The following is a 288,358-nucleotide window of genomic DNA, read 5'->3' on the forward strand; positions in this document are numbered from 1 at the left end:
AGCTAATGATTCACCACCGAGAAAAAGAATTTAAACACGCAGTAGCAAATTGAGTCAATAGGCTCGGATCTATCGGACAAGAAATTATTGTAGTTGTTTAACTTTTATTTTTACACTTTGTTGGAACATAAGAGACCCACGGCTCAGTTAAGCCGTGTTAAATAAATTCATATATAAAAAATGCTTTCAACAATTCCATTTCACTTGCGCAGGACCGTAGCGTGTTGTTGACCCCCGCTAAGAACACCAGCCTTAGTAGACAGCTGAAATCTCTATCAGCTTTATAAACGTATCAGGATAAGTCTGCCATTTATATGTGCACAATAAATAATTGTTTGAAACTCCAACTGAAAAAGAAAATCATCAAAGGAACGCAACACTGAGTACCCGCCAAGGGCGCCAGAAAACCACGTTACGGCTCTGCAAACGTACCTCAAATTCTTCTGTAAGAAGGTCCTTTACCTTCTGTAAGAAGGTAAATCAAAAACTGCATTGCTTAGAAAAGTTTTGTTTTGAAATAATCAAGAAAAGGCTTGGTGGGAATTTGCAGTACTTTGAAATGAGCACGAACTGTCCTTTCGAACACATCTTACTCATCTGGGAGTGTCATCATGTAAGAAAGCTTAACTGATTGTTTTTCGTGACAGTTTCTGGATATTTTAAGCAACCATTCCCAGTTCATTTTTTATATCAAGTTAATTGACATTCAAAAGCATGTCAATGAAAATAACAAAAGTATATTATTTTAAACCACATCGAGAGGATTCGAGTTCACCAATGATGCCATTATGGTTTTCAACCCACCTCGTAACAATACATTACAATCTTTTGCATTTCACTATACAGCAATTGCTTTCCGAAAGAATAAATAAAATAATACAGAAAGTACCTTACTGTGCCTTTACTTCGGTCCGAGCATGTTTTCCGGGCGGACCCACTCGTTGAACTGCTCCTCCGTCAGGTAGCCCAGCTTGAGAGCGGACTCTTTCAACGTAGTACCCTCCTTGTGTGCCGTTTTGGCAATCTTGGCAGCCTTATCGTAACCTATATGCGGATTCAGTGCCGTCACCAGCATCAACGATTCGTTCATGATCTTGTCAATGTTTGCCCGATTTGCTTGAATGCCAACCACGCAGTTCTTGCTGAAGGTACGTGCGCTATCCGCTGCGTGAAAAACAATTTAAATAATTAAACGGATTTCAAATAAAATCAAACTACTACTTACACAACAGCCGAATCGACCGCAGCACATTCGACACGACCAGTGGCTTGAACACATTCAGCTCAAAGTGTCCATTGGATCCACCGATGCTAACGGCCACGTTATTGCCCATCACCTGGGCACAAACCATAGTCATCGCTTCGCACTGGGTCGGGTTAACTTTTCCGGGCATGATCGAACTACCAGGTTCGTTCTCCGGCAGACTCAGCTCACCCAATCCACACCGAGGTCCGGATCCCAGGAAACGAATGTCGTTGGCAATTTTCATACAGCTGACGGCGATGGTATTCAGACAACCGGAAACTTCTACCATCGCATCACGAGCAGCCAAAGCTTCAAACTTGTTCGGGGCAGTGATGAATGGTAATCCGGTTAGTTCGGAAATTTTGGCAGCGCACTTCTCGGCGAATCCGATGCGGGTGTTCAATCCAGTTCCTACGGCGGTACCTCCTAAGGCCAACATGTATACCCGTGGCAAACAGGCGTCAATTCGTTCGAGGGCGAAAGCCATCTGCTGAACGTAGCCACTGAATTCCTGACCGAGGGTGAGCGGTACAGCATCCTGGGTGTGAGTACGACCAATCTTAATGATATCCTTGAATTCTTCCGATTTGGCCTTCAGTGCATCGTGCAAGATCTTAATAGCCGGTTTCAAATTTCCCGTCAGCTCACAAGCTACCGAAACGTGGATTGCTGTCGGGAAGGTGTCATTCGACGACTGTGACTTGTTGACGTGATCGTTAGGATGCACGGGCGTCTTAGAACCCAGTGTTCCTCCAAGCAGTTCGATGGCTCGGTTACTGATGACCTCGTTCACGTTCATGTTGGTTTGCGTACCGGAACCGGTCTGCCAGATGACCAGTGGGAAGTGATCGTCGTACAGTTTGCCCGAAATAACGTCATCCGCGGCTTCAGCGATGGCATCGGCAACCTTCGGATCCAGTCCGTAATCTTTGTTCACAAGGGCGGCCGCTTTCTTCAATATGCCCATCGCTGTGATCACCGGTTGCTAAAAAAGAGAATTATGGTATTGTATTATTTAAAAGGGTTGCAATGAACCGATGAAAAGAATTGTAAACGTAACTACGAAAGAAATTCAAGAAAAAATCCTTGTATGGCAAGCGATTGGCGAATGTAGCAAGATCTATCAGCTTCTCTTAAACGATTCCTACCTTTTTGCTATCTACCGCCCGCAATTTTTCTCTCGAATTTGGAACTAGCGGGAATTCTGTGAGTCGATGGACTGTTTCGTAACAAACCCTGTAACAAAATATGACAACTTTTGCCTTTTTTACAATTTATCGACATTCAATTAGATAGAGATTAGATGGGTAGGGAAAGTTATGAAAATTTAGAGCCACTCAGTACTCAAGTGAGAGCAAAGTGAAGCAATTTTTTCTCTCGAATTTGGAACTAGCGGGAATTCTGTGAGTCGATGGACTGTTTCGTAACAAACCCTGTAACAAAATATGACAACTTTTGCCTTTTTTGCAATTTATCGACATTCAATTAGATAGAGATTAGATGGGTAGGGAAAGTTATGAAAATTTAGAGCCACTCAGTACTCAAGTGAGAGCAAAGTGAAGTATACAGATCGGGAAACTAGAAGTGGCTGGGTCATTAGAACAGGCTTAATACCTTACGGGCTTAACTTTTGTCTTCTGCTGATGGGGGTCGAGCTTAGGCAGCATAACTACGAATCACTCAAGTCCACTAGCATGTCTCCTGGTAAAGACAGACTTGTCCTTCTTTACCGTGAGAACCATCATTTTGTTTTGGGTTACTGTTTTTAAATTCAGAGATTTGGGTGATATTGCCAAAACTCGACGTGTTTTAGACGCACTGCCTCGCTCTCGGCCGAATATCATGTACTTTGTCTTGTCAGGATTTATAGTCGATTCTCTTAACCTCCCTTTTAGAAAATCATAAATGCCTCTTCTACTACTCTGCGATCAACACCAATGATGTCGATGTCGCCCGGAAACCAACGAGCAAGTGAGATGTCGTGATAATAGTTCCTTTCCTTTGAATATCAGATCTTCGTATCGCTCTATGTTGAAAAATAGATAAGAGAGCACATCGCCCTGTTTCAATCCATCTAAATGTCACAAACGAGTCGAATATCTCTCCGGCTATTTTGATGCTTGATTCTGACCCATCCAGCGTCATACAAACTAACCTAATCAGTTTTGTTGTGTTAAATGTTCAAGCATTATCTGTCACAGATCGTTTCATTCTACTGATTAGAAAGCTATATCGGAACAGGGGCTACAAGGTAAACATCTAGTCAATCGTAGATCGTCCTTCTCGAAATCCGCTTTAGTATTCACCGCCAAAGTATTAGCCAACAGGCGCGCTCTGCTAAACAGAACACGAGAAAGCACCTCATAGGCGGCATTAACAAGCGATATCCGTCGATGGTTATTACAAATGAATTTATAATTACTTACTTACTTTATATATTTTCCAACTGACTTTGTAGTCTTATTGAAATTACCCTTATCACTATTTACTAACAAAACTGTATAACAATAATGGCGAATAGCAACAATCATAACAAATATTAATACTATAAACACGAGACGAGAAAAGAACTATAGACATCCAACCAATCCGAAAGCATTTTATCTTTCACCCAGATCATCCTAATCACGTAGTGGATTGCTTCGTACAGTCCGTCAATCCCGACTTTTAGAAGTTTGGACGGGATTCCGTTCTAACGCATGGCCTTACCGTTTTTGAGCTCTAGAATAGCATTTTGGGTTTTGTCTAACGTAGTCAGATCCACAACTATCATCTGGGGCTAATCCTTATTCTGTTTGTGCCTTCCATACTCGCTTGTCCGTTGAATAGCAACTCAAAGTGATTCTTACACCTGACAGCAACCCTTGTACGATCTAACAGATTCCGTCCCGATCTTTAATCATGACTAGTGTCGGAGTGTTTTTCCTCCTCATATTGTTTATCGTTTTGTAAAACTTCCGCATGTTATACCTCGTGAAACTTATCTCTGCCTCAGCCAGTACCATTTCGTCGTGTCCACATTTCTTACTCTGATGAAGTTTTTTTTCTCGGCTGACATCAACTCACCAAGAAACACCTGCTCTGACATGTAACCGCTGCAAGTATTCAGCTTCTCTCCCGGTTTTTCTCATCCATCGCTATTTGGTACTCAACATTCAACCTGCCATTTCAGTGGTTTCCACGATCTTCAATTCGTTCGTTAAATTTTTCGACAGTAGCTGTGCGTTCAACGGCATGGTTCTCACACACCTGCAGCCGGTTATGCTGGACAGTCTTGCGTGAATCTTACACACCACCAGATAATGACCAGAGTCGACGCACAGCGAAGCAGGATGCCTCTTTCGACGAACAAAATCTCTAGTGCTCTGGCTATGTACCCTGGAGGTATAAGTTTATTGAATTGAATTCATCATTGTTTTCACAACTTTAATTTTTATCTAGATATGTAGCAACTGATCCAGATCAGTTAAATCTTTTGATAGAGATATTTTAGCAAAACAAATTCTTCGGAAAAGTTGCTTGTTTTGATTTTGCTGACATATTACTTGGTGGTATACAGTACTGGCTAAAAATAAGAAAAAAATTAATTGGTGTTAACCCTCCGGAAGTCGCGCTTATGGCCCACTGAACGAGCAGCCGCTAGTGCCCTAAGACGATTTCGCTAGATTTTCAGAGCAGCGTGCACTCAGTGCACTAGCGCGACTGCCGGAAGGTTAAATACGTATGTTTATTGGGGCTTTAACCTAGTTGGTCATTCGCCCTTAGGATATAAAATTACATTGATAGTGTATTTACATTGCAGTTTTTTGGTAAGGTATATAGTATAATTCTTGGTTACTCGTATCCTTTATCGGGGCAGGGGTGAACCTCTCCAGCACCCTGCAGGTTAGCAGAATTTTGCTTCGGTGTTTGGTCTGGTGACGTGGCTGATGAAGTGGATTCTTGTGGGCCGCGGTGAGGCTTCACATCACCCGTTCTAGTGTCGCGCGAGTCCTCCCCAGCACCCGCTTCGGGAGTGGCGGAGGGCCCACGGTGGTGGGGTTTGCGTCGGGGTGTCCTGGCCTGTATAATGTCGAAGAGGCCGGCATCCTTAATAAAGTTGAGCATAATCTTCTCCCTGGCCGGGTCATTGGATAGGGCGTCGCGGATTAAGAGCGGAAGATCGTGCCTTGTCTGAAGGTCCTGGAATTCCAGGCAGTTGATGAACAGGTGTTCGACGATTTTCCGGGTGCCGCGTGTGGTGCAAGTAGGGGGTGGAACGTCAGATAATGTGTGTATGCAAGACTTTGGTGTGCCCGGTCCGCACCTTGAAGAACTTTCTGTTCTTTCCAGTCCTGGCGATCGCCCCATTTGGCGTGAAGTCCCTTTTTGCAGATGTGCACGGGACACCCGCCGGTGCCCAACGAAATTGCTGTTGAGAGCCTCGGAAAAGTGCCGGGTGATGTTCACAGCGGGTACCTTCTAGGTAAGGGTCTTTCTGGCATTCCGCCCGAGTGCTGCCAGGGCGTTGAACTCGGAGTTCCCCTGTATGCCACAGTGTCCAGGGATCCAGCAGATGGTAGGGAGGGAGTTAGTTTCGAGTTCGATGGCATGGATGAAAGGATGATGAGACTGACCGCTCTCGAGTGTGCGGAGCACCGAGAGGGAGTCCGTAAAGACGATAGTTGCCGTATCCTTAGGCTTTTGTAGACGCTTAGGCATACTTTCAACCATATTGTACAGGTATTGTTTATTAAGTTCTTGTAACGTTCTAGTTGGTTCCTCGAAAAGCAAAGTTTTGTTTGTTACTGCACCTTTATCCATTATTGGTCAAGAATTGACCACAGATTTTCAATCGGATTGAGGTTAGGTGATTGTAGTGGCCAATCCAGTAATTCTACACTAGATTGACTGAAGTAGGACATCGTTTTGTGTGCCTTATGCTTCGAGTCATTGTCTTGTTGAAAGATCTAATCCTTCGGCAAGCCGATCTCTCGCACTGAATGCTTCAAATTTTGCATCAAAATTTCGATGTATTTGACAACATTCATTATTCCGACAATCTATATGCTAGATTTCAAACACCGGACCAAGCAAAGCACCCTCACACCGTAATGCTACCGCCATTGAGCATAACTATCTCTTGCACGCTCTTGTCAAGTAGCTGCTCCCCTTCCTAATCCATACTCTAGATCGTCTCTTATTTGGTATCAAAAAGCTCAAATTTGCTTCCGTCTGACCACATAACTTTTTTCCAGAACGAAATCGGTTTGTGGACATATTTGTTCGCAATTTTTAAACGCTTGATCTTATCGATTGTATGGATCAGTGGTCGTCGGGATACAAACATCTTTTGCAAACCTTGTTGTTGCAGTCTCAATCGTGTTGTCCTTTCCGATATGTTTAATGGCAAACTTTCTTTGATTGTTCTACTTGTAGCTCTTAAATTTTTCGCAACGGCATTTATCAAACGTTCACTGCCGCGCTCTACTCGATCGCAGTTTGAACCAAGGTCCTAATACATCTTTCAGAGCATCTGATTTGGGCAATAACTCACATTGTACTTCGCCGCAATCTTCCGGAATGAAATGCCGCTTTGGTGGTATTTAATTATTAAATTCCGTACTGATGGCTCGACATAACCAAATGAAGGAATAGACTCCAATTCTTATTCTGAGCTACACATATATCACCCAGTAAGTAATTCTGCGGAGACTTTCGAGGTGCTTAATGATGCGACAGAAACAGCTAATGTTATCATTTGTTGATATGCAATTACATCATTCCACAGGCATGATATGATAGCGTTAGATGTAGCTGTTTCCAGCTGGAACCAATGACTAATTAAACACTGAAAGACGCTGTGAAAAAACGTTAGTCTTGAATTCTTCGAGGTGCGGCAGCTGGCTGATCGTTAAAGAAAAAGTTATAACAACCTTTAAGCAAATATCGACAGACCTTCTGTCGGCCATTTCAAAGAAAAATTGATAAGATTGCAGCTTAAGAGGATCGATCAGTTTATGTAAATTTTTGCTTCTTATTAAATCGGTACACGATGAACCCTTTCGCAGGTGGAAGCAGTCTTTCCGGAGTAATTCAGCTTTCAAAAAGCTCGATGAATAGTTTTGCGATTGTTCTTAGATATTGTATTGGTACATTCCTGCTAATATTCACAAAGGACGAGTTTTGGAGGATACAAAATATGACGGTTCTTTGCTGCAACAGCATGGCGGTATTTTTTGTGTTATTCTGCGTTTTCGTCTACGTGCCTGGCGAAAATTGCATCCTTCCAAATCAGTAGATTCTCTGGTAGTGCTTACAGTGACTATCGAAATATCATCGCCATCTGTTTGATTTTGCGCATTTTCCTTTGGTTAAAGTTCCAAGCATATTCTTTCTTCTAGAAATGCAGTATGGCTAACCCAACACTCTCCAGTTTAACTAATGCTGCAAATGTATTCACAATAATCAAATCCAGGACACCGTGAACACCCTTTTGCATAAATCGTTGTTTATATCTTCCATCTTCTTTCATTGAGAAATTTTTAAAGTTTTTTTTGGGAATTGATCACTGTCCAAGTGCCATTTTGATATAAAGCATCAGTTTTCTTGAATAACATGCTTCCATTCTTGCCAATCAGTAACTTTCATCATTTTAGTTTTTGCTGTATAATCTAAATACCAACCCATTATCTTTCTCTCCCTTTTGCTTCGGCGCAATGATTGACCATCATCGTTTTCATCTATCTCTTTCATCTATTGGATTTTCATTTGTGCTTTCAGGGATTGGGGCATCTGGTTGATTCGCGGTCTGCTTCGGAGCGTGTACATTCTTCATTCTGTCCTCAGTCAGATGAATGTAGTACAGCATCTGCTACCCTTGGTTAAAGCGTGTACACAGGATCAAACCTTGTCCTTGTTATAGTAGTTTCATTAAATATAATATTTTTGCCAACTTCTATTGCGCACCCTACAAATATCGAAGGTTCCATTTTGGAATCTAATATTTGACGCTTCTCTTTGGGTATTTGTTTATAAGCCTTACACTCAAAAACTCTTCAATGTTTTCAATGTCGCTTCTTTGACCATTTCTCTTATGGAGTTTTATTTTCTTTTTTGGGTATCTGTTGAACAGATATGTTGATGCACGTAATGCTTCTTCCAATGTCTTTTCCTAATCGATTTTCGTAAGCTCTGGCCTCCATTTAAAATCTGCCCAAACGTTCACTTACTGCATTTTGCGTCATTCGTTTTTAAAGTTCTCGAAAACATTTGATTTCTGCTCAATGAGGTAAACCACTATAAACTGTGCACAATCATCAATAAAAGTCACAAAGTAACGATACCCATCATAGGTTTCCTGCTTCATACTTCCACAAACGCCCGAATGTATGAGTTCTAGTGGTCGTTATTATCTTGACAGCTTCACATCGTTCACAATATGCTCGCTTGCATATGAGCCAAGGACCAATCTCACTCTATCGCCGCGATCCGCTTTGGTCATCTTCGCAAAGTTTTTTCTTGGTTCCATTAATTGATTTTACAAGAATTTCTCCTTTTCCTTCGCTTCGAACTTTTTCATCAGTTCGCATTTGTTCTTTAAATTCACAGTTTCGTTACAACCGAAGTATCAGGTTTACGTCTTGCATTGGCTTAAACTTGAAAGACCGCGTAACATTTCTCGTGTCAGTTTCTCTGCCCCAGCTACTGAACGATGAACATTCTTTTAATTTCTGTTATTGGTTTCGCATTAAGGTGAAGATATGTGGAAGCCACGTTGTTAGGCACCGACTCGCTTGTTTACATTGAGAAAAACTGAAATCTGAAGTGAGAATTCAAACGCACAAATGAGAGTTTCCGAACACTTTCCTTTGGTCATCTGCACATTGGCAGAAAATTTGAAGTTTTGTTAGCAAACGATTAAAGTTTCGCGAGTGTTTTTGCAGTGGTGTGTGAATAAAGTGCATTTGAAAAAGTGCACTGAAAACGAGAAGAAAAATAAGTGTTTCGAAAAGAAACCCCAAGTGAAGAGGGGTGATATTTTCGCACAAAATAGGAGCTACAGATGGCATTCCTTCAAAAACTCGGATTGATTGTATAGGAAAATGTTCTAGCTTCCTTAAGCAGCAGTTTCGTGGCGCACCAGCAAGGTTAGTGTGTTGAAAAACGTATTTTTATGAATAATGAGATCGTACTCCTAGAAATCGAACTGGGACTGTTTCCCGAAAGTCTTGTAGTTTATGGTGTACAATCGATTGTGCATATTCACCATAATCACAGTATCAGCCTTCTGGTAGGTTTTAACAAACGTGTCCAGTTTATTTTGCCGACTCTAAACTTACCAGCTTATTAAAGACATCATTATTTACAAGCAAGCTTTCTGGCACCTTTTAGCTCTTTCGAGGCTCTTCTACAGATTTGTAGAAGTCGTCTTGGACAGGTGTTCGAAACAACGCATGTTGGAATTTTATCTTCTTCAAACTATGTTCTACGGACTATTTCCAGGTTGGTTTTCCGTCATCACTGCTGTGCTCTGGAGAGTTCCCCTCTCGTAGCTCTGCCCTCGAGATTATCCCTTTCGACAGATCTTCCCACTTGCTGCTGGGTGCTATTCTCAGCTTGCTTCCGTAACGCTGACGCTCGCTGGATGTTGTTTCTACCCGAAACGCTGATCCTCACCGGATGCCGTTTCTACCCGAAACGCTGATCCTCGCATGATGCCGTTGCTATCCGAAACAATGATGTTGTTTGATTGCTTTTGGTGATACTTTACATCATTTCATAGATGCATTCGTATTAAAAAGTTTGTAATTCACATTTTTTGTACAATTCAGTTTTCCGTTAAAAATCCACGAGCTTTCTAGTCAGTGTCGTTTCTGCGATGAAGCGACCAAGGGCGTTAGATGACTGAGCTCCCCGAGTGATGTGATGTGCATTGAAATCTCCAAGGAACACTACTGGACCTTCCAGTTCATCGAGCAGGTTGCTCAATGCTGCCTGACATTGCTGAGTGTAAGGTAGGATGTAGATAGCTAAAACTGTTATCTGTACTGGCAAGAAGATACGTGCGCCGACAATCTGCACGCGTTCAAAGGATATGCCCTCTCGGATTGTCAGTTCTACACCATGTTGCCAATGGTGTTGGGAGTTCGTATTCAGTAGCAGCGAATAGTTCCTGCCGAAAAAACTCGATTCTACCACGCTTTGGTTGACTTTTGTTTCTTGCAGTGCTATTACGCAAAGTTCGTGCTCAATGATTCTACTGAAAACGCTTATTTATCAAAACGACTATTTTCAATAATCCAGCTGTCCATTTCCAGATAACTTCTGGGCCTATAAAATGTTAACTTATTGACTCCAATAAGCTTCGATCAGGTAACCTGTTGAAATATCGTAAGAAAACTTTAGGTAGTAAATATGTAGGTGAAGGTTAAACAGACTAACAACCATCAAACCTTGAGGAAATTCCTCCAAAAACATCATTCCACTCATTTTACCAGAACATTATCTCCCTCTTTTATATACAGTCCTAAACACTAATTAGTAAATTTATCACCTTTCTGTGCTGGCCAGACATCAACATAACCAGTTGTTTGGTCGTGTTCATTTGGCGACCAAGTTAATCTTTCAGATACTGATGGAACGAAATCGAAACGCAAATACACGACCTAATAAAATATACATTAAACTGATTCAGCATTTGAATATTTGATCCACCAGGAACTGCTAGTTTGTTTAGGGCCCTAATATAAGTGGAAGATTTGAAAGAATTTGTCCATATAGTAACTTGAGCGACCGAAAATAAGTCACAAGGACAGAACATTCTTCGTATAACCCATTTCAAATATATTACAATAAAAAATTAAAAATAAACCTGAAGCGAAAAATCGGACAGAGATCCTTCAACACAAGAATCGCTTAAAAAATGTTCACCCGTAAAACTCGGAAAGGATAAACCTTCAGTATAAAAATCGGTTAAAAATAAATAAATCGTTCGCAGGAGCATCCGCATATCATGATGTTCAATATTAAAAGTCGGATAAAAAAGCTACTTTGTAAGAATCGGATATATTTTTTCCGGTTTTTATACTGAATGTTTTTTTATCCGACTCTTAAAAAGAAAAGTCCCAGTCCGATTTTTATGCTTGAAGTTTATATCTGGTTTTTATATTCTAATATATTTGAAACGGGTTTTACGAAGCATGTTCTGTCTTCGCGACTTTTATTTTCGGTCGCTCACTTTAAACTCAGGTGCAAAAGAAACGCCGAGTGAAGTGTTACTCCTAAGCACTTCTGTGATTAACATTGATATCTGAGTTAAATTTGAAGGTTACTTCAATTTAAAGTTTTAACGATAGGTATTTTCAAAGCAAACAGAAATTAGATCAATTTGCGACAAATTTACCCAAACTGAAATAAAATTATGCAGACAATTTGTTCCAAAAATCATTATTCTTTAAATTTTCACTCCAGAAAATATTTTTACTAAAAAAAATACAGGCAGATTACTCATCCCAATAATTATTATAAAACTTATGCAATAGTTGTATACGTCTCACTACTAGAACTGATAATAATCATTACAACACGCTCACTTACCGGCATTCTCTCGGTGGGCCCACCGATAGGGAAGTTCATTGTGGAGCGCACGGTCTGAGCGCCATAGTACTTATCATTCGGTACCTTCAGTTCTCCGAATGTGTCCGACTCGGTGCGGAAACCTTGGCTGGCCTGCGAAAAGACAAAAACCCATAAAAACCGGTTCCATAATAATGATTACAGTACGCCACGTATTTGGGCGTAAAGTAGGAAAGATAGTCGCCAGTCATTTTAAAATTACTTATGGTAAAAACATACTTCTTCAACAATTATTAACTATCCAATTTATTAATCTTTAGAATAGTTACCATATTCAATCCAAATGTTGATAAGTAATTAAGTTGACAATACACAACACACCCAATGTGACCTTCTCTTCGTTGCGATGCTGGTTTATTTATGTCAGGTCACCAACTGGTTGCTTTGATTGTGTGTCCACTGAAGACTGAATAGTGCAACAAAGAGTGACTCTGTAAACTGTAGAATAATAACCGAAAAACACAAACCGCTCGACCGCGACAACCGCACGATAATCAAACTCTTAGCCAGACTTCCTTTGGCGAATCAACGCCGATTGAGAATAGCGCAGATTTTTAAATGATGATATTGACTGTAGGAGATCTCTGGAAGTATTGGATGAAACACGAATAGAACTAAAGTAATGCATCGGGTGCTATTTTGTTTCACTGTCTACATAGCAGGCATACAAGAGATAAAGAACAGCGTGTGACTGATTGACACCGGTTTGCCTTTAGTGGGGGTAATGAGGTAATCTCTGACATGGCACTTTTTCATTTATAGCATTTTCGTTTTCACTCGATGCTACACCGGATAGTGTAAATAAAGGGAGAGACATCAACTACACTAGTGTAGTGCAATGTCTAAAACGAAAATGCCATTAAATGTTTGGCTTAAGTTGTAGGTGAATGAATTTACTCTATATGCTAGTCTGTGTATGTGAGGACTAGTACATGAAGATCGGTACTGCTGCTGTATGGTGCGATATTTTAAGTCCCATGATCATTGACTCAACATGCTCAGACAATGTTTTTATACCTACTTGTTAAGTGTTATTCGCAACAATTAGACCGTCAGCACGTCAGTTCATAGGGTTCCAAAACGTCATTTTCACAAACAAAATTCAATAACTCTTGAATTGATTTTAAAGATTAGATTTCTTCGAAGAAGTTACTAGAGACGGGAAAGCGCATCTTTAGATTTAGTTAGATGAAAATTATACATCCCCGACTAATACAGCTAGAAAACAGTCTTGAGCAAACTAATAGGAAAAACTATCTTTAAAAATGGTGAGGAAGACACTAAAGTTCTACATCAAAGTGGTTTCGAAATAAATAGCATTATTTGCAATAGACCCCTTGAAACCAGCTTTTCTAATATGTATAACTTTCTACTTTCAACTATTTTCTTTTTAAATTTGTATAGTTTTTTGCAAAGTTCCAATGGAATACACATTGTACACAAGTAGTGTTTCCAATTTTGGATTAGCTTCAGGTGCAGTAGTCAAGTGCCGTTCTGAAGAGACGACGTCGAAGCGCAAACACCTGGAATTCTGTAGTTAGGTTTTGTGTCCGTTAAGGTGAAGATATGTGTAAGCCAGGAACGCACGCTTGTTGCTAAGTACTGACGCGCTTGTTTACATTGAGAAAAAAAGATGGGTGGGTAATGTCAGAGACATAACCGGAGTGAAGTAGAATACACTTTAGACCGGTAAATTCTGCTCTGGAATAAGCAATTTCTATGCGATTTTGTCGACTTTAGCACATTCATAGTTTATTTGGAGTATTTTTGGAATAATCAAGTTGACAATTTGCAACATTCTTTGAAAATATTGTAGAACTTTTATGAATGAAGGCACGAAAACGAGCGTTTGACCGTCGTCCTACTACCAGCATCAGAGAACGAATAAGGAAAACAAGTGGCACCGAAAAGTGCCGCATCGACAGTGGGATTTTCGCAGCAAGCCACAGGTAGCCACATTTGTCTACCGAGGTGGTGGAAACGGAGAGAGCGCGCTTGTGGTGGTGATACCGACGAGCAGCTTAATCGGAGAGAGTTTTGAAGTGTTGCAGTGTGCAGAGAAATAGTCCTTCTCTACTGAAGAAGCAACGCGACGAAGAAGGACAGCAAGTGTCACATTGTCAAACAACGGGCACCGAGTTTACAACGTAACACATGAGGTGTGTTCTACCGGTGTCTTCGTCACCTAATAGATAACAGGTATATTTTTCATTCCTTTTTGTGATAGTTTTTCTTACTAGGTAAAATGGATGAAGAGATGGGAGAAAGAGTAACAGACCCTCCCCCTAAGCCTTCTGCTGAAAATGTAAACCCGACTAGAATTAAAATTTACCCAGAGTCGTCAACGGGACCATGGATTGTATTTATTAGGCGTAAAGCAAAGGCGCTAAATATCATTCAAATTTCTAAAGATTTGACTTCGCGATTCTCGGATGTAAAAGAGATCGTCAAAGTTAATAATGATAAAATACGCATTGTCGTTGGTAGTCTCAAACAAGCCAATGCAATTGCTTCTTGCGAGCTTTTTACGCGTGAATATAGAGCGTATATTCCTTCAAAGGAAATTGAAATTGATGGGGTCATCACAGAATCGAGTTTGACTGTTGATGACTTAGTTAAGCATGGGGTTGGTCGTTTCAAAGACACCATACTTAAAGACGTAAAAATACTTGAATGCTAGCAATTGCATTCAGTATCACACGAAGGAGATAAAAAAGTTTATCGACTGTCTGACTCGTTTCGAGTGACTTTCGCTGGGTCTGCGCTGCCCAACTATGTCATTATCGATAAGATTCGTCTCCCTGTTCGCCTTTTTATCCCTCGTGTAATGAATTGCCTTAATTGCAAACAGCTTGGCCACACTGCCACTTACTGTTCCAATAAGGCACGATGTGGCAAATGTGGGGGTTCTCATCAAGAGGATACATGCAATGAAAATTCAGAAAAATGTTTAATGTGCGGAGAAAACTCGCATGAGCTCCCTGCATGCCCCATTTATAAATTACGTGAAGATAAAATTAAACGATCCTTGAAGGAGAGGTCTAAGCGCTCCTATGCGGAAATGTTGAAAAATGCTACCCCTAAACCCATCTTCTTAGAAAACACTTACACATCTCTATTTTAGGAACAGTCTGACTCTGACGGAGCGTGCGAAGGTACATCATTTGTTTTACCCGGAAATTCCAGAAAAAGAAAACAGTCTTCTTTTCCCAAGCTGCCAAGAAAGGGCCTTAAAATTTCTCCACCAATAGATAAACTGCGCCCAAAACCGAAAAATTCCGATTCAAAACCGAAATCAATTCCGCCCGGTTTTGGGAACGTACAATCCAAACAGAACACCATTACTGGAAATAATAAAATTTCGACTTCCTCTGAGCCTCAGCCGGGGGTAGGATTATTGAAATTTTCTGAAATTGTTGATTGGATTTTTAAAGCATTCAATATTTCTGAACCACTAAAGAGTATACTTTCAGCTTTCCTCCCAACAATTAGAACATTTTTAGAGCAGCTGATTGCTCAATGGCCCATCCTTGCAGCAATTATATCTTTCAATGGTTAATTCAACTACTAAGGTGAAAGACTCCATCACTGTTTTACAGTGGAATTGCAGAAGTATCAACCAAAAATTGATTCCTTAAAAATTTTACTGCATAATTTAAAATGCGATGCTTTTGCTCTATGTGAAACATGGCTTACCTCAAACATTAATTTCAAATTAAACGATTTCAACATTATTCGCCTAGACCGAGACACCCCGCATGGAGGAGTGCTTCTAGGAATTAAAAAGTGCTATTCTTTCTATAGAATTAACATCCCCTTGTTTGCGGGCATTGAGGCTGTAGCTGTCCAAACGAACATTAAAGGCAAAGACATGTCTATCGCTTCTATATATATACCTCCCAAAGTTCAAATTGGACAACGTCAAATTTTTGAGGTAGTGGAATCCATGGCTGCTCCGCGTCTGATACTGGGAGACTTCAACTCGCACGGAGTATTGTGGGGTTCCCTCTACAATGATAATCGATCCTCTTTGATATACAATGTTTGTGACGAATTTAATATGACAGTTTTAAATACTGGCGAAACAACACGCATCCCCAGACCTCCTGCACGTCCAAGTGCATTAGATCTATCTCTGTGCTCGACATCACTTCGGTTAGATTGCACGTGGAAGGTTGTACCTGATCCTCACGGTAGCGATCATTTGCCAATCGTTGTTTCAATTAACAGTGAATTAGGCCTTACGAATTCAATCAATGTTCCTTATGACTTAACACGAAATATTGATTGGAAAACATACGAAACGTTAATTTCCACTTCTCTTGCTTCGACAGAAGAGCTACCCCCTACCGAAGAATATGAATTCTTAGCGGGTTTAATTATTGAAGCAGCAGAACAAGCCCAAACGAAATGCAATCCTGGAATGACAATAAATAGACGGCCCCCTAATCCTTGGTGGGACAAAGAGTGCTCTGATGCATATGAAGCTAAACAAGTTGCCTACAAAGAAATTATGAAACAGAAAGGGGGTATACGTGAGAACTTTGAAAATTATTTCATTTTGCAAAACAAATTTGACAGTATACGTCGTGCCAAAAAGTCTAGTTATTGGAGACACTTCGTTAATGGCTTGTCAAGAGAAACATCAATGAGTACTCTTTGGAACACAGCCAGAAGAATGAGGAATCGAAACGTGACTAATGAAAGCGAAGATTTTTCGAATCGTTGGATTTTTAATTTTGCCAAGAAAATTTGTCCAGATTCTGCTCCTGCGCAGAAAATCACTCGCGATGCTCCCACAAGTAACGATTTCATAGATTCGCCTTTGACAATGATGGAATTTTCAATTGCACTCCTCTCATGCAACAATAATGCTCCGGGACTAGACAGAATTAAATTCAACTTGGTGAAGAATCTGCCTGACCTAGCAAAAAGACGCTTGTTGAATTTATTCAATAAGCTTCTTGAGCAGAACATAGTCCCGCACAAGTGAGAGTTATCGCCATTCCAAAACCGGGAAAACCAGCCTCCGACCATAACTCGTATCGACCGATTGCAATGCTATCCTGCATCAGGAAATTGTTGGAAAAAATTATCCTACGACGTCTCGACAATTGGGTTGAGGCGAACGGCTTGCTATCAGATACCCAGTTTGGTTGTCGGAGGGGAAAGGGAACGAATGATTGTTTGGCGCTACTTTCGTCAGAAATCCAACTAGCTTACGCAAAAAAAGAACAAATGGCGTCTGTGTTCTTAGACATAAAAGGAGCATTCGACTCAGTCTCCATTGATGTTCTCTCGGAGAAGCTACATCAATGTGGTCTTTCACCGATATTAAATAATTATTTATACAATTTATTGTCAGAAAAGCGCATGCATTTTTCATATGGCGATTTGGCGACACTCAGAATAAGTTACATGGGCCTCCCACAAGGCTCTTGTCTAAGCCCCCTTCTCTATAATTTTTACGTGAATGACATTGATAATTGTATTGTCAGCCCATGCACTTTAAGACAACTTGCAGATGATGGCGTGGTTTCTGTTACAGGACCAAAAGCTATAAATTTACAACAACCATTGCAAGATAGCTTGGATAATTTATCAATTTGGGCTTTAAAGCTGGGCATCGATTTCTCTACGGAGAAAACAGAGTTGGTCGTTTTCTCAAGGAAGCGTGATCCAGCTCAGCTTCAGCTTCAGATGGTTGGTAGAACGATAGCCCAAGTCATGACCTTTAAATATCTCGGAATTTGGTTCGATTCTAAAGGTACATGGGGAGGCCACATTAGGTATCTGATAAAGAAGTGCCAACAAAGGATAAATTTTCTGCGAACAATAACTGGATCATGGTGGGGTTCTCATCCAAGTGACATGATAAGATTGTATCAAACAACAATACTTTCAGTAATGGAATATGGGTGCATCTGTTTCCGTTCAGCTGCGAACACTCACATTATTAAACTGGAACGGATACAGTATCGCTGTTTCCGAATTGCCTTAGGTTGCATGCAGTCGACCCATACGATGAGTCTTGAAGTACTAGCGGGAGTTCTTCCTTTAAAAGACCGATTCTGGGATCTCTCCTCTCGTTTACTTATTCGATGTGAGGTTATGAACCCACTGGTAATTGAAAATTTTGAAAGACTTGTCGAGCTTCAACCCCAAACCAGATTCATGACAGTGTATTTCAATCACATGTCACAAGAAATAACGCCTGCTAGGTATGTTCCCACATACGTCAATAAACTAGATACTCCTGAATCCACTTTATTCTTCGACACGTCCATGCAAGCAGAGATTCGTGGAATTCCGGATCATCTACGCTCGCGGGAGATCCCTAAAATATTCACAAGTAAATATCAACACTTTGAATATTTTTCTTATTTTCCTGATTATTCAAGGGATGTTGGTGTCAGTCACATTAATGTTCAAGATATCTTGTCTGGTCTCAATGATCTAGATGCCACTAAAGGCTCCGGACCTGATGGAATTCCACCTGCTTTCATAAAGAATTTAGCAACTGAGCTTACGTCACCTTTATTCTGGCTGTTCAATAAGTCACTAGAATCTGGTATTTTCCCAAAAGATTGGAAAAAATCTTTTTTAATACCTATTTATAAATCGGGTACAAAATCTGATATTCGCAATTATCGTGGAATTGCCATTCTGTCTTGCTTTCCCAAACTTTTCGAATCCATCATAAATAAAACCATTTTCAACCAAGTCAAACATAAAATAACAAATTCACAACATGGGTTTTTTAAAGGCCGTTCAACTAGTACAAACCTTTTAGAATTTGTTGATTACTCGTTAAATGCCATGGATAAAGGAAATCATATAGAAGCTCTTTACACTGACTTCAGCAAAGCTTTCGATAAGCTGGACATTCCCATGTTAATATTCAAACTTGAAAAATTGGGAATCGAGTTGAGACTCCTCAATTGGATTAAGTCGTATTTAACAGATCGTCAGCAAATAGTAAAATTCTATGAGATGAAATCTGATATAATTAAAGCTACTTCGGGGGTTCCGCAAGGTTCACACTTAGGACCTCTTCTTTTTATTTTATATGTCAACGACATCTCTCTTATTTTAAAAAACATTAATATTCTCATATATGCGGATGATATGAAGCTATTTTTAGAAATTAGAAATAATAATGACTATAATGTTTTTCACGATGAAACACAAATCTTTTATACATGGTGTTGTAAATGTTTACTGGAGTTAAATGTTAAAAAATGTAATCTCATGACTTTTAGCAGAAAACAAATCACGGCTTCCGTGTCAATTACATTAGGTAATCAAACCGTTCAGAAATGCGATAAAATAAGAGATTTAGGAGTTATCTTAGATAAAAAATTAAAATTTGTGGAACATTACAACACAATTGTTCATAGAGCTAGTAATATGCTTAATTTTATAAAACGCTTCGGATATCACTTTCAAGATCCTTACACAATTAAAACTCTTTACGTAGCATATGTTCGGTCTATTTTAGAATATTGTAGTATTGTTTGGTCACCATTCATAAAAAACACGAAGTGAGAATTGAATCAATCCAAAAACAGTTTCTATTATATGCACTACGCAAGTTAAGATGGACAGTATTCCCTCTTCCATCTTATGAAGCACTTTGTATGTTAATAGATATTCAAACATTGAAAGAACGTCGGGACTATGCTATGATCTCGTTTCTAAACGATATCGTCATGCAGCGTATTGACTCATCTTACATATTGTCAAAATTAAATTTATATGCTCCTACTCGTCAATTACACAATAGAAATTTGTTCGCGATAGGTCATCACCGTACAGACTATGCTAAATTCGGACCACTAAACCAGATGATGGCTGTGTATAACGAGCATTGTGAAAGTATTGACCTTACCATGCCCCGAACAAGTTTAAAACAGTTTTTCAACTCTTTACGGCATCATAGTACATAGAAATAGTTTACAGGATAGTATATAAGCAATTAATATTTATATAATGTAGTCTACATTTGATTGACGAAATAAATAAATAAATAGACTGCCTTAAAATGTTTTACACTGATGGGTCACGAATCAGTGAGGCCACTGGTTTCGGTATTTTCAACAATAATTTTTCACTATGCTATATTTCACCCTAAGGAGGAAAATTTGGTAAAAACCAAAATTTCTCACTAGGGTGAAAATTTGTTGGTAAAAACCAGTCTTTGTACAGGAGGGCACAAATCCTTATTTCATACTATGTTGCGTTTCGCATAGGCCTGCTAAGCCAAGACAAGTTTCGGCTTCACTTGTGTCTCATCGGCATAAACAGAACTTCTGCTCGAACGGGACATCACGTTTGATCAGTCGTTTGATTGAAACACATAGTGTGTTTTGGTTTTAAGGGATTTGCGTCAAGCCGGCGCTAATCTATTCCGACAATACGTTAGTGTCGGTTTCTGATGAGGCGAAGCCGAAACGCAACATAGTATGAATAATTTTTCAATTTCTCTCAAACTTGCAGAACCCGCCTCTGTTTATATAGCGGAACTTGCAGCAGTTCACTATAGTTTGCAAATAATTAATACTTTACCCCCGAACCATTACTTTATCCTCACTGATAGTCTCAGCACAATTGCAGCTCTACGCTCAAAGAGGATTGATAATCACGATCCATTCTTTTTGGGGAAGATACGAGAATCTCTGAGTAACCTAACAAGAAAATGTTATAAATTTACCCTAGTGTGGCTTCCCGCCCATTGCTCTATTGCGGGCAATGAGAAAGCTGATAATTTAGCCAAGATTGGTGCACTAGATGGTGAAATATATGAAAGACCCATCGCTTACAATGAATTTTATAGCGCTTCTCGACAGAGGACACTTGCTAGTTGGCAAACATCTTGGGACAATGGAGATATGGGACGATGGCTACACTCAATTATCCCTAAAGTATCAACGAAGGCATGGTTCAAAGGATTGGATGTAAGTCGGGACTTCTTCCGTGTGATGTCTAGGCTCATGTCCAATCATTATACTTTAGATGCGCATCTCCGTCGTATTGGGCTCGCTGATGGTAATCATTGTGCTTGTGGAGAAGGTTACCATGACATTGAGCATGTTGTTTGGTCCTGCACTGAATATTGTGAAGCCAGATCACAATTAGTAGATTCTTTACAAGTCCGAGGAAGACCAATCGATGTTCCTGTTAGAGACATCCTGGCGTATCGCGATCCTCTATACATGGAACTTATCTATCATTTTCTAAAAACAGCGTCTGTCAAAATTTAATTAAATTCATCTCCTCATACTCTCATCCAAGGCTAATCATTCACCAATTAAAGTGTCCTAGAATATTCAGTTTTTAAATTTAGACAATAACAGAAAAAAGTAAATAAATACACCCGAAAATACTAGATCATTATGAAATACAACAATGTAAGGAAAAAAGCAAACAATAAAGTGATTTCAGTGTTAGTTTTAGACAAATTACTAGTATAGTTAAAATTAGTCTTAAGGATTTTTGTAACGTGCTATGTAAAAAAAAAACCAGCATCAGAGAAGTAGCAGATCAGCATTTTTCGCTACATAGCCTGTACCAAACAAACCGCTCGTAAGTCCACCGGAGGAAAGGCTCCCCGCAAGCAGTTGGCAACGAAGGCCGTGTAAAAGTGCCCCAGTCACGATTGGCGTTAAGAAGCCTCATCGCTACCGAACAGCAACTGTCGCCCTGCGAAAAATTTACAGCTATCAAAAATCGAGCGGGCCTAAATTGTGACCCAAAATAAACCACAAACCAACAAGTTCTTTTCAGGACCAGCCAATTATATTCCAGTAAGATATAAATGATATTTTCGTTTTCCATTGCCTTACAACCTCTTTCCTCCCGGCTTGAATTACTATCGATCTTGGTGATGCTGTGCGGTGGGGGCACAGGCAGTTTCCATTATAGTGGAAAATTTACGCTTGCGCGTTTTTCCCAAAAGTTTTTTAGTTGTGCTGTTTTCAAGAAGTTGTAGTTGAATTCAAAATAAAATAGTTTACTTCTATTGTCAGAGGTGGATCTTCCAACGAAAACTAGTCTGGCTCGCTTGGAATCGAATTGTACGGACCAACCACAGCTTTCACAAAATCCGTTATTTTCAGTAATTGTACATTCTACAGATTTAGTCACAACTATTTCCAATCAGTGCAAAAATCGAAGGTTTTCATTCAATACAACAGCAGATTTTCACGTTTGAAAAAACAGGCAGCATTCTGTCCGAAAATTTTGAAACGGAGCACCTATATCGAAACGTTCGATTTTTGTAAATTGAATCATTACACTAAACTGTTTATAAATCACAAATAACTTTTGATTTTGTGCTATTCTACGTGAAAGCGTATTGTTACAAGTGGCTCACTTACCATCCAACGCTCTTGACAAGCCACTTACTGATGCTTGTAATAACAAAACTTCAATTTCATTCTTTGTCGATAAATTGATGGCCCTGAAAAGGGCCTTTTGTTTGGGCAGTGTTCGAAATTTACTTGGAGCTGGTGTATATGGTAACAGTTTTGGTGCCATCTGAGACGGCGTGCTTGAACAACTCTTCTGACAGCAGCAAACGGACGGCAGTTTGAATTTTGCGGGAGATGCTGCAAACGAACTGCTGCATGGCGATGCTGGAAACGAACTGAGCGCGAGCAACAGCATGCTGAGTTTTTATACCTGACTACAGCACAATGAAAGCTCATCCTTTTTTGTGTTGTCCTCAATATGTGTTCTTCGAAGCTCCACCCCTTCGTTGGTTGACCACATATTTTTGATAAAGAACAAAATTGAAATTGTGTTTCCAATACGGAGATTATCGAACACTCAGGGTAAAAAGAGTAATGTAATACGGCACATTGGTAAAATGTTTGAGAATTGAAACCTTTTTTGAATGCGCCTAGTAAAAATGTTTTCCACTTCACTCCAGTATGTTTCTGACCATATTTGCAATTTGCGTACTGAAATAAATCATAACTTTGGGTTTAACCCAAATTGCTCTCCAGGGAGAAACAGTACATGAAACAGAAAATGCAAACTTATTCTTTGAAATGAGTTTGGTGGCCCTGAAAAGGGCCTTTTTTATAATGATACAAGTGAGTTCTACCTTTTCAACTTCCAAATCCATACAATGTGCGTCCCTGCCGCTTCAGAGTATAGACTATATTCATTGAGATTTTGCGCTTGGCGTGTTCAGTATAGGTCACGGCATGACATTTTCCCGCACACCATCAGCATTCGTACACACCTAGAAAAAATAGTGTAAATTTACGTCTCCTGACCATGACATATACGAGCATCAAAAATGACTTAGTTTTACGTTTGATTTTAATTTTACATGACGTTTAATTTCGTAAATCATGTAAAATTACTCCACATACAGCGTTTGTTCTGAATGGTAGGAAGTGTAATTTTATGTCATTGCGCATGTAAAGTATATATAGCATGTAAAATTAAACGGAACAAGGTAATGTTTCTTCATTTCGTGAATTACTAGTGGTTGAATTGTGTCATGTTTGCAATTACGTCAACGATAAAATTCAGATTTTTTTGGTGTGTAGATTAAATCGGAAATGCATTTTACACCACCACGACGAGCCAGACGCCGAATAGCGGATTTGGTGATTCCCTGGATTTTATCACGAAGAACCTTGCGATGACGCTTGGTAGGGAACGCAAACATGATACCGCTCATTGTACCGTCCGGACGAGCATGTTGCTCGTGTGGTAAGCGAGCACCCACTGATACAAAACAAGCTCGCGTGTCCTGTATATATAACATTCCCGTATGTAATGAAACGCTTACATGCCCCTTTTTGACGGCTCTGCGTGGGATATGCTGGCAAATTGCGCATTTTCCTCGCTGTTTCCGAAGGATTTTCTAAAAATCCTTGTTTTGATTTATTTATAGTAGTCGCACTAATTCCGAAATTTAATACGAAATACGTGCACAAATTTCCGATCAGATAGTGCAAAAATATTGCGATTTCGTCCAGTAGAACGGAAGATATTCGCATTTCAAACCTGGGAAAATTTCTCAACTGAAATTTTTGAAACGGGACCCCATATTGAAACGTTAGAAGTATTCTACTTCAAAAAATGGAATTCGAAGTGAAACTTCAAACGCACAAATGAGAGTTTTCGGACATTTTCCCTCAGTCATATGCAGATTGGCAGAAAATTTGAAGTTTTGTTAATAAACGATTAAAGTTTTGCGAGTGTTTTTACAGGGGTGTGTGATAAAAGTGCATTTGAAAAAGTGCACTGAAAATGAGAAGAAAAAAAATAAGAGTGTTTCGAAAAGAAACCCCAAGTGAAGAGGGGTTATATTTTCGCACAAAATAAGAGCTACAGATGGAATTCTGTCAAAAACTCAGATTGGTTGCATGGGAAAATATTTTAGCTTTCTCAAGTAGCAGTTTCGTGGTACACCGGCAAGGTTACTGTATTGAAAAACGTATTTTTATTTGCTCATGTCAGATACATGGTTAGGCAGGGGAGAGGGGTGTGTGCGGCGGAGGAGCTATGTTTTGGCTCGCCCGCATTTGTCAAAATACGGATTTTTGTTCCAAAACATCCATATTGTTCAAATCATAAAAATTTTGAGTCGTGCTGCCAAATCTCCCAATTATGTGGGGAATGTGAAAAATGAGCCAATTTATCCTGATCGTCACAATGCCCTTTTCGACTTCTAATATAACCCAGGTCATGAATCCTTACGAAAAGTTTCTCAATCGTACAGAAGTTGTGCAAATATTTGGGAAAGGTAAGGTTCTTGAGCGCGTCCCGCACTCGTCTTGAAAACATTTGGTCACTTCTGCTTAATTGGTTCTAGTTTAAACAATTGCCAACCGAATTCAACCAAACCTCTTGCAAACGAGTGGAAATTCATTCAAGTTTCTTAGGCTGTATATGTCAGATAGCCGGTTCCGGATTTATACGGAAATTCCGTGGAGTCTGTCCGAAGGCCATTTTTGCTATTCCCATTAATTTTTCAACATTAACCTTTAAGTCCGGTATTTTTTATAGCATGTACATGATCAAAATTCATATGCGAACCCTTCGAAGTCATGTTGGGATAGTAATGGCCATATCCGAGAATCCTGGAACCGATTCCGGGGACCTAGTAAATCCGAAATGCATCATCTTTACCAAAAGGCCTGAAGAATACAATTTCATCAGCTTGTGATTAATGAACAATGCAATCACGATGACATACAGTCATCTGGGCACACGAGGACACTTTACGACCGGTTCCGAATATTCCAGAAACCTGATTCTTCGAACCAAACATTTTTGTTGGTTATGCCTGTCATGCGGCACATCAAATTACATCAGTTTGATGATCTATTAACATTTCGATCACGTTTGAAATCATCCGGATACATAAGGACACTTTACGAACGGTTCCGGATGTTCCGGTTCTTCGGACCAATCAGTTTTAGTTAATATCATGCGGCACATCAAATTACGTCACGGAGAGATTCACAACGCACTCGTTCGGCATCCAGATCGTCAAGAGATGGGGTAATTTGTTGGTATCATCGCAAGTACGACGGACGCGCACTAAAATGCCGCGAACCCTGCAAGTAACGGGTGTTCAATAAAAAATGAGTTTTTTTTCAGTCATGTGATTAAACAAAAAAAAAATAAAATTTCAACGTGTTCAGTATTTTTTATTAAAAACCTGTTTATTCTTCAAAAAACGTCAATAAATATTGGAGAAGGGGCCCTGGTCAGCAGTACGACGCAACTTAGTCGCGATGCTCTCGAAAGAGCGCTAGACGGCACTGACGTGCATCTTCCGGATCTTGGTGGTCAACTGCTTCGTATCCTTAGCCCGCCAATTATTTTTGTACACTAGGGCACTGAGGGAGCCGAAAAAATCCTCAATGGGACGGCACTGGGGCAAGTTGGTCGGGTTTCTTTCTTGCGGCACGTACGGTATCTTTTTCTGCTCAAGATACCCCAGTGTCTTCTTGGTGTAATGGGAAGACGCCTTGTCCGGCCAGAAGACGTACTTCCCATCCGCATGACGCTCCATTAAGAACGACAGAAGACGCTCCTCCTGGTACACTTGGTGATTGATGGCCAGACCGCTCGGCTTGAACCACGGTTTTGAAATCCCTCTGTCCGATAGGGCGATGTACAGCATAACTTTTTTTTTCAAATTTATGCTAAAATTACTTCGGGGGTGTGGCCAACGTGTCGCTGGAATCTTAGCTGTCATTTCCTGGAATGTGGGTGTTCGAGAGCGGGAAGTAACTTCGTCACTACTCGCTCATCCGTTTACTCCGAGACCGAGTCTTCTTGCAACAGATGATGTTCTCCATCTTGAGGGTTCGGTGAATCTAGGTATGGGAGCAGTGATATTTTCGGCTGATGTCACTCGTTCCGTCCTTGTTGTCGAACAGCTTTCTGAACGCTTCCTTCTTCTTCTTCTTCGTCATTATCTTCGCCGGACGGCTGCTACCGGTCTTCCGCTCCACGCTAAGGGATGCCAGGATCTGGTAAACTGTACTCACAGGCACGTGTTCGTCTCGAAAGTGGTCTACCGTAAACTTTTTTCCACAATGACCATGCGTTTCGTAAAACGGTACAACACGCTCGCGGAGGGAGTGCTTGCTGTTTCGATGCCATCTTCGATTGGACTGACAGCACCCGAGCGAAAAGAAACATGCCACCCATTTCTAGGGAGTTCAGAGAGCAATTTACGCTTTTTACTTTAATTACAGAAAGGTATTGAAATCATTCTCATTTTTTATTGAACACACGTTAGCATCCGGCTTCTGGCCGCATTCTTCCCATTTATCACTCTCTGGCAATCTTCATCGAACCAACCGCTTCGTTGGCGCCCCTGAACTGTACCAATCACTTCTGGCGCCCTTTACAGTCACAGTTTCGTGGACATGCTGTTGACATTGCCAGTTACGTTGGTCCCATCTTTCCGCTCATCCAGCTTGTGGCGATACTCAGTTGCTACACCTTCAGTCGAAAGACGTTGGATATTGAAACGCATCGTTCTGTTGTTCTTTGCTACTACGAGATAATGATCCGAGTCGATGTTTAAGCCTCTGAAGGTCCTTACATCAATGACGTCGGAGAAAAGCCGTCCATCTACCAGTATGTGGTCTATTTCGAAAAAGTTCTGCCACTTGTTTGTCTCCAGGCGTGCTTTCGAATATCCTTACGTGCAAAATAGATACTACTGATTGCATCAGCGAAAGTTACAAGCCGCCGGCCATTATTATTTGTAGCAGAATGAAGGCTCTGCGTACTAAAAATGGGGTGAAAGAACTGCTCCCTCCCAACCTGTGCGTTAGCAACTCCGACGACTATTTTTACATCTTGTCTTGAGCAATCTTCGTAAGATTTATCTAAGCTCTCATGGAACGCGTCCTTCATATCATCGAGCTTATCGTTAGTTAGCTCATAAATACTGATCAGGTTGTAGTTGAAGAACTTGCACTTAATTCTTAACACCACAGATTCGGTTGTTTATGGCCCGGATAGAATTTTACAATAGCATTCCAACCCCTGGCAAAAAAAATACGGACGAGCATGGTCAGGCGATTTAAAAAGTTTGACGTTTGACTCAACTCGCCTGTGCTACTTGCCCCTCGGAACAAATGCAATTTGCAAATGCGATTTAAAGGCAATTTCAATACTTAAACATGGCGGTTCATGTTTGGTTTAAGCTTAAAATTGTTTTTTGAACAATTGGTGTGTTTTCACTTGCACTTTCTTTGTCTAGTGCACTTCATTTAGCCAACGAATGTGAGAAATTGTGGAATCGTGTGTATGAATAGTAGAACAAGATCTCTGACCTAAAGTCTTAATGAACGTCAGATTGTGATAAGTTTTGAAGTGCAATATCCATTTCCCCATTGATTCTTCCTAAAATTTGGTGGTGAATACCTAGTATATTGGTAAGTATATGTGAGTAGATAATGAATCCGAAAATAAGCATTATTTTTAATTTTCATATTAGGCAATTAAGGGCGATTAAATGGCGCGTTCCGTGGGCGATTTGGGGGCGATTTAAGGGCGGGCTGGGCGGCAAAAAATAACGGCGGTAAATCGCCCAAATGTTGCATTTGAAATAGTCCCCTAATTGCCAGTAATGTGCTGGCAAATTGAAGGGCAATTAGCGCATCCGATTTGGCAACTTGCCTTTTTTTTGACTGGGACGAGATCAGCGGCCGCATGTTCAAGCGGGACAGTGGGTATCTGACAAGTCGGTGGTAAACATACGAAAAGGATAGTATCGAAGAAGGTGGTTGACGTAGAAGAAAGGTTTGAAGATTGAAAGCAGTTTGATAGTTATTAAAGTGAAATTAAATTAAAACTACTAGCTAGAAGTACGGTTTTTGGTTTGTTTGATGGTTGCTTATGTGTAGCAGTACGGATTGGATTATCAGATGAAAGTACGGTGTCGAAGTCTTATAATTGATAGTACGGCTCAGTGATTTAAAGGCTAGATGTAAAATGTGCGATAAAAGTAACAGAAATGAATTTAACCTGGAATTTATCACAAGATTATCACAACTAGTTTTATGTTATCGTAGCAGCGCCGGTAATCGAGTTGATAACGACAAGGTAAACAAAAACGTTTATAAAACTTAAACCTAAATAAAAGCTTAAAATATGTATAAGATTAAAGTACCGTACGAGACCGCTTCCCGGAAGTCACGGAAATTAGTATCAACACTAAACGTAAGTAAACAACGTAAAAGTCGATGAATTTATGATGATGTAACTATTATATACAGTCGGGTCTCCTACTACGCGGATTCCTACAACGCGGCTTCCTACTGCGCGGTACCCGCGTTGTAGGATACCCATAGCTTATGGGATTTCGACTAATTGGGGCTGTGGCCGATTATTTCGTCCGCGTCAACATGTAGCGCCATACTTTCTTTAACAAAGTTGTTGTACTCACTTGGGCCTACAACCTAGAGTAATTGGGTATCCAATTAGTTGAGAACTATGCCGCCAGGGGTGCTATGAAAAAAGAGTAAATAAATCGAACTTCTCGTCGTAAATTCGACTATCATCAAATGGATTCAATGTCAAATATATCAAGACCCTGATTATTTTGAAAGGTGGTGTCTTCGGGGGATTTGTAAAAGAGCTTCTAGATGGCAGAAAAAACAACTCGCAATTGCCCCACCAGGTGGCGCTAGTGCTAATGCAAATATTCAACACATGTTAAAATAATTCTATATCTCAACATCGTGATTAGATGGAGTAGTACTGTCTTCAGCAAAGTTGCTCGAGAGGGCGAGGACCACCCAACGGTAACAGATTAGTTAGGATTACTCTCACTATGTGGCGCTAGTGAGCGTAGAAGCTTTCAGCACATTGTAGATTATGATATATCTCAAAAGTCTAATAACTTGGAACAATGGTGTTTTCGGCAAAGTGCTTGAGGAGGTCAAAGGCTACTCGATTACGGATAGATTAAACTGAAATGGACCCGCCAGGCGGCGCTAGTGAGCATTTTTTTACACAGCATGTATCTCGAGATCATGATCATGTGGAATGGTGGTGTCTTTGGCAATATTCATAGGCAGGTCGAGTTCTGTCCTACGGCAAACAAATTAGTTCAGTACTCGCCAACTAGATGGCGACAATGCAAATGAGATTTTCTCAACATTATAGATATATTTCTAAAGACTGGTAATTTGGGGAAACGCTGGTTTTGGTAAAGTTCTCCAGGGGGACAAGTGCTGTTTGATATGCATGGGAAAATTTTGATTTTACCCGCTAAGTGACACTAGTGAGCACGCATTTTTCTTTTCAATTTCTGCATCTCAACATAAAGGCAGTTTATAATGGTGGTATCTTCAACAAAGTTGCTTGAGAGGTCGAGGACTACCCAACGGTAATAGATTAGTTTAGAATACTGTCACTATGCTATAGTGAGCGCAGAAACTTTTGGGACCTGGTAAATTATCATACATCTCTAACTTCGAAAGATTGTATTTTCGGCAAAGTTCTTGAGGAAATCAAGGGCTGTTCGATTATAGACAGACTTAATTGGAATGGCGGCGCTAGTGAGCAAGCAATTTTTTTCCTATTTTTATTTCTCGGGATCAGGATAATTTGGATGAGTAGTATCTTTGGCAAAATTCATCGACAGGTTGAGTTTTATCTTACGGTGATCAGATTTGTTCAGAACTCACTCATTGCAAGGGAGAATACAACTTCTACTGCATAGTAGATTAAGTCAAAAGTTTGATAATTCATGAAAATGGTTGTTGTTGTTGTTGTTTATTTATCACACTTTACACCGAAGAGCGGTGCATTCGTGTCGATGAAAATGGTGTGATCAGATTAACGTGAAAAAAAGAAGAAAGGAGGAGGAGAAAATGGTGTTATCAGATTAACGTGGATTTTAGTTTACAAATTTCACTACCTCAAAATAATGACAGTTTAGAAGAAGACTTTCTTAGGTGAAATTCATCGGTAGATCTAGAGCTGTCTGATGATGGCAGATTGGTTTTGAATACTCTCATTATGTGCCAGAGAATGGGTTGATGAATTTATCCTCTTATCCGTTTCGAGACTACTTCAGAAATTTAGATGAAATTAACAAGAATCAGAGCAGTAAATAATCTATTCATAATCGAGTAGCCCTTATTCTTCTTCAAAAACTTTTCCGACAACACCATCTGTCTAATTTATTAGACTTCTCAGATAACTCATAATCTACCATATGCTGAAAGCTTCCACACCCACTAACGCCGCGTAGTGAGAGTATACCAAACTAATCGGTCACCATTGGGTAGTCCTTGACCTATCAAACAATTTTGTTGAAGACACCGCCTTTCAAAACTGCCTTAATATTGAAATGCTGAAATTGAAAAAATGCGTGCTCACCAAGAACACGTACTTACTAGCGTCACCTACAGTCACCTGAATTACCAGACTTTAAAAATGGATCTACAATATTCTGAAAGTTTTATCCTCCTTTGCGCCGCCTAATGGGTGAGTTCTAAACTAATCTGTTCACCATAAAGCAGAACTCGACCTGCCGATGAATATTACCAAAGACATCACCGTTGCAAACTATCATGATCTCGAGATACAGAATTTAAAATATATACTTGCTCACTACCGTAACCTTGCGAGTCCATTTCAATTTCTTCTATCCATAATCAAGTAGTCCTTGAGCCATTCTAAAACTTTGCTGAAAGCGCTATCATTGGATGTTTGAAATATTTCACAATCTACCACATGCTGAAAGCATGTACGATAGTATCGCAGCATAGTGAGAGTATTCTAAACTAATCTGTTACCGTTGGGTAATCCTCGACCACTCGAGCAACTTTGTTGAAGACACAACCCTTCTAAGCTGCCTTAATGTTGTGATACAGAAATTGAAAAGAAAAATGCGTGCTCACTAGTGTCACCTAGGGGGTAAAATCAAAATTTTGCTATACATTGTCAAACAGCAACTTGTCATTCTTATTAGCGACGCCTAGTAGACAAGTTCCATAATCGAGTAGCCTTTGACCTTTACCGAAAACATCATCTTTCCAAGTTATTAGACTTTTGAGATATATCATTTTCTACTACATGCTGAAAGCATCTACGCTCACTAGCGCCGCATAGTGAGAGTATTCTAAACTAATCTGTTACCGTTGGGTAGTCCTCGACCTCTCGAGCAACTTTTTGAAGACACCATCCTTCTAAATTGCCTTTATATCGAGATGCAGAAAATGAAAGGAAAAATTCGTGCTCACTAGCGTCACCTAGCGGGTAAAATCGAAATTTTTCTATACATTGTCAAACAGCACTTGTTCCCCTGAAGAACTTTACCAAAAACAGCGTTTACCTAAATTATCAGACTTTAGAAATATATCTATAATGTTAAGAAAATTTCACTCGCATTCATGGCGCTCCATCTTGTGAGCGAGTTCTGAACTAATTTGTTCGCCGTAGGACAGAGCTCGACCTGCCTATGAATATTGCCAAAGACACACAGATCTCGAGATATATGCTTTGAAAAATAATGCTCACTAGCGCCGCCTGGCGGGTCCATTCCAGTTTAATCTATCCATAATCGAGTAGCCTTTGACCTCCTTGAGAACTTTGCCGAAAGCACCATTTCTCCAAGTTGTTGGACTTTTGAGATATATCATAATCTACCATGTGCTGAAAGCTTCTACGTTCACTAGCGCCACATGCTGAAGACAGTACTACTCTATCTAATCACGATGTTGAGATATAGAATTATTTTAACATGTGTTGAATATTTGCATTTTCACTAGCGCCGCCTGGTGGGGCAATTGCGAGTTATGCTTTCTGCCATATAGAAGGTCTGAACTTCTTTTACAAATTTCCCGAAGACACCACCTTTCAAAATAATCGGGGTCTTGATATATTTGAGATTGAATCCATTTGATGATAGTCGAATTTACGACGAGAAGTTCGATTTATTTACTCTTTCTTCATAACACCCCCGGCGGCACAGTTCTCAACTAATTTGATACCCAATTACTCTAAGTTGTAGGCCCAAGTGAGTACAACAACTTTGTTAAAGAAAGTATGGCGCTACATGTTGACGCGGACGAAATAATCGGCCACAGCCACAATTAGTCGAAATCCCATAAGCTATGGGTATCCTACAACGCGGATTCCTTTTTCACGCCCCCAGTTAACCGCGTAGTAGGAGACCCGACTGTACTTGTTTAAACGCAGGGAAAATTTAACCGACTCATAAAAAAACCAATTACATTAGAGTTTTGCGTTGAGTTCGTTCATATTTACGGAAGTTGTACGTCTTGTTGCCGTATCGGGACCAAATTAAATTTTCCGTTTATTCCGGGATGTCAAGCGGTAGCGTAGCAAGTGCGGGCAAACATGCCCAGAAAAAGGGCAATTCTCCTGGTGATGAGGGGGCCGAATGTGGTACGTGTCAAAGGCTCGATGCTAGCAGGATGATTCAGTGTGACGTGTGGTTTCACTATGAGTGCGTTTGTGTAGAGGACAGTATCCAATACAGAGATTGGAGCTGTTATGGGTGCGTGAGGAAATTGCTGCAGCGGGAAATGCGTGGACTACGTGATCAACTGGAGCGCTTCGAACAGCAACTGAAGCAGTGGCAACAGGAGCAGCAGAAACGTCTGGAACAGGCTGAAGATCAGCATAAACGGCTTGAGCAGCGGCAAAAGCAACAGAATTAGTAGCAGCAAAAGCAGGAGCGGATCGATCAGTCACAGAAGAGGGAGTTGCAGTTACCGCAGCATAGTTCGTTGTTGGGAGTAGCTAGTCGCATCTGATCATCGTCTACGTAAAATTCTACAGCAGCAAACAGTGTCGAAGGGTATACTGAATGTGTCCAAAGCGGATAAGCAGCGTAGTATAGACCCCACGACGAGCACAACCGTATCACGCACTAAGACCACTTCAAGGACATCAAAGCGTTCCGCGAAACTTCGTGAGCTACAAACGAAAGCTCTTCAAACGAGGCAAGCACTAGAGAAGAAACAACTGGAAGAGTGGCTGGCTCTTGAAATGGAAATGTTGGCGATGAGTGACTCTGAATCAGGAACGATCGAAAGCTGCGACAAAGTTGAGGACTGGCTGTGTAGAACAGAGAACATGGCAAAGGATGGACTCAAAACTGCGGATGAAACGCCTCTGCCGGTGTACGAAGAACTGTTACGAAAATCGGTAGCGGTGTCGACTCAGAACGGCTTGCCAAGAAGTTATGTCCCGGGAATGCCATCCGATCTACAGCAGCGCGTCGGCAATACTGCTCCGCTTGAGGAGAGAACTGCACTACAGCATCGTAGCAACTATCTTTCAGGCGCGGGGTTTGCCGATCGTCCTTTCCCAAGCGGAACTCTACCGACAACCATGCCCGGCCAACAGTCGTACGGCATCTATTCAGCACCGGCAGTGTCTAATCTACCATCTGTTGTGCACTGGATTACCTCCGATGGTAACATCTACCCCGCAACCAGCTCAACGAAGATCGAACTGCGATGACTTGCCAATTACGAGAGGTCATCTTGCGGCGCAGCAAACGGTGAAGGACCTACCAAAATTTGGCGGCGATCCTGAAGATTGGCCACGATTCATCGCAGCGTACGAGAGGACTTGCCAGATGTGTGGTTTTCGAAACGATGAGTTGCTTGATCGGCTTGAAAAAATTCTCTACGACAAAGCGTTAAGCTCTGTCAAAAGTCTGCTTCTACATCCCGACAACATTCCGGTGATCATGCATCGATTGAAAACACTTTTCGGGAATCCGGAGTCCATTGTGGAAACGATGGTGCGGAAGATTAGGATTATGTCCCCACCCAAGGTTGACAAAATGGAAACGATCATCGACTTCGGTGTTGAAGTGCAGAATCTATGTGCGACGTTCCAGGTGTGCCAGAATCGGAAGGAAGAAGCCTACATTCCGCGAACCCGCTTGAGGAAAAGGCATGCAAAGCATGTTTGGCATGTTCGAAAGGACGCGAAGGTCGCGACAAATGTAACAGGTTCCTCAAGATGTCTCCGAGTGCACGGTGAGTATTGGTGAATGAGAAGATCTGTCGGAAGTGTCTGACTAAGCACTTCAAGTCCTGCGAGCGGAAGGTTCCGTGTGATCACAACGGATGTAGTTATCTTCACCATCGGTTACTGCTGATGGAACATAGCTTGGGGGAAGAGCTAAACCTTAACGGTGAGAAGTCACCCTTGTGTATCACTTGGACCGGCGGACAAGGTAGATACGAAGATGACTCAGTAAAATGTTCGATGGATATCACCGGAGCGCAAACTCCAACTCAACGTTTTCATCTACCGAAGGTGCATACAGTACGAGCTTTAGATCTTCCCTCGCAATCCATAGTGACTTCGGATCTGGCAGAACACTACAAACACCTAGCTGGACTGCCTATTGAGTCGTACACTGGAGTCAAACCTCGTATTCTGTTGGGTGTCGATAACACTAGGTAAGAGTATCCGCTTGACTCAAGAGAAGGAAGCGCAAATCAGCCTACTGCTGTTTGGACACGACTAGGTTGGCTGATCTATGGTCCATGCTCAGTAGCAAAACGTATAGCTACCACATTTGCCAGTGCGAGGCGTTGCACTCGACCGTTAAAAGCTATTTCGCTCTGGATAGCCTCGGAGTACAACCTGCTGGGAAGTCGCTGCTGTTGAAAGAAGACAATCATAAAACAATAGATATTATAGTTAATACTGTTTTAGCTTTGTTCGACGCAGTAGATTGACAATAAATTGTCATGTAACTATCAATTGTGCTGTTCAACCTATTTTACAGTCAAATTTACTGGAGAACGTTAAAGTTTATAGTTTTTGTACTGCAGCATAACGCTAGAATTTACTGTAAATTCCATATTAATGCCTCAAAAGGACTAAAGATTTTTGTAAACAAACTTGTTTTGCTCATTATTCCGCAGCCGAGTAAAATTTCAAAAGAGTGCCTTAACTTACATCTTTACCCTTCGTAGATTTAGCGATTTCAAATATTTTCTACGTTTGAATTGTAGCAAATTAAGAGAAATCGGCAAATCAAAAGCTTGTTTTTAAATATCTTTAGCCCTATTCAAAAGTGAATATGGAATTGTAAAATTACTGCACTGCCACAGTAAAAATCATGGTTTTGTTACTGAACATTTCTACTTGGGCGACTTCCACCGTATAACTTGCTTCATCTGCTTCCCGATCACTATGAAACCAACACCATGTTCTGCCCTTTCAGCACCGCCGCTGTAGTAGATTTGGTATGCACCTGAATGAAGTGTTCGCAATGGGGTCAACTGCTCTGAATTCGCGTTGCTGCCACGTGCACGCCAGCATTACACAGTTCTCGAGTCAGGAGCCCTGTGTGTGCAGGTTCATTCAAAGTTCATACGTTCCAAGCTCCGAGGTTCTAATCGTTATCCTTTATTCGTTGCCAAGTCGTTTGCCGTTAATCCAGTTCGTTTTTTGCTCTACTCTTGCTATTCGTGGTGTTTTGGGTATTTCGGTAGGCTACCTTACCGGGGTCGTGCGGGTGGGGCTACCACTTTAGGGTCTAGCTGGTGCTAAATAGCGTACCTTATTCAGCCGCTGGATGCCAGTCAGACGATGTTTGAGCCGCACCTCAAACTTGCAGACGCTTGAATACGCACCTATAGCATACTGATTACATTTTTCGGTCCGACCAAGAGTAGGTTCGCTTTAATGTTTACAAATTCTACAGCCATAAACCAGCATCTTTTATTTCAGATCAACTTGATTTGCTACCAGCACACTAGATCGGCTATTTCAATGATTCTCGAGTTGAAAAGATGATAGCTCACAACGCGAGGATAACGGCAAACATCTCTTTTAATATTGACACCCAGATTGACTCTACTAAAAAAATTTCAGTTCTGCTACCAAACTTCGGCTTTCCTGCTTATACTCACAATTTTGCTTTTTCTTTTCGTAGGAGATCCATTAGGTAAAATAGCGATGGATTGGTGAACGCTACTTTTATCAGCATTGGGCATTTTCCTATAAAACCACTTGAAAAACTAACGTAAGAAACAAATGTCACGCCACCGGTAAAACAATCAACAAGCAACAATTGAATGCACACTAAAATGTATTTCGTTGTTGAACACTGTTTATATACTAAGTTCATTGAAGCTAAAGAATGTTGGAAATTATGGTAAAAAGCAATGCAACCGTGGATTCAAAAGTTGTTCCAATTAGAATTAATTCTAGTCGAGAATTAACAAGGGCTACCAATCTTTAAAGTTCAATGAACTCCTATGGGATTTTAGATTCTGGTGCGACGGTTTAGTGGAGTACACTGGTTTCGCACTTTTGCTACAAAATGCAGAAAATGGTGCAGAACCAGCTGAACTCCTCTACACCTGTGTCAATCAATCGAAAATCCCACTAGAGTAATGCAAAAATTACAAAGATCTAGCGTTCGCGTTTGCTGGTACCCGATGATTTATTAAAATTTTAGATTGTCATACTCGATAAAATTGGCAGACTGATTCGATATTTTACGCTGTCTTTTTATGAGATTAGCAACTACCTTTCCATTCCGATGAGATTATGTAATTTTCGGTTTAGAAAAAAGCATTCCCTACCTTGGCAGTGGTGGACAGAACCCGGGTATGAGTCGCGGCAGTCAACTTCAGCTGCTGGTGGCTTCGTAATACGGCACGCGACAAGTGCAAAATCCTGCAGGCCATTTTCCCGGTTTCGATTATCCTAGCAGCTTCCAATCACAGGTGACACGCCGGTGTTGACGATTGACTAAAAAAAGGCTCTACAAAACACAGCTTTCACTTTTTCCTCAGCAACAGAAAATCACCTCTGACTGCAGAGCGCAAATTTGGAAAATTGCTGTCAGTTTTGTTTTGACCGCAGTGCATGTGTGTTTGTGAGATCTTTTTTGTGTTGACGTTTCTACTTGTCAAACCCTTAAACCGGCCAGCATGAAAACATAAGTTGCAATCCGAGTTATTAGTACGATTGTGAACCACTATTTTTTAAAATAAACTGTTACACAAGATTGTTCTTAAGTGTTTGCTAACTTTACATAGTAGTGTAATAAATACTGTTTATTAATCCAAAAAATTATAAAGACCGGTTGCGAAGGAATTAAACATGGAATGTTCCATGGAGGATGCAGTTGACCTGGAAAGTGTCAAAAACGAGATTGGACCTTCAGAAGAACCTCTGGAATCAACGACCATAGAAGATACCGCCGTCCAATCATCTCCCCCAGTAAATCCAATCGGCCACCAGGAACTGGCTACAAACGATGAATTTAACGAAATAGCTATTGAAGATAAATTACTCGACACTGCGGAAATTGGATCAGACTCGGAATCTACTCTTCTAGACGAAGCTGTTCTACTAGAAGAAACAAAAACCAACAATTCAGTAGCTCCGATGGTAATGGAAGACAAACATACCTCTAGTGATCATATAATTCCCGAGGCAATGGACCTAGACCGGGATGTTCCCCAAGAAGATCACCAAAGCGAAACGAACTCGATAAAATCGGACTCGGGAGATTCTCCCATCTCCAAGCACACCTCATACGAACAGGACTATTTCCAATCTATGACGGTTTGCGAAATCGGTCGTTGCTCTTGGGACAAAGTGGCCAAGCAAAACTACGTTCGCGGGTGTCTTTGGTCACCGGATGGAACATGTGTCCTAGCGGCCGTCAACAACGATGGTATGCATGTGTTTGAGCTTCCCTCGGACATGTACGCTGCACAGGAAGTATCACCGGAGCGTCCGGTTCAGTTGCTCGATGCTCCCGTGCACGTGCGAGAATCAACACTAGTATACGACTACAAATGGTACCCGGGGATGAACAGTGCGATGCCGGAAACCAGCGTGTGGATCGCCTCCAGACAGCACGAACCCATCCAGATGTGGGATGCTTACACCGGTAAGATTCGGTGTTCTTACAAAGGGTATAACGCGGTGGATGAAGTGGAAGCAGCTCTCAGTCTCGCCTGGTCCTTGGACGGAGGGAGTATCTTCGGGGGCTACAAGAAAAGTATAAAAATGTTCGACGTAAAAACACCTGGAAGGGAAATATCCTCTTTTCCCACCAAAGTAACTGCTTCTTGCATGACAATTTGTTCACCACTACCAAATCTGCTGGTTTTTGGTTCCTGGAGTCGTTCCATCACGGCCCTCGTAACTAACACCAATCAAACCATTCCGGTGGGGAACAACTCGCGCGAATGTAGTCACATTGCAGGTGTTACGTTGCTCAAGTTCATTCCTCGAACGAACCTTTTCGTCTCCGGTGGCCGAAAGGATTCCAAGCTGATGATGTGGGACATTCGGAAGCTAACTCAGCCGTACCACGTACTCGAGCGGATCTGTCAAACTAACCAGCGAGTGTATTTCGACAGTTCACCGTTCGGAGAATGGATCATTACCGGTAATACAGACGGGACAGTACGTGCCTGGAATCTGCGGCAGATCGATGCTCCCAGTAGATCATACCGCCAGTATAATGTAAGTGTATCTGCGTAAATCAATCAGCTTTGTTTTAAACTGTTCAATTCACAGTTCCCGTTACATCGAGACTGCTGCAATGGAGTTTCGTTTCATCCATCCAAACCAATCATTGCCACTGCGAGTGGACAGTTCCATTTCACCTCTCCCGGGTGCAGTGAGGAAAACCTAGACGTCTCAACGCTGGATGATGCCACCGTGTTCAACAAAGCGCAAAATCAGGAAAATTCATTAACCTTATGGTGGGTTGGTGATGTGGACTTTTCGGAACAGTAAATTCAACCCTGAGCGGGTAGTGCATTTTTGTTTTGTTTTCCGTCGTTGAAGAATTAGTTTAAAATCTTTCTGATTTCGTTAATATTAGATGGATTAAATATTCATAATATGTACAAAATAACAATAAAATTATGTAATAAAGATTTTTTCTTCACGAGTAACGATTTTAAACATTTTTCTTCGCGTTGCGATTTGCTTTTACTCTCACTTTGAAAGAATTTAGTCAACATTATTTGCATGTTAGTTAATAATACAACTCCCTAAATTGTGTAGTTATTGTTTGTTGCCTTTCTTTGCTAAACCTAATTCATGCACTTTTTGGATTTGTTTTTTTTTTTGCTACGGTGGAGAAAACAGACTCCCCTAAATATTTGATCTCATTTAAGTTCGCCTACACAGTCAAAAGTCAACGTTTTTTTTTTCATAAGTTAGTGATTGGTGTTCTAAACAGCTTCTATATTTACAATTGTTTGACCGACTGTGGGTTTTTGGAGACAGTGTTCGGATATTATTGTTGCTAGAAGGGAAGGGTTCAACTGTTGTTGCTGTTTTTCTTCTTCTTGTAAACTTTGATATGATCATCGTGTAGCATTAATTATATTAAATATGCCTTCATTATTTGCTCTGCTGGTTCCAATTGATTATTATGTTTGTCGAACGGTACGTACATTTTTAAACTGTGCCTACGGAGGAAAATGCAGAGGTTGGACTGAAATAAAAGACCATAATATGAGAAATTGTCGAGTTGCTAAAGCTGGAACAAATAAAAAAGATGAGACTCATCACATTCTACTGTATATTCCGTATATTGAAGCATTATTTTTAATTTACATACAAAGTAGAACAAATTTTATAACTTTATAACTTTTCGGCTTGGTTTCGAAATATTTCAATTTACCATATTTTCGACAACGGTTTATAATCATGGTATTAACGAATCTCAATGTTGCAAATAATAATGAAATAGAAAGACAACGGGTGTTAGGATTATTTAGTTAAATTTGTTCGGTTAGCATTCGATTGAAACAATCCAATCCTTTCATAGAAGGCGATTCGCCTTTTAAAGACCCAGGGATATTAATCCAACGAAAAAATAAAATAATCTATTTTCATAGCAACTCATAACCTTTGTATTGAGAAAGGCAAAAAATACCCAACAACTAGCTGTCTTTCAGGTACCAATCTCGCACTTTTTTCGGAGCACGTCTTATTCATATCTTAGGACACAAAAGTTAACAACTAGCAGGGCCAGCAGAACCCCCAACCAAAGCGAATTAAACAAATCACCTGTAATCAACTAACCATAACAATGGACCATGCCAGTCGAGGGCCATAGGGTCAGTACCAACCTATTGGGAATAAAACCTGCTCTAGTTTTTTTTTTTATTATAATGGTTTTAACCTTAAGGTTGCACAGAGAATGCGCAAAATTCGCAAACGAAAAAAGCAGTTTTTTCCACACCGTATGTCAGATCTTCATAAAAATCAATCAGCAGTACTGTAACAACATTCTAAATACGCTGTTTGATTTTTATGAAGATCTGACATACGGTGTGGAAAAAAACTGCTTTTTTCGTTTGCGAATTTTGCGCATTCTCTGTGCAACCTTAAGGTCGTTCGCCTCTTTTCGGTTTGGAAAAATCTTATTTTTTGTAAAAATCTCTAACCCTATGTGTAGGGTTGGGAACCGAACCCTGGTGAGCTGCATACAAGACAATGGATTTACCAACTACGCCATGCCCATCTCCTCTGTTCTAGTTAAATTATTTAAATATTATTCGCCTACACCTGTATACTCCACAAGTATGTTAAATCTTTTCGTATCTACCCACTCGTTACGAACAACGCCCCACAGTTCTTTCGCATTTTCGGTTTTATGCTAAAGAGAGCATTTTTACGTCGCCCGGAGACGCCCAATGCGGTTCAGATTAGGCGATTGAACTTCCCACAACTTCGAAGTTTTTTATAGCTGAAAACAAGCCGTTGCTGGTGGGTCCAGTAATCCTAAAGGATCTATGGTCGATTATCTTGAGATGCAGGTCCATGCAGATAATGCTCGTGGCTGACGATGAAAAAACATTTCAACAGATCTTGATCAATCCAGAGGAAAGACCGTTGCAATGCATATTTTGGCGCTCGTCACCTACTGAGGAGGTATTAACGTACGAGCTAAATACTGTTACCTATACCTATACCAAACCACCACCGTTCCTGGCAACTCGAACACTACAACTGTTGGCGGTAATTGTTCGGAGTTCGTTTAGCATTACAACTCGCTAGTTGCGGTATTATCTGCTCGAAGCTGAAACACAAATTTTTATTTAATTTTCAATTGCTCTTCCTATCTTAATACTACTTACAATTTAGTATCCGAAATAGCACGGACCGCTAACAGAAACTTTTCCTTCACCTCAACTAATCCAATTTGTAAATTCAACGTTTATCAATTCTGCCTTCAATTAATCAAACAAATCTACCTGTCCGATCTATACTCTACTCCACGTTCTTCTTTGCTTCACTTACGATAATTCTACAAATTATATATTTTTTATCTTTACACCTTCAAACTTTTCTTCATTCGCCGTACATTTTCAACTTCATCACTCTGACACTTCACTTTGTTTTGGTCATTTCCTCGTCTACACTCTCTCTCACCATAACCCATTTTAGGGCAAGTTCAAATGTGGGCTGACTTGCGCACCACGCAACGGGGGGTTTCTGGGTAAACTTTACACTCAACATTCTCCCCCTCGTGTCGCTAGAGCTTTTGCCTCGGCGTCACCTACATCTCCAACTTCTAATATAGTGAGTTTAGTCGCCGGACGTTGCAAAATTCCACTACTCGTTTGAACATCTGCACGACGAGCTGATCCGTCCTTCCCGGGGTATATCCGGATCACACGTCCCCTCAACCACCAATTCCTGACATTCTCGTCCACTATCACCACCAATTCACCTTCCTGGATTGATCTTACATCCTGGAACCACTTTGTCCGTCTGGTTATTGTAGGCAGATATTCAGTTATCTACCGACACCAAAGATTGTCCAATGCGTGCTGGATCATATTCCAGCTCCTCCTAATTGCAGCCCTCGCGTCGACGGGATTTTTACCGGCTGCTGAACCCCATTGGAGCTTAGCAACAAAAAAATGGTTCGGGATTAGCGACTCGGTATCAGCAGTTTCTACCGGCACGAATGTCAGGGAAATTAATCATATGTCCGACAATGTCCGCCTCTGTCAACAACGTGACGAATGACTCTTCGTCGAATCAACGCTCCATCGGAAGGGCTCCCAGTGCGACTTTCACCGACCGTACCATTCTTTTTTTCAACTCTATCTTCAGCTCCCTACTCGCACCGACAAAATTGGTACCATTGTCGGAGAACATTTCCTATGGGGCACCTCGGCGGGCGATGAAGCGACGAATGGCTTTTTTGCAAGACTTCCAAGTGAATGGCTCGGATCGTTAAATAGGTGAAAAGGGCCACCCACCTTTTAACTACACTCCGTCCGATTTGTATTTGATATGGACCGAAGTAGTCGATTCCCACAAACGTAAACGGTCGCAAGTATGGCGTCAATCTAACGCGAGGTAATGGACCCATCTTGGGTACAGCAGGAACACCTCCATGTACTCGACACCATGTACAATTTTCTCTAGCAAGACGTACTTGAACTCTCAACCTTGGCACGTAGAATCGCTGCTTAACTTCATTCACGACAGTTCCGTTGTTTGCATGACGGTAAATACGGTGGTACCAATCAAGAAGCAGTCTGGTCATCCGATGTTCCTTCGGTAGAATAACAGGATATTTAGCATCATAGGTTGGGCATTCTGCTTTTTCCGACCGTCCATCCACTCGAAGAATCCCGAACTTGTCCATCGCTGGCGTGGCTGTTGCGATCTTGCTGCTTTTCTCCAATGGCTTCCGATCCTCGTTTCTCACTCGTAGACTCCGCTTCAACCTAGCAACTTCATCCGGAAACTCGTCGGATTGCGCCAACCGGCATAAACTACGCTCTGCTTTCTGCAACTTTTCTTTCGATAAACCAGCAGTTTCCAACGGTACCTTGGAGTTCGCTCGTCGACAATTGTCCACGAACCGATGAACATACGCAACGCATCTATGCAGACGTTCCCATTTCGAGAAACGCTCAAAGTCAACGATCGGCTTCAAAATTAAATGCGCAAATAAATAGGCTGATCGTAGTTCTTCGCTGGCCTCCCCGATGCCAACAGGGTCCTTTGGTCATTCATGATTTTCGTCGTGTATATATTCAGGTGCCTTATACCACCGACTAGCGGGTTCAAAGAACGAACCTCGTCTCCACTTCATGGCCTCGTCAGCGACATTGAGTCGTGTTGGAACCCACCTCCATTCATCGACCTTCGACAGACTGAGTATCTCGTTAACCCTAAATGGCACGTATGAACGATATCGTCGTAGATCGGATTTAATCCAGGAGCGGACGGTGGTAGAATCGGTCCAGAAATATGTACGCTTTATCTTAAACGAATGTCCTTCCTCGATGCTTTTCCTCAGTCGTGCTCCTAGAACGGCTGCAAGTAGTACTAAACGCGGGATAGATAACGGTTGAAGGGGTGCGACTTTGGTCTTTGAAGAGACTAGAGCGCAGCGCACACGTCCTCGATCCAGCATTCTGAAATAGGCTACAGCTGCAAAGGCTTGCTCACTGGCATCAACAAATATGTGTAGCTCGAACGAATCCAAACTATTTATTTCGTAGCCGGGAAAATAGCATCGAGGGATCTTTATATTCTCCATGTTCCGTAAAACTGTGAGCCACTGTTCCCATCGACAGAATACCTCATCTGGGATAGTTTCGTCCCCTCCGACTTTTGCTCGCAATACATCCTGCACAATAACCTTTCCATGTATCACAAACGCCGCAACAAGACCCAAAGGATCGTAGATGCTCATGACAACTCGCAGTAACTCTCTTTTCGTGGGAATAACTTCGCCTTGAACTAACCGTCTGACATCGTCCCGAAGGTTCAACGTGAATGAGAAAACGTTCTCATTTAGCAACCAAATTAACCCTAGCAGTCGTTCGGAAGCTACCTCTTTATCCGCAACAAAACATTTCACTGCCGTTGGGTTGACTTCCCCGGTACGTTTCAGCACAACTTCATGGTTGGAAATCCAGTTCCATATCTGAAACCGGGCCTTCGCGTGAACTTCACTAACCTCTAGCGCTAATCCGACTGCTTCCTCTATAGTATCTAAGCTCTCGAGGTAATCATCTACGTAGTGCCTTTTCTTTATAGCATCTGCAGCCTTAGGATACTCTTTCTCGTTCTCCGTTGCGTTGAAATTTTTCACATACTGCGACTGTACCGGCGAGCACGTCGCACCAAATATCGCGACGTCTGTTACCATCGTCTCCATTGGCATGTCAGGAGTGTTCCTCCAGAGAAAAAACTGCGCACTGCGATCTTTCTCCCGTATCAAAATTTGGTGGAACATTTCCTTTATATCTTCGCATATCGCAACCTCTCGTTCGCGGTAGCGATACAATACGGACAACAGGGGTGTTAACAGATCCGGTCCTTTTAACAGCATCGTGTTTAATGATACGCCTTTGACTTTTGCCGCTGCGTCCCAAATCAACCTCACTTTTCCAGGCTTTTTTGGATTCAACACTATTCCGAGTGGCAAGTACCAAGTTCGGTTGGTATCGAAACTAGCCAATTCATCACTGGTTGTCTTATGCGCATATGCCTTCTGTTGGAAATCTACTATTTGTTGACGAACATTTTCATACAACTCGGGGTTCTTCGATAGACGTTTCTCTAGACACCGCAAACGTTTCTCCGCCATCGGACGACTGTCAGGGAACTCGACATGGTCGTGTTTCCATAAAAGACCCGTTTCGAACCTCCCATTTGCTGTACGCACCATAGTCTGCTGTAATATTTCCCGTGCTCTTTGATCCTCGATACCTTCAACAGAAGGAGCTACCGTCACACCCATACTTTCCACCGAAAAGAACTCACGGACATAATCATGGAGCTAGTCGTCTGATCGAGCGCAAATATGCATTTGGCGATGCTGAAATGACTCCGTGTCCTCTCGTAAATTTCCGTAAACCGCCCAGCCAATACGGGTTTTCGTTGCAATTGGTTCTAACGGACGGCCTTCTCGCAGCTTTAGTGTAGCCAACAGGTGTGTATTGTTCAATCCGATGAGCATTCGTGGAACGGCTGACTTGAAGCTGCTAACTGTGAGACCTCGCAGGGGCCGTACTGTCTCTCCATCTAGCCGAACTCCAGAGTTTGTTCAGGGAGCCCAAGTTTGTCCACAGTGTACACTTCGGCGACGTTGAACAGCTTTTCACTCCCAGCTCCGGCTATCTCCAAACTCACTCGTCGGGCTTCCGACATTTTTTTGTTGATACCACCCGTCCACTGGATACACAGAGGCTCCGTCTTCCCCTCTAGACCCAAAAAATTCGCAATCGACTGTTCCAACAACGTCACCGATGATCCATCATCTAGGAAAGCGTATGTGTGAACGTTTTCTTTCCTACCGAACAGCGTTACAGGTAGAACTCGAAAAAGCGTAGATGATGTCATTTGACGATAAATTGTCACCGTGGCGGGACGTAACAAGACTGCAATATACCTATATACTTGAATTATCAATTTATGACTTCGAAATCCAGTATAGGCCTTCTGCTAAAATAAATGGGTAATACGGATTTCTGTTCGCAATTCCCATTGGAGCAGTCAGTTCCCATTGAAATTGATCAAGAATTTGTAAGGAGTATAAACTTTAGTAGGGAATTCCCAATTGATTTTGTATTGATTGCCAATGCGTCAAAGGACGACATATTTTTCAAACAGATTATGACATTTATGCGTGATGGTTGGCCGCAAAAGTTGGATAAACGCTTTATGGACGTTTTTGCCAATCAAAATGATTTGGAAATAATCGATGGATGCGCGTTGTATCGAAACAGGGTGGTAATTCCACAACGAATTCAAAGCGGGATACTTAAACTTTTGCACGCCAATCACGCGGGAATGGTTAAAATGAAACATTTGGTAAGAAAACAAGTTTACTGGTTTGGGATAAACAAAGATATTTAAAATTATGTTACGACATGCGAAGTGTGCGGTAGCATTCTAGTAGTGCCAAAGACAAAGGTTTTGTCTCATTGGACACCTACTACAAGACCTTTTAGTCGGATTCATATCTATTTTTTCTTTTTTCTCACCACATTTTTTTATTGATTGTTGATTCGTTCTCGAAGTGGTTGGAGGTAGAATGGATGAAAAAAGGCACGGATTGTGCGAAAGTGGTGAAGAAATTGGTAGCCTATTTTGCGAGATTTGGGTTACCAGATGTTCTGGTATCAGACGGTGGTCCTCCTTTCAATTCGTTCTCATTTGTTTCGTTCCTTGAAAAGCAAGGGATTAAGGTGATGAAAAGTCCTCCTTACAATCCTTCAAGCAACGGACAAGCCGAAAGGCTGGTGAGGAGAACAAAAGAAGTTTGAAAAAAGTTTTTAATAGAACCTGATTTGGTAGATGTTGATATGGAGGATCAAATTAACCTTTTCCTAATGAATTATAGGAATAATATTGTGACAAATGGCGGGCAATTACCCTCAAAGAAAGTATTTATCTACAAATCAAAAACCATGCTTGATCTTATAAAAACCTAAAAATCATTACAAAAAATATTTATCGGTATCACGATGAAAAAAGCCAGATATTCCAAAAAATCACAAGAAGTCAAATGACAACTTGAATGATCTGATGGAAGGGGACACTGTTTGGTACAAAAATCACCATAATAATATACCGAACAGATGGGTAAAGACAATCTTTCTAAAACAACTTTCGTTGAATTCCTTCCAGGTGCTACTTGGAAACGTGGAAATAAAGGCCCACAGAGAGCAGATTAGGCGATACAACGAGCGTGTCCCGCAGATGAAACCGAACGTCATAATGATGCCAAGCTTACGCGAAGAACGATGTAACGATAACGATGGCCGAGAGATATACGGGGCTGGAAGCGGCTCGGACGAGGAAGTGTTTCGGGGATTCCCGGAGCACGATCTGGCAAAGGTCAGAGGAAGTGTTAAACGAAAGACCTCAACGGCGAACTTGCCGGGAGGCGGTCCAAGGCGCTCGAAGCGGCTTAAGAAGAGGGCTAAAGTCCTTGTCGAAGAGGAGTTTTCTTGTTTTATTTTCAGAAATGTTGCCACTTCTGGGTGGGTGAGGATGTTCAGGAGTAGAACCACCCACCTTCCACTACAGGCCTGGAATGGTACAGCAGCCCATACAGTCCATTGCTCTATAAATTATCACCATCAGTGGGATCGTCATCGCGTCGTCAGGGGTAGTGCTATCAGCAGTATCAGCCGTTATCGGAAAGGTGGTAGTGCTGCACGATCGACGGACATGTGGTGGTAACCCACGATCATCACCAATGTTAGAGCGGGATATCGTCATACCTTCGAACTGACCTACTTGGGAAGGTGCAGTCCAGTACCTTTCCAATCACCGATGAAAACGGTCCACTGGACCACACTAAAATTAGATTATGTGTTAGATTAAATTCAATAAATGTACATGTTAGATGCATTAAGTCGAATAAATTGTTTTATGGGGAGTGTGGCTAGCGTAACCCGCGTGTGCTCTTCCTGATTATATGCTGGCCTACGAGCATAGGAATGATATAAATTAGGCAGATTATCCGATCGCCACTCGTCGCTGCAGTTTAGCTTCAAGCCCGTTGCACATCCAGGTGACTACCATCTGCCTTCACGAGATTCGAGGGTGGGTTTCGATCGCTTTCGGTGTTGGCCAGAACCAAGGAGCCAACAGACTGCTTATTTCGTTCTTTTGAGTGCCAAGTACGTCAACATGATTGTAACTGATCCACGCTTCAATCTTTAATATTGAATCTACATTTCAGATACCGTCGTTGGGATAGATGGCGTAGTAATAAAGTGCTTGACTGCTAAAGCATGGGGTGGTTATTTTTAAAACTCAAAATATTCTGCAGGTCAACATACTTTAGGTTTATCAATTAAACTCAAAATCCAGCACAGATGCTGCCAAAATTATTACTCCGTCAAAATCATTTCGAGTAACATGTGAAGGTGCTGGCTTGCCAAACAATGTATTGTTGGACAAAACATCAATTTCCCGTATGCATGTACATATCAAATCTTATGAATTGCACTGATTGCAAATAATTGGGTCACACGAGAATATACCGTTGCAATAAAATGAAGTGCTCAAAGTGCGGCGAGGAACATAAGGAAATTTCGCGTACTAAGCTGCAAATTAACTTTTTTCGTCATTCTTTACATAATTGTCCGCTTTGCTCCCCGGTATGCAACGCGTCGTATAGGTTTAGAAAAAACCACGTGTTTATCGGAAGGTGAAATAAAAAAGGTAATTGTAGTGAAAATTTCTTTCGCGTGAAACACAGCAACGAAGATAAGAAAAACATAGTGAGAGTGAACAAAAACGAAAACCCCGCACATTGGGCCGTCGATTCCTAGTGCGGGGGAGGAAGAAAAACGAAGTGAAAAGGTTATAAAGTGGACGAAGCGAAGATCAGAAAAAAACAGACATAGTAAGAGTGAACCAAAGCGAAAACCCTGTACATCGGGCCGTCGATTCCCGGCGCGGGAGAGAAAGAAAAATAAAGAGAACAGGCAACGGAAGACGGCAACAAAAAGTGGAATCAGTAAAGCAAACAAAACCTCGAAATAGTGATTCAAAGAAACAGGTGAAAAGAAACTCGAAAATATTGACCCAGAAGTTGACGGAAACAAACCCAGTCTAGGCGAAAGGCTAAAGGACACCAAACCCGATGGACGATGATAACCCTCCTCCCCCGGAGGGCCACCACTCAACCACTTACCGTTTTTTTTTGAGCTCCGGAGATGAGATCGACGAATAAACGCTGGTCTTGCATGCCATTCCTGACAGCCAAGGGAACGAGCAAACCCTACCCTAGGGTCAATCAAGGAAGCGATCGGCGAGGAACCGACAAGGGTGGTGAAAGCAGCAAAGGAGGCAAGAAGAACTCAATATGTCCCCCGAGCCTCCTCAAATTTTCAACAAATTGCTGGCCATTAAACAGCTGACCAACGGTACGAGAGTCGAATTTAAACCACACACCTCCCTAAATAAAACAGTGGGAATCATATATGACTTGGACACAAAACATTTAGACACCGAAACCATCCTGTCCGGATTGAAAGATCAAGGCGTGATCGAGGTCAGAAGAATAACCAAGACCGTAAGCCGCATAGCAACAAACACTCCACTACTCGTCATCTACTTTAGCGGCCGCGTCGCTACCGGAACATATATTCATGGGCATCATGCGGGACAGCGTAAGAAGGCATTACACCAATCCCATGCAGTGTTTCAGATGCGGTAAGTTTGACCATAGCAGTAAATTTAACCAGAAGATCTGCTTAAACTGCACAAAAGAACATGCTGGAGGAACCATGCCTGCAGACTAGCAATTGCATTAACTGCGACGGAGACCCCAAACGCCCAATCTACCAAGGTGAGAAACAGATTGTCAAAATAAAAACAGATAACAATCTGACCTTCCCGAGGCTAGAGCTGTGGCATGTCAACAAACAGCAGCAGGAAGCGTATCATACGACAACGCAGTAAGCAGCAGGTTGAACACAACTACCGATGAAAAGGACCAGACCATACAACTCCTGAAAAGGGAACTAGAACTGCTCAAAAAAGCCACCATGAGCCCACTCAAAAGCGATGAAAAGGACGTCACCATCCAAGCACTACAAAACCAACTGATCGAGGAACAAATCAGCAATAAGGACCTCAGGAATGAGATGGCCACCCTATGAGGCCCCTTCAAAGAAAAACATTAGTATCACCAGTAGTACAGATTCAATACAAAGTCTCACAACAAAAAATCTCCGTCGGAAACAATCCAGTCACAAACGCCACAACAACAAAAACCATAAAACTCCCACAAGAGACCACCATCAGCCCCCAAAGAGCCGAAAAGAGCGACCCGGCAGAAGTCGAGAAAAAAGCTCCCAGAGCGCCCAGTGGCAAGACAAATCTAGAAGCCCACTAAGGAAGACAATCTCCCCGCGAGAAAAATTGATATACGCACCAACGCAAGCCGGAGTACCACGCCACCCAACACAAGGGCCATCCAAAGCACAAGCAGACCCTCCCCACCATCACCCTAGACTAAACAACATACAATAACATGCAACATAAGAACAAGAGAAAAATGCAAAAACAAACAAGCCCACCCACATCGTACCGGTCCCCACCGACGAGCCCCCGGCGGCTGTTGGTGTGGGACCATCGGCACCCCCACAGGCAAGTACTAATCTCACTATAATCCAGAACAGTTCAACTACCCCACTCCCCCCTAAACACAGCAAACAACAAGACAGGAACGACAGATCACCCGACAGACACCAGCGCCCCGCAAGCTGGCGGGCCTCAACGCAGCCATGTCGACCACCATAACCGCACACCTCCACTCATAGGAACCAGCGGATGACATACGGATCGCCCCCCAACAGATAATACTCCACCTCGAAACCCACCAAGGAGCGAAGGAGAAAAAACCCATCCCTTGCACCGGCCCCGACAGCGGAAGTACCGGAGAGCCTTCGGCGGCTGCTGGTGTAGGGGGCCCGGGTACCCCCCGGGTGAGTAAAACAACTCCAATTTCACCAAAAGAACAGCGCAGTGCTCCCATCCTCCTTTCAGCAACCCAAGGAAAAAAGTCGAGGAACAACAACTGATCTTCACGCTCACCCAGCTCAATAGCCAGCTGCTCATGGCATCCAGCATTTCACCAGAAAGCAGCGACAAACCCTGTGCAAACCAACAACATCTTGTATACCGACAGAATTTCTACAAAAGAAACAACAAACTACGAGCAGACTAACATCATCTTACACACCGACAAAACTACCACAAAAGAGAATATTAGGGAAAAAGCCTCCTCCCCTGCACCAGCCCCGACAGCGGACGTGCCGGTACCAACCGACGAACCTTCGACGGCTGCAGGTGCAGGGGTCCCGGCTCCTCACCGGGTAAGTACCACCTCTCGTTGCTTTTCGTCCGAACAACCGTACGGTCCTGAACCTCTTTCAGACTGCATACCACCGAGCCCGCCCAGCCACCGACCACACAGCAACAACAGCCCCCGAGAACACCCCCACGAACTCCCGCCGAAATCGACACAGTCAAACCTACCCTACCCCTTGATCGCATTCATCTTTATATTGGAAATGGAGTCGTATTGTGGCGGCGACGATAAATGTTTCGAGAGCGACACATTTTTTCACCGAAAATACCTTAAATAGACCTTCACCCCACCCCTTAAAACTGGTAATGGTACAGGGATGGACCACAAATTCACTCACTCGTTGTATACGGCAGCATGGTAAACAATAGATAAATCCATACTGTGCGCTTGTTTGACCACAAAAAATTGCGTATTGCACTCTGACGGCACCGGTGGTTGAGTGGTAAGCGTAACCACTCCAGTGGTCATGGGTTCAATTCCAGCCGAGGTTGTAGATTTTTCTGAGGTGAAAAAATCTGTGGTCACGTCTTCCTTCGGTAGGGAAGTAAAGCCGTTGGTCTCCGGTCCACGAGTTGATGGATCGATATCTATAGAGTTTTCGATTGAAGAAACTGGTGTAGTTTTCTGCACTGAAATTGCACTTTTCTTGCAGAAGTGTTGTCAAAACACCGACACCATGTTCCATTGATAGGAACTGCAATAAAAAAGTGCAATTCCAGTGCAATTTCGGGGCAGAGATTTGGCACCGAAAATTTTGTCGGTGGAGCCAGTGCACTCACTAATACCATCAAACAAAACGTCAAATCAAGACAAAATGGCAGCCTGAAAAATATTCTATCAACATCCAAGATTAATTATTTCAAAATGGTAAGCGATACATATAATTATGTTTATATATTTTGGAGATATTTATTCTTTCAATTACAGCTACATCGAATCTTTGCTGGAGTTGTCGATAAACCCGTTATAAGGGTGTCAGCTCCAGAAGAATATACGAAAAATCTGTTCTGTCGGATAAAATACCGTAATGCAAGTCGATCGGATCAAATCAGATGTGATCTTTGTGGCTAATGTTACAAGAAGCTAGCTGGAAGCATCAACTAACATTTTATGTGAGTAGCGCCGCCACCAGTTGGTGGATTACACTGTCGAAGTATGTTGGTTGGGGACCTTTGGATGGAACCACTTTTCATCGTTACGTTGTGGAAGATGAAGACCATGTCACTTCCATCAAACCAAAAGGGATTCTTATGTACTGCTTTATGGACAACTCAGTGCATTAACTAATTTGATTGGTAATACCAAAGGAAATCAGTGTCAACTAATCAGGGCAAACGATCAACACAGTGTGAAAGAATTGAAGAAAAATATTCTATTGTAATTTGTAAAAGGACAATCGACGCGGCGAGTGTTTCGCTTGGAATAAATTTGAAAGTGAATTCTGTGCGGCAAGGTCGATAAGCAAGCTAAGCAGTTTAGGCCAACTAAGTTTGAAGATTCGCCGGATATTATCAGCAAGTAGTTTTAGCTAGATCAGAAGAAACAGTTTCGGTGACGGTTTTTCCTATATCTATTATTAGGAGTATGAATGAAATACTACACCTTGGTAAAGTATGGTGCGATTTAGATTTATAATCATTCGACGATGGAATAACTGTGAATTGCTAAGTATTACACTAATGAGTTTCTTGGTTGCTCAACAGAAGGGCCCCATTCTCACAGTGACTGTGGCCTAGTGACTAGAAGAAAATTTTCTTCTAGGCACTAAAGGGCCGCTTTTTTCACCCCCGCTTAACTTTTAAACCAGGTTCAACGCACAGACAAACTTGGTTTAAAAGTTGAGTGACGAGGAAGAAATCGGACCTAAGTGATGTGACTTGGAGAATAGGGCCCGAATTATAGCGACAAATGTGTTGTTAGTTGTCGTTCGTTGAAGGAAAGTTACTTTAAAAAATGATATAGGTACACGCAAACGAATTGTACATGTAATAAAATTATCACAAAAGGAAATAATTACGCGCTTATAAAATCATGAATTGAGTTTAGTAGAAAAACTGATTGGTCGAGTGAGAATGCCTATTCTAAATTTTTAAACCAGGTCCAACTCACAGCGTGGTTGAAGAAAGCGGCTCGTCATGAAAAGTATATAAAATCAATATTGTTTGAACGATCTAATAAATAAAAATGCAATTCAATAACAATATTGTTTGATATACACAAAAGTTTGTCTGGGTGAATGTTGTTTATCTACGCTTCTGGCTACCACGTTATATAATAGTTAAGGGGACTGAAACGGGCAACGTCAATACCGAAGTAACCAAAGATCGTACTAGGGAACTGCATGAGCTTCCCGGTTTAACTCTTAAATGTATGAATTTCATTTTACTATGGTACTCATTTTTCTGTATGAATATGACCTATACCTCTTGTTGGGGCTTCATATCATAAAATTCAGTATGTTGCCAAATGGCATTTAAGGGTTAAGTAATTTTCCGATACATTTCGTGTTCTAATAGCGACTTCAACAACTTTCAAGTTTCATTAAAGCTTAAGCAGCTTCTTGAAAATTCGCAAAGAACTTTATCATCCTTATGCTTGTTTACGACGAATGCAAAATTCGTTCGAAAGCAATTCGAACGAATAGTAATTCCATTTGATCTTGCTGTCGTAAACGAGAATACAAACCACTTTCGAACGAATCTCGCATTCGTCGTAAATAAGAATAAGGGTGTATATGAACTTTAAAGTGCACTTTTTAAACATTATCCAAATTTTTGGTTGCTTGGGTATTCTTCGCAACATTTATTCAAAATCTATGGGGACATGGATGCACGTCCGTCGCAACAATCCTTCATTTGGGGGGGGGGGGGGGGGGGTGAGGCATATCTGCTTTTCCGAAAAATATATTCTGTATCAGATATCACAACACATCGGTGATTAAATTAGGAGTATACGGCGAAGTTCCCCTACTACTGCTTACCTTGTACAGCTTTATGAGTTATGAAGTGATATTTGGGGAGTTTGAATACAGGGGAAATATACATTGTTTGGTCTGAGTGACAGTATTTTTTTTGCAATAGCTCTGAAAATTGACTTTTTAACCGAGGCCCGGAGGGTCGAGTGTCATATACCACTCGATTCAGTCCGTCGAGTACGGTAAATATCTGTGTATGTATGTATGTGTATGACCAAAAATGTAACTTTTCTCAGAGATGGCTGAAACGATTTTCACAAACTTAGTCCCAAATGAAAGGTACAACGGCATCGACTATTGTGTTTCTAATGGATCCGACTTTCGGTTCCGGAATTACAGGGTGATGAGTACGATTACACAGCAAATCCTAATTTTATCGTATTCTGCGATAATTGTAAAAGGGTGATTTTTTTCCAAAATGTCACCACAACTGCTCGGGTTTGTGGTACTAGGTCACTAACAGCCATTAAAAGTTTCTTTGACCACCATCATCGGTTGCGGAAGCCCCGGCGGAAGTATCCAAGTTCAGAATAACGGTCACATCGGTTTCTTGGAGCTGGCTTGACCAATTTGCCTAAAATTAGTCTCAAATGAAAGGTATTTCATTCACGTAAATGGTTAATTTTCTCCCGATCCAATATCCGGTTCCAGAGTTACGGGTTGCAGGCTGCGGTCACACAGCAAATTCCCATATAAACTGGTAACACTATTATGTCCGAATGATATACATATTCGAATGGGATCTGGAAGAGCTGAAAGCTCAGGGAGTTACGGACGTTCGGCGAATCACAAAAATGCTCGATGATAAGCCGACTAACACACAGCTGGTTATCCAATCATTCTCTGGTTCTATCCTTCCGGAGCACGTGTAGTTTGGTCTACAGCGCACCAGTATTCGCCCGTACTACCCACTGCCAATGATGTGATTCAACTGCGGGCGAGTTTGCTGTACCAATCCCCGTAGTCGGAACCTCTATTTGCCCGTTCAGCTTGTCGGAACTTAGAAGATCCAATCGCCAAAAAGAAAAAGGTTTCTCTGTTAACACCCAACACTGCCACCACACCACAATGATCCCGCTCCAGCTCAACTTCATCACTAAACACCCCAAATCAAGCGCCCTCATCGGACCCCGACAACCCATTCAGCATCTCGGAATAAACAAAACAGCTCGCAAACGCTGAACTCGGCAGTCAACGAACAACAAGAGCAACAAAATTCAACAGCCGATACATTACAAACAACCTTCCCGCGTCGACCCTTAGCGGGGACGTTCCGGGTCCTCCCGATGCACACTGTTGACGCGGGCCCGGGTTTTACCCAGTCAAGTACTTCTAGACTAAATGCAACAGCAAACAACCGACTGCCCCTAAACATTTCCTGCCAACACTAACCAGACAGCACTCGGCCATCAATCATCGAAGCTTTGAACTACAATCACTCACCCAACGCGCCAACCCGACCAAGAGCACACAAAGAACTGAACATCTTGGATTCCACCCCCATTCGCTCAGACCACAGCAACATTAACCGTTACCCCCGTCACCTAAGCCCTATAGCCGAATGCTCGTGGCACCCAGTACGATTCCTTTACGGGAGCAGTGATATGAACGATCCGTAAAGGAACATCTATACCTGTTCCACTAACTCGACAGCAAAATCCGTTTGCTCTGATTCATACCAGATCAGCAATAACAACAAAATCGCATACATCAAAAGCCCCCTCCCTCGCGTCGCCCCGACTTGGGAGGTGCCAGAAACATCCGATGAGTTTGCGACGGTTGCCGGCGCGGAGAACCCGGGATGCCTCCGGGTAAGCTCTACCAATCCTGTTACCCGTTCGGACCTGTCTGTCGTATTCTTCCTTCCTACAGGGTCCAATGCCAGACAACCAGCCGCATCAACACCAAACATCAAAGCTACCGAAGAGCACATCAAAGCCAAAACAGCCTGCAACAGAACGTAAGCCGTCTACCAAAAAAAAGCCTCTTCCCCGCGTCGCCCCCGACATCTACCTCCGGTTGCCAAGCGAGCACTACTAGACGGATTGAACAGGATGTGGGGAGGCAAGTCTCTACCAGACAACTGGAGAACCGCCCTCATTATTCCCATCCCGAAGAAATGCGAAGGAACCAGATGCCCGAATGACTTCCGACCCATCAGCCTCCTCCCCTGCATTGAGAAAACGATGGAAAAAATGGTGACCAGACGCTTGTTAATCCTCCTCGAGGAACAGAATTTTTTTAATCGTCGGCAGTACGCTTTCCGAAAGGGACTCGGTACAGGTATTCAGCTAGGCTGTCTCGACGAAATTATAAGCGACACCATAGCCAACGATCTCGCCAAGGCATACAACATGGTATGGCGCGAAGGAGTTCTGTATCAATGGGGCATCCGCGGTAACCTTGGCAGGTTCATCAAACAAAACCTCAGTGACCGAAGCTCCAGGGTAGGTATTGGAGGAAACCAATCAGACCTATGTTGAGAGGCTCGGCGCTGGCAGTCACACTATTCCTAGTCAGCATGAACTCCATCTTCGCCACGCTCCCGAAAGGCATATTCGTGTTTATCTACTCTGACGACGTAATTCTTGTACCGATCTGGAAAACGACCAGCCGCACTAAACTGAAGATGCAGGCTACAGTAAACGCCGTTGGACTGTGGGCCAACTCGGTCAGTTTCAGCATCTCAGCCCCAAAATGCATCATTTCACACTGTTACAACTCCCACCACTCAGCCACCGGCCGGCCGGTAAAACTTGCTGGAACAGTAATACCATTCCGGAAAGAGCCAAAAATCCTTGGCGTGACAATCGACCGTAAGATGACTTTCCTTTTGCACTTTTGACGGGTGAAAAAGGATTGCGAAAGCAGGAAACGACTTGTCCGCACTATCAGCTCGAGACACCCGAGGTGGAATAGGCAAACCATCAACCTCATCCAGGCCCTCATCCACAGTCGTCTGTTCTATGGCCTTGAAATAATCAGTCGTAATTGGGAGGATTTAGTCGGTATCCTCGCACCACTGTACCACAGAGCAATCAGATCGGCCTCAAACCTGCCGCCAGGCACCCCCGCCGAAGCTGCCTTCGTTGAAACCGGCGTCCTTCTCTTCCGGTGGGCAGTGGCAGTAGCTGTTCTAAGACGAGCTATGGGGCTCCTAGAAAAAAAAACATCGGGTGATGAATCCCATTTACTAGATAGTTATGAGCATACACACCATGCTTGCCGATATCCCTCTTCTCACAGTCGCATAGCTACATCGGGTCAACAACCGCCCCTGGCACGACCGCGGCCCAAACATAGACATCAGTCTGGCTGTATTCACTAGAGCAGGCGATCCTCCCCGGGCTGTCAGAGCCAAAATCCTCCAGATGGCCGAAAAAAATACTCAAACCATTTACACCGACGCCTCGAAACATGGCGATGGGGTTGTCGTAATTACGATAGGGATAGGCGTGGGTGTGAGCGGAATCGAAGCGGGCCTCGCCCGTAGCCTACCCTCCGCGTTCTCCGCGCAAACCGCCGCCATTGCCGTTACAAAGAAACCCGAAGACGTACCGACAGTGATTTTCTCCGATTTCCTCTCAGTCGTCAATGCGCTGGAATCAGGGGAGTCCAAGCATCTCTACGTCTAAGCCATAGAACAATCTTGTGACCTATTAACTACCATATGCTGGGTACCCGGACACAATGAAATTCGCGGTAACGAGGACGCTGACCGCTTGGTCGCACTCGGTCGACACTCTAGCGCCCTGTTTTCTAATGAGGTCCCGTCATCCGACATCATCAGGGAATTCAAGGCGAAGACCTTTGAGCACTTCATCACTCATTGGAGGACTCTTCGAAGCTACCCTGAGAAGGTGGACAGACCGCGAAAATCGAGTAGAACAAAAAGCGCTTTCCCGTCTCCGCGTGGGTCATACGAGGATCAACCGTGCTCACACCATCATCCGCGTCGCCATCCAATATGTACAACTTGCAGCACAAGACTCACGGTGGAGCACTTACTCATAAACTGCACGGAGTTCGACAACCTGCGGCGACACCACAACTTGCCCTCCTCGATTCGGAACCCCTGGCAAAAGGCACAGTGCACGAAGAGGCACTATTTGCCTTCTTGAAAGATATCAATCTTCTCAAATCCATCTAAGGCACACCTAGAACCGGCTGACTTCACACCATCTACCTACCACTACTGTTCTGTGAACCCTCCGGTACATCCGGACCGGGTGCTAGGGAGGTCCACCCGCGGCCCTTCTCTCACCGCAATCTATCTGCCCAACTACTACCAACGCCCAGCGGGGCCCTTTGCCACACCCGGGCCGGGTGCTAGGGAGGTTCTCCCGCGGTACTTCGACTGCCACAATCTGCCAACCCATCAATCATGAACGCTCAGCGGGCCCTCCGCCACATTCGAACCTGGTGCTGGGGAGGTTCTTCCACTGCCCCTCCACTAACACGCAAATTTACAAGTCACACACCACCATCGTTCAGCGAGTCCACCGACACACCAAGACTGGGTGTTGGGAAGGCTCTCCCACGGCCCTGGCTAGCTGCTTTCATTCCGGAACTCTGCGATTAAAGCCCAATAAATAATAATAATAATCATTCGCAACAAGCTTGCGTCTCATTACAGTACTTGCATTGTTTTTCTTCTATTCAGCTCTCTCTGCACTTTCTGTTGAATCAGATCGATTTTCGCTTGTTACTCTCTTCCTCTCTTTTTTCTTCTTCTGGTAGCAAACCGGAATAAAAAGGAGCAAATATTTTTTGCTTCTGTTTACTCCGGAGTGACTTCCGTGTACTCGAAAAAAGCTAATGATTGTTCTACACCCTGCGTTCATCCCGTTCTGATTTAAACGTCCAGCATACGCTGGGTATGGCTCTTCGAACATCTCGAGTATCTGTGGTTGTCCGTTCATGTCGATCTCGAACTCTGTGTAAAGATAGTACGCGTTGATCACGAATTTGTTCATCATTCATCTAAGAACGCGAACGCCCACTTTGTTTGTAGATTTAAAGATGGCTTTTTGGTCTCGGGTTTCAATCACAAAACATTTCTTTTGCGTTTTCTTGAAGATGAAGGGATACTCACTTAGAAACGTTGACTTTAAACGCAAAATAAACGTTTTGTGATTGAAACCCAAGACCAAGAAGCCATCATTACCTTTATCTACTACTTTTGAAAACTATTATTGTGAATCTTTTCTTAAATCCACATTGCGACTTTTCAGCCATGCGCAACCGGGCCGTACGTTGAATTACGCATCCATCTAATATGCATCAGTGGGAGTGTGAAAACGTTTTACCGTTTGTTTTTGTTTCGATCGCACTCGAGGGTTTCCCATATAGCAACAACTCGACGAAATGCTATATTATCTCGAGATAGACAATAATGTTCCAGTTTAGTATCTTTTTCGTCCCTCATTCACATTACAACTTTCAACTTTTTTCTGTATCTGTAGCCACCCCTAAATCTGGTTTTCCCTTCCCCCACTAACACGAGAAAGTACCTTAAAAGAAAAGAATAATAGTCCTCGATTATATTCCGAGGTCTTTTATTTTATGTTAAATAGAACATTCTATTTAACTAAACTAACCAAATATTTCCAAATTTAAAAATTAATTTAACCCATTTTTCAAAACAGCCGCGATTCGGAATAATTGCCAACAACTCCTTGACCTGATTTAAAGTCTGGGCTAGCAGGTTAACTTGTTCAATAAAATTATAAATTCAAATTCATTCAATTTCGATAGTTACTATTTCGGTGGCTGAAGTTTGTTATGAAATTGTTGTTGAGGGCGAAGGCGAGTAAAACCTAACCTGACCACCTTCTGCATAATCCGATCCGGAAGGAACAAACCACTTTTGGTCAAGGGAAGCAATTCCAAAGATATATGCAAGTTTAAAAATTATACTGAACGGTTTCTTTCGCTTTACCACCCGAGACAGAATTCTTTGAAGCAGAACTATTGCAGTCCACATTTTTTCACTAGAACCAATTTTTATTCTGTTCAAAACAGCTTCATTTGGCAAACAATTCCTAACGATGGGGAAAAGATTTCCTCACGACTGCTACTGGATTTCGAATGATGCAGTAAACACAAACTTAAGTCGTCTATTATCAAGCTCCGAAAAAAGAAATGCTGCAACCGTTTCCTTCTGAGTTTTTCAATTACAACAGCTGATCTTAAACCATACTTTTTTCGCTCTATAAACCACAATTAAAATTAATAATAACTTTTTTTACCTAAGCATTTAATTTTTATATAAATAAACAGCATCAGCTGTTAAATGACAGCTCGGTTAACTGCACGCACACATTCGAGCCTGCACTCGATTAGTGCTGCAGTGTTCCATTGGCACTGTGCCAGTGCAAAACACCGGCACGGTGTCGGTGTCATCAATCGAAAAACCTACTAGTCCAGATAGTGGAGTGACCTCTCTGGCGTCAGTAAAGAAGAAGTAGAATCCAACTTCTATACTTATGGGATTTTCGATTGATTGACACCGGTGTAGTCGAGTGCACTGGAACTGCACCATTTTTGCACTTTCTAGCAGAAGTGCAGAAAACTGGGAATGTTCCATTGACACTTCTGCTAGAAAGTGCAAAACCAGTGCACTCCACTACACCGGTACACATCAATCGAAAATCCCATTACTAACAAATGGGATTTTCGATTGATTGACACCGTTGTAGTGGTTTTGCACTTTCTAGCAGAAGTGTCAATGGAACATACCCAGTTTTCTGCACTTCTGCTAGAAAGTGCAAAAACGTTTCAGTGCACTCCACTACACCGGTGTCAATCAATCGAAAACCCCAAAAATATCCTCCTCCCGTGATACTTGTGGAGTGCGCAGTAGTATACACGGCTTCTAGCAAAAGCAAGTGTCGGACTAACCATTCCTTCCCTTTCCTTCCGCGATCTACGTTCGGGCCTGGCCGGCGCCGGTATTGATCAATAAACACTTTAGGATTACCAGGAGTTGCACATTGAAAGATGTTGCGCTACTACCAAGCATAATTATCTACTTATTCCCTGTGCAACTTCGATAACGGAGTGGCAGCTAGGGGTGGTCGCACAAGCTCAAACTCAAAAAATTGCGTATTGCACTCCGTTGGAATTGTATATATTGAACTTTTTAGCTATTCGTACACGTCCCGTACCTGCCTATAATCGCAAGTCAGTCCCATGTAGATAGTAAATTGCATAGAACTTGTGACTTGTGATTATGGGCAGTGCCGTTGTGGTGTGATTGGATCAACATGTTTTCAATTATATAACTTCATTATTCGGTTTTATAATTATCGTTTAGTATAGTAGAACGTGAGATAACATCTAACAGAACTGAAAAAAGTTACTTACTTGACACTGCTTCCCACTCTCACCCAGATCGAAACGATTGCTACACATCCCCAAAACTGAGCGCTGCTACCCGTCTCTACTGGTGCTGTTGCTGCTGCTGCTGTTGCCGCATCGAACTCGGGTAGGTTTTGGCCACGTTGAGAAACGGAATCGGAGCCGAAAATTCGGTTACCTTTCGGAAATAGAACGAGTATTTAGCCTCTAGATCAATCTCCTGCAGTGGAATCATCTTTCGTCGTTCGGTGCCGACCGTTCCGGCGGCATTCGCGGCTCCCAGCATGGTTTCCTTTCGTTGCAAGTTTGAGCTCTGCGGACTACTACTGTTGTTAATGATATTGCTAGAACTGTTGGCGTTGGAGAGTAACTGCTGCTGCTGTTGTTGTTGAAGCTGCTGCTGCCGGATGGAGGAAATTCGCTGAGGCGGCTGGGGTGGTGCCTCGCCACTACCTCCGCTATTGCTGTTGGTGCTGGTATTGAGTTGCTGTGATGAAAGATGAAAATTGCGAATGTAGCAAAACTGTGACTGCGGTGAGTCGGTTATCTTATCTGTTGGGATTCCAGATAAGATAGCTCGAGTTAAGTAGAGGTAGCTTACAGGTGGTGGAGGTGCCGGACAGGTTCGATGGGGTGGCAACGGAGGTGCCGCTGTCGTCTTCATGCTGCCACTGCTGAGCGTTTTGGTGCTGGCAATACTGAGCTGGCTGGTAGAAATGGTCGAATTGGAAGAGGTGGTGTAGGTGGTGATCGTTGCGACATTATTCGCCGATCCGCTGTTGACTAGCTTCGACTTGAGCTCGTCTGCGACGGCACTGGCCACGTTGTTTGCGGAACCGAAATTCGGCTCCGGTGCTTCCGGGGCCAAGCTCATTGGTAAATGCGTCAGGTTTGTGTTCGACACGCTTCGAACCGGTGGTGGCGGCGGAGGTTTCATTACCGGCGGTTTGGGAGGCGGTGCTGCTGGTCGTCCTGTTCGTCGGAAAAATAGGTCTGATTATTATAGGACCTTTATGGGTTGAGTTGACATTCTATTACCAATCAAATTATTTTGCCTGGAAATCGACTCAGACGATTGAAAGCTCGATGGAGGACCTCGTAACGTTCCGAAATGATTCGGAAAGCTGGGACCAGTTTGTGCCACTGGCGGTGATCTATTGGAAATAAATAAAAAAATCATTCCTCAATGACTTCGATATCTTGAAAAAGTCTTGAGCTTTATGAATTCTGAGTTTTGACTATTTTACTATTAAATATTTTATCTTCTTCTGGGAATTAAGCTGCAAAATTTTAGCATAAACTCTACAATGATCTGTATAACAAATAGCAACAAAGAAAAGACGAATCTAGAAACCCACAGGCTAAATATGTCCACAAACAGTAACAGAATCAAATGCAAACAATCGGAAACCTACCTGGGGCTCCTCATGCTGTGATGCCTACCGACCATGTTGCGATTGGTACCGTTACCGCTGCCACTGGTGTTCAGCTGCATTCCCGGTGGTTTCGGGGCCAGATTTGGTTTACCATGGTTCGGTACTGGCTTCGTCTGTGAAAAAACCGGTGGCACCGGACTTCCCGACGCTGACGAATTAGCACTACTGCTGCTGACGTTGCTGCCGCCACCACCACCACCACCGAAGAGGGTCGATTTGTTCGGTTGCAAATGGTTGTTGCTTCCGGCGGGACTAGTAACCGATGCTGCTGTTGCTCCATTCGAGGGCGAAGCCGGTGAAGGACTCGGCGTTGCGGGTGCTTGGCTACTTACCGATGGTTGATGATCAGCGGAACCACGTTCGATCGACGTTTGATCAAAGCGGGATTTAGGGTGATGGTGATTGATGAGTAACCCGAGAAATGTGAAGAGGAAGAAAGGGAAAAAGAGAATTGATTGCATGTACGATGAGTATGCTAGCTAACTCGAAGGGGTGATGTTCTATGGGTGCAAAACGCTGAACTAGTGCTGTGAAGTTATAGAATAAATTGTCTAATGTTCTATTTTTTAACCTATACCCAGAATTTAAGGATTTGTTCGGTCATTCAAAATTGTTGATATAATATGCAGTATGTGTCTTGTAGCAATGCTAAAAGTTGATCATTTCGATTTTAAGGGTACTTTTCAATACAATCAATATTTTTAAACTCGAAATATTTCGTCTAAATGTCGTTCACATACCCGACAGGTTAAAAATTTTATTTCAAACTCTTCTTGCACTTCGTGATCAGTAGAGTAACGAAATCTGATCCCTAACGCAGGGACATGATATTGCTCGTGACAGGGGAACCGTGTCTATGTGCCCTTTCACGAAGTCGAAATCGACGGTGTGGGTAACAATGTGGGTTTGAATTGCGAAAACCTGCTGAAGTATGAAGATGGCTGTAGAAATTCCTCGTTTCAGAGAGTGAAGATACTGGATTGCTAGCGATTGTATTTGGCATGGATCGCAGAAGACGGTACTAAGGCCACTAAAATAATTTTCATTCAAACTCATATGTTTTGTTTATTTTATGTCGGCCTCTACTGGCATTGAGTGCCAATCACCAATGTCAGAGATGTGATTTCATCGTTTGGATCGGAATCCATGGCTTTACCTCCTTCCCTGAACTTTCACCTCAGAAAATCTCAACGACCTCGGCTGGGATTGAACCCAGACCCACTGGGGCGAAGATTAAAATTCATAGTGACCTTCGCCGGGTCAGTTTTGTCCTCATTGACACGGTAGACACCTCTGTATTTATACTTATTTGTCACAGATAGAGTGTCATTCTAACGATGTCGAGGGGACATCTTTTACTATGCCTAGAAGCTAAAAACATTTCCTCATCTGTGATTCTTTGTAAAAATCAAAAGGTTCCATTTAAAGGGCTACAAAATATAACAGCTCAAGGAGCGCTGCCACAAAGCCAAAGCAAATAAAATAAAAATTTAAAATACAGGCCGCGTAAATGAAAACCGCGAAAATTTCAAAATCCGCGTAAATGAAGACTGCGTAAATTCAAGAATCCGCGTTAATGGAAACCTCATTTTTGGACACCGCGTAAATTAAAAAATCCGCGTAAATTTCAAAATCCGCGTGAATTCAAAAATCCGCGTAAAAAAATACCGCGCTAAAAAAACCGCGCGTATATTTTTACATTTTAACGAGTGTATATTATATGTAGAAGTGTGGGTAGACATAACAATTTCAATCAGAAATTCTAGTGCTGGTCTAATAAAATTATCTGACATTATGTTCACAGTTTTTAACATTTCTGATTATTTGAAAAAACTGTTAATAGTTTTTCTTGTTTCCGCGAAATAATTTTTGAAAGAGTTGTCAAATTGGCGTGTTATCCAAAAAAGTTTCGGTTCAGTTTAATCCTCATCAATTGAAAACCAAAACTTTGGTACCAACCTGTACATCAGTCATTTCAACCTTACGCATAAGACTTCGTGTCTAGCTAGCGGCCAAGTCACTAGTCAGCTGACGAGGATAATCTGAAACACAATAAGTCCAACTTTTTTGGAGTAGTTTACTTCTAACGTTCCAATACTGGAGTGCCGTTTCGAAACTTCTTACTGAGACATTGTACCAGTTTTTAAATGCGAATAACTTTTGTTGTACCTGAACGCAATTGCAATATTATTGCACTCGACTGATTTAATCCAATACGGGTAGTTTCTATTTACATAGGGGAACCGTGTGTCCATTTTGATCACTCGTTGCTAGCATTTCAAACCAGCAACATCATGAATATATAGTACGGACGGTACAACAAGCGGTTAAACCGTGTACGTACATGTCCGGTACCAGACTGTCTGGACGTTGTAGTCATGATGTAGCTCGTTTGGCATGCGAGCAACAAATAAATCAAGTGAACACCCGGTACCTCTCGTTCGTGTATGCAAAGTTTCAAATCGGACAAAGCGTGTAGAGCGCACGTACATAACAATGAAACGGGTGTAAGTTGTACTGGCAGTGCCCTGCTGTGCGATTTGAAACTTTGCATGCACGAACGAGTATAGAAATGTGATAGGTTCGAGTCGTATAGGCACTATGATTTGCAATGTAGTTTTTGGATTGAGCTCAACGCTGTAGTTGCGTTGAGATAAATTAATTTATGTCTGTGCTTGTGTATGGGTTAGGTTTGTACGGATAAAATTCTCATGCCAAAATGTTTTGGCAGTTCGTAGGAAGTAGGAACGCATTGAGATATCTGCACGTATATGGCACCCCTATCCCATTTCTATTGAACTGACATAAGTCAACATCCCAGCGGGCACACAAAGTATGGGCTCCACTGACATTTCAAGTTGTTCTGCTTGTTTTGCTCGAAGCACGATTTTCACTAGTCAGATACCGTACGGCATGACTCAATTTTTAGACATTCGTTAAAAAGCGAAAATATTTTTTGGACTTGTCGGTGAATAACAAAAACATTACACCATGGTGCACCAACAAATTAAACGACATCGACATGTTCAATATTTTTAGTTGAATTCTTCGAATAAATATACAAGTATACCCATTTTTTAAGATCCATATTCTCCCAAACCCAATAATTCTCGTTCAATATACAACTAGTCTGATAAAAATGCTAATATTAATAATTACAGTCCGACGATTTTTTTTTCTGATAATCTGTTGACATTGTCATTGATAGTTTTTAATTCATTGGTAAATAACGAACCACCCTATGCATTCTCCTGTATACTAAAAAAATCAGTTAATTATTGGCCAAATCAAGTATTAAACTATAAAATATTCATCCATAATGATATAATCGCGAGATAGAAACATCCTTTTGCCGAATATATTTGTTTTTGCATTATTGGTCTATGAGGAAACCACTGTGGAACGTATGGTAATGAGCCTTAGAACACCAATTTCATATTTCGTATATACGTGATTTGTTTTTTATCACTAAGGCATCTGACAACATGCTTCTGTAGCTGTTTCTAAAGCACGGACGGACTGAACTGGATTTGCGCTTATTGAAAGGCGGGTGTTAGTTGGCGATTTTTGTAGGCAAGGGAGATTGAGTTATGAGTCCAAATCTGCCAAGTGTGCAAACAATTTTTCGTCGGTCGAGCTTTTTCTGTAAATTTTTTTATGGATTCACAACGGTAAATCATAAATACAAGTTGAACAGTTTTTCGAAATTCGAAATATTTTCAGAGTTATGGCTATTTACTTATTTTAACATGAGGTTAGATTTTATATAATTTCTCACGATTGGTAGCATCGATCCTTCTCATTTTTTCACCAGTGAAAAGCGAAGAGTTGTTCTTCCAATTAAAATTTCACATGATGAGAAAAAAAGTTGCAAGTTACTGCAAAAGTTATTAACAATTTTTAAAAATAAATTCAAATAAAGGTGACTTCTCAATCGATTTTCAATGTTATTTCGCCCCAATATTGTTTTATATTTCATAATAAATCATATGCAAAAATAAAAATATGAAAACCCTCTTAATTGAATTTTTATCTCAAAACCTCACGTACGGGTTAGGTATTTTTTGCATAGAATGTATGCAAAGTTTGAAAGAAATCCGTTAAGTAGTTTTGGAATGGCAGGTAACACCGCAAATCATGTTTTTACAGAGAAGTTGAACAAAAAGTATAGTTACCGAGTCGTTTGTAGATATTTTTGCATAGAAAAATTACAGCATGTCATTGAAATGATATACTATAATGTACAAAAGTTTTGATCAGTTCGCTTCACGCTAAGTTATAAAATAAAACACAAAAATTATTTCGAACGGTTTTGTTTCGAACTTTAAAACTGGTGTACGCTCTCGTTCTCTTCGTTGTTTTATTTGAAACGCGCCTAATGTGTAAAGAGTATTGCGCACATACGCTGATGTTCGATAGATTGGGGAAAATAGTTTCAAGTCAAGTAACGACCTAATGATACGTTCGGGAGTGGTTCAGTTTTAGATTAATAATTTTGACAGCTCTATAACATAAAAAAGAAAATTTTAAAACTGGAACTTCTTCCCAGTAGCAGGTTGAGCCAGGTGTTCTTTTTAGTTTGAAATTCATGCCAAGTCATGTCTTAAACGTTGTTGGACTCAAAATTATTTCCCTTAGTTTATTCAGTCTGAGTGATAGATTATTTTTCACAAAGTTACTAAGTTAAATCGATTGATGCCTAGAGAAAATAGATTAATCGAAATAATCGATTAGTTTAAAAGTATAACATAGAGCATGGCATTACCCAGCTTTTTATGTGCCATAATGGCGGTCACTGTTATCTTGTTCGTTATTTTCAAACAGTCCTTAATCTGACAATTATTGCTTACGCCAACGTGACAGGAGGATTCAGGCAACACTGCTATCGGCCGGTCGTGATTTTTTAGCTCCGCGTAAATCCTGTTATTTTGTAGTGTTTTTCTTTACAATATTTCAAATACAGAAGATATATGCACAAATAAAGTGTTCCTAAGTGTTATTTAATAATAAAACAGTGAATTGTAGTGGATGATATGAGTTTCTATGGTGTTTTATTAACACTACGGTTTTAACATTTGTGTTACAAGATATTTGTGTTATAGTGGTAGATGTGCGATGTAAATTTGAAAAATGGATTAGTGTGGGTAGTGTCATCACGTAACCAAGTGGTGGATGTGTGTTCGCAAAAATTGATAAAGGGTGCTACGTCCCCAAAGTGCCAAAGGAAGTATTTTTTTTTTTATTTTCCATTTCATTATGGTAATAAATATGTTACTGACTTTGTCGGGCTCCTCCCGTTCTCTGATCACCGAACTTTGACAAATAACTTAAAGCAGTCCTTTTTTGACTGGAGAATACTTGTCTATGATACAGTGTGACGTTTGTTAATTGCTAGGAATTGCATCTTTGGTATATATGAAGTGCAGTTAGCTGGGGTCAGTTTGTGTTGTGAGTCATTTGTGCGGGAGAGTGTGTCGTTTTGTTTCCATAGAGTACGATTCTCGCTTGACGCCGCAAAGTCATTTTCGTTCACGATGTAAGAATGGTTCCGTTTTGGTAATATCGTTCGTGCTGTTTACGAGTTTCCTTTTGACACATTGCATCGAGAAGGTCCATTTGGGTAAACTGGGGGAGTATGAGATGTTCTCGCATGGTGTTGGTTAGGGTTGGAAATGAAAGTTTTAAATGATTGTGTGTTTCGTGAGAGGGCCGTATTTATAGTGCAGTGATGAGCGTATTGTGTCTTGTGAAGTTTTGGTAGTGAAATCGGATTCCTAGAGTAGATTGAGTTTCGTTTTATGATCAAATATGGCATTCCTGAGGATCTGACAGTATGCGTGCGCTATGAAATTCCGTTTGAACTAATACCACTACAATAACATAGCATATGTGTTACCATTGGAATGCCTTCCTGTGATGGTGTGCATCGTCCCATATTTAAAGCGGGACAATTCCAACAGGATTATCTTTGACATTGCATTAAGTTTCATTCAGAAAAAATAGGACTTACTAGTGTATTGTGATGCTCGTGTGTTTAATTTCAATAGAACGTGAAACGCACGGGCGAAGGCTACGCGAACGCGAACGAAATTCATACCTTTCCGATCCGTTTCAGTGGCGGTACGGTAACGTGTGCGGGCGCCGGTATTCTTTCGTGCGGGACTTGTCCGGGACGGTGTCATATCGGACAGGTGTGGATGCTCGCATTTGAGTTGAATGGACGGTGTCTATGGGCGGTGCTGGACCGGGACTGGGACGGATCGAATAGGTGTGAATACAGTTTAAAAGTATAGATTGGGTGTAATTCTCGACTAACATATGATTAGGGCCGTAAAGCCAATGATGTCAAACCGAGAAAAATGAGACTGAAGTTTAGCATATCTTTTTTTATTCATTAATTAAAGTGGTCTATTAGTCCTAATGAAAAAATGTCGCTCTTTGGTAGATAAAACATTAATCTTTCACGTCAAAATACGAAATAGAAGCAAAACATTACATATCACCACTTTTTTTAAACAAAATGCAATTTACGTCCTTTTTGCGCACTGTCGGCATCCCTGGTGGACTATCAGCCGTTTGCTCCACGCCGTTAACATCAATGTATTTGTTTTGATTTGGCTTTCAAGTCCTTGCCTTGCGCCGTTCACTTCACTTTGTTTGTTTTGTTTTGGCTTTTGAGCCGCAAGCTAACGGCACAAAAATAATAAAAAAAATGTTTGTTCCTGCTTCTGATTTCTAATCGTGGAAAAGGCCAAATCACCAAGGACCGGTGGATCGCAAGAGAAAACCATACAGTAAAAGAGGAGCTTGACCACGGGTATGTGAAATTTGGCGGTGTCTATTACGATGCCGTCAAGACCACCAGAGTTTAGTGCTCGACAATATCGAATGTGCCGAACCGCGGGAGATTATGCTGGACGGTTTTCCCTGTGGCAAGTACACAAACCAATACTTCATGACGACACTGTTGTACAAATTTCTGGGCATGGATCGATTCTGTCTCGGTCAGACCGGTACGGCCGTCGAAAAGTTGTTCGCATTGGGAGGCGTCGGAATCTGGTGGATTGTCGATATCGTGCTGCTAATTATTAACAATCTGTTGCCCGAGGGTGGAAGCAACTGGAACACAGAGCGGAGGGAGAGGTAAGTGGCTTACAGGTTTATCTTTGACGGAATGGGTGTTGGTTGGTTCAATTTCATTTTAGTTATAGTGCGACAATTAAATGGAGGGAACAGACTGATCGACTATGGGAATGGAGGATATGCTTCCACAATACCACTCTCGCTACTTAATCTTGAGTTTGGAACAGAATGGTTTTGTCAGTGGCAGTATCGTAAAATATTCTGCGCTACAATATTTCGGAGCGGAATAATTTTTATAAAATATCCATGTAGTGGATCAGCCGGTTTTGCCAGATTACTGCGTGAGATAGCGAAGGTAAATAAAAAAAATTGTGCTAGGTTCTGGACTTCGACAGGACAACGATGACGTGGTACTGTTCTGCAAAAGTGATGCATTACGAAAAATGGCTCCCAACACGTTCTGGGCAGATTGTAAATAGAAGAGGTACGTGCCGAATCGTGGTAAACTTGTTATCGGAGTCGCATCCCAAAAAGCTGGAGATATCTTCCAAGTCGGCATAAGTGCCAGTGAACCGGCCTCTATCAGACATGGCTTTCGAGGGTGCCACCAAGAAGAGCCGTCCGGATGGTTACGTAGGAGATGCCATATGTGCGCGACTGATAATAGCCAATCAGGATTTGGAACCGGAACTGATTTGTGTTGATTTCCACGGGAAGAAAGGCAAACTTCACGAGGAATACATTTTTGGTTGCAGCATCAATTTGGTACGGAAAATCCTTAATCCAAGTGTACATTTCTAGACCTGCTTGCGAAGGAAATAGCATTCGAAATAGCCGCTGGCGAAACAGTAAAGGAAATTATTGCGGTGGGAATGCGATATTACCCGTGGAAATCTAACGAAGAGTTGAAGGAGTTTTGTGATGAAATAGTGTAAGAATTTTATGAGTATATTTTCTCGTTAACCGATTCTCTAGTTTGTAATTAATTTTTTAATGTAAAACTTTCCATAACATTTCCCCTTGTCCTGACAAAAGGTTCATTCATCAGACTCACGTTCGGTTAATAAATTATAAATTACAATTGGATTACTTTTTAATAGCACGAAAAATCAGAAAGGATACCGTTACTGACCATTTTGGGATGCGTCTAAAATCTAGTACTAAATGTTTTTAATCGAAAGTAGAACAGTTTTATCGTCAAATTGTAACTAAATTCAGCTATTTCAAACAACTTTGTCACTGGGATCTACTAATAAGTGGTTTGAACTAAAGGGCTCAAACGCGCTTACGTTGTATTTGAAAGTCAGTCAAGGACTCAAGTTAAGGGCTCAAAAGCCAAAACAAAACAAACATGTGAAGTAAACGGCGCAAAGCAAAGGACTTGAAAACCAAATCAAAACAAAATTTTTGATTTGGCTTTCAAGTCCTTTGTTTTGCGCCGTTTACTTCAACAGATGTTTTGTTTTGGTTTTGAAGCCGTTAATTTGAGTCCTTGAATGACTTTGAAATATAAGGTAAGCACGTTTAAGCCTTTTATATAATACTGTTGTATTTTATGTAAAATAATAGACGTTGCATTTTTATGTTTGTTGTCAGCATATACACAAACAATCATATGAGAGGATCACACTCGCCAAAATAAAAACAAAATAAAGGGTTACATTAATTTCTTCTTCATGAAATTCCATATCCATATCGAAGTTAATGGGAGCATCGAAGTCTGATAAATGGTTCGAAATACTCCGAAAGTGCTTGCTCAGTCAATCCTTCAACCGTTACGTTCTCTTTGGTTTCTGAGTCGCTATCAGTATCATTTTCCTTAATGTACCCCGGATTTGAATGATATTCTGGACGATGATCTGAATCTTTGAAGGATTCAACGATCGAAACGGTCATGCTTTGTCCCTGGTGCTCCATTGCTTTCGTATGGTCAAATGCGGTTTTACTGCCTGATTCACTGTTCTGTGGTGGTAACACGTACAAACCAGGTCCCATATCATTTCTCGCGTACTTTTTGAAATGGACCTATGTGCAAAAGAGAGCCTCTCTTTGTTTACTTTCTCTTTCGATTATCACGGCTTTACCATTAATCTTTCCAATAATATTCCAGTACATACTGGAAGAGCATGATTTCGACTAGCATATTATGCAAAGAGTTAAGCAGCAAACGCAAATGCGACCGTGTTATTAGCGGAAGAGAAAGTAAACAAAGAGAGGCTCTCATTTGCACATAGGTCCTTTTCAATAAGTTTGCTTGATTTTGTACTTTGCTTGTGCAGAACACTGTGCCGGCAAAATAAACCGAGCGTTTGAAGCTTTTCCCGGATATTCGACAGATTCGGGAAGAATTTCGTGATGAGTGGACCGAAGAGATGATATGGTTAAGCCAACGATATTCTAGCCAAGGTAATTGATACGGAGACCGGAAAAGCCTTGGGACCGAACCAGCACGGAGAGCTTTGCTTTAAATCATGAAGGACTATATCGGGAACGATAAAGCAACTCAAGAAACGATTGACAAGGACGGCTGGCTGCACACCAGCGATATTGGATACTATGACGAGGATCTGGAGTTCTATGTTGTAGATCGTTTGAAGGAACTGATTAAGTACAAAGCTTTCCAGGTACCACCCGCCGAAATAGAAGCAATTTTGTTGACTAATGCGAAGGTGAAAGATGCAGCTGTGATTGGTCTGCCAGACGAAGAAGCTGGTGAGCTTCCGCTCGCTTTTGTCGTTAAACAGGATGATGTTTCAGTCAGTGAAGAAGAATTAAAAAAATACGTTGCGGATAGAACCTCACCGGCTAAGAGACTGCATGGAGGTGTTCGATTCATAGCAGAAATTCCGAAAAATTTGAGTGGTAAAATTCTAAGGAGACCTTAGGGCGCTGCTTCAGAAACCTAAATCTAAACTGTAAATAATTGCCAATTTGTTATGGGATTCCGGAACTGGTATCTATTTAATGATGTCAATAAATGTAGGTGTTTTAGAACGGTTAATTAAGGTTTTATTAGAACAAGTCATCTATTCTGTTTTGTTCATCGCTTGTTTCACACTGTCCGGCAACTTGGCTAGTATGTCTTTGTGAGCAATGCCACTGGCAGATCCTAGTACGCCACAAGCATTCGGAAATCGTACATCCTTCCCGTAGCGATAATGCCTTCCCAGAATGTCTGTCAACGTTCCACCTTGAGCCTCGAGTACTGCCTCCGGAGCGCAGGTATCCCACTTTTTGCAACCAGCACTCGCGAAAACATGTGCATGAGCATTTCCTTCCAGGAGCTGTAACACTTTATACCCAGCTCCACCGACTTTAAGAATACCGTCCGGCGATAAAGCATCTAAAGCAGCTTGAACTACTGCAGTGGAATGGGATCTAGTTGTGGTCACTATGAACCGATCGGTTGGAGGGCGTTTGGGTGTAAATCTACCGGTACCAATTCCTTGTACTCCCCAAATTGTCCGACCCAGCTCACCCGTATCGGCCTTAAAATAGGGCTGATGAATTACACCTCCCACGGCTCGATCATTGACCGCTATGCCAATGAGCACCGTAACTCCTTCCAGAAAACCCTGCGTATACTCGCCCGTTCCGTCCAGTGGATCCACCCAAATAACCAGATCAGTTTCCTTCACCTGCTTCAATGCTTCCGGGCAAGAGTTACGTCCCAGAAATTCTGTGTTGACGTCTGGAATAATCCAATCGTCCGGAACCTAAAATTTTTATGCAATAAGGACATGTAACGAGTCTAAATTTAACCACAACCTACCTTTAAAGCAAAGGACTTGAAAGCCAAATCAAAACAAATTTTTTTATTTGGCTTTCAAGTCCTTTGCTTTGCGCTGTTTACTTCACATGTTTGCTTTGTTTTGGTTTTACAGCCGTTAATTTGAGCCCTTGACTGACTTTGAAATATAACGTAAGCACGTTTAAGCCATTCAATATTTATAACAAAGTTTTACTTGGTTTTACTGTTTTTTTGTTAGAAATGTTGCACAGGTTATTTATAAAGATAATAGTGATGCAAGAAGTCCATTATTGTTTGAAGAATCAGACAATAACAATTATTTACAAAAATAGGAAAAAAAGAACTAGCGCAGATTTCACCTAGGATTTCACATATTTTACATTTGATAGGATAATTCTTTTGTTGGAAATCGACATCAATAAAGTCTACACAATAATAAAATCCTCCTAAAATAACTCACAAGATTATATAAGAACAAAAATTAAAGGTCCGGAATGCCAATTCAAGCACTTAATGCAGCTAAGCCGTAAACTGAAACAAAGGGCGTGAAAACCACTCGCTTAATATGGATTGTGCGCCGTTTACTGTAAATTATAATAACATCATTTTGATGAATTTTTTCGATTATAGACTCACAATAGCTTAAAGAATGAAGAATAAGGATGCTATTAATGCAATAAAACGAAAAAGATGAATTTGGCTTTAAGGCCCTAATCATATGTTAGTCGAGAATTGTTCCATTTCATGCACACCGATTAAGTTGTTTACAGCGTCTGGCGAGAATTCGACGACCTTTGTTATATACTCCCATTTCTACACGCCGACAGTTATATGCACAGGGTTTCTATTAAAGATGATGCGGTGTTCAATTGTAAGAAATAATGTCACTCACTTTTCTCAGATATGACTGGGCAAATTTGAATTTTACTTCGATCAGAGTTGTATGAATCGAGTATGACGCCACATAACATATGCTTTGTAGATATTTTTTTTCTTTTTTGTCGAATTTTGGCCATATTCCGCCGTAGGCATCTGAAGCTGAGATTTATTTCTCTTACCAAGATATGTGTCAGACCGTCGAATTGCAATAAACACCTGAATCGCGCGCGGAAACAAGTGCATATAACCCCAAATCTAGAAGATTAACATGTTATGTGCAAAAACGCTGTCATGACACGAAAAAAAAATTAAAAAAATCTATTAGCGTAAAAACTATATGCGTGCGTAGTTGATTGTATGTCCGACGTACAAACTCGGTTTGTTTTGGGTACTTGGGTAGTGCTTATTTTATACCGCTCAAAGTGTAGTTCAGTCAGCATAATAATTCGCGCAAACATTGATCGCATAAGAGTTGGCATTTTATTCAATCGTTAGTAGAGAAACAGCAATGAAAGTGCATATTAAAAATACTCTTGAGTTTTGTTCCTACTAAACAATTCTCAAACGAATATTGATATCAGACTAGCTTGCGCTTTTAGCAATACTCCTACGGCCGGCTGTTTGGAGTTCAAATTGCTGTAGTTTGGGGAAAAACTAAATCACTCTCGATGGCCGGCTATCCAGAGTTTAAATACAAGAAAAATCATAACTAAATATCTTTTTGCTCTGTGTATACGTGTACTCGAAGATTAACCATCCCACCGCATAAAACATATTCATTTTGTGGTCGCATTGCCTGCTTGTGGCGAATCCTAGACCTGTACCTGTCCTTCAATCCAACTCCGTAATACCTATGGAAGCGTCGCTGAGTCGGGGGCCTTCCTTAAGTAGGTATTACATCAACATTTCCTACCCTATCCTAAGTATCGGTGAAGATGGTCGTGGCCGGCAATAACGATTCTCATGCTATTGGTTTACTGAACTCATTAGAGATAAAGTTCATTCCCGATCATTTATCTCACAAGCAAGATGAGTTGAACTACCTATAGGCAACATGATAATCGTTAGTATGCAATCTACGAATAGCACCGTGCTTCGCAACGCAACGCAACGCAATTATTGCTTACGCCAACGTGACAGCAACATCCAGTTAGGAATGTTTGACGTTTGTGGAACAAACATCCAAACGCATTGGACCAACGTAAAACAACTTTTTTTACTAGGCAGATGACAAACGACTATTGTCAAAATAGGGGCAATTAACATATTACAAACAGGACGATTATGATCGTCATTGTTTTACGTAAAAAGCTGCATTCATGGTTTTAAATTTTTGATTGTATCGAATTGTAACATTTGTGAGCATGAGAGTGAGCTATAGCGAGACGTAGCATGTTTTTACTGAAGACTATATGAGCGACCGAAAGTAAAAGTCTCAAGGACAGAATTTGCTTCGTAAAACCCGTTTCAAATATATTAGAATATAAAAACCAGATATAAACTTCAAGCATAAAAATCGGACTGGGACATTCCTTTGAAAGAGTGGGGTAAAAAAACCTTCAGTAAAAAACCGGAAAAAAATTTATCCGATACTTACAAAGTAGTTTTTTTAGCCGACTTTTAATCTTGAACATCAAGATATACGGATGCTCCTACGCGTTTATTTTTAACGATTTTTATACTGGTTCATCCTTGCCGAGTTTTACACGTGAGAACTTTTTAAGCGATTTTTATGCTGAAAGATTTCCAATTTTCTGTCCAATTTTTATACTTGAAGTTTATTTCCGATTTTTATATTCTAATATGTTTGAAACGGGTTTTGCAAAGCTTGTTCTATCCCTGCGACTTTTATTTTCGGTCGCTCATATAGTCTCCAGTCCTGAAATGAGTCCATAGTTCTGATACATTAAAACTCATTTGCGAATTAAATTACATGGTCTTTAAAAACGTACAATTTTAATGTCACCGTGGATGACAATTTACGGCACAAGTTAAAAGGAAACAACTTAAGTGTATTCTACTTCATTTCGGATATGTCTCTGATGTTACTCTCCCATTGTTCTTTTTTTAAATTAAAAGCATCAGTTTGCGGGCGTTAACGAGAGAAACTAGAGTGGTCCAAAATTACAAAAGTTTTTCGTACGATAGTGTCCCAACTGGATTTAAAAAAAAAAAAAACAAATATAATTACAAACAATTTTAAAATCTGAAATTTTCAAAACGTTAACCCTCCGGAAGTCGCGCAAATGGCTCACTGAACAAGAAACCACAGCTTCTCTAAGACGATTTCGCTAGGTTTTCAGAGCAGCGTGCACTCAGTTCACTAGCGCGACTGCCGGAAGGTTAAAAATCTGCATTTGTGAAAAAGAACCTGTGACCTATAATTCTTAACGAAATCTGGAACACAAGTGAAAAATCTGTGAATGTGGTAACCCTGGCGTCTTATTCGTTGACTATACTCTTTTATGTCGAAGTTATCAACCAAACCTTGGATTAGGGGATGGATCTTGGCTCATATCTAATCACCACAAGTTAGTTTTAAGCTGTTCGCAAACGAAGCAATAGGGCATGATTTTGTTCCAGCTATTCACATACGGAAACACCCACAATGTTTATGTTTTTGTGGAATGTGTCCTGTTGCCTCACGCGCGGACAGCCTAATAAAACATTAAATGTGTCCGTATAGATTCAAAATATTTCAAATACTCCGACACTCAATCCGATAGGGGTATAGAGATGGATGATTTGGTGACCTCTTTAATGCTTCCTTTTATTCCCTCTTCTCTCGTCATCGTTAAAGAATTCACTTGTCCTTTGATACCGTTCCAATACATGACCACCCAAAAGGAATTGGCCGGTGAGTGCAAGCCGTCGAGTCCTCTACCTCAAAGCCCGACCAATTTTCGAATCCTTAATGGGATGGATCAGCTAATCCGTTTGTAATTTACTTCCGGCCCATAGAAAAAAAGCGTAGAAAAAGTATTGTATTACAATCGACCTGACAAAGCGGTAGATGTAGATTTACAGAATCACGAAGATTAATGGTCGCAGTTTTGTTTAATCTGAATCAAGCAATCGTGCTTACTGGTTAACTACTTATATGTTCATTCGCGTGACATGGAAACAGGCAAATCTATAGTCTGACCACCGATGGTTTGCTTACTGCGAGCACATGAAGGGGATAAGAAGACACTCTTTTTGAATAACTTTCACCAAATTTACTCAACACTACCTCGCTATCTCTAACGCTAGCCGTTTCTGAGAGTGTATGGTAGGAGTAATCGAAATGCATCAAAAAATGTTTTGTTTGGTTAGCGATCTGCGGATGTGGCAAAGTTAGTTAGCCAGGTGCGATCAGTTAATGGACAAGTACCATAATGGTCATCTCGGGGAGTGGGTATCTTCGTCGCGAGCGGTTGACTCTCGAAGAGCTCGCTTCGCGTCGGTTAATTTTAATCATTTACGGCACAGTTTACTGTCTTCCGGTTATCGAAAGTGTGAATAACGGTGCAATTTGACGATAATACAAAGTGAAGTGGGTTATAAAAGCATTTTTCGACTGACGCGAGTGGTGACAGTTTGTGAAAATCTAATTTCGGCTAATGAAAAAAAATCTTTTCCTCGCATTACGGGCCGTCGATTCCCGATGCAAGGACAGTAAAAGTGCACAGAAAACGTCTAGAAACACAGTGTACATTCTAAAAATAGTGAAAAATGGTTTTTCAGAAAATAAAATTCGATCCGAAAAGTGAAAAAATAGGGCGTTAAGAAAATTTGGCATATTCAAATAATTGGTGTTTCACCAGCGACTAGCGACTACCAGGTGTCGCCCCAAAATTCATCAGCCGAAAAATAGCACCAGCCGATCGGTGCTCAGCCAATTTCGTCCGCGTCTCTTGTCACCCATTTTTTATTGGGTATTTCATCGTTGGTGCTATCTTTGAAAATGAGCCTCCTTGGATATTCAACTGTTTTTTTTTGCTTTCTTATTTTTTTGCAAATGAGTAGAGGTTTTGATTCTTTTATATTCGGGATTGCACATATTTTGTCGCATGTAAATTTTGGCCGTTCGTTGATGTGATGGCACTGTAAGGGAAACACGTATCCGCCAATCGGCCAACTTTTCTTTGGACTGAGCAAACTAATTTCTATGTTTGTTTGGGGTTTGTTTTACCAACGGAGGAACTGATCCACAGAGCATTCAATGTGCTTAGGGAAAACACATGGCCTTATTTGAGTGGAATGATGACTTCAATCATGTATAATGTTTGAGAATTGACAATTCGCGAGAGGGATCGGGGACCGGTTGGCAATTACCTTCAGTTATGTCCGCACGAAGAATAAGTGTTTTTCTGTCATGTTCATTGGTTAGCGTTCAATTCTATCTCATGCCCCCACGCGAGTCTGAGTCTATTGATGACATTTGGTTCTTGGACAGGCGACGACTGGGTGCTGTTGGCCTTCTGCCGGTGGTGGCAGAGTGAGGGGGTGCGAGCGGATCTAGCCGGGAAGACAATACCGTAAAGACGAATTGTTGTTCGGGGGTTGGCTCCAATGGGACTTTGATTTGACTGGTGTCGATGATCACGGGTCGATGCGTACTGAAGGTTCGCCGCATCTGTTTTGGTGAATCTAATTTCAAGTTCCGTTATTGGTAACAGGCCCGTGCATCTGGTTAACGATCCTCTGTATTTCCCTTCAATGTTCGATATAATCGTTCGTATACGTGTATTTCACAAACAATCCAATAAGGAAAATAGGAAATACTTTCGTTGATTTATAATATCTCGAGCTATCATAACTCTTTGTCTGTATAACGTGTTATCACTCGGTAGTTCGCAACCCACAAATATATCGTAGAGAAGGAGTAGCAAAATTAGTCTAAATAATGTCGCAATAAATAGTGATCCGGCCCATTACGCAGATAAGATTAGCTTTTCTAGGCAATACTCCCACGGTCGGCTGTGTGGGGTTGGAATTGCTTTTGTTTGGTAAACGTGAGATACTCTCGGTGGCCGGCTGCCCCGAGTTTGGAAAGAACCAAAAACTAAACAAGATCTTTTGCGAGCGATCGTGTTCTCGAAGACTAACCAAACTACTACCTAGTGCTTTGCTGGTCGGATCGCTTGCTTGGAGCGAATCCTAGACCCTATTCCCTTCCAAACCACTAACTCCGCGACACCTATGGAAGAGTCTGATGAACGTTCTGTATAAGATTCCGCATTTTATTCAAACGATCGCTGGGTAAAATCAGCACCGACACGATAGAAACTACGAACAAATTCGTCGCGTGATTAAATATTATTAAAAAATATAAGCAATGCTCCTTATAGCCAGCTATCCGGAGTTCAAGGTGCTCATTTTGCTAATCGTATTAATACAACAAATGATAAATTTCCCAAATTCTCGGCAGCCGGCTGCCCAGAGCAATTATTACATGATAACGCTATTGACACATTTACTAACAATTCTCCCCTTCCCGTGATACATGTGGAGATGCAGAGGATTCCTCGGTCTCTAGTAGCAACATGTATCGGACTAACATTCCTTCCTTTCCCAGAAGATCTGCATTCGGACGTAGCCGGCGTCGGTATTGATCAGCATGCAGGGATCAGAATAGATTGTACAATGTGGCTCATCATGTTATTCCCAAGCATGTTGTTCCAATGAACATTTTGCAACCTAATTTGGTTCTGGTCAATAACGAAGTAGCAACTACGGGCGATCTCTTATGCTTATGCTTAAGTACCATAATGGTCATCTCGGCTCAACAATTCGGATTCCAAATCATTTAGAAATTCAAATCTTGGGCCGTCATTCTCCAGACTTCATGAGCCACAGAAGCATCTTCCTCTAATGCACACATCCAGCCCTGAATTTTGACGACTTCAAACCTCCAAAAGTGATTTTTGTCATTCTTGAAGTCTTACGAAGACCCGACATGTTTTGACTAGATTACGGCGTCTCAAACCGTCTTAAATTGATACAAAACCAATAATGTTGTTTTTATACCAAAAGAGGGTGAATTTCAAAACACCTCCTGATCCAATTATTTTGGATCATTAGAAACGCAAACCTTTCATGCAATCCAAAAAGTGATTGAAGATTAATTTGATTTAAAGGAAGTGTGGTAGAAAGAATATATGCAAAAAAATTTAAACTTCCTTAAACTTAAATGACCTAAGAAATTCCCGGCAAAACAAAATTGCCCCTCGGATTTTGAAATTTAAAATCCACGTTAGAGTTCTTAGCACTATTGAAGAAAGGCAAAAACCCTACAATCCTCAATTTACAACCAGATTCAACCAGAAATTGAACTGCTGACAATATGGACTAGATCTTCGAAGCCTTCGGTGCTTGCGATGCTTTTAAAAGCACAGTCTCAATAACCCCTGTATAACTCATCAGTCAAAGTAAAAAATGATTACTTTACTCGACTACGCACAGGTTAGCTTGCACCTAGAAGATATTCCACGATCCCAACGGTAGTGATCGTTTGCTAATCATCGTCAATCACATGTTTCTGATAAAGTTTGATTATGAGTAGGACATTGGTAATAAATAAACTCGATCCTTTCGTCATGAGCATTCGAAAAAAATGCAATCTTTCTTTGAAATTCTTAACATCCATTAAACCTAATTCTATTCTTAATGATTTGTAACTGCAGTCGTAGCGATTTTATTGATAAACTAATAGCTGACAAATATTCTACTGCTACAGACAGACCAACCATTCGAACGTATCTCTACGAACCAATCCAGATCGGAAATCAACATTGCAAAACTACGTCACAAACATTGCACCGATAGGAACCTACAGAAAGCACCAACCTAATGTATATATTATTGTTCTGGTAAATCGAACATACCTTTTTTGACTGGAATAACTCGACTTCCCCTGGGGTGAATCATTGGCATTCTAAAAGAAAAAAATCGAATAAAGTGTCACACAACCAAGCGGATTATCGCAAAAGAATACAAGCCTTACCTTCAGCTGCACCGGGGGCTGCGGTGGGGGTCCTCGATTTGTCCGCAGATTATTTTCCGTCACCGGCACATGGTGGCTGTTGTTGTTGTGGTTGATGATGGCATTGTGGCTACTACTGTTGATACTATTGTTACTATGTTTCTGCTTCTTGAGCGTCAATTTGGCCGCCAGCTCATCGGCAAAGTCAACTGCTCCGCCTCCACTCACCCCACCACCTAACCGGTTGTTGTTTTTAATCGTATTCTCCGGCGATGGTGACTTATTGCTAGTTGTTCCTGCTGTTGATTGTGCTCCTGTCGAGGGGGAGAAGGAAAATACGTAATCACTCTTCACTTATCAGCTCTCGGCAAAATGCCACACAGACATGTGTTCACCGACCCACCAGTCAGCCCCAAGCGCTTATGTAGGTATACTTGCAGGCAAGCGCCAGTTACGTTTTTACTATAATCATAAAATAGTGGTTCGGTGCGCCGCGTGAGTCAGAAACCATTTGAAGGGTGTGCGAGCTCGCATGGTTCATTCTAAGTTTTCCTTTGGAAACGCAATCATTGTATGTTCCGTACTGATATTGAAGAAGTGTTGACATACATTACAACACATTTTTGTTTGATCGCTTAGTAGGTGGAAAACCAATTATTGAATCACGCATTATTGGAAGGTTAATCATTTTATGACACATATAAAAGCAATCATTGGCACAGCCCTAAAGCGGAAGTAACCACATGGGTTTGAACTAGTGGGCCGCAAGCAGCACACAACTCCTCTGTATACACCTACGTCGAATGTGACTCACCTCTACTGCCGACCGGTTTGAGTTTCGGCATCGATGAAAGACCTTCGAAGATTCCGCCCAACTTAGGGCCTCCTCCTACTGCGCCGTTGGTGTCGCCTGCCGAAGGCGCTGGTCCACGATGATTGTTAGCTACCGGGGCCGCCACCTTACCCTGGATCATCGGTGCACTTTTATCCACCGTGACCGTTTTCTTCAGCTTGGCGCCCTTCTGGATGGACTGCAGCAGTGCGTTTCGTCCATCGGCCGACGGCATTCCGCCACCTACTTTCATCGCCGGCGGGGGCGGTGGCCCCGGTGGTGGCGGAGGCCCCGGCGGCGGTGGCGGTGGGGGCATTTTTCAGGAAACTGCAAGAGAAGCGAAAAGAATGGTCTGTATTAGTAGCGGTAAAGAAGTTTTTATTTGCGTCTATTCTGACTTGCGATTATGGGCAGGTAACGTGAGCTAATTGAAAAAAAGGAATATTGATCATCAATTGTTTCAATTATAATTATTAGGAACGGGATACCCTTTCTTATATTAGTAATTTGGCATAATGCTGTATGGCATAAATCCGTTTGACATGAAGTTGTCATAAAAAATGTATAGAATATATGAAAACATGTTTAAATAAACCGAACACTCGGGGGAATGGCTTGGAGAGATTTATTGATCAAACGAACTGCTCATGTTTAAAAGAAGGAAAATTTGTCACTTTTTTATGATTTTTATTCATTCTGGTTCAAACTGGCTACGGGTAGCTTGCTAGTGCCACAACAACTCCAGTAGAAGGCAAAACATGGGGTGGACTGTGTAGTGATTGATATGCAGCTATTGAGATGATTTGAGTTCTATGAGAGATTACACAAGATCAACGCTAGACCAACATGTGAAAAGGGCGGAGGTCCAAATGAAAGTCTCTCTGTGTTTACTTTCTCCTTCGATTATTATTGCGTCAACATAAAACTTTCCAACATTGTTTCAATAAATATTGAAAGACTCTGATGTCATCTAGCATATTACGCTAAGAGTTGAGGAGCAAACGTAGAAGCTGCCGAGTTATTGACGCAAGAGAGAGTAACAAAAAAAAGAGACTCTCACTTGGACTTCCGCCCTTTTCTCATATTGATCTAGAACGGTGAGTGCACAAAACATAACGTAAATATCATCATCCGGGCAGAAATGCTCAGGTCGAGAGGAAAGAATTCTTTCATCCTTTTATTAGAATGGAGAGAATTCATATAACAACCAACTGCCTAGCCTAAGGCTAACCAATTTTGATAGCTTACAGCCAAAGACACGAAGGAATATTCAGAAGTACGCCGGGAAACACCTGAATGGTTATACTTGCTCACAAATTGACCATGTCTTGATAGAGATCGACATTGTTCTGATGCCATTGATGCCATGATCTTCAGAGGACTGAACGTCGATTCTGGACATTTTCTGATGATGTGCAAGATTTACACAAGACTGTCTAGCCAAACAGGTTTCAGGAGTGAGATAACGAGACTGATTAGGAACCCATACACGAGCGGCTAGTAATGTCATTACTGAACAGTAATAACAGTAATATTTTTCAGGTAGGTCATCACTCTTCTTTTGCCAAAATACGGGTCCTAGTAAATCCTTTTCGAGACAATTTTCCGAGACTATTGTCCAGTGAAGTGAAGTGCGCGCGTGCAACGGCCAGTTAAATCCGTCGAAAAGTACCGATCCGTGGTTCGGGCACACGTAAAAGCGGTGTCGATTCGCCATTAAGGGATAAACCAGACGTAAGGGAGTGTTTTCGCAACCCCGGTCGAATCACCGACCGCTCTCGCTGTAGAGGATAAGTCAAACGAGTCAAGCTCTCCTCTACAGCTAATCGTCAAGGAGAACGAAGCAGAGAGGACAAAGGTGGGAAGATCACTGCGGTGATATCCGGGAAAATCTGAAATTCTGATAGAAGCACCTGTTAAATAGGGTCCGCTGGGCAAACCAATAAGAACCAAAGTAGTGGTTAACCCGCTATTTACAGGTGTTGTTCAGAAATACGCGCGAAATCCTGAGAGATATCCTGAACGCAGCCTGACGGCAGATCCAGAGGCACAGAAGTGTCCGGTGGCACACGTGGTAACCAGCGGAATAACTGATTCAATGCTGAGAGAGACGAACGAGAAAACCAGGCAAGAAGCCGTATGCTTGCAGTGGCTACACGTTAGAATACGGAACGATATGGTGAGCTGAGGGCAGCCGAGAAAAACTTTCATCGACGTAAGAAACGTTGATTCCAAAAAAGGTACTAACCGAGGTGGAGTGTATCCTTGCCATGAACGACGCACAGAAGTTCCACAAAACAATTAACATGATGAGGACAGAAAGCACGCCAATCATGGTTGTGAATTTCAAGACAACGTACGATTCAACGAAATGAAAAAGAGTAGGTGTTAACGGAAGATGACATGAAACGGGTCTGAGAATTGAGCTCGACAAGCCTTTCGAAATTTTCAATCACCTCCGGGTTTAAGATATCGCATCGCATCGATATAAGAGTTCCTAAAATCGATTTTTCAGCTAGAGAACCTTAAGTTACCTTAATGTGCAGGAATTGTCAAGACATTCATCAATGTCGATGACATAGAAATTGTATAACAGAGGGCTTAGACATGACATGCTGGTGTAGTTTCTCTGAAAGAATGTTGATAGAAACTGAATCAAAAACCCCCTGAATACCGAAGAACACTGATGCCATCTGCTCTTTGCTAGCATAGGCCCTTTGAATTTCAGTTGAGAGCAACGCAATACAATCGTTCGTCCCTTTGCCTTTGCGAAAGCGAAATTGTGTATCTGACAGTAAACCATTTGCTTTGACCCAATTGTCGAGGCGGGATAGGATCATTTTCTCGAACAACTTCCAGTATTGTAATCGGTCGATACGAATTGTGATCGGAGGCTGGTTTTCCTGGTTTTTGGATGGCGATGATCTTCACTTGTCTCCAATCGTGTGGGACAATGTTATTCTCAAGAAACTAGTTAACAAAGTTCAACGAGCATCTCTTGGCAGAGTGTGGCAGATTCTTCAACAAGATGATACACGATAAGAGAGCAAGTGAGAGCTCCACCATCGAAAAAGGTGTTTCGTTCGCGTTATCGTGAGGGGGTAGATCTTCTGTGCCGAGGCGGAATCCGGACAAACCTTCTTGGCGACATCGAATATTCAACGGTTTGAATATTCCGCGCTATCGTTAGTACTGTTTCGGTTTGGCAAACGCCGGGCCGTGCCCCAAAGAGTGCTCATCGATGTTTCTCTCGTTAGTCCGTCAACGAACCGGCGCCAGTAACCACGTTTCTTGGCTTTCACAAAACTCTTCATTCGCGTTTCCAACGTCGCGTACTGTCGATAGCTAGCGGGTTACCCGTCGTCTCGGAAGGTTTTATACGCGGCGGCCTTCTCCGCGTACACGTCTGAGCACTCTTTGTCCCACCAAGGATTAGGAAAACGTTATTGTATGTCCGCGCCGGGTACTGGCTTAGTCAGAGCTTGATTCGCGCTGTCGAGAATCAAGCCAGCCAAAAAGCTGCACTCTTTCTCTTGAATAGATTTGATGTTGTCGGATACAGCGGCAGCATAACTCAGTTTATCTCCGCGTAGCTTGTACGCGGGACATGCCGAGATGTTATGTAATCTCTCCGTACAGTAAGGACACTTTCCGGCTTTCTCACTGCACGAATCATCTAGATGATTCTCCTCGTATTTTCCACAGCGGGCCTTAATGGTGCAATGGGTGGCTGGGTGACTCAATTGTTTACACTTAGTGCAATTCATGACCCGCGGTACAAACAGACGGACAGGTAATCGGACCTTGTGCAAGAGGATGTAGTCCGGTAAGGCAGTTCCAGTGAAGGTCACCCGATAAGAGTTTGATTGGGGGTATATTTTCTTACCATCCTCCGCTACTAATACTGAATACTGCACTCAAGTATTTTCACCGGCTGAAGTAAGCGGTCTTTAAAACGGCCAACCACGTACTACAGCACGTCAAACTCTCATCGGTGACGACGCCTTCAAACTGTACCTTTACAGCTGGAATATACACGTTATAATCCCGCCTAAAGTGCTCACAGCAAGCCATATCGTTAGTCTGCTTTGAGTTGGCTAGCAACACCCTTATCTTGTCTGAGCGGACCTACGAAATTTCGGTCACAGCCTAAACCGTTTCGTTAGGTCTTTAGAAATCTGAAGAAGATTCAGCGATTTAGTCTTGGGCCGAAAGAAGACCACAAATGGACCAGTTGAGAGTTCTGGGTAGCATTTGGATCGGGGGGGGGAGCCTTAGAGGTTGAGCCCGATTCAACCTACATTTGACCATCTGGAGAGGGAACCATCGACAACGTCAACGCACGGGGTCAGCGCCCGCGCAGACGGAAGAAAGCAATAAATGTGATACGAAAGATAAAAACCATTTATCTTTAAACTGGTGTCCAACGACGCACCGCCATTGTTTAAAGGACGATTCAGACGATACATCAGCTTCCGCCAACGTCAACGGAACGTCACCGTTCCGTCAGGATAAGTTACATGCAGTTAAATGGAGGCATTCACACACAACATCAACGGCACGGAACGTTTTGACGTACGGCATGTGTGAACGGACGCAAGAGAAAAGTATTTAACTTATCCTGGTGGAACGGTGACGTTTCGTTGACGTTGGCGGAAGCTGATGTATCGTCTGAATTGCGCTTAATTCTCACACGCGAACAAAAGACTGAGAACCGAACCGAACTGGCAAGATAACCTTGAACGTCGATTAGCACTATTCTTTGTCGCTATACACTGCACGGACTGGAAACAAAGCACTTGTGTCTCGACCGAGAGGTCGAAAACGAAAAATTTACGCGGTTTCTTAAAATTGCCCTAAAGAAATCGCGCGGATTTAAAAATCCGCGTGAAAAAAACGCGTAAAACGACTTCAGTGTACTAGCAATTTGGAGGTGATCTTTGTTTTTCGAATTGCATAAACAGTTGATCAGTGGAAAAGGGATAAGAAAAGGGACTCCTGTATATATTTTCATAGTGATACGTTTTTGCAAATATAATATTTGGCCCTACAGCATTTCGGTGTACCTCAAATTAATTTTTTTTTAATATTTTCAAATCGCTTGGAATTTGTGGATTGGTCGGCAATGACTGGGCAGTGCGTAAGCCTCTTGTACCTGAAGGCATAAAATAGATCCCACTTGCGGTCCTTAGCTTCCTGCCCAGTAACTCCTAGCCCTGGCCTCCTCGTGGCGTCGACTGGGATACGAGTAATCTTAGTGAAGATCGGGTAACCAACCCCGGTGGGAACTTTGGTCATATGCTGGCAGGGAAGGGGGGGTTACCCTTCTTCGGAAGGTGTAAACCTGTCCTGGTGCCCAGGTGGGACCTTAAGCAGTCCTGGCACGATGGCCCACCGGCGAGACAGGTGGTTGGCGTAGGCCCTATAAGCCGCCCCTTAAAAAACCCACATAACGAACAATACAGAAGAAAATACGACCCAGAACAATCGGCAATGACCCAGGCGACGAATAAAGGATCACGATTGGAAACTCGGAACATGGAACTGCAGATCGCTCGGCTTCGCGGGATGTGACAGGATAATCTACGACGAGCTACACCCCTGCAACTTCGATATCGAGGCGCTGCAGGAACGTTGCTGGACGGGACAGAAGGTGTGGAAAAGCGGGCATCGAGCGGCTACCTTCTACCAGAGCTGTGGCACAACCAACGAGCTGGGAACCGGCTTCATAGTGCTGGGCAAGATGCGCCAACGTGTGATCGGGTGGCAGCCGATCAACGCAAGGATGTGCAAGTTGAGGATCAAAGGCCGTTTCTTCAACTACAGCATCATCAACGTGCACTGCCCACACGAAGGGAGACCCGACGACGAGAAAGAAGCGTCCTACATGCAGCTGGAGCAGACATACGACGGTTGCCCTCTGCGAGACGTGAAAATTGTCATCGGCGACATGAACGCACAGGTAGGAAGGGAGGCAATGTACAGACCGGTGATCGGGCCTAACAGCCTGCATTCCGTATCAAATGACAACGGCCAACGATATGTGAACTTCGCAGCCTCCCGTGGAATGGTAATCCGAAGCACCTTCTTCCCTCGCAAAGATATCCACAAAGTCACCTCGAGATCACCGGACCAAGTAACAAAAAATCAAATCGACCACGTTCTAATCGACGGTAGATTCTTCTCGGACATCACAAACGTCCGCACTTATCGCAGTGCGAATATAGATTCGGACCACCACCTGGTTGCAGTATGCTTGCGCTCAAAACTTTCGACAGTGCATAGCTCGCCGCGGCTAAACATCGAGCGGCTACAAGATGGCAGAGTGGCTCAAGAATACGCGCAGCAGTTGGAAGTGGCACTACCAACGGAAGAGCAGCTAGGCGCAGTTGCCCTTGAAGATGGCTGGAGAGATATCCGATCCGTCATAGGTAGCACCGCAGCCACTGCACTAGGTACGGTTGGCCTGGACCGAAGTAGCGACTGGTACGACGGCGAATGCGAGCAGTTAGTCGAAGAGAAGAATGCAGCATGGGCGAGAATGCTGCAACACCGCACGAGGGCGAACGAGGCGCGATATAAACAGGCACGGAACAGGCAGAACTCGGTTTTCCGGACCAAAAAGCGCCAGCAGGAAGACCGAGATCGCGAAGCAATGGAGCAGCTGTACCGCGCTAAAGACACACGGAAATTCAACGAGAAGTTGAACCGCTCGCGCAGGGGCCACGTACCACAGGCCGACATGTGCAGAGATACAAACGGGAATCTTCTCACGGACCAGTGTGAGGTGATCCAGAGGTGGCGGCAGCACTACGAAGAACACCTGAACGGCGATGCAGCAGACGACGAGGATGGCACGGTAACGCACCTGGGAGCACGCGCGGAAGACATTACACTACCGGCTCCGGATCTCCAAGAAATCCAGGAGGAGATTAGCCGGCTCAAAAATAATAAAGCCGCTGGGGTTGACCAAATACCAAGCGAGCTACTAAAACACGGTGGCGAGCCACTGGCTAAAGCGCTGCACTGGGTGATTACCAAGATTTGGGAGGAGGAGATTTTACCGGAGGAGTGGATGGAAGATGTCGTGTGTCCTATCTACAAAAAGGGCGACAAGCTGGATTGCTGTAATTACCGAGCAATCACCCTGCTGAACGCCGCCTACAAGGTACTCTCCCAAATACTATGCCGTCGACTATCACCAATTGCAAGAGTTCGTGGGGCAGTACCAGGCGGGTTTCATGAGCGAACGATCTACCACGGACCAGGTGTTCGCTCTTCGTCAAGTACTGCAGAAATGCTGCGAGTACAATGTGCCCACACATCATTTGTTCATCGACTTCAAAGCCGCATACGACACTATCGATCGAGATCAGCTATGGCAGATTATGCACGAGTACGGATTCCCGGACAAACTGACGCAATTAGTGAAGGCGACGATGGATCGGGTGATATGCGTAGTACGTGTCTCAGGGACGCTCTCGAGTCCCTTCGAATCACGCAGAGGGTTACGGCAAGGTGATGGTCTCTCGTGTCTGTTATTCAACATCGCGCTGGAAAGTGTAATAAGAAGAGCAGGGATCGACACGAGTGGTACGATTTTCACAAAGTCCGTTCAGCTACTTGGCTTCGCCGATGACGTTGATATTATTGCACGAAACTTTGAGAAGAAGGAGGAAGCCTACATCAGACTGAAAAGAGAAGCCAAGCGCGTCGGACTTGCCATCAACACGTCGACGACAAAGTACATGATAGGAAGAGGTTCACGAGAAGAGAATGAGAACCGCCCGCTTCGAGTTTGCATCGGTGGCGACGAAATCGAGGTGGTTGAAGAGTTCGTGTACTTGGGCTCACTGGTGACCGCCGACAATGATACCAGCAGAGAGATTCGTAGACGCATCGTGGCAGGAAATCGTGCTTACTTTGGCCTCCGCAAGACACTTCGGTCGAACAGAGTTCGCCGTCGTACGAAGTTGACCATCTACAAGACGCTGATTAGACCGGTAGTTCTCTACGGGCACGAGACCTGGACCTTGCTCGTGGAGGACCAACGCACACTTGGTGTCTTCGAACGGAAAGTGCCGCGTACCATGGAGTGCAGATGGAAGACGGCACATGGAGACGGCGAATGAACCATGAGTTGCATCAGCTGTTGGGGGAGCCGCCCATCTGTCATACCGCGAAAATCGGACGACTACGGTGGGCCGGGCACGTAGCCAGAATGTCGGACACTAGCCCGGTGAAAACGGTTCTCAATTGCAATCCGACCGGTACAAGAAGACGTGGCGCGCAGCGAGCACGATGGATCGACCAGGTGGAAGACGATTTGCGGACCCTTCGCAGACTGCGTGGCTGGCGACGCGCGGCCATGGACCGAGTGGAATGGAGGAGTCTTTTGTATACGGCACAGGCCACTTCGGCCTTAATCTGTTAATAAATAAATAAATGGAATTTGTGGATCGAACAAGATCGGAAGCGTTTGATTGTGTTTTGGATAACCGAAATTGTGTTTTACAATACTGCTTCAGTAACTCTGCCGAATCTCGCCGTATAATGTTTTGTCATTCAAATTTGGAATAAACTGTTAAAAAAGGTATTTTTAAATGCTGGTGCAACACACAGAAACACTACCATTTACAGTTATTTCAAAGCTGAGGTAATACAAATAGTTGTGTTGTTATAATATTGTCTTACTCAATACAGTCATCATCACTAGAAAACGATATTGGAAAAACGATTAAAACCCCTTTAAGATATCATCTTTCTGCATCCATGCAAAAATTCTTTAACAATTTTTGACATACTATCTATTTTTTTATCTAAATATTTATTTGAAACGGCTCAATGCGTTAGCACAACTGAGCCGTGTGTATTTTATTTTTTACAATAAGTGAAAATAAAAAGGAATTAAGAATGTCTATCTGCCAGATCTTGTTGACGCAGTTTGCTGCTGCGTGTTGAGATCCTTTTCCTTGGCGGTGAAGCCGCTTGGGGGTCATAAAGTCTGCCTTCTCTCGCGTTATCGTTCCCGTCCATGTCATCATCGGTACTGCTTTCTTGTTGTTCACGATCAGAGGTTCTTATTTGTTTCTTGTTCTTACGGGTCTGTTGTCGGGTCCGTCTTCATCGGTATTTGCTTCTTTATTGGTGATGTTAGTTGTTGGTTTGGGAGCGGTTGTCGTGGTCGTTGTACATGTATTATTGGTTAATTGGATCGTTGTTTTTGGTTTATCGGAAGGGGTCGGTGGCTGCTTATTAGAGTTGGATGTAGTAGATGAGTTTTGACTAGTTGCTTCGGCGAATGTTTTTCCGTAGTGGGCTATATGGTTACAGAATTGGCATGTTGGGGTCTGCCCGGGATATGTGATTAGCGTTGTTTGTTTATAGGTCACGCCATCCTTCGGTAATTTGCATTCGATAGTCATGTAAGAAGGTATTGGTTTAGTCACTCGCATCCTCACAACACGAACGTCGTTGCGAAAGCCGGTGAAAACATTCTCCAGGTGTCATTCGTAATAGATTCTACTTCTCCATATTGCGACATGATTCGTTTGATGTAATCTTCCTTATTGCACGGGGCCAAATCATGGATACGCACGTCCACCATGTCATTTTCCATATGTACGGGGATCTTGATTTTTGTGTAATTAAATTAGTCCTCGTGTTGCATGTTGTTCTTTGCAATGAAGTTCTTTGCCTGTGCTAAACTTCTAAACGTGATCAAAACACAGTTTTAAAGTGGTGCAACTGAATGTACGTAACTTCAGCGAGATTGAGCTCCATTTTAACCTTAACTAACTGTTCCACTGTGGGTCTAACACGAGTTTTATTAAAGTTGATCGAAATCGTGTTATCCCGTAGCACGGGCTCTTTTGTTTCATTTGGCAAACTCATTTCACTCCGCAGCCGGGGGCAACGATACAATTTGTTTGTGCACTTGTATAGAACAAAAGCCGGCTTGATTCACTGGTGCCTATAGCCTGCTATAGCGTAGCTTTGTACGAGGTAAGAAGAAAGACTGATACTATCTGTTTTGTTACATAATGCAATATGCTTTTAGGTATGTAAAAAATATAACTAAATAAAAATCGGAAAAAAATATTTGCTTATTAGCCAGGAATTTGTTCTAGTGACTCCTCTGTGTAATGAAGGGAATTAAATGGCAGGGATAGATAAAATAATAGATTAGTAAAAAAATAATTTTATTCGATTATTTCATTCTTTTACTATAACCACCAGGAGCGTCAACTCAAAGTTGGAACTAAGTCTAGCTGCCGGGGTAACGTGCTTCAAGCTAATTTGAGATTTGCGGCAATTAAAAATGAAGAAAATTTACTTGTTCGCATTTTTATCGGTAGGTGGCACCTCAGATTATTATTACTGCAAGTGAGAATGGGAAATATAATTTCATTGCGAACAACTTTGTCGTAGACTGCAAATCAATCCAGCTAAAAGTATTAAAACTTTCAACGAAGTAGTGATTTCGAGAATTAGTTATGGGTTTTGCGTTTCGACTTCGTCTCATCAGAACTAACTGCTAAGCTAGCGCCGGGTTTATGCTTGTCTTAGTAGAGAAAAAAGAGTTTCTACCTAAATTTTTCTCCACTGAATAGTATGTTTGGAGGGATTTTAGTACATAATATTAAACTTATTTTTTTTTTGAGAGTTGTCCTACTGGAGCTGTAGAGTTAGGTTCTCGGAAGGTAGAATTGACTGCGTTACTGGTATCTAAAGCGAAGCGACTTTTAGCTTCTGCTCTGGACAAACTGAGAAGGTAAACTTGTCAGTTTCACCTTAGAAATCATTTGCTGAGGTGGTATAAGTTTGGTGCTAAAATTTTTGATTAACACTGGATACAAAAATGTATCGGAGATCTTTACCAATTTTCACTGAAGACAGTCACTTATCGAATTTCAAGTATGATAATTTTCTTCTCAGATTTATTCGTAAGTATCTTTTCAACATTCCGACAGAATGCTATGCAATATGCCAGTGATTCTCAACTTGGGGTCCGATAATTAGAAATATTTGGAAATCAGATGTTGCCGGATTTTTCATAGTATCTTATTGTGTTGAAGTTTATATTCGAAAATTGTTCAGACCTACGATATACATTGCGCGAGAAAAGTATAAGGATATTTTATTTACACAAACCTTTAGTGTATTGATTTTGTGTGCATAATGTGTCATTCCATTTGAAATGAGTTATTAGCTCATTTCGTCTTTCATACGCAGAACATTGTTAGTTCTTATGTGACTCGAAGGAAATAGTTGTCGGCTGTTGTCGTGTTTATGTCTGTGAGTTCTCAAAGCATAAAATCATATTTATCCATGTAATAACACCACTTAATTAAATTGAATCTGAAATTCTGAGAGCGTTAGCTGAACAGTAAGTTTGGAGAAAAATCAGCACATGATATTAAACTTATTTTGTTAAGAAAACTTAACCTTCAAATTTCACAGAATAAAGGGCACCAACACCTTCAATGAAGAACAACAACCATCAGCAATGTGCTCAAATGTAACGACTTTTTCCGAGTGCACACATAAGGACCCTCACGCTCATCATTATCGCCACCCTTAGCAAAAGACAGAAAACGTACAGCATTGCCTATAGTTCGAGGGCGGTGAGTTATCGGAGTCGCATCACAGATTGAAATGATTATATTCTACTATCCTCAGCGTAAACAGTATCTCCACGCATATTATTAAAAGCGCAGAACCACTGACTGGCACTGTTTCCAGTGCGAACTGATGATCTAACTACAAAGCACCTCGTCAGCGGCAACAAGTTGTTAGTAAGTGCGCAAGGTGTATCAAATTACAATAAAATAAAAACGCGGCTTTTCCACTCCGGAGACAGAATATTTCCCCTTGGTGGATTTCTCCAAGCTCTAGAGCTGATGCGAATGATTAAACTAGGGCGGAAGCTAATTTGGTCGCAACCTTTCGGTAATGATCTTTATTTTCGAGGCCAACCGGAATATTTAATTAGTAATATTAGAAAACTAAGTCGTGAAAATGACGTTCGATAGTGCGATGTTGAAAGAGAAATATTACACTGCGTTGTGGTTTGTGGTTGTTCGCTGCGATTTGCAGGAGTCTATTGAAAGATAATAGACCGGGCTAAAGATGATACTGGTGGTTGATAATAGCTTACTCATCCCTGCTAGAACAAATTAAAAATGTAACAAATTGTACAATTTTGAATTATTATTTCGAAATGTTTTACAACTTTTACTTGCATTTACAAAAAATTAGGACTTTTGGATCAATAAGTGAAGCGCCTCGGCACGGTAGTACCTTAATGACGGGAACAGTGCAGCTCACAATTATTGTTCGAAACCATAAAACCGAAAAGATTCCTAATTTACATTTCATATATCAACCAAGGAAAATTGAAGAAATTTATGAAATAGTAACTTAATTTTGACGAGAGATACAAAATATTTTACAAAATAGGTTTAAACTACGGTTTCAAATTCTTGCAGAAGACAATTCATTTCTGAAGAGACCAAATCTTGATTTGTTACATCAGTCAATACATTTCCTAATTAGTATTTCCGTCAAAAAACTTTGAAATAAATTTTGAAATTGTTCTGGTATATTCTTAGACAGTTTATTGTGTTTTGTTTGGTGACCAATTCATCCCACCCTCGACATAACCGTAAAACGACTGGCGTTGCACAAGAGAAAAAGTATTAAACCGTACTGTGCATCGATTTTATGGGTGCCCTGGATACATCTTTTCTCAATCGAACGAATGCAAACGTAATCGAAACGATACTAAGCCTTATGATTATTGGAATCAGTTGATAATGATAACGGAATCGCTATTGATAAGAGGTACTGATTTCAGATGTTTTGTTGAATAATGAATCATACAGAAAAACGCGGTCACTACTGATGGATCAAAATAGAAATATTTCTTAACTTTTAAAGCTTAACTAATAAAATATTACTTCGGACTTTGAACCCCTACTCGGAACAAGCGCTTGTTACGGACACTAGGATTTTTTTTAATTACACAAAGATTCTATTGTTTCTATTTCGGGTGTGGTGTGAGATTCCAGGCCAGTCATCTCGAGTCGATAACGAGACGAGAAAGATAACAAAAAAAAACATCATAAAGGACAAATTTACCACCGCAGCCTAATAGAGGAAAAGGTACGTCATTGACGGGTGCGTAACGTTAGGCATAAATACGTTAGATACCCATATTCGTTTGGTATAATGTACGATAGGCTTTATAGACGATTGCCCAGGGGACCGAATCCACAATTTAGGAAGATATCAATGGTTGTAGCTAAGCCTTATATTTTAGAGCTACGATGTCTTCAGGACAAATAATGGTTTCGTAGCAAGAGAGATTTTTACCAATAATAAGCTTCAAAATAATAAGAAAACAAAATGAAAACTGTGTTATTTCCATAGCAGACACACATGTCAATAGAATGCCGATTCTAAAGATTCATTAACATGCGCGATTTATTTTTTGTTATGCTAACCAGAGTTAAAAATATTCAAAATCATTGAATGAAAATTGATCATATTCAGGCGCATTCATTTTCAATATTCAGTGACGCAGCTGAAAACGTCAAACGAACAAACCACCCATTCATCCATGCATATTTTCATTCGTCTCCGATTACTACACGAAGCGACCGTGCAGCAACGAATCAAACGCATCAAAGTAGGCTCTGGCGCAATGTAAGCGACGATGATTGTTGTTTCATATGCTTTGCCGGCATTAGAAAACATTTTCTTAGATAATTAGTGAAATGAATATATTGTACGATATTCAACTGAATGAATAACATGGTTATTTGAATGAATATTTTTTCTATTCACCACGAGTCGCATCAGGTTCATTTTCAGCCGTCAAAAAAGAGCTTCGATTATTTTTAACTCTGATGCTAACTACTGGTTATGCTAAGTACTAGTTATCTATAAATCCTCAAAAAGGCAAGCTAAAATCAACACCCAGTGAAATTGAAAGGCGCCTTTTTATCATTTTGGAAACCATTCATAAATTACGTAACGCAAAAATTGCCTAAAATTGACTCCCCCGTGTAACAAATTGTCACAAATTTCTCTATTCTCCCTCCCCTATTACGTAACAAATTCCTTGAAAAATCTTTTTTCTTCGATAAAAACATGTTAGGTAACGTTCTAGCATACTCCCCCTCCCCCATATGTAACAATATATCACAATTTGCCGAACCACCCCCTCCCCCCTAAAAGCGTTACGTAATTTATGAATGGTCCCTTGTCAGTGAGAGGATTGAAATCTCGAATACGCTCAATTATTTCTATTTTTAACCCTCTGCTGTCCAACTGCATCTCTTGGAGTCCTATCTATCACACAAATACAAAATCATTAGGTTTAATCAATTCGACTAAAAAGTTGAAAATTTAAGGAAAACTAGAATAAAACTTTTTTTTGATAGCAGTGATATTTAGTTAAAAATTATCACGCATTGATTTTTTTTATGAAAAAATAAAAAAATACTGGTATGAAGCTAACTGGAAGTACTATAGGAAATTGTAGTTATTAGTAAAAAATCTTAAATCAATCGGCAATGTTGGGAATTGTTAAGGATTAAATGAAAAAATCCGTGACTTTCGTGAAGTGGCAGTATGTCAAAATCGGTCCGTGGCAGAGTCATTGCACTTTTTCTGAAAAAGTACACTTTCTTTTTTAATTTTATTAGTTCCATTGAAAAGTGAGAAGATTTGAAAAAATGGGATCATCGGTTGAAATAAGTGCTGTTTTCACTTTCCTGAAATGCAATACTATTATTCTTTATAACAGACTAGGAAAATCTAGTCGATCTTATGTTATTTAACTACACCCAAAACTGGGCTGTAATACCTTTACGGTAATAAGAAAAAAAACTGTAATAGCAAGACGTTTAATAATAAAAAGGTACCAAAAAATTTCCTAAACGGCTACATTAACACATTCAAACCATCTCTGTGTCTCACTCATGTCGAATATGAGATCATTTGCATTTCATCAATTCTTAGACAATAGGGATGACCGGGGCTGGTTGGCCGAGTGCCTTTTATGAAAAGGCTATTATGCGCAATAGCGACATCTATAGTGATTTTTTGTGGGATATTAGGTCACCAATGTACCGACGTAATTTAAGGTGTTTTGGTGGTGTCGTTTATACAGGAGCACGTTTATTTTTTTCGGCACAGGTGAGTAAATTTCTGTTTCTGAAAAATAATATGTGCAACGCGAATCAATTTACATCCAGTACCAAGTTCTGCTGGAAAGAGTATTCAAAACCCAACAAAATGGTATAACGGTATAAAGCGTGATTGGTCTCTAAAATATACATTGTGGTAGGTTGGCCGAGTTCTGTGCGGGGCTGGTTGGCCGAGTTGTAAATTTAGTGCACTTTGATGAAATGCCAACTTTTTTTCAAAGCAAAATTTGATATGGGAATTGTTAAGGATTAAATGAAAAAATCCGTGTCTTTCGTGAAGTGGCAGTATGTTAAAATCGGTCCGTTGCAGAGTCATTGCACTTTTCTTGAAAAAGTACTTTCTTTTTTAAATTATTCTTTACAATAGAATTCTATTTGGAAAATCTAGTCGATCTTATGTTATTTAACTACACCCAAAATTGGGTGTATTTTTGGCGGCTAGATACCCGCGCATGCATTGCAAAGTTATCAGAATGTGATCACAACGTACAATTTCTCTATTCTCACGATATTCACACCTATTAACCCTTAACTGATGATATGATGATGATATAAGAACCCACCACAGTGTATGGAATACTCCGGTGTCTGCAGATGCTTTTAACAGCAAGGATAAAATCATGTTCTCAAATGACATTCACACTATCACTGTATAAAGGGCCAAAAGGGAGTGGAGCCATAAACAGAGATATTTATGGGCAATCAAAAGGGGCAGAGAATCTCCTTCCAATGATAAGTTCCCGCCATTCGAATAACGCAATTTCCATTACATGTTAAGACACTGTCTGATGGTTTGTGTTAGAAGGGCGCGTCAATCTTATTACCGCTTGTCGGATAAGAACGTAAACAATAACAGTATTATCCCGTAGAATTATGCAATCAGTGAGAGTATTCTTATCTTGAGAATAGAAGCTGGCGACCCATGACATCTAGATCAAGCTGTAACTTGAATGATATCCTGATGCTCCCACCCAACCCAATAATATTTAATTTTTATAAAATGAAAATGATGAACATAATACGTATAATAATTATAAAGCATATAAATGAAGCATTGACGTATAAAATGAATATCATAAAGTAATTTAGTATAAAAAAAAAATAAATATAAAGTAAAGCATATAATGAATATGGTGCATTTAATAAATGTAGCATGATAATGAGGAATACAATAAATTAATATATATTAAACGAATATAATAATAATTTTGCGCAAGGTATCAAAAATTAATATAATCGAATTAGATATATGGTATAGCACACAGAAGACATAATGAATTTCATAAATATTATGACCTAGTAGACATTAGATAAGACATAGTAAACTGTATGAGTATATAATTAAAATCAATGTTTACTATTAAACCTCTGCTGCTTAACGCCGCCTTTTGATGGGTTACGGGAATTACGTTGCAGAATATTCGAAGCATAATTGTATGTTGTCAATACTACGAAAACCTCTTCGCAGCATCCTCACCAAATACACCGTTTGCTTGCTAAAATCACTACGTTGAATAATTTGGGCGGGAAAAAAAACTTTTTTGTGTATGGCATTGTAATTTAGTTAGGGATTATCAAGCTTTTTGATTATCTTTTGTGGAAATACACCTTTATGTAATTAGGTTGCTAACTAGTAGTAGTTATTCAAAATTTGGCCTACAGAGGGTTAAATATAACAAATATGACATACTACATTTAATATTAATATATAATATAGTGATTGTAACACGTATTTCATATTTTGAATCATGACGTATTAGAAGATTAATACATATTGTATAGTCGAAGATGAATCGCTGACACTCACAATGGAAGATTGATGCATTAATTATAGTATATGCCGTCCCACATCCTTACCCATTAGAAATGCGTATTGAATATATATTGAAAAAATAAATAAAAGCGACCGAATACTTTATCATACAAAAAACTGATGAATATTTGTTTCTTCAAATACTACTTACAGTAACGTTTACTTTACTTTAATCTACATGAAAAAAATATAATGAAAAAAATAACGTACCTTGAATATAACTATTTTTTTTAGTTTAACGCTCAAACTTTGCTTGTTTTATCACACCTATTAACACTTAAGGTTGCACAGAGAATGCGCAAAATTCGCAAACGAAAAAAGCAGTTTTTTCCACACCGTATGTCAGATCTTCATAAAAATCAATCAGCAGTACTGTAACAATATTCTACATACGCTGATTGATTTTTATGAAGATCTGACATACGGTGTGGAAAAAAACTGCTTTTTTCGTTTGCGAATTTTGTGCATTCTCTGTGCAACCTTAACTGTACAGAAGAAATGACTATGTGAAGGATTGATTTCGATTATCCATAAAACACATTATATACTATAGGGACACTTTGGAAAATATCGGACGAACAGAAAGCGGTCCGAGCGGTTCGGCAGTGCTCCCACTTTTCCTTTCATTCGCATTTCACCAATTCTTATACAATACATAAAAACGCGTCGGACCTTTTTAAAGAGTGTCAGTGTATTGTACATCATGCAAAGTGAACATAATGTGGAGAATAATTGGCTTTGTTTTTCACGATACGTCACGCTGTCGTATTTACAGATCGGCTCACTCTCGCCCAGGTCTAAAACACAGTCAAGCGAAAAACTGATTCGAAATAGTGGTGGGGTGTTTTGTGCCGTTTGAAATCGCTTTGCTTCCCGGACATCAACAGGGCTGCTCTGTACGAACCGTGCGTCCGAATGCAGACACTTGTCTGGATCTAAAACCAGGTCTGGGCCTTGCTCAGGTGCATACATGATAAGGGAAAGGGGATAGGTTAGGTCCGGGAATTGGTTCGGATCCTGAAACTGGTCTGATCCAGACTAAACTAGTTCGGATCGATGGGCTAGTCTGGATCTGGATTTGGGATCTAGCCATTAAATGGAACCAGGCATCTGCAAAAGTGAAAGATCGACACAAAGCATCGCATCGATTTTTTAAATTTGTGCAATTCTACCTACCCAGATGAAAAAACCAGCCAAAATTCCGACTGGTTTTGGCTCGGCACCAATACAATCACAGAAATCGACTGAATTATCCTATATACGAACCGCACCGAGGTTGACGTATACATGTACAGCTACCGAAGTTCGCCATGCCATCGTTTAGTATCTTTGCGGTAATATGGGTTTAATACCGCAATGCGCAATTGCATGGTCTATTACCAAAATGATAATAGAATCTTACCCAAAAGTAGCAGAAACCAACTCGTCGGATTTTGGGAGTCTGTAAGCTTTATTTATTTTATTTTGCTGGTGTTAATATAAATATTCAACAGGTTTAAACATCCACATCTGCGCAGAGGAAGGTATGTCAGCGATATCTAAAACGTTGGAAGCATTTCCACCGGATTTGAATACACCAGATGACTATGAGAGATTTCCGTAAAACAAATTAAATTGATCCTGTTAAACAACATAGTGGTGCAAAGTGATTGACTGATGATGTTTTCAACCGCCGAAAACATCAAATGTTTAGCTGTATCTACATATGATGTGGGTAATGGACGGTACGTTCGATACTGCTCCCGGAAACTACAACCAAATCTAAACGATCCAGGTTCCCTCGGTAATAGATATTTTCCATTCGTTTCGGCAGAGAAATATTATTATGAAGCTTTAGAAGAGTTAGTGGAATCTCCGGGGAAAATCGGTGTTATACTGGAGTCCGAATTGATAGTTACCGACGTCGAGAAGGCTGCCATCAATGCCGTAGCGGATCTGTTTCCTCGGACAAGACATCAGAAACGCTTCCTTCACTGGATCCGAAATATGTTTAAAAGTATTTAGCAAATCGTACATGTGTACATGCATTTCAAAAATACCAAAGTTGTTGGATTTGTTCCATCGAATTTTGTTGTGAATGCGTTATAACATATTAAGAACAGCTCTATTAGGCTTCTACTTTTACCTTTCTTTAATCGTTAGTTTGGGCAGGTGGAGAGTATGAAAAAACACAAAACACAAAAAAAGGCCCAAAGCCCTCTCGGTCTCCTCGATGCACCACTATCGATACGTAATACAATACCCATCTTAAAGCAATTGTCTGTCAGAGGTTCTTGATGGTGTTAGCAATACCGTCAAACTGGGGAAGAAGGATTAAGCTTTGAAGGAATTTTTTTCGAGAGTTGGTCTACTGGAGATGTAGAGCCATGTTCTCGGAAGGCATTCTCGGAATCACACTACAATTGCAGACGAGACAGGCAATGTCACCCATTAAGGCCAATTGCAGCGGGCCGTGATTCTGAGGCGTAGAGACTTCGCGATCGCGTGTATCACCGTGAAGGGCTCGAGCATTTGTACGTTAACGCATTCAATCGCTTTTGAGTTTATATGTCGCGTGTGCTAACGTGTTTTATAACCGTTTACCTTTCGCATATTCGCGCTTGTTCTTGGATGATCGCGCGTGGGCCGTGAATCTAATACTTTATTTTTGGCGTGCGGCTCAGATGCTAGAAGAAAGTGAGATCTTCTATATCACTAGAGTTTCCGATCGCGCAAACATGGACGTTTGTAGGTTCGCGTTTGAGACCGCTTTTGAAACTTCGTAACTGCTAAAACGTTTACCTTATTACAGAGGCGTTAAGTTTGCGCGATCGTAGGTGTGCGTTGTTGATCGCGAAGGGCTTAAGCGATCGTATCGTAACATGTTTGTCGTGTGTGATCGTGTGCATGTGACATCGCGTATATAAATTCGATTTAGTAACCGTGTGGCCATTCAAATTTTCGCGTGCGTTCTTGGATGATAAGGCTGACCTTCATTCTGAAATTTAGTTTTCGGTGTACAATTCACATTCTTACATAACATAACAATTGTTCAATAGTGCTAAAAACTACACTTATTACAAAACGACTACTAATAGGTTTCTACTAATGTATTTATTAAATTAATTTAATTAGTCTGTATACGATGACGAAGTCGTCCGATAAATGGACACAGAATATCCCTTACCGTAAGCCCATCTAGGTCTACCCGCCAGCCGGCCACACCAGCGCGCACAGACTAGTGGTTGAGCGTTAGTATGGGCAGGTGCAGAGTATGAAAAAAACACAAAGCGCCTAAAAGGCCTATAAGCCCTCTCGGTCTCCTCGATGCGCCACTATCGAGGCGTAATGCAATAACCATCTTAAAGCAATTATCTGCCAGAGGTTCTTTAGCACTGATGAACGCAATATGCTTGATGATGTTTGCAATACCGTCAAACCCCTCAACACAGGGGAGGGATGTATTCCGAAATAGCATCGACTGTGTTTAGTTTTATCACAAAAAGAATGTTGCAAAAACTGCTCGCATTATACATTTTAAGAATAACACTAAATCGACCAATGAACCGCGTACTACTGTAAGTCTCGTCAACAATAAAATCCAATTTGTAAATATATTTATAACTTTTGTATTTTTGTGTTTCGAATTCATCTCGTCAGTAACTAGCACCATCTGGGTGTCTAGTTAGACGATGTATCTAAACTAGTACCCAAATTAGCACTAGTTAGACACAAAAAATTCCAAACAGTTCACACGACATATGACATATGCTTTCTCGTCGGCAAACCAGAGCTATATTTGCTTCCCGGGACATCACTCGGGACATGTGGTTTTAGGCGTTCACATATGTCGTGTGAACTGTTTGGAATTTTTTGTGTCTAACTAGACACCCAGATGGTGCTATTTACTGACGAGATGAATTCGAAACACAAAAATTCAAATCTTAATTAAAATTAGGTCTTGTGCCCTTAACGCGCAAAACGGTTTAGTCCAATTTTTATTGCATAATACCAGGCGTTTGGTTTCTTGAACCAAAAGACAAGAGTTCGTCTTCGCTTTCTCGTCGGCAAACCAGAGCTATATTTGCTTCCCGGGACATCACTCGGGACATGTGGCTTTAGGCGTTCACATATGTCGTGTGAACTGTTTGGAATTTTTTGTGTCTAACTAGTGCTAATTTGGGTACTAGTTTAGATACATCGTCTAACTAGACACCCAGATGGTGCTAGTTACTGACGAGATGAATTCGAAACACAAAAATACAAAACTTAATTAAAATTAGGTCTTGTGCCCTTAACGCGCAAAACGGTTTAGTCCAATTTTTATTGCATATTTATAACGACTTAAAAATGTGCACTATGAAATATCACCTGCAGAAATTCTATTGAAGATCATAAATCTTTTGCAAAAAAAGAAAACACGTTTTTTCCGGGATTCCCGAATCCCGGGAAGTATTAAAAATAAATTCCTGGATTGGAAGCTCTAATGAAGGTATAGAGAAGTGTTGACCAAACTCATTCGATAGTTTTACATTTTAAAGATGTTGCCTAATATAGTAAACAGGTTTTTGTTTTAGCTTTTTATGATCCAACTGAATGTATGGACTTAAGTTGCTAGGACGGAGGAAAATGATTTCCGGACATGACCGATTCATGATCGCGCGAACACGGACGTTTGTAGGTTCGCGTTTGAAGAATCGTAAGTGCTAAAACGTTCACCTTATTACCGGGGTGTTATCAAGTTTGCGCGATCGTGGGCGTAGGTGTGCGCTGTTGATCACGAAGGGATTAAGCGTTTGTATGTTAACGTAACTTCTCTATATCTCCTTTGTCATAAAATATCATGTGTACGCTGGAACAAGTGCCATCTGGAATTATACAAAGGTGGGACTTTGTCAGCAATCAGATTGCGAATCTAAAAACTTTAATAAAATTTTTATAGCTTTCTCGGACGAATTTAAATCGATTTGTGATTTTTCACAGAAATGTAAACAATGAAAATGTCCATCAGATTATCACTTTTAGTAAAATTTGAATGTCTATGGCACAACATAGTGGCAAAAATGTGAACCAGTTTTAGTAATTAAGTTGTAAGTTGTTCTGGCGCTCCCGAATGATTAATTTACTTTTAGTTGCAAATTAAGCAATTTAGTCCATTCTATCATATGCTGAAGTTTTAGAGATATCGATGTTTTCGAATAGAATTGTTCTACCAAATACACCGCACAAAGGTCAGTGGCGCACAGAGGAAGCGCTGCACGTGGTATCGGAAGCAGAGATTATCTTTAAAGGAGGCATGACGGAATTCCAAGGAATCAATAAAAAACCAGTTAAATTATCATGGGTAGGAGCTCAAAACACCCCCGTCTACGTTGAAGAAAGGCTGAAAGAAAAACCGCTTCGCTATCCTAGATACTTCCAAAACGGCACAGAACAAACTAAATGTTGATAGTGGAGGTGTAAAACCTGTGCAAAGAATGGGTCATAAATCAGGCCCTAAATACACTGCCCATAAAAGCATGAGTTCCATATTGAAAAACAGCCTAGTGAACCTAGAGCGACTCTTATTCAAAAACTTAATCAGCTTCTGCTACTCGCTTTCATAGAATTTAAAGAAGAAGCCGGCTTTGTCTTTTTTTGCTTTGTATGTATATAGTTAGTAATGAAGGAGGCAGCAAAAAGACGAAGGTGAATCTAGGTGAAGTAATCAATGGAGACAGACGAAGGTACATTACATGGAGATATCCAGAACACAACGCACTCTGAGATGGACAAGTCGTTGCTCTTTCCGGATCCAAAACGTTCGCTATTTACCCAGACGATTAATATGAATTCACAATATAAAGAATGAAAATGTTACAGATACTTAGCAATATTAGTAGTCCATTCCGAGCCGAAAGCATAGTCAAATCGGCTGCTTTTAGCCGATCCGAATGGGGTTGTTTTCCTTCTACCATTAACAGGACAATCGAATCTCTGCAGTAATTCTACCAGGTCTTTTGAAGTATTTCTTCCAGGCTGTGTGAAATCCATTTCTTCGTCCATAAAGCACGAACAGCAAGTAATCAATCTCCATGATGAATTTGAGTACTCAATTTTTCGCTAAAGATTCAACTTCGGTAAAAAAAGAGAATTGTGACAGCAACAAATTTTTCCACGACCGCTTGATGCAAGGCCTACTCCGCACAAACAATATGGTTCGATGTGTGTAGGAAACTTGTGGTAGAGTATCCACTTGCGGATACTGTCCAAGTATTACATACTACTAAATAAGAAAAATATTTGGTTTTCTGAGTAAAACTTGCATACACTAAGCCCAATATGCTATACGACTGTTATGCATATCACGGCAGTATACTGCCCATGATCGCATATTTGTCCCATTTTCTATGGGATTTCCTGTCTTTATTAGACTGATTGGCGATCATATGCAGTATTATAAAAGCTGTATATAAATATAGGGTGATGAGCCTATTTGCGCCATGTTTCTATTATCACCCTACCCATTTGAAGCCGTTGGTTAGAGCAGTGTCTGCCATCTTTGTTCAACGCATTGAGTTCAATGGTAGCGCAACAATAGGGGCACTCGATTCGAGTTTTCATTGTGCTCAAACACGAGAATTTTACTGTTTTCAACGCATTTGTGTTATTATATTGGTTCTTAACAACGAAGCAAAGCGGTTGATGTCAATGTTTACGCATTCCATTGATTGTAAGGCAAGACATTACCGAATTAGTGAGGCACCTTGCTTAGTATGGTGAAAATAGGCTCATCACCCTACTTAACAAACAATACGGGTATGAAGGGTTAAAAAACCCTAATTTAAGGATTATCAATGCGAGATTTCTTAAATCGGAAAAACCGAAAACGACCAGAAATCGGTTCGGTTCGGCTTTCAAATAAAAATCGAATCCTATTACCTCTACTCATGGGTTTATCATACTCAATATGAACCATGTTGTATCCATACCACTGTTTCGAACACACAACTAACGCGCATTACCAATAGAAACTTTGAATTAATGTCTTTACCAGTTTTTGCACGTGCAAATGCGGAATGTTATGACTGTCAGGCTCTTCGATTGATAGCTACGTGCGTTACTTGGGTCGAATCACCTCAGATGGCTTCGTGATGTCATATATTGCGGAAATATTTTAGTAACCGTTGTATGCACGTCTCATGACTTCTATGCATTTCAAAATGGGTTAGACTTTGTGTCTTTCTATTGTTGCGAAAATTGAATGCTGCATTTCGTTGAATTAAACGAAAAAATAACTAAATCAGGTTAGGTATCAAAAGTAAACAATGACAGAAGAAAACAACTCAAAACTTTCTCACGTTTCATCTTTTCATAAAAGAGCCAAATCATTAACGCATCACGACTTAAACCCCCAAACTGCACAACAATTACCTCTAATGGCGAAAATGTCTCAGATCAACTTCAAAGTAGGAAATAAATCACACCGACCAAGGCATCGGTGCATCGGTAGGGGAGAAGCAACACAGTAGGTATAAATAACAAGCCGCACACTGTTCCAAATTTGGACCTCCTTATTTAATCCCAGCGAGCGACAAACGAACGACCTCCAGCGTGAATCTGAGCAGTGTCGTATCGAACGCCTTCCGCGAAATCCAAGTGTGCGGTGACGCGACCACGCACAAAGTGAACATCCGAACGTTGCATTGTACCAATTGTCAGAATTGCATTTTAAAAACACATGTTCTGTAAATGGTGTTACCTACCTCTATATACTTTACTGCTTTGTTTTGCAACTCTATTTGCTGACATTCCTAAATGGTGTTTCTGTTTCAATTCGATACTCATTGATGCATTGCTGATGCGTGAACAACAAACGTATCCGTTCGAGAACTGTCACAAAATAGTGCCATCTGTTGTAAAAGTGTCACCGGAGTGGATTGAGGAAGTATCAGCTGGAACTGATTGATCCCTTTTATGTACAGTCAAAGCACCTGTCAACCAATAAATCTGTTAACTGTGGGAAAATTGATCGGATTGCGCATTAGAGTGGCCGCCTTCGGAGGAAAAATCGTATCGATTTATGCTTTGTGTGTTGTACGAGATAAGATTGATTGTTATCGGCCGTCAGGGTGCGATTTGATGAGGCGGAGTCAGTTTAGTCAAGGTTATTTTGGGTTTTACACAACGTGCTAACGAACTAAGTCAAGAGAGCGGATTGCAGATATTAGCAGCCATAAATATTTACGTAGTTACTTGTACTACTACTACTAATGCGAAATTTATCATAATCACGATCATCGTCATTGTCATCCGTCAAATTGGAAGAGATAGCTTATCGCGTGGTTGAGTGGGAGATGGTCAAAAGTTTGTCATTCGCCATTGTCTCTCATGATAACAGGAAAGGTTAAAAAATAACACCGCGCGGATTGCAGAGGAGAGCAATTATTTGCAAAACCGTTGAATTGCTAAGAGAGCGCATAGATAAATTTGCCAGAGCAACACATTTTCAACTAATTACTGCAATAATTTCGTCTAATGTAAACAAATAATCGGTACTATGGGAAAACGGTAAATGAATTTGAACTAGGGCTTGAGCTGTTGGCGTCTTTGTGGCCAAAAATATGCAGACCTGTGTCTACTGCGAACAAGGCAATGTGGAGCAAACGTCTGTTTAATTTTTCTCCATTTTTTTTCCGCGAAAAGCATAGGGAACGACGAGGCTAAACCGCCTCCCTGATCGATAAAGCGGGAAAAGCATTTCACTTAAAATAAAAACGGGTTTCACAAAAATGTTCAGACAGATTTGAAATCGAACCAAGAGCATTTGCTTGTTTGTTTCATGATTCCTAGTATATTGGTCACTACTCGCTATTCGTACTTGTCAAATAGTTCATACATATATAAAATATTATTCATGGATTCAAGAATTGGTTCATGTTTCCTGGTATATTAGTTTCGGTTAGTTAACAAAATCATAAAATTTGATTCATTGATTCGTGTACTAGTTAATGATTCTTGGTATATTGGTCACGACCATTCGTACTCGTGAAACAAGTAACAAAACTTGGAATATTATGTATAAAACCAATTTTGTTTCACTATTTCATTACTATTTCATAAAAATAACAGTTGTATCCAGTTGCTAGCTACCCGTCATTGGTTCGTGCAGTAGATATAAGAAAACTATTAGAATCTCGCACATCGTTAATCAATTCACAAGGTTCCGTGTGATATTCGGAAAGAAAAGAAAAAACTGTGCTGCTCAGCGTAAAAATATATTATATCGTCATGAATATGCATTCGTGAAATAGTTTACAGAACAAGATATCTCCATTCCGTTATACTTTCATGATCCAGATGATCACGTTACTCCGAGTAAAAAATCCGATAGGAAGCAAAAATCATATATAACGATAACGCACAGAGAAATTCAAATTACAAATGCCATATTAAAAGTATTGATATCATGAACATGAGCACATCACTCAGCGTGTCAAATTCGGTAGTAAGTTCAAGAATGAAGTATCACAATAACGTGCATATAAATTACGAAAATCGCAACAAAAATCCTGAAATCATGACCATGATTGATATTACTGCACCAGAAAAATCCGATAGTAAACTCATTAATAAAATAACACGATAATGTAAACATAAATTACAAAAATCGTGACTAAGATACTGAAATCATGAACACGAATCAAATCATGCTATATTTCTCCCTGAACAGAAAAGTGTGGGTAGAAACCAAATTTTCTACACTAAGGCTACATCCATAAATGACGTAGCATTTTTTGAGTGATTTTCAACACCCCCCTCCCCCATCATAGCATTTAGTCTCAAACCTCTCAATAACCCCCCCCCCCCGTAATTACGTAGCTTGACGGTAACCCTCCCCCTTGCCAACGTAAAAAAAAGTCAATGTTAGTTAGATGAAACGGGTAAGATTGTCGTGACATCAGGTCAACTCCTATTTTCCTTTAAAAAAAACTAAGTAGCATGGCATGACCCCCTACCCCCTGTCGTCACACATCATCACAAAATACAAAACTTCCCCCTCCCCCATATAATGCTACGTTATTTATGGATAGATCCGAAGCAAAAACAATTTTTGCACGGAAGGGTCATAACACCTATAACTATCAGGAATCAGTAGCGTCTGGCTCAAATAGCACCTTCCCCATGTTGATTGGAGGGGTGCTGTGCAGGTGCTACAGTAGCAGGAATTAAACTTCCAACCCCCGGAGGGATTTAGAATTTTTATTTGAAGGACAACACGATAGCGATATTGTCATTCAAATACGGCTAAAACTATAGCTCTTTACCACACTGGGTTAGTTACTACAGGGCAGTTGCATATCAAATGATATGATGTTTCGTAATCGGATTCACAAAGATCACATGAATAATACTCAGCGCGCTGAATAGTAGCCATGTGATAATTGAGTTTGCAATGTCCAGTCAGTGCCCTGACTAGAATACTGTGTTGCGTTTCGGCTTCGCCTCATCAGAAACCGACACTAACTTATTGTCGGAATAGATTTGATGAGGCGAAGCCGAAACGCAACATAGTATGAAATAAGGATTTGTGCCCTCCTGTACAAAGACTGGTTTTTACCAACAAATTTTCACCCTAGTGAGAAATTTTGGTTTTCCCACTAAACCGACACTAACAGAAACCGACACTAACACATTGTCGGAATAGATTAGCGCCGGCTTGACGCAAATCCCTTAAAACTAAAACACACTATGTGTTTCAATCAAACGACCGATCAAACGTGATGTCCCGTTCGAGCAGAAGTTCTGTTTATGCCGATGAGACACAAGTGAAGCCGAAACTTGTCTTGGCTTAGCAGGCCTATGCGAAAGCACTATGCTATATTTCACCCTAAGGAGGAAAATTTGGTAAAAACCAAAATTTCTCACTAGGGTGAAAATTTGATGGTAAAAACCAGTCTTTGTACAGGAGGGCACAAATCCTTATTTCATACTATGTTGCGTTTCGGCTTTCGCATAGGCTTGCTAAGCCAAGACAAGTTTCGGCTTCACTTGTGTCTCATCGGCATAAACAGAACTTCTGCTTGAACGGGACATCACGTTTGATCAGTCGTTTGATTGAAACACATAGTGTGTTTTAGTTTTAATGGATTTGCGTCAAGCCGGCGCTAATCTATTCCGACAATGTGTTAGTGTCGGTTTCTGATGAGGCGAAGCCGAAACGCAACATAGTATGAATTGTTGTGTAGATCCACTGAATGTACTTGAGTTTGAGTCCCCAAGATTTGCCGAAAGTCCGTCTATATTGGTCGAAGGCCATTGCAAGCTTTCTTGATCCTGAAATCGACGTTAGCTGTCCAATTAAGTTTTGAGTCATGAATTACCCCAACGTACTTAACTTGATCTCCTTTTTCTTTTTTTTTCGAGAGTTGTCTTACTGGAGCTATAGAGCTAGGTTCTCGGAAGGACTCCCTGTCAGAATCACATACTACAATTTGCAGATGAGACAGGCAATGGCGCCCACTAAAACACTGCTTTAGGCCAATTGTAGCGGGCCGTGATTCTGAATGTGATATTCATTGTACGGCTCAGGTAAGTGCGGGCGTAGGGACTCGCAATCGCGTGTATCATCGCGAAGGACTCGAGCATTTGTACGTTAACGTGTTCGAACGCGTGTGCATTTGTATGTCCGTGTGCTAACGTAAATGTAACTTCGCGTTTATAAATTCTATTTTATAACCGTGTGCCTTTCGCATATTCGCGTGTGTTTTTGGATAATTGCGCACGGAACGTGAATCTATACTATACTTTATTTTTAGTGTACGGCTTAGATGCTAAAAGAAAGAGTTCCCGGACATGTTGCCATGGAACGTGTTGTCTAGTGGATGTTATGTAACGCTTTCGATAATTATATACCTTCAAGAGGTTAAACAAAGATAAATGTGTAATGTTCGAAATCGAACATATACACCAATTAGGGGGGACAAGTAATTAGCGTGCATGGCTCGATAAGTCGAGCCCTGCAACATAAATACTACGAAATACACAGAGCAGGTGTCTTTTGACAGTTAACCATTGACAAGTAAAGTTGATTATCTGAAATCCAGTTAGTGAAAAACTTTCGTTTTGCTGTGAGTAGGGAAGTAAGTTCGCCAAATAGTTTCGTTCAGTGAGATAAAATAGATATGAGCTTTATTTTTTTATCAGTCTTACTGAATGTATGGACCTGAGTTATTAGGACAGAGGGTAATGGTTTCCGGACGTGATCGCGATGGACGTTTATAGGTTCGCGTTTGAAACTTCGTAAGTGCTAAAACGTTCATTTTATTACCGGGGTCCAAGTTTGCACGATCGCGGGCGTAGGTGTGGGTAGTTAATGGCGAAGGGCTTAAGCGTTTGTATGTTGACGTGTCTGCCACGTGTGCTCGCGTGCATGTGACTTCGCGTGTACAAAACTGGATTTTGTAACCGTGTGGTCATTCCTACATACGCGTGCGTTCTTGGATGGTCACGCGGAACTTAATTCTGATAGTTTTCGGTGTACAATTCACATTCTGACAGGGAGTATGTTACCCCATATCACTAGAGTGCCCGCTAATGTCGCCATGTTGACGTGATGTCCAGTGGATATGAGAGCTTTCTTTTTTTTAATTGAGCCAATTGAAGGCATGGACCTAGTCTGCTGATATCAAGGATAGAAACATCCGGAAGTGACCGATTCGTAATCGTGCAACCGCGGGAGTTTTTAGGTTCACGCGTGAGACCGCGTTTGAAAATTTATAGGAGCTGAGACATTCACTTTATCGCGGAGATGTTATCATGTTCATGAGATCGCGGGTGTAGGTGCCGTGGATGGTCGCGAAATCGTTCAAGCATTTGTATATTAACGTGTTTGTCACGTGGATATGACTTCGCGTGTATAATTTCGATTTTGTGATGAGGAAGCGTGTATTCTTGCTTGATCGCGCGCGGACCGTGAATCTGATGCTTAATTTTTAGTGCATGGTACAGATAGTAGAAGAGAGTCCGTTTCCCCATATCACCAGTGTTCCAGGTCTTGTCACCATGGAACGTGTTGTGTAGTGAATATGAGCGTCGCTTTTTGAATTGGTTCAACTGAAGACATTAGTCTAGACTGCTAGGACCGAGGTAAGACTTCCGGACGTGACCGTTTCATGATCGCGCGAGTGGTGGGTTAATGTTTGGGACCGCGTTTGGAAGTTTAAAGAACCGCGGGCGTAAGTATGTGTGGATTATTGCAATTACATGGTCGCGTTTGCGGCCAGGTTTGTGTTATCGCGAAGGCCCCGAGCGTTTGTACTTATATGAGTATAGATAGCGTATAGTAGAGATATACCAATAAAAGGAATCATAGCATGCCGAATAAAGAAAAAAGGATACAAAAAACTTCATTAGAGGTGTATAAATTGACCGATACTATTTTGGTATACATCAATAATAGAAAAGCAAACTAAAAGATGTACAAAAGACAGACTAGCGAAGAACAATAGAAAAACACATGTAACATTCAATCAAACTCGTCTAAATGCAGCAAATGTTGTATATTTACCATTGACGATAATTGCATGCTGTTAGACTTTCATCATGCTATGCTGGCCGGGAATGAATGACTCACGTGCGTCGATAAATTCATTGTACCCTAATTTATTCAATCCGAGTTTCCCGAATGAATAGAACCAAATGCCACTATTCTATCATATGCGCCAGTTATGCATCCATTCACTGACCCAACTGCCAAAAATACTCAGACGAACACATACTTAGATAGACATACGACTAGCACATAACAATTGTACACTAGTACGAAAAACTACGATTATTAGAAAGCGACAACTAATAGGTTTCTACTAATGTATTTATTAAATTAATCTAATTATTAGATTAGATTAATTTAGTAATTGCACAATGATGATATCGACCGATAAATGGACACACAATGACTCCCACTGTAAGACCCGTCCACGAATACCGCCATCAAATTGTGGAACAATATTTGCAAACGCGGAACACAGCAAAAGACAATGCACGTCGACCCGCCAGTCGGCCACATCACCACGCACAGATCAGTGGTTGAGCGTTTATATGCGCAGGTGCAGAGTATGAAGAAACATAGAACATAAAAAAGCTCATAAGCCATCTCGGTCTCCTGGATGCACCACTATCGAGGCGTAATGCAATAACCTGCTTAAAGAAGTTGTTCTTTAGCGCTGATGCACGCAATATGCCTGATGATGTTTGCAATACCATCAAACCCCTCAACCTTGGGGAGGGCAAAATCGTGCGATCTATTAATTACACCTAAATCGTTAAATATGAAACAATGACGTCTTCGGAGGATTTTGTTGAAACTGTAAGCCCTTTCATATGGTGTTGTTGTTTTAATGATAAATATCCCAAAAAGTGAGATATATTTACTTTCTTGCAAGCGCATATATCAAAATTATGGCAACAACTTTGCTGAAGACACTATGTCTTTATCTTTAATATCTTTGACATTATGGCTGGTTGTTTGTGGATGGTCTCTTTGAAGCCAATTTAATAGTATAGCTTTTGAAATATCAGTCTGACAAGTTCAAGATTGTTTCTATGTTACAACAATGGCTTATTTCATGTGTTTTTCAAATTAATTTGACATTTTTTGAGAAATGAAGTGTTTCAAATGGTAATTGGTTGTTAACGGGAAAACGGCTGAGTTTACGTCAATAGTGTTTTCGGACTACTCATCAAAAATCGCAAGATTTATCATTTACTGCTATGATTTTCGTCATTAATCCTCCTATTAGTGAGATTTTCCAACTAATTTTTTTAGTAAAAGAAATGATCCAACGTCTTCGGAAAAGTTGTGTAGATTGCTTTTACGAATATCTTTGTTGAATACAAAAAGTCTCTTCTTTAAATGCTTATGAAGTTATAGCTCGTTATATTTGGACGACCCCAGAAATATTTTTTTAAATTTCTTTTCTATTATCATTCCTACGGGTTTCATATATTCTACGAAGTTATTTCAATTGCCAAATTCACAATTTTTTTTCAATGCATAATTTTTCTTATCTCGAGTATTTTCGGAGACATTTAACATTTTTTGAAAAACAATAGTTTTTTTCAAATCATCTATAACTCTACTAGAGACAACGAGAGACAAGCGAACTCTATTTCATTTCAAGGTGTTGATGTAGCATTTCCAATTGCAATCAGAGCTGGCTGCCCGTTCAAAAGTTATTGCTGATCCTTTCCAGAAAGATATGTATCTTGATAAGACGAACACCTTTTTCGAGCACACTGAAGCTCTATCTACGATATTTAAGAAGTTATGTTGAATAAAGGCTTTTAAAGGGTCGCTCACAAACAACGGTCGATAACTTCAAATGTACTATAAAAAGAGATTTTGAATTGAAAAATTGCAGAAAATATCGCATTTCAAGGGAGAATAATCACTATGACTATCAGGGATGCGAACGGTACCGTTAAACTACATTTTTTCGGTATATTTACATTTGCACAAGCCGTACAGCCCGCTACAGCGACGCATCACTACTGCTCTTGCCAGAACGGTAGCCAAACCGAATACATTTTTCCGTACAGCAGTAGAATACATTTTTGTTTTGCTGCTGTACTCCGACTGCTCAGTGAGAGTGTGGCGTAGTAAAGTTTGCCCTCTCGCTTTGTACACTTTTCTCTGCATAGTCAAAGGGAGAAACCCGCACACGAAAGCGTTGATGCCGGCCGTGGCGTAAATGAATTGCATTCATTGTCGTCATTTTTGATTAAAAATATCAAAGGAAAGAGAAGCTGTACCACTCGCGTCTGGTGGTTGTACTGGGGGCAGTATTTTTTGTCATGTTACTGCATTGCACACGGGTAGCATCGTATGAGAAAGGAGAATGTAGGCAGAAATATTACAGTCGTAGAAAAGGTAGACATTTTGCATCCTTGATGACTATATCGTGAAATAAAGGTCTTGGATCATCTTAAACATCATTGCTGTACGCGTTACCGTTTTCTTATGAATAATTTTTCGCGCGTTTTGTGCACGGCAGAATCGGGCAGTGTAGCCAAGTTTATCAAGCTTCGTTAAGAGTATGTCATGGTTAACAGTGTCAAACGCCAAATGAGCTGGCCATCGAATTAAACCAGTTTACTTCCATCGTCAAAGAAGATGATCTTCGAACGTAAACTGTTCAAGATTTGCGGCTCGGTGCATGTAATTAGCCGGAACCAATCAGGAATGAGCTTCAGACAGATAATTTAAAATCGCTTCTTCCCTATGTGTATGCTAATTTCGACCCGTCGGGAATTAAAATAGATGTTGTTGAAGGAAATAAGTTCAAATTTAATGTTTAGTTGATGTTTTGATAGCGCTGATAAGGGTTAATTTGCTCTCTGAGAGATAATTGTTCCAATTGAACCTCGTTACTAGCACGGCACAATCTAATTATTACAGTAAATCCATGGAGCTGGCCAAATCCTAATAATCACCTTCTCTCCCGATGTGGAAATGTAGTCTTCTGTCATCTGATAAGGTTGACTTGTGGAAACTGGCTGAAATCACAATTTTTTCTGTTCATGATTTGAAGCTTGGTGGCAATAGTTGACGTTGAAAAACAAATTTATGATAATCGCATCCTCTACGAAATCTGTAACACAAATCTATTTGCTCCGTTCAGTACTGCAGCAATTATTGACCGTTTGGTGTATGAGAATCATTTAGGGACGTACTACAGTCCGTACACTACTCGTCGACCATCAAACATTGAATGCAAGGGCAAAAAGGTGTTTCTGAATCGATTGGTGTATAAATGGTTGAAATCCATTTAACCAAATCTAATCAAACTAATTGCGAAGTTATAACCATATAACCTTACATAATTTTGTTACATAGGAGATTTTTCGAATTTTAGGATGACACCCAGCGCCAGATAGTGAAGTAAGACATTTTTAATGTCAAAACACACAGCTTCAAAAACATGAATTTGATCCCAGCTATCAATCACAAAACCGCACAAGGAATCTCGACTCTAAAAATAACACGCAAGAGCTTGGGGAAATTACCAGCCATTTAAAGCAGCCAGGGTAATACGACGAACGAATCAACAGAAAAATACTCAACAATTAGCTAACTCGAAGAGTCGACAAAATCCACATGTTCTCCACCTTAGCGAAATGACAAATTAATTTGAAAATAGAAACTCACATCCACTAACCAGCCACAAAGACATTCGAACCAGTGAGGATACCAGTCGAAGGCCACTGGATCAGTTCTAACAACTTGTACTACATTCCTCTGCAGAATGCGACCTTCTATATAAACAGACTGCGCAGCTGATTCGTAATGTGCAGAACATTTGCCAAGGTCGTATTCGTACATACGACGAGTGGCTTATGAGACGAGAGTCTTACCCTCTGAACTGCTATACTACTAGAAATACACCAATCACAAATTACATGTCCTTGCCCTAACATTTTGAAAGCCCTATTTGGTCAAATTCTTTGATAACACGAAGTATTAGCCATGATCCTACTCAGACCAAACAATACCTATTAAACTTGCCAGGTATCAGTTCAGAGTTATTAATTTCAAATCTGAACAAAGCCAAAATATATTTTGGCCAGAGGACGCGGGAACTTGGCCTTATACCCACTGTTCTATAGTCTGTTGTACTGTTTCAATTTTGTTACGGCATTTCTTTTATTTCTATTATAGCTTTGATTACCTAATCCGTTTTTAGTAGGTGGAAAAACTGAAACTAGCCCAGTCTGAGTAAACTGGATTAACGAAAGAATCACTGATTTGCTTGCGAGAAAGAATACTTTGGTTTTAAAATACGTATGCCAAAGACCATTATGCCGAAGTATTATGATATGAAACGACTTATGCCAAAAGACTTTCTGGCAAATGACCTACCACCAAATAGGCTGCTCCATAAGTTTCACGACCTACGAAACATGAATTTGGCCGTAGTGGTACCAAATGAAGGGTATTACAACGGCGGAATGTAAATAAAAGACGGAACAATGAAATTTGAACGACAGCGGTTGGTTCAGAATTTGCGCTTCTAGACTTGAGTTTAGTGATTTTGTGTTTTGAAAAGTTTGTTTGCGTGGAACTCACTTTCTTTGGGTATATTAAGAATTCTGTTTATTTGAATAAACAGCAAGATCTCACTGATAGCTATAGATTCTTAGAAAAGGAGCGAAACATGCATACAACGGCAGTTAATTATTATATTAACTACACTGTATTGCAAAATAAATTTAAATAATTAAATAATAAGGAATTTGTTTAATTGCCTGCACATGTGGTATTCTGCACAACGAATTCCTGGTGACGACTAAAAATTGAACTCCAAATCGTACAATTCCTAGCGAACATTGAACTCTCTTGATTCCATAAGCCACAAATCGGAATCGTCATCTTAGTCATCTTTAATTTTTACATTCGCGCGACGTTCCAACAGTCGCTCCTTCGGAACACGATCAATCACAATAAAGAATGTGCTTCCTAAACTAACCAGTTCCTAAAATTACTGTCGCAATACTTTTTTTGGAAGCACTCGAGACCTTCACGCCTCGTGTGCAACAAAGAAACCTGTCCTTGTTTGGGCGGCTTGGTAAGGCCAACCCAATATGAGTATCATTTCCTTTGCATGGGGAACGGTTTTAGTACCACCCGCTCCTGCCAGTCGAAGAGCCACTACTTGAAGATGAGGGAGGCATGCGGGCGGACGTCGTTTATCGTATTAGGAAGGCGACAGAGAACAGACAGCAAAGAAGTTAAAGCGCGAGCCGGGAGGCGACAATATTTACATGGATGACGAATTACTCACCAATGTCTCCCGCTGTTGATCTTATGTTTTTTTACTTGCTATGCTCCCTGTGACGGTTCTTAGTTTGTTTACTATTCTCGTATAGGGAAACAAAACATCTCCAAGGAGGTGTGTTAAATTTTGTAATGAGTGTTTATGTTCAATGTTAGCTCCTATTTAATTTGCTAAGGTCATTGAAATGTTATTGTAATTGGAATGAATTATTGGAATTGGCATGTGGTGAACATTGTAGAACAAACCTGCCAATTTTGCAAAACAACTTAAAATTCAGAGCCAACACGAGCTACAATTTCAGCACAAAGCTTCAAGAACAGAGAACCTCGTCAGCATCTGCGGGCACTCGGATCTTACACTAAAGCTGCAAACCTCCGTAATATGACTACGTGTAGACAGACGATTACTCACCACCTGGTTTCGTCTTGCGGCCTTCCCTCCTGTTGCTGCTACTGCTGCCGCTTCCACCTCCGCCAACTCCACCGTCCTCGGGCTGCTGGAGCTGATGATGCAAAATTTTATCTCCGTTCGACTCCAGCTCCGTGCCAAAAAGGTGAACCGTCCTGCTGGGGATTTTAAGTCTTCTTCCGGGAAACAAATAGTTCACCTTAATCAAACACCTTATCTAATCTAGCCAGCTCGACCCAGCCAAAAAAAAATCCTCGTACCACTGGTAATGGTCACTTTTTACCCGACCAGGAATTTCACAAATATTATTGGTTTTGATTAATCAAAAACGTATGTGCACAACTGCACACATACACAATCCACGGCCAGGCAGCCTCGAAGAAACTTTTTTCTTTCTTACTTGTCACTTCTTTTGCATTCATCCACGCACTCAATCGTATGTTGCATCCCACTCTGCCACACGAAACTACGTTTTCTAGCACATTTCCATCGATATGTTCCGGAGTTGACAAAAATCATTCGCGACGGACTCCGGCCTCGAAATCGACAAAGAACACGTACACGAAAATACCTACGCACTTCCTTCGAGATACAAACCGCACTAGTTCGATTCCGATATTATATTGCGAAAAAAACGGGGCTCAAGTTCCAATTTTCCGTTTTCTGAATGGACACTGTGATCATCGTCGTCGTGTATGTGCAGTTTTCGAGCCCTTCGTCGAACGAACGAGCTGCGAACACTTTTGACGTCTTTACTTCGAGAGTGATCCGTTCGTTTTGATGGTTTGGCAGTCGGTGTTCGGTGACTTTTCTGATTACACATACGAGCACTCATTTCAGAGGACTTTCATAGTACCAAGAGTGTGTGGTATGAATTCATGCCAAACATTTGACAAGAGCACAATATAACATTGAACGTTCAATAACCGATTTATTACAAAATATTATGATTTTTTTATAATTATGAAAGGAATTAATTAAAATACCTAATTAGTAATTAACTGATTATAAAAGGATTCTTAAGGTTTGTTGTATTATAACTGATTATAAAAATCTCCGAATAGAAAGGTAATGTAACTAAACCTAAACCTAGACTAATTCTCTAACTAAATCAATATTTTCATTATTACAGTAAGATGATTTTATACTAATTTACATTAAAGTGGAATATTATGTTAAAACCAAATACAATACAATACCTTTATCGGTGTACCTGGGTTATAAAATGTGTCCACGAAAAATCGTCAGAGCATGCCGTATTAACATATTTGTATTTGTTAAAACTTTGAAACTTCTACAATAAATTTTAATTAAAATTTACTTTTACAGTAAAAAAGGGTGTTTTAAGATGAAGAAAAAAATCAATTTCGTGCATTAATTTTTTTGACGTAAGACTACGTCTTTGTTTTCGATATAGGGGTGCACGTTGCAAATTCTACAAAAATGGTATGTAACGAAAAGTGGTCCAATTTTAAACGCAAATAATTCAGCCATCTCACGATAAATTTTCAATTTTTTGGCACATGTCGCCCCGAAATACTTCTAAGAATAGATTCCAATAGATAAACCCAAAGATTTTTAATATCATGGCATTAAAAATTTAAATAATGAACAACCTAGTCAAAATATCGCGCATTTACACACAGAAGATAGCGCTTCCCTAGTCCAGCACGACAGATTTGTGTACCTAGTGCGCTACGCTTCTATGAATGACGTCATCATCGACTATTTAAACGGACGGATTTCGCCGAAGCAGCTCAGTCGCCTGTTGAGCGGCAGGCGAAGCAGATCACTGCGCTGTGTGCTTTTACAGCCAGTGTAGCTGAGTTAGAAGTCCGTTACACTGCCTGTGGAGGTAAGCTACCCAGTGAATGCGAATGAGCTTGTCCGTATGCTATCTTTTGTGTTGTGCTCGATTCCAGCATACTTTTATGAATAATTGTTCGTACACAAAATAGTTTGTACATGCGACCTCCATTTGCAAACACGGTTAACATAGTCTCGTGGTATTAGTTTTCTCTTTCGCTCTACCCATCATCATCAGCGTTGATTCATTTTGCTTTGTGAGCTTTGGTTTAATGTTTGAGGCGAATGTGTAGGTAGATAGATCTAATTTGTTACTAAATAGCACTACGAAAGTTTATTATTTACGTTCGATCAATTCATTGATTCATTTCCCCATCACGTGATTCATTTTCACTCAGCCTATAGTTCTTTGATTCTACTAATAGGTACATACTAGCCTATTTATGAATGAATACACTGCCACTTGAAAAACCGTTGCAAAAACGCATCTTGTGCATATATAAAATTGTTTTCGATTCTTATATATTTATAGTTTCGATATATGATTAGGACACTGCATTCGCTATATTTGTATGCGCACTTTAGGAAAGTTATAATAATGGCAAAAAATAACTAGAATGCTTGGTCTATACATGAAATGTGATTATAATGTCTAAACTTTGATTTTTCTTCACCGGTCCGGGTTTTTTACCACACACAATCGAAAAGGTTTTACAAGCTAATCTTATTCTATAAAGATTTAGTTCCAGATATTAGTTCAATCACAGTTTTCTGTCTTCTTTCTTCAGATCTTCTTAAATAAGTTTAATCGGATTCGATCACCTACTACAAATGAAAGGACATGATAACCAACAAGGTTTGGTTCAATATGTAATATTCGATGTGGATTGGTTGTGATTAAACCATACTTAAGAAATATGTTTGATTTATTATTACTATTAATGTACTAAGAAAACAAATATTTTACATTAAGTAGTATAGTCCTACGTCTACAGCTCGTGCAACCCAATAGGGCTGCCTCTTGTAGTTTTTTCAGGAAAAATTACATATAATGTTAATTGACGGTACAGTGTTGTTTCAATTATATCACTATGCGTTTAAATCAATACTTGTGTATAACACCCTCGATTATATCACGATTTTGTTTCGATTATATAACGCTTTTTCACAAAAATACAAGAAACAATACGTTTTGATCCAAATAAGCCACATGTTGTGTTAAAAGTGCCCGGATTTTGTTTTACAATTGATTTGCTTAATTACATGTGGGTAATGAGCCTATTAGTGGGTTTCGAACTATTTCGTTAATGCGTTAACCATGATTTATATATTATGAGATCGGTTAAAAAGTCAAACTTTTTTATTCTTTTATCTTAAAGTTTAGATTCTTAAGAAAGCATCTCAAATTTTTAGGGAGGTCTACGCAGTAGAAGCTATAGCGCTGTTCCTCTTGTTTTTTCACGAGAGCAGAGGGAGTGGCGCGAAACTTTAAACTTGAATAATCTCGAAATCGGCAATACCTTGAGATGATCTGCATGGGACGGTAAAGTAGGAGGGTGTAGGTTTTGTCGGATGTATTCTCACCAGTTCCTCCAAGTATCTTCCTTAACACTATTCACCTCTCCGTATTTTGACATGCGTTGTTTGATAGTCTAGTACGTGGTGTTAGGTCATGAAGCTTTATTTCAATACTGTTATTATCTGTACATGTTGGGATGCTGTATAAAATGGCATTACATTCGACGACGTGTTTCAATTTGTTCTGAGAAGCCAATGATTCTGCTTCACTTCACGAATCGGTGGTCTTACCGGGTGTTTCGAGAAGTCAACAGTAACACAGTTTGCCCCCACCGGGGTATAAACTTGCTTTGTATTATCACTTATTGTTTCAGGCTATCTTCTGACCTTGCACAAGGCAAAAGCAAAAAAATCGCTACGCTATACTGCCGTGATACGCATAACAGTCCCACCTGCATAGGAAACCCATAGCGAATGGGACTGTTATGCGGATCACGGCAGTTTAGCAGGCTATAGGCATCAGTGAATCAAGCAAGCTTTTGTTTTATATCAGTGCATAATCAAATTGTAGCGTTGCCCCCAGCTGCGGAGTGAAATGAGTTTGCCAAATGAAACAAAAGTGCCCGTGCTACAGGATAATACGATTTCGATCGACTTTAGTAAATCTCGTGTTAGACCCACAGTTCAGGAAGTGGAACAGTTAGTTTAGGTTAAAATGGAGCTTAAACTCGCTGAAGTTACGTACATTCAGCTACACCACGTAAAAAACTGTGTTTTGATCACGTTTAGAAGCTTAGCACAGGCATTGCCAGAGCGCTTGCAGTTTTCGCTCGTATTTATTGCATTCATGTAAGCGATTCTTACCGGGTACGTTTTGGGTGTACAACTTTGGGAAAAGGTTTCCGTTTAATTTCATTTTACTATCAGTTGGAGTGTAAATTTAAAAGTTCTTTCAAATATTTGTTTTCAAAGTAAGTTTCTATTGAACATTTCAAAAGATATGTTACTATAACTAATTCAACTTTAGCCGAAATGCAACCTACATCAAGCTAGCAAGTACTTTTCGAGCATTAGTGGAGCATTAAAAAATTACCAATTTTATTAAACAATTTGAAATTGTGCTGTTGATGTTTAGTATTATCTAGACTGAAATATTAAACCAAACATGCACCCAAATTTCACTTTTCGTGTACAAATTCCAATATTCTCAAGATTATTAGATAATCTAATTTGCTATATTCGATTAAGGGAACGAAACTATATAAACCTTTCCAAAACTATCTATTTTTCGTATGTACATAGTCATATCATCTGAGAGTATTATAGCAAAATATCAAAGCGTAACCCAGAATATTTAAATAGTAGAGCCGGTTTGAACGGAATTGCACCGGGTCAAAACGTAAAATTTAGCGGACGTTTTAAGATTTTGAAATCAGTGTAAATGATGGCAAGAGAAATTTCAAACTGATTAACTCTAATAATCTGTTTTGTAAAAGTTTTACTACACTGCTTGAACCACCGACATTAAGAAATAAAAAAAAATCATTCCACTTATTGTTAAAAATCGGGCGTTTTCTTTTTATCATGGTGGTTTTATTGCTTAACTTTGACTACTTTTGAGCTTTTAGTGGTCCATGCATGTATTTCAGATGATATTTCTGCAGGATTTTGCCAATCGAAGTCTTCCGCGGAGAGAAATATTGTCACATTGTCTTTAGAACAGAGATCTTTAGGGGTGTGCGGGTTAAGGCATTTTTTGATGCAGATTTGTGCCGTGAGTTAATATCTCAATCCTATTTCTATTTTAAGCCCAAAACTATTGAAAAAAAAGTTTTTTAGTTTGTTTCCAATAACACATCCAAACCAATGCGACTTGCACGACTCTATAAGTTGCCTCATCAGATCTAGAGCACTCTAGTTAGAATGTGGCCAAGAGGCCACACTCTAACTAGAGTGCTCTAATCAGATCTACACTGATAAAATAAAGTACCCATTAATGCGTAGAAAACTACGCATTTTCAATAAAAGTGGAATAACCCATTATGGGTAAAGAGTTTGTACCCATAAATGAGTGCAGACCTTGTACGTCAACCTGGGTATGTTTTATCCATTATGTTTCGCAGAACTGTTATAGCAAAATGCGTAAAAATACCCATTCATGAAAATCGCGCCAGAAGGAAAAATACTGTCAATAGAATTATTTCTGAATTAAACAAATAAACATAAAATAACATTAATTTCACATTATTGTTTCCTTAAAAAAGTATAGGAATCTAGGTAGAGATCCTACTCCAAAGCTCCTTAACCAAATAAATTCGCCAACTGGATATATTTTTGATGGTTGGATCTTTTGGCTGCTCTAAAAATGCCGAACTGGTGCATATTTGCAACATCCTCAGTAGTCTAAACAGCCGTTGTTTTCGGAGCATTGCCGAAATGTACCGTTTCCGCGACGGACTCCGATGCAGGCCGATAATTTTCAGGTTCCGCTACGATCCTTAATTTGCAGGTTAACTAGCTTGAAATAATTCTAAAGGATTTTTCACCCATTGTTAAGATCAATATACCCATTGACATTACCTCATCGAGTAGTTGTGAAATGGATAAAAAGTACTCATTGTTAGAAACAAAAAAATACCCATTTTTTGACAGCTCGAATAACTTCCGAAAATGGGCAATTTGAATACATAAAATGGGTAAAGTTTTTTTTACCGTGTACCATAGTTTGCAGATGAAATTGGGATGGCAGGCTGCTAGCGGATTGCAAAAGTACCAAATTATGCTGTGTGGGGTGCTGTCCCGGTTAACAATGAGGCAAACCAGATATTTGCAGATACGTCATTTAGTAGTACAACTGTCAATTTGTTGACTGAATTTAATTTGGTTTTTTTTAATTTTAAAAATGAGAAAAGAATAGTTAAGACTTAAAAATTATATGACTGTACTCGTAAGGACATCCGCTATCAATACATATGAAAAACTGACACAATTTTTCCAAATTAAAGATTCCTACTGTCATTTTGTGTTATACTTAGAATTTTTTCATGGGACCAAAACTATATCCGCAAGAAACAGCGTGTCGGGTTGTTGTTTTGTCCGTTTTGGGTTGAGTGGTCGCCTAAGGAGTAATTTTTCCAATAGTGCTAGCTTCGAAATATCTGCATAAACACATCTAGCTAAATCGACTAGTATGTCGACCACAACGTTGTAATCACGCAGCGAAATTTCAAACGCTTAAACCAACAAAATTGATTTTTTATTTGAATCGTCACTCTATTATTGACTCTTGAAATATTAAATGTACATTTTTTATTGTTGAATGAACAATAATATTTTTACATCAATCAAATTGTGTTTTATGTAAGTATTGCATATTACCAAATCAGCGTGTATTGTGTATTCTTTGTGTGTATTCTATGCACCGTACATTCTTCTTTTATTTATGTAAGTAATGTCGTTTTCGATTGAGAACCTAGAAACTAACCCAGGTTAGTTGCTTCAAACGAACGTTTTTAATGAAACTGAGTTGGGTTCTCGCCAAACAGCGGTGGTGTGAGCGAACCCGAAATATATTTCAGGTTGGAACCCAACCCGGTTTTCAGTTCAGTGGAGCATAACCTAGGTTGGAAACTGGCTTCAAACAAACGGTTTGACAGCAGTTAGGTCCGAAACTGAGTTAGTTTCTGCTTCAAGCGAAAACGACATAAGAAAAGCAAAGTAAAACCCTCACAATTTCTTTACTAAATTTCCGCAGACTTCACAGCATATAGGACAGTTGCGGGGGTAGTACTACAATTATATACTGACGTAAAAAGATATTCTCTGGGTAAAATAATTTAAATATATTGGCAGTAACATTACCTTTCTAACTTTCAGAACAACCCTAAAATGTTGAAAGATGTCTTGCAAATGAATTAGTAAGCTTTTGAAACGTGTTAATATAAATAAAAATTAATCCCACAAAAAAATTGTGTTATTTTTATTGCAAACAAGCAAACATTTCATTAGTAATTGTTTACTGTATTATTGAACTAATCATGTTCGCATCATTCGAGTAATTACACATTATCGATCGTTTCAACAATTTTATTGTTAATTCAACCGATAATGTGATTTAAATATTGAAACGTCAGAACCAGAATTTATTGTAGAAATAACAATATTATGAATTGAATCAATTGTTGAATATTATTAGCCCTGAGATAATAATAATTATTATTGTATTTGAACCAGAATATTGTTATATCTACAATACATTTTTCTGCGTGAATTATCGTGAATTGGTGGGTGGATTAAAATTCTTAGCGCAGTGTACTTGACCAGACATTGCATTTGCATCCTGGTGAGGCTCACTGGACAGCAGCGAAGCGCATTCTACGATTTCTCAAGGGTACAAAGACGAAGAAGTTGGTCTACCAAAAGCGAGCTGGTGCAGTTTCAGGCACGTAGCCAGAGGGGGGGCTAGGGGGCTAAAGCCCCTCCCGAAATTTTTCAAAAATGAATTTCAAAAACCGGCGATGTTTAACAAAATTTGTTGCTCATTTGGTTTGAACAAATCTTTGAGAAAAAGTTGAAGAAGGCTATTTCTAACCACCAAAGGCAATGGTCACGAAATTCAGTCACTTTATGCTTTTGCTCGAGCCAGTGTGACGTATAATTGTTGCTGTAGTAATCTGTCGAGAAGCAAGAAGTGGTGCTCCAGCCAAATACGGTGATTATAAAATTATTGATGATTCGCTTAGGACCGAGTATTCATAATGTGGAACATTTCCTGAAGGTGTAAATGGAGGTTGGACTTTCGGAAGCGAGTTCTACCATGTCAGGCATTTAGCGCTCAACAAATTAGCCCAGATGAAACCATTCATTTCGAACAACTTAAAACACATGGTTGAAAGTGACAATGCTATAATTAAGATCCTCCTATATATGGACGATGAGAACATCAATGTTCCGCTACAAGATCGGATATCGCTTACTCGCAGATTAATGTCATATTTGGGAGAAATGGAATCCATTCGGAAGGATAATTATTGAGAGCGAGAAGCAAGGAACAAATCAGACATTCGCAAACATAAAGTCAAAATTGACGAATTGACATAAAGTTTTGCAAAAGTTTCACAGGAAACGGATAATTTGCTGTGATTTGAAAACAGACAACTCTAAAAGAAAGCCTCTTTTGAAAATTAGATGTAAGTGCGATGTGTTCTCTTCCATGTGTCGGAAGCAAGTGATGCTGAAATTATTAAGCTCACTTGTGTTTATAGTTTCTAGTTATTTTGGTGGTGATGTATTTACCTAATTTTACGTAAATTAGAAGCATTCAGAATCAGTGCTAAGTAATTTTCTTTCGATTAGTGAACAAGTTCTGAGCAGTTTCGCTCAGTAGATTAAATTCTGGGTAGTTTTCATTAGTAGATTAAATCATTGAAATATATATTTTACATTGTCCAAAAACCCATGAAATCCGAAATAATACCTTCAAATGTTCAAATATAATATTTACTTAATCTAGGTAATCTTCTCAAGTTCCAACGGTTTTGCAAAATTCTGAACGTCAATGAGCTAATGAACTTATTCTTGTATTGTAGTGGAATCAGTAGTTTTTTGCACTCACTTTACATTTTGACTTTTACTATAGTTTCAGGGATCTAGGAAAATCAGTCTACGATATTTTTAATTCGTAAGTCCAATGATATGAAAGTATCTAAAAAGAATCTACTTAAATAAATAAATAGATAGTTATTCTCAGTTGCCTGATAATATTGTCGAAGATAGCGTTTAACCCATTCCCCACGAGAGTCAAATGAAAAAACATGTGTTTTTCTCAGGATTATAATTACGCATACTTCGGATGAAGTCACAGAACTAGTAATAGTAGCCTGATCATGAAAATAGGAGTTGAAGTTTACTTTGTTCGGACATTCTTTGCAACGATAAACTTGGATTTCACACTGATATATTCCTATCCATGGAGACAACCTTGACGTTGGTTTCGTTCTCCTGTTTAGCAAATGCGTGTAAAGTTTCGTTAGGCGGGTTTTTGGATATTTTTGTACTCATTCCAATTTAGCGTCTTCTACACCTTGTAAACGTGTAGTCTAGAATGCGTAGCATTTTCAATCAGCCCTAAATACTTTGATCTCTTGATGAATCTTGAGAGAAATTTCTAACTTATAAACTAATAATAATCAAATTTAATTCGTCGATGCACTATAGCTTTTCTTGTAACAGACAACATATTTTTAGGGTTTTTAGTGTCTATTGTCTTAGTTATGGAATTGTTTTCACTAAGAACATTTCATAATTACATTCAGTTTACTGTGACTATCTCAAGTCATCAGAATTTATACATTTATGCAATAATTTTCAAGCCCCTCCCGAAACAAAATCCTGGCTACGGGCCTGTGCAGTTTTCGAAGGTTTTAGTGATGCTGATTGGGGCAATGACCCTGATTCAAGACGATCGATTGCCGGTTACGTTTTCCAATGTGGTGACGGATCAGTGTCTGGAGTTGTCGCAAACAACCAACAGTGGCGCTTTCTACGACAGAGGCTGAGTACATGGCATTGTCGTCTGCATCACAGGAAGCTCTGTGGTGCCGCGGATTTTGTGCTGAGTTATTAGGTGATGTGCAATCGATTCCAATTCATTGTGATAATCGCAGTACGATTTGTCTGGCAGAGAAGGAGATCGGCTACTCACCCAGGAGTAAACACATCGATGTCAGGCATCACTTTGTGCGGGAACAGTTAGAGAATAAAATGGTAAAGTTGCAGTATATCAGCTCAGATCAACAAAAGGCCGATGCTCTTACGAAACCTGTCGCGGCTCCCAGATTTGTACAAGTGCAAAATGCTTTGGGTATTGCCTAAATTACCGGTTAAGGGGGAATGTTAACATGATAACCTTGAATTTAATTAAAACACATTTGCAATGTATAAACCTTTATAATACTCTGTTCTATATTCACTTCTATAAATACAACCAATGTCACCGGTTGTATAATTATTTTCTCTGCGTATTTTCCTATATCATCCCTGTCCCTCATCCTAACCCTGGCGTACATGAAAAAGATGGATAGGTAATGTCAGAGACATAACCGAAGTGAAGTAGAATACACTTAGGCTGGTAATTCGATTGCTGTAATTTTTACATATGTATCGTGAGATCAAAAGGCATTCGTCTAGCTGCTCGATTTTAGAAATAGACCACTTTAAAGCATGGCATGCACAATTGAAATAAATTAAAGGCCAAATCGGATAACAAATACTATTTGGACTCACTGGAAGTTGAACTCACTCTACAGTTAAAAGCCAGTACAAGGCCATTTGCGCGTGGAATGTCAACATTAGAGAGTTCAGGGGAATCCGCGAATGTCCAATAAAAATAATATATTCAAACCTTAACCAACCAGGTTTCATCGCAATAACCCTGCAATTGTCACGTATGATAATAACCAACAATAAACGTAGTGCCAGGACATTAATTTTAACGGAGCATTTCACTTGTAGTGAAATTCGCAAACAAAATAAGTAAAATGAAAATCTCGTTTCCCAGTTTGCCCCCAGTATCAAACCATCAACAGAAACTTATATCAGTATTCAACAAGCCAACATAATCTCCTTCAAATCGTCAATCGCAGCCACAATACCGTTTGCTAGAAGAAAACTAATAAAAGTGTACTCTGTAGCGCGCGCCGTGGTGAATTTATTTGAGAACGCCATACATAATTGAAACAGCAAGAAAGCGGGGCCTTTCTCACCCAACTACCCCACCGCCAGCGAACACTTGAAATTCGTTTATAAGAGTGTTCTGTTTTTTCTGTGGTCTGTGATCATTGTATGCATGAAACAGGCGCGCCTGTACATCTTTGAAATGATGCCTGGCGGTAGTCATGGAATTTATTGCTTCGAGCTGACGGAACGTAGCAACTACTACAAGGTCAGAAAGCAAACTGACGATTTTTTCTTATGTGCTGCTTTTATATGTGAGTCGCGGTTCATTGGATGCAAAGAGGCGATTCTAGCAACGCTCACTGCTTTGTTGAATTGCTCGAACCAATTAGCGCTGATAATTACCATTTTCACAAAATATATTATTTTTGTTATTTATAGCAATTTATATTTTACGGAATACAATATATGTGCACATATTTCCGATCAGATAGTGTAAAAATATAGCGATTTCGATCAGTACAACAGAAGTTATTCGCATTTGAAAATTGGGAAATTATCTAAGCAGAAACTTTGAAACGGGACCCCTATATTGAAACGTTAGAACTATTCTACTTCAAAAGATTGATGTACTGTCTCTGTCCACCTGAACGTAGACCTACCAGTTAGTGGGACAAGCCACTTAAGGGAAAAGCTTAACTAAACAGAAAAATTTCCGCAAAACTTTTTTTTTCGAAGTTCTACAAACTTCACGAAAATCGTGTACGAACTTCGTGCAATTTCCTATATTATTTAGCGAGGGAGTGGTACTCCAAAAATTCACCGTTTTTTAATATTCGACGAGATTCAAAACATCCCAAAGTTTCAGGGAATTTCCTCAAATTTGAGGGAAGTCTTACGAGCTGTAAACAAAACTATACGCAAGAATTGAATAGATTAGAAATTTATTTATCTCTACTCGTTTTATACGCAATCTCCAAAGCCGTCGTAATCACGTTCATATCATTTTCGATGGTTTTGGCCCAGTTTTCGACATCACCAATTTCCTACGAATCACAATTTAAATCGTATTAATTTATGTGTATGCAGTTAGTTTATACTTTCTCTACCTTCAGTGATCCGTTGAAGTTTTCAATCAGCGTTAACCACTGCTGCGTCTGCTTGGCAAAGTTTGTCGCGCCTACGTGCAACTGTTTGGCTTCCGCGTCCAATCGTTTCTGGTTGAGGTATGCCTGGGCAACGCTACGGTTAGATGTAATAAAAATATTAAAATATAGTATTTTGCTGAACTGACAGTGATACGTATAAAAAACACAATTACCCAACATTCAGATGGTCAACCAAATTCTGTGTTAGTTCGTTTGCGGATAAGATTGCTTCCTTTCTTCTACGTTCTGAAAGAAGTAATGATTTCGTTTCCTGTTGGTCATAAACGTCGTGAACCTGTTACGTACCTTGCTCTTCCTTTTTCGCTGCTTGTCGTGCTTGGTGGTCCTTAATCATTGCCGATAGCATTTTGTTGGGATTCTTGTCTACCGTGAACTTAAACTTGAAAAGACGTGGTGATCTTTCACTAGCAATTGCATTCAAAACAAAAACACTTTGCAGATTTTTTATGACAGTCGATTCAATATCAAAACAAAACCGTGAGTGCCCGATAACGATTCATTTTCACCGAGTGAACGAACAGTGTTGCCTGTAGTAGCAACACGATTATGTACACGCTTGTCTGCCTCTAATCAAAAATTAGTTTTATTCTACTTTCGTTTCGTGATGTTGTGAACCATTCTACACCTCATGCCAAAAACCTCGGCAACCTTATCTCTATCGCGTGAGGAACAATTTTCATGTCACGCTTCTGGATGTGATATTAACACATAGTAAATTTTGTACATAAAGGACAAGGAGCAATACAACAATAATGTTTCATCTTCCATGAGCACCTGTCAGCAAGTGGAGATTATAAATTATATAGAAGACTAATTATTGTATTCACTCTTGCATCCCTTAGCGCGTGATTTTGAATTTATATATCTGGTAATTGCTTTACTGCACATTTTTGTTGGTTTGTATAAATTAATGCTTAATTAGTTGGTAGGTCGTTTTCAATTTCGTGCTTTCCACACAAATTACTCTCTCTCTATCATGTCTTATTAAAATTTAGTAAATCTATGTTTGTTCTATTACTTTGCCTGATTTGTTTCTCGGTTGCTAACATACACACAAATGTTAATCTTTGTCAAATTGATTTGTTCGGATCGTACTTCTAAAGAATGTTTTAAATGCCAACGTCGCTCTGCCTCAATCTCTATCACATCCTGATGGAGTTCACACGAATCAATCAGTGTCTCCTAGCAATTGGTATGGCGTAAACCGGCTCTACTTCACGTTAGGGTAAGTCGGCAGGTCTACGACTTCGATTTTGTCGTTAACTTTGAACGATGGGAACAGACCCACCTGATTGAGGCGCACGTTCTTACCCTTGGAGAACCCGTTCCAGTGATTTCCGGCCACCCCAACCAGATCTCCCTTCCGAAGGTGTATTTCCTCGTGATTCTTCGGATTGTGGGGCAGTACCACTTCCCGATTGTGAGCATTCTGACCACCGTAGTAGTAGATGTCGTCCAGCGATTTGAACCGTTGGGATGCATCCGGATACATGCTCTGCATGATCTCGTACGCAACGCGGCATACCTGTGAGCTGAAAGTGCACACAAGATAGTCACTCAGCGAGAGGAGGTGTATGTCCAGAATGATCCCGTTCAGTGATGAGTCAGTGTATCGTGTCGAAACGGCTGCTACCTTAGCCACATCCGGGTCACCGATCACCTCATAGTGTGGGTACTTGGATTTAGCTTCGTCGATGACCTGCCATGAAGTTAAAAATTTGTTCCGTCATTAAATTGATTTACATATCAAACCACCCACCTTTGGATCGTCACTGGCGACGAAAACTCTTCGTTTGTCGACCGCTTCCACCATCTCCAGCTGGTCGTAATAGTCATCAACCGCCATCATGTACTCTTCAATTCCGTGGAAAGCCGCTTCCGTTCCGACCTTGTCAGTTCGTCTAACGTGGATTCTACAATATAACAAAACTCGTTAAAATTCCTTCTTTCCTCGCTCAACCGTTCACCCCAAACTCACCCAACAATCGGTTTCCGGAAACCAAGCTTCTCAATTCCATTCTCCAGCATTTGCCGCGTCTCGCCGGATGGTTTCAGCAGATACTTCAGGAACTGTCCGATCCACCAGACAATCGGATCCCCGTGCAGTTTCATCATGCGTGGAGCCAGATCGGCTGGAATTGCCAGTGGAAGATAGGGAGGACGCGGATTCAACGAATCGATAATCGGCACCGTTAGAACCTGCGTGTCCGAGGTTCCCGGCCAGCTACCATGGGTAGCCCCGTTCGCATCCACACAGGTATCTGAAATGGGCTGAAAAACTTCCTCCCAGCCAGCCTTATGATAGCGCCAACCTTTTGATTTGAGAATTAGCGTCCGTTCGGTGGCGTAGGCCATAATGAAACAATAAACCACGTGATGCAGCTGGCAGCCATAGCCACAACCTTTATTCAACCTACAGACCAGCTTCCGAGCCGAACTGCAGTCTTCCGGATTCTGTAGGTAGGTCAGTCGCTTCTGTATCAATTCGCTCAGATCTTTTGCTTCTTTGAAACGCCAAAATTCGTACCCGTCACTGGCGCGCATCTGATTGATATCATTCAGCAAAGAGTGCTTATGCTCCCTCGCTAGCGAGAGAAAGTTCTCCAATGGTGCAGCCACCTCCGGTGAGTTCCGTCGTGCAACTTTGGCAACTTTAACGACCTCGGAATGTAAATAGTTCCACAGCTCTTCTATATTGCTAGAAACCCTTCGTCTCAGCTGTTCTTGCTCCAACGATGGGACACCTTTAAAGCGTCCGGCTCCTGCGCCCTGAATCTGAAGTTTATTGCCGAGCTCATCGACAAACTTTTGCTTCCGATTGTAGGACGTATCACTGAGATATTCGTCAATTAAATTTCTCAACTCCTGATCAACCTGTTTGGATTTTTCCAGATAGGCTAGCGCCTGATTCAACCTCCGCTCCGTATCTTCACCATCGCTGCCGTAGCCAGTATTCAGTTTGGAGTAGAAGATCACTACAAGAATCACCCACACTGCTATGAATCCAGCCAGCACACGTACCCAATTATTCAGACCCGTCAGCTGTCGGAGAATCATGTTTATTTTTGCGTTTACCTACAACTACTGCCACTTTAATTCTATAAAACTTTGACACTACTTGTTATTCGGTAGGAACTAATATAAATTTGCATGCCGATTAGGTTTCATTGCTGTTTAATCGTATTCCGTTTCAGCTTCAGTGACGTGTACTCGATCGAAAAGTAGGCAGATTATCAAGTCAAACCAAACTGCATAGATAACAGCTGTCAGTTTTCCGGGCTATCCGACGTAACTCCACTACATCTCGAGGTTGATGGTTGAATCTAAATTATTCTCTGCAGGACCAGAATATTTTCCACTGCACAAGCAGATTCTGGTCGCTTAGTGTCCGAACTGGTGAAAAACAATCTTTCCACTTGAGCAAATACGGTTTCGCTGTTTTCTATTGTTATTCAAATACCTTCAATGAATGGCGAATTGGAATTAGAATGCTTTTTTGTCCATTTTTCTACACTAGCGGCATTGAATGGAAATGAACTATCGCAGGTACAATGTATATTGACCTATAATTCTTTCACTTTATTTTTTTCCATTCCAGATGCGGGCCAAAACGTTGCAAAGGTAACCAGAAAAGAGATAGACACTGACAACCAGAGATGCCAGGTACTTTTTTCAAATGTCTGCGATAATAATTTTAAAAGTCTGGAAAGAACAAAAAATGTCAGGAAAGCTAGTGTAACCAAAAGCCTTTATATTCAAAAATCTGCAAATATCTGCAACCAAACTAAGAAATCTGCAAATATCTGCAACCAAATTAAAAAATCTGCGTCATCGAAAAAATCTGCAGCTTAAATTAAAAGTCTGCCAATTTGCAGACTTGTCTGCAAATCTGGCATCTCTGCTGACAACATAAATCTGTGCGATGACAGCATTTTTTTATGCTGGAGTCACTCACAGTTCATGCGCAGATTTTCCTTGCTTTCGCTTCAAAAGGTTGGACCCCTTGGTTTTCGCGAGGAACTCATTCACTTTCAGTGGTTTTCAACCAACGTTGCAATCATAATCTTGTCACATATTTTATAAATATGTCCGTTTCCCATTAGAAAATTTAGATAAACTCTGCGTCGAACAATGTTGAAGTAGTAATAACCATAATATCTATTGTTTTATAATTATTTGTAGGCAAAAAAGTTATTGTAGATTTATATCCGGGCATTTAATTCCATCAAAATGGAAATTCATAATGTACGGTAACCAACCAATTTAAGACCCCTAGAGGAAGTGAATTTACGTGAACGTCAAAAAATATTTGCTTGCCTATGTTTTTCAATGCAATACATGCACGAGTCTGCTCCAAAATTACTGTTCTTGAAAGAAAACTGTTAATGGATGTTTTATACATTGACATAAACTTGAAAATGACATTTCTTCACAGCATGAATTTTTCACATTTCGGACCCTTCCACACTAATTTGGACAGTGTTCCAAGCATATTTTGGACACACTGAATGTAACTGAATATATTTTGGAAACAGTGAAGTTTTTTCTACTAAACTGGCCTACTGACTCGTTCTCTTTGCAGTACATTTAATGCATGAAAGAAGAACATAAGCAAATCAGCGACTGCCAATCAAAATGGTACATTAATCTTTCTATGGAAGGCTGACTGCATGAAGTATTTTTTTAGTTCTATCATTTTGAGAAATAGAAAAGCTTTCGGTACAATTAGGTTACTGCAGACCTAACAAAGCAGCATGAAATGTTATGCAATATAGTTACCAATAATATATTTCGTGTAACAATTCATCTGTAACAGTATCATGGAGTTACATCCTCAAGTGGATGATAAATCAAGGTTCAAAGTTCGTCAGGAATCTTCTTGTACTAAATATTAATTTTTAATTCTTTTGTTTACGAGGTGGTTTCTTGTTATTCTTTCTAAGCTCAGTTTTTCTTTGTTTCTCTTCCTTTACTTTCCTTTTTTCTTCAGTTTTTGACTTGTAGTATTCAACTGTTCGGCGCAATGTTAAAACATGTTCCTGTTCGTGTGAGTGTTTCAGGCGATTTTAGGAATTCAGCACGCACACTCATATTATCATTATTTAGCTGTGATATGCCTCTTACATTTGTTAACATATAGCTAGTCGAATTCAACAAATTCGAACTACAAATGTTCTTCAACGTGGATTTCAGAAGTCTCCTCTTTGGTCATATTATGGTCTTCAATGAAATGTTCCTTAATCGTTTGATTTTCGACATCGGTTTGAACATTTTAAAATAATTTGACCAAAGAGAGCAGGCGTCCTACCGTTACGAAATTTTTCACTTTTTGATTATTCTAACTCGATAAACAAATAGCTGTCAAGAAAGAAAATCGAAGGGTGTCCAAAATAAGTTGATATCAATTTTTAAGATATATTGTAGACACCATTTATTTAAGATTTTTTAGATAAAACATTAGGAAGAAACCTTTTCATACACGTAAAATGCATAATACCAAATCAGAGAAACTAATTAAATCGATAAAAAATATTATAATTGTGCATTTAAATCCAATTTGAAAATGTATAATTTCCACCGGTTCCTTTTGGCTATCGTTGAAACATGAAACGTTTTCGGTGATATTTTTGAAAACTGTGGATTTTGTTTAAATTTACTGCATCAAACCAAACAAATGCAAAGAAACTTGGCAGTGTGGGAGGCAAGTACATTAACAGTCCAAAATATGTAGGGGTCCAAATTAGGTTGGTTACCCTATACTTTATGGCAGCACTGCACAAGAGAAACAGTTTGTCGGCCGTTTTAACGGCGCCGATGGAATGCGGGTTGCCAATGTTCCAGATTTATCTGGAATCTTCCAGATTTTTCTCAACTGAACAGACATTCGTTCAAGCCAGATGTTTTACCAGATTTTTTTAAATTTTGCCAGATTTTTCCAGATATTCTGAATTCTACGTTACAACCCAGTGGGGAAACCATTATGCCAGATTTTTTTAAAGCTTCTAGCAAAAAGTCAAATCTCTTATTCTATCAGATTTTTTAAACTATTGAAGTAGTATCACACAAATTTTGGAAATCTAGGTCTTATTCGATAAATTCATGTTCTATGAAGAGGGGGGGGGGGGTTGATGAAAATGCAAATTTTCCGAAAAATGCTAAAATGTAATATAAGTTTGATAAATTAAACATAACTCAAAAACATAAGCAGTCTAACAGATGTCATTTCAATCTACAAACAAAAAGAATCAACATGGAACAGTTTTTAATCCTCTATAGATTTTTTTTTGTATAATATATCAATGAAGTCAAAAATTGCGATCTTTTAAAGTGGGATAAATGAGCGAAAACATTTTCAACGTTGAAGATCACCTAATTTAATTATCCTTGACTTTGAAGGTTTGACAACTTTGGGAAGTTATCAACAAAAAACAGCGCATGCTTTGATAAAGAAATTTTAGTGTTTAATACTCATAGAGGTAATTAATTCTTCAAAAATATTAAGAGACATGGTGCCTTCAGCAAAGTTTTTGATAATGTCATTTTAAACAATTTTGTTGAAAATATGAAGGCTACATGACTGCAGCATATTGGGATTTAAATGGACATGCTATATTTCTCCTTAGTGAAGAAAAATTTAGGTGAAAACTATTTTTCTGAGCTACGGAGACAATTGTTTGAAACCATCATTGCGAGTTGAGAACACAAATCCTATAACTAAATTATGGATGGATAGAACTGGAACTTGCTTTTCGACTTTATCTAATCAGAATTCGACACTAACTTGGTGGGCGGACTAAGCTAGTGCAGAATTGATGCTAGTTCCTAAAAATGGAATCACTCTTTGTGTTTTTTGGGCAAACTGTTAGTCCTTTTAATATCTGGGATTTTTTTTTAAATCCAGTTCCCTTAAATATTTTTTTTGTTAGCTTCAGAGGCACCTTGAACGCAATCTGAATTTGTTGTTTAATTGGCGCAGAAGAGATTTATCAAATACAGTAATTTCAGAATAGCTTGTTGTAAAGATTTTATACTACTATATTTCGATACTCTGAATATGTGGGATATTTACGTCTTTGACAAAGTTGTTTGAAAAAGCACTTTCGAAAACTTTGCTGGAGACATTAAGTCTCGACCCAAATTTGCTTGAAAAGTAAATTCTCTATAATTAGGAGGATTAACCGTCAAAATTCTTTCATTAGCAGATGAACAGTTTTAAGTTTTTAAATTCTTCAATTTTACTTAACATCGAAATTTGGCAGTTTCGAATGAATGTGATCGTGACCGTTAAAAATTTATCGAGCATTAATTTTACTTTTCTTCATTAGTAAACCTCACAACTTGCAAACGAGTACTAGTACCTAGCACACAACATTTTAGTACGCCATTCATTGCAGCACTCAAATATACACCAATAATAACCACTAACTTGAAATATATCTACATATTCATTAATTCCAATCCTGCTTAGAGGCTATTCATATAGTTGATAGTACAACAAAAATCAAATGCTCATAAAACCGATCCTGACTTGCTAGAAACAAACTATAAACGTCATTTATCATCAACTTTCAACTAGTTTCTGAAATGTTATTCATGTTGTTAACCATATTGAATTTTTATCTAAATTCTACACAATCTAAAAAAAAATTATTTTCAGCAAATGTTGAAATGTATGCAAGTTTTCGGTTAACAAGTATATGTTTTATAAGCAATCAACCTATTCAAATTTAGATTCCCATTCGAAAAATTATCTTCAATCCATATTTTGGAGACTCGTTCCGAAAATGAGCTCATAATAATTAATTATTTTACATTACAGTAATTTGACAACTATGGGATTTCGGCTAAGAAATCAAGATCCCCTTCACACAATTTTCCAAAAATTCTCATGACGCTTTAAACACAGTTCTCAATGTAGTGATCAGAGAATATTTTTCCAAAAATATTTTTTGGAATATTAAATTAAATTCGTCAGCATCAATTTTTTTTTCAATCCAAATAATTTTGGTTTGGGGGGGGGTTTTAACCCCCAAAACCCCCCCCTGGCTACGCCACTGGCGTGGTCTACCTCGGGCCCGAAGGGACTCCTTTAACTGAGACCTGGCGTCACAATACCCGGCGCATACCCAGACAACGTGCTCGATGTCGTGATAGCCCTCGTCACAAGCGCACAGACTACTCTTCGCAAGCCCAATACGCCGCAAATGCGCATCCATGGTGTAGTGATTGGACATAAGTCGGGACATTACGCGAATAAAATCCCGACCCACATCCATCCCCCCGAACCAAGGCTTCGTTGATACCTTTGGGATAATCGAATGTAGCCATCGAAAGGATTGTAGAGTCGTTTGTCCGTTCCGTCGGTATTGCCCGCTGCATAGCCAGGTGATATAAATATTCCCACATGTTGTGGGCCCGGGACAGTGGAAGAAGAGCTGTGTGAAAAAAGCGAGTGTTTTTTTTTGGGTTGCTCCATCTTGGTTGGTAACCGATGGCGTTGGTGCGACAGAAGGTAAATTCTTGCTGGTGTGTGTTTCGGCGTGATCGTTTCGACGGCGCAGAGCGAATGATTGTATGGAAACGAAACTAAGTTTAAGTGTTTCGAAAGCGAATTCAAAATGTCTGAGAAATTTTTGTTTTCGCGGTTAAACAACCAAAATTATTAAACGTGGAAGATACGAATGGAAATGCTCCTCAAACGTGTGGATTTACGGTTTGTGATCGAAAATGAAAAACCGGGCGAGCTGATAAGAGCTTGAAAGACAGCAGATCGAAAATGTGTTGCAACAATCGTGCTGTATGTTGTAGACAACCAGCTAAATCTCGTGAAGAATGTCACCGAAGCCCAAGCAGTGTGGAATGCGCTAAAAACGTATCACGAGAAGGCAACGATGACGTCGCGTGTGTCGCTCCTCAAGCGAATTTGTAGTTTTAACATGAGTGAGGGCGGTATTCTCGATCAGCATTTGCAAGAGCTGGAAATTCTTTTTGATCGTTTAAAGCTCAAGTCTATATCAACATTTGAATAGGGCTAATAAGATTTATAAACAAACTTTTGTTTTGCTGATTTCTCCTAATTTGTTATCATTTCAACACAGAAAACATTTGAAATTGATTCTACCAAGGATAAAGATGTTGATTCATGTGTATTTTTCATGAAATTTAACTCGGTAGCGGAATAATGAGCGAAATAAGTTTGTTTACAAAAGTCTCATTAGCCCTTTTGAAGAATTTCTATTGAAGTTTCCTTTTTTGAGCATGTGTTAGAATTGACCGCTTGGTAGTATGCATAGGAAAAAATGTGTTCAGCTTTGCCACCGGATTATCCACATAAAACCTTTTCAAAACTCAAAAAGAAGATAATCAGTCGATTTAAAGATCATCATAATTCAAATCATGCTAAATAGCTGCTGGAAAAACGATCTGCTTAGCTGAATGCTTCTATTGAAAAAGTGGCTGTGGTTTTTTCATTGCGCAGTTGTGTTGCGTACCCCAGCACGTTGTGGTAGTGTGGCAAAATATCGCAGCTACTTTTTCAAAAGCACCATTCAGCTAAGTCGATCGTTTTTCCAGCAGCTATTTAGCATGATTTGAATCATGATGATCTAATAAATCGACTGATTTTCTTCTTTTAGAGTTTTGAAAAAGTTTGATATGGATAATCCGATGGCAAAGCTGAACACATTTTTTACAACACATACTATCAAGCGTTCAATTCTTATAGACACTCACCCAAAGTTCTTTGAACCCTTACGTGCAAGCAATTGAACATTCCCTGAAAATCGAGATGATTCACAGCAGTTTGCCCAATTCGTATAGTGAATTAATTACAGCACTGGAAAGTCGCCGAGACGAAGATCTAACGATCGATTTTATTAAACAAAAGTTGGACGAATTCCAACGAAGAAACGAACGGTCGGGTGGATCGAACGAAAAAGTAATGAAGGCAAATGACAAGAAGAACAAAGTATGTTTTCATTGTCAAAAACCGGGACATTTTAACGCACAGTGTCGTTTGTTGAAACAGCAAGAACAGAAAAGTGGCAGTGAGCAAAGGAATATGAAGCGCGGGTCGAAGGCTAAACAAGCAGCCGTAAAAGATCCTCCGGTGTGTTTCACAGTCGGTGATAATCCTAAAGGTGGCTACTAGTATATTCATAGTGGCTGCTCGAGCCACATGTGCAGTGAAAAATCGTTTTTCGTGAAATTGGACAGAAATGTGAAAAAAAGATTTAGGATTCGGGAACTTAGATTAGGGAATTTAGAATAGGTTCATTCAATGAATATATCAATAGTAGGTCATTCGCATTTAATTTTGTTATTATTTTTCTCAATATTGAATCTTTTTCCCTGAGAAGGTAAGTGTCCGGTCCCTCTAGCGTTATTCTGCAGCTCGGTTGTGCGTGTGCGTCTTGCTCCCGTGACTGTCGTGTGCTTTCTGCCGTTCGGTTTTACCACCGTTTCAGTTCGATCGTGCTGTCCTCTCGTTTGATGCGCTCTCCGTGTTAAACTCTCCATAACTCTGGCTAATAAAAACAGATGCGTAGTTAAATAGACTCTACAGTAAGTAATAGGGAAACCCAGAAATATATTAAATATCGATAACTATCAACCTTCTTATATTTCAAGAAATCAAAAAAAGCTTTATTTGAAAGCACAACTCCTTCAGAATATTTTCTAAAATTTTCAAAGCGATCCTAAAAATAGATCGAAAGTTACAACGCTTCGAAGCACACTTCGTCGTCCAGAAGCAGTGGTAATTTGAAATTTATCCCGAAATGTTGTTTTCCAAAAAAATAACATTTCCGTGATCACTTTTGCCGAAAAACTACTCAAACTATCTTCTTCTATTTTTTTCAATTGCTCGTAATTGATTTTTCTTGTACCTTAACGATTCCATATTGATGCATAAATTTTCATTTTGTTGGTAAGAATTTTTTAATGTATTTTTTAGTGCTTAAAACATCGGTTTTTAGAGAAAAACGATCCTGTATGCAGGAAAAAAATATTCATTCAACTAATCATTAAGGTACGTGGAATACTCTACTAATGATCTTTTTTTGAGTTTTGGGATTTTGGCTCTGCTGGTTTTCCCCAGGGTTCATGCCTAAGCCTCTTTCTCTAGCCAAGGTGGGTGCATTAGAAAACAATATTTACGAAAGACCAATTTGCTTCAACGATTTTTTCAGGATCTCTCGTAAAAGGACGCTCGGAAGTTGGAAAACCTCATGGATCAACAAGAATCTGGGTCGGTGGCTACATTTCATTATTCCGAACCGAAGGCATTGACGAAAGTTTTGTTTAAGGGCTTGGATGTGAACCAGGACTTCATTCGTATTTTTTATTATAGAGGTTTTAGACTGTGGGTCATTCGCCTCTGTTTCGTTAGAGAAATCTCACGCAATCGATTTACTATGCCCGCGTACTGTTTTATTCGCGTGATGTCAAGGCTCATGTCCAATCATTACACGTTTTATGCGCATAGGATTTGCGAAAGTAATCATTGCATTTGTGAGAATAGCTATAACGACATCGAGCATGTTGTTTGGCAGTGTGCAGAATACTGTGTTGATATGTCCCAACTAATACATTAACTTCGCGCCCGAGAGAGATCACCCTACGTGCCAGTCCGGGATATCTTGGCAAGCCGTGCTCTCCCCCCATATTTTTCTAATCTATATCTTTTTGAAAACTATATAATATATACATTTAATATTCAAATTTAGTGTATTTTATTCTCATTTACTGCAGTTTACGATGCATACCCTTCTGTAATAGCCACTTAGCATGAATGACCATACCATCCAAGTAGATGACATGGAGACATCACGACAGCATAAGAGTGCTAGCAATTATCCCAAATATTGACCATCCCATCGCCCCTGTGGTTACAGGAAACCACTACAACAAAGTTTGCATATCCGTCGCAATGATCAACCAGCCAACGACAATGTCAATTATACAATATGTATTCCACTTCCTACCTATTCCTTTCCCCACTAACATGTGAAATGTACTTTAAAAAATGAATAATGCCGCATTTGGGACTAAATAAACATATTTAGATATAAAAAAATATTAATTGGGGTTTCAATCAATGAAACAGCAGTTTTCAATCAACGTATAAAACTTTTAACAAAATCCGTTAAAGAAAGCACGACTAATTGTCTGTATTTGGGAACGATTTAATTTTACTTCTATTTTCTTGCCGCAAATATGCGATTGAAAATATATGACAAAATGTTTCGTTCTGTGCACTTTTTTCACTGCCAGCTACGGTTCCCTCCTTGTAGGACATACATTGACATACTTCTAGAGCAGCGGTTCTCAACCTTTTTCGTACCACGGACCCCTTAGAAATTGCCCTGGATTGCTGCGGACCCCCACGGATAAACATCGATTTTGTATGCTATCAATATGTTATTTTCAGTTTGTTAGGAAAAAAGACTGTCCAATCTGCACTCAGAAAATATATTTTTCTTCGCGGACCCCCAGCCAATTGATTTGTTCTAAAATCATAATATTTGCTAAAACCAATTTCTTTCGATGTAATATCACATAACAGATGTTTTCAACAATAAAAAAAATCTCCCTTTTTACTGTGTATTTCTTAAGTTTTATTCACTCACTCTTATTATCTAACAATAGAATAACTTAAATAAACAATTTAAAGCGTGTTTTCGCATCACACTTCGTTTGCATCACTTTTTGCAGCATCCTGCTGAATGATCACTATCTTTGCCCGTTTTACATGCACAATTGCAGGTGCAGCCTGGCTCGCATGGTTTATCTACACCACAGCACGTAGTGCACTTACAATCTGCCCAAAAGTGAAAATACATTTCGTTATCTTTCAAATATATAACACGCAACCGCACAATCACAACACTCACCTTTTCCACAGCACTTGCACGGCATTTCGATAATGTTCTGTCGTTGTTACTCTCGCACTTACAACTGCACCTATGTAGGTTGCTTTTACCAGCTGTTTGATACGCTTTCCAACTTGCAAACAAATACTGCAGCTTCCGAATGATACAGACAGTGGCGAGCCGGTACACTTTTATAGGTAATTTCTAGTGGCTCTGGGAGAGTGCAAACGATTCAAAACATACGCCGCACTTTTGCCGATGCGCGTTGGTGTCGTGTGCAATCGCATATTCCGCACATCGCAGTAGCCCACACCCAGCATATGCCTGTGTAGTTACCTACTAAAGCCGCACCGGTAACGGGCGCTATACACAATCGTCAATTTGCGTTTGGCACTTCAGTCCATCCAGTCGCCACCTCCAGTGAAATTCCAGTTTTGTGCACTTGGTGGAGGGTATAGGATAAGCATTCTCTCTGCAAGTCAATATTTTGTTCTGATGGATATTCGTCTTTTGCATATAGAAATGAGCATGAAAGCGAGGCTCGGGGTCAATCATCCTAACGCACCGATTGTGGGATACTTCAACTGATTTGTTGTCTAGTGGCTGTTTTGTTGAACTTTTTGCTGTAAATATCCATCCTAAGCAGTTTGTAGTTTCTAGAAAAAAAAACTCAACGGGTATATAACACCAATGATTAACACATAGTCGGAAAAATATAATTACCGTACTAGTGTTTGCCGACGACTATTAAGTCACTTTTAAGGATCTGCTGACCGTTGAGATTACCCGGTCTGTTCGAAGTCCTCCGTTCAATACACAACAGCTCGCCTGTGCTGTATCACACGCTAAAAAAGTGCTATTTTCCAACGATTCTAAAATAAAACTGTGGGGAATTCCTCGTTTAATCGCAGCAGCCGAGTGGTCGCCACCACTACCGATCAATAACGAACACAGTAGGCTGATGATTTGTTTTTAGGCATTTGCCGAAGATAGGACCTGAATCGTATGTGAACATGACAGGCCCGTAGCCAGGATTTTGTTTCGGGAGGTGCTTAAAACTTGTTGCATACATTGGTGACTTGAGATAGTCACTTGAAACTGAATGTAATTTTCGAGAATTTCTTAGTGAAAGCAGTTCCAAAACTAAGGCAATAGACAATATGTTGTCTGATACAAGAAATGGTATAGTACATCGACGAATTCTTGCTTTTGAATTTGGTTTTTATTATCAATTTATAAACTACCATTTTACCGTTGGAATTTGCAAACGTGGTCTGGTCGATGCTCCCATCATATAACTTGAAGCCAACGAAGTGAGGCTGTCCAGCGCAGATTCATACGATATGCGTTACGTCAACTGCCTTGGAACGATCCGCTGAATCTGAAACATACGAAGATCGTTGTCGATTATTAGAACTACACACTTTAGAAGATCGTAGACCCGCGTCGTAAACTACCTTCGCGTCTAAGCTTCTTATGGCTGAATATGATGTTCCCGATCTTCTATCACAAATTAACCTTTACGCACCAACCCGTGTCCTTTATTATCGAACACTGCTGCACTCTGAAATGCACAACACTAACTACGCTGCCAACAACCGATATTAGAAATGACCCGTCGCTTCAACGATTATAACGACATCTTCGACTTCGTCATTAGTTCCGCGCATGCTACTTTAGGTAATTTCTTTTTAGCATAGTTCATTAAGACTCATTTATTTCAATACAAATACAAATACAAGAGAATGTCGAAATTCGCTCCAAATCTTCTATTTAGGCAGGCGATTTGTAGATGCGCAGGAACGGTTCAACTCCTATTCAACTCAAATTTATAATAATTTTCAATTTAAATGATGATACATTAAAGACTATATTCAGACAAGTGAGAACAACTAATTATTTATCTATTTAAGTATTCAGATTTTTCACAGATCCTATTCTTTTATGAAATTGATACTTTTTATATTATTCCCAACAAACAATTTATCTGGATAATGGCTTAAACAGTTCTTGTTCAGCTTATTCTATCTGATCAAAAGCTTGTTCATCTTTCGTTGTTTGTTGGGTTAGACAGGCTTATTTTTCTAGGCAATTCTTCTACTAGATCCTTGAAACTATGACTAAAAACAGACCAGTAATTTTGTTTGTTGACATGTAAAGGGTGTACAAAAAATACTACTGATTTCTCTACAAAGGATAAATAAGAACTATGGACAATACAAAAGAGATGTTTCAATGAATTAATTTACTAAACTAGCCGGAATTTTATCTACTATAGGACTGTTCACTAATCTAACCAGAGCTTAAAAATAGACATCCCTGCGTGAACTTGAAAGAGAACCGAAATTCAATTCCTGCCCGCCACGATGAATGAAATGTTTGGTTCGTTTCCCTCGTCATTCATTCTCCCGACATAGCGCATTCGGATTCGCATACGTTCGGTTTCAGAAGCAAACTGAATTTTGTTTCTATGCTAGCTCTGAGAGGGATTATTGAGCGAAAATGCACTAGACATAGATTACGCAGCTCACTAATGCTCGAACTGTCCACATAATAACAAATGAATGCTTTGGTTGGTGAAAGGATTTATATTTCCTCTGCCCTCAAACATTCGATTCCCGAGCAAATACTCATGGGTTCAAATACCACACAGCCCCTTGAAAAGATCTTAAACATGGTCCGTGCCAAAATTCCCAACCATCAAGGCACCATAAAATGGTCTCAATAACCCATAAAAACACCAACATATAGTGTTTTATATGGGAGCTACCGGACCATGATAATGGTGTTTTTATGGGTTGAACCCATTTCAAACACCCATGTCAAGCCCCAAGAGCATTGGGGTATTATGGACTTTCCGTTTGCTCGGGTTCTGCATGAAATTTCAGTCAGTTGGAAAGTTGAATGAGCGAGGCGTTGAATCTGACTGTCAGTTTCGATAAGCAGAAATAGTTAACTGATGTTGAATTTTCGAAGCACTGAATGTAACATTGATGACACCACTGGAATTACTCGAAACTATAAATATGGATGAGCTAAATAATTTTAGCATCACACTTGCTTCCGACAAATCAAAGAAAACACATCAATTCAAACAATCTGCTCAGTAATTGGTTCGTTTTTAATTAGCTCAAGTTTTTTTTACAATCATCATCAAGATTGCAAGAGATGCATGACTTCTTGAAGAAAGCTGTAATGCTTTTTGATTACAGGTTTGTTTTACCAAAATTTAGGAAACAATTTCAATCAACGTTGTTCCACCTACCGTTGAATGTTGTGCGGATAACGAATACGTAATGTGTTTTCGAAAATGCCGTTTATTTCAAACCGAATTGAGAGGAACAGAGCGAAATTCAGAAATCACTCGTTCTAAGTGCATAGAAATGATAGAAGAGGTGCTCTTGAGACTTCTTAGATTAGCGGAGTCTTTTTTTCTCCTCCGTGATTTCTGATCATCTCATATTTTAGTCCAAAACGAATAAAAAACAGATCGTGAGACTGCTATATACTGAAGACATAAAATCGAAATTATTGGACTAATAGATTCAACCAGTCGCAACATTTTAGTCGCAACAGTGTTGCGAGCTCGCATGAACGGAACGAATTCCTCGCCTGAAAGTGAAATTAAGTGCCAATGAAAATGATGATGCGTTAAAATGACGCGAAAGCAAAAACTGACGCCTCAGCTATATCGTTCTCAGTAAATTGAAATATTGTTTTGCCTGGTTCGCTTGAATGTGATGTCTAGTATTTATACTAAGAGTACAGAGTGCACAGACCTAATACAGTAATTCAAATTCAAAAACCTGTCATTTACATTTGAAATAGAGTTTCCAATATCAAGTATTACATCTGAGTTTTGTTAAACTGGACAATCACTTGCGATGGTGCGTTCACTTTTGAAGAGTTTTAGTACTCAGTCGTCCATTAAACTTCTTCTACTATTTTTTAAATAATTCATCAGTGAACTCGGTTCAATGCTTTAGCCAATCGAAACAGTGGTTCTGTTATCTAGTTGTATCTATTTCCAGCAATAAAAATAATAAAATGAGTTTTACTGGTTGCCCAACAGATCTCACGCGAGCACTTAACCATTGCACGTAGTTTACGAAGCAGGGAAATATTTTTCTCACCAACTGTGTATAGGGGGTCGTTCATATCTATCTCGCTATTGAACACTTCCGTGTTATAATCGAGGTTGCTGCCTTTATGTTCGCAAACTTGCTTGCTTGTTGCCTTTATGATTGTGAATTTCCTCGATGATTGTGCTGGCTGTAGATTTTGAGATATTGGCGCAGCTTTTGCCGTTGTCAATATTACCTGAACATGTGCCACATATTTGGTAATTGTTTGTGTTCAGTGGTAAATAAATCGTAATGTGACGTTTTTTCACAGAATTGGAACGTACTAGTTTGCCTTTGATATGTGCAAAGAATACTATGTATAATTGTACTATCGCGTTATGTTTTGTAATGCATTTCTCCCATATGTAATATGTATCTGCAAGTAAGCGGTATCCGATCTTGTAACCGAAAAATTGATTCTCTCACCGTCCATTTATATGAAGATCTTAATTACAGCATTGTCACACACAACCATTAAAATTTAATGGCTTTAAATCATTCAAAATCAATGATTTCGCCTGATCACATTTGTTGAACGCTATGAGCGTAGAATACCTGAGGTGGTAGACCTCAATAAAGGTGGCTATCGTAAGTATAGCTTCCATTTTCACCTTCAGAAAATGTTCCTCATCACAAATACTTGGTCTTATGCGAATCACCACTAATCACAGTATTTGGCCGGTGCACCACTTCTTGCTTCTACGATTCACTCATCTCGACAGACTACTGGGGCATAGTATAGTAGAAGTTTCCTTTGTTCTTCAGACAAGAACACAATATAAAAATAACGTTATTTGTCCTTCGCTTTACACTGGCTGGGACAGAAGCATAAACCACACTGAATTTCGTGACCATTGATTTTGGTTGTTGGAAACAGCAATCTTCTAACTTTATCTCAAACCAAACGAGCTACAAGCTAAAGTCGCTGATAATAATGTTTTTGAAATGTATTTTCAAAATTTTGAGGGAGGGGCTTAAGCCACCAAGCCCAAGGCCGGCGGAACACCTTTTCCCGAGTGGGTAGTAAGATTCGAAGTGATTTCTCCTCGTAATGACGAAAGTTCAAATATGGTTTCTGGTAACAGACCACACAATTGCGCATTGCGGTATTAAACTCATATTACCGCAAAGGTGGAATGACGAATTTCGGTAGCTGTTCATGTATGTGCATCACACAACCAAACACTTTTTCAGTATCTGTCAACTTCGGCTCTGTTCGTATGTAGGATAATTCGGTCGATTTCTTTAGTAGGATTAGTATCGAGTCAAATTCTGGCGGATTTCTGCCCGAATTTAGACTGAAATCTGCACCAACATTGGCAAAATTGGAGGAGTGTTTGGATTTTTTACAGAGTAAGATGGATAGTGAAATAAAAATTTTAGACAGTTTCCGGATCCGACACAGCTCCCGATTCGGACCAGTTCCCAAATTTGGACCGCCCGGATCTGGATCAGTTTCCCGATCTGGACCAGTTACAAATCCGGACCAGTTTCCGGACCAGTTCCTGAATCTGGACTACTCCCTGGATAGTCTACTTCCGGACCAAAGACAAGCCATTTAACGTCATCGATATATCGCGTGATCTAGCTAAACAACACTCGACCGTGTACGAAAAGGAATTTTGTCTACGTACCCGCCCGGAAAGTAGAGATTGATGGTGTAGTCTCTAAAAAGGGCCTCTATTGCGATATAGGGGGTGGCTCCTTCCAGATCTCTGTTGCGTCAGTCAGTGAAAATTCTGGTATGCAAGCAATTGTGTTCAGCAAAAACCAAAAAAACTTATTTTCATCAGCCTCATTTCGAGCCTCTCGCTGGATTTGTTCTTCCAAAATTTGTTCTTTTGAACGGGGCTCGTCTACTTGTTCACCTTTTTGTACCGTGGGGCATGAACTGCCGTCATTGCAAACAATGGGCTCATTGTAGAAATAAGGCACGGTGTGGAAAATGCGGAGAGGATCAAGAAAACTATTTCTTCTGTGGAGAGACTTCGAATGAACTGTCGACATATCCCGCATATAAATTATTCGTAGAAAAACTGAAGCATTATTTTGAGAAACGCCCACGAACAATTTCTTCGTTTCCTTGTCCACTATAGAGCGAGACTCTGACAATCCCGTTGAGGAAACATTTTCTAATGTGCCTAATAGTTTTCGAAAGAGGATAATCATTTCCTCCACTAGATATTCTCGTAAAGGACGGAAAGTGTACCTTGATGGGTGCTGTTACAAAACCGAAGTAAGTGGCTCCTGGTCTCGGAAAGTCCACATGGGACATCCAAAACTCCAAGTGTCTCTATATTTCAATCATGTAATTTTTCTAGGTTTTACACAGTTCATTTGCATTGAGCAAAACTTGGTGTACTTCCGACATAGATCCTCCTCAATTTTAGCATTATTCGTCATGGTCTAGAAAACAATATTGAGGAACGTTTTGGGGATCAAAGGTATTGAAGGTATTGAAGTTGTCGCTTGTTAAATCCAAATCATACGCAAAGGTTTATTGATATTCTTTCCACATACATCGCACCTCAACTGGTTCGAGAAGATTTCAACTCCCACGGTATGTCATGGGATTGTCTTCATTCTGATAACCGATCTATCTTACTGCATGATATTCGCTACAGTTTCAGTATGACCATCTTGAATACAGTGGAAATGACCAAGCGCGTTAGATTTATCGTTGTACTCTACCTCATTAGTATTCTCATTGATTGAAAGAGCTACGCATCCACTCTATCCGAAACAATCGAATCAAAATAAGAAATTCCTCCGGTGGCAGTGTACAACGTATTGACTGACTTGTTTCTCTACACTGAGATTAAAGGTCAGACGAAACGAATACCCGGCGCAAATAATCGTGGACGGTATCCAACTTTTTGAACATCAGATAGCCCAAATTTTTCCGAATATACGCGACGTTAGCAACGCAAATAAAAAACTTGATGGAAACTGAAAAACGCGGTTATTGGCACCGGTTCGTCAACGGATTAACGAGAGAAACAATATTTCGTCTAGTAGTTGGGCTCTACGTTGTGTACTCGATTCGACCTTTGATCGGACTACACGGAACTATGAATCCTTTATCGGCGACAACAGCATTCCACGTAGATTCATGACCAATCATTATACGTTACATGCGCATCTCTGGCGTATTGAGGTCGTGGAGAGCATTTTCTGCGCTTGTGGTGACGGCTATCGCTAGACATCAAACATGTTGTCTGGTCGTGCGCCTACACACCAAAAAAAACTGAATTTTACCGTTGAGATATTTCGAAACTTGCCACAGTCTAACAAACCGTAATTGACGAAATGACGAAATATAACTGTGTTCAGTTTAATTTTACATGAAACGAATCCCTTTGGCCTGGTTCTAGTCCGAGATATGCTGGCTATCCTCCAAATTGGATTAAATTAGAGTTAGTCAAATGTAATCCTAACAGTTCCCAGCGGATCCAAGAAGGCCAGTCGGTGATCCGGTTCATGATGTCCTGATAGTGATCTTCCGTTTGCCACAAAGTTACAAGTTTAATTTCTTTTTGGGATCATCCATAAATGACGTAGCATTATATGGGGGAGGGGGGAGTTTTGTATTTTGTGATGATGTGTGACGACAGGGGGGTGGGGGTTATGTCATGCTACGTAGCTTTACCCGTCTCATCTAACTAACATCGTTTTATATTTTTTTTTTAAATTTTTTTACGGGGTCAAGGGGGGGGAGGTTTACCGTTAAGCTACGTAATTACCAGGGGGTATTTGGGGGTTTGTTTCACTCAAAAAATGCTACGTCATTTATGGATGATCCCTTTCCTGTCATTTTTCTCTGAAAAATGGAACACGTTGTATCTCCTTTCTACAAAGAACAAAGAATCAAATTTAGCTCTCAAAATTAATGTTTCAGAATAGCGGTTCCATGATAGTTAGAAAGTCTTGCTATTTTCTGAGAAATCGAGAGGGTCCTAATTACCCCCACTGTCTTAATAGCCCCGGGTTCCCCTATCTTAATTAAGTAGTATTTAATTTTCATAACGCATTACATTTTAGTAGATTAGCCAATTCAAATATTTAAAATCTTCCCAGTTATTTTGAAGAACCATCTTTATTCCTATATATAAAAGCAACTTTGATTACGTCCCTCCCCTAGACTGATTGGATTAATGGTATTGCAAACATTTTTGAGCAATATTACATGTATCAGTTTGAACAAACTTAGTACATCAACTATCAACGATTAATATTAGTTTTTCGTAAATCTTCATTACAAGTGTCATACTCTGTTAAACGTAATTGTAGCTTTAAGATATAGGTTGCAATATAACTCGATAGTGGTGCATCGAGGAGGCTGAGAGGGCTTTTTGGGACTTTTTTATGTTGCATACTCAGCCATTCAAGTATTTGTATTGTGTGCGGAATACTAATGTTCTTTTTTGTCCATGTGTTTTTGTGGTTTGGCCTTTTTCACCCTTCATTTCAAGTTTTCTCGTTCTGAGTCTGAGTATCGCAATATTCAATATCTTTTTCTTATATTATTGGTGCATACGAGTCGTAAATCCATCCAATCTTTACTGCATTAATGTTTATTTATTGTGTTGTTTCTTTTTCGGCGACACTTGAAAACACACGCGAATATTCGAACGACTGCACGGTTTTAGGCATGCATTATTATATACAAATGCTCGAATCTTTTGCAATAATACAAACCCGGTCGCAAACGCGACTACTCACGTATTCCTACGCCCACGATTTCACAATCATATAAACGTCTCGGCGATTATGACAACGTCGTAGCACTTATGAATTTATAAACGTGATCCCATGTACCAGCATCCAAAGTACCATAGCTGGAAACTCCAGTGAGATGAGAATATACAAACGGCTTCTCGGTAATGTAAAAGAAGTGGTGTGTGCAGCATACGCGACATCAAAACACCCACGCGATTAAACACGATAACATAGAAACGTTTGTGTCGTTCGCGATAAGACATATCAAATCGCGCATGCGATCATGTCATCGCGATCATCTGCGCACACTTACCATCTCGCATACATAGAAACGTCTAGGATCTAGTGAATATGTTAGCATTCACGAATTTAAAAACGCCGTCTCAATTGCGATTATTCCAGTGTCCTTTCCTATGCGAACCTGAATTGGTTACCTAAGGAAATCCCTAGCCCTGGCTATATCACCCTAGGTCCATGCCTTCAGTTCTAACATTAGAAAATCTTACATCTTACTCGCGATCCACGTGAATATGCAAATTACAACACGGTTATACAATCGAAGTTGTACACGCATTGTACTCACACGACATACAAACGTCCACTCGATCAAACACGGTAAAATGCATTCGCTCGAATGCTTCGCATTCATTATCACACACCTAGACTCGCCATCTCGCAATCAAGAAAACGCCCCAGGATTAAGTGCACGTTTTAGCACAACTTAGAAACGAGGTCTAAGTGTCAAGTGTTCGCGCGATCAAGAATCGATCACATCGAAGTCCCTACCCTCGCTCCCAGCAGTCTGAGTGCAGGCCTTCAAATAATGCTCTTATCACTAAATAATGCGTTCCATAGCGGCAAGACCGGACACTCTAGTGAAATAGGTGAACTCACTTTTTTCTATCATCTGAGCCGTTCTATGAAAATTGGGAATCAGATTCGCGGCCCGCGCGATGATTCAAGAACACACGCGTATATGTGAATGGCCACACGGTTATAAAATCGAATCTATACACGCGAAGTACACACTAGCACACGCGATGTGCACGTTAACATACAATCGCTTGATTTCTTCGCGACCATCAAAGCCCGTAATTTCAATAATATGACAACACTACGGCGATTAAGTGAACGCTTGAGCACTGATGTATTTATAAACGCAGTCACAATCGAGGTTGTATGTCCCATATTTGCGTGAATGAATAGGTCACGTTTGAAAGTCCCTACTCCAACCCAGGTCCATTCCTTCAGTTGGATCAATCATAAAAAAACGATGTCGATTCAGAGGAAAATGTCGTCGTGCGGCATCTCTCCCATACAATTGGGAGAGATGCCGCATCAAAATTGCGGGTGTGATGCCGCACTCGATGGCGGAGGATACGTAGCTTAAATGTATTTTTTTCACTTCGAAATGTCATTAAATGATCGTTTGCGTCAGGTATAGATTATTAATAAGGTATATACACAACCTAAACGGACCTAAAACAGCGTCATATAGGAATATTAGTATTTATTTATATATTTGAACGGGCGATATGTATCTAAGTATTAGTTACTTCGGTTAATTCTTTAAAGTTTCAGGCACTAATTTTAGTAAACGCATTGATTTGTAGTGATATCAATCTTGGGATAAAAATGAAAATTTCGACGAATTGATGCTTTTTAAAATTAATCTCTCAAGAACAAACCAAAGTTATATAAATACATTGTTGGAAGAAACCAAAAACTGCTTTTAAAGAACCCCTACCAATATATCGCTCGTACAAACATATAAATAAACTGTACCCTTAATTAAGTTACTCCAACTAAACCGTTACACAAGGTTGCAAAAATAAAATATTTTTAAAATGTTGAATAAAAAATATTTCTAGAAATGGTATTACCCCCTTAAGAAAAATGAAGATGCTGGTCGCGACTATAGGTGTAATCAAACTTCATGAAACTCAACTGAAGACCCTTAATCACAAAAATATTAATGATAGCTAAAAATACTTTTGTTCGCCATTTTTCAGTTTGTGAGCATGGTGCGGCATCTTACCCGCACATGCGGCATCTCTCCCGCAAAGATTTTTTTTTAAAAATTTTTCATGGAAATTTGATGATTTTTTTATGAAGAAAACCATTTCACAGTATTTTCGAAACTTGTCGCAATTGATAAAAATTTTATCAAATATTGAATGGTTAACTTCGATGCAGGATTGTTTTTAATAAATGTGCGGCATCTCTCCCCAAATTACCCTATTCCCATGAGTATAAATATAATAAATAATTCCAAATTTCAAACAAATCCTAATTATTCTCCAGAAATTTAAATTGTAAAGCAAATAAATTTGTATCTGAATAAAAATATGCAATTGTTTTACATCAAGGATTTCCAACGCAAGAATTTTGTGCGCAAGACACATACGTGGTTAATCTCTGGTTTTGGTTTGTTCCCAACTTTCGAGTGGGTAATTCCCCTATCGGTAATTTTCGAGTGGGTAGTACTACCCATACTACCCACGCATTCCGCCGGCCCTGTACGTGCCTGGAACATGACGTTTTATGGCGCATTCATAAATAATTCAGTTCAGACCCAAATTGAAGTGAATTAAAATTCGAATTGTTTGTGACATGTGAGATATTATATACTAAAAAAGTCACATATTGTTTAGAAATGCCTTGTTTTTAAATTTGCGAATCGATAGAAAAACGAGTTTATTTAATGAAGATTTCCATTTTTGCTCATCTGAATTGTAATATGAAGTGAATATTTTGTTGTCTTATGGTATCAACTTGAATTTGATTATTTTGCATAGGAATTTCCTCATTGACAGAAAAACGAAGTTATATTCAATTCCTGCAGATAACATTAAAAAATGTCAGCTTTAGAAAGTTAAATACAGCTTGATATAGCAATGATCAATGACTAAACAGAACGCGCTCCAAAGGGTCAATTGGATATCACTTCCTCGTTGTTATCGCAAATGAGACACTTTCGAGACACTTTCCTTCCATCGAGGCGAAGATCGTAGACTGATAACAGTAATTGTCACATGTTGGCATCGATTAGAAAATTCACTGCGAGCAGGAAATGCTTATTAATAAAGAGGTATGCCGGTTAATAGGTGAAGCGATTTTTCCTTCATTATGTTCGATTTGCACACGTAATATACGGAAGAACCCCTCCATACAGATGACATTGCATATTTGAAGCGGCAAGGCCGTTACAAATATTAGAAAATTCAATTCGCTTTTTAAATGGTCACCTCCATCCGATTACACCTTTACGCTAAACATTGCGTGTCCCTACTTCACGGTATTATTACGGTAGCATAGTGTATCACGTATAATCAAGATAACAAGCAGAAGTGACCAGAGCTTGCGGTATAAAGATGACGTGACTGAGCTCAGCCACGCCGTATTAGTTTTATTAACCGTAATGCCCCGTCCGGTGCTAAATTTAGGTACACACGTATGTAAATCGGGCGCAAGCATGCTTCACGCCTGCACAATATGCAGCACGTTGCACATTCATGCAGCGTTGTTGATTCCCATAAGTCGTGATTATTGTGGAACCTTCGGTGGTGTCGCGTATTTCAAGGTCAAGTACTTAAACAGTGCTAGGAGTGTATATTACTATTAAAAATAATGTTCATTCTATTTCTTTCAGGTGTTTAATAATGGAACAGAAATCGATGCTAACGTACCACTGTTCAGCGTCTTGTCCGCCAACCTCAGCGACTATTCAAGTCCCCTTCACTAGCTTCATCCCTGGTAAGCATGTTCCAATTACGATAAATAAATTCCGGGGGAACATCACTGCGATTATCATCAAACTGATCCAATACAGTAACCACGGAAAGAAGCAGACGGTGATTCAGATAAAATCAAACCATCTCGTGAGTAACAATCGACAGCACGTCACGTATGAAATGGATCTGCCTGTTCCGCGTGCCATCGATGGGTCCACTGTTGGTTGGATGAGCAACGACGTCAAAGATCTACAAGTAGGCTACGAAGTTGAAGTTTCGCTGAAGATAGGAATGGTTAAACGCTTTCATCTAGCTTTTCCCGTTTGGATCGAACCTCCCAGAGCGACGAAAGGGAGGATTTTGCCGGTAGATGATGATGTGCTTGTTCCCATGGTTGCTTTTAAATAGCACAGCACATAACCAGTATCCATTTCAACGGCAATTCAAAACATCAGCTTAAAAAAAGATTCAAATGAGCATCGTGCTGAAGTACTACCTTTAAATAAAATTATGAAAAGTAACAAAACACTTGATGCGCTAGACTTTGTAATAAATGAACTGTAAAAAGAAATTATGTCAACTCTTCAATTTTATACATTTAATCCTACATAAAAATGCTTATTGGTAACAAAATCCATGATTTACATTTTTGTTTAAAGAAATGTATGTAAAATTCGTATTATCGGACATGTCAAAGAGAACAGTCGTCAATCTTTAGCGATTAAGTTTCCTAGCAACTTTGTACCTTCAAAATTAGTAGACATTACCTATTAATTGGTAACAATCTCTATATCATTTAATTATTTCTAGAGAAATTTTGCCAGGATTTGATTTCAACCAAATTTTAGGCGGATTCTAGTCACCAAGTTCTCCAAAACAAGGTCTCAGTTTGTAGATTTAGGATTACGATATGTTACCATATTGAGGATGACATAAAGATGATCGAAAAATATATATGTATGATCGGATAGAGAAGGTTCAGTTTCAGTTTGAAACCTGCCGATTTAGCAGCTTATGCGAAATTCTTTCAAAGTAAAGCGTTATGTGTAACACCTCCTATCTCCCAAACCTTTGGCGAGGTCTGGGAGCGGGGAGATGTTAGACATAATGCTTTACTCAGAAAGAATTTCGCATGAGCTGGGAAATTGGGAAGTTCCAAATGATACTGAACCGTCTCTATCTGACCATAACCATATATTTTTCAATTATCTTGATGTCACGCTCAATATGGTAACATATCGAAATCCTAAATGTACAAACTGGAACTTTTTTTTGGAAAACTTGGCGAACAAATTTCATGGATATTTTCCAACAATTGTTCAACTAGACGATGACGTCGTGAATACGACAAACTCATTCATAGTAGCATCTTACAAAGAAGCTTGTCCACTTCGGACTGTTCAATCGACTAGGGGAATCTCTTGGTGGAGGGCTGAGCTTGAAAAAATGACGAAGGTTATGAGATGATCAGGTCAGCTCGTAGTGCATATCAGAAATGTCTTAGATCTGCAGAATGGGCTGGCTGACAAAACTTATGCACTAATGTCTTTAGTCTGAACGAGGCTAGCAGATTAAATAAAATTCTCAAAATCGAATGTGTTTTTGTGACGGACGAAATAGATATTCTTAATTGTCTCTTCGACGCACACTTTCCAGGTTGTAACGTAACGGAGCTGAACAATGTTCACAGATCTCTTTCGAGTGATTCGGACTCGTGGGCGTTAGCACGCATATCGGTTACCACTGAATCGGTCAAGTGGGCAGTTAACAGCTTTACTCCATAAAAATCACCTGGAAAAGATGGAATACTTCCCGTGCTACTGCAAAAGGGATTTGATATTCCCAAAGGGGGGCGCTCAAGCTATGAAGAAGCCAAGAATTTTAGGCCTATCAGCTTAAGTTTCTTTCTTCTAAAAGCTTTGGAACGGATAATCGACCATCACATCCGAAACGTTAGCTTAGTTGAATATCCACTGCACAAAATTCAACATGCATATTGTAGTGTCTACAGATATGGTCAAGTAGGCTAAGAAATGGATTGCTAATAAATCATCATTCAGTGAGTCACTCTTGGTCGTATCTGATGTCTTAAGTCTGGATTATAACATTGGCGACGAGCGGGAGCTTGAAGAATGCGCTGAGTACTTAAGAATTTCCTCGCGGTCCAGTTTTCCATTACTAATTGGGAAGGAAAATACTTTGACAGAATGTCCCTAGTAATCAGAACGATCCGTTCGTTTGATTGGCTTGTTTATGATGGGACTCAGGTCCATCTAGAATCAGAACGATCCGTTCGTTTGATTGATTCTACCATATGGGTCCCAGGTCGATCCGTAATGAAAATGAAGTTTTAATAAAACACACCCTTGACAACCTTTGCTAAGAAACATAAAACATAATAATTATGCGATGGTTACTATGATATGTATTCTGGGTAGAAGCAGAAGGACGCTGTTCAGCAAATGATTCGTAACCAACATCACCTGGACCGAACCCAATTATCGCTATAGAACCGCACTAAACAAAACTTAAAAAAAAACGGGATGCAAAGTGCTGGACCAAGGTGAGATGTTAGGTACGCACTAAATATATAAGTCGTTTGACAACCACAGTCTGACTAAAATTTAGAAGAAAAAAAACCTAATGAAGAAAACTAATTAAGTTTATATCATAATGCAAATAGATTTCAATGCACTTTGTGGAAAATAGCGCAAGGAAAACAAGTTTTCACAGAAAATCGTGAAAAGACTAATCTTTTTCGAACAACAATAGAAGTTTTGGATGATTATTCCTCACACCATATGCCTCTTATGAGAGGTTGAATTTCATCAAATTAAATTCAAACCTTATAACAAATTGGACTATTTTGTTGAACGTCTACGATCATAAGTTGTTTATTATAGATTTGGAGATTAACTGGGTTCACGTACCAAATATCTCTAGTGCGATAGACATATGGATGAGATGATGAAAATTGGTCGCACACTTCAGTTCGTTAAAGCTCGAATTTAAGAACTACGAAACAAGCCTACATCTAACCGGTCTACATCTGTTTGACGACTTGAAATAAATAAATAAAAATAAATAGATTCGAAAGATATTTGTGAAAGAAGGTTAAGTGTAACAGCTGTTTGGGAAACCATTTGGGGAATTACTCACGTTCTGAGTCGTGCCGGTTATGTGGAAACTCGGATACTTCGTAACATGTTGGAAGACTAATCGGAAATGATCCTCAAAACAACTCGGAAAAAGACATACTTGGAGTTGAGCCATACATTTGTCTTAATCAAAACTGACGCGCAACTAAGATACAGGAAAATATTCGGAAAGTTCATGATATTACAGAGAAGATCGAAATCCATTATTTGTTCCACCTAGAAGGAAAACAATCATTTGTGATTGACGTAGGTGGAATCAAGATAAAGTTCATCAATACAATTGAACAACAAATTGATCGAATTTTATAGTTAAAATATCGTTCGAGTTTAGAGATATAGGATGACCTTCTTCTTCCACATACTTAGAATATGATATACTCAAAATTTTTGATTATCTTCAAAAGTTATCTTTGATCCGAATACCTGACGAACAAAGGAAAAGAAAAGCATTGGAATATCCAAAGGAAAGGCAAAATATTCAAATAGGATGGGCGATCATGTAGTTATTTAAAATAGCACCACCGACACAAATTGGCAACAAATTACAATCCATATGTATCCCATACGTTGCTGAAAAGAACGGGACGAGATTGAATGTGAAAAAAATGGCAGCAGGAGTTGAGCAGGGCAGGCATGTAAATAAAAAAAACACCTTTTCCACCAAATCCGTTTGAGAAGCAAGAGAACAAGATGAAGACAGAACTGAAGCAGGCTTCATGAAACCAAAAGCCAAACTAAGAAGAGTATTTAATTGAACGATTATTCAGTATATGAATGTAATTATAATTGAATGATAAAAGATTAAATTACTAATAAAAACGAAGAAGAGATGTAGTGTCTACAGATATGGTCAAGTAGGCTAAGAAATGGATTGCTAATAAATCATCATTCAGTGAGTCACTCTTGGTCGTATCTGACGTCTTAAGTCTGGGTTATTACACATATCAGTGTGTAAAAGCCACGATCACTCAGCTTCACGATGTTGTTCACACAATAAAGAAGGCCTTCTCGCTTAAGTAATCTAGCTTGGGTGTGTTCTTAGATATTGAAGGTGCTTTTTACGCCGGGATCTGGCCGATACTCAAGTCCGAGAAAAGCAGTGAAACACAGGGCGGACGAACAGCACCAGAAACGAAAACAAGCTTGGCTGGCCCCGCACAGGCCAGCAAAAGGGCGTTCTTTTCCGCCTCCTTCGGACCTTTCCAGTTCACACAACACCAGAAAGTCGCTTACAAAATAACATTTCGTCGCTGTTGTGCTATCTTATGACAATCGCCATTTTGCACATTTCGAGAAAAACGATTTTTAAAGTTTGAGATTGAATATCTTGCAATTGGTAAATAGTAGAAACAATTCCGAGAATACAATTGATGCTTCTGTCTATTCTGTATTAATCTCTCAAATATTATGAAGATCGGTTGACTATATTACGAGTTTTCGCTAAACATGTAAACAAAAGTCGCACTCATACGTGTCATAGGTGTGTATTGATGACAAAATTTGTATGGCGTGTCATAATCGTGCTTGGAAAATTTTCCATAGAAAAAAATCATCAATTATTAACTTTTATTTATATCTTTGGCTTTATTTGGTCTATAAACAATCGGTGAGATGCATTTTAAAGGAAATGAGTCAGGGAAACTAGAAAAAATAATGATTTTTGGATACAGTGTTGCCAAATATGCTATATTTCCAGTTTAAATCTAAAATTACTGTTTTCTCACATTTCGTGTATTTTTATTTTGAAAATGATTTTGCCATTGTGTTTCTCAGACATTTTTACATAGAAAAACATCTAATCCATCAAGATAACTTGTGCCAATGACCAGACACGCAAATATCACAGAATTTCTCAGCACGTTTCTCGCTATATCTCAGTAACCAAGTAGTATGTCAAAATTCCGAAAACGCCATTTTGTAGAAAGCCGTGTGGTGTCCGGCGGGCTGAAATCTTTTTGCACTATTTCAACCAAGAATAGAACCTCTGGGAACTGCTCCCATGTCGTAAGAGGCGACTAACAACATGCTAGGAGTTCCTAGGCCGAGGTTTTGTTCCGTACCGAAGACTTAATCTGGGCGGACCTTAAGGTTTTCCATATTACCCTCTTTCCAGTCTGTATTTAGTGAATCACTGACATATACCTTTTCTGATTCGCCTTTCTTGATTGTGTACCAACGTTTTAAGTTTCTTCTGGCGGTTGTATATTAGCCGTAAATGACGAAATCTAATTCTACACTAAGTAACAGAATATATTAATATACCGGCACTTCCACGCCAAGGTTTAACTTCCAAAGCTTTGGCTTAAAAACCGTTTTTAAAAAATGGAAACTTTCATGCAGGAAATTTATTGAATTGGCCTAAGATGGAGCTGTCGAATTTCACAAAAAGCTTTTTATGTTGCAAGTGATCTGTAGTTGTGTTAAATTAGGTATTTTTCTATTATATTTGGAACCGTCTACCGACAAATCTACATTTACGAATACCTCCAAAAGTGACTTCTTGAGGTCTCATGAAGGCCTGATACTAGCTTTATGATACTTTTGCTTTTCTAAACAGTAATAAAAATCTCAACATTCAAGAACTTCACTTTGTCAGAAAATGTAGGGCCATCGGAAGCTAAAACTTCGTAAAATCGCACTCCTGGTCCTTTTTTCAGTGCAGTACTCTACGTCACTCGTTCAAATTTGCACCGCTCTTATGGTAGTCGGTATTTGCTAGTATTACTGTTCTCCCATCCATTCTGGTAGTCAAACGGTGGGATAGCAAAATTCTTACAAGTTTCCTATCTCATGCCTCCACGCGATTCTAAGTCTATTGATGACATTTGGTCCTTAGACCGCAGAATGAGAGGGTGCGAACAGAATGAGAGGGTGCGAACAGATCTAGTCGAGAAAACATTGCCGTAAAAATGAATAGTTGATCGGAAATTAGCCCCAATACGACTAATCTGACTAGTATCTATGAACACGGCTCAATACGTATTGAAAATTCGCCGCGTCTGTTTTTATGAACCTAATTTAAAGCTCCGTTATTGCTAACAAGCCCGTGCATCAGATTAACAATCCTTTATATTTCCCTTCAGTGTTCGGTATTATCGCTCGTATACTTGTATTCCACAAACAATCCGATATGGAAAATAAGAAATACTTTCCTTGATTTATAACATCTCGCGCTATTTTTGCCAGTATAATATGCTGTCACTTGGTAGTTTTCAAGCCAATAAATATATCGTAGAGAAGAAGTAGCGAGTTCTGTCCAAATACTGTTGCAATAAATAGTGATCCGGCCCAATTACGCAGATAAGATTAGCTTTTCCAGGCAATACTCCCACGATCGGCTGTGTGGAGTTCAAATTGTTTTTGTTTAGGGAACATAGTATACTCTCGGTAGCCGGCTGCCCAGAGTTTAAAAATAACCAAAAACTAAACAAGATCATCTCTTTTTCGAGTGATCGTGCACTCGAAGACTAACTAAACAACTACCTAATAAAATATGCTTTACAGGTCGCATCGTTTGCTTGGAGCGAATCCTAGACCTGATACCCTTCCAAACCACCAACTCCGCGACACCTATGGAAGAGTCTGATGAATCGTCGTGAACGATGGAGATGGGGGCGGCCGGCAATGATGGCTATCATGCTGTTGAGGTTTTAATATGGGTCGGATTGGTATGAATTCCTACTTACCACTTCCTAAGCAACTCTTATTAGATAATCAGCAGTCAAACATGATGAAGTCAGTGTGCAATCCGCCAAAATCATCGTCACAACGCAACGCAACGCAACGCAATTCCGAAAACGCCATTTTGTAGAGATTTTTTAGACCAACAATATGGCATATTAAACTCAGTTTACCCCAAAATGGCGCTTGTCATAAGATAGCACAACAGCGACGATGTATTTACACTATTTACATGTGGTCGGTGTTAAGTCAGACCGGACTAAGTGACAAAATATTAATTTCGTGAAAAACGAGTTTAAAGTTTGAATCGCAGCACTCTCTACGTTATAATTGGAAATTATGTTTTGTTACAATTCTTGTTTATGGTTACATATTTCAAATCAAGCAAAAATCGAATGTAGCTGAAGAAATTCTTTATCTAGTGTTATCTTTATCTCATTTTTTGTTATTTTGCGACTTAGTCCGGTCTGACTTAACACCGACCATATTATATTTGAATTTCACTGCTTGCATTCTTGCTCCCAGCGATATTACGCTCACATGTAGTATTCCTTACAGGGCATTTCAAGTGAAGATTCCATCTCGAGAGAAGTGGTTGTATGGCTGTAGGGAGAGACAACAAAAAACGCAAGTGGTCTGTTGAAGGGACGTGCTGGTGCTGGTGTCTACTGTCATGCAACGAGATTGGAACAATCTCACTCGCTAGGTAGATACTGTACTGCATTTCAAGCAGAAATCTTCGCGATTTTGTGCGCGGTACAATCGGGCCTTCAACAGAGCTTGCCCGGTTAAGTTATAAACTTCTACTCTGATAGTCAGGCTTCAATCAAGGCTCTTAGCTCAGACAAATTACGGTCCAAATCACCCAAATCGAAGAACTAAGCATTATCAACACTATCTATCATGGCTGGGTACACAGACATTCCGGTATTACTAGAATTGAATGGGCTGACGATTTACTTTGTCGGTCCTGAGCCCGCCCTACCAATTTCGACGGGTTGGTCCTGGGCTTCGTTCGAGCACAGCAATTATTGGCGAAATCTACAAACGTGTCGCCAAACAAAGGCGTTACCAGAACAATCGTGCACAGTGATGCCGAAAAATCTCCTTTTTTTGAAGTTCCACTGCGGCATGCTGACTAGGGCTTTAACCGGCCACTGCAAACTCAATTATCACATGGCAACAGTTCAGCGCGCTGGGTCATTTTCATGTGATCTTTGTGAACTACGGAATCTCATATCATCTGATATACAACTGCCCAGCAGTAGCGCAATTGCGATTTAGAGTTTTAGGCCGTTCTCACATAGACGACACCGTGTTTGGACGATTGAAACTCAGAGATATACTAAAGGTTCTTATCCAATGTGGTAAAGAGCTTTAGGCTTACTCGCAGGCAATTTGAATTACTTGCGAGTTTAACTTACCTACTGTTAGTTTTTGTGGTGTTATTTTTCCCACCCTTCCAGTACTACTTCCACCCTCCACGGCAGTGGCGGATCCAGGCGGAGGGTCCTGGGGGTCCGGACCTCCTCCCCCCGAAAATTTTTAACTTCTTGAGAATATTTTCTATTTCAAATTTATTCTAAATTCAAAAACATTCCAAACCAGATTTGACCACCATAGCTGATTTTAATTGAATGAGGGTATTACATATTACAATGTACAATGAATATTTCAAAATCGAAATTTCGGACCCCCTACGAAATTTTTTTCTAGATCCGCTCCTGCTCCACGGCAAGACACAAATCCTCGACTGCATACCGGGAACGTGACCTTTGAGCCAATATATTCTGATTACTGATTCCTAGTAGGCACCTACTAATGGTGCCAATCCCTATAATATTTAATTATTTGTAGAGAAATTTTGCCAGGATTTGATAAACCAAATTTTAGGTGGATTTAACTGCTCAGTTGTTCACTTAAAATTGTTCAGTATGTTCACTCTACCTAAATTAGGGTGATGGTCACCCATGGTCAGATGAGTAAAAACCCAGGACAGTCGAAAGTGTACCCCCGATGTGCATTCTTACTTTTCACTCGAATGTGCAAAAGTTGCTCCAGGTTTTCGACAGATGTAAATTTTTTCCTGGAGGTCTCGCTGGCAGAGCTCTGCCAGAATGTCTTTCGTAAAAATTCGATCACCGAGCACTTCTTCAAAACTACACACATGCAGTTCTAGTTATACTTCAATCAGCCAGGTTGTTGAAGAAATCTATAACCCTCAATTGAGCCATAGTAGTTAGAAATCGTCTGTAAAGGACCAGCAAAGAGTCTCTAGCACTAAATACTCGCCGTTGAAGTAAAGAAAAACATCAGCGGTCTCAAGTGGCTTCCCTGGGCTATTCCTGGCGTGGAAGAAAATGTGGGTTGCTGACAATCTTCAATGACAATTATTATCCCTCCATTTGTGAGCTAGGATCGAAAAAATTATACTATATTCCGCCCTAAGGAGAAAAATTGGGTGAACACCAAAATTTCTCACTAGGGCGAAAATTTCTAATGAAACAGTCTTTGTACACGAAGGGCACAAATCCTAACTTAATAAAGTCATGGGTGCGTTTCGACTTCGTCTCATCAGAAACCAACGATAACTTGACAGGACTTAGTCAGCACCGGATTGACGACAGCTCCGAAAAATATAAAAGCAATTTCTGTTTCTGAGCAATTCCCTAGTCCTGCGTGATGTTCCGCAAGAAAAGGAATTCTTATTTAAGCTGATGAGAATTAATAAACCGAAACTTGGTTTGGCTTAGCAAGCCAATGCAATCTGCACTATGCTGGTTTAAAACAATTTTCTCCTGAGTGGAGAAAAATAATTTTTTGCCTAATTATTCTCCACTAAGGAGAAATATAGAATAGTGTATATTGGAGTGACAAGAAAAAATTACCCCTATCGGCTCATCTCTGAGTCAATTCCTAGTCGCACCAGGAGTACTTGCTGCAATTTTGAAGCAAATCGGACAAGTCTAGCTACCGGATCAACGTGTCTGAAGTTTGTATGGGATTTTTAGACAATTTACATGGAGAAAATCCATTAGCTCGCATTTTCGTCGCTAGGTGGCACTGTATGCATCGTATCATCACTGTAAGTGAAAATAGGAAGTTCAATTACCTATAACTTTATCGAAGACTGCTAGTCAATCCTGCTTTGTTAAATCCGAATCCGAAACACTAAAACAAAAAAACCATACTTTATGTAAGGTCTTGTGTTCTTATTCACAAAAAAAATTGGTCTTGTCCAAAATGTTTCCCGCTTGGGAATTTTGCATAAAAGAAGTTATTAAACTTTTAACGAAGTGATGTCTGAGTCAGTTTTGCATGGGACCTAAAAGTGCTTGGTTGAGTATCAGTACTCGAATCCCACGAACTATACATTTCTGTGAAATAATGGTTAGGTTTAGCTCAATAATATATTCATGAGAATTATAGTAAATAATACGAGTCATGTTTTGGTTAAAAGATTTTAGTGACCGCATAGAGGGCACCAACACTAACTTTTCAACGGGGAGAGATAGAATTGGGGTGTCTTCTTCAAAACGCTTGTAGAACAAGCGTTTTGAAATATTTTTTCCGAACATCTGGATATACTATCTCTCTTCTACGTGTCAAAGATGTTGCACTAAAGAATGCGATTTGAGAATTGAAAGAACTTCTTCGCAGATGTTCTTACAGGTATTTCGAGTGATGAGTAAGTAACAAACCCATTCAAATAACTTACTACCAGACCTGGCGAATTCAAATTATAAGTCCTTGTTATTGCTCAGACCAAGCTACGTGCCCTAGATCAGTCAAGTCGAGAAAGCCTTGCACATGTGTTCGTAAAAATCATCTAGTACCATATAATAATAATTTTTAAAAACCACTGTTTCTCGACCAACGACTGCTCCTTGTACCTAAGAGAAGGATTGTTGAGCGTAAAATTAAAAAAAAAACGAAAGGGTCAGCAATGTGATAATCATGTGCTCTTTCCAGGATATCAGAACCCAGAGATGACTTAGGAACTTTGATCATTCAAAATCATGATTTTATTGATCAGATTTTGTATGCTTTAGCAAGTATTCTGATCAACAAAGCATGCTTAATGTGTCACTTACTCTGGAACGACATCTCACATTTTACATTTTTTTTTCTTAGGCGACACTTTTTTTGATCCCGTGCTTTAGCGCGCTTTTAAGCGGCTCTACTTTTTTCGATTTCGAAATCGAAATCAGACGTGATGCCACAAATTAATTATGTCGGCACACAGCGGGAAACCAATCAGAACCTTGCTTATGCAACATTCTCAAAAAATCATGTTTTCCATTTATTGTAAATACTTTGTAATTTAATACAAGATCGTTGTAATTACTTTCGATGGCTATTCTGTTCATTATGAAGGAGGTTATACATAACCGTTATACATATAATACCACATTGCCAATCAACCTTTTTGCAATAGGCCCTTATATTGAAAGGTTTGATCAAAGGTCAAATATGGCCCCCATCGAAGAGTAAAAAAGTTTCCAGTTTTTAACGTACAAGTTATCAACTACACGCCACAAATGCATATATAGAAAGTCCTACAGCACTTCTATTTGTACAAACAACACATTTGTACTTCTCAAATTATAACAGTTTCCCACAGACGAAGCAATCATTACATTTACCACACGTGAGTTCGTCATTCTTTTACATTTGCAGAATATCAGAAGCCCGTGAGTAGGCTAGATCCCCCACTGGGGACTAGGTCGAGTAGGTCGCGTCCAAGAGCCACCGGCGGGTTGTCGGGGCGCCAGTGAAGTGATACGCTCCATCAAGGATTGCTGGATCGATCCCAGCACCTACTGGTAGGACTAGTTGGTATGATAAGTCTAACGCTGGGGATTATGTAAGTAGAACGCGACAAAACTGGGAGTTAAAAAGCTCGCTAGATGGGCACGCATGGGTATTGGGAGAAATTCCGCCGTCGGGAAACTCTCAGTCGGAGTGTACTAGTTTCACCGCCAAAGAAATTTAATTAGATCGTGACAAGGTAGAGAGTTGAATCGCTCACGCAAACGGGTTTTGGTACCGAGAGAAATCCAGAGCAGAGTAAAATCACCGCTGGTAATTCTCCGAGTAGATCGGGATGAAGCAGGAAGCTAAATGGTTCATGAAAACTGGAATCAAATAGCTCACAGAAACAGGAGGTTACTGGCTCATTGAGGCAAGAGGTAAATGGATCACGAAAGTTCATCACCGGGGAATATCGGATTAGATGTTCGGAGCTAAATGGCCCAAGTACGCAGAAGATCTAAGCGGTCTAATGTATGTAGAGACTGATGAAGTACTAGAGGAAATTCGGGAGATAAATGGCTCAAAAATCGTGAATGATCAAACGAGACTCCGAGTTAACTACGGATGTTTTGTGAGCATAAGGAAGATGTGCGAAGGAGCACAATATGCCTCCCCACTAAGTAATGTTTTTTTTATTTCGTTTATTTGACACGGCTCATAGCGGTAGCTTAACGGAGCTGTGGATCTTTCATGTGTTTACAATATGTGCAAAATAAAAATAAAAGAGCAAATATTATTGATTACCCGTTGGATCTCGTGCGCGCAACTTTTTATTGCGAGCGGAGACCTTCTTTCGCGGCACGCCTACTGCGTCATGGGGATCATTTAATTCTCTTCTATCGTTAAAGGTGTCTTGTTGTTTTTATCTTCTTCGCCGCTATTGCTTACAGTGATTTTTGGGGTGCTGGATGCTGCTTTTGCAGTTGTCAATATGGACTGAACAGCTGCCACAAATTTTGCAACCGTTTGTGGTTCGGGTATTGGTATTGAAAACTCTTTTTTGGGTTGGTTTTCCGTGGATTCGTTGGCAATCGGTTGAGATGCATTCTTCTCTGTATCTTCCGCGCCAGGTTGTCCGTGGTGTGCTGTCTGATTACAATACTTGCACGTAGGAGTTTGTCCCTCATGGGTGCATAACGTAGTTTGATTAATAGTAGCTTCGCGGGTTTTAAGTTTTATAGTCAAGTGGGTGGGGCTAGGTCTTTCAATCCGCATCCTCACCACAAGAACACCGTTAGGTATCCCGGGGAAGAAATTTCTCCACGTATCAGGTGTAACGGATTCTACTTCTCCGTATTGCGACATGTATTCTGCAACTAGATCAGGAGGGGTACGTGGTGATAGGTCATGTAGCTTTACATCTACATAGTCTTTTTCTATATACACGGGAATCTTAATTCCTACTTTATCACTTTCAGCCACGTGCTTCAAATTGTTCTGCAAAACGAAACGTTCAGCTTTGGCTAACGTGTTGAATGATATGAGTACTACATTGCGAAGATACATAACCTCCTTGAGCTTAAGCTGCATCTTCACCTTCAGAAGGTATTCCAATTCCCTAAAACTCAATCTTATTGAACAGAATTTAAAGTCTTGGGTGTTGGGTCGGAGCAGAGTTTTTTCGTCAACTTTACTCATGACGGCAAGAATAAATTAAATGTTTCCTTTGTTCTCGAGACAATGCACACTAGATCGAGAGGTTGCTAGTTGTTCACTTGGTTCGATTGTACGTCTGACTTGAGCAGAAGTAGAAAATAGACTGAAGTAGTGGTTTGATGCAGTACCGCGGGAAAAAGGTAGGAAGCAAAATAATGAGTGCGTTTATTGGTTAGGTACGAAAATGAGTCTTATACACTACAGGCCTGGAAGTTTTTTAAACCTTACTATAAAAAATCAAACACACACAGTCACTATGTCAATTCGTCGAACTGAGTCGATTAACATATAATACTCGGCCCTCGGTTTCTTAGAATTTTTTTTGAAGACTACAGATCTGGTTCCAGATAGATAGCTGACGCTTTGAACGGACGAAAGAGAAATACATAGAATTCCAAACGGTAAACTCTTTGGTGACTCTAACGATGAAACCAAGGTTTCTGCTTTCTTAGGGTATAAGGCTCGAATAGTAAATTGTGACAGTCAGCTGTGAGTCCAGCAATACGTTAAGTTCCCGGACAACTAATACTCTCTCGAGTGATTTTCTTTAGACCGTGTTACTCCATGAAAATGGGTTTTTTTTCTGCAGGTGGATTAGATCACAGAGCATTCGGACACACTAAGGGTTTAGTTAGTTACGAGTTCACCAATAACAGAACAGAACCATCATTCGTTATCGAGCACTCAGTCGAGATAGAAGTCTTTTGTCATCGGTCCGTACACTCTATAGCGACAAATAGTGTTAATCCGCGTTCAAGGTTATTTGCACACTCTGCGCCTAGTTGAGGTTTCAGTATTTTTTCCCTTCTTTTGTGTTTCTGTTTCTGAGTACCGTTAGCCGGTCAGTGAAGTGAAACAGTGTTCTTCTAGTAAGCCGTCTGGATACCGTTACATACACAAGCTAAGTATTAGTTTTCGCTTCCCCTTCTTGGTTGTCTTAATAACGTGCACTGGGCAATAGGCCCGTGCAAAAATGACTTCCCCTGACGGCGGTTCACCTCAAGGATGGACGTCGAAATAAAATCGGCTCCCCGGCTCAAGGTATATCCGAGCTCGGCCACCGGGCCATTTGTGATCTTCTTTCGGACCAAAGAAAAAAAGTGTTTGAATCTGTTGCAGATTTCTCGAGTTCTGACGGATCGGTATTCGGCCGTGACAGAAATATCGAAAATTCGCCCTGATAAGCTTCGGGTGGTGGTTAACAGTTCAACTCAGGCAAACGATATTGCTGGCTACGAGCCCTTTACGAGGGAGTACAGGGTGTATATTCCAACTAGCAGGGTTGAAGTCAGTGGGGTCGTTTCCGATTCGAGTCTGAATTGCGAGGACCTGCTAAAATATGGGACTGGCTGTTTCAAAGACCCCATGCTTAAGCCAGTGAAGATACTGGAATGCAAACGTTTGCATTCAGCATCAGTCGCAGCTGACGGCAAGAAAATATACGTCAACTCAGACTCTTATCGGGTGACCTTCGCCGGCTCTGCCCTGCCCAATTACCTCCTTTTCGACAAGGTTCGTCTACCTGTTCGCCTCTTTGTGCCGCGGGTCATGAACTGTACTAATTGCAAACAATTGGGACACACAGCCTCCCATTGTAGCAATAAAGCCCGCTGTGGGAAATGCGGTGGGAATCATGCGGATGATTCCTGTGGTAGAGATGTCGAAAAGTGCCTCTACTGTGGGGGAAACCCACATGATCTCCCTTCATGTCCCGCGTACAAACAGCGCGAGGAAAATCTTAAGCGTTCCCTTCAGGGACGCTCTAAGCGATCTTTTGCAGAAATGCTTAAGATAGCTACGCCACCTGTCTCTACGAACATCTTTACCAACTTGTCTACTGACGAAGGCGACTGTGATGAACCCCAGGAGGGAACATCTTCTGCTGTGCCTAGAAGTAGTAGAAAAAGGAAGAACATTTCCTCTTCCAAGCTTCGTCGTAAAGGCCAGAAGGTGTCTCTTCATGGTCCCCCTAAAATAACTACTCAAGGAAGTACTGGTGCAAAACCGAAGCAAGTCGCTCCCGGTCTCAGTAACCTGAGCTCAGAAAAGGAGTTCCCAGCACTTCCAGGAACATCAAAAACCCCAAGTGTTCCCATATCTCAGCCAGAGAAAGAAAACAGTGCTGGCTTAATAAATTTCTCTGACATTGTGGACCGTATTCTTACAGCGTTAAACATTTCTGACCCCCTTAAAAGTATCTTGATAAGCTTTCTCCCCGCAGTAAAAACATTCTTGATGCAGTTCACTGCGAAATGGCCCCTCCTTTCAGCGATTGTATCCTTCGATGGCTAATTCATCGAACGAGGTCAAGGATTTAATCACTGTTCTACAGTGGAATTGCAGAAGCATTATCCCGAAAATCGATTCGTTTAAAATCTTACTAAATAATTTGAAATGCGATGCATTTGCCCTATGCGAGACATGGCTCACTTCAGAAATAACCCTACACTTTCACGATTTTAATATTATTCGCTTGGATCGAGAAGACTCTTACGAAGGAGTACTGTTGGGGATCAAAAAGTGCTATTCTTTCAATCGGATCGACCTCCCCTCGACACCAGGCATTGAAGTTGTCGCTTGCCAAACCAGAATTAAAGGCAAAGACCTTTGCATTGCTTCCACCTACATCCCCCTAGAGCCTCAGTTAGCCACCGACGGCTTTGCGATATTGCGGAACTCCTCCCCGCACCGAGGCTAGTTTTAGGTGACTTCAACTCCCACGGCACGGCATGGGGTTGCCTTCATGACGATAATCGATCTACCCTACTCCATGAGCTTTGCGACAACTTCAATATGACCATTTTGAATACGGGTGAAATGACACGGATTCCTGCCCCTCCAGCGCGTCCAAGCGCCTTAGACCTGTCCCTCTGCTCGACATCGCTGCGGTTAGATTGCATGTGGAAGGTAGTCTCTGATCCCCACGGCAGCGACCATCTGCCAATCGTAATTAATATTGCTAACGGTTCAGGGCCACCGAATACAATTAATGTTTCGTATGACCTCACACGAAATATTGATTGGAAGAGCTACGCGTCCGCGATATCCGAAAAAGTAGAATCGACACAAGAGCTTCCTCCGGAGGAAGAGTACGGGTTCCTGGCTGGCTTGATTCTCGATACCGCGATTCAAGCTCAGACTAAACGCGTACCAGACGCGAATTCACGCGGGCGTCCTCCCAATCCATGGTGGGACAAAGAGTGCTCAGACGTGTACGCGGAGAAGGCCGCTGCGTATAAGACCTTCCGGGACGACGGGCTGCCAGCTAGCTACCGACAGAACGCGATGGCGGAAACGCGCATGAAGAGTTTGATAAAAGCCAAAAAACGTAGCTACTGGCGCCGGTTCGTCGACGGACTAACGAGAGAAACATCGATGAGCACTCTTTGGAGTACGGCCCGGCGCTTACGAAACCGAAACAGTACCAATGAGAGCGTGGAATATTCAAACCGTTGGATATTCGATTTTGATCGAATCGATCTGCAAGGACCATTGCAAGATACCTTGGACAATTTGTCTGCTTGGGCCCTCCAGCTAGGTATCGAGTTCTCCACGGAGAAAACTGAGCTAGTCGTATTTTCAAGGAAGCGTGAACCAGCGCAACTACAGCTTCAATTAATGGGTCAAACTATTGCTCAGGTTTCAACTTTCAAATATCTCGGGGTATGGTTCGACTCTAAAGGTACCTGGGGATGTCACATTAGGTATCTGAAACAGAAGTGCCAGCAAAGGATCAACTTTCTCCGTACAATAACCGGAACATGGTGGGGTGCCCACCCAGGAGACCTGATCAGGCTGTACCAAACAACAATATTGTCGGTGATGGAGTACGGGAGTTTCTGTTTCCGCTCCGCTGCGAACATACATTTCATCAAACTAGAGCGAATCCAATATTGTTGTTTGCGTATTGCTTTGGGTTGCATGCACTCGACACATACGATGAGTTTAGAAGTGCTGGCGGGCGTCCTTCCGCTGAAAAATCGATTTTGGGAACTCTCATATCGATTGCTCATCCGATGCGATATCTTGAACCCGTTAGTAATTGCAAATTTCGAAAGGCTTGTCGAGCTCAATTCTCAAACCCGATTTATGTCCTTGTACTTCGATTAGATGGCACAAAATATCAATCCTTCTTCATACTATCCCAACCGTGTCAATCTCTTTCATGCTTCTGATTCAACTGTATTCTTCGACACATCCATGAAAGACGAGATTCGTGGAATCCCGGATCACATACGCCCGCAAGTGATCCCAAGCATCTTTCATAGTAAATTTCGAGAAGTCGACTGCAACAAGATGTTTTACACCGACGGGTCAAGCCTCGACGGCTCCACTGGCTTCGGTATATTCAATCAAAACCTCACCGCCTCATTCAAACTCAATGATCCTGCTTCAGTTTACGTCGCAGAACTTGCTGCTATTCAGTATACCCTTGGGATCATTGATACTTTGCCCACCGATCATGACTTTATTGTCTCGGATAGCCTCAGCTCAATCGAGGCTCTCCGTTCAATGAAACCTAGAAAGCACATTCCATATTTTCTGGGGAAAATCTGGGAGCGCCTGCGTGCTTTGTCTGTAAGATCGTACAAGATTACCTTAGTTTGGGTTCCCTCGCATTGCTCCATTCCAGGTAATGAAGAAGCGGACTCTAGCTAAGGCGGGCGCTTTACAAGGTGACATATATGAAAGACCAATTAGCTTCAGCGAATTTTTCAGTATTACTCATCAGAGAACCCTCGAATGTTGGCAAACTTCATGGAGCAATGGTGAACTAGGAAGGTGGCTACATTCGATAATTCCTAAGGTATCGACGAAACCTTGGTTCAGGGGGATGGATGTGGGTCGGGATTTCATTCGCGTGATGTCTCGGCTCATGTCCAATCACTACACGCTGGACGCACATCTCCGGCGTATTGGGCTCGTGGATAGCGGTATCTGCGCTTGTGGCAACGGTTATCACGAAATCGAACATGTTGTCTGGGCATGCGCCGAGTACTGTTCTGCCAGATCTCAACTATTCGATTCCCTTCGGGCCCGAGGAAGATCACCCAATGTCCCGGTTCGAGATGTACTAGCAAGCCGCGATATTCTCTACATGTCCCTTATATACACGTTCCTCAAAACCATCAATATCCAAATTTAAATGCCCCTATCTTTTCTCTTATCATTCCCAGAAGTGCCCTCTTCCGCCTACCGTACCCCAACGATGGTTTGATACGACTCCAAGACGAGACAAAACATCTGTCGAATGAACCAACAACACGAGATCTACAGTACAATATCACACGCGCAACGCGGTGTGTTTCCGATCCGTATTTGAGCCGTACTACGAAATCGTCTGGAGGAACCCCTGCCGGATCGAGGAAAACCACTCTTTCTAGTTATCTCTAATTAATAAGCTTGCAAAATGTTCCGCTTAGTTAATAATTAATTTCTCCTACAATCTCCATTCTAAAAATCATAAAGTGAATTACTATACAAAGAACACACAAAATGACCCGTCCCCCAAATCTTACGAATATTATATTATACCCTCTTTTATATGTATAAGTTAGCTGTAAAGTTTTTTTTTTTAGTTTCATTATATAAAACAAAATAATATTGAAATGTGTAACCCCCTAGTTTTAAGAAATTCAAAATGTAAAACAATGAAAAAATGGCACCTTTAAGCTAACGCATACGTGCCTTATCAAATAAACAAATTGAAAAAAAAAAAAAGAACAGAACCATTTTAATGTTGTTATAGTTCGATGCAGTATACTAGGCAACATATGAAGAAATAGTTTGACATCATCAGCGATTATAAGTTGCTGTCGATGAGATAAAGAAAACGTCATTGAAGTACAAGTAAAAAAGTAAGGGTTCGAGATTACTTCCCTGGGAGACTTCCGACATGTTTATATAGTTATATGACAAATGGATTCCCAATTTCACAGGTATGCAACTCAATCTTTGCAGGCAGACAATAGAGAGAGTTCGACATGAGCAAACTCCGCTATGAGATCCATATAGATAGTATTTACTAACGCTCATCCAAATTCGTAGTTGTCGATCTATGTGGATCGGTTTGTTAATGTGTATGTTTCAAAACATTCTCAAACACTTTTAGGGCATCCTAAAACACTGTTTGTGAACGAGATTTGTTGAAGATCAATTTTAACGTGGCACAAATTGCGCACACTTGAACAATGTTTCACAGATTCTAAATGTGACGAGGAGGGTTTTCATGTGCAAGAAACTGGAAGAAAACATATCCTTCTTTCGTTTACCATTGACAAAAGCAACAGCTTTTTGAATTTCGTTTATGATGAGATTTTAATTTCGATACATGTCTGGAATAGAAAAAAACTGTTTGATTGAAGCTGTTGCTGGCGTTAGTAAACTCCTGCTTTGCTTATTTTTATCGTACCAGTTCTCGATCAGTGTATAAAAGCAGCAGCAGTTGAACTAATATTTTTATAATGAAAGAAATTAGCGCTCACAATTAAATATGGTAGTTTTCGAGCAAAAATTTCTTAGTCATTTTATCAGAAAAAAAATTACTAGGCGCAATAGCTCGCAATCAACGAATTCAGATAATTAAAATACGCTGCAATAGAGAGAAAGGCTCCTTGGTGTAAAGCTAATGTTGTGTGAGAAACTAGTCGAACGAACCGTTTGCTCCCATTCGCATTAATTTGATGCTCCTGCCGAACTAGGCAGTAATGTGCGATTATTCATATCCTGCACACGCACTGTGGTTGGTTGGTCGCCAGCCCCTTCGAGTTAGGCCAAACTAACAACACCGATTCCGTGAGTATTGACTTTGTATTCATGAGTGTTTAGTGTAAATTGATCAACCGCGCTTATTGTGTGGCAGCGTAAATAGGTGCAACACAATGGCAGAAATCAATAGAAGGATGTCATCTCACACGTACGATTGACGCAAGACCCGCGACAGACTGGCGCCGCTTGCTGTGATGCTGTATCTATACTTCTCATTCCTCATTCATTTCGAAAGACCACGTCGTTTTTTTGTGTGGCTACTACGATGCCAACCAGGCTTGGAATCGTTCTTACCAACAGTGCGGACGGGATTTTCTATCCTGGCCAGGAAGTGATTGGCGATGTGATTGTGACCTTAGGAAAAATCTGTAATGTGTCCAGTATGTGCACGAAGTTCTTCTGATTAGCTGGATTATTAAAGCATGTTTATTTTCTAGAGCTGAAACTCACGATATTCGGAGTAGGCAAAACGAAATGGTACGAACGGCAAGGTCGTGGTTCGATAGCTTACAAAGGAAAGGAACGGTACCTTTACTCTGAGCTTATTCTTTTTCAACCCAATGGTAATTAGGCAAACGATACGACTATCTACCAGAGTTTCTACAACGTTTTCTATCCACAGAAAAACAAGCGGAAATTCAACCTGGATCATACAATCATGGGTTTGCTTGCGTGCTGCCGGAAACTTTACCAGCATCATTCGAAGGAAAACGGGGCCACATCCGCTACTGGCTGAAAGCTACACTCGAGCGTCCCTGGAGGCAATCGAAGACACATTCACTAAATTTCCAAATCGTTAGACAGCTGGATCTAAATAACGAAATTCTTTTGCCAGTGAGATCAGAACTGACCAAATCTCTCGGCTACTGGCCATGCGTCCCTAGTGGTATACTGTACGCTTCTGTGGAGTTGCCAACATCCGGTTTTGTTCCGGGTCAGTACATACCCGCGGTCATACAGGTGAACAATAAAGGGGGCAATAAAATTTCCCGAATCGTTACCATGCTAGTTCAGAAGATAACCTACAATGCGCGACGTCCGAAGTTACACCAGAAAGTGAAACGGTTGGTGGTATGCAAAAGCGTAACGCCGGAAATCTGCTTACCAGAAGGGGGAGTTCTTGCAGCGGAAAATCTGCAGGTACCCTGGGTTCTTCCTACCAGCAGCTACGCACGGGTAGTAGAAATCGGATACGAGCTGGTGGTTGAGTTCGAGATTGACACCTGCTTCTTCAATGCCAATCAGAGTGTTCGGGTACCGGTGGTGATCGGAGTTATTCCGGCCCGGGATTCGGATATCGTGGAGAGCAATGCTATGCGGCTTTGGACGCGAAAGGCGTAATTATCAATTACTGTTGCTGTTGTTGAGATGTCTAAGGGATTATGCGTACCGGTCTTTCATGCTTCACTTCTTCTAGCATATTTATCGTTGTCCATGGGAGTGCAGATATTTATTTAATAAAGATTAAATCTATCTATTCATGCAAATTAATTTTTAATTTTTTTGTAATTCAGAATTTTTCGTTGGCAACTTCAATTTAACGTTGCCAATGGTGATTGGCCTCGATTTTTTGAATTCTGAATCGATAACAAAAACTTGTAGTTTTATTATTTCATTGCTTTTAAAGTAATAATATTTTTCCATTTTTACTGCACACTTGTTTTTTTTATAATGTGACATTGTCATTTGTGTTCTCTTCGCCTTACTGTAAAGATGAAAAGCTAAAATGTCAAATACTCGTGTTTGCGCAAAGCAGAAACTTGAATCAAGCGCTTTTCAACAGAAATCACACAGCAGAACTTGCTTTAACATTTTTTTTCTAATATGTAGCTTACATTATGATCGCACGAGTTAAAACATATCTCAAGACTATCCTGATGACATTTTACATACTGTTAATTAATTAATTAATGTTTAAAATCTGTCGTCTGTATGAGTTATAAGATGAATTGTGGAACAGTTACCCTATAATGTAACTAACGTAGATAATCATTGAAACTTGAATTGACTGGAGCGCAAAAGATTTCCCACTATCCAACGGTTGCGCTCGCTGTTTCTATTCCGTAGTAGGCATGGAGTGCCTCGAAAAATCAGTTTGAAACTACACTTGCAAAAATGCACACGACCCCAGCATCAATGAGTAATATATGCTGTGCACCCGCCGCCTCAAGTAGGCTGTGGAATCACCTATAAAATGTCTCTCGGTCGACATGGACTGCATCATTCGGAAGTGACAGTATTCATAGTGGTGATAGCAAGCTACGCAGAGCAGTTGATTAACCGATATTGAAATATTTGTGTTTGATAAGATTAGTTGTTTCAGAGTATTTTCATAGCAGCAACCAAAATGTCGTGTAAATGCTGTGGTAACGCTAGTGAGTAACTTCATAGTCGAGAATTGAGCTATGCTCTACTAGTGATTGTATTGTAACTACTCTCTTCGAACTCTCCATAGATTGCAGATGCACTACGTGCTGTGGAACAGATAAACCATGCGGATCAGGATGTGCGTGCAAATGTGCATGCAAGACCGGAAAGGCTTGTAGTACACCCGGATGCTGTTAAACACAGAAGTCGCGCTGTCAGAATCATGGAAGATACAAATGTTTGAATGACGAAATTGATCTTTTCCAAATAAAATGTAGTTTTAAACAGTGCATTTAATATTTTGGTTAAATAAAATTCGGATGAAAACCTAAGTCGTCCTAGAGTTAAATTTATTGTAGTCCTAATCAGTTTTTTTCGTTTTCAGTTTCGAATATTTTACGTTTAACGCCTGTAATAGAGGTGTACACATTTCTTAAAAGTGTGATAAAAGTGAATGTTTCCACCGAATCGCCCGGAAGTTCTCGGTGCACTTAATTATTATAACACTAGAAACAAGTGACACTCAGATGATTGTACGCGAATGTAATTTTAACCCTGCACCAGTTTTGTGAATTTTTCCATACGTAGACGGTTTCAAGGGGTGCCAGACTGGGTACATTTGTATCCCACAACTGAAGACGTTGCAAAATGACATTTTTTTTTATTAAATTTTGAATTAAATTGCAGTTTTATTCTGAAATCTTTCACAAACAGCCAAAAACTAAGCCTTCAATTATACAAAATCAATAAAATCAACGACATTGAATTATTTAAAAATTAATAAATTAACAAAATCAATAAATGATCAACATCAACAAAATGAAAATTAAATAAAAAGAATAAAGAAGAAAATGACAAAAAATAATGAAATTTATGAAACGAGCAAAATCAATAATCGATAATGAAATGAATAAAATAAATAAAAGCGCAAAATTTATTAAATCAGTTAAAAAATAAAACGTAAAAAAGTGATATAAAGATTAAAACAAATAAAATGAAAATTATGAAAAGATGTATAAACTGCAAAACATATGGGGTGTTCTGTTTGTCGTTAAGAAACTCTCGAGGGGTGATAGAAGATCGTATTTGGGGAAAAATTATTCTACACACACACCGTCAAATTTCAACTGTAGCAGTGTTATTGAACTTTTTCCGTAAATAACTTGTTTATTTATAATACATCTACCTCATGAATACTCATTCTTTTTGGTCCATTTGAAAGCTGAGAAAACGGTATACTAAGCAAAGTGCTGAAGTAGTCAAATTGGTTCAAACCAATTTTATCCCTTTGGGAGTACATATTACGTAATGAGTGTTTTTTCAAAAATAACTAAAAGTGGCCATTTTTTAACTGTTTAACCATTGTGCTGATTATTACTAGCTAATATAGCACCAAAAAAGTTTTAATAAATAATATTCAATGCAATGAACAACAACTGTAATGGACCATCCATAAATTACGTAGCATTATATGGGGGAGGCAGGAGTTTTGTATTTTGTGATCATGTGTGATGACGGGGGGTCATTTATGGATTGTCCCTAACGCTTTTCGATATTTTTTACGTAAATAAAAATCGTAAATTCGGTGAAAGTGTTAAAATGGGAAAATTTTAATAAGACTTGCGCGAGTGGTTCCTGTTAAAGTTTTAATGAAAAACTTGTTTTAATCCACCTAGTGGGACAATGTGCCTTTCTCATTTATCCAATCTACACGGAAAAAAATTGTTCCCAAAATCGTGAATAAAGTGCCATGAACCTTGGAATCCTGAAAACAGGACCATAAACAAAAATCATATGCTTTATAAAAAAGGACCTTGAACAAAAATCATATGTTTTATAAAACAGAACCTTGAACAAAAATCATATGTTTTATAATTATGTTCAATTTTCCTTCAGTAATGCCCGTATACCGCTTATTTTAGTGGAACTATTTGTTTTTGTTTTGTGTACTTCAGACATGGTTTCCACCAAGTCATTTCAAATGCGCTTTTCAGTACGCAGTTCACAACTTTATGCACAAATTCATAAAATCAAAGGTTGACTCAGGATGATTTTCATAGATGTAAGAGCCTTAGATCACAAAATCGAAATATTCTGGATATGTTCTCGGGAACTATTTCACGAAATTGAAAATTTTATTCATGAATCGATTCAATTCTCGTGAACTAATTCATGGTCTCTAATATATTAGGTACGATCCAATATCCGTGCTCGTGAAATAGTTCACGAAATCAAGAAATATAATTCATCTATCCGTAAACTCATGATACCTAGAATAAGACACAACTAACGTTCATTTTTGTGAAATAGTTCACGAAATCTTAAAATATTAGTCATGTATTCGTGAATTGGTTCATGATGCTTAGTACATGATTTACAATCTATTATGTGTGCTGGTGATATTTAGAAGATATAGCTAATCATTTACAATTTCATGTAACATGATAAGGGTATTTCCCCGGGAACTCTCTCAAAATTTGGAGAATTATTCGTGGAATCATTTTTATTCCATGCACTGTTTTATGAAATGCCCAGCTGCTAGCGACAATAGTAATAGACACGAGCATTAGATATAAAAAAAAAATAATAGGACCTTGAACATCGATATTCGTTTGACAAAGTTAATGGTGATGTCTGGATAGAAAACGAAAACTGCGCTGCGAATTCTAAATAGTGTACGTGATATAATTCACAGAACAAGATATCGGGAATCAGTCACGTTTTTATGATTCAGTTCAAATTGTCACGTCATCCCGAAAAAACCGATAATAACCAAAAAGTAATAGATCACAATTAGGCGAAGAGAATTTACGAATACCATGATAAAACTGCTGATATAATATCATATTAGTCATATTGCTCTTCGTGTTAAATTTGGAAGTAAGTTCTAAAATAAAATATTGCGATAACATGAAAGGAAATTACGAAAATCATGACTAAGATCCAGAAATTATCAATATGAATTACTCTATTTTCTGACTCAAATATTACGATAACATGAACAGCAGTTACAAAAATCGTGACATAGATTCTGAATTATGAACACAAATCACACAACTCGTGGCAAAAATACGAAAATCATGGCTAAGGTCCTGAAATCATGAACATGAATCACGATAACGTGAATAGAAAATACAAAATTCGCGACTAAGATCCTGAAATCATTAGTCTAACAGAAAAATGCGACAGTAAACGCATGAATAAGAAAGCACAATAACGAGACGAGAGATCATAAGAATCAACATTTGACTGTCGGCTGAGTATTGCCAAATCATGAACTAGAATCACAACAAAAACTAAACGTGTCCAGGGAACAACAACAGTAGCCTAACCAAGCATTCTAATGTAACGCTGTGTATATATTCGGGGCGAACTAAAGGGCGAACACGAAATTATTGCGACACCGAAAATGTCATGCCTATTTTCTTATAATGTTTAAAATCAAACCAAAATTTTAGGGTAGTTTTATACATATATTTACTTCAAAAATCAAAAGAAAAGTCAATCGATGGAGCCTTGAGTGTAAAATTGAACGCATTTTCGCTTGATGCCCTCCATCAAAGTCTTTACAGTGTCATCCGGTACCAGTTTCTCAGTTTTTTTTCCATTTTCTTAACATGTCCTTCTCGTCTTTGATTGTCTTCCTGCTCTTCCGAAGTTCCCGCTTCATCATTGCCCAGTACTGCTCCACCGGGCGCAGCTCCGGACTGTTTGGCAGATTCATGTCCTTTGGAACAAAATGGACAGAATTGGCTTCATACCACTTCAGGACACTTTTGAAATAGTGGCATGATGCCAAATCTGGCCAAAATAGCGGAGCTTCGTCGTGCTGCTGCAAGAACGGCAAAGGCGCTTCTCGAGGCACTCAGATTTGTAGATCTCGCCATTTACTGTGCTCTTTGTCACGAATCCGCAAGAGCAGATGGCCTGCCAAATGAGATATTTGGAGGCGAACTTCGACATTTTCTTCTTCTTAAATTTGTCGTCCACATAGAACTTGCTCTTGCCGGTGAAAAACTCCAACCCCGGAATTTGCTTAAAATCGTCTTTTATATACGTTTCGTCGTCCATCACACAGCAGCCATATTTTGTCAGCATCTTCTCGTAGAGCTTCCGTGCACGAGTTTTTGCCGTAGATTGTTGCCGCTCATAGCGGTTTGGGAAGTTCTGTACCTTGTATGTATGTAGTCCAGCTCTCTTCTTTGCATTCTGGACGTAGCTCTGCGACATGCCGATCTTTTTAGCCAAATCACGGCTTGAGACGTTGGGATTTGCTTTAATCATCCGCTTCACCTTTCCCTCCGTTTGTTCTCCGGTACCGGTTTTCTTCCAGCTTCTTTGCCGTGGTCCAACGTCAACCGCTCGTGGTACCGCTTCAACACTCTGGAGACGGTTGAATGTTCAACATTTTTCCCAACTGCCGGTACGACAGGTCAGGAAATTCCAGGTGTTTTGAAAGAATTTGTTCTCTCGACTTCCAGTTTGACAGCATGTAAACAATACACATCAATGAGAAAGTATGCAAAATTTGGTTGATTTTTACCCAATGGTAAAAAAGTTATACCCTGTTGAATGTGTCGCAATAATTTCGTGTTCGCCCTTTAGTTTTTAGAACACAAATAGTTTCATGAGTTTGAGGTTTATTATTCATAATTTCAGGAACTTGGTCATGGTTCTCGTAAATCGTTCAGTTCACGCAATCGTGACCTTTTGTCCCTTTTGTTCTCCATATACGATTTCATAGCTGGTTATGTCCAATATAATGGTTGAAATGTCCATTACATATTCAGTACGATTTGCACATACATACAATGGATTGACAGCCACGAACTTGAGAAGCTGTGTATCGAAGCTGAAACACTTGAACCCATCAGTGGATCCAGGAGGAGGGTTCAGTGGCTCCGGACTCCGGCAAAAATTTCAACTTGTTAATAAATTTTAAAATAGTTTCAATCTTAAAGTAGTTTTAAAACTCAAAATCATTTCAAACCAATTTTTTCACTAAGGAAGTTTATTTTGGAGGAACTAGAAAATTTTCTTCGAGGGGTGAGGGAGGAATTTGAGATGGGTTTTGTTACCGTTTCGAATCGTACACCCTATGAAGCCCTTATAGGAGAAGCAAAAATCAAAAAAAAAGCAGTCATACTAGCGTTCATGGTGAATTTCATGTATATACGTGTTAGGTTGGGCATGCGTTTATGAGTTAATTATTATTGATATCATCTATAATATTATATTGTTGTTAATTGTAAAATCGATTATAGTCTAATAGGTTAAAATTGTCAGAGAACTAGAAATAATTAAAAATAAGGGATAAAATAAACTAAAATTGAAAACTCCGTAGGAATATGTATAACGAGCAGTTCAAATAATTGTACTAAAACAGACATTATACACACCACAAATGCACTGCGCGAAAATTGCTGCACTATGCACCTGAAAACGTTCTATAGAACATCCGTGGGGAGAAGCTGGGTAAATTATTGAAGCCAAGGTCTTATCATCTAGACAACCAACGTGAACGGTCGCTAAAAATCGAGATTAGCAAGTTTGATTTTAAAAGTGAAAATTACATAACCGGTAGTTCAAGTCGAAGTATATTGGACGTGCTTCAACCATAGCAGTCAGGTAAATGAAGATAAAAATATAACTGCAACAAGCGAAAAATATTGTGACCTAACCCCAAGCTTCTCCAAAACCACGCTAGGACCCATTAAATTTCCGACTGATTCCGGACTCCGGAAAACAAAGCGTCGGGCTTTGACCGACTAATTAAACATAACCGCACCCGCGGACGCTCTCCAGCTTTCGAGGTCGCACGCATTCAAGTTCGGAGCTGCGACGGGCTAGAGCCCTTTCCAAGCTACGCCTTTGGAGTAAACCCGCGGCAACACAATATCTCCCAGAAGGACCAAGAGTCGATCCCTACTAGCTAATTGGATCACTGTATAACCGCACTCGCGGCTCTTTTCCCGCTTTCGGAGTCGTATGCAGTCAAGGGCGGGAGACCCTCCGAAGGTATCAACGCAAAAGCAGTCACCTACAGCAGCAACGAGCAGTACAGCGCACATTCAGCCAATACCCACCAGTAGCAGCAGCAGCAGGTCGGCCGACCACGTGCAGACGAGTGGATCCCGATACACACACACACACACACACACACACACACACACACACACACACACACACACCAATTGTGAGTAATACATAAGATTAAAGTGAGGAATAGCCTTTCAATCACTACTATCCGAACTCTTGATCCCAAAGTAGACCCCGGAGCCGACCCTGAAAGTCTTCGTGCTTTCACAATCGAGCTAGCCAGAGAAGAGACCGTGAGAGTCCACCCCAGACGGTCCCCGTGGCTTGACCAGGGACTAGGGGCTTTTCAAAGACTGGCCATATGCCAGCCAGTAACAGTTTAGAGAATGATGGTGTGTGATGGGAAGGAGGGTGGTGGTAACCCCTCACCGCATGCCCCTAACTACGCCTTCGTTGAAATACAGAAAACCTATATTAGTGAAAAAAATTAGACCGGGATTAGGTTGACGATGTTCAGAGTGATTGCATAACATTTCTATATGAGAAAGACAAAAAAGTAAGGTGAACTTATAAATATGGGACCACTTTTCACTTAAACGACCATAACAAACGAACAAAACACACCAGGGCTTTTAAATTTCTAGAAGCATCGTTGATTAAGCTTTAAAACAAACGCTAAAAATATGGTGCTGTTTGTTTGAGAAAAAAAGTTATTCTGAAAAATTAGGGTGAACGTAAAAATGTGGGACATGTTGTATTTTCCCATGGAACCAATGCCCAAAACTTCAAGCAAAGTGGGCGGAGGTCTAAAATTGCCCAAATGATATGAAATTTGGCATCCGTGCTTACTTTGCTATTTGTCACAATCGGTTCGATCATCTCCGAGTAACCGATGCGCAATTATTGGTCACACACATACGCACTAGGGTGGGGCATTGTTATATGGAAAAACGTAATCATAACCTATTCAACCGAGCACAGCACTTTTTTGGTTCCATTTGGGGTCCCAAACAACTGTGCAAAATTTGGGATCGATTAGATTTGACCCGGCGTAGCGCATTGCGTTTGAAATTTGTATGGAAATTAGTATGGGAAAACCTACTTTTTGCATTTTCAATTTTACAGACTACAATTCTTCCTGCAGTATACCAACAATTGGATAGAAGTGTAGTCCTGGATATGCTGAACAACTTTGCCGAAGGATGCAAGGTGCTAGAATATCTCTACAACAAGTTATAGCTGTTTAAAGTTCGCTAGATCGAATTAATTGTCAAAAAAATTTTTTTTGCCAACACTGCGGGTGTACCAATGACATTTCATATAGCGTACCAAAATAACATCATATACTTTAGATTTATCACATTGGTATGTTCGGATGAATTATTCAAAAGCCTTAGCTCAATTTCATGGGCCTAAGAAGTTTCGCAAAATGGCGTAGTGAGAGGAGAGGGGGGGGGGGGAGGGAGGCTTCAATATATAGTAATTCTAACTGAAATAACTGAAATTTTGTCGAGTTGAAATGTTCAGATGAATTATTTTTAAGCATTTGCACAATGTCCTATGCATAATAGTAATGCAGATGAAACGAAACATACTGTATCCCTCTACATTGACTTCATATCAATGGAAGTAAAGTTGCAGACTGAATCAACTGATGTCGAGTTGATATGTCAGAGGAATGCATTGATAATATTTCAGTTTAATACGCGCTACGATTTGATAGGATGCTCTTTTCGATGTTGTCCGATCACCTGAAGTAAAAATTGCTGTTGAACTGGGGCTCTTGTGGATTGTGTAAATGTTGTAAAATAATTCATCTGAACATTTCAACTCGATAAGATTTCAGTTATTTTAGTTCAAATTTCCACATTTAAAAGTCTCCACCCCCTCTCTCCTCACTACACCCTATTGCTAAACTACCTATGCCCATGAAATTGAGCTGAGGCTTTTGAATAATTCATCCAAACATACCAATGTGGTAAATCTAAAGTATATGATGTTATTTTGGTACGCTATATGAAATGTCATTGGTACACCCGCAGTGTTGGCAAAAAAAAATAATTTTTGGCAATTAATTCGATCTAGCGAACTTTAAACAGCTATAACTTGTTGTAGAGATATTCTAGCACCCTGCACTCTTCGGCAAAGTTGTTCAGCATATCCAGGACTACACTTCTATCCAATTGTTGGTATACTGCAGGAAGAATTGTAGCCTGTAAAATTGAAAATGCAAAAAAGTAGGTTTTCCCATACTAATTTCCATACAAATTTCAAACGCAATGCGCTACGCCGGGTCAAATCCAATCGGCCAACAATTTCAAGCAATTTGTAACTCATTTTAATTCTTTGGATCATTTATACATATATTGACTACAGGTTTATGTATAGGAATTTCGAATATGGCCGCATATTTCAACCCGTAACACAGAAACCAGAACTCCGATTCAAAGGACAATTTAGTAGCATTCAATAGGGATGTTCTAGTTTTCATTCGAGACTATTTCTATGAAAATCGAATCAGACATTTCTGAGAAGCAGATGTGAATTCTACTCACGAACATAACTACTTTCCCGAAGATTCCGGTTCCGCCGAAGTTGTCCAATGTGGTCAACGTGGATTTGATTGGGCATCAATGAGCTGAAATTATAAATCCAAACACTTTTGAACACGTTTTATGAAGTTTTGCATCTTATAGATACCATGCTGATTCCGATTTATATGGGAATTTCATGCGTGACCCCACTATTCAACTTGTAACTCCGGAACCGGAATTCCGGAGTCGGAATTAAATGAAATTCAATAGCAGCCTATGGGAACGTTGAACCTTTCATTTGAAACTAAGTTTGAAAAAATCGGTTCAGCCATCTCTGAGTAACCGATGTGCATATTTTGGTCATATACATACACACACACGCACACACACGCAGACATTTACCTAATTCGACGAACTAAGGCGAATGGTATATGAGACTCAGCCCTCCGGGCCTTGGTTGAAACACCGATTTTCAGAGTGATTGCATAGCCTTTCTATAGGAGAAAGGCAAAAACAACCGAAATTTCTTTTTTTAATTGGATTATAGAGGTTTTAACCTTAGAGTTATTTGCCTTCTTCGGGATAGAAAAATCTATGTGCTGAGTTTGAAATAAAACCCAGATGAGCTGCGTACAAGACAATCAATTTACCAACTACGCTATACTTGTCCCTCCCAAATTTCTTGCTTTTGCTCATTTTTTCAAAATCGAGTTAGGGATCATCCATGAATGACGTAGCATTATATGGGAGAGGGGGAGTTTTGTATTTTGTGATGATGTGTGCCGACAGGGGGGGGGGGTAGGGGGTCATGTCATGCTAAGTAGCTTTTTTAAAGGGGAATAGAATAGATTTTTTTTAAAAATGGCAAGGAGGGCAGGGTTACCGTCAAGCTACGTAATTAACAGGGGGGGAGGGGGGTATTTAGAGGTTTGTGACGAAATGCTACGATGGGGGAGGAGGGTGTTAAAAATCACGCAAAACATGCTAAGTCATTTATGGATGGTCCCATCATCCTATTGATTCTCTCCGTTTTTTGTTGTTACATTGGGTACCTGAATGGCCTAATTGTTTGCAAAGAAGGCAGTTCATGTCCCACGCTACAAAAAGGCTAGCTCGAAGCCGATCATGAGGACAAAGTGTGGTAAAGGATAGTTTACAGTTCAGGAAATGGATTTCGCACGAGATTTGCTTTGGGATTTGATCAGGGAAAATTTCCCGCCGAGATCTTTCCAAACTGTGAAACCAAGAACTCTGCTGCTTCTTAAAAATACAAACAGTATCAAACTTGCAGCGAATTGCAAACCTTATAAAAATACTATTTTACCCGTCGGAAACCATTTGTGTTGAACTGTTCCCGGCCGGATTTCTGTGTAGAGAGTTTTAAAATCCCGTGATGTTTCCCGCGATTGGATTTACTCTTTGCCCGTCACGGGATTTGAAATCCCGAGCTCCATTTAAAATACACAGGGACCCAAATCCCGTGACACGTTTTCCGAACTGTAAATTAGCCTTAAAGTAGACCCCGCGGAGATCATACGAAACAAGGCCGATGGATAATTAATTGCTGGAAGCAATTACTTGCAATTCAGAATTTTCAGTGGGTATTACTCCACCGATTTAAACTGCCTTTGCAGACACGATACTCTTAAGTAAAATGCTTACAGCGACCAATCTTGTTTGACAGCTCATGGTCACTCACAGTCACTCTTAGTTTATCTTGCCGAAACATAGTTATATCGGTTGCGGCCGAGCATTGCATTGTCAAATCTTGCGATAGCGAGATGAATTAGATCACGAAAAGAGCGGTCAGAAAACCAAGATTATATTAGGGGAGGAGCTAAGTGTGGCTTCAAAATGGCGGATCTCATCGGCTTTTGCGCGCGAAACATCGTTCTACTTTGTCAAGTGCAGGGCCTCTCGTAGTTAGCTTAAATGAGGAATAGACATAATTTATTAAAATAGATTAAATTTTTTATGACTTATACCTTTTTTATTTTGATTAAAGAGGTTTTGACCTTAGGGTCACTCGCCTCTTTTCGGGTTAGAGAAATCGCTTTTGAAAAAATCTCTAACCCTATGTGTCGGGTTGGGAATCAAACCCAGGTGAGCTGCGTACAAGGCAATCGATTTACGAACTACGCTGTGCTTATACCTAATTTCAATAAATTTTGATAAAAAAACCCAAAAAAGCGAAAAAAGGTGAAATTTCTCTCTTTTTGCCTTTCTCAATAAAAAATGCTCTGAAAATCGACTTTTTAACGGAGGCCCGGAGGGCCGAGTGACATATACCATTCGATTCAGTTCGGCAAATGTCTGTGTGGCCACATCTGCTTGAATTAGTAGTACTAATAGTGGCAGCCATTCAAAGTCTCTTTGGCCACATTGGCCGCCATCATCGGTTCCGGAAGCCCCGGTGGAAGTATCTAAATTCAGAATAACAGTCACGTGGATTCTCGGAGATGGCTTGACCTATCTTGATTGATTGATTCTTAGTCTCAAATTAAAGGTGTTTTATCCCCATAAATGGCTATTAAATTTCATCTCGATCCGACTTCCGGTTCCGGAGTTACGGGTTGTGGCGTGCGGTCACAAAGCAATTTCCGATTCAAACCGATACTCCGATGAAAGCAAAAAAGGAAAAAAATCGCTTAAATGTCTCTCAAACAACTTAAATTTGCAATTCTAGGTCACTGACAGCCAACCGAATTTGAATTTTTAGTTGATCCGACTTCCGGTTCCGGAGTTACGGATTGAAGAGTGCAGTCACACAGCAAATTCCCATATGAACTGGTACCACCATGATGTCCAAATAGTGTAATACATATTAAAATGGCTGCAACATTAGACGGATTTGCGGGTCTAGATCACTAATGATCAATCGAAGCAGCTTTGACCACATTGGCCACCTATGACGGCACATGATGCCCCCGGGGAACTCGCCAACTTCCTAAGCTACTGTTACACTATTACCTAGCGAATTATTGACAGATTTTTACAAACCTGATTTCAAATGGAAGATATAGTCCTAATAACTGCTATGAATTTCATGCGGTTCTGACTTTTGGTTCCGGAATTACAGGGTGGTTAGTAAGGTCACATTGGAATTTTTCATATAAACTATTAAAATCGTAATACATCATAGGGTAAAAACCTATTGAAATGGTCGCCAAATTACTTCGATTGGAAGGTCTAAATCACTGATTGCTAATCAAACATTCTGTAAATATGTAAATATCGGAACGTATCGTTGCTCTCTGAAGCAACGATAATTTAAAGATGTTGGCTACCACATACTGAAACTAACTTACTAACTTGAGCATGCAACTAGGCATGACTACTAGAGTGGGACAAAAGTTAGATTCCAGCTCCGAGCAACTTTTTAGGTACCATTTGGGTTCTAGAACAACTGTGCAAATTCTTAGCTCGATCGGTGAAACTATATTTTTGCGCCCAGTGCTTAAAGTTTACATGGGATTTTGTATGGGAAAATTAACTTTTACAAAATAATTCCACCGGGAGTCGCCCATTACTTCCTAAAAATAAATCGTTATGTGACTTTTATAGGAAATTTAACAAAGAAACAAAGTCTCGAAAACCACAAAACGATTTGACGCTTAGGAAAAAAGTTATTAAGCAGAAACCGATTGATGCTCTGACGATTGACAAAATATTCATTTTTTCTAGCACCACTGCTGTTGATTACCCAATTATACGCAATATTTCAATCCTCTCTTAATGTGTCTAAATTCTTTATCTACACTATTTGGCCACTTCGCAAGGTTTTGAGGGATAAATTGAGGCTTCTTTTGTACATAATAAGAGAAGGTTAAAAATTTTGTATATAATAAAACCGTCAGAAGCAGTGATGCTATGAAAAGTGAAATTTTCATCAATCTTCAGGGCATCAATCGGTTTTTGCTTAATAACTTTTTCCACAAGCATCAGATCGTTTTGCAGTCTTCTAGACTTTGTTTTCTTGACCAATTTCCTATAAAAATCAGACATCCATTTATTTTTAGGAGGTAACGGGCGACTCTTGGAAGAATTAATTTGCAAAAGATAATTTCCCCATACAAAATCCCATGAAAACTTTAAAAAAGCGGGCGCAAAAATATAGTTTCGTAGTTCATTATCGAGCTTAAAGTTTGCAGAGTTGTTCTGGGAGCTAAATGGGGCCCAAAAAGTTACCCGCAAGAGGAAATTCGTGGAATCCCGGATCACCTGCGCTCTCTGGAGATCCCTAAAATATTCATAATTAAATACCAACACATTGACAGCCATAAAATGTTCTACACTGATGGGTCACGAATCAATGAGGCCACTCGCTTCGGTATTTTCAACAATAACACCTCGATCTCTTTCAAGCTTGCAGAACCTGCCTCTGTTTACACAGCCGAACTAGCAGCAGTTCACTATAGTCTGGAAATCATTGATACTTTACTTCCGAGCCATTATTTCATTCTCACAGATAGCCTCACCTCAGCACATTTAAGGCACTACGCTCATTAAAGCTTGACAATCACGCTCCGTTCTTTTTGAAGAAGATACGAGAATACTTAAATAAATTAACAAATAAATCATATCAAATTACCTTAGTGTGGATTCCCGCTCATTGCTCCATACCGGGTAATGAGAGAGCGGATAATTTAGCCAAAATAGGAGCACTGGACGGTGACATCTATGAAAGACCTATTGCCTTCAATAAATTTTATAGCGCTTCTCGTCAGACGACGCTTACTAGTTGGCAAACATCATGGGACAACGGTGATCTGGGACGGTGGTTGCACTCAATTATCCCTAAAGTATCAACGAAGGCATGGTTCAAAGGGTTGGATGTAAGTCGAAACTTAATTCGTGTGATGTCTAGACTCATGTCCAACCATTATACGTTGAATGCGCATCTCCGCCGTATTGGGATCGCAGAAAATAATCGATGTGCTTGCGGAGAGGGTTACGAAGACATTGAACATGTTGTTTGGTCTTGCACTGAATATCGTGAAGCCAGATCCCAATTAATAGACTCCTTACGAGCCAGAAGAAAACCACCCTATGTTCCTGTTCGTGATATCCTCGCTTTACGAGATCTTACATACATGGGCCATATTTATCATTTCCTGAAAACAATAAATATTCAAATATAATTATCCCCACAATGTTTCTAGTTTTTTCCCTTGCTACCCACAAACAATTTAGATTTCTTCGCAGTTAGTTAAGTTAGATAAAACGATATAAATAAGGAAAAAAATAAACAAAGATTACAGAAAAACTATCAATAGGTTTACAATGAAACTCAAGAAAATAGAGTATAATTAAAAACATTCAAAATGATGATTATCCTCAGTGTTAGCATTAGAAAGTGATTTTTTTTATAACGTGATAGTCTTAAGAACTTTTGTAACATGTTATGTAAAAAAACCCCGGCGTAAAAAAGCTTTTGCAAATGCCGTGTCAAATAAACGTTTTATGAAAAAATTTTTTTTTTCATGTAACCATGTCCTACTCTAATGACTACGCGCTTGGATTTTGAGTAACCATGATATTAACATTTTGGAACAACCTTCACTTGTATAATGATTATATGAATGAATAACCAAAGTTCTGGTAGAATTGTCCTAAATATTTGAATTTATTTTAAATTAAAGTGACAGTTCATTTGATGTAAGTGCTAGTACATATTTCGTTTACAGATATATACTTATGTCCAAAAGAATGACAAATCGAACTATGAGTGAGTTCAATAGAAGCACTTATTTGAAATCGTGGATACGAACAAGTTACATGCTTAAGGATATTATAGACACACACATGATATCTGAGAAACGAAAAAAGTAGATTTCAGTCACTCTTACTATATGTAGGGTAACGGGCCTGTTTTGGCCCTATTATGGAGGATGTCGCATTATTTCGTTCTTTACTTGGGATACAGTCGATGAAATACCTCAAAATTTTGGTATCAATATCGTTGCTTCGTTCCTATGATCAGCACAATATCTAAAATTGCATATAAATTATGGAATACTCGCGGTTTAGTGCAACAAAAAGTCGAATCGAATAGCCCAATTCGGAATTTACCATTTGAGCTAATGTGATGAACAAAGGTGCAAACACTGCTCTAACCAACTAGTCTTCAAATGGTTAGTGTGAAAATACAATCATTACCATATATTCATATGCAAGCTGTAGCACAAGTTTGCCAAAAAAGCGATAGAAGATAGAATTTTGACCCCTTCGAGATATACAAACAGTAAAACTTCTTGGGATTTATTGAACTGTACTGAATGTGAATCCACCATCTATTTGTTAAACACGTTAACCGCTGAATGCATATTTTCATACATCAATGCGTACAAGATAGTGTGGTAAACAAATCGCAACAAAATAAGTGCGCCTACTTCGTTGCCAAAATCGAACAACATAGAACATCCAACCGGGACAGACTGGCGCCACCAAGCAGCATCCATTTCCATCGACATTGAGGAAAGGAGAGCCAAACCACGTGCAGTGGTGTTTCTATGGCAAAAGTCAACCGAGGTGTAATTTTTCTTTCTCACTACGGTTCGGATGTAAATCCTGCGGAAAGATGCGTATAAAAGTGGAAGTTGTCCTCACCAGTGGTTCCGACGGTGTGTTCTATCCCGGACAGGAAGTGATTGGAGAGGTGATTGTGGGGTTGACCAAGACGATTAAGGTTTCGCGTATGTGTGATTGCCGCTGGTCCATTCTGAGGCTGTGTTGTTGTCATTAACTTTCCTTTTCAGGCGTGAAGTTGCTCATTTGCGGTGTCGGGAAGACGGAATGGAGTGAGGCTAATGGGAATGGTGCGAGATTTTTGAGTCTGGAACAATTCCTGTTTCAAGCCAATGATACGGCATCGAGTACAGTGTACAGCGGCAAGGAGCGGTACCTTTATTCGGAACTGGTGCTGTGTCAAGTGAATGGTACGAAATTCAATTTTTTATTCGAATTGGTGTGTCAGAGCTTATGCGTTACCTTTTAGATTTCATGCAATCTGGTGGATATTCGTATGGATTCGCTTGTCCCCTCCCGAAAACACTACCAGCCTCGTTCGAAGGTAACGATGGACACATTCGATATTCCCTCACGGCTACCTTGGAGCGACCTTGGAAACACTCCAAATCACACTCACTCAACTTTCAAGTGTCCCGACAGCTCGATATAAGTAACGAAATTCTTCTACCTCTCAAAGCAAACTACGCGAAAACACTTGGCTGTTGGCCATGTATGTCGGCAGGATCTCTATCGATGTCTGTGCAGCTGACAACCAACGGATTTGTTCCCGGTCAGATAATCCCGGCGCTGGTAATAGTCGACAGCAGACGAAACGTAAAAATTCGCAAAATCACAACCGTCCTAATGCAGAAAATCTCATACACTGCTCACTCACCGAAACGGCGCCAACGGATCGAAAGTACGATGATCTGCAGAAATGTGTCACCGGGAATCACTCTACCCGAAGGTGGTGTGCTGGCAGAGGATAATCTCCAGGTGCCGTACGTACTGCCATCGACCAGCAGCGGTTTCTCGAGAATCATCAAAGTAGCCTACGAACTGAGGGTAACGATGGAAATTGACACCTGCTTTCTGCAGGATCCTATCGTGACACTGACCATTCCGATTGTGATCGGAACGCTGTCCGAACGTGACTCGGAATTGTCGGACAACGAATCCGTACACGTTTGGTCCTTGAAGTCGGATAACTAGTTCGTAGGTGCGTGTATGGCGTTTCGATCGGCTGAGAAGGCCATGGGGGATATAAACAGCTGGAGACTGCTGGAAAAACTGATTAATCACTTTCCTGCATTATTTTTTTTTCTAAATTTCTGGTGCAAGGAAAAGACTATGTCTGAACATGTTGTATTACCACCTAAGCTAATTTCAATGTACTAATTAATTTTTGACTGGCTAGATTCTCCGTTGTAAGGAATGCAAAACTGCAATTTTCAAAAAGTATTATAAAATTTGATTGATGCTCAATAAATTATCATTATCTGAATATCGAAAAGTGTAATTCTTTTTCAATTGTTAACGAAAGTCCTCTAGTTTTTATTGTGCCAGTTTGCCAGAATACTGTTTATGTCAAATGCATTTTGGGCGGGTGCCTTCAAATCTTCGCCTCCTTTTTCGTCAAATCTTTGCTCCTATAAAAATGTTCCAAGGCTAACAGTTAATGAGATACCAATCATACAATCGATTCTCTTGGTATACATATATGCCATCGGCTTTATCACAATTATAAATTCAAAACCATTCTATTTCCACATATTTCAACAAAGCATATCTTGTATACGTAAAATTAATTTCCATGCCATATAACAAAAAACTAAATCAAAATAAATCTTTGATATTCAATTTATAAAAAAATAGTCGCCCTGAAAAAGACAGTTTTGTTAAACACGGTTTTCACGAACTGTTCAGCATAAGTTCTACTGCAGATGGTGAAACACATAAGAACAGATTTCACTATTATTTATTGATAACAACTTTCTTGAAATCCGTTCCGTTACCATGTATAATTCTTTCCATAATATGACCTTCACTAAACTGTAATGTACCTTCTTCCACTTACTGTACATTAAAAAGAAAGTTTTGAAGCTCTTAGGGAAAAATAACGTGTTTGTGCGACGCAATAAATCAGGCGCACTCCTATTCATCTTTTTAAAATGATCTTGCTTTGACTAATTTGTTATAATAGGCAAGATGGATATAGCGACTAACATTACGTTTGCACTACGAGCTAAAACGTGCCCTAACACTATATGATTATTGAAACATTCTTAAAATCTGTCGTCTTTAAGAGTTATAAGCTGAACTACGAGAACAGTTACCCTATAATGTATATAACTAACGTAGCTACGCATGGAAACTTGAATTGACTGGAGCGCAAATGACTTCCCACTATCCGAAGATTGCGCTCGCCACTTCCATTTCGTATAGTAGGCATGGACTGTATCGAAACATCGGTTTGCAAAAAAATGCGCCCGACTCCAACATCAATGAGTAATATATGCTGTGCACCCGCCGCGGCCGCAAGTAGGCTGTGGATCGCACCTATAAAATGTCTCTCGGTCGACATGGAGTGCATCATTCGGAAGTGACAGTATTCATAGTGGTGATAGCAAAGCTACGCAGAGCAGTTGATTAGCCGATATAGAAATATTCGTGTTTGATAAGATTAGTTGTTTGAGAGTGTCGTTAGAGCAACAACCAGAATGTCGTGTAAATGCTGCGGTAATGCTAGTGAGTAACTTTATAGTCGAAAATTGATCAAACTATACTCTACTCGTGATGGGATTGTAACTAAGTTTTTCGTATTTTCTATAGATTGTCGATGCACTACTTGCTGTGGAGTGGACACACCATGCGAGTCAGGATGTACATGTAAATGTAATTGCAAGACCGGAAAGACTTGCACTAAACCTGGTTGCTGTTAGACGCAATAATTGTACTGTCAGAATCGTGGAAGTTGTTTTTGAACAAATAAAATGTGGTTCTGAACTGTATTACAATGCTCTTTTATTCGACCTTTTGATTAAATATGATTCGGATGAATGCCTAAGTCATAATAAAAATTTGATAAATCGTCGTCCTAAGCATTTTTTGTAATTCCTGTGCAGGGTTGTTACCTCTGACGTAGAACGCATCCTGCGATGTCTTCCAGGAATTCTTAAGGAGAGAAAAGAATCTAACCAGTGGTTATTTTACGTTTTCGCTGTTCCAAAGACTTTGTTGTGTAATGGGCCACAACTTTAATTGAAATTTTTCTCAAAGAATTATTAAATGAACAAAAAAATCAAGAGCTTATTATTTTTACCTTTAAAGAAAAACAATTACTGAACAGATTAGTGCCTATTTCTTAGAGCAGTGCACTGGTTCTCAACCTTTTCGTACCAAGAATCCCTTCGAAATCACCCTGGGTTATTGCAGACCCAGTTTTCAGCATCGATTTTGTATTCTATAGATACATTATTTTCAGTCCGTTGTGTACTTGAAATTCCAATATCCCTTTTTACGCGAAAGATAAGACATCAACTAAGGTGCACTATTTCAATGTTTATGAGATTATTACGTCATTTGTGTATTACTCCCAACAGTAATAACTAGCGTTAGGTAATGTCAGAAACATATTTGAGGTTGATGAGGCCACTTGATGGCACGTAAATCCTATCACAGCAAATCCAACTGCCAGAAAAATTGGATACAAAAACCGTAGTGGACAAGGATAATGCAAGAGTTTCATAGGAATCGGATATATTTCGCCAATTTGAAAACAGGCAATTCTAAAAGCTAGTATCTGCGGCAAACAAGTGCACCGATGACACATTCTTCGGTGCGTGAGAAGCGATTGGTATTTAAATTATTGCTGTTACCCATATTTATAGATTCGAGTTGATTTGGAGTTGTTATTATTGTAACATTCAACAAGTTTTACGTAAATTGTCAAATTAACAGTTGTTATTAAGGTAACATAAGTTTTTTCACTAATCTGATATTATTATCCGGTATTGGAACTACACACGTCTTGAATGTAGTTTCGTTTTTTTTCAAATTTGAAATAACATTAACACTAGCATCAAATTCGCATGATGTCATAGAATCGTTAATAGGACGGACGGCAGATCGGGCCAAAACAGAGGTTAGTTGTTTCACCACAACCACAAATTGCCTACTAGATCAGCATTTTTCAAACAATTTTCGTTAATACATTGAAGTCTTTGAATATCTGAATATTATTGTAAATAATCACAAATCACGTTCAAATGGAATATTTATACAATATACTTTCATATATCTGGGAATACATTTCTAGGATTTTTAGTTTTTTCATTTTGTTTGGGAATTGTTTTACAAACTTCGTTTAGTTTTCAGTGATTATCCCAAGTCATCAGATATAATTCATTTGAGCATTCCATTTTTTGATTTCTAAATTCAACCAACCGAATAACACGTGTCATGTTTAAGTATAAATCTGGCTACCTTATTCTAATAGTCGCATCACAAACTTTCCAACAATTGTACAGTACATATTGGAGGAATCAGAAATCAGTAGCGTTTGGCTCAAATGGCACGTTCCCCATGTTGATCGGAGATTTGTGCCTTGCCAAGAATCGTCTTTTCATCATTTTTCTAATGGGAAGGATTGGGAAAGTGGTAAGGTTAGGAAAATAACGACACAGAACAATTAAAACAAAGCATTCTGCACCCCCGGAGGGATGCTGAACGATCTGCAGGTGCTACAATAGGAGGAATAAAACTTCCAACCCTCGAGTGGATTAGAATTTTTATTTAAGCAGTGATGAATCAACACCCCCGAAGGGATATTGAGATAACAGAACGACAACACCCCCGTAGAGATATTGTCATTCAAATACGGCTAAAACTCTAGCTCTTTACCACACTAAGTTAGGACCAATACCATATCCTTAAATTTCAGCTCTCTGTACATAGGTTCATCTATGTATGGAGAACCAAAAATCCGGATACGTAATTGCATTACTACAGGGCAGTTGCATATCAAATGATATGATGTTCCGTAATCGGATTCACAAAGATCACATGAATAATACTCAGCACGCTGAATAGTAACCATATGATAATTGAGTTCGCAATGTCCAGCTCTAGCCAATTCGTCCGCCCATTTATTTCCAGTAGTACTGGAATGACCGGGTATCCATAGAAGGTAGATTGCATTTGAAATGTTAAGTTCTTCGATTTGAGTCCAATTTGACATGCGATTACTAATTTCGATCTCGAATCTGCCGAACTAAGGGCTTTCAGGGCAGCCTGATTGTCAGAGCAAAAGTAGATTCTTTTGATTGGAATACGGTACAGTATCTACCAAGCGAATGAGATTGGTTTAATCTCATTTCATGACAATAGACATCAGCACCGGCTCGGCCCTCCAACAAAGAACCGTCCGTATAACAAACTACGTATTCTTCAAGTTGTCGCTCCATCCAGCCAGACAGCCATTCCTCACGAAGAGGAATTCTCACATTGAAAGTTCTAAAAGAAAAACTACATGTGAGTGTAAGGTCACTGGGAGCAAGTGTAAACTCATCCCAAGTAACCATTTGGGGGCACAGTCTTGTGTGGCTAGTTACACGATCTATTGGGTTACTGTTCCAGAACTAAATAATCTTAAGACGGTATGCACAAGAAAGTGCTTCTTGTTTCAGAAACACATGTATCGGTTTTATGTTTAAGAATGCCTCGAGAGTAGCAGTAGGTGTTGTCGAGAACGCACCAGTCATCGCCATCAAGACGATCCTCTGAAGATGGTTTAACTTTGATTGTATTGTCATGACTTCTCCCTTCTGCCACCAAACAAGGCACCCGTATGCCAGTATTGGTCTAACAATTGTTGTGTAGATTCAATGAATGTACATGGGTTGTTGAGCTGTCCAATTAAGTTTTGAGTCAAGAATTACCCCAAAGTACTTAACTTGATCTACGACAATAATTTCAAAGTAAAAAACTGCAATGGACGAGCAATCCCTCGTTGCGTGAACAGCACCATTGATGTCAGGAAGGAGGTCAGACTGATCGGTCTAAAGCTCTTTGCCAAGACTACAAGTAAGAACCTTTTTAAAAATAAGTTTGAAGTGTTCATATCCTTTTTGTAGTAGAACTGGAATAATTCCGTCCTTTCCCGGACACTTATACGGAGCAAAACTTTCAATCGCCCATTTGATCAATTCGGTTGTCACAATTCTACGACCCAAGAATCAGAACTACCTAAAAAAAGAACACAGGGGTAGTCGTCAGTGATGGCTCCGTTCAGCCTGGGAAGTTTGTGTCAAAAAGACAGTTGAGTACTACATCTTCGTCAGCTGAGTATTCACCAGCAGCAGTTCTAATGGAACTGACATGAAAGTCTTTCGATTTCGAAAGTAACTTATCTAATCTACTAGTCTCGTTGAGACTTGAGACATTTGTGCAGATGCTTTTGCAACCACTTCGCTCAGAGGATCGAAGGGCATTTATGTATGCTTTGCGAGCCAACTTAAATGCCTCCGACACGTCTCTGGGTCTGTGATTCCAAGCTCTTCTACATAACTTTTTGAGTCAAACATGTTCGGTATTCCACCAAGGTGTTTCTCTAGAAGCACGCATAACTCGAAGCGGACAAGCCTCTTGGTATGCTGCTACTATGAGTGAGCTTGTTTTATCCACGACCTCATCCAAGTCACTTGGAGATTCAATCGCCTAGCCCTCTTCGTAGAGATCCCAGTTCGTAGATTTGGGGTTACGATAGGTGACGATATCTAGCGAGATGTTTGAATGATCAAAGACGATGTACTTATGATCAGATAACGACGGTTCGAGCTCGAGTTCTTCTCTGCCAGCACGTGCAAATGTTGGGCGGTTTCCTGCATTAAGAATGTGCAGATTTGGACTACCTAAGTATTCCATTAATTCGGTGCATCTCAAATTGATATCTGAGCTGCACTAAATTATGTGGTGGGCATTTGCATCACAGTCATATTTACCGTGACAGCACAAATATCGCGAGTTGTGAGGTCGGATATAAGACAAGCGTCAATAGCACTATTCGCAAGTATACATGCACGAGGCATTTCACGTGGATTTGTCATGCCATTTTTGTTGAAAGCTACGAAGACGGGGTTAAGTAGCTTTCCAGCATAGAAGTTTCCTTTATGGAAATACGGTTCTTGAACCAAAGCTATGGAAGCTAAGGAACCCAGTGGATCAATTCTTGGTTGAGATACTTGAACCCGCCGGATGCTACACGGCCTCTAGGCTGGTTTTGTCCTGAAAAAGATAATAGAGTTATCAACCTCCTAGTGGACCACAGACACATATTGGAGGACTATTATTTCGACTAGAATATGGCAAACGGATCGATTTATGAACGAAAGTTTCTACAAAACTGATTCCAAAACGCTCGTATTGTTTAGAAAATTTGCTTCACGAAACGTACAAAACATGCGCTATTCAAAGTCTGCGTACTAATATTTGGAAAATATATTTTGTTTAATACTTTTATGTGATACGGCATCTGCGAAAGCTTTTTTCACCGTAGTTTCTGTTTTTTTACGTAGTTAAAAAGTGTTAGTGCTACCAAAAGTTTTAAAACTAATTTTAACTATTATTATAATAGTAATTTGTTTAAAACTAACAGCTTAATCACAAACTATACAAACACCTAAGAAGATTACAAGTAGTAATCGAAATACCAGGTAAATAGTGAAGTGCAAGCACATTTAACTATAAACAAACATAGTGGAATTAAATGTAGAAAACATATGTAAAGTATGTAAAGTAACACCATTATAATTATCATCACTTTAATGTTTGCTTTTTTTTCTTAGCTTCGTGTATTTCATAATGATCTAGTATTTTTGAGTGTATTTATTAACATTGTTTTCTGCTCTTGTCTGAACTTACAGCAAAACTGAATATTCTAGGACACTTTAAATGGTGAATGATTAGACTAGAACGAGACTATGAGGAGATGAATCTAATTAAATTTTGACAGACCATGTTTTTAGAAAATGATAAATAAGTTCCATGTACACTCAAGTTTTTTTTACGCGGTTTTTTTTTGCGCGGTATTTTTTTACGCGGTTTTTTTTACGCGAATTTTGAAATTTACGCGGTTTTCATTTACGCGGATTTTGAAATTTACGCGGTTTTCATTTACGCGGTTTTTGAAATTTACGCGGTTTTCATTTACGCGGTTTTTGAAATTTACGCGGTTTTCATTTACGGGGATTTTGGAATTTACGCGGTACCCATCAATGAGGTTCCCTTTATCGCGGATTCTTAAATTTAAATGGTCTTCATTTACGCGGATTTTGAAATTTACGCGGTTTTCATTTACGCGGATTTTGAAATTTACGCGGTTTTCATTTACGCGGATTTTGAAATTTACGCGGTTTTCATTTACGCGGATTTTGAAATTTACGCGGTTTTCATTTACGCGGATTTTGAAATTTACGCGGTTTTCATTTACGCGGTTTTCATTTACGCGGCTCGTATCCCCCGCGTAAAAAAAACCTGAGTGTATAGAGGATCGCGGTTAGCCAGGATGTCTCAAACAGGAACATGAATGGTCTTCCTCGGATTTGTAAAGAATCTACTAATTAGAATCTGGTTTCACGATATTCAGCGTACGACCAAACCACATGCTCAATGTCGTTGTAACCATCTCCACAAGTACAATGATTGCGCGGAGATGCGCATCTAAAGAATCACACATCACACAGATGAAGTCCCGACACATATATGCAACCCTATGAACCATGTCTTCGTTGATACTTTAGGGATAATTGAGTGTAGCCACCGTCGCAGATTTCCGTTGTCCCAAGATGCTACCAATAGCAAATGGTAAAAATAGTGTGTAAAAAGCTTTAATCTTTGTTATACTCGCTTGTGCAAAAGTCGTCACGGCATCTGAGCTGGTAAATAAAATCAAATGGCATATACTGTAATCAACAAGCCACCAACCAGGTCACAGTTTCCAAAAAGATGTCGCAACAGTATACCTCTGACTGCTACTCCGTTAGCGATCTGGACTAGCTAAAGTTGCACAGGGAATAAGTAGATAACTACTTGGGAGACATCTTTCAATGTGCAACTCCTGGTAATCCTAAAGTGTCTATTGATCAATACCGGCGCCGGCCAAGCCCGAACGTAAATCGCGGAAGGAAAAGGAAGGAATGGTTAGTCCGATACTTGCTTTTGCTAGAGGCCGTATATACTAATGGATATTTGTTAGTGAGCAGGCACTGTAATTCTCTCTCACTCACGCGAGAAGACGCTTGTCCGATGTCCAACTTTTCCGAGATAAGATGAGTCGCAAAATTCTCCGTTTCCACAAATCGCGTGAGCATATTTTGCCGGATAAAATTTATTTGATTTTTTCCTTCTCATCGGAGAAGGTGGTAATATTTTAATTTCGTGAAAATCAATAAATGCATCAAAATATACACTTAATTTCAAAGAAAAGCGGCAAAGAAGTATGATAGACTTGTTTTTTCGTGTTTTGGAATAGCGACAGCAAGGCAGTGAGCTCAAAAAGGATACCGCGATAAACTCATTCGCTCATTCTCCGGCGATTTTATTTATCCGGAGAAATAGCACGTTGTATTTATCCGGAGATGTTGTGTGAGTGCCAATAACTTTTCGTGTGAAAATGAGAGTTTTTATAGTCGCAGTAGCAAATTATCTGGACGCATTTACTCATATGAACGATAAATGCAATGCCTGTTAGTGAGTATAGTTGGATTCTACTTATTATTTACCGACGCACAGTGGCACGACGAGTGACAAAACCCCAGAAATCAATGTCTTGTAATTCTTTTGTAGATATTTATTTTATTTTTCTCTCCGTTTGAATAGAGATATATCAAAATTTTACTATAATCGGACGAAAAATGAATTTTTAACATGTCGTTGAAGCAAGTGATGTCAAGGATTTTTGTTCAATTCAATTCATTAGAATTTGTAGTACCTTCGAGTTTCAAATGGCGATATCTCAGGAACTACACAGCCGATTGGAGCAATATTAAGTTCATTGGAAAGAAGAATGAATATGCTAAACTATAGATGGGAGATTTTTGTACAAAACTGATTTACGTTTGTCCTGCATCAAAAAAATCCAATTAAAAAGTTTTATATCATATCAGTAATTTATCTTTATATGTCTTCCAATTTTTGCGATGGTCTCCCATGGGTCACTTATCATGAATCTGACTCAAAATTTATTGTAGTTTCAAGATATATAGGGCTCATCTTGCGCATTTTTGCGCCGAAGTTGGTATATCTATGTTTTTGAAAATACCCATATGGAGACGCCCTGTAGCTCATAAATCTCCTTACAAATTAATTGCCTAAACAACATCATACATACTTATCATTTAGTGATTTTTACTAGTTTTGTCAACCATTTCTGCTATCCGATGAGATTGGCTACTATGATTAATGTTTATATTAACCCTTTAACGACCAACGTATTCAAATGGGTTTATATAAAATTAGTCGAAAAAATGAAATATGGAATATCAAAACTGATAGCAGAAATGGATTCAGCGACCCAAAATTAGTTAAAACCTAAAGGTATAGCCACATAGACCAATTTTTATAATTTTATCACAACTTTTTATGAACAGGTGCCACTGTGCGACGCCAGAGAGGTGACTCCACTGGATACTTCGTCTGTTGCCTTCAAAACATAGCGTCAGCTGATTTTACGACTCTTCAGCTCTAGATTGGCGAATGGAATTGAAATGAGCGACATGCGATCAGAATGAAATAACAAGATTATAACAGAACACAAGTTTTGTAACATATTGCGTTATAAATAAGGTCTCGTTAGTAGTGAAAATAACAAAAATGTATAACAAGTAACAATGCGAGATATAGTTTTGAAATATTTCTGTTATATGTTTCTGATCGGACAGTCAAACATTTTTTTTTTTTTGAAATCGGGTTTTTCGGTGCTCGCGCAGTGATTCAAAGCAGCGTATTGAGGTACTTACTTCATTGGAATCAAATCTGTTCATATTGACGGTTTTAGATATTCCACAATATTTGTGGGTATAAAAAGCGACATCTTTTGGTAATATATTTTTTTTAATTTTCATAGTAGGTATATAAAATATTACTTTGGAACGAAAAGAGATAGCGCTTGGCTGTCTTCGACAAAATTGTAGAGAAGAATATATTTATAAACTTTGCTGAAGACTCTGCCAATTACAGTAATCGAGATATGAGACGTTTTCTATGATTCTCTTCTTCTCCTTCAATTCTTATTTTTAATTATATAACGACACAACGCGCTAAAAATGTTCGAAGATATCTTTTACAATTATAAAACACGCAGCTTTACCGAAGAGACCAACTAGTTGTGGATACTTTGTGAAGAGTTATGGACGATTTTGATTTTAATGTAGGCTGTTTTTGAAGCCGTACAACTTCGCTGTAGGTAGAAATTGTAATTACGCTATAAATTATTCTGGTAGGGCTCGGTTTCACCTACAAAACGAAGGTAAAACCATTTGTCCGTTAATACCCGTTCGGAAGTCATACACTATTGAAATCTTTATGTGTGGCTCTCCTGACGTCGCCTGAATGGCTTACCTGACGAGTAGGCGCTGGTGTTCAAAGACGAATTCGCTTGATTTTCTGAGTGGTGTGCACTCCGTGTACTAGTGCGTCTGCTGGAAGGTTAACGTCGATATCGAAAGATTTTCTAACAGGTGATACAGAATTTTATCTCGGTTTGATTTATCGTATGAGTCGGTGATCGAATCGGTGAACTGCGCGTGATCCCTACAAAAAATCCCAACGTCCAAAAAGTCAGAAAATTTCATTAGTCCAGTGCTAAATTAAGTATCTCTTTGCAAAAAAAAGAACACTTGAGGTTTTTGGTATCCCTGGACGTGATGGGTACTCGTTGTTGGAACGCAAATTTGCAAGTCCGAGAGCAACTGGCTACGGCTTTAAGACGCTATCCTTTGGTTTTATTGAGTATTGTTATCGTACTCAGCGATAGCTAACTGACGTATCCGGATTAACAAACGATTTTCGCTTTTGTGGATCATCAGGTATGTTCCCAACACGAATCAGATTGCAGGTCAGTATTTAGCGCTATGGAGACAACACCATCAATCTCCACTGCTCGTGCAGATACGTCGGCGCGATAGTTCCACGTTGGAGAGTTGCTTCGAGCAATCTGGTTTGCCTGGTCGAAGACATTCATTATCACATTTACCTTATTTTCTCGAACACGGCCGGGTAACCGAGCAAATTCTCATGGGTTCAGACACCAAATAAGCTCTTGAAAAGACCATGAATATGGTCCGTACCAAGTTTCACAACCACCAAAACACCATCAAATGGTCTCAATAAACCATAAATACATCAAAATATGGTTTTTATATGGGATTTATCGGACCATGGTGCTGGCGTTTTCATGGATTGACCCCATTTAAAACACTATCAAAACACCAAGCAGTGGGGGTGAAATTGGACCATGACCATGGGGGTATTATGGGCTTTTCGTTTGCTCTGGTAGTTGGTGGTTATGTTCCGATAAAGTTTCAATAATTGCGCAGATTTAATGTAATGTAAACCAAAAATATTATCAAGCAAAAAAAATATTTCAAAAGAATATTTCAAAGTATAATACAAAATTATCAGTGCATAATCCCGATCATTTAACACAAGAATTTCGTTATTTCATGAAATAATGAACTCGACAAACTGAATCGAATGATATATGTTACTCGGCCAACCGGGTCTCCGATAAAAAGTCGGTTTTCAGAGCAATTGCAATACCTTTTCTATTGAGAAAGGCAAAAAGAATTAAATAAATAGTTATTTCTTTCAGTTCAATGACAGTTAGGCACTTGAGCATGAAGGTGAACTTGTGCGATAACCCCCGGTTGCTACTCCGTTATTGATCGGTAGTAGTTGAAATTGCACAGAGGATCAATATATGATAATGTCTGGGTAAAACAAATCATCCTTCTATGTAGAACTTCTGGTCCAGTCAAGTTGTTTATTCATCAATTCCGACACCGGTCAGACCCGAACGTAGCTCGCAACAGGCAAACGAAGAAATGTTAGTCCGACACTTGTTTTTGCTAGAAACCGTACTCCACAAGCCCGGCCTCAAGCAGACTCATTAGGTACCTCAACTATGTTTAAGGAATATCGTAACGGCGATAAGCAAGAAAATGTCTAGAAACATACTTAATTCAAATAATATTTACTCACAACAAGCTAGCAAAAAGAAAAGTGTACAAAAAGGTCAAAACTAATGATTAACAGTAGTAAACAAAGTGTGGTTACAATTCAAAACTATCGATTGTTTTCGCGACAAGAATGACATAATTTTGAGCGGCCCAAAATAAGCATTTAGTGTACTGAAAATCTCATTTCGTATGACGGATATACTAGCAACTTGGCGCACGCTTACTTTGTTACTATTTTAGCAACTAGAAAAACAAGCACGCAGTTTTAACACAAATAGATTAGAAAAATGAATTATTTCTTATGAATTCACTACAAAAAGTAGAAAGTCTGAATATTGTAGGAAATTCTCACGACATGCAAAGTGGGAGGACTCCAGCCCCTTCAGTTCAACGTCATTTACATTCAACTAGATGAACCGAATAAATAGAAATATTTGAAGTATTCTACTTCAATAGATTAATATCATAGAACAAAAACACTCAATTCATATTTCAAACTCTCTCTAACTACAACCTAACCACTTTTCGGTTGCATTCCGTGCCTCCATTCATCACAAAATTTCTTCATTATGTGCAACAAATATGTGCAATATATATGTGTTATCAGATAGTGCACGACCGAAAGTGAATGAGCATGTAACGTTAAATTGAATGAATTACTCCATGCTACCCAGTACAATGTCTCCTCACGCCTGATAGATATGCAACTTGTACTGCGCATGCGCGAGTTTTTTACGTCGAGAAAAGGGGTGTAGGGAAACTATTCCTCATTTTGGGCGTAGAATGGAACTACTCCTTATAGATACTGAAAATGTCTTAGGTAACATTTTGTATATTCCGTCCAAATAGTTTGATTTCAGTACTTTACACTGTAATCCTATTGTTCAGTTGTTTTGGTTGTAATTTTTAAAATTGCATCCACAATAACTACGATTTAATGATTTACCCCACTCTACCCTGTGCGACAGACATGAAACGAGCGGAAAGGTGTGAAATTGAGTTTTCGCCAACCGTTGACAACAGCAAACACACCAATACAGACGAGCCTTTCTCCCTTGAGCAAACACAGAAAGCGTCCTAACGTAGTAGCACTGTTGCGCCTCCAGGGTATACCCACTCTGACCTCCTTCGCAGTGTTTACTAGGATTCCGTGGCTGGCGCAACCATCGAGGCAGACATAAAAGTCATTGCTAATCGTGTTCACCCAGTAGGCTTCAGCCTTCCGATCGTGTTGTTTGTGCTAAACGCGTCCCCATAGGCATTTGCGACCATGCCAACCACCTGTAAGTTTCGGCTACGAAACGATACCAACAAGGTGTACTACTGTGGTGAAAAATTGGACGGCAGCATTGACCTAACGTTTTCTGAGACCAAGAAATTGAACGGTAAACATAAGTTTTTTTTCCTTCCTGCTTTGTTAAGTTCAGATGCTGCTGTGTGAAAGCTCTAAGGGGTGGGGTGAGAAAATGGGCGCGACTGTCTGGTTTGCTTCGCAAACGGCATACCTACCAGGCGCACTAGAACGCAATAGAATGGTTGACGCGTATAATGTAAAAAGAATGCCAAAAATTTAGGGATTATTGTTTTATTTTTTTTTTCACAGGAATAAAACTTATTATAGCTGGCGTTGCTCACGTAAAATGGATACAGCACCGAGGCCCCAATCGTTATAGTACCACTTTTAAGGGCAGTGAAGCTTGCCTACACTCGGAAATTGATTTGCTGCGAGCAGATGGTACGGGAAGAAAATCCTTGATTCAATTAAATATTTTTAAAGTTAATTTACCTTTAGGTGACTCGATGGACGTTCCAGCCGGGAAGCACACGTACAGCTTCGATTGCCCTCTGCCGGAATCACTGCCGGCTACCTTTGAAGGGAAGCAAGGTCGCATCCAGTACATAATCACTGTGATTTTACAACGTTCCTGGAAGGCAGATAAGATATTCACGATTGAATTTATAGTGTTACGAAGGGTGGATCTGAGTGCGGAACCACCCTCGATTCGTGGTCCGGCACGGGTTGAGATCAGTAAGGCGTTCCGTTGTTGGCCCTGCCGAACTGGTCCCTTGATAGCCACGTTGCAAACTTCCGCTACAGGGTATGTCCCCGGACAGAGAATCGCCCTGGTGCTGGAGGTTAACAATGGAAGCAATTCGAAGATTCAGTCCATTCATCTCAAGCTGGTGATGGTGGTTACGTACACCAGCGATACGCCTCGAGTGAAGCTGAAGATCGACCGCGAGGATGTAGTTCAGATTGAACTCGATCAGACAGACGAAAGCGATGAGGTGAAATACGAGGAAAGCCTGATAGTACCCCAGCTACCGGCTTCCAGTGGAAGTGATAGTTGCTGCAAAAAGATTAAAATCGAGTACGAGCTGGTGGCGGAACTGGAGGTTGGTGCAGTGCATCAGCTGCTGAAGTTAACCATTCCCGTCGTCATTGGAACGATTCCACTCAACGGAGACCGGCGTGAGTCGACTATCATGGAACTGGAATCATAAATACGCAGCGATCAACAGTGAAAGTCTGGTTTTAGGTTATAGTTACCTATTTGTTTTTGGAGTGCTTGTTAACATTATACATACACATATTATTTATAGCGATATTTTGCAAAGTGTTGTCACGTTTGCTTGTTAATGTTGAAGTGTCACAATGATAATAATAACCATAATACGCTCATTCCAGTGTATATTTACATAAATATATTATGAAGAGGCTATGACCACCAGGTCAGTTGTTCACTGCTCATACGATAGCTTTTTCGTTTTCGTTTCTCGAAAGTCCTGTCTTATACTGGTATAATTATTAACAAGTTCAGGTAGTCTAAACACAATGCTCTCAAAAACGGAAATGCTCAATAGAAAATAACACAAGCCTTAATTAATATTAAATGGCTTAAAATGCTCGAGTCGTCCTATGGTTATTTTTGACTTAAATTAAAGTCATAAAGTAGCAGTCATACCAGTTTTTGGGGGTCTGACTTTTCGATTATCTGAAAGGCCAGATAAAGTAAAAGTCGATTAATATATTTTTTGCTTTAGCTTTGATAATCCTAGACCAGATAACTAGGTGCCCCTCTCTATAAGCTTTTTACGCGTGTGTATCGCGTTTACATATCATCGCACAACGTTGAGATTGACGGTGTTGTCAGCGGACCAAGTCACTGGCAAGGATATGTGTGACCAATGACAACATGCTTAAGATGACCAATGTATTGGACTGTAATCAGTTGTGCTCAGTATTACTTGTAGGGGAAAATCTTCCCATTGACTTCTATAGCGTTGCTTGTCAAACGAACAACAAACATTGTATTGGTTCTGTGCACCCACCCACCCCCGCCGCCTGTTGCCTTCTCCGCAGCTGGTTTTAGGAAACCGTAACTCACACTACGTTTAATGGGTAACCATTTTCAATGAAAATTGATCCTCTATGATATACAATCTCAAACAAGCAAAAGTTCGGAAAATACTTCAAAAGTATACTTAAGCTGTTATGATATTTGAAAGCTGCTTAAATCGCTATTATAAATAATAACGTTTAATTGGGAGAATTACTTAACACCAGAAGCTTCAGTAGCTCTCTACAAACTTTTGATTGCTTGGGATACATGCGACAAATTGAATACGGTAATTTTAAATACAGGTACAGATTGCCTTATCACACGTTCTCGACACTAACTATTGATTAGAAAGAAATGCGATGATTTCCTCTACTCTTGTTTCGATGAAAGAGCTGCTTCCGACCGAAGAATATGAGTACTTCGCTGGTTTGATTCTGGAAGCACCAGAACAAGATAAGTACTCTTTGAAATACGGCCAGGAATATCCGATGAACCTTACACAGTGACACACTTTCAACTACACCATACAAAAATGTTGTACTGATAATGTTTAGTATACTATACGGTGCAGATTTTTTTTGCATGGTGAATAACATGGAACAATACATCGAGTACGATAACATTATCACCAAGATTCCTGTTTATATCGATAAGGATATTACGGGAAGTCGCCTACATGATTTGGCACCGCGCATTTTTAAAATAATAAAAGGAAATCATATCGAAATAAAGATAAGTGGAATCCCCTGGAGAAAGTTTTTCCCCGGTATTCTTAACAGGGCTCATATGGTTAGAATGCAGCTACCAACTTATTCCATCTTACTTGACCTACGAATGCAAATCTGCTCGAGGTATCACCTACATTAAAGAACCCTGTGCCCATACCCAGGGTAGACGCCCACGAGTCGCACCATATGTCAAAACTGCTAAGGAAAATGGATCTACTACAACCAGAGTCGGAAAATGTTTTTTTTTTCATTTGCCAAAATCAGGCGAAACTGACGAAAGAACGAAGCTTCTATCCATACCACTAGCACTTTGCGAAATCGAAAATGAGACAACGGGCCAGGACAAAGCAAGCATGTAGCAGAGCGTTTTCATTATTCTCTCCGCACGCTCGTTTTCGCTTTGAGATTCAGAATGATATTGGTAACTTAGATATTGAACTTACTGCTGGGGAAACGAAAATACACTAGCAATGATATTTATTTGTCGATGCTCGATTCTGTAAATTTGCGAGCTAATGGTGGTATTGTAAGACGGAAGCCTGATCGGTGTGCATATTTCTCATTTAAACTATGTTCTAGTTGCATTATTAGATGCACATTGCATTAATTTCATTTAATGAATGAGAATCGCAAATTACTGAGCATGCATCAAAACTGAAATTCCAAATCCAATAACAATTTTGAGGTAATCACGTCAAGCTAAGAAAACGAAGCTTTCTAAATCAAATTAAAGTCGCTAAACTCGAAGATAATGCTTGTTTCCTTCTCCAAATAAACGTGGTCGAGATTCTTTTGAAAAAATGTTTTGGATGCTCATTTGTTTCGTGTGAACATCCGATCGACAACAGTTCGAAAGCTAGTGATCTACCCTTTCCATAAATGTTCGAGCAAACAAAGATTATTGACAAGACTCATAGCGGCAGCTTTACGGTGCCCTGGATCTTTTATATGTTGTGCTGCTTCAGGGGGTCATTTAATTCTCTCTTGTTTTTCACTTATGGTAGACCAGTGCAAATCCGTCGTCATTGTTGTTGCCTTCCATGTCCATTGCTTAGAGTTGATTTTGAGGTGCCGAGTGCTTCTTTTGCAGTTTATTGTGGTCTAAATTGCTGCAACCAATTTGGCTACCGTTTGTGGTTGCCTGAACTCTTTTTGGGTTGGTTTGGCGTAGATGAGTTGGCAATTGGTTGAGATACATTCTCCTCTGCATCTTCCGTACAATATTGTCTATGATGTGCTGTCTAATTACAGCCCTTGCATGTAGGAATTTGCCTCTTAGGGACCATTCATAAATAACCCTACCCAGGACCCTCCCCCTGAATCCGCCGATGGCGTAGTTTGTTTAATTGTAGTTCCATGAGTTTTGAGTTTTGTAGCAAAGTAGGAGGGAACAGGTCTTTCGACACACATCGTCCTACAAAACGCCGTAAGGTGTACCCAGGAAGAAGCAACTCAACTTGTGCAACTTGCTCAGGAGGGGTACGGGGTGATAGGTCATGTAACCTTACATCTATATAGTAATTTTCAATATAGACGGGAATCTTTATTTCAACGTTGTCAATTTCAACCACATGTTTTAAGTTGCTCTGTCAAACGAAACGCTCGGCTTGGGCTAACGTGTTGAATGATATTAATACTGCATTGCGAAGATGACGATACTGAAGGTACTCCACTTCCGAACGCCTAGCTGCATTTTCACTTCACGAAAACTCGGTTGTATCGAACAAAATGTAAAGTCAACGACCGCGGTGTTGGGTCTGAGCAGAGCTTTTTCGTTAACTTTACTCATGATGACAAGGATAGTCAACTGTTTCCTTTGTTCTCGAAACATTGCACACTAGATCGAGAGGCCTGTTGTTCACTTGGCTCGATTGTAGGTCTGACTCCGGCCGAAGTAGCAAGTAGACTGTAGCAACCAAAGTTGAACAAGTATAATTTGCGACCGCTTGTAACCTTGAAGATATACATTATAATGGTTCAATTTTTGACTTTTAGCTCCACCAGGCTCTACTGATTCCTTTTATGGTCCTTAGTAATTGTGCAAATTTTGGTACCGATCGGTTGTGTCTACCATCCAAAAATTTCAAAATTTCTATGGAAATTTATATGGAACATTGAAAATAAATTCTTAAAAAATCACCTCATCAATCAATTAATCAGAATTCTATTTATTTCTAAAGGTATTCTTCTGCTGAACACATTCGGGGAACATTGTAAGTTTATGAAAATTCGCTGAGAAAAGTTATTAACTAAAGAAGCAGCATGACTTCAAAACAAGTGGATTTTATTATTTATCATAGCAACACTGTTCGAAAAGCTGTAACTTCCATTCGCGAGCGGTGGGTGGCAAGTCTAGTTTACACTTGTATAACGATGGAGCTATTCAAGCAGGGTTGCTATGATTAATAATAAAATCCACTTGTTTTGAAATCGTGCTGCTTCTTTAGTTAATAACTTTTCTGAATGAATTTTCATAAACTTACTATGTTCCCCAAATGTGTTCAGTAGAAGAATACCTCTAGAAATAAATAGAATTCTGATTAATTGATTGATGAGGTGAATTTTTAGGAATGTATTTTCAATGTTAACCGATTTTCCATGCAAACTTCCATATAAACACAACTGATCGGTACCAAAATTTGCACTATTACTAAGGACCATAAAAGGAATCAGTAGAGCCTGGTGGAGCTAAAAGTCAAAAATTGGACCAGTCTAAAATACATGTAATCCACAGATATTATATATTTTTAGAAAGGACATATCCCCTGAACTGAACTAATTAAAAGAAGAAAAAAATGTTTTTTTAAAAAATTTCTAAAATGTTTCATTGAAAAAAAGAATGAATATTGTTTTCGTACTCAGTTACCCAAACTAAGCCTAGAAAATACTTTTTCTCGCAACTTAGTTTTTTTTGTAAACTTGTGTAATTGATCTAATATATGTATATAAAACTAAGATTTATATTCCAATGTGGTGATAAAATTATCTCCGATTCCAAAAGGTTTTCATTCATGCAAAGGAAATAAAATAGCTCCACTAAACCAAAAAACCTCTAAACACCAGTATTAATTATGTTTACAGAATTCATTATAACAGCCAAAGTGCCTGTATGTGGAAACAGCTCAATTAGATGACTGGAAGTTGCGCAATAATTAGCGGTTGGAAGGTTTTGCTTCCAACTTGCTAACAATATCATAGTTAATGTGGGATCTTGAGCCCATCATCATCCAGTTCCTATTATCATCCTAGTCATCTGAAGCTCGCGATACCAGCGTCTGCCATTTATATTCAAAGCATTTTATACATTCAAAGGAAAGGTAGGAAGAAAATCGGATCATTTTTATTTGACTCTAACCCAAAGCAAATATATAAACACCAATTTCAACGCATTGCAACGATTGCAGGCCGAGTAGTAATTAGCATACAGGATCAAAGTAGGCCAATAACCCTGGATGAGTTATCACCACAATTTATGTTTAAGTGACAACATAAACAAAGGACCACCAAAAGCAATCACTTCAATCGACGTCATTATTCGAATAACTGACCTTCGCGATTCAGCGAGTTTTTCGTGAATTTTGGTTTTCTCGCCTACCCTGATGTGTATGCGGTGATGTGCAACAATGAGATTCATCGCGAAATAACTTTGCAGCGGCGCGTCTGTATCATATAGGTACACGTTGATAGCCAGGTTGATAGTATCAGGTGGCGGCTTTGGTGTACGTGTTCAGAGCTTGCCGGAATAGTGAGCGTCAAACGAAAAAGAAACAGACATTTATTTGGTTTATCCAGTATACATGCACCACGCGCCTCATGCTGGATATTTTTTGAACCAATATTAGTGCTACTACCAGTGAACATAAACTTTGCCAATTAGGTTTTCAACAGTCATTCTTGGATATTCGAAGAAGTCGGATATAAGTAACTCTATGCAGCAGTCTAAAGTGATATTTGTTGTTTCCTCGTTTATTTCGGAAAAAATCAACCATAAGTTCGATAGCTCGGCACAATGACGGTGACCTGTGAAATCAAGTTTGAAAACAACCCTCAAAGTATATTTTACGTGGGTCAAACATTGAACGGAACTGCAGTACTGCAACTTTCCGAGGCCGAATCGGTAACTGGTAAGTCGAAACCGGTGATAACTTTCGAGTCAGGGTGTATGACCTTGATCATCGAAGGCTCGCAAGCGCGACGCGCAGAAATCAAAACATCTCCGCTTTGTCGGTTCGGTGGGTGACTCACGCAGTCGCCGATGGATTGTGTGACGCAATGTATGACGCGGGGATAAAATTACGGAAGTGTTGTTTGTCTTGTGGTTAAGAGGATTAAGATTAGTGTTACAGCATTCATCTTAATTATCAATTATAGAGGTTTTAATCTTAGGGTAATTCACCTCATTTTTTGGGTTGAAAAAATCTCTAACTCTATATACGGAGTATGGAAACAAACCCAGGATATCTGCGTACAAAGTAGTCGACTCACCAACTAGGCTATGCACGCTCTACAATTTTGCTGTTATTTGCAAGAAGATCAGAATATTTAATATTTTGACAATAAACTGACAATGTATTATACCGATTCGGGATATTTATCGGCTGCTACACACCACTAATTTCAGCAAAGGTATTCAAAAATATACACGATTTCGAGAACAATAAAAACGAAAATTGAATGTTGCAAAGAGGTTCCATTAACACAACACAAATTTTAACTATACAAAAGGTTTGAGTACAGATTTTTATAACTATAAGAAAATTTACAAATATCGCCTCGAAAACGACCATTAAGTTCATATACACTACAAATATTAAACAGAATAGATTACAGATTAAACGAGATATTCCAAGTTCACAATCATTCGCACCTTTCACTCTAATAAAGCCAAATTGTGTTTCTGCAAGCATTAGCTTCGACCCAATTGTCGAGCTGGAATTGGATTATTTTCTCAAACAACTTCTGAATATCGAACGATATGAATTGCGCTCGGAAACTGGATTTCCGAATTTAAGGATGGGGATGACCCTTCTTGCTTTCAATCATGAGTAAGAATATTATTCGCAAGAAGTTTCTACGAGCGTCTTTTGGCAGAGTCAAGCAAGTTTTTCAACAAGTTGAATTTGATTCTGTCTGATTCGGAGGCGTTATTGGTGCACGATGACAGAGCAATTGACTTTTGTGCCGGGTGCCGAATCCGGACAAACCTTCTTAGACAAATAGAATATTCAACGAAAGGAATATGGCTTTTGTTATTATTATTTCAGCTTCGCATACGTCAAGCCGTGGTCCAAAGAGTGCTCATTTGTGTTTCGCTCGTTAACCCATCGACGAATTGGCTAGTTTATTTATATCAAACTTTTCATTTTTGTTTCCAACGCGACGTACTTTCTGAAGTTTCCGGGCCTTCTAACCTACAGGAAGTATAAACGCAAATGTTTCTTTTACGTACACGTCTGAATACTCCCACCATTGCGTCGAGTACGTGCTTCATTTGATTTAGAATCGCGATGTTGAGAATAAAACCAGCCTAAAACTTTTATTCCTTCTCAGGAAGAAGCCGGTGTCTAAATTGGATTTTTTTGGAAATCGTTGTTAGATCATACAAAACATTAATTCTATGCGATGGTCTTGTACCGGTAGCGATTGTTATGACAATCGGCAAATGATCGCTATTAAGGGGATCAATCCATCGTAAAATGTAATATTTTTGGGTTTTTGATGTTCCAGGAAATGTTGGGAACGTGGATTGTATTTCATTTTCCAAAACTAGGAGGTATTATCGTCGAATTTGTAACAGAGCTTTTACCCTCATTTGAAATAATTTAGGAGCTTTACGAGAAAGCTCACAGAGGCCAGATTATTGATTTTTCCTAAAGTTTTCAAGCGAGACCGAAGGTGTTCACGAGGGTCGTAAGAGGTATTATCGCAATAGCAAGATAACGTACCGTGTTTCAATGATAAGTGGGAGAACGCTTTAAAGCATTTCAGAGTCAGCGTGTTCGAAGCTATCTTTGACGGATCGTTTCAGTTTATCCACCCGCAGTTTTTACGTCGTTTGAACACTCTTCTCAGTTATCTCCCTTCAAGCATGGTCCGCATGATTTTCCTATATTAGTCGCATTCTAAAACACTTGCAGGCGAATAGTTACACTCCTCCCTTTCACTATAGCGTAACTCACCTTCGCTTGACGTTGAGTGCAATTGTTAGCACTCTAGTATTTTAATTGATTGAAGGTTCCCCGTCCTTTATCAGAACAGACACTATGAAACTTGCTTCGCTGTCAACACCGTCGATCTCCACATCGTGAGCTGGAATGTAGATATGACACTTTAATGCAACGTACTTTCTGTTAGTGATATTGTTACCTTGTTTGAAGACAGGCACTGACTTTACCTTTCAAACTCAGTCACAGGCGAGAACCATTTTATCAGCTCCAACCCATCAGTTATGCAGTTCAACGATATAGTTTTTAATCGAAAGTATACCATTCAGGAACCAGTCGAACTATCTTGGTAGACCTTGATGAGAAAAGCCATTAGACATGAAAGCATTAGGTAGTACGTGGAATATGGTCGAGGTACTCTGTTCCATGGCAGAACAATCTGTATTCAGATGGTTCTCATTTTTGCAGTTCCATTGTCGCTCCGATAACGAGAACGATTCCTTGAAGATAGCTCTATGGTGCCACATTCTAGCACCGCTAACTATTATTTCCTGTTCCATCCGGCTAATTGCGGACTGCGGCGCCAAAACGACTTCCTCAGGCTTCTTCAGTGTGCATAGCCCGCACTGGCAATTGTCAATTATACCCGCAAAATTCGGCATCCGCAAGTTTCAAATATCACCTTCGCATTCTTTTATATCAGCGCTAGTACCGCTAGGTTCACGGCAAAGATAGATGTGTACAGGGCTACTGCTCATTCATCTGGATTGGCCGTTCTCGTCACAACACTCAATGGTACCGCATGTCTGCCCTTCAACCTAATTTCTCGTCGGCCAGTTTTACGCATTTCATTTTTATTTCCAGCGGTCTATCTTGAGACCCACCTTTTTGACGGTTGTTTTCTTATTGCTGCTATCGCGAACCATGTTTCTCTTCATCGCCGTATCTTTAAAAGATTATCTGTAACACCCTCTAGTGGAGTTGTCAGAATTTTATAAAAACTCGGCAGTCTTCCCAGAATCAACGCTACTCTGAGATTTTCTTCTAAATCCTATGCAGCACTAGACAATCTCTCGAACAATTCATCCATGCACGGAAAAATGTTTGTTCATAAATTCATGAGCAAAAATCACGATTTCGTGAACTGAAGGATACACGGAAATCGTAACCAAGTTCCTAACATTGTGGATAATAAACCTCCTATTTATGAAACTACATGTGTTCTCAAAAAACTAGTTTGGTTGGGTTATTGTGGTTGTGCCCTGGACATATTTAGTTTTTGTTATGATTCTCGTTCATAATTTAAGGAAACATCGACATTTAAACGATATTCATAATTTCAGAAGCTTGATTGCGATTTTCATTTATCATCACGTTACTCCCAACAAACATTAGGAGCTGAACTATAAGACTACGTGTTGATTTAAAGCAGATTAAAGGTTATGTAAGCTGAATAAAACTTTCGCTGAACTATTTAAACATTAACAGTTTATTCAGCCTATTTAAAATCCAGTGTTCGCCAGTTCCAACTAGGCTGAACTATACTGCTAATAAATGTAATAGCGACAATATTAAAGCTTGTATTCAACCATCTTAATTAGACTGAATTGCGAGTTGAATAAACGATGCTGTTACCAATAGTATTACCTTTAATCATTAAGCTGCACTACATGTCTTCAAGAGGTTGTTTCTACCTTTACATTTGCCGTTATACCACCTTTGACTTTTAGCTGAATTATGTGTTTAACAAAGGTAATTGTAACTACTACAAAAATTGGCGCGTTAAGCAAATCATGACGAATGGCAACCGACCTGCGTTCGAGTCCCAATACACACACAATTTTTTTTTTTACTATTAAGTGAAGGATTTTTTTATTATTTCGGTATATTCCAATTGAGATGTTTTGCATATATTACAGTTAAGGAGCAATAGATCAATAAATGAATAAAGAAATAAAGAAATTATTTAGTTTTTTTATATCTACTGAGTTTTCACCACGGGAAATACACGATTTACAGTTTTTCAATGTACAAGCTTACCAAATCACACGCGCCCTCGTTTATGTAAATTTACCTTTTAATTCGAAACGGTCTGTTTACTTGTGAAACATGAATATTCTCATATTGAACACATAAGAGAAACTTTTTTTTCCAACGTTGCTATAAATTTTTGACACCAGCATTGTTACCATGATTATTTTCTATCCAACGACTTGCAAACAAAGGTACAATGAAATGATTATTCACGCTGGCGAACTTAATTGATATAAATAAATAAACTATTGAATTCGAACAGCGACTTCCGCTTACCAAAAAAAATCACAATGCAAAGAAAATCATTTGGCAGGGAGTAGTAAATAAATTGAGGAGATTGCCACCTTAGAATTATAAATGACTTCAATCCATCATTCAGTTACCACCACTTTCATATAACACCCATTTTTACTTATCTAAATGTTTTGTGACAACCATAAATCCTCACCTTGGAAACAAAAACGACTATAATCATCATTTTTGAAATAAATAAATTATGTAATTTAAAATTCCCGAATGTTCTAAAAATTATTAAATAAAAAAAAATGAAATAAAAAAATTATCGTAGGTTGGGATTCGAACCCAAGCCAACTAGGTTCACTCAAATCTATGAAAAGCTATTGTAGCCTTTGTACAGACTCTATTCAGCAGCCTAGACTTGTCGGTACATCGGTGAAATCTTAAGCATTCGATGTATGCAAGATTGGTGTAGACAGTAAGGTAAGTGCTTAGTATTCAACAGGTTGCTGGTTCGGATCCAGGTACGTGATATGATATCCAACAAGGTAATACAATTTTTCTCTAACTGTAACGTAACACTAATAAAAGAATATGGCTTCCAAAGAGGATTGATGGCGTGTGTAACTTGAAATAAATGTCTTTTTTAACAATTTTCCTATGATAATTCTCTCAGCTGAATAGCGGTAACGAAAAGGTTTATTGATAAAGCTGAACTGTGGATTTCTTCAGGATGTATACGTGCTGAAGAATTGTTCTTTCATGTGTCTTAATCAGACAAGCTGAATAAATTTTCCAAATCCCGGATGTTTAAGGGTGGAATAAACGATATATGATTACACGTATACTTCCAATGTTCAGCTAGAGCTGAATAAAGCAACTGTTAAAACGTTTATAAAACCACGAAATGTTTGTTGGGCTGTGATACTTTATTCATGCATCTACTATCGGATTTTTCCGGCAGAGATTTATATTGATGATTTCAGTACCTTACTCACGATTTTTGTAATTCATATTCACGTAATTGTGCTGTTTTGATGATGTACTATCGGACTGTTCGGGCAGAATGGTGTGCTTTATGTTCATGATTTCAGGATTTTAGTCACGATTTTCTTGAGTTCACTTACGAATTTGATACATGGCATAATGTAAATCATGTTCTTGATACTCGTAATTTCTTTTCGTCTTATCGCGATGTTTCTTTAATTACTATCGGATTTTCACTCGGAGTGACGTGACAATATGAACTGGATAGTGAAAGTGTGACTGATTTCCGGTATCTTGTTTTGTGAACTGACTAACTCGAAACGATTTGTGGCTGTATGTTGTATTTTTGGCGCACAGCGCAGTTTTCGTTTTCTGTCCAGACATCACATTGAGCCTTATCAACTCAATGACGATGTTCGAGGTACTAGTAGTTTTCTTATGTCTGCTGCTCGCACCTATTACTAGTAGCTAGCAGCTGGACTGACTGAATTGCTAGGATTCATGAATCACGTATACATGAATATTTTCCAATTTTGCTCGCGAAATAGCACGAATGGTCAATCGTGTCTATGTTACCAGGAATCATGAAATAGTTGACGAATACATGAAAATTATTTTAAGATTTTGTGCACTATGCCATAACCACGAAAGGTGAGTTGTAACTAATACAGTAGGAATCATGAACCGGTTCACGAATACATGAATAACATTTTATGGTTTCGTAAACTATTTTACAAGCACGAATAGTGAGTCATGACTGAATTGCTAGGAATCGTGAATCATTTGACGTATACATGAATAATATTTGATGATTTTGTGAACTATTTCACGAGCACAGATATTGAATCGCTATATATTAAGAATCATGCACTGGCTCACAATGATTGAAAGGATTCATGGAAAATATTCCGAGTTGCAAGAAAAAGCCCACGAAGAAATATTATTTGATTTTGTGAACTAATTCACAACCCCGAAAACCAAACCAAGATGTTCAAGATGTAATTGATTATGTATTAGTTCACGTCGTATAGTCGGACTCTAAATAATGTTCCTAAATCAATGATCAAAATCACGAGTCAACCTTCTGAATAGAGTTCATTAAGTTGTGAATATCACGTGTAGAAAATGGATTTGGTAATGACATGGTGAAAACCGTGAATGATGTTCACAAAACAACAACAAATAGCGCCACCAATAAAAGCGTTATGTAGGCGTTACGGAAGAGAAATTGAATATGATTATAAATCACATGATATTAGTTTATGCTCTTGTTTTCCCAATGTAAAAACCTGTTTTAATCCACCTAGCGGTGCAATTGTGCCTTTCTCAATCATGAACACGAGAATGTTTGCGTTGTTTATATTCATTAAAAGCTTTCAAATGCATATATTACATTTTATTATAATACATGACATGACAACTATATACAAGAAAAGAAATCATTATTCGATTTCTAAAATTTTGTAAAAGAAAAAACAACCACGGTAATATTGAACCGAAAAAAGGTGCGAAAGCGGCAAAGTTCCAAAAAGTCGATTTTTATAAAAAAAAAATTTTTTCGAGATAACATAAAATCTCGACGTTCCATGCATTTTAAAGATTTTTAGCATCAAAAATATGAATTCGATTTCTGAAATTTCATGGGGTCCCCCCTTTAAAAAATTTTTGATTTCCGGCTTATATGTGAATTTCATATGTGACCGGACGGTTCAGTCTATATTTCCGGAACCATATAAGCGATCCGTACAAAATTTTATACACATCTGTGGGGATAATATAGCTATCATTTGGAGCTATATCTGTGAAAATCGGCCTAACCATTTCCGAGAAACTGATATGAGTTTGCTAGTTTTGAAAGATGGCCGCTTTTCCCGGGCACTTCCGGAACCGTCTATGGTGATCAATGTAGTCAACAAAAGTTTGTTTGGCCGTCGGTGACCTAGAACTGCAAATTTTGAGTTGTTTGAGAGACATTTTAGCGAAATTTTTACCTTTTTTGCTTTCATCGGGGTATCAGTTTGAATCACAATTTGCTATGTGATCGCACGCCACAACCCGTAACTCCGGAACCGGAAGTCGGTTGGGGATAAAATTTAATAGCCATTTACGGGGACGCAACATCTTTCATCTGAGACTAAGTTTAGTTGATTCGGTTTAGCCATCTCTGAGAAACCGATGTGAGTGTTATTCCGAATTTGGATAACTTCCGCCGGGGCTTCCGGAACCGATGATGGTGGCCAATGTGACCAAAAAGACTTTGAATGGCTGTTAGTGACCTGGTACTACAAATCGAAGCAGTTGTGGTCACATTTTGGAAAAATTTTCACCATTATACATTCATTGCAGAACTTATTAAAATCGACATTTTCTGCGTGATCGTGCTCACCACCCTGTAATTCCGGAACCGGAAGTCGGATCCATTAGAAATTCAATAGCAGCCTATGGGAACGTTGCACCTTTGATTTGGTGCTAAATTTGTGAAAATCGATTCAGCCATCTCTGAGAAAAGTGAGTGAGATTGTGTTCGCGTACACACACACAGACGTACATACATACATACACACACAGACATTTGCCGAACTCGACGAGCTGAATCGAATGGTATATGTCACTCGGCCCTCCGTTAAAAAGTCGGTTTTCAGAGCAATTGCAATACCTTTCTATTGAGAAAGGCAAAACGTGGCTGTTCCAGAATTCATAGTACTTTATTCACGATTTTGGGAAGAATTGTTTTCCATGTGACGAATAAGTATTCTGCTGTAGTCTCCCCCGTCGCGAAACGTTCATCACGTTTTAAAAAGGATACTTTTGGGGCTTGAGTTCCTTTTTGGTGGTAGTTTTGAAGGTGGAATCCAACGCGTTCCAGACTACAAATCTTTCCGTCGCAACGCTACAGGTTTTTTTTGTTATTATTCAGCTCTAGAAGCTAAATTTGTTTCTTTCCATTTTCACTGGAAGTTTTCCCGAAATTTCGTGAATGAGATTAAAAAATAGCGAAAACTTAGAAATTTTTAAGAAGGCGTCGTTTAGGGTATTATTTTTGATTGATCATCGCTTTACTCTCTACCGATGACGACCTCCTGTGACCCGAAGTAGTCGATTCCAACGTGCGTGAATCACCAGGAAAATGCCGCGAGTGCACTATGCACCAGTTCTTTCTCTTTCTACTTTTACCTCTCTTTCTTTTTGCTTATTCTAGCCGTGCTATTTTCTTCCTATTCACGCTTACAGTGGGAACACCCCAGCTATAACCACCACACCGCTTTTTCCCGGTGAACATATTCGTCCGCTGACATCCCATTATGGATGCGCTTCCACCACTCACACTCGCGATGGCACATGTATATACAGATCGCGCGAACAGACGAGTTTTCGTGGATAATCAAGCTCCGAGGGCAATTCATTCCCACCGCCCGTTTTCCTTTGCATGCCGCTGACCGAAACAGCTTGCTATCGTCTTGTCACTGGAACGAGACGATCTAGACCTGCTAATAAAGGCCGTGGGGTAACATCGCCTCCATTTGGTCCTCAAGCTTGTTGCCACTTACTTTCTTTGGAAGGCCTTTTTTCGTGTCCACAAGAGCGCAAACTTTTGGAGTTGTTGGAGACAGTGTGTCAGAATTGATTTCGTATCTGCATAGCAGAAATTTCAATTAATGAACTATCTAAAACTGATTGCCAGTAACCTACCGATTGAGAAACGCTTGTCGCTGGTTGGATTTTCCAGTTTTCAACTGCAACCAGAATATCCTACGGTTTGACCATTGCTAATCGTTTTCTTCGATGACGGGTGGTGCACGTATGTAGCTGTTGCGATGACAGTTGGTTGAGTTGATGTAGGGCAAAGAGAATAGGGAAAGAGACGAAGAGTGAAAATCAGTCAAAACGGCAACACGCCCTTTATGATGATTTCAACACTAGAATTTTGGCAACCGCTTCTATAGGCAGCACTTTAAATGACTCCTATTATATTTTGAAAACAAACCGTATGTCGATCGATGGATTTGTTTATCAAACGATGTGCATTTCGAAACAAAGAGATGAAATAATTCTAAAGCTTATTTTTACTCATACATATACTCTAGAATGCACCTTACAATCACGAATGAACTAAATTCTGATGAAAATTCAAATTTCTTTTTTGATAGAAGTACAATACTTATCTCCTTCAACTCAGGCATGAGTAATGTTTATTTACATTGCCCGATTGGTCTGCTCAATAAGGTATTTTTGGCTTCACACTATTCGTCTCTTTCCCTATTCTCTTTGATGTAGGGTTGCTTAGTTATTGGTATACGTGGCGACATCTGAATCTTATTTTGTGTTTTTGTACTGTATATTAGGGCTTATATTTCATGACGTTATCAAAACAAAAAAAGGAAGGATGTACTTAATTTCTATGCAACAATGAACGCATGCGGTCTGGATGGTGTCATGATCAAAAATTTGTCTAGCAACAACGTGTGTAAAACGGTCTAACTTAAGGCGGGTATGGCGTAATTGGTAAATCGATTGCCTTGTACACTGTTCACCTGGGTTCGATTTTTCTAACCCGAAAAAGAGGCTAATAACCCTAAGGGTGAAACCTCTATAATCGAAACAAAAAACGGTCAGATTTTTGCTTCAAAATCAAATAATGTTTCGTTTGCAAGTTAAATTCATACAGAATAAAGCAAAATGTTCACTCAAGCTTCTTTTTCAGCGAATATCTGGGCCTTTCATTTGACTCCTTCCATTCAGTTTTGCACAGCCTCCTTGGTCATTTTTCTTGCCGCAGAACGCCAGTTTGCCTTGAACTGCATCTTGCTGTTGACTGTCTTTCGAATATTCTTAATATTCCACTTGACGAGAAAATTTTTAACTCCACCAGGTAGTATTTATTGAATTGGACGTATATGCATTTCGTCGACTTCATATACTGAGGAAGTTGGATAGAAGTCGACGAAATGCGTATATAAATACTACCTCTTTGAGTTAAAAGGGAAATTTTCCCTTTTTTGTAATCTAGGTAATGAAGGTCGTGGTCATCATAAGGGCAAGGCTTTCTTGATTGCACATCTTTAATCACCTTAGTAGAAACGACGTTTAACGTAGACACCACTCGTACCCAGAACTCACGTGAACTACGGCTGTCCAACGTATGTTGATTAATCTCATATTTAATTTTCAACGTATGGGACTTAATTTAATGGACATCACCCACTTTCAACATTCTTTTTCCGCTTACTCACCTTGGGTTACAGGAGCCTACCTGTCAGGTGTCTGATCCAGTTTATTTCCGTCCTTCGCTTGGATTCTATGCTCGGCATTGGCCAAGGTGTGTTACGGATAGGAGACCGCCAAACAGAAGGTTCAGATAACTTCTACTTACGAGGTATACTTGGCTCTACCGACCGATTCACAGTGCATTATTGTTAATGCTATAATTCTACTGATTCTACTGAAATTAAGGAAATTACGCTTTATTTAGAAAACTTGAGATCTTGATCAATCGTCGCATTCTGCTGTACTAACTTTTCCTAATTCTATTACTTGAATGGACGGTCTAAAAAGTGTAGTATGATACAAATTATCAAAATGTTCCAAACCCGAGAAATGTTACATAGCAATCATTCATGAAAACAAACCTTTGTTCTATCACCAGGTGTCTACGTCCAAATCGAAGGCTTCACGGCGGTCCACTGGAAAAAACGTCCACCGCAGGGACAACGACATGGCTCGAAACAATTCAGCGGCCGAGAAGACTACCTCAACACACTCACGTACGTGGTAGGTGGTGAGAACGGGGCACCGCTCGAGATAGCCCAGGGTACACACGTTTTTAAATTCGTCTGCGCACTACCCGACACACTACCAACCTCATTCGAGGGCCAGTATGGACACGTTCGCTACACAATAACAATCTGTGTGGAGAGACCGACCCAGCAGAATACGATCTACCGGGAAGCGATCACCGTTCTCCGGCAGCTCAATCTCAACGACGATCCGACACTTCGGGGAATGAAAAAGCTCGAACTGAGCAAACAATTTGGCTGGTGGGTTTTCAAATCGGACCCCTTGGATATCACGGTGGAAGTTCAGTCCACCGGATTCGTTCCAGGACAAAGTATTCCCGTGTTGGTACAGTGGAATAACGGCAGCAAAGTGATTATTCAGGGAATTCGAATAAAATTGTATAAGAATGAGATATACTTTGCAACGGATCCATTTGAAAAATCACGCACCGATACGCAGAGTATTGCCAAGATTGAGAATCGCGATGCCCACACCCAGGGGCTGGTTAAATTTGAAAGGAATCTCCCTATTCCAGCCACTCCACCGAGTGCAGTTAGTCCATTGATAACGATATCATACGACCTGGTAGTTTACATCCACATTTCCACCGGAGAGATCCCAGAGTTTAAGATACCAATCACCATTGGAACTATCCCACTAACTGGATTACCTCCGATAAGAGCACCGTCAGAAGACACCAGCGTTGATCGTCCCTCTCACCCTCCAACATACGGATTCAACGTAGAAAGACTTCAGTCCGATTTTCCTGGCAATAAGGCTGGCGCTCCTACAACATCTCAAACCGTGGAACCTACCACAGCTTCTCCCCCAGGAGGAACTGAAACTCCATTAATCGATCTTCGTAAGTCCATGTCTTTTTAGGTAATGATTTTTAAGTTTCATTGTATTACTTTCCACAGCTCCACCATCATATGAGGAGGCAATGCACGCTAATACCACGAATCTCCAAGAGGATGAAGACTCTACCCTAACCGGCTTCAAACCACGATACCCAGTATATAATTTCGATGGTTCTGGTCCTAGCCAGCAGTGATTTTTATTAGGCTTCCTCCACAAACACACTTGTTTTTATTTCTATTTAATAAATGTTGTATGGTGCACTGTTAGTAAACAATCCGTTGGTATTGGTACGCTACCCCAGCATGACCAAGCCCCATCCTCAGCGACCTCTCAAAAACATGTTATCTTATCTGATAAGTGGTTATCATTATAATTACGGTGCGTCGTTCGGTCTACGGACGGCGATAAACGATCGACAGTCAGTCAATTACTGGCAATTAACCGAAGCAAGTGCAGAAAAAAGCGCCCGTGACCAACGTTTTTGGAATTCCGCAATGTCCACTACCTGTGACATTAAGTTCGATGAGAATCCGTACGGTGTGTACTTTCCCGGTCAAACATTGTCCGGCAGTGTGGAAATTCGATTGGCGGAACTGACCAAAGTCAAAGGTATGGTATCATAAGACCAAGTGCGCTGACATTGAGGAAATGAGTCATGTGTGAAGGGGAAACGATGCTGTTCTCGAATAACCTTAGGATTAATCATTTGACAAAATTAACTTTGTGGGGAAATTCAGAATGAACCGTTGTTACTCGCCAAGCACAGCTGTTGATAGTAAACAAGATTTCTATTTCGTTGTTGTTTACTGGGCTTGTCCAATCACAGTTTCTCCGGAAGTTTTACAGTTAGCTTCTGCTTCTTGATCCTTATGGTGATTTCGTTTTGGATCAATGTGATATGATTTTTCAACATTAGAGCGAACCTGAAGGCTGGAGCGACTCGAATCTAAAACCGAAATCAGCGTTAAATAGACGAGAGTCGATGATGCTACAATAGTATAGTCATAGAAGTGTTTTATCACAAATAACAATCATTTAAGTACCTGTGTAAACATTCAAATCGATATATGTACTTTGAAAAACTATGCCTCACTACTGCCATCTGCTCAAACTGTTACACGTGGTTTGACTCAAACAGTTGAGGCTAAGGCAAGCTGAAGGCAACCGAAAAAAAACTACATCGGCGTAAATAACATCGTGACGATTAAAATGTGCTCGCTGAGGCAGAAGTAGGCTTTGTCAGGAAGGACTGTCAACTTTTTTTTCAAATGGTAGATGCACTTTGAGTTGCTGTTGAACGGACAAACGACAAAAGAAGGCAAACAGAATATTGATTGACAAGATGAAGTGCGAAAGGCGATTTTGGACCTGAAAACGATAAGGCGGTTGGAAAGAACGAAATCCCGGCTAAACTTCTAAAAGCCGACAGTGACCGGCTCTACGACCCAAACCACTGCGTGATCTGAATGAAAAAGGAAATGCATTCGGATTGGTTGAATGGCCTCATATTCTATGTATACCCGAAAGACCACTAGCTCGAGCGTAATAACTGTCGAGGTATAGCGATCCTTGATGCCACCTATAAGGTACTCTTCCATGTTCTGTTTAGCAAACAACACCTATTAGCCCGGTATTCTTTGTCGGCGAATACCAAAGCGGGTTTGGAGAAGGACGATCAACGACGGATCAGAAGTTTACCCTGTGACAAATTCTAGATATATTACGAGAATACAATTTGCCGGCTTGTAACCGAACGTTACAGAAATCAAAATAATTTGGGTAGCTATAATCATGAATCAAAAACATTCTAATTGATTAATTTTTACACAAAATTCACTTGAAACTGCTACCAAGGCCCGGAAAGGGGATCGTCAGTAGCCCTACCAAGGTCGAACCCTCGGAAACATAGCAGGAACCGCCATCAATTAGTCGTCGTCGGTCACTTTGAGTAAGGCGAGCAAGTGCGTAAGGCGCCTTTTAGTAAAATCCAGTTCCGATATAAAAGTAGGTGAAGTGGAACCCTACCAGCTATTATGGGCCATTTTGATATCTACCATAATTTGGCATTCCTGGAAGTCTGCGAACTCCCGTAGACACACCGCACCCACATCGCACAGCTGGAAAAAATGGACCCAAAACGCGACTTTACTCCATAGCTTCATAGAAGGCTAAGTATTGTCATCCAAAATGCATACTCCTTATGTAAAAATGTCTGGGGAATCGATTGCAGGTATCTAAAATGACCGTAAAGTACGCTCTCATGCTCGTTTAGCCCTAATCTCTCTTTTTTACTGTCTATTTTAATTACTGGCTATGTACCATGGAAGAATACTAAATGCGGGGTACCATTGTTAGTGTTTCTTATGCAAAAAAACCTGTTTTAATTCACCTAGGGGTGTAATAGGGATCTTTAGGAGTGTGCGGGTTAAGGCATATTCTGATGCAGATTAGTACCGTGAGTTAATATCTCAGTCCTTTTTCAATTTTTTGGCCCCAAAACTATTGAAAAAAACATTTTTTAGTTTGTTTCCTTTTAGGACAATAACACATCCAAACCCATGCGACTTGCACGACTCTATAGGTTGCCTTATCAGAGCTACCATAGTTTGCAGATGAAACTTGGGATGGCAGACTGCTAGCGGATTGAAAAATACCAGATCATGCTTTGTGGGGTGCTGTCCCGGTTAACAATGAGGCGAACGAGATATTTGCAGATACGTCATTTAGTAGGACAACTGTCAGTTTGCCGGTTAAATTTAATTTGGTTTTTTTAAATTTAAAAATCATAAAAGAATAATTAAGGTTTAAGAATGATATGAGTGTACTCGTAAGGACACCCGCTATCAATACATATGAAAAACTAGCACAATTTTTCCAAATTAAAGATCCCTATTGTGCCTTTCTCATTTGTCCCAACTACGATTTCATGGCTGGTTATGTTCAATACAACAGTTGAAATGTGTAATATTCAGTACGATTTGCACATATATACAGTGGATCGACAGCCACGATCTTGAGATGCTATGTGTCGATACTGAAACATCGCTTGAAACCAGCGGCGGATCAAGGAAGAGAATCCGGGGGGTCCGGACCCTGCCGAAAATTTTCAACTTGTTAAGAAATTTTAAACTAGTTTCAATTTTAAAGTAGCAACCCCTCATTGCATACTCCTACCTACGCCTAAATAAGTCAAAAAAATCGTGGCCCTCCGGCCGGGATTAGGTTGACGATTTTTATAGTTATTGCATAACCTTTCTATATGAGAAAGGCAAAAAGGTACCAAAGTCCAAAAAAGTCAATTTTCGTCAAGAAATTTTTTTTCGAAATTACATCAAAACTCAACGTTTCATGCATTTTAAAGTCATTTGGCATCCAAAATACAAATTCGATTTTCAAATTTTCCCTTACTCCCCCCTTTGAGAATTTTTCATTTCAGTTTATATGAGAATTTGCTGTGTGGTCGCACTCTTCAACCCATAATTCCGGTACCAGAAGTCCAATGAACAAAAAATTCAATAGCAGCCGATGGGAAGGTTGAAATTTCATTTGAGACTAAATTTGTGCAAATCGGTCTAGCCATCTCTGAGAAACAGAGGTGACATTTATTTTCCTAATACACACAGACATTTTCCGATCTCGACGAAATGAGTCGAATGGAATATGACATGATTAGGTTGGCGATTTTTAGAGTGATTGCATAACCTTTCTATATGAGAAAGGCAAAAGACCAAAGATTCTAAGCAAGATAGTACGATTGTCTGCATAAAACGTTTAAATCTATTTTACCCCAATTCTCCCAAAATATTGAGTTTTTAGATTTCCTTTACTTCACATTTCGGAAGAAGACTTAATGCCGCTGATCAAAAGTAGTGTTCTAGAGATGGTCTGGCCCGACCCGACCCGAGCCCGAGAGCTTGCAAATTGAAAAACCCGTCCCAACCCGAGCCCGAACATTTTAAAATTGCAAAACCTGAATTTCAAAAACTCAACGTAGGGGTTAGGTATTTTTAAAGTCTTCCCATGAACATCGATAAGTTTGCACCTGTGTACAAAATTTCGCGCACGCGTTCAACCTCAAATTTGCTTTGCCTTTGTGTACAGGTTCGTCTCGAACACCGAACCCAAGCGAACGATGTGCAAACTTAGGTTTAAACAACGTGTACGTACACCGTGTGCGTACACAAGAAAGGCACACACAAAACAGAATGAGTCAACACTAGTGATGATGAGAGATAGAAAGAGGAAACTAGTGTCAAGAACCTGTGTGTACGAACACCGCGTACGTACATGGGGTTCGGTTGCGCAGACAAACATGTGTACGTGTTTTGGTACGCATTAGCGCGTTCAAGTTTGCACACGAAATGTGGGTTTAAGATTAGCACAGAACTAGAGCGAACATGGTGTTCGATGGTCATTTGGGAAGTCTGATTTTTAACATAGAATGTGTATGCAAAGTTTGAAAGAAATCAGTTATGTAGTTTTTGAATGGCAGGTAACACCGCTAATCATGTTTTTTCCAAAGACATTGTACAAAAAGCTTCGCCACAGAGTTGTTTGTCGATATTTTTGCATAGAAAAATTACAGCATGTTATTGAAATGATATACTATAATATACAAAAGTTTAGATCAATTCGCTTCACGCAAAGTTCTAAAAAAATCGCAAAAAAGTGTTTTTTTTTCACGCTGAAACCCTTACCTCCCTCTTAAATGCCGATGCCGACAGTGTTGGAAGAAATAATGAATTTCTGCATTTGAATTTAACCGCAAGTTTTAAAATCGTCATAAATAGTTTTTGAAAACTCGTAGCTAGTTACCATCTTCGACAAAGTTGTTAACCAAGGTTTGAAGCTGGTTTTTTATATTGAGTGAAATAGCGATCTTTAATAACATAAATGCAAAATAATTGATTTCCCCATAACAAATCCCATACAAACTTTGCAATGCGCAAACGCAATGCGCAAACCCGGGAAGCAACCGACCGCTCTCAAATTTTGCACAGGCATTTGGGACCACAAAGGAGCTCAAAAAGTGCTGTGCTCGCTCGTTTATATCATTTTGAAGTTTTCCCATACAACACTTTACTACAGTCGTGATTCGCTGATTGGACACTCTTTAACTGGACCGCTTTTTAGTTGGACCTCCGCTAGTTGGACAACAGTCCAATAGGGTGGGACAAAAATTAGATTCCTGCTCCGAGCAACTTTTTAGGTACCATTTCGGTCCTAGAGCAACTGTGCAAATTCTTAGCTCAATATCTGAAACGATATTTTTGCGCCCACAGTTTAAAGTTTATATGGGATTTTGTATGGGAAAGTTAACTTTCACAAAACAATTCCTCCAGAGGTCGCCCATTGCTTCCGAAAAATAAATCAGCTTTTACAGGAAATTTAACAAAGAAAAAAAGTCTCGAAGACCACGAAACGATCTGACGCTTAAGAAAAAAGTTATTAAGCAGAAATCGATTGATGATCTGACGATTGATTAAATATTCAATTTTTCTAGCACCACTGCTGTTGGTTGTCCAACTAGACCAACCGACATAACCCCACAAAATGAGCCGGATGAACTTTGTTTGACAATTCTCGGTGGTTTGTTTACATGGAAGTTACGTGAGTTCGAATGTAACAGATGAGCACCCGTTGCACTCGCACTCACGCAACTGGCAAAGTAAACAACCCACCGCGAATTGTCAAACATGAACTTCATTCATCATGAGTTCATTCGTGTCGTCATCTTGTAGAACTCAATTATATACAATTTTGTTTTGATCTTCTCTTTTTTTTATTCATTTCATTTATTTGATAGGCACAAATGCGTTAGCTTGGCGGTGCCAAATGCTTTTGTTTTTACATTTTGGATATCTTAAAACTAGGAGGTTACAATATTGAAATATTTTTTTTACAAAGGAAAAGAAAGTTTACAGCTATCTTAAGACTAGAAATAAGATTCAATATACAAGAGAGGGCCAAAAGATTTTTTATGAAAAAATGACTTTGAAATACAAGAGGGGGAGTAATAGTATTTTACGAAATATTTTACGGTTATCTTAAAACTAACAATATAGTTTAGTACACAAAAGGGGGAACAAATATTTATGAGAAATTTCACAGAAATCTCAAAACTAGGGATTCAATTCTATTTACAAGATGGAGGACAAGAGTTTCAATAAAGAGTAAAAATTATAACTATCTTAAAACTAGGAATACAGAACATTAATTTGATTTTTTTAGCGAAAACTTATGCTTGGTCAAGATATTCAGAGGGTGGCTTATTTCCACATCAGTGTAGCAGCAGTTGTATTAAGGACAGGGGAGAGAAGGCGTATGGTGACAGGGAAAGAAGAGCAAAACTTGCAACTTTCGCTCAAACGGGGGGTGGGGGGGGGGGGTCTCAGCGAAACAAATTTGCGCCTCAGTCTGGTAAGTCGTCGAGTACCGGATTGGTGGATGGTATTGTTCGGACCCGCGGGGAATCCTTCAAAAGTCATCGGACCTCGAGTCGCTCTAGCTTTAGTTTCCTTCTATGCAGGCGTAGTGGTAAGGGGGACGGCGGTTACATAGTGGCACTCTGGAGCTGATCGGTTCCACAAGGCAGGAGGAAACTCTAAAAACGAGAAATAAAAGAGAGGGGCTAAATTGAGATATTTATCGTTTTTATGAAGGTATAAATAAGGGACATATAGGGGAAATCACGAGTTGCCAGCATATCTCGGACTGGTACATTGGGTGGTCTACCTCGGGCCCGAAGGGATTCCTTTAACTGAGACCTGGCGTCACAATACCCGGCGCATACCCAGACAACGTGTTCGATGTCGTGATAGCCCTCGTCACAAGCGCACAGACTACTCTCCGCAAGCCCAATATGCCGCAAATGCGCATCCATGGTGTAATGATTGGACATAAGTCGGGACATTACACGAATAAAATCCCGACCCACATCCATCCCCCTGAACCAAGGCTTCGTTGATACCTTTGGGATAATCGAATGTAGCCATCCTCCAAGTTCCCCATTGCTCCACGAGGTTTGCCAACTGTTGAGCGTCCTCTGACGACAAATACTAAAAAATTCGTTGAAGCAGATTGGTCTTTCGTATATGTCACCATTTAATGCGCCCATCTTTGCTAATGAGTCGGCCTTTCCATTGCCCGGGATAGAACAATGAGAGGGGACCCAAACAAAGGTAATCTGATAAGATTTTTCAGATAACGTACACAAGGACTCCTGTATCTTCCCCAGAAAATACGAGAATTGCTTTTTAGGCTTCACCGCACGAAGAGCCTCGAACAATGTCTGTTGTTTTGTGAAAGAGTAAAACTTTTCAAACCTCAAAATAAGTGACATTACTATGGAAACATAGCAAAAATACGATTTTTGATTGTAGACACCTCTAAATAATGTCCAAATTAAGCCATTTTTGGTGAAAGTTTTAAAATTTTCACCTAGAACAAAAATCTGAGCTGACCCAAGTTCCAGAAGTGTAACTAAACTGACTTTTATGAATGCATTCGGAAGAGAGGAACTCATAATAGTCCGAGTAGCATACCGACGTGTGAGCGCTTGACAGATGGTGTGCAGTCACTTACGCATTCGACTGATATGTACGAAAACATTTCGGGTCTGGGGTTTGCTATACTACCAGCAAGGCTTCCGCCGGTACTGATTTGAATGTTTGTTTTTGTATACAGCAATACTGTAGAAGTAAATTGTAAGTAGCCCTGGAAATAAATGCTAATAATTAAAATGAAGTTCGTTGAGTTGGCCATCGGAAGGTGCGATCACTAAAATAAGAGGCGATTGCGCAGTCAATTGCTTAAAAAATATTCCTACCATAGGAAGAAAAGGGAGTCACCCTTTTTTTTTTTTTTTTTTTTTTTTATTTTGATTATAGAGGTTTTAACCTTAAGGTCATTCGCCTCTTCGGGTTAGAAAAATCTCTTATGAAAAATTTCTAACCCTATGTGCGGGGTCGGGACTCGAACCCAGGTGCGCTGCATACAAGGCAATCGATTTACCAACTACGCTACGCCCACCCCCGGGAGTCACCCTGTGTAGTCGCAGATTTGTGCATTGCCGTGTCTTCTCATTAATTTGCTGATCGGAAGGATAGAAGAAAGAGAAGGGAGGAAGTAGAATTGAAAGGGTATAATGACACAACAAAAACGAACTGCTGGTAAGTTGAACTCACACGGTGTCGTCTATGCAAGGACGACCGAAAAAACGAAACTGCAATTGCGTTACTGCTGGAAGGTTGCAGATTCCCAAAGATCACATGAATATGACTCAGAGCGCTGAATAGTTGCCATGTGAGAATTGCGTTTGCAATGGCTGGTTAAAGCCCATGTTGAGGTGGAGTTTCGAAAAATACAGAAAAAAATTTGAAATCACACGGCCCGGTTTTTCTAAAAACGCCTTTGTTTGGCGACACATTTGTAGATTTCTCCAACAACTGCAGTACTCGGACGAAGTCCAGGACCGGGTTTTTTCTTATCCAACTTGTTGAAAATGGCAGCGCGGGCTCAGTAATACCAGTAATACCCGAATGATCTGCACACAGTAGCTCAGAATCAAAGAACTGCAAGAGCCGCACCTCGGTTGTTATTCGCTTCTTCGAGAAAGGAATCAGTGAAGTTTTGTTTGGATTAACTGCTAATTTAACTTGTCGAAACCACTGTTTGACAGCCCTTAATGCTTGTTGCATTAAGTCAAAGATTGTTCCGATGCAAAGTTCAGTAATTAACATTTAGCAATCGTCAGCAAACACTTAGGCTGGAAATCCAAGCTAATTAAGTTTCCTCAATAAGCGGTTACTAAGCATTGCGTTTATCCAACCCGAGATACATGCAGATACTCTATGACCACTTGTCGCTACCAGAATAGACTGGAAAGACACCTTATCAAAAGCACCCTCAATATCTAGGAATACAACCAAACTAGATTGCTTGAGTGAGAAGGCCTTTTTAATGTTGTAAACAGCATCGTGAAGCAGAGTGACTGTGGATTTCCCACACTAGTAGGTGTGTTGCATTTTGTGCAGTGGATATTCAACTAAGTTCCTAATATAGTGATCGTAAAGGCCTAAAACTCGCCCCCTTTGGTAATAAATCTAACAGTCATCTCAGGCCATGCTTTCGGGATATAACCAATAGCATGACTGGTCAGCATAATCTTTTTCAAGACATGTATGAGAACATCAAAAATTATTTTTCAGCAGCACGGGAAAGATTCTATCTTTTCTGGCAATTTCTATAGAGCAGGGCCAACCAATGTGCGTGCCAACGCTCACGAGTCCGAATCACCTGAATGAGATCTGTGAACGTTGATTAGCTCCGGATCGATACAACGTTGAAAGGAGAAGGTAATAACTGTTTTTTATAATAGAATCAGTAATATTGAAAGTTTCTACTATCCAGTCCACAATGTCAGAAAATTTAATAATACCAATACAGAGATCATTCTCGGACTGAAACAAAGAGATAAATGGGATTTTCGGCGTACCGGGAAGTGCTAGGACTTCCTTGTCGGAATTGAATGTTCCGAAACCAGGAGCTACTTGCTTGTTTTTTTTTACAGTGCGTCAGAAGGGCGGCACTTACAAGAAGTATTGGAGAAGAAATGTTTTCCTCTTCCTATAACTTCAAGACACTCTCATAGTTGTTCCCTCTTGTGGGTCACTAGAAGGCAATGAAATGAAGTTTGTGGAAGGATGTGGCATAGCTTTCTTTAGCATTTTTGCCAAAGATTGCTCAGAATGTTCCTTAGAGGAACATTTTAGTTGACATGGCGAGAGGTCATGCGGATTCTTTCCACAGTAAGGATACTTTTCAGCATCCTTAGAATTCTTACTGCACTTTCCACAGCGGACCTTATTGCTATAACGGAGCGCGGGGTTGCCCAATTTTTCGCAGTTAAGACAGTTCATGACTCGTGGTACAAACAGACGAACAGGCCAACAAATTTTGTGCAAAAGGATATAGTTCGGTAAAGTGGTCCCTTGCTTCAGACGTTGATAGGAAAACTCCAGGGTCTATGCCATTTTGACTGTACACGAAAGCTTAACCTTCCAGCAGGAAAAACATATTATCGGACCTTCCGCAAAAAGATCCATCAACAGGGTTGGAACCAACTAGTACTTTCGGATATGACAAACGAAATTGCTCAGCAATTTATTGACTTGGCGATTCGGGCATCAATGAGGGTTAGCAATCTTAGCCAATTCTTACTGAACCGATCTTAGTATAAGAAGAAGGTTTCATGCAGTCTTTCTGGAAATAGTGATGGTGTCGATAAAGAGAGCTCCAATCCGGGCTTTCGACTGATTCGGCCGTCGACGATGTTGGGCCACACTTACCAATATTTACTGAACCGGCACTGATGCAGGAAGTAGGCATCTGACAAGGGAAATAGTGGTGGTGTCGGTTAAACGAGTTGCGACCTGAGCGTCACACAATGGCACCCGGTTGCTATTATGGCCTGAATGGACCATATATCGGATTTGGGTGTCTTCTTGGGCAAGTCTTCGAATCCCGTGCAATCATTTAGCCGTCGACAATCTTCTCGTGTCGATGATTCCAATTGAAGCATGAGCAGGGTTGGATCTAGAACTAGGGAAATTTGCCATTCCGTCGTATATTATACCAGGGTGTCTGTCTGGCAGGAAAGCTGCTCCGAAATTGACTAACAGACGGAAAAAGGCTAAACTTGGCCTATACATGTACAGATTAATCCCATGATTTTAGACTCTATTGGATGGTTAATCAGAGTATCCCCGAGAAATTACCATTTTCGCTCGGTTGGCTTGAGCTCGATCCGCGTGGGATTTGACCCGCTTAGTTCCACTACCCTAACCTAACCTAACCTAACGATATACTAAATTTGTAAACAATTTTTTACAGCTGATTAATTTAAATTTTACAACTTATAACAATCTACTAAAGCAACGAAAATCAAAGTTATTGAAATCTCACACTTCAATTTTTTTTAGTACCTACAGTTAAAAACGCGCAACGCACTGCTAACTTGCTTAAAGTCTTGCTTGCATGAAATAGAACGGATCGGTAAAATCGTGGCAACTAGAGGGTAATAAAATAGCCTATACTGCATTCTTTTAACTGGCCCTCTACAGCGTATGACGAGAATCATGTTGCTTTCTAAATCCGGTCTTCCGTGTACGGGTGTATCCGTTCTCATTCTCATTCATGTCTTTAGAAAATGAACTTATACTTCCTCACAACCCAAGGTGAATTGAAAAAAGTCCCTCCCAGATTGTGCCAACGCGAATTTTTGTAACAACCGGTTACAGGTTAACACTGAATGCAATAGTTTGCAATGCATTCTTCTCACCCTAAAACAGCACCACATCAATTGCTGAAATTTCTTAGTTAAGCAGATCCTCGCACTTCATTATCATAGAAGGCCACGTCGATCTCGACTTCCCGAACGGGGACATAGACACGATAGTTTTTCGAGGAGAACTCGCAACAAGCAATAATGTTTGCCTTTCTACGACTTACCAACACGACTCTGACCTTGTTGTAAGGAACGTGTGATATTTCGGCTATAATCGAAAAGCATTCTATCAGTTCTTCATAAATCTTGAAAATTTGGTGCAGTTATTTTGATTATAGAGGTTTTTACCTTATTCGCCTCTTTTCGGGTTAGAAAATCTCTTTAGAAAAATGTCCAACCCTATGTGTGGGGTTGGGAATCGAACCCATGTGAGCTGCGTACAAGGCAATTAATTTACCAACTACGCTATGCCCGCTTTCTCTGTATAGGGTTATTTTCCCCTTTCTTGGACTAGAAAAATCTCTAACCCTATAAGCGGAGTTTGGAAACGAACCCAGTTGAGCTGCATACAAGGCAATCGATTTATCATCTACGCTATGCCTGCCTTCTATCGAAACAAATCGTAGTGAGCTCTTCTATAGAAAGGCTGGTGTTTCCGACCACTGTACACTGTGTCGACCGATACATAATCCGACGTTGCAATTCGCAATAAACTTCTAAAAGATATATTCGCAGAAAAAAGTTAAAAACAACCAATTTATTCCGATTCCTGATGAACTTACAATAATTCCAGGTATTGCTCTACGAATCAATGGTGCGGCAGAGGTAAAATGGTCCGAAACTACCGGGACGGGTAAGAACCGACGAACCATTCACTACCACGGTCGTCAGGACTACATGCATTCCACTACCTACCTAACCGGGTCCAAGGAGGGTAACACAATCGAACTGTTGCCCGGTATTCATACATATCGATTTTCCTGTGTGCTTCCACCAAATCTGGTAACTTCACTAGAAGCCGAACATGGTCACGTGCGATACACGGTGAAGGTGATTCTCGAGCGTTCCTGGAAGCTCGATCACTCGTACAAGGTGGCATTCACTGTTCTGCGCCACGTGAACCTGAACGACGAGTATGATGTACGCCTACCTATCAAAATGGATAAGGCGAAAACTTTCTGTTGTGGTCCTTGTAGTTCGGATCCTATGCACATATCCGCACAGGTACCTATATCCGGTTACGTTCCCGGCCAAACCATAGCAGTGAAAATCGATGTTAACAATCAAAGCCAGAAAAACCTAGATGAGATATCTACCAAACTGATACGAATAGTGTCCTTCATTAGCCAAACGCCATACTGCAAGGTGAAGGATGTACCCTCAATAATAGCAGAAAGACGTTGCGCCGGAGTTAACAGACTTAGTGAAGCAAGCTACGAACAGCACTTACTCGTACCTCCGCTGCCACCGTCAAGCAGGACATGCCAAGTGTTAACCATTAACTACTGTATAGAGGTTGAGGGTAAAATTAGAGGTCTAGCGATAAATCCGAAGATCAAAATTCCAATCACCTTGGGAACGATTCCACTATCGATGAATGCGATTCCCACGCTAGCGAACACGATGAACATAGTTATTCAACAGCAACTACCAAATATGTCGATGAATAACTCCAACCCGAATCCCACCTTTCCGACTGAACTCCGTAAGTATGCTCCGAGAACTCGTTAAAACTTTAACCACATTTTGTTTGTGTCTGTTGACAGCACCACCCACGTACGAAGAAGTGGTTAATGCTACCCGTATCAACATTCAGGACGAAGGAGAATCTAACGAAATTGGTTGGAGAGACTTTACGCCTCGTTATATGGTCTACAGGTTCAATGATGCTGGTGTACCAGAACAAGGACCACCTCCTCCATCACCTACGACGGAAGTGACTGAGTCTGCTTCGAATGCTGTCTATAAAAAATCTTATCCAGACAAGTGAACTTTTTGTGATAATGGTTCGGTTTTTCTAAATAAATCTTATTTGAAAATATTTATAATTGAAGCGTCCATACCCGAGACCTGAACAGTGTCATAAATATACTATTCGTAAACAATGAATATTATTGTTACTGAATAATATTCAATTGCATTGACATACAATTCAGTATATTCGAATTATCAATACATTTTCAACCTCCCTATTTTTGCTAACCCAAAACAACAATTCTGAGATTTAAATATATGAGTCTTTTATTTGCTAAATTCGACACAGATCTTTCATTAGGGCCTAAGTCGCAATGTACTCAAATGGAGAAAAATCAGTTTCAATATTCGGCGAAGGTTTTCTAAATGTAGTTTTTATTGTAGGTATAAATTACTTTATGACCGTGTTTTTCCGGAAGCATTTTTCGTTAAACCTTATGACAATATAACAAAGAATTTATTTCCTATGTGCTTTTAGTGGGTAGAAACTAAAAAAATGCTTACGCCCAATTTGCATCCCAGTCGTGATTTCACCCTTCAGCAACCACCATTTGCGGAACGGCTAAACCGTGTACATAATTTTCAGAAGGGCGCGGTAAATGGGCTAAACTGACTCTGTCTTGCTGGGTAGGGCTGGGTAAATGGGCGAGCTTGACAGTATACCTTTTAATAGGGCTCAGCAAATGGGCGCATAGAAACCCAATGTAAAAGAAAGGGCGCGTGAATCTTTTCTTCAAATTTCATGAAAATATCGAAATATTCGAATGTTTATGTGCAACAACTATCGAGTAGACATGATCATAGTAGATATTGCTTATCATTTATATAACAGAATCGCCGTTTATTCTTTTATTTGTGAATAATAACCGTACGCCCGCTTCTGTCTAAAAATGTAAGTTTGGCCTTTATATTCCATATGAGAAGAAGGGCCTAAATCGAAATCTCGAAGAAAATGCATGTTTCGCCGTTTTGTTTTCTTTAATTATACATCGAACTAAAAACCATTTTAACTAATTTTCACCTCAATCTTGTAGTATTTTTGTTGCTTAATGTCGTAATAGCGAAAACGCAGTTTGTTTACATTTGCGCTTTAAGCCCTAATGAAAAATCTATGTCGAATTATCCTAAAAAATCAACGAACGTGGCAACGCTGCTGATGGCGAAAGCAGCCAAAAAGGTAAACCATTCATTCCGTCAGTAGTAGTTGTATAGGCGTGTATAGCGAAACATGCAAAACAAAATTGCATGTTGTCTATACACTACAGCATTCGTTTCTAGCAAGCTCACATTCCTTCATTCATTATTTTGATTGAAATATTTATCATCAAATAGTCGATTTGTAATTACCGATTCAGTTAACGTAGCGAAGAGAACCTTAATGTTTTAGCATTTACTTCTGCCAATCGAGTGTTTTGAAGTGTTTTTTTGTGCAGGGAGATGGTCGCAGTCAACATGTTGGAACTGCAAAATTGTTACATTGCGCTGGACAGCCCTTCGAACACGTACTTCGCCGGTCAAACCGTCAATGGGAAGGTTGTCTTGACCATTGTTGATTCACCGAAAAAGATTCAAGGTAATTCATTTTCTGCTGCAACTCAGCAAAAACAACGTAATGGTTATGCAGAAAGGCCTACTTTGATCACTGTCACTGTGACTGACTGTCAGAGTTATGAGCAAAAAATTTGGTTCGAGATGACATCAGCATGGTAGCGGTAGTGTTTGGTTTGAGAGATTCAAAGTGTTGCTCTGCAGGTTTGAGGGATTTTTTTGGAGATTCTTTCAGCCCGTAGGTAATTTTTTATGAACGTACATTCCAAGCAGACGTGTTTCGCTTTGTTCTGCGCTTCTTAACCCTTAAACTAGCACAACTAAAATGATGGGAAAATTCGTACAAAAAGTGGCTACACTTTTCAAAAAGATGTATAACGCAATTACTTTATATTTTTGGCTAAAATGAACTGGTTACTTTTTGTCACTTAATTTTTGTCATCCAGTCTAATCTAGTATTTAATCTTTTGTCATTCCAAAACAATATGTTCAGTTTTCTTAATAGTTATTAGTTCACTGTAACCTACGTATGTTTTTCAATCTAGCCTAAACTATTTTGGTACAAGTTGAATTCAGACCAAACATTCCGCCTAATAAAGAGCACAATGTTTCAACATTAACTAGGTGGGCGGCGCGTCTCGGTCGAATGAGAAAACATGCGGGTTATATGCAGAGGTTGAGACATTTTCGAGCATGTTGGTATTAGTGCGGACTGGTACAACAGAAACATAAACATCACTATTAGTACCAAATTATAAACATGCTTGTTGTGAAGTGTTTATGTTTTTATTTTTCAAATTATTTGCTTAACTGTAAACGCGTCTTTCAAACTTTTTAGTGCGACGAATTAAGCAAGCGTCCCGTGTAACCAAAAGTTCGCATAAGGAAGCTGCATAAGCTTCCCGTTTTAAGTAATTTTGCCACTAGTTTTATCTTCTAATAGCGGCTTAAGCAGCTTTCAAGTTGCATTAAAGCTTAAGCAGCTTGAAAGTTCGCTAGGAATTTTAAAGTGTACTTTTTAAGTATTATTCGAACTTCTTGTTGCTTGGGGTGTTCATTAATAAATGCAAAGAAAGGTCGAAAAATTAGTGCTTGAACTTGAGCTTGCATGACTGGTCCAATTTGTGACTTTTAGCTCCACCAGGCTCTACTGATTCCTTTTATGGCCCTTAGTAAGTGTGCAAATTTTGGTACCGATCGGTTGTGTCTACGGACCCTCCAAAAATTTCAAAGTTTATATGGAAGTTTGTATGGAAAATCGGTTAACATTGAAAATAAATATAAGATTTATTTTAACGGCTTTGTCAGTCTTTTGATAAATAATGGAACGAATTTTAGTATTTGTCCGACGTTTCGATGCTTTTTGGCATCATCTTCAGGGGAAACTAGTTTATAATGTCATGATTAGTCTGGTTTTGGGTTGACACATAGTTCTTGTACTTAAAATATAGTTCGTCCTTTGTCTAAATGCTTTGATAAGCTGAATGTCTGAGATATTGTTTGTTGTTCGTACATCTGTGCGTATCTGGATGGACAATGATATAAATCTTACGTAATATGTGCCATAAGTTGTAAAAAATAAAATAAAAATATAAATTTTGAAATATTGCTTACAAGTCGCCTAATATCAATTTTGGTTGAACCTATTATTTCAATTATTTGCGCCCTGTTGTATCTACTCCTTGCGCCCTGTTGTATATAGATACTGTGTGTGCAATGGCGGTCATAGTTTTGGGCATCGATAAATAGTCGATATTGTTGACATTTTTTTTTTCATAAAACGTTTATTTGACACGGCATTTGCAAAAGCTTTTTTACGCCGGGGTTTTTGTTTACATAACATGTTACAAAGGTTCTTAAGACTATCACGTTATAAAAAAATCACTTTCTAATGCTAACACTGAGGATTATCATCATTTTGAATGTTTTTAATTATACTCTATTTTCTTGAATTTCATTGTAAACCTATTGATAGTTTTTCTGTAATCTTTGTTTATTTTTTTTTCTTTATTTATATCGTTTTATCTAACTTAACTAACTGCGAAGAAATCTAAATTGTTTGTGGGTAGCAAGGGAAAAAAAACTAGAAACATTGTGGGGATAATTATATTTGAATATTTATTGTTTTCAGGAAATGATAAATATGGCTCATGTATGTAAGATCTCGTAAAGCGAGGATATCACGAACAGGTACATAGGGTGGTTTTCTTCTGGCTCGTAAGGAGTCTATTAATTGGGATCTGGCTTCACGATATTCAGTGCAAGACCAAACAACATGTTCAATGTCTTCGTAACCCTCTCTGCAAGCACATTGATTATCTTCTGCGATCCCAATACGGCGAAGATGCGCATTCAACGTATAATGGTTGGACATGAGTCTAGACATCACACGAATGAAGTTTCGACTTACATCCAACCCTTTGAACCATGCCTTCGTTGATACTTTAGGGATAATTGAGTGCAACCACCGTCCCAGATCTCCATTGTCCCATGATGTTTGCCAACTAGTAAGCGTCCTCTGACGAGAAGCGCTACAAAATTCATTGAAGGCAATAAGTCTTTCATAGATGTCACCGTCCAGCGCCCCTATTTTGGCTAAATTATCTGCTCTGGCTAAATTATCTGCCCGGTATGGAGCAATGAGCGGGAATCCACACTAAGGTAATTTGATAAGATTTATTTGTTAATTTAGTTAAGTATTCTCGTATCTTCTTCAAAAAGAACGGAGCGTGATTATCAAGCTTAAATGAGCGTAGTGCCTTAATTGTGCTGAGGCTATCTGTGAGGATGAAATAATGGCTCGGAAGTAAAGTATCAATGATTTCCAGACTATAGTGAACTGCTGCTAGTTCGGCTGTATAAACGGAGGCAGGTTCTGCAAGCTTGAAAGAGATCGAGGTGTTATTGTTGAAAATACCGAACCCAGTGGCCTCATTGATTCGTGACCCATCAGTGTAGAACATTTTATGGCAGTCAATGTGTTGGTATTTACTTATGAATATTTTAGGGATCTCCAGAGAGCGCTGGTGATCCGGAATTCCACGAATTTCCTCTTGCATGGACGTGTCGAAAAATAAAGTGGAATCGGGAGTATCTAGTATATTAACACATGTTAGAACATAACTAGAAGGCGTAATTTCTTGTGATATGTGATTGAAGTACACTGTCATGAATCTGGTTTGGGATTGAAGCTCGACAAGTCTTTCGAAATTTTCAATTACAAGTGGATTCATAACCTCACATCGTATAAGTAAACGAGAGGAGAGATCCCAGAATCGATCTTTTAAGGGAAGAACTCCCGCTAGAACTTCAAGACTCATCGTATGTGTCGATTGCATGGAACCTAAGGCGATTCGTAAACAACGATACTGTATTCGTTCCAATTTAATAATGTGAGTGTTTGCAGCTGAACGGAAACAGAAGCAGCCATATTCCATTACTGAAAGTATCGTTGTTTGATACAATCTTATCACGTCACTTGGATGAGCACCCCACCAAGATCCGGTTATTGTTCGGAGAAAATTTATCCTTTGTTGGCACTTCTTTATCAGATACCTAATGTGGCCTCCCCATGTACCTTTAGAATCGAACCAAATTCCGAGATATTTAAAGGTCATGACTTGGGCTATCGTTCTACCAACCAACTGAAGCTGAAGCTGAGCTGGATCACGCTTCCTTGAAAAAACAACCAACTCTGTTTTCTCCGTAGAGAAATCGATGCCTAACTTCAAAGCCCAACTTGATAAATTATCCAAACTATCTTGCAGTGGTTGTTGTAAATTTATGGCTTTTGGTCCTGTAACAGAAACCACGCCATCATCTGCAAGTTGCCTTAGAGTGCATGGGCTGACAATACAATTATCAATGTCATTCACGTAAAAATTGTAGAGAAGGGGGCTTAAACAAGAACCTTGTGGGAGGCCCATGTAACTTATTCTGAGTGTCGCCAAATCGCCATATGAAAAATGCATGCGCTTTTCTGACAATAAATTGTATAAATAATTATTTAATATCGGTGAAAGACCACATTGATGTAGCTTCTCCGAGAGAACATCAATGGAGACTGAGTCGAATGCTCCTTTTATGTCTAAGAACACAGACGCCATTTGTTCTTTTTTTGCGTAAGCTAGTTGGATTTCTGACGAAAGTAGCGCCAAACAATCATTCGTTCCCTTTCCCCTCCGACAACCAAACTGGGTATCTGATAGCAAGCCGTTCGCCTCAACCCAATTGTCGAGACGTCGTAGGATAATTTTTTCCAACAATTTCCTGATGCAGGATAGCATTGCAATCGGTCGATACGAGTTATGGTCGGAGGCTGGTTTTCCCGGTTTTGGAATGGCGATAACTCTCACTTGTGCGGGACTATGTTCTGCTCAAGAAGCTTATTGAATAAATTCAACAAGCGTCTTTTTGCTAGGTCAGGTAGATTCTTCACCAAGTTGAATTTAATTCTGTCTGGACCCGGAGCATTATTGTTGCATGAGAGGAGTGCAATTGAAAATTCCATCATTGTCAAAGGCGAATCTATGGAATCGTTACTTGTGGGAGCATCGCGAATGATTTTCTGCGCAGGAGCAGAATCTGGACAAACTTTCTTGGCAAAATTAAATATCCAGCGATTCGAAAAATCTTCGCTTTCATTAGTTACGTTTCGATTCCTCATTCTTCTGGCTGTGTTCCAAAGAGTACTCATTGATGTTTCTCTTGACAAGCCATCAACGAAACGTCTCCAATAACTAGACTTTTTGGCATGACGGAGACTGTCAAATTTGTTTTGTAAAATCGAATAATTTTCAAAGTTTGCACGTGTACACCCTTTCCGTTTCATAATTTCTTTGTAAGCAACTTGTTTAGCTTCATATGCATCCGAGCACTCTTTGTCCCACCAGGGATTAGGAGGCCGGCTGTTCATTATTATGCCAGGATTGCATTTCGTTTGGGTTTGTTCTGCTGCTTCAATTATCAAACCCGCTAGAAATTCATATTCTTCGGTAGGTGGTAGCTCTTCCGTCGAAACAAGAGAAGTGGAAATTAAAGATTGGTATTTTTCCCAATCAATATTTCGTGTCAAGTCATAAGGGACATTGATTGAATTCGTGAGGCCTAATTCACTGTTAATTGAAATAACGACTGGCAAATGATCGCTACCGTGGGGATCAGGTACAACCTTCCACGTGCAATCTAACCGAAGTGATGTCGAGCATAGAGATAGATCTAATGCACTTGGTCGTGCGGGTGGTCTGGGAATGCGTGTTGCTTCGCCTGTATTTAAAACTGTTATATTGAGCTCGTCACAAACATTGTATATCAAAGAGGATCGATTATCATTGAAGAGGGAACCCCACAATACTCCGTGCGAGTTGAAGTCTCCCAGTATCAGCCGCGGAGCAGCCATGGATTCCATTACCTCAAAAATCTGACGTTGTCCAATTTGAGCTTTGGGAGGTATACATATAGAAGCGATAGACATGTCTTTGCCTTTAATATTCGTTTGGACAGCTACAGCCTCAATGCCCGCAAACAAGGGGATGTTAATTCTATAGAAAGGATAGCACTTTTTAATTCCTAGAAGCACTCCTCCATATGGGGTGTCTCGGTCTAGGCGAATAATGTTGAAATCATTCAAGTTGAAATTAATGTTTGAGGTAAGCCATGTTTCACATAAAGCAAAAGCATCGCATTTCAAATTATGCAGCAAAATTTTTAAGGAGTCAATTTTAGGTATGATACTTCTGCAATTCCACTGTAAAACAGTGAGGAACGCTGAAAGTAGTGGTTCAGAAATATTGAATGCTTTGAAAATCCAATCAACAATTTCAGAAAATTTCAATAAACCTATCCCCGGTTGAGGCTCGGAGGAAGTTGAAGTTTTATTATTTCCAGTAATGGTGTTCTGTTTGGATTGTACATTACCAAAACCGGGAGGGACTGGTTTCGGTATTGCATCGGAATTCTTTAGCTTTGGCCGCAATTTATTTGTTGGAGGAGAAATTTTAAGGCCCTTGCTTGGCAGTTTGGGAAAAGAGGATTGTTTTCTTTTCCTGGATCCTCTAGGTAAAACAAATGATGTACCTTCGGACGCTTCGTCAGAGTCAGACTCTTTCGACAATAGAATAGCGTATCTGTTTTCTGGGACCGTGGGTTCAGGAGTAGCATTTTTCAGTATTTCTGCATAAGAGCGCTTAGATCTCTCCTTCAAGGATCGTTTAATTTTCTCCTCCCGCAATTTATATATGGGACATGCAAGGAGCTCGTGTGAAGTTTCTCCGCAATGTAAACATTTTTCTAAGTTTTTATTGCATGTATCCTCTTGATGAGCAGTTTACAATTGAGGCAATTCATCACACGAGGGATGAAAAGGCGAACGGGGAGACGAATTTTATTAATGAGAACATGGCTAGGCAAAGCAGACCCAGCGAAAGTTACACGAAATGAATAGGATGGTCGGTAAACTTTTTTCTCTTCTTCAATTGATACTGAGTACAATTGCTTAACATCGAGTATTTTTACTTTATTAAGTAGGGTGTTCTTGAAACAACCAACACCATGCTTAAGTATATCCTCGGCAGTGAGGCTGGGTTCGGAGATGACTCCATCGCATTCTATATCGCGCGAAAGTATATAAACTTTATATTCACGCGTGAAGAGTTCGCAGGCTACTATCTCGTTAGCTTGTCTAATGTTATCAATGCTAACTCGAAGTTTGTCTTTATTTATTTTCACGATCTCTGTTACAGCCGAAAATCGTGAAGTCAGATCCCGTGCAATTTGCACAAGGTTTAATGGCTTTCCTTTCCGCCTGAAGAAAACCTGCCAAGGTCCAGAAGACCCTTGAGGGTATAATTTTATTCTAAGGGGAGTTGAGGGAGGGGGATCAGAAGAATTTTGCTCTTGTGAAATGGAGGATTCCATCTCACTATCCTCCATCTCGCCTACCATACACAGTAAGTAAATTAAATACTAACACTAGCAAAATTATATTAAAATCTACCTGTCCTTCGAAGAGTTGCAGATTCTCGCTGTCTCCCTCTGTCACGCTCGGGTTGAACACAGCGCAACCACCACTACCAAGATGGAGCCGCTGACAAAGACTGAGCGATGAAAACGTGACCCCTTAAAATCACTATTTCTCATTTGTCACTTCATACATTGATTTATCGCAAATACTTTGTTTGCAGCACTTTTAGAACTTTGTATGGCAAATATTTTTGCTGAAGTAACAAAGTGATTATCTCGTCTATTTGAAGAGTTATGAACGATTTTTTTTTGAAAAATACACCATTTTCAAAAAATAATTATTTATTTTACAGAAATAACGCTCCCGCAGTTTTTTCACCAAAAACTAGAAAAGTTCCGATATTTCAAATGAAATTAGAAGATTGAAAATCCATTTGCAATGTTGGAAGATATATAGCTTTGAAAAACACCATTTTTGTTTTGAAAATCGCCTGTAACTATGCAAACAAACGAGATAGAAACTTCATTGCTTCGGAAAAAATGTGTATTTACAAAAGTTCTAAAAACCTCTAGAACAAAGTATTAGCGAGAAATTAACACATAAAAAGATATTAATAGAAAACCAATTTTTAACGAGCCACCCTACCTTAAATATTGCAAAAATCATATTACATGAACCATTAGAGATAGCCACATAGTTTTTTCAGAAAAGTTGCTTCAATTTGATGGATTTATAATTTTGTAGAACATTATGTAGCTGAATTTTACATATCTATGAAGTTGATACGTTGAACATCCTAACCACAAGGACCACCCTAATTCAACTAAGATAAAAAAATCGGCAAGAAAGTTCTAAGAAAGTTTGCCGAAGATACTATATATCTAAAACCAACGGTTTAGGCGCAAACAGTTTTGTCTTCCTAAATACAGCTTTGGGACCATAGTGCACTGGCTTCGGTATTTTCAACAATAACACTTCGATTTCTTTCAAGCTTGCAGAACCTGCCTCTGTTTACACAGCCGAACTAGCAGCATTTCACTATAGTCTGGAAGTCATTGATACTTTACTTCCGAGCCATTATTTCATCCTCACAGATAGCCTCAGCACAATTAAGGCACTACGCTCATTAAAGCTTGACAATCACGCTCCGTTCTTTTTGAAAAAGATACGAGAATACTTAACTAAATTATCAAATAAATCTTATCAAATTACCTTAGTGTGGATTCCCGCTCATTGCTCCATACCGGGTAATGAGAGAGCGGATAATTTAGCCAAAATAGGAGCACTGGACGGTGACATCTATGAAAGACCTATTGCCTTCAATGAATTTTATAGCGCTTCTCGTCAGAGGACGCTTACTAGTTGGCAAACATCATGGGATAATGGAGATCTGGGACGGTGGTTGCACTCAATTATCCCTAAAGTATCAACGAAGGCATGGTTCAAAGGGTTGGATGTAAGTCGAAACTTCATTCGTGTGATGTCTAGGCTCATGTCCAACCATTATACGTTGAATGCGCATCTCCGCCGTATTGGGATCGCAGAAGATAATCAATGTGCTTGCGGAGAGGGTTACGAAGACATTGAACATGTTGTTTGAAAACAATAAATATTCAAATATAATTATCCCCACAATGTTTCTAGTTTTTTTTCCCTTGCTACCCACAAATAATTTAGATTTCTTCGCAGTTAGTTAAGTTAGATAAAACGATATAAATAAAGAAAAAAATAAACAAAAATTACAGAAAAACTATCAATAGGTTTACAATGAAATTCAAGAAAATAGAGTATAAATAAAAATATTCAAAATGATGATTATCCTCAGTGTTAGCATTAGAAAGTGAATTTTTATTATAACGTGATAGTCTTAAGAACTTTTGTAACATGTTATGTAAAAAAACCCCGGCGTAAAAAAGCTTTTGCAAATGCCGTGTCAAATAAACGTTTTATGAAAAAAAAAGAATCAGGATGCTCGTTCGGATGTTTATATTTACTTCAAGGGCCCCAGCCGCCATGCTTAATTTTGCAAGTATAATATTAATAGACTGAAAGGTGTCAAATGTTCCCACCTTTCTCTCCATCTTGGTGGTGGATTGCCTAATTGCACCAATGCCGCCGATAACGCTATTTTTCATCGGCGCACACCTCTAACTCAGGCTGGATAAACTGGGGAAAATAATTGTATTGTTTTATGTTGTGTTTTATGTTGGCTATTGTCCTGTAGATGAGCAACATCGAGCCCGAAGCCGGTCGACAGAAAACAACAATAATGTCGTTTTTGCTTGAAGCGGAACTGAGTTAGTTTCTAACCCCAACTGCTGTCAAAATGTATGAACTGACAGCGGTTGGGGTTAGAACCTGACTCAGTTTCGGGGTCAATCGAAAACGCCATAATTTATGAGTTTCGGTGAACTGATGCACCGTCCGCTGCTCGTCGATTTGACCGTGGAAGAGCAGACTCGACTGAAAGTGATCTATGGTTCGGCCGAAGGTTTCCACGCGGTCGATCTCGACTAAGCTACCGTTTATGATATCTACCTTCCTAAACATGTAAGTTTGCACATTTTTCAACCGTCTATGGCAGTGGCGTAGTAAGCAAAATTTTCGGTGGGGGATATGTATATTTGTTATTTTAGAGAGCAGAAAAAGTTCAAAAACACCCTGAGCTGGCCCACAAGGTACCTACAAAATCAACAACTCAGGAAACTGGTTTGAGCAGCCACCCTACCCGCTAAAACAACTTCGGAACCTGATTACCCCCCGTTACTACCTTACAGCATTACTTCGGGGAGGTTTTTTTTCTATGTGCATGCAGCATCCATCCTCGACACACTACCAGCTGTCGACCATCACCACAACGTGGTAATTTCTGTATGGAAGAAGGAAAGCTAGCTGAATTAGTACTCTTCCCTAACGAGGACAATTTGGCCGGCAAACTTCATATTGTCTAATTTACTGAGCCCTTCCGCTTCCTTCTGCCATTCAACACAACGACTCGGTTCCCTTGTGACATTCAACGTCGCAGCTTCTTGACCGTTTGACTCTCTATCCGGTGCCATTTAGTACCGCAACTCCTATGGGCCCTTTGGCTCTCGTCTAGCGCCATTTAGTACCACATTCTCGTTGAGATCTCGACTTGTTCGCAAACTACTCGGTCTAGTCCCAGACGATGGACCTAGCTTATTCCGACGGAGAATTCCCCGGCGAGAGAAGTTCTTCCGAAACCGAGCCAACCAGTCAGGCTCCGGGGTCGGTCCGGTGATTCCAGTGGAGCAAGGCGTTCGATTCGCTGGTGCCCCGATGACGCAAAACTGGTGGTGTCTCGTCGCGATCTATACAGTCTAGTCCCCGACGCTGAATCTTGCTTACGCCGACAAAGAGTTCCCCAAGTTCTCAAGGTACCGATTCTTGTTCTGTCATCGCTATATTTCTCTCGGGCCTACCGGTAGGGTACCGCGGTCAGTCTGGCGATTGTGGGTGGAGCGTGGCGTTCGGTTCGCTACCCAGTGCTCCATCGCAGTCCACTCGGCTAATCTCCAGCGATAGATCAAACATACTCCAGCAGAGTTTTCCGGCGATGATTGCTCTCTTGCGGACATATTCTGCGCGGCGTGTAATGTGAGATGAGTAAACTCACCTCACTTTACGTGACTTTTCTCACCCGATTTTGAGAGTCGACACGGGTGAGGTCGTCTCACGTCACCCGAAGTGACTCTACAGAATTAGGTGAGAAAAGTCACGTAGAGGGGGGTGAGATTAGTCGTTTTACATCACACACCGCGCAGAATAGGGGCCGCTGAAACCGTTGCTCGCTATCTATCATGCCATTTCCGCTGTAAGGCAGTCATGATCTAAGTCACCACTTTGTTGACTGCGTTCCACGTAATTACGTCGTTTATCATTTTGTGGACAACATTAGCCAGGTTGATGTCCTGCCCTCCTGTTTCAAGTATCTCCCCGCGTATCGTTGCGTACCTCGGACCTTCGAAAGCCACTTGTCTCCGGTGTCTCCTCGATGTTCTCACACTTAGGGCACAACTGTGACGTTGCTTGTCCAATCCGATGAAGATACTTTCTGATGCAGCCATAGCCCGACAGGAACTGTGTCAGGTGGAAGTATACCAGCTCTACTTGCTTTCTGTTGAACTACGTTAACAGGTTTAGGAGGAGCCATAGGTAGGTCCACCTTTTTCAGTATTGTCCCATTTCTGCAGTCATTTCACCATCAAATCTATTCTCACCATCTTCCACGCGTTTCTGGTGTGTCTCCGATTGTAGCACTCGATATCCTCGGCCAGGGTGATGCAGACGATATTGTTCTATATGCGCTCGCAACCCATACGGCTATCAACCGGGACGTCCTGTACAGCTTTTCGCGGTTCCGCATGATTTTCAACGCTGCACCCCAGGCCGGAACTCCATATCACCGTATCGATGAAGAAACACTAGGTAAAAGACGTCTTGTGCTGCTTCTCGATTCTCGAACTACCGATCTTTCACATTACCTAAACACTTCTGCAGCACTATCCTGAGCATGTTGCGCCACGTTTGCTATTCCATCCGGACCGGAGCTGGACGCCGTCTAGTGCATGGCACCAGCTTTCGCTGCATCATAAGCCATCACAATCCTTCTGGCTAGCTCAGCCGAATCAACGTTCTCGGTTCCTCAACGAAGAGGTCTTCCACTTTCGCTCGCCAATCATGGTTGCTATAGGTATACTTCTTTCACACTCTCCAGTCCATGTTCGCCGTTAGTGAAGGACTAGAGAATGTGACGTCGAAGATAGGCTCTTTCCCGTTTCTCCGAAATGTGCTAACGGAATCTTCATTGCACAATCGTACATCTAACTTCACTAGAGCGGCTTGCAGGATACATCCTCTTGTGTTGGTTACTCTACCGCCCTCTTCACAATCTAGGCATTAAAGTCACCACCAATGACTACCGGCTTTCAGACGATCAACTGCTCGGTTAACGGTTTGAAAATTCGGTTGAGCTTCACCACTGTCCGCTTAGCAGATCCCATTGATTTTGGTTATCACGAAGCTTACGAGTTTGCTGAAGTTACTTTCTGGTACTACTCAATGATAAGTTACCACAAGCATTTCTGTGAGCCGTTTAGCTCCCGTTTTCGTGAGCTATTCAGCTTTCATCTCAGTGATCCATTTAGCTACTGATACCATGATCCATTTAGCTCCGGTTTCCGTGAATCATTTAGTTCCTAGCTTTATCGCGGTCTAGTCGGAAAATCACCGGCATTAACTCACCTTAATCCGACTGAGAATTCCTCGGCAGCGTAATTTCTCCTGAAACTGATACCCGTTTCCTTGAGCCATTTAGCTCCCAGCAGGTGAAAATACCCTACTCCGACTGAAAGTTCCCTGGCGGCGGAATTTCTTTCAGTTCCGATATCCGTTTCGTGAACAAGTTAGCTCCTAGGTTTGTCACGATACAAGTGAAGCATTTAACTCCGCTTCGTCGCGATCTACTCGATGTAGTCCTCGACGGTAAACCTAGCCTCCACAACGAGCCAACTGGTAGGTGCCGAGGTCTATCGCCAAGCAAATATCCTCAGAAGATAACTTTTGAACAAGAAACTTTAAAAAATTCCATTTAAAATATTAGGCACATTTTTGTCGAACGTATTCAAGGAAGATGGCAACCCTGCTATCGAAAACAGCCGCGGTTTTTGCGCTCTTGTAACTTTCAATAAAAAGTTATAGAAAAAATCGTAAATAATGGATATATCTGCTATCTCCAAAAGCGTAGTTAAGTATAAAGACATCGATTCCCGGTCGCGTCGTGATTTTCCGCAACGCCACTAAGACGTTAGAAGTGTTTTGTATCCGGAATGTAAACTAACCTATAGAACCGCCGCGGAGGTTTGCTTCGTCGAGTGTGAAGTGAAAATTCTCCCATAAATACCTGCTTTTCGGGTCGTATAGTACGCGATTATTCGCCGGAAAGTGTTCAAAAGGACCGTCGGACAGTCGGTCATCATACACCGGAGGAAATGGATTCACGAAGCGTTTTCCGAAGGTTTTTGCATCCCCGCAGAAGCAGCTTCAGTTGAGCATACAAGTGGGACGAGAGAATATACCTCCGCATTCGTCACTCCGCACTTTCGTACAAATGCTGTTGCAGCGGCTGAGAGAGTGAGAAGAGCTATTGCGAAATCGAGATGCGCGAACCGACTGAAAAGTGCGTATGCATAGTAGATGCAGAGGACTGTATTGTGATTGTCGCGGTTTGTATAGTTTTCTCTGTCTTTTTCGCTCTTGTGGGGCGTCCATGGATTTTCCAGCTTAACCAGCTGCGTTGGTATTGTGCCATTCTGACGTTAACTTGGGAGGCAAACAAACCGCTTCTGGGATTAAGAAGAGGGCGATAGTATTGAAATGCGAGATCTCAATAGGGCCCCCTACATGAGGCGCTAGTAGTGTCCTTACTGAGCAGTAATGTCACTTTTAATGATCGTGTAAGGTGAGTAATGACGGAATTCCCATACAATTCTAGTAATGACACTTTTATTGCGCGTGTAAGGGCCCCCAATGTGCGTACTTTAAACGCCAGATATCTCAATTGGTTTGACCAGTTTGGCAAAACACGGTATATAGGTGCCAAACTGGTTAATGCTCTGCATGGGTGGGGGACACGGACGGAGCGGTACAGCTTGCGATAGTCCTGGACTAGTCTTCTGTATCTGCTGCATGCATACTGTTGTTGATAAATTGCGCTGTACTTGCAAACGTAAGAAAGAGAAAGGATTGCTCGAGCTGTTTGATGCGTGAGAAAGCTGGAGATTTTGAGGATATCTGGAGAAGGTTTGGCATGGGACGAAAAATGAATAAGCAAGTATCAGTCACTAGCGTAAGTAGGAGATGAGGAAGGAAATAGAAAAACTGGTATATTTTTCTACAGACTTATTCTAATTTATATGTACAAAAATCAAATAAATACACTAAATACGCCTCGATTTCTTACCTCATGTAAGGAATCGAAAGTCTTATTGTAATGTTATAATCCATTTGATACAAACATTACAGTAAGCCAGGGCTGGTTGATGGAACGATGACCTTGGAACATGTCTGGCGCTGTACACGAAACGGGTCATCGGAAAGTCAATTGAGCTAACACCTACCTAAATCCTTGAACCAAGTTATTTGCATGGATATGTTAAAATACATGCAAACATTTTTTTTCTGTAAATCACTACCAGCTAGTGGGAGTTAGGATGGTTAACACACACACACACAATCGAAAACGCCATAAGTATTGCGTCCTGTCTCGTGTCTTAGTGAAACATATTTAATTCAAATATTATTTTTACACATAACAAACTAGCAAAAGGTACAGTACCAAAAAAATCGAAAAAAAATTAATAGTAGTAAACCAACTGAGGCCATGACAAAAAAATTCAATTTTTTTCGCGATGATAATAATTTGAAATAACTTTGAGCGGCCAAAGAATCATTACCGGTACTTAAAAGTAAAACCTTACTCTGTATGACGAGCATACTAACAAATTCACTCGTGCAAAGGTTATTATTATTATAACTCCTCCTGGAAAGAGAAGCAAGCTTGTTCATCACGAATAAATTAAAAGAATGACACAAATTCATTTACTAATTTAGTGCCAAAATAGAAAGTCTAAACGATGCAGAAAATGAGGAAGAGACTCCGGTTTTTGTCGCATCTTAACACGAGATAAGGATATTGTCAATAAAAATATTGACAAAATTGCTTCATTATGTCAATCCCATTTGATTTCCACATGATCAATATTTTAAAGATGCCCTTACACCATCAATATATTATCAATAATTGATTTATTGGCAATATTTCTGCTCGTGTAGGGTCCGCTTTACGACATGATAGAAGGAATTCAGTGGATTAATTCTTGGCTTTTGCCGGCCCATGCAACACAGTCTCTATGCCGGGGTTCTCCGGAGCAAGATAATAGTGATATAACCGCCTAGTGAACACCAGCTCCATGGATAAGATCTAAAACATCATATGGCCGAAAAATAATCTTCCTGATTATTTTTGCTGCTAGTAGTCTGTGTCTTTTTCTTTATCTTGCGAACTAAAGCAGTCAAATCATCTTTTGTGCTGCTTTACCGTTCCCTTTGACTCGTTGACTAAACGCATGATATTCTTGAACCTAGTTCCATCCTAAAAATAGAAATAGAAATACTAGAAGCTAAATTGTTACGATCATGTCATAAGAACTTGAGTTGATTGAAAATGGCATCGTCTCCAGAGAGTTATCCGTTAATAATGTCAAATGCGAAACTCATCCGTAGAATGGCGTAGTATAAGGAAACAAGTCGCGACAATAAAGTTATTATTAATCTCCGATTCTCTAATTCACACTGGGTATTCAGAAGTGTTTGTAGACAGGCAACTCAGGAGCTAAATGCAGTGTGTATGTGATATGTTGTGACCTGGTTGAGCCTGTACTGTACTGTAGTTGTACTGACACAGGCTATACATTTAAACTTTATACATAAAATGCAATATATACGTCTTTTTCCAGGTCTCGTGATACGTGTGAAAGGAGTAGCAGAGGTGAATTGGACGGTACGACGGTGGTCGAACAGAAACAGACGCATCATTCGATACCACGGTCGCCAGGATTTTATGAAATTCACAACATATCTAGCTGGATCAGCAAACGGCAGCACCATTGAACTGCCACCCGGTACGCACACCTACACGTTTTCCTGTGTTCTTCCACCGAACCTCGGAACCTCAGTGGAAGCTGATCATGGTCACATCCGATACACACTGAAAGTCGTTATGGAGCGCCCGTGGAAGCTGAATAAATCTTACAAAATGCCTTTCACCGTTATGCAGCCTGTGGATCTCAACTACGAGAGAAGTGCTGGCTTACCGATCAAGGTGCAGAATATTAAGACGATTTATTGCTTTCCTTGCGGTTCTAGTTCAGTAAACATGTTCGTTAACATACCAGTTTCCGGGTATGTCTCCGGACAAACCATACCTGTGAAGATCGATGTCGATAATCGAAGTATGACGGACATGGATGCAATCAGTACCAAGCTAGTGCAGCTAATTACCTTAATCAGCCAAACTCCTTACAAGAGACTGAAGATTGTTCCTAAAGTGATCGTGAAAACACGCTGTTCAGGTGTGTGCAAGCGGTCGAAGAAGAGTTACGAACAATACCTTTTAATACCTCCAACACCGCCGACCAGCACAGTATGCGACGTGTTACATGTAAACTACAGCATCGAAGTAGTAGGAAAATTTGGAGGTTTTTTGAAAAAGCTCAGAATACGAATTCCCATCACCTTGGGAACGGTCGCCATGACGATTCCTTCATTCGAATCCATGACAGCTCCAGTTGTACAGCAACCACTGGCCAGTACGTCCGCGAGTGCCCCTTTACCTGATGATTTTCCTGTACCTTCCGGAGTGGCCAGTACATCAAGCTTCCCAGTTGATTCATGTAAGTATATTCTTTAGTTGATTTCGTCACGCAATCATATTTTTTCACTTGTTTAACAGCTCCTCCGACGTACGAGGAAGCGATGAATGCCAATCCTATCAACATTCAGCACGGAAGGCAATCCAACTGTATTGGTTGGCAATTAAACGCTTCGGATACACCGCTGTTAGCTTTAAACCACAGTTACGAAAAATGATGTTATGTCTAGAGGTTAGCAATTTGGAAATATTCTTTAATTGATCCTATAGAAGACGATTGTTCTTGGACTATTTTTAAAAAGTTAAAGAAGATATTATTTATACATGAGCATGTCGACGCATATAACTGTTTTACAAATAAGCACAGAGTAAGCAACATTGACAACGACTTTACTAGGATTCAAACATGCAATAAGACTATCGAATCGATAAGGGTATCCGATCGGGTACCCTTCTATTTATTTAAATACTCCGCACATTTTTTTTATTTTGTAACTTTAAACTAAAAAAAAAACAATTTTATTTACTTTACAAACCGAAAAATGACGTCTCTGATAAATGGCAGCATGCTGCCCAGCCAGAAGTAGGATCCATTTGTTTCTCTTACATTACACCATGATCAGATGCATTTTGCAACCTTCAATCTGTTCCCCGATGCTGTTTACAATCTGAAGTGACACTTAAAATCAAACGATAATAGATCTGAAGGCTGTCTCTTATTTTTATTTTTGTACGTATATATGTATGTATATTATTCTAAAATAAAAATATAACAATAAATAATAATCCGCACCAGGCAATGCACTAAACATGGACATTGGCGCAGATATGCACCCGTCTGAGCTCCTCTATCCCTTAGAAATCGCCTTAAAAGTTGAAGACATTATTAAGTAGGATTATTTAAAAAAATTATAATTATTATGTACTTTATGTTGTATATAGAAAGGCATTTATACATTGAATACTCAATCGGAACATTACATAAATCTTTGAACCGCTCAACATTATTTTTTGATTCCGAGAAAAGGACAATCGCCTCCCCTAGATATGGAAACTTGCATAAAGAAATCTCTCTGCATAAAGAATCCTATTATATTGGTTAAACTGCGTTCGCTCACATTCGTTCGGTGACTCTCGGACCGATAGGTCGATCTTTCGAGTCCGCGCAGCGTAAACTTATAAATATTAAAACTAATCCGCTGTCCAGGTTATCTTGCGCATTCTCCGTCTTGTTCCACTATTTTCCCTTCTTTTATTTATTTAGTTATTTATTTGTGAAGTGAAGCAGCAATGTTTCTTTTCCAGTATGCTGCATGAATACCGCTACATACAAGTTAAGTATCACATAATATTACTTTCCCCATTCTTGTCTTCTATATCACCATGCACTAGGCAGTAGACCCATACAAAAATGACTTCCCCTGATAATGATTTGCCTCAAGGCGAGATGGATGTCGAAATAAAATCGCCTCCCTGGCTGAAATTGTACCCATCCACCGCAACCGGGCCGTTTGCATTCTTTTTCCGGACCAAAGACAACAAATGTTTGAATCTATTGCAAATCTCTCGATTTCTTACGGAGAGCGATATTCGACTGTGATAGAAATATCGTAAAATTCGGCTGGTGATTAATAGTTTTAAGCAGGCGAATGCTATTGCTGGCTACGGTCATTTTACGAAGGAGTATATGTACCATCTAATCGGGTTGAATGTGACGGGGTCGTCTCCGATTTGAGTTTGAATTGTGCGGATCTGCTGCTGGTTGGTTGTTTTAAAGACCCCATGCTTCAGCCAGTGAACATACTGCTAACGATTGCATTCAGCATCAGTCGCTAGAGATATGACGGCACAAGTCTTTACGAATACAGTCGTGATTCGCTGGTTGGACACTTTTTAACTGGACTGCTTTTTAGTTGGACCTCCGCTAGTTGGATCATTGTCCAACTAAAAAGCATCTGAATGTCAAAATCTTGTCAAATTTACTTTGACAATCAATCTGACAATTATTAGAGATGTGAATAGATGCAATTACACAGAGTTTTTGGCATCTGCCAGTCGGTCCAACTAACGAATCAAATTCGTTCGTCGGACAGAGGTGTGGCCCAACCAGCGAATCACGACTGTATCTATACTAAGATGTCTACTGACGAAGACGACGCTGCGCCTTGAAGCAATAGAAAAATGAGAAACATTTCCTCTCCTAAGCTTCGTTGTAAAGGTCAGAATGGTGTACCTTCAAGATCCTCTAAAGTTAATAGCTCGAGGAAGTACTGGTGCAAAACCGAAGCAAGCAGCTCCTGGTCTCAGAAACCTTATCTCAGAAAAGGAGTTCCCAGAACTTTCTGGGACATCCGAAACCCGAAGAATCCCCATATCTCAGCCAGAGAAAGAAACCAGGCCTCATACAATTCTCTGACATTGTGGACCGAAACGAAGATTTAATAAATTTTAGGGCAACTTAGGCTTTCTTGCGAAATTGACGTAACCTTTTAGGCGAGGGGCATTATTATTCACAAACACATTTTATTTGGACAAGAGCAATTTTTTCATTCAAAGTTTTAAATCTTCCACGATTCTGACAGCGAAACTTTTCTCTCTAACAGCATCCGGGTGTACTGCAGGCCTTTCCGGTCTTGCATTCACATTTGCACGTACATCCTGATCCGCATGGTGTGTCTGTTCCACAGCACGTAGTGCATCTGCAATCTATGGAGAATTCGAACAGAGTAGTTACAATCCCATCACTAGTATGTGGAGCGAAGATTAATTTTTGATTATAAAGTTACTCACTAGCATTACCACAGCATTTACACGACATTCTGGTTGTTGCTCTGACGACACTCTCAAACAACTAATCTTATCAAACACGAATATTTTTATATCGGGTAATCAACTGGTCTGCGTAGCTTGCTATCACCGCAATGGATACTGTCACTACAGAATAGTGCACTCCATGTCGACTGAGAGACATTTTATAGGCGCAGCCTACTTAAGGCGGCGGGTGCACAGCATATATTACTCATTGACGTTGGCGTCGTGTGCATTTTTGGAAGTGTAGATAGTTTCAATAGAAGTATCGAGCGCAACCGTTGGATAGTGAAAAATGTTTTGCGCTCCAGCCAATTCAAGTGTCAATTATTATCTACGATAATTACATTATAGGGTAACTGTTCCTTAAATCACACATGTTTAATCATTTCATTTTTTTATTTTGTTCATTTCAATATTTTAATTCTTTTTTCTTTGACTTGATAATAGAGGTTTAAATTTTAGAGTCATTCTCCTCTTTTTCGATTTACTAACTACGCTATACCCGCCCTTACATTAATTTTGTTAATTTTACCCAGTTTATACACTTTATTCAGTATGATGTGCATCTTGAATCAAAATCAATAATAATTATCGTTAACCATTGTTTGAGGGCCCTGCAAAATTGAAAGAAAGAATTGAATAATCGCGAAGAGTGCGAGCGTTTGCATGCTAACGTGTATTATTGCATAGGCGATTGTACGTCGCGCGTGCTAGTATGTATGAGTTTATATATATTCGATTATATCTGCATATTCGAGTGGTTTCTTGAATGTTCCTGTGGACCGCGAGTCTGAGGTTTAAGTTTTGTGTACAGTTCGGATGCTAGAACAAAGTTAGTCAACAATGTAACCTTGAAACTTGTTCTCCAGGGTATATGAACGCCATTTTTTGAGAATAGTTCAACTGAAGCTGCTCGGACCTAGGCACAGTGGATCCACTCCATACAAAAGCTGGACAAAACCTCAAAAGTAGTTTAAAATGACTGAAAATATCATCTACGAATAATTTTGGTACGCAGAACTCGATTTTCATTAAGAGGGTACTCTTATATTATTGAGGCAAAAAGTACCTAATGTTTATTTTTTTTTGGAAGCACTAAAATGACTTAGACATGTGCGCTATTCTGTAAAATATTTATTAAGGGTTCATCTATAAAATCCAAATTTTCGAGTGTAAGGGATCAAAAATGGCGTCCAAAATGGCGACTTTCTCGGAACAAGATTTTTCGAATCTGCGGGCATTCTCGTTTTTGAACCACTCAACCAATCAACTTCGGGTTTTGCCCGCCTAAAAGAAGACAACATTCTCGGGCGCTTAACCTACAAAATCGCAATATTTAGAAAATTACCGATTTTTTACAGCCAGCCAAAGTGGAAAAATCATGCGAAAAAATGATACTTTATTTTCAAGCGGCCACCATTTTCTATATCAATTTTTTTCATGTTGTTTAGGTTGGGGCGCCTCTACGGAATGCTATCTTCAAGATCGTTTTGATTTGTTGCCGTCTACAACGACGAATTACGACCTGTATCGTGCCGGCAGAGGAGGTCGGTTTTCGAGACACCTCTGGCTGGAGCCGCCATTTTGGACGCCATTGTTGACACCTTACACTCAAAAATTTTTATTTTACGGATGGAACCTCAATAAACATTTTGCATGATAGCGCACATGTCTAAGTCATTTTACTTCTTAAAAAAAATACCAAACATTAGGTACTTTTTGTCTAATTATATAAAAGAACCCCTTAAATTAGGACGCAAAATTGGAAATTAGATAGCCTAGGATGGCTCTAAAAGTTTTTAATTTAATTTTCGAAAAAGTGAATTTTATAAACTTTCTAACCCAGATACTTTGTAAGTGAACAGAAACATTTTGATTTGCTAGGGTAGTCCTTAGTTACTATTGCGCCACGGTGGTTCCAATTTGTCGAAATTTGTTGAATAAAAAAAGATGTAATTTTAAACATTTTTTGTGGATGTTCAGCCTAACCATAGTGAAAAAAATCATTACTTCCATAGATCTTTACGAAATAATCCTCATGAACTAATATATGAAAGTATGTATTTAGAATAGTTATAAAAGGTAACGTTTCTTAAGGTGTTTGATAGAATGCCTCAAATTCTTGTTTTATTGGTTTATTTATAGTTATCGCCAAAGCTACTAAATGATGACAGGTTTATTTGATTTTGATGAAGATCTCAAATCATGGCTTACTATGCTCATGTCACAGTTCCTCATACTGCAGCTGAGCCGCTCAATACTTTGCCATTAATTTTCAATTCCGGTGATGATATGAATATCTCTCCCTATGGGTAATGACTTGGTTTTTCAAGCAAAAATGTCGTCAGCATACTTTACACTGTTTGTGTATACTCGAAAGAGCTGAATAGCTCAACCTTTTACCAAAATATTGTCTGCAGAGTAAATGAAGGTTTTGTTTGTTGAATAAAAACCCATTGCTTTCAAATAAACGCATAGGCGTTCGTTTTTGCAAGAAACTCTCGTCAATTTGGAAGTGAATGATTTAGGGAGGTTTTGAATTTGATTGTTGATTGTGATAGATACAATAGGAAGTTGGCACTTGTAAATAAATTTCGCATCACTGGTCATTATCCTCGTTGTTCGCCATATGCATTTTTTCTTTAGAAGTTTGATTATATATTCGCTCTTGCTGTTTTCGCTGATGTACAGTGTTGCGACGCCCTTTATACGCAAATATATGGCAGTGAAACTAATGATCATTCCCTCGCGCATCTGTCAATACGGGCCAGTTTGCTATTGAGTGCTAGAAGTGTTATAGGACGAAACAGAGATGGCATAGAAAAATGTCGTAGTCCTCGGAATTAAATGTTAGCGGAACTAGTTCAGGGAACCGAAAGAACAATGAAATGTAATTTATTAAATGAAACCGTTGATTTGAATTTGTGAATTTATTAATAAAACTATTACAGCTTTGAAGCCGCTGTATAACAGGACTATCAAAACGGTGTTTCCTTCCAAAACTAGCCGCAACTAGGCCCCCTTACCCAGTCGAATCTCGATGAAGATTCAGAGTCCGAAGCGGAGAGCGAGTACTCCATACGAACGTGATCCCAGCGAGGTGCTCCCTGGGTAAGGGGGCCAACGAGAGTCCAGCTTTCCGCAGCGCAGTTTTTAGCCAAAACGCTTCCAATATTTACCGGACGATCAGAAGAATGGCCAATGTTTATCTCCAGCTACGAGACGGCAAACCAGGCTTGTGGATTCTCTAACGTCGAAAACCTAGGACGGTTGCAAGAGAGCTTGAGAGGTCAAGCATTAGCAGCAGTCTGAAGTCGCCTGCTATGGCCAGATGCCGTGCCTCAGATCATCGAATCTCTTCGGATGCTGTACGGACGACCCGAGCAATTATTGAATATGCTGTTTGTCAAAGTTCGGAAGGCGGAACCACCCAAGGACGATCGTTTGGCGACATACATTGGTTTCGGTATGACGGTGCAGCAACTCGTCGATCATTTGGAAGCAACTGATCTAAAAGACCACTTGGTGAACCCTATGCAGATCCAAGAGTTGCTAGAAAAACTACTAGCTAGTACAAAAATGGAATGGGTGCGCTACAAAAGAAGAGAGCGCCGCGTAACTCTTCGAACATTATCCGATTTTCTATCGGAGATTGTGAGGGATGCCAGCGAGGCCACGTTGTACTGCGGAGGATATTCGCAACTTGAAAGTCATCCAAGAAGCGGGAAAGGTAAACCGAAAGAGCGCTGCTCATTGCGCATCGGAAACTGATACTTGGCGCGAGGTAGAAGGAAAGAAGCCGTGCAAAATCTGCTCTCGGTCAGATCACCGCATCCGTAACTGCCACGAATTTCGTAAATTGAATCTGGCGATGCGCTGGGAGGCTGTACGAAAATGGAGTCTGTGTAAAACCTGTTTAAATGACCATGGGGATTCCCCTTGCAAACTCAGTTTTCGCTGCAATGTCGGCAGCTGCAGTGAATCACACAATCCGCTTCTACACCCGGCAGAACTCTACGCTAGTTGCAATGTGCATCGATTCCAGCAGCAATCGGTGTTCTTTCGAATGGTTCCAGTAACACTGTACAATGGACTGTATGCGGTAGACACGATCGCGTTCCTCGACGAAGGTTCTTCATATACGTTAGTAGAGAAAGCCTTGATAAAACAGCTGAAGGCGAAGGGAGTTGTGCAACCGCTTCGTGTAACGTGGACTGCAGGTGTTTCGATTTCAGCTCGAGATTCTACACAGCGCTTCCAAATTAAGAATGCACACACGGTAGAAGAGCTGAAACTGCCTGTGTTTTGAAGAAATTGCTAATCGGTTCAAGCATCTCCGCGACATACCTTTAATGGACTATAAGCAAGGTGTTCCAACGATATTAATCGGGCTAAAGACTTGTACGCTCCACTCGAGACTAGGGTTGGACGCCCCGATGAGCCCATAGCGGTGAAGTCGAAGTTGGGTTGGACGGTATACGGTCCGGTACGGAGTGACGATCCAAAAGAAGATTTTGTTGGTAATCATTCTTGAAGTAGCGTATCGAATCAAGAATTACATGACATCCTAAAAAAGTATTACGCCTTGGAAGAGGCAGGCGTTTCAGTAGCCCTAATTCCGGAATCGGGCGCGGAGCGAAGAGCAAGAGAAATTTTGGACAGTACTGCAGTAAGGATTGGAAACCGCTTTGAGACGGGTTTGCTGTGGAAGTTGGACCAGCCCATCTTTCCGGACAGCTATTCTATGGCATTAAGACGATTGAAAGGCCTTGAAAAGCGTCTTGTGAGAGATGAAAATCTGTTCAACAAGGTACGAAGCACGATTGCTGAATATTTATCGAAAGGATACGCACACAAAGCAACGTTCCAAGAATTGCAAGACCACAAAGCTCCCAACGTGTGGTATCTGCCATTGAACATCGTGATCAACCCCAGGAAGCCGGATAAACTCCGTTTAGTGTGGGACGCGGCAGCAGCGGTGGGTGGTGTCTCGTTAAATTCCCAATTACCAGACATGCTGACATCTCTTCCCTCTGCTATATGTCGTTTCCGTGAACGTGAAGTCGGATTTGGAGGTGGTATAAAAGAGATGTACCACCAAAGGACGAATTCTCCACGCAGTATCCGGAGGCATCGAAGGCCATTGTGGATAACCACTATGTCGACGATTATTTTGACAGTACCGCAATAAAAAACTGGGTAGCGAGTTCTAGTGAAGTCCTTCAGGCTCTGGGTGAAGCCAAACCAGAACAGCGAATACACTTTAACGAAGGCAAGCGTACAGGGACTGAAAGAGTTCTAGGAATTCGGAAAGTGACGAGTTTTGTTTCACGACAAGGCTAACAAGGTAATGAGCTGATGCCTTTTATAACGGGTGAGCAATGGCCAACCAAAAGAGCAGTCCTGAGTTGTGTGATGAGTTTTTTCGACCCGCTAGGGCTGATGGCCCCATTCACTATCTATGGAAAGATGCTCATGCAGGATCTCTGGCGAACGGGCTGTGAATGGGATGAGGAGATAGATGAGGAATCAATAGCTAAGTGAAAAAATTGGATACGATTACCGGAGATTGAACAAATTAGAATACCTCGCTATCATATTTCGTGAAAGGGCAGAAGGCGGACTTCAGTACAGTACTTTACAGCTGCACGTATTCGTCGATGCCAGCTCAAACGCATATGAGTGCGCAGCGTATTTCCGGATTTTGGTCGCTGGAAAACCGTGTTGTTCTCTCGTGATGGCGAAGTCCAAGGTAGCTCCACTAAAGCAGCTGACGATTCCACGACTGGAGTTGTAAGGGGCGGTGCTGGGATGCAGGCTGTTAAACACCATTATCGAAACACATTCGCTGCCGATAAAGCAACGGTACATCTGGACGGATTCTAGAACTGTTCTTTGCTGGATTCACTCCGACCAGCGAAAATACAAGCAGTATGTTGCTTTTCGAATTGGAGAGATCCTTTCTTTTACTAATCCGGAAGAATGGCGCTGATTACCTACAAAGCACAATGTAGCAGACGACGTGACTAAGTGGCAAGCAGAACGCCGATTCGAATCCGACTCACCATGGTTCCAGGGGACAAGCTTCCTAAATCATTTCGAAGAGCTATGGCCGCAGCAACCGCAAGTAGATCCAAATGTGTTGGAGGAAATTCGGGCAATAAATATGTTTCTCGATGTCTCAGTTATGGAAGCAGTTATTGACCCCCTCAGATTCTCTAAGTGGAAGGTTCTGATTCGGACTGTAGCTTGTTGTCTAATGTATAAAGGCTCCTTATTTTAGAGAGGAAGTTTCCAGACGCGTTTATGAATTCGTAAGTTTTAACATGTTGACTTAATCGCCGGAACATTTTTATAATTGCGAGATCATCGGTGTTCCGGTGTACCTACACTGCGTGAATGATTGGGTTTGTATTACCGCGAAAGGCTCGTGTGTTTGTATGTCATTGTGGGCGTTCTTTTAATCACATTGGTGTTAAAATTCACCTGTTCAACCGATCGGTTTCAAACTTTGAGGGAATAAAATGAACCCTGTTATCAAATATTTTCCATGTTCGTTTTACCCAACTTCATAGCCAGATTCAAATGTACACACCAAAAAAATCTGACTTTTATCGTTGACGTAATTGCAAACATGACACAATTCAACAAACCGTAATTTACGAAATGACAGAACATTACCGTGTTCTATTTAATTTTACATGAAACATATACTTTACATGCGCAATGACTTAAAATTACACTTCCTGCCATTCAGAACAAACGCTGTATGTGGAGTAAAATTACATGATTTACGAAATTAAACGTCATGTAAAATTAAAATCAAACGTAAAACTAAGTCATTTTTGATGCTCGTATATGTCATGGTCAGGAGACGTAAATTTACACTATTTTTTTCTAGGTGTGTACTTACTTTCTTCTTAGCACTGCTCATTCCGATACATTCGAGGGATTAACATCCTTTGGCACGAATTTAACCTCCTTAGCCTTGTACCACTCCAGAACAATATTTGAGAAATGATCCGAGGCTGATTCTAGCCAGAAAAGTGTAGGGAAGTGTAATCAGATGCTTTTGGAGACATTCGTTCAAGTACACCTTCCCATTGACCATTCCGGTTGTTACGAACGAGGTGCTCCGCTTTCCTCAATTGCTGATTGCCTGCCCAATCATGTATTATTTGGCAAAATTAAACATCTTCTGTTTTCTTACTTCCTCGGGGACGTAGACCATATGAAGAGCAGTAGAGAAAAGAAGCGCAAGAAGCTACCGGAACTCTTATTTTACATCAGTCTCGTCATCCATGACGAGACAATGCGATATTCTTCCGTCCATCGCCTTTTGGGCTTTGTATAAGTGCAGTCCTTCACGATTTTTGGATCTTGCGTAAAAGGTTTTCTTTAATGCAGTTTATTTGCGGCTTCTCACGCTGAAATATTGAAATTCCTTTTGAAAGCTTCAACTACCTGCTTGTAATAATTCACACTATACGAAGATCAATTTTGGCCACAATTTTTCCTTGCTTTCGACGGTCAAACTAAATACAAATTAAATACGCTAAGGTGCCATAAAAAAGCGTCATCATTTTTTGACTCACCAAACAATCAAATTTGTCTACCCTATTCATCTCTTTCGGGTTCACAGGTCAGAATTGTAGAAGAAAAATAAAACTGGAAACGCTGTTCGATCAAAGTATGCATTTCATATATGATTGAAATTTTCATTTTATTTATTTTTTTTTTCATTTTATAGTGACAAGTGTAACATATTTGTATTTTGCCAAACTTTCGTTGTACCATTTCAAAACACGACTTATCCAGACCATTCCCAGTTAGCATGGTGTGTGAGAGAGAGGGAGAGAGAGAACGATTGCACAATTGCTAGTGAAACTTAAAGAGACTAGAATAACAAAGAGACGTCATCTTAATTCAGTGAAAACAATTCAACTACCAACCAGGGGCCCTATTCTCACAGTCACGTCACTTGGTGACTAGAAGGAAATTTTCCTCTAGTCACTAGGTGACGTGACTGTGAGAATAGGGCCCCAGACTATAGGGGAATTCCCTCAAAAAACATCGATCCAACAATTTTCCCAGCACACTAGCGCCACCTTTTATTCACAGTCCCAAACACTCATTTACTGGTGGGTTACCCCTCAGGTTTGTGAACAATTTTTCACTAGTGGTCTAACCCCATATGCTTGTTTATATGTCAGTGGCGCCATAATTTCAAATGTGGCCACAGTCCCAACTACAAATATTTTTAAAATGGCCGTTAAAGCGGGCGAAGCTTTGTTTTTGAGTGTTATGTCTGTTAGTCTGTGGTTTAATCATCAGATCCTATGGTTGAATCATATTTTGAATGTTTTTGTATAGCTTTCAAACGGTTTACAATATCGTCTTGATGTCAATGGCAAAGTTATAGGAAATGTTATGGGCCTTACGAAAAACTAATTATTGTCGATGGAGAAACGCGAATAACTTCTGAAAAGGTCGTAATAAAACAAAATAATTGTGTTATTAAAACAAAATTTAAAATATCTCGAGAACTACTACATTTCAGATTTTTTTTGTTATGAGCATTTTGATTTAAAATGGCGTTTAGAATCATATTCAAAAATAAAATTGTACTTTTGACTGCAAATAGTATGAATGATAAAAATTTGTTAAAAGTTGTTGTAAGGAAAACTTTTTTATTAAAAGCTTCTCCATGATCCAAATACACTGAAAAAGTTTCATTTATGCCTTTAAAACGATTTAAACGATTTAACGATCAATTAATTGTTTTTGTTGGAGCAAAATTCCAAATATCTCGAAAACTATCACATTTTGGAAAATATTTGTTAAATTCATTTTGATTTAAAATGATACTTAGAATTATATTCTGAAATAAAATTACAGTTTTGTATGTCAATTATTATGAAATTTAAAAACATGTATAAAGTTACTGTTAGAAAAACCTTGTTGCTGATAATTTCTCCATTATGAAATTACATTCAAAATTTTTCTTTTCTCTTTAGATTTTTGTTGACAAGATATAAAACATTAAAAAAATGGTTTTTTGCAATTTGAATTTTTAACATAAATTTTTGTTTTTGTGAAAAATGACATTTTTTCAGTGTATATTTTTTCGTGCAGAAGTATTTATTATCTCTATTTCGTTCTCAGATAGTTCTCCTGTATAAAATAATGTTATCGAACAAATTTTTTTGGAATTATTGCACGTAGAAACGTCTACGCCCTTTTGAAAAATTGCTCTTGTATCAGAACCCAGTCAAAAAGGGCAAGTTGCTGGCTAACGGGGGGCTATTTGCCAACTCGGATGCGCTAATTGCCCTTCAATTTGCCAACAAATTGCTAGTAATTAGGGGGCTATTTCAAATGCAACATTTGGGCGAGTTGCCGCCGTCATTTTTTAGCCGCTCTACCCGCCCTTAAATTGCCCAGGGAACGCGCCATTTATTCGCCCTTAATTGCCTAATATGAAAATTACAAATAATACTTATTTTCGGATTCATTATCTACTCACATAAAGTTATCACTGCACAGGGTAATCACCATCAAACTATAGGAAGAATCAATGGTGAAATTTGCATTGCACACCAAAACTTACCACAATCTGACTTTTATTAAGAGTTTAGGCCAGAGATCTTGTTCCACTATATTTACACACGATTCCACAATTTCCCACATTCGTTGGTTAAATGAAGTGGACTAGACAAACAAAATACAAGCGAGAACACGCCAATCGTTAAAAAAACTATTTTAAGCTTAAGGCAAACATGAACCGCCATGTTTGAAAAACGCAAAAACAACCAAGTCCTTTTCAGCCGCCAGAAAATTTGTCTAAGTGTTGAAATTGCCTTTAAATCGCATTCGCAAATTGCATTTGTTCCTAGTGGCAATTAGCACAGCCGAGTTGAGTTAAACGTCAAACTGTTTAAATCGCCTGACCATGTTCGTCTGCATTTTTTTTTGACAGGGAATATTGAAATTACCAGAAAAAATCATGGATATTCATAAACCGAACACAAATGTATAGTTTCGTTCGAATCGACGATGGTCATATTTTACGGTCGACCGGTTTCTCATGGAATCCCTCTATTCTAGTCTCTTTAGACGAATTTCGCGCCAAATCGTATTCAGAGTTGGCAGCACCCTCTCAGATTCTAATGAAACTTTCTGTACATGAAGACTTTGTCACAAAAAGCCACTTTGCATATTTTGTTTTTCCAAAAATTATATAGATTGTCTTTTGAAAAGGGCCAAACTTTTTTTAGCAATTTTTTTCACTTTTTTTCACAGCTTCCTTGACCTGATTCAAAGTTTGTACTAACAGGTTGTCGTGCTCAATTAAATTACAAAAAAACAAAGTATGCAAAGTAGCTCTTTTTGATAAAGTTCTCATGTACAGAAAGTTTTTTTAGCAATTTTTTTCACTTTTTTTCACAGCTTCCTTGACCTGATTCAAAGTTTGTACTAACAGGTTGTCGTGCTCAATTAAATTACAAAAAAACAAAGTATGCAAAGTAGCTCTTTTTGATAAAGTTCTCATGTACAGAAAGTTTCAATCTGAGAGGGTGCTGCCAACATTTGTTCGAGTTGGCGCGAAATTCGTCTTTAGTGAAACTTACACAATGTAAACAATACACAGTGAACTAATTTCATACAAAAATTCAATCTATCTATCTACATTTTGTAAAAAATTGTACATAGTAGGCGTTTGTTAGCGTGTTTGTGTGCTATTGGTTGGGGATTATCTGCCCGCCAGATGGCGCTTCGGAACAAATTGTGTTTTCCTCCTATTTCGATGAAAGTCGCAGCAACGCGCGATGGGTATTAGCTAGTAGAATATATTTAGGCTGTGAACCATTTGGCGATTTTTTTTAACTTTGAGCAGGATCTTTTTACAAATACCTTTCAAGGTGTCGGATTTTAACCAAAAGTTAAGAATTTCACCAAAGGGTTCACAGCCCTGATGAAAAAAAAACAGTTACAGCAAATTGACAGAAATAAATACTAAATTCAATTTTCAGAGAATAAATGCAATCCCATATCAAATGCTATCCTCTGACTTATGATTAGACATGAAAAATTTCTCGATGTTAGCTTTCTTTTACTATTATTACGGTGCTATTATATTACTTTTCAATGATAGCCCAAACTATTCGAAACACGATGGATTGGCTAGAATGTTTTATTTTCAATCGTACGTCATCAGTCATTACTGTCCGATTCTTTACCTTTCGGGCTTACTTACACCACCACCAATGGATTTATTTCTAACCTTCTTTTTAATGTTGATGCTACACCAGTGAAGTTAGAGAAAGTGATAGACTTATTACAGCTGAATGTGAGCGAGTGTAATTGACGTTACAACGATAAAAACAAAAACATCGTTAGATTTGCTTATTGATCCGTGACAATAAACGAAAATTATAATGAGTGCTTTCAAACGCCCGCACATGACACATCAACTGACAGTACATACACAACCATCAGTCAAGCAGCAGAAATGACAGCAATGCACCCACCCATATAGCGAACGGAGAACATTCAGCCAGTAGTGTGTAGACAGACGACAGGAAAGCATAATAGTCGATTTTTAGGTATTTGTTAAACAGAACTGTTAATAACTAAACTAATTTACCTACTTTCACTAGTAATAAATGGACTAATTCGGTGAAATTTTCATAATCGCATTTAGAGACGTACAAAGTGCTACAATATTGTGAGAACTTTTGTGTCTGCGGGTGGTAAAAAAAACGAGGTGCTACCGGGATGGGCCTGAAAGACTGCGAGATAGAGTTAGACAATCCATGGAACACGTATTACGCCGGTCAGACCGTCAATGGAAAAGTAACCATCACGTTTGACTCGCCGAAAAAAGTTCGAGGTAATTATGCCGATGATTACAAGTGAAATCGATATATGTTTAAGCAGCAGTGCGCGGTGCATAAGCAGAGATTTAAGAATATAATATATATGCCGTAAATAGCATTCAGATGACATCATCGTGATGATACGTACACTGACATTCGGTCAGCGCTGATTTCGATTGCACGAACGGAACGGAAATCAAACCGAATGAATACTAACTAATCTAGTAACCTTAGCCTTTAGTTTCCCATCCGATTTGTCAATGTCGAAATTGTAAGAAAAATATGATTCAGTAACATTCCTAAATACGGATTGACACTAACACAATGATCATGTTTGAATTCTTCTCACAATTGATGACGAAAGCGGGTTTGGCCGGGCGACGCCTTTACAGGATCCTTATATCTCAAAGATTGATTAATGATAGGGACAATAATTTAATTGTATAGATAAGAAATATGTAGTCATACCAACTGGTACAATCAGGGAGAATGCATTATTACACACTGCGAGTGTTCGAGTGGGATGATACATTCTTTTTATAAATAACTCAGCCACTCAAGTGTGTCTTGTCTATTTTGGCAGCAACTTATTGAATGGTAGTAGGTGATGGCAGTGGCGCTATCCCCGTGTGCGTTCTTGTAGCATGCCGCTTAGATTTAGAACGAATTGGTGGATGCTCAAATCAAATGAAATGTATATGTATCATTTGATTACTGATCAGGTGTTAAATTCGAAATAAAAAAAATCTGTAGAGATCAACTACATATTTACAATAGAAAATAATGTCCATTTTTTCATTGATTGGCTTTCCGTGTAAAAGTACTAATTTAATTTTTGTGTCGCATTTCGGTCAATCGGTTTCTAAGCCGTGTGGTGTCCGGCGGGCTAAAATCTTTTTGCACTATTTCAGTCAAGAATAGAACCTCTGGGTACTGCTCCCATGTCGTAAAAGGCGACTAAGAACATTCCTAGGTCGAGGAATTGCTCCGTACCGAAGACTTAACCTGGACGGACCTTAAGGTTTTACATCATAACCTTTATCCATTCTGTATTTAGTGAATCACTGACATATTGTCACCTTTTCTGATTCGCTATTCTCGATTGTGTACCAACGTTTTAAGTTTCTTCTGGCAGTTGTATAATAGCTGTAAAGGACGAAATCTAATTCTACACTGAGTAACAGCATATATTAATATACCGGCTCTTCCACGCCAAAAAGTAAATTTTCATGTAGGAAATTTATTGAATTGGCCTAAGATGGAGCTGTCGAATTGCACAAAAAGTTTTTTATGTAGCAAGCGATCTGTAGATGTGTTAAATTAGGTATTTTTTTTATTAAATCTGGAACAGTCTAACAACAAATCTACATTTACGAATACCTCCAAAAGTGACTTCTTGAGGTCTCATGAAGGCCTGACACTAGCTTTATGATACTTTTGCTTTCCTAAACAGTGATAAAAATCTCAATATACCAGAACTTCACTTTGTCAGAAAATGTAGGGCCATCGAAAGCTAAAACTTCGTAAAATCGCACTCCTGGTCCTTTCCTCAAAATCATCCAGTGCAGTACTCTACACCACTCGTTCGAATTTGCACCGCTCATATGGTAGTCGGTATTTGCTAATATTGCTGTTCTCCCATCCATTCTTCTTCTGGATCACCGAGGGTTTCCTGTTGTAGTGTTATTATATTTGTTACGCATAATAAACATATCGTTTGCAATTGGTATTTAACCCAATTATGAGAACGTGTCTGATAGGAAGAGTGGAGATGCCAACTTGTCATTAACATTTCGCAGTGAATTTTTTCACAGTCATTTGGGATATCTTTTATACATTTGTACGCTTTCTTTGTACTGCAATCTTTGAAAATGATTATTGAAGTGTTAATAAGAAGCATTACTCCCGATGGCCGGCTGTTCGGAGTTCAAATTGTTCGTTTCGAATCCTCGGAAATTGATCGCGAGCGACTTCGTACATATTTCTTAGATCATATTGTCTATAGATGAATAGACCTCTATCATATTCCACGCGGCTTTATCCTTTTATAACGCCCTACGGAAGAATAGTTTTTAAAATGCCTTCAAGAGCCAATAAGCAGCTTGCTGAATCCGTTAGAATCGCTATTTCGCCGTTTATATTGGGGATGCTGACAGTCATTTTTAAGGCGAATGCCTCCGCCGAAAAGACGCTGTAGAATTGTGGAAGGCTTGAATTCATCGCGATACCGTTTGCATAGAGCCCTGCGCCAACCGTATTGCCGGATTTCGAGCCATCGGTGTAGATGATGGTTGAATTCCTAAAACGACTGTCTAGTAGCTGTTGGACAATTGGTCTAACTTTCTCTGGCTGGTCACCAGCTCGCACAATTTTCTTTATGTCCCACAGTATCATCGGCCTGGGTATGTTCCACGCTCGATCGCTTCGTCTTGTAAATTGCTTTACACTCGGGAGTAGTGTTCCCGTGAGCTGTTGGATGTTGTCCGACGTACGGCGTACGAGTGGGAGATCATTATTGCTACCATCCTTTTCCAGCATTCGGATTGCGATTCGTGAAATGCATTGTGTTGCTAGCAGATCAAGTGGAAGAGTCCCTGCCTCTGCCATTATCGATAAGATCGGGCTTGTAACAAAGGCGCCGGATGCATAACGGATTGTGCGATCATACACTGGTGCAAGGATCTGAAGGGGTGCCTGTCCTCCTCGGCTTACTAAACCAACTCCATACAGCAGTTTCGATGTAACGATAGCCGATCCGATTTCTGGTAGCCTTTTTCGGTTACCACGCGGGAGTTTTGCTCCGATTGTCTTTAGAATGTGGAGTCGAGATTCATACGATTTCTTTGTCGCCATGCAGTGGGCTTTGAAGTTCAAGGTTCGGTCCAGTGTGATACCAAGAATTCTCAGTCGATTAGTTCTCGGGACGATTACACGGTCGATGGTTATATTGCGCTTGGGATCGCGACGAGCATTGGGACTACAGTAAAAAATTTGGGACTTCGTAGCGGATATTGTAAATCCAATGTTTTTGCCCATTTGTCAACTGCTTTCACTGCGGCCTGTAGTTTTCGATGAAGTGATCCCGTTTTGCGTCGTCGAATCACTAGAAGTATGTCGTCGGCGTATAGGAGCACATCTATTCCAATCGGTACTACCCGGAATATATGCTGCATAGCGACCAGAAATAGGGTGACCGATAATACGGAGCCTTGTGGAACTCCGTAATCCAAACAGTGCTGGCGCGACAGGTGTCCCCCTACACGTACCTGAAACGTCCGTTCAGAGAAAAAGCTCTGCAACATATTGAACATACGACCTCGGATTTTCCACGTTTTGAGGGTGCGTAGTATGCCATACCGCCAGCTAGTATCATACGCTTTGGAGAGGTCCAGCGATGCGATCAGACGGTGTTCATTGTCCATCGGAAGTGATCTCTCGAGTTCTGAAAAGTACGAATCTATTCCGCGTCCAGTACGGAAACAATGCTGTCGCTTGTCGAGTCGCCCATTCGACTCTAGTTCGGTAATTAGTCGGCGATTCATGATGCGTTCGAACACCTTAGCCATGCAGCTAGTTAACGAAATCGGTCGGAAATCTTCGGGTCTGCTGCCATTACAGTTGGGTTTCCGGATTGGCACGATAATAGCGGTGCGCCAACTGACTGGAAAGATACCGCTATGCCAAATATCATTATATATCCCTAGTAGCGTTGTTTTTACAGCGAGGGGAAGTCGCTGTAGCAGTGGGTACCCAATTTTATCAGGTCCTGTCGATGCACTTCGTCCTCGATCAAGCGCCCACAGTAGTTCGCCTAGGCTAATGTCATTATTGTACACATCGGCGGTATTTGGTGAGATATCTATGCGCTGCCGTTCGGCTCGTTCCTTTCTCCTTTGGAAAGGTTGCGGGTAGTTACTTGTTGCCGATTTTTCGCTGTATTTCTTTGCCAGCTCTTCTGCTACTTCAACAAGGTTATCCGTAAAACCGTTCGTTCGCTTGAGTACAACAGTTCGCTGCTGTCGGTTACCACGCAGTGTATTCACCGTACGCCATAGTGCAGTCGTTGTGCTGGTCGGTGAAATCTTTTCCACGAATTCTTCCCATGACTTCTGCTTTGCTTGTTTAATCGCTTTTCGGGCTACCGCTTTCGCTTCCTGAAATCTTTCCAGTGTGTGTAGTTGTGTGTGTGCATACACACAAATACACACACATGCACACACATACACACACATACAGACTTTTTTCCGATCTCGACGAACTGAGTCGAATGTGCAGATGTGTCAAAAAATGTCACTCATTTTTCTCAGAGATGGCTGGACCGATTTTCACAACACAAAATGTCTTTCAAGTGCATGAAACGTCGAGATTTGATGCAAACTCGAAAAAAAATTTGACGAAAATTCACTTTTTTGGATTTTGGTTCATTTTTGCCTTTCTCATATAGAAAGGTTATGCAAGCACTCTGAAAACCGTCAATCTAATCCCGACCAAATTTGTTTTGGCTGGCATAAGATTTCTGAATTTTTAACAGGGGCGTAGTTGAGGGTATACGGAAAGGGGTTACTCCCCTCTACTGTGCACTCCCCTCCCTTTAAAATACCCTTAAATCATTCATAAGACCACCACCCCATCCAACCCTCATACTCTCTCCCCTCTCAACCCCATCATCTTTAAACCACCACTATATCACAAAGCATACCAAATTAAGCTGGGAAGTCGTTCGTTTGTGGGATTTTCACCCTCCTCACACACCCACCTCCGCATGACAAAATGAGTTAGCAAGCAGATAACATTGAACTAATGCTGATTGAGCTAATTAAGAATGATATTTTTTTGTTTCAAGTGTTTCACCATCGACACATAGCTCATCAAGTTCGTGGCTGGCAAGCCATTGTGTATAAGTGCAAAAAGTACTAAGAATGTAATGGACATATCCACAATTATGTTGAACATAACCAGCTACCGAGATATAGCTTAGAGAAATGAGAAAGGCACAATTGCACCGCTAGGTGGATTAAAACAGGTTTTTCTTTTGAAATCATACAGGAATGCTTCAATTGCTTTAGCAGACATTAGCGCTTACCTTGCCGGATGTTAGGTTACCGGAAACTCCGGAGTCCGGTTCCGGATGATCAGTTCAGATTTCCATCACGCGACATGTCATGTCACATTTTCTCGATTAAATCAGTCTGACGGACTGATAATCAATAATAGGGTCTGCTGATCTATTAAATCTCTAGAATTTATAAAGAGCGGGGAAAGATCGAGTAAGAGGGAGGGTTCGCGCCCAAACCGAGGGTTGGAGAGCATAGCAATTTGATAGCTTAGAAGGCACGAATCGCCCTTCTAGTGAAATGACACACACGCACCAGTTAGCAAAGTTTTAGTCGGTTGGGGTTCGTATCGACACTATCGGACATGTGATTTCAGACCCGCGCACTGGTCGATTCTTTTCCGTGTGGGGTTCACCACTTCACACGCGTACAAGTCGCTGGGCGATTTATTGGAGGCGCAAATTAATAGTAGGATCAGCTGAGCTACTGGGTCCCCGCAATTCATGTAGCCCTGGAAGGATAGCCAAGGGGGAGGTTCCTCGCCCTAATCGCCACCCCCGGGCGGATGGACTGCGCAGCATTACGCGTAATGGACGGACTTACTTGTTTGCTGGTTAACAACTCTGCCTGTTGGGTCTGTAGATTTCAATTGTTGCATTGCACACCATTATGACTAGGAGGAAATCAATCGCACTTCTAGAGGAATGAGACACATGTACCAATTAGCAAAGCTTAAGTCGATTGGGGTTCGTCACGTCATTCTCATAAAGGTCACTCCGAACACGCGTACCGGTTCGACTCTTTTCCGTTCGGGGTTCGATGATTCACACGTGTAGCTCCAAAAACGATAACACTATTTATGTTTCTGAGCAAAACCTTAGTCCATTGTGACGTTCCGCATGAAAGGGAGTTTCGATTAAGCTGATAAGTATTAATGAAGGCGAAAGTCCGCTAAGGAGAAATATAGCATAGTGCATATTGCATTGGCTTACTAAGTCAAATTAAGTTGCCTTTTCCACCCGATGAACCACCAAGAGAATAACTCCAACGAGGATCTAAACGATCATTGTATGGTAGACTTGCCAGATAGAGTGAGTGAGATGGGCAACTCTTTTGTGTTTCGGGAATCACGCCACTATACCAAAAAGGTATTTGTTCTGAATTTAAAAGAGATTGCTGAAGCCATCAGTTGGGGATAAGTGCGAAGCGTTACCAAAAAACTATTAGATGGTCAGCGATGAAAGTTTATCGAAAAACTATAAGAAGCGAGTGTTGAAATAGAATCCGCGAATTAGAAGACTGATAAAACAGCATATTTAGTGCACAGATGCTGTTTGTAGATCGCCCTCTTGATCAAAAAGGCTGAAAAATATGTTTAAAAAACCCTACCGATTGATCACTGAGCAACCCTAGTGGTACAAATCAGGTAAAATTGTAATTGTCACGAAATTAGACTTCCGTTAATGATAACCGTTGAACAGGTAGGCAACCCGCTCAACGTGGGTTTTTCTCTGGGAGCCCCACCCAGCCAACTTCAGCCTGGGCAGATTGGAAAACCCGCCAACCAGCCAATCGCCGCCTAGCCGCAATTACGCGCCGATCCAACGTCGCCAAATTCACCAAGGAACCTCGCCCGGTAGCATACCGACGGGCGTATACGACGGAGAACAGTCCGACAAAATCTCGTGCGCATTGCCACCCCACGAGCACATTCGTCGTCCAGGTAAATCGGCAACCGTTATAGGCAGAACTGGGCGATATGTTACACACGCACAATGTCGTATATACAGGTCTGGCGAAGAGGACACTTTGGTATTCGTGAGATGAATCTTACATGAGTGGTGTGAGTGATCACAGTATAAATCGATTTGCTTTCGTCATACCGGTCGTTCCGCTCCCATTTAATCGTGTGACCGCTATGACGTCGACCCGTTGTGACACTAGCAAACCGTGTGTTCTGCCACACCTATATATATACCTCACTAAGCGAGCAGTAAGTACGACCGAAATTGCACCGTCAGCGAGGGAAGGAAACGATCCTCATCGAACTGGATCTTATCAGGTCAGGTTAGAAGCTAAGAGAGACAGGCCCAGATTGTACTTAGATCTAAACGTCCCGGGACTAGAAAACGCATCCATAGGAATATATCTATCTATCTCCCTGAGGGTTGATGACCATCTCGATTAAAGTGCGCGGTTCGTTCGTTTTACTTTTTGATTGTTAGATTTTTACGCGAAAGATTTTCTCAATAAACTTATTCGGTTTGGCTATTGTTTTGGGGTCTCATCGGTGGATTAGCTGAGTAAGAACGGTGTTTGAGCCACTTTAACATACCCGCCTTGTGTATAGCGTCTTTGGCCGGACTATCGTCATGCGTCGGCAACCTTCCTAACGGAAGTGGCGCTTAAGTTGTCGACTGTTGTGTGCGCAAGTAATCCGTTACAGTATCAGAGTCTGATGATGAGACGAAGTGGAAACACAAAATTCCATAACTAATTTAGGGACCCAGGTACATTCATCGGGTTCAATTTCACAGATTATAAGAGTGGATGATTTCCTGAATCCAAAATATCCAAAACTTTTCTAAATCGGGCCAAAATTGCCATAGTCATGGATTTGCAAAATTTGCGGATACCCGGGTACCCTGTCGGCCTGTTTTCTTTTTGTTGGACACACAACGGTTAATCTGAGGGCTGCCGTTGCCTTCTCTAGTAGCAAAAGTCTCTGGTCATACAGAGGGTACTTCAGTTCAAGATAACATGGAGTCTAAACCGACCTTCGATATTTCATATGAGGTCCACATAGTGGATCATAAGATATGGGATGTAGAGGGTCCCATACTAACTCAAGGTACAAATTCTATACGGAGTCTTCTAAAATGGGTGAGCTGACTGGCGCGGGAGTCTGCGGACCAAGAATTAAAGAAGCGATTTCAATGGGAAAGTTTTCCAGGCATAGGTATATGCAATGTACACCTGCCCGGTGGTCTGTGGGAAACGAAACTAAAGGTATGCAAAAAAATCGCAATCTTCTCAGACAGCCAAGCAGTACTGTTGGCATTAAGATCGACGAAATGTGAATCTAGACTGGAGTCACACATCTCTACAACAACTGGCAACTCGGAATAAAGTAATGATATTCTGGGTACCAGGCCACCAAGGAATCAGTGGTAACGAAGTGGACGACGAATTAGCCAGGCGTGGTTCATCAAATATGCTTGTTGGACCAGAGCCATTTCTAGGCATATTTACCTTTGCCATCAAACTAGAACTCGACAAGCTAAGAAATTCATACATCCAGATATAACGAGAGCCAAAAAACTAATGGATCTAAACGTAAAGACACGTATAATCACAGGTTTATTTACGGAACATTATCCTGCCAAGTATCATCTGAAAAAGTTGACAAAAGTCAAGATGAGATATGTCGATTCTGTAGCTACGAGCCCGAGAGCTCGGAACATATTCTCTGCCATTGTGCAGTACTTTTTCTTCGATGGAAGCGATATTTCCGAAGGCATTCAATGACGTTTCACGAGGTATGGCATACCTGTCGCAAACGGATACTTATGTGGTTTTTGTTTGAGGCGAAACTGAGTCAGTTCCTAACCCCAACTGCTGTCAAAATGTATGAACTGACAGCGGATGGGGTTAGAACCTGACTCAGTTTCAGGTTCAAGCGAAATCGCCATTAGCTACATTAATAATGTACTACCCGGTTAGGACGACACATATAGACAAACAAACAACTCACTTCCAACTACATTGGATGCGGGCAATTTGTAACATGTAGAGCAAACGCCCCTGTTTTATTTGAATAGTGGTCGCTGTGGCATAGTTTCCCCTAACAAAAACAAATACAGAGGGTTGGTGCAGGTCCAAAATGCGACGAAAAAAACTGCTATTCGAAATTCGGAACTGTAAGTCGCTTGCCTTCCAGGGGATCGACCGCATTGTAACCGAGTTGCAAACTCGCTACTTCGGGGTCGTAGCATTACAGCACAGAGAACAGACATCCATGATCGAACAAAAATATTTGAAAAACGTGTGTAAACATTTGAATTAATATACGATAAACACTAGCGCCGCCACACCAACCTATCCCAACTATCCGTCAAATCCATTCCGGAACCGGTTCGAAATCCTGAATGGATTTAGTATGAAATCTTACTCAAAGAAAACAACCGATTCTGACTCTATCGGTAGATGCATTTAAGCTGGAATTCATGCTGGAAGTCCGAACCGGTTCCGGAATAGTTTGACTGGGTAGAGGAATAACCGCTGTCAATAGTCAAACTCAGCCACAGCAAAAACATGACGACAGTAGCGCACCTGGTTTGGATATCCCAACTCCCTTCAAAACCGTTAGAGATTTTACACAAGTTGAATGCTGAAGATGGACGTCTGTTCTCTGTGATTACAGGAACTTTGCTTGACAGGACAGAGGGTGTGAAAAAGCGGGCATCGACCGGTCACATTCTACCAGAACGGCAGCACCACAAACAAATTGGACTTCATTGTACTGGACAAGATTTGCACACGCTTGATATAGTAACAACGAGAGAATGTATGTAGTAAAAAAGAAAAACTCGTTTCTTCAACTACCGCATCACCAACGTTCAGTTACGGCGATATGAACGACCAGCTAGATGAGTAGGCAATATACAAACCGGTGATAGAACCAGTCAGTCTGCATTTCGTTACAAACGACAACGGCCAACGATGCGTGTACTTCACAGCTGTCCAAAAAGTGATAGTGCCCATCTATAGATTACCATGCTCTAATCAACGGCAAAATCTTCTTCGATATCATAAGCGTTCGCGTCTATCGCAGTGCGAACATAAATTCAAATCACTAAATGGCAACGATCTACATGAACTCAAAACAATCGATGGCATACAACACTTCTCGAGCATGGACGCCGAGGTTCAACATCTAACAGCTACGATCGTGCTGCGGAAATACGAACAGCAGCTGGAGAAGGCACTATCAACGGTAGAACAGATCGACGGTGCTACTCATGAGGATAGCTGGGCCAACATATGAACCACCAACGGTAGCACTGCTGAGTTCAAGAGAAGAATACAGTATAGGCGGGTATGCTGCAGCACCGTACGAGGATGAACGAGAAACGATACAGACAAGCACAGATCAGACAAAACTCGGTATTCCAAAAGCGATAGATCATGATAACGAGGCGGTGTAGCTGTACCACGATAATGAGACACGGAAGTTCTACGAGACGGCGAATCGTTCTCGCGAAGGCTCTGTGCCACAAGTCGATATGTGCAAAGACGCCAGGAATAGGAACCTTCTAACGAACGAGTTTGAAATGATCGATAGGTGGAAGCAGTATTATGACGAACATCTAAATGGCGAATCAGTAGACGATGATAATAGCACGCGAATCAACCCGTAGACGCGCGCTTCCGACGACAGATTCCCAACACCAGAGCTGGTTAAGGTCCAGGAAGAGACTAACTAGCGAGAGCATTGCACTGTGATTTCAAAAATTGAAGAGGAAGTGACTTTATTGAGTGATTGTGCGGTGAGAATAGTTATCACCATTTACAAATAGGATTAAAACTGGATTGCTGGAACTAGCGAGCAATCACATTGCTGAACGCCATCTGTAAGGTGCCCTGCTAAATTATTTGTCAACGCATATCTCACGTAGTAAGGCAGTTCTTAGAGCAATATACAGCGGTTTTCACTGGCGCAAGTCCTACAAAAGAGTCACGAATAACACGTGAGCACTCATCACCTATTTATACGACTTTCCGGACATACTGACGATTGAGAAGCGAAAATGGATCTACTGATGTGCTTCGTACACACTAACCCAGCCCAAACTTGTTCAGTAATTTCTTTTGACGACTTGCTCAGTAAAGTGATATTTTTAAGGAGCTGTCAGCAAATTGTTTAAAAATTCGCGGAATAGTTTTCATTTTTTAGCGATTTTCAGTAAGTTTTCGAATAATTTACTAACTCCCGCAATATTTTTCACTGAATTTATCAGCTCTTCTGTTTTTTTTTTCAGTACATAAACATTATCCAGTAAAATACTGACTAATTGTTCGGCAAAATTGTACCAACGTTACCGAACCTCGTCAAAAACTTACAAAACAGGTACAGCAAATCATCTGTCAAGACGCCATTTTCCGAGGAAACTGCTGACTGACCAGTTTTTTTGACGTTTGGATAGAACGGATTGCGGAGAGTTCGGTACCAAATTGTTTTACTGAATTCATTACCGAACGGTATGCTGTTCAAAACCCCAGCAAAATTTTACTGTACCCAATAATTTAAATTAAGTGTGTAGTATCACGGGTATTTCCGAATCTTTTTGAATCTCGGAAAAGATTACAGCAAGCTGATGCGCTTTCTTGTCTATTGTCTTATATTGCTTTCTCGAAGGTGTGATAAGAAGATCGAGGATTGACAAGAGTCAAAAATATCAATAAGAAGAAAGAAACCGAGATTCGATATTCGAAACCGAGCTTCGAATACCCAGTGAAATTTGTCGGGCCGAGTCAGCCTGACGATCGGGCTGATGGTCAGGCCGATGAGGTCCGACGTAAGAGCTATACCGCGCTTTATATAAGAACTATATCGTGCTATTTTGCACCATCGAAATCGGACTGTTGGGCTTCGAAGTTGTCAAATTCGTCAGGCGGTATAAGAGCTACGTAGCTCCGATGTCAAGCTATGGAGAATCGGACGCCGTCGTGCTCTCTATTTTGGTACTCTTCTTCTTATTTTCTTATACTTCAGATGTTTTCTTTTTTATCAAAAAAATAAAATAAATAATGCAATCTGTTTTTATTTTTTTTTTTAAATAATGATACACTTCCCGAGAACAAACGAGACGTTATTATGTAGTATGCTGATCGCTCATCCTTGTCAGGCCAAATAGATCTCAGCAGCAATATTCTGGGGTTGCGGATATTGTGTCACTGGTCGTTGCACCAATCGGGTCAACTAGACCGCGTTGCTCTCTAGTCCAGCAACAACTGGATCAGTCGTCGGACCGAAAAATATTTGAAAGTCGTGGATCACTTTTCCTTCGGCCAGCTGGAAGCCGTTGGCAAACGATTTGACCATTGGAGAAAACCGGTCCAACTGATACCTTTTTAGTGTCTCGATGACCATTCGTCTTCGCAGCGTTTTCCTTCCATCCAGTGGAAGAATTCGTTTAGAGATGATACCTCCGTCTTGATGTTTAATATCATATTGTAGGTTTATCAGCATTCGGAAGAAGCCGAGTGACGCAGTCGAATTCAGGTTCATCAGCGGCACACTACGAATACTGCTGCTCCGGTGTGCATATTGAGACCAATCTTCAAAATCGATGTAAGTCATTGTATATTTGCCATACGGAAGCGGATTCGTATGAATTGGCGAATCTGGTCAATTGATACTGCGACGCATCAATATTTTGTGGTAATTGTTGCTTTCTGGTAAACTTTGTCAATTCTGCTGCAGGGATTTGTTTTTTCTTCTCCATTTTACTGAAAACGAAAATAGAAAGCTATTAATCGGAATAAATACTATATGGAGACTTCTACCTACCGGAACTGTCCTTTGCTGTAATTTTTGCTGCAGAAAGCACAGGATTAGATTAAGCGTGACCTTCCGAACCGGCAATAGATCTCGTCCGACCGTGCTTATCGTTTCACTGGAAGATGGTTGCTGGTACATATACGGAAGTCGAACTTGGTCCGCTGCATAATACCAACAACGTCCACCATCGTGCTGTTTGAAATGTTATACGACTCTTGCCTGCGTTGCATGTACACGCTTCTTTGCAACGATAACAGTAACGAACTACTGGATCGTCAAATACCTAACAAAATAGAATTTATTTATTGTGGTCGCATGTGTTACAGTTCAGGCATTTACCTTTGGTCTGTTTGATGGTACGGGGATCGAGTTCACTACATACAGTTTTACGTTATTTGGTCGAGTATGCAATGGAGACTTCCTGTCGTCGACCAGTGAATGGCTTACATTCGGTGTCAAGTCCAATAACCGGATTGTCGAATAACTATTAAAAAAAATAATTAAATTATTGCATATCGATGTACTATACATGCAGTTCGATTTACCTTTGTTTCAGTTGTGACACGAGAGTCAAATTGATTGTGAAATGGGGGTTTTCTTACGTATCCACTAAACCCCCACTGACTACCAATGATGTTGCACCCAGACCGTACCAACATACCGCGTAGAAAAGGCATCCACCGATTCGACAGATTTGCAATCTACATTTGCGTCTAGTAAAATGACTGATGCGTCGATTACCTAGCAAAGAGAAAAAGAATTTAATTATTATGGTATGACGTACTATAAAACTCGAACATTTAACTTGGCTTAGGTGGTGAGACGAGGATAGAGTTGATTTCTAACAGATACGAATTTGTGCTCCTCGTGATTCCGTTTAGAGCCGATACCTCCCTATAATAGGATTTTCAGCATTCGGAAACAACCGACAGTGGTGGCGCAAGCGAATTCAGTTTCACCAGTGGTATAATATACAGCGAGTACTGCTGCACCGGTGTGTAAACTGAGACCAATCGTATAAATATCGATGCCAATCAATGTATACTTGCCTTGCGGGTGCGGATTCGCATTAATTGACGAATCTATACGATCCATACTGCGACGTATTAATAGTCACTCGATCCGATTTACACTGGATCTGTGATGAATGTTGCTTTCTGGTAAATTTTCTGTTAATCTCGCTAATAACGGCAGGGATAAACTTTGTTTTTTTTGGCATTATCCATTTTACTGAACATGAAAATAGAAAGCTATTGACCGGAATTAATCATATATGGAGACTTTTGCCTACCGGAACTTGGCGTAATGTTTTGTTGCGCAAAGCATCGCACCTGATTCAACATGATCTTTCGAATCGGCAATAGGTCTTATTCAACTCGTAGCGGTTCAAGCACATACTTTTAGTATAGTAGATGGTAAGGGGATCGAATCAATTCCATACCATTTTACGTTAAACGACCAAGATTTACAATCGAAACGTTTCATATCACCGATCGGTGCATGGCTTACGCCTGCGTCAAGTAAAATGATCGCATCGTCGAATATCTGACAAAAAAAATTTTAATTATTACTATCGAATGTACTATACTTACAGTTCGGGCTATCTATTTTTTAGTTGCACTTCGGACATTTACCTGTAGCCCAATTGATGGGGCGAGAATAGAGTTGATTCTATACCGTATTATATTGATCTTGGGCATAACCTTGTTCTGTTCATTCTAATTTTCGGTTTCATTGTCCAATTCGAGCTCATCGCACTGCGGTTTCACTTGTTCTAGTGAGCCGTCGCCATTCTGACCAGCAAAACAAAAAGATAAATAATTTAATTAGAATCCTGATTGTTCGGAAACTTCTATATAACGAGAACAATAAGTTTCAAAAACAATATTCACAACAAAGTGTCTCGAAATAGTATGTCTAAGACTCATTACGTTGCTTACGTTGTACATCTTGCCAAAATTACTTGTGCATGAGCTGACGACGATGATAGATTCCGACGCAGATCATAATAGTAGTATTCTTAGGTTACATACATTTTACCATACGATACGCGTGTTCAAGACGACACATCCTCGCACCGGATAAACATACGTAAGAGACGTGCATGTCTGATAATAAATTATGATTGCAATTTGAATACTAGTTTGTACTGTGAATAAAATTACCTCAAACCTAACCGATATAACTTTCACTTCGCAAATTTTTTTACTAAATTCAATGTGACTGTAAACATCTTCGAACTGCACAAACAACATTCACTTTGTAGGCAGGCCTCATCGGTTGTTTTATTTTAAATTACTGTGTATTGTTCGGCTGATGATTTCTAGCCCGTTTACTGAAATGAGATCGATGTTGCTTTCAAAGTATCTTGGGAGCTGATGACCCGATTGTTCCTTGGAACTGTCCAGGATAGGCAGTATGCTAGTACTACTCTGAGGGCGTTTATGTTGCAGGGTTTGTGCCGCGTGTGACAGACCATTTTCAGAATCGAGGCGGAGGTGGTCGTTCGCAGGTTCTCTATCTAGCCTCGGAGTTCCTCTTCTTCTTCTAGTTCTAGT

At 40.1% G+C, this 288,358-nt stretch overlaps 15 protein-coding genes and 6 long non-coding RNA genes across 27 annotated transcripts in view; 12 read left to right on the top strand and 9 right to left on the bottom strand.

The window, feature by feature from the left end:
- Window positions 1-655: 655 nt before the first annotated feature.
- On the bottom strand, window positions 656-37,199 carry LOC131685922 (fumarate hydratase, mitochondrial-like). 2 transcript variants are annotated; one of them, XM_058969955.1, is made up of 4 exons: window positions 36,967-37,199; window positions 11,825-11,956; window positions 1,226-2,231; window positions 656-1,164 (listed from the first exon to the last, which is right to left on the bottom strand). In XM_058969955.1, exons 1-4 carry the CDS (start codon window positions 37,069-37,071, stop codon window positions 902-904), a joined length of 1,506 nt encoding a protein of 501 aa, XP_058825938.1. In that variant the 5' UTR covers window positions 37,072-37,199; the 3' UTR covers window positions 656-901. The 2 variants fall into 2 exon arrangements, with proteins under 2 accessions (XP_058825938.1, XP_058825940.1); XM_058969957.1 differs by lacking the exon at window positions 36,967-37,199 and adding an exon at window positions 12,133-12,451.
- A 19-nt stretch (window positions 37,200-37,218) lies between these two features.
- Window positions 37,219-39,261, top strand: LOC131685921 (telomerase Cajal body protein 1 homolog). Its single transcript, XM_058969954.1, has 2 exons — window positions 37,219-38,869; window positions 38,924-39,261. The coding sequence occupies exons 1-2, from the start codon at window positions 37,490-37,492 to the stop codon at window positions 39,143-39,145; spliced, it is 1,602 nt and encodes a 533-aa protein (XP_058825937.1). The 5' UTR covers window positions 37,219-37,489; the 3' UTR covers window positions 39,146-39,261.
- Window positions 39,262-39,468: 207 nt separating this feature from the next.
- LOC131685919 (uncharacterized) lies at window positions 39,469-119,536 on the bottom strand. 2 transcript variants are annotated; one of them, XM_058969951.1, is made up of 9 exons: window positions 118,766-119,536; window positions 82,509-82,853; window positions 81,716-82,008; window positions 81,597-81,646; window positions 62,994-63,338; window positions 62,617-62,732; window positions 62,180-62,550; window positions 61,585-62,065; window positions 39,469-39,854 (listed from the first exon to the last, which is right to left on the bottom strand). In XM_058969951.1, the coding sequence occupies exons 2-8, from the start codon at window positions 82,840-82,842 to the stop codon at window positions 61,661-61,663; spliced, it is 1,914 nt and encodes a 637-aa protein (XP_058825934.1). In that variant the 5' UTR covers window positions 82,843-82,853; window positions 118,766-119,536; the 3' UTR covers window positions 39,469-39,854; window positions 61,585-61,660. The 2 variants fall into 2 exon arrangements, with proteins under 2 accessions (XP_058825934.1, XP_058825935.1); XM_058969952.1 differs by lacking the exon at window positions 62,994-63,338.
- On the bottom strand, window positions 41,881-45,143 carry LOC131681166 (uncharacterized). The gene is made up of 4 exons (XM_058961877.1): window positions 43,793-45,143; window positions 43,522-43,720; window positions 42,832-43,272; window positions 41,881-42,142 (listed from the first exon to the last, which is right to left on the bottom strand). The coding sequence occupies exons 1-4, from the start codon at window positions 45,141-45,143 to the stop codon at window positions 41,881-41,883; spliced, it is 2,253 nt and encodes a 750-aa protein (XP_058817860.1).
- LOC131685942 (uncharacterized) lies at window positions 51,837-53,024 on the top strand. The gene is made up of 2 exons (XR_009304897.1): window positions 51,837-52,109; window positions 52,170-53,024. It is a non-coding gene; the product is annotated as an uncharacterized LOC131685942 (long non-coding RNA).
- Window positions 69,800-71,064, top strand: LOC131685934 (TM2 domain-containing protein CG11103-like). The gene is made up of 2 exons (XM_058969973.1): window positions 69,800-70,157; window positions 70,220-71,064. Exons 1-2 carry the CDS (start codon window positions 69,925-69,927, stop codon window positions 70,305-70,307), a joined length of 321 nt encoding a protein of 106 aa, XP_058825956.1. The 5' UTR covers window positions 69,800-69,924; the 3' UTR covers window positions 70,308-71,064.
- LOC131686136 (3'(2'),5'-bisphosphate nucleotidase 1-like) lies at window positions 73,124-78,112 on the bottom strand. The gene is made up of 3 exons (XM_058970305.1): window positions 78,101-78,112; window positions 73,870-73,920; window positions 73,124-73,813 (listed from the first exon to the last, which is right to left on the bottom strand). Exons 1-3 carry the CDS (start codon window positions 78,110-78,112, stop codon window positions 73,124-73,126), a joined length of 753 nt encoding a protein of 250 aa, XP_058826288.1.
- An 11,151-nt stretch (window positions 119,537-130,687) lies between the features above and the next one.
- Window positions 130,688-131,400, bottom strand: LOC131685935 (biogenesis of lysosome-related organelles complex 1 subunit 1). Its single transcript, XM_058969974.1, has 4 exons — window positions 131,215-131,400; window positions 131,082-131,154; window positions 130,870-131,002; window positions 130,688-130,806 (listed from the first exon to the last, which is right to left on the bottom strand). Exons 1-4 carry the CDS (start codon window positions 131,273-131,275, stop codon window positions 130,705-130,707), a joined length of 369 nt encoding a protein of 122 aa, XP_058825957.1. The 5' UTR covers window positions 131,276-131,400; the 3' UTR covers window positions 130,688-130,704.
- Window positions 131,401-131,778: 378 nt separating this feature from the next.
- On the bottom strand, window positions 131,779-134,574 carry LOC131685920 (alpha-(1,6)-fucosyltransferase). Its single transcript, XM_058969953.1, has 3 exons — window positions 132,908-134,574; window positions 132,689-132,842; window positions 131,779-132,628 (listed from the first exon to the last, which is right to left on the bottom strand). The coding sequence occupies exons 1-3, from the start codon at window positions 133,984-133,986 to the stop codon at window positions 132,140-132,142; spliced, it is 1,722 nt and encodes a 573-aa protein (XP_058825936.1). The 5' UTR covers window positions 133,987-134,574; the 3' UTR covers window positions 131,779-132,139.
- Window positions 134,575-143,522: 8,948 nt separating this feature from the next.
- LOC131685936 (uncharacterized) lies at window positions 143,523-144,221 on the bottom strand. The gene is made up of 2 exons (XR_009304889.1): window positions 143,823-144,221; window positions 143,523-143,749 (listed from the first exon to the last, which is right to left on the bottom strand). It is a non-coding gene; the product is annotated as an uncharacterized LOC131685936 (long non-coding RNA).
- A 32,145-nt stretch (window positions 144,222-176,366) lies between these two features.
- On the top strand, window positions 176,367-177,898 carry LOC131685931 (arrestin domain-containing protein 2-like). Its single transcript, XM_058969968.1, has 4 exons — window positions 176,367-176,483; window positions 176,551-176,836; window positions 176,894-177,019; window positions 177,079-177,898. Exons 2-4 carry the CDS (start codon window positions 176,722-176,724, stop codon window positions 177,795-177,797), a joined length of 960 nt encoding a protein of 319 aa, XP_058825951.1. The 5' UTR covers window positions 176,367-176,483; window positions 176,551-176,721; the 3' UTR covers window positions 177,798-177,898.
- Window positions 177,899-178,538: 640 nt separating this feature from the next.
- On the top strand, window positions 178,539-179,172 carry LOC131685939 (uncharacterized). The gene is made up of 2 exons (XR_009304892.1): window positions 178,539-178,831; window positions 178,912-179,172. It is a non-coding gene; the product is annotated as an uncharacterized LOC131685939 (long non-coding RNA).
- Window positions 179,173-193,922: 14,750 nt separating this feature from the next.
- On the top strand, window positions 193,923-195,159 carry LOC131685929 (arrestin domain-containing protein 2-like). Its single transcript, XM_058969966.1, has 3 exons — window positions 193,923-194,091; window positions 194,155-194,334; window positions 194,394-195,159. Exons 1-3 carry the CDS (start codon window positions 193,977-193,979, stop codon window positions 195,116-195,118), a joined length of 1,020 nt encoding a protein of 339 aa, XP_058825949.1. The 5' UTR covers window positions 193,923-193,976; the 3' UTR covers window positions 195,119-195,159.
- Window positions 195,160-196,385: 1,226 nt separating this feature from the next.
- LOC131685938 (uncharacterized) lies at window positions 196,386-196,917 on the top strand. The gene is made up of 2 exons (XR_009304891.1): window positions 196,386-196,654; window positions 196,739-196,917. It is a non-coding gene; the product is annotated as an uncharacterized LOC131685938 (long non-coding RNA).
- Window positions 196,918-208,240: 11,323 nt separating this feature from the next.
- On the top strand, window positions 208,241-209,893 carry LOC131685930 (arrestin domain-containing protein 17-like). The gene is made up of 3 exons (XM_058969967.1): window positions 208,241-208,526; window positions 208,745-208,876; window positions 208,934-209,893. The coding sequence occupies exons 1-3, from the start codon at window positions 208,412-208,414 to the stop codon at window positions 209,644-209,646; spliced, it is 960 nt and encodes a 319-aa protein (XP_058825950.1). The 5' UTR covers window positions 208,241-208,411; the 3' UTR covers window positions 209,647-209,893.
- A 5,092-nt stretch (window positions 209,894-214,985) lies between these two features.
- Window positions 214,986-227,524, top strand: LOC131685926 (arrestin domain-containing protein 4-like). Its single transcript, XM_058969961.1, has 3 exons — window positions 214,986-215,337; window positions 226,280-227,272; window positions 227,331-227,524. The coding sequence occupies exons 1-3, from the start codon at window positions 215,223-215,225 to the stop codon at window positions 227,462-227,464; spliced, it is 1,242 nt and encodes a 413-aa protein (XP_058825944.1). The 5' UTR covers window positions 214,986-215,222; the 3' UTR covers window positions 227,465-227,524.
- A 188-nt stretch (window positions 227,525-227,712) lies between these two features.
- LOC131685924 (arrestin domain-containing protein 3-like) lies at window positions 227,713-240,599 on the top strand. Its single transcript, XM_058969958.1, has 3 exons — window positions 227,713-227,880; window positions 239,352-240,263; window positions 240,325-240,599. Exons 1-3 carry the CDS (start codon window positions 227,766-227,768, stop codon window positions 240,546-240,548), a joined length of 1,251 nt encoding a protein of 416 aa, XP_058825941.1. The 5' UTR covers window positions 227,713-227,765; the 3' UTR covers window positions 240,549-240,599.
- A 1,123-nt stretch (window positions 240,600-241,722) lies between these two features.
- Window positions 241,723-260,898, top strand: LOC131685927 (arrestin domain-containing protein 2-like). The gene is made up of 3 exons (XM_058969962.1): window positions 241,723-242,105; window positions 257,579-258,514; window positions 258,574-260,898. Exons 1-3 carry the CDS (start codon window positions 241,970-241,972, stop codon window positions 258,708-258,710), a joined length of 1,209 nt encoding a protein of 402 aa, XP_058825945.1. The 5' UTR covers window positions 241,723-241,969; the 3' UTR covers window positions 258,711-260,898.
- Window positions 260,899-260,995: 97 nt separating this feature from the next.
- Window positions 260,996-261,622, bottom strand: LOC131685937 (uncharacterized). Its single transcript, XR_009304890.1, has 2 exons — window positions 261,283-261,622; window positions 260,996-261,198 (listed from the first exon to the last, which is right to left on the bottom strand). It is a non-coding gene; the product is annotated as an uncharacterized LOC131685937 (long non-coding RNA).
- Window positions 261,623-272,634: 11,012 nt separating this feature from the next.
- Window positions 272,635-288,358, top strand: part of LOC131685925 (arrestin domain-containing protein 17) — a 29,857-nt gene continuing 14,133 nt past the window's right edge. Inside the window, exons 1-2 of one of the 2 annotated variants that reach the window (XM_058969960.1) lie at window positions 272,635-272,909; window positions 273,008-273,196. In XM_058969960.1, coding sequence (XP_058825943.1) covers window positions 273,082-273,196 — 115 coding nt within the window. In that variant the 5' untranslated portion in view covers window positions 272,635-272,909; window positions 273,008-273,081. Of the gene's footprint in view, window positions 272,910-272,963; window positions 273,197-288,358 lie in introns of both variants that reach the window. The other variant, XM_058969959.1, reaches the window with a different exon arrangement.
- LOC131685940 (uncharacterized) overlaps window positions 284,858-288,358 on the bottom strand; it is a 5,696-nt gene continuing 2,195 nt past the window's right edge. Inside the window, exons 1-8 of one of the 4 annotated variants that reach the window (XR_009304896.1) lie at window positions 287,966-288,358; window positions 287,435-287,593; window positions 287,092-287,345; window positions 286,606-287,030; window positions 286,346-286,541; window positions 286,140-286,284; window positions 285,810-286,083; window positions 284,858-285,748 (exon numbers count right to left, since the gene is read on the bottom strand). The exon at window positions 287,966-288,358 is cut by the window's right edge and continues 2,195 nt beyond it. This is a non-coding gene — a long non-coding RNA (uncharacterized LOC131685940). Of the gene's footprint in view, window positions 285,749-285,809; window positions 286,084-286,139; window positions 286,285-286,345; window positions 286,542-286,605; window positions 287,031-287,091; window positions 287,346-287,434 lie in introns of all 4 variants that reach the window. The other 3 variants (XR_009304894.1, XR_009304895.1, XR_009304893.1) reach the window with 3 other exon arrangements.

Source organism: Topomyia yanbarensis, chromosome 2 (assembly GCF_030247195.1).
Source record: "Topomyia yanbarensis strain Yona2022 chromosome 2, ASM3024719v1, whole genome shotgun sequence".
In the NCBI taxonomy this organism is placed as follows: domain Eukaryota; kingdom Metazoa; phylum Arthropoda; class Insecta; order Diptera; family Culicidae; genus Topomyia; species Topomyia yanbarensis.

Excerpts from the sequence above, each read along its gene's own strand:
- LOC131685924 (XM_058969958.1), top strand. The coding sequence starts at position 227,766 with ATGTCCACTACCTGTGACATTAAGTTCGATGAGAATCCGTACGGTGTG. Across the intron at positions 227,881-239,351 it reads GGAACTGACCAAAGTCAAAG|GTATTGCTCTACGAATCAAT; the intron begins GTATGGTATCAT and ends CAATAATTCCAG. Across the intron at positions 240,264-240,324 it reads CACCTTTCCGACTGAACTCC|CACCACCCACGTACGAAGAA; the intron begins GTAAGTATGCTC and ends GTCTGTTGACAG.
- LOC131685934 (XM_058969973.1), top strand. The coding sequence starts at position 69,925 with ATGCTGGACGGTTTTCCCTGTGGCAAGTACACAAACCAATACTTCATG. Across the intron at positions 70,158-70,219 it reads AACACAGAGCGGAGGGAGAG|TTATAGTGCGACAATTAAAT; the intron begins GTAAGTGGCTTA and ends ATTTCATTTTAG.
- LOC131686136 (XM_058970305.1), bottom strand. Across the intron at positions 73,814-73,869 it reads TCAAGTCCTTTGCTTTAAAG|GTTCCGGACGATTGGATTAT; the intron begins GTAGGTTGTGGT and ends TAAAAATTTTAG.
- LOC131685921 (XM_058969954.1), top strand. The coding sequence starts at position 37,490 with ATGGAATGTTCCATGGAGGATGCAGTTGACCTGGAAAGTGTCAAAAAC. Across the intron at positions 38,870-38,923 it reads GATCATACCGCCAGTATAAT|TTCCCGTTACATCGAGACTG; the intron begins GTAAGTGTATCT and ends TTCAATTCACAG.
- LOC131685922 (XM_058969955.1), bottom strand. The coding sequence starts at position 37,071 with ATGGCCTGCAGGATTTTGCACTTGTCGCGTGCCGTATTACGAAGCCAC. Across the intron at positions 11,957-36,966 it reads TTCTGTCCACCACTGCCAAG|GCCAGCCAAGGTTTCCGCAC; the intron begins GTAGGGAATGCT and ends GTCTTTTCGCAG. Across the intron at positions 1,165-1,225 it reads GCGGTCGATTCGGCTGTTGT|CGGATAGCGCACGTACCTTC; the intron begins GTAAGTAGTAGT and ends TTTTTCACGCAG.
- LOC131685930 (XM_058969967.1), top strand. The coding sequence starts at position 208,412 with ATGCCAACCACCTGTAAGTTTCGGCTACGAAACGATACCAACAAGGTG. Across the intron at positions 208,527-208,744 it reads TGAGACCAAGAAATTGAACG|GAATAAAACTTATTATAGCT; the intron begins GTAAACATAAGT and ends TTTTTTTCACAG. Across the intron at positions 208,877-208,933 it reads TGATTTGCTGCGAGCAGATG|GTGACTCGATGGACGTTCCA; the intron begins GTACGGGAAGAA and ends ATTTACCTTTAG.
- LOC131685931 (XM_058969968.1), top strand. The coding sequence starts at position 176,722 with ATGCCAACCAGGCTTGGAATCGTTCTTACCAACAGTGCGGACGGGATT. Across the intron at positions 176,837-176,893 it reads AAAAATCTGTAATGTGTCCA|AGCTGAAACTCACGATATTC; the intron begins GTATGTGCACGA and ends TTTATTTTCTAG. Across the intron at positions 177,020-177,078 it reads TATTCTTTTTCAACCCAATG|AAAAACAAGCGGAAATTCAA; the intron begins GTAATTAGGCAA and ends TTCTATCCACAG.
- LOC131685929 (XM_058969966.1), top strand. The coding sequence starts at position 193,977 with ATGCGTATAAAAGTGGAAGTTGTCCTCACCAGTGGTTCCGACGGTGTG. Across the intron at positions 194,092-194,154 it reads CAAGACGATTAAGGTTTCGC|GCGTGAAGTTGCTCATTTGC; the intron begins GTATGTGTGATT and ends TTTCCTTTTCAG. Across the intron at positions 194,335-194,393 it reads GGTGCTGTGTCAAGTGAATG|ATTTCATGCAATCTGGTGGA; the intron begins GTACGAAATTCA and ends GTTACCTTTTAG.
- LOC131685920 (XM_058969953.1), bottom strand. The coding sequence starts at position 133,986 with ATGATTCTCCGACAGCTGACGGGTCTGAATAATTGGGTACGTGTGCTG. Across the intron at positions 132,843-132,907 it reads TTCCGGAAACCGATTGTTGG|AATCCACGTTAGACGAACTG; the intron begins GTGAGTTTGGGG and ends GTTATATTGTAG. Across the intron at positions 132,629-132,688 it reads TCGCCAGTGACGATCCAAAG|GTCATCGACGAAGCTAAATC; the intron begins GTGGGTGGTTTG and ends ACTTCATGGCAG.
- LOC131685927 (XM_058969962.1), top strand. The coding sequence starts at position 241,970 with ATGGTCGCAGTCAACATGTTGGAACTGCAAAATTGTTACATTGCGCTG. Across the intron at positions 242,106-257,578 it reads TTCACCGAAAAAGATTCAAG|GTCTCGTGATACGTGTGAAA; the intron begins GTAATTCATTTT and ends GTCTTTTTCCAG. Across the intron at positions 258,515-258,573 it reads AAGCTTCCCAGTTGATTCAT|CTCCTCCGACGTACGAGGAA; the intron begins GTAAGTATATTC and ends CTTGTTTAACAG.
- LOC131685926 (XM_058969961.1), top strand. The coding sequence starts at position 215,223 with ATGACGGTGACCTGTGAAATCAAGTTTGAAAACAACCCTCAAAGTATA. Across the intron at positions 215,338-226,279 it reads CGAGGCCGAATCGGTAACTG|GTGTCTACGTCCAAATCGAA; the intron begins GTAAGTCGAAAC and ends TTCTATCACCAG. Across the intron at positions 227,273-227,330 it reads AACTCCATTAATCGATCTTC|CTCCACCATCATATGAGGAG; the intron begins GTAAGTCCATGT and ends TACTTTCCACAG.
- LOC131685935 (XM_058969974.1), bottom strand. The coding sequence starts at position 131,275 with ATGCTATCGGCAATGATTAAGGACCACCAAGCACGACAAGCAGCGAAA. Across the intron at positions 131,003-131,081 it reads GTTGACCATCTGAATGTTGG|CGTTGCCCAGGCATACCTCA; the intron begins GTAATTGTGTTT and ends ATCTAACCGTAG. Across the intron at positions 130,807-130,869 it reads ACTTCAACGGATCACTGAAG|GAAATTGGTGATGTCGAAAA; the intron begins GTAGAGAAAGTA and ends TGTGATTCGTAG.
- LOC131681166 (XM_058961877.1), bottom strand. The coding sequence starts at position 45,143 with ATGGGTGTGACGGTAGCTCCTTCTGTTGAAGGTATCGAGGATCAAAGA. Across the intron at positions 43,273-43,521 it reads TCGAAGGTCGATGAATGGAG|ATGCGTTGCGTATGTTCATC; the intron begins GTGGGTTCCAAC and ends ACGTCTGCATAG. Across the intron at positions 42,143-42,831 it reads CAGCGATTCTACGTGCCAAG|ACGGACAAAGTGGTTCCAGG; the intron begins GTTGAGAGTTCA and ends TACAATAACCAG.
- LOC131685919 (XM_058969951.1), bottom strand. The coding sequence starts at position 82,842 with ATGCCCCCACCGCCACCGCCGCCGGGGCCTCCGCCACCACCGGGGCCA. Across the intron at positions 82,009-82,508 it reads CAAACCGGTCGGCAGTAGAG|GAGCACAATCAACAGCAGGA; the intron begins GTGAGTCACATT and ends CCCCCTCGACAG. Across the intron at positions 63,339-81,596 it reads AGTTATTCCAGTCAAAAAAG|CCAAGCACCCGCAACGCCGA; the intron begins GTATGTTCGATT and ends ATCGGTAAGTAG.